Genomic DNA, 288,358 nt, shown 5'->3' with positions numbered 1-288,358 from the left:
TCATCACCACTTTATCTGATGTTGTCTTAAAAATAGTAACTATAGCAATAAGACAAGAAAAATAAATTGAGGGCATAAGAACAGACAAAAAGGAAACAAAAATTATCACTTTCTATAAATGATATGATGGTTTACTTAGAAAACCCCAGGGAATCAACTAAAATAATTGAAATAATAATTTGTCAACAAAGTTGTAATATATAAAATAAATCTACATAAATTGTTAACATTTCAATATGTTACTAACAAAACCCAACAGGAAGAAATGCAAAGAGAAATTCTATATATTCTATATAACTATACATGATAATTTAGAGTCTAAGACACAGAGATGTTATGTGAATATAATCATAAAATTGTATAGAAATAGATTTAAGTAATTGGAGAAAATTACACACAGGTGCATATCAATATAATAAAATGGCAATACTACATAAATTAACTTACTTATTCCATGACAAACCAATCAAACTACCAAATGACTAATTTAAAGAACTACAAAAAAATAATAACTAAATTCATCTGAAGGAATAAAAGGTCAAGAATCTCAAGAGAAATAGTGAAGAAACATGGGAAGGATAGGGGCCTAGAAGTATCAGATCTTCAGCTATACCACAAAGCAATTATCCTCAGAACTATTTGGTACTGATTAAAAAATAGAAAGGTTGATCAGTGGAACAGATTATACAATATACAGAAGGTTGCATCATGAACAAAAGGATTTTAAAAAATGCCTTTCACAACTATAGATACAAAAAGAGTTCATGAACGAAGAGGGGATTGAGAAGATCCCAGAAGATAAACAATTTTGATTACATACATTTTCAAGTGTCTGCACAAACAAAACAAATGTAGTTAAAAGTAGAAAGGATAATGAACTGATGCAAAGTGAAGTGAGCAGAACCAGGAGAATGATATGCACAGCAACAGCAATATTTTTTGCTGAAGAATTGTGAATGACTTAGCTATTCTCAGTGATACAATGATCCAAAACAATCCCAAAGGACTAATGATGAGGCATACTATCCACCTCCAGAGAAAGAACTGATATTGTTTGAACACAGATTTAAGCATGCTCTTTTTCAATTTCTTTCTTTCATTATTTTTCTTTTGTTCAAATCTTCTCATATAAAATGACTACTATGGAAATGTTTTACATAATGGCATATATATAGCCTATATCTGATTGCTTACCATCTAAGGTAGGGGGGAGGGGAGGGAAAAGGGAGGGATACAATTTGGAACTCAAAACTTTAAATAATAATGTTAAATGTTTTCAAAAATTAGAAATAAATGGTTTTTTTTTTTCAAAGAAAAAAATAGAAAGGAAATAGTTTACCTGGTGAAAAAGTATTTTCAGCAAGTTTCTCTTATAAAAGTCTCATTTCCAAGATATATAATTTCATTCAAGTTTATAAGAAAAAGACTATTTTTCAATAGACAAATGGTTAAAAAGATATGAACACACACAAAAAAGAAATCCAGGCTATCAATAGCCATATAAAAATAGCCTTCAAATCAGTAATAATTAGAGAAATGCAGATTCAAACAACTTAAAAGTTCCAATTCACAACTATCACACCTGTCATACTGGCAAAGATGAAAGAAAAAGGAAAATAAATGTTGATGAGGCTGTAGAAAAACAAGTACATCAATATACTGTTGATGGGTCTGCAAATTAGTGTAGACATTTTGAAAAGCAATTTGGAACAATGTACAAAAAGTTACTAAACTGTCATTCTTCGACTAATTGATAACCCTATTCAACCTATACTCCAAAGACATCAAACAAAAAAGAAAAGGGATTTATTTGGGCAGAAAATATTTGTAGCAGTTCTTTGTTAAATATCAAAGATCTGTAAATTTAAAACATGATATTCAATTGGGGAATGATTAAACAAATATTGTATATAAATGTAATAGAATATTATTTTACTTTTGAAAAATGAAAAAAGTTTCAGAGAAACCTGAGAAGAATTGTGTAAGCTAGTGCAGAGCGAAGTGAGCAGAACCAGGAGAACAATTTATGTAATAACCACATTGTAAAAGCAAACAACTTTGAAAGACATAAATCCAATAACTGACCATGATTCTAGAAGACTGATGATAAAGAATTTTATTCTGCCTCCTTAAAGAGAGGTGATGAATTGAAGATGCAGAATGAGACATCCCATTTTTGTACATGGGCATTTTGGAAATTTGATTTCCTTGACCATATATATTTGTTACAAGGTTGGCTTTTTTTTTCCTTTTCATCCCAATTGGGTGGGAGAAGGAGGTGGAAGGAAGATAGAAGATAGTTATAAAGGTTTTTTTAGAAATTATTATTTATTTGATATTTTTAGTTGTCAGCATTGATTTCCACAACAGTTTGAATTACAAATTTTCTCCCCATTTCTACCCTCTCCCCCACTCCAAGATGGCATATATTCTGATTGCCCCGTTCCCCGGTCAGCCCTCCCTTCTGTCACCCCACTCCTGCCCCCATCCCCTTTTCCTTTACTTTCTTGGAGGGCAAGATAGATTTCTATGCCCCATTGCCTGTATATCTTATTTCCTAGTTGCGTGTAAAAATTTTTTTTTGAACATCTGCTTTTAAAACTTTGAGTTCCAAATTCTCTCCCTTCTTCCCTCCCCACTCACCCTCCCTAAGAAGGCAAGCAATTCAACATAGGCCACATGTGTATTATTATGAAAAATCCTTCCACAATACTCATGTTGTGAAAGACTAACTATATTTTTCTCTTTCCTATCCTATCCCCCTTTATTCAATTTTATCCCTTGACCCTGTCCCTTTTCAAAAGTGTTTGCTTTTGATTACCTCCTTCCCCTATCTGCCCTCCCTTCTATTGTCCCGCCTTTTTTATCTCCTTCCTCCTTCTTTCCTGTCGGGTAAGATACCCAGTTGAGTGTGTATGTTATTCCCTTCTCAATTTGGATCCGATGAGAGTATGATTCATTCATTCCCCCTCACCTGCCCCCTCTTCCTTTCCTACAGAACTGCTTTTTCTTGCCACTTTTATGTGAGATAATTTACCCCATTCTCTCTCTCCCTTTCTCCCTCTCTCAATATATTCCTCTCTCATCCCTTAATTTGATTTTATTTTTTTAGATATCATCCCTTCATATTCAACTCACCCTATGCCCTTTGTCTATATGTGTGTGTGTGTGTGTGTGTGTGTGTGTGTGTGTGTGTGTGTGTGTATTTCCTTCAACTACCCTAATACTTAGAAAGGTTTCATGAGTTACAAATATCATCTTTCCATGTAAATGGAATGTAAACAAAACAGTTCAGCTTTAGTAAGTCCCTTATCATTTCTCTTTCTTGTTTATCTTTTCATTCTTCTCTTGAATCTTGTATCTGAAAGTCAAATTTTCTATTCAGCTCTGGTCTTTTCACTGAGAAAGCTTGAAAGTCCTCTATTTTATTGAAAATCTGTATTTTGCCTTGGAGCATGATACTCAGTTTTGCTGGGTAGGTGATTCTTGGTTTTAATCCTAGCTCCATTGACCTCTGGAATATCATCTTCCAAGCCCTTAGATCCCTTAATGTAGAAACTGCCAGATCTTGTATTATGCTGATTGTGCTTCCACAGTACTCAAATTGTTTCTTTCTGGCTGTTTGCAGTATTTTCTCCTTGATCTGGGAGCTCTGGAATTTGGCAACAATATTCCTAGGAGTTTTCTTTCTGGGATCTTTTTCAGGAGGCAATTAGTGGATTCTTTCAATTTCTATTTTACCCTTTGGCTCTAGAATATCAGGGCAGTTCTCCTTGATAATTTCTTGAAAGATGATATCTAGGCTCTTTTTTTGATCATGGTTTTCAGGTAGTCCAATAATTTTTAAATTATCTCTCCTGGATCTATTTTCCAGGTCAGTGGTTTTTCCAATGAGATATTTCACACTGTCTTCCATTTTTTTCATTCCTTTGGTTCTGTTTTATAATATCTTGATTTCTCATCAAGTCACTAGCTTCCACTTGCTCCAATCTAATTTTTAAGGTAGTATTTTCTTCAGTGGTCTTTTGGACCTCCTTTTCCATTTGGCTAATTCTGCCTTTCAAGGCATTCTTCTCCTCATTGGCTTTTTGGAGCTCTTTTTCCATTTGAGTTAGTCTATTTTTAAGGTGTAATTTTCTTCAGTATTTTTTTGGGTCTTCTTTAGCAAGTCATTGACTTGTTTTTCATGGTTTTCTCACATCACTCTCATTTCTCTTCCCAATTTTTCCTCTACTTCTCTAACTTGCTTTTCCAAATCCTTTTTCAGCTGTTCCATGGCCTTAGACCAGTTCATGTTTTTCTTGGAGGCTTTTGATGTAGGCTCTTTGACTTTGTTAACTTCTTCTGGCTGTATGTTTTGCTCTTCTTTGTCACCAAAGAAAGATTGCAAAGTCTGAGACTCAATCTGAGTCCATTTTCCCTGCCTGGCCATGTCCCCAGCCAACTACTTGACCCTTGAGCTTTTGTCAGGATATGACTGCTTGTAGAGAGTACTTTGTCCCAAGCTTGAGGGGCTGCGCTGCTGTTTTCAGAGCTATTTCTACACAGCAAGCTCTGCCACACCAGTGCTCCTCCTCCCCCAAGAACCACCAACCCTGACCACGACTCAGATCTAAGCAGCTTCTGCACTCCTGCTCTGATCCACCACTTAATTTCTCCCACCAGGTGGGCCTGGGGCCAGAAGCAACTGCAGCTGTGGCTCTGGAAGCAGCCTCAGAGCTGCACCACCTCCACTGTGCCCAGGGTGGTGGCTGAACCGCGAACTCCTTTCACTCTGTCCCCACAATTTTTCCCACTAACCTTCTCTGTTGTCCTTGGTGTTTGTGGGTTGAGAAGTCTGGTAACTGCCACAGCTCATTGATTCAGAACTCTAGGGCCTGTTCCACTCAACTCCCGGTCTGGTTGGTCTGGGAGCAGCCCACGCTGGGCTCTGCTCCATTCCACTCCCAGCACGGTGCGATAGAACTTACCCAGCGACCATCCAGGCTGTCCTGGGCTGGAGCCCTGCTTCCCTCTGCTATTTCATGGGTTCTTCCTTTCTAGAATTTGTTCAGAGCCATTTTTATAGGTGGTTGGGGGGGTTCTGGGGGGCAGCTTTAGGCAAGTCCCTACTTTCCAGCCACCATCTTGGCTCTGCCCCCTATAAAGGTTTTTAAAAGTGAGAAGAGAACAGAAGGAAGGCAAAAAGGTATCACAGACAAAAAAACCTTTGAATGTTACATGTTGAACTTACAGATTTTAAAAGAAAAGTAAGCTCTATATAACATACATTCACAATTTCATGTACAATCTTCTCATTCTATTCCACAATGTGTAATTGGAAATGATCATTATATTTGGTATTTGTTAAGGTCAGAACAAAAAGGGGGAGGGGAATACCTTGGAAAACATAGAAATGGGATAGTGGAAATACATAGTTCCAATCACCCAGTGACCAAGCTGAAGGAGGAAAACAAGAATATTTTAAGTCACAAGTCTAAGTCAATGAATCTTTTTCCCCTCTGATTGCACATCTCCACTTCAAAGAGATAGGCAAAACTTTAACTTAAACTAAAATATTTTAAACCTAACTTTTGCTTTTATCTGATTTTTCTGCTTTTATCTGATTTGTCCTTTTTAAAAATCCATTTAAAATTGACTGTGTCTCTGGCTTAAAGTGTCAGCGGAGGAACAGTTAACCTTGAGGCTTCTAAGGCTATTTTCTTTATACTTTATTAGTGTTTTCCTGCATGAATCCTCACCATGATATCATGAAAATATTTTTGCCTGGTTGAGGTCACAGCTGGTGAAGTCATAATTTGGAAGAGAACGGGTAAAGAATAGCAAATCAGCCAATTAGCACTTTAACTAATGCAGTATACTGTGTTAAAGGGATGGATACTAACCAAAGTGAATGAAAGGCATCAAAATGGAGACGAGTATATATTTTGGCAATAGGGAATTTGTCTCAGATGCCTGGCTTTTACTGCTAAACTAATGCACTGATATATCTCAAGCACCTGCACATGTCAAGTTTTGGGTTTGTCTTTTTTTAGTTTCTTTTTTTAATGGGGCACAAGGGAAGGGGGAAGAGAGACAGAGAGAGAGAGAGAGAGGGAACGAGAGAGGGAAAGGGGGGGGGAGGGGGGGAAGGGGAGAGAGAGAGAGACAAAGGCAGAGAGAGACAGAGACAGAGACAGGGTGGGGTGGGAGGAGGGATACTAAGTGGAAATTTGTGATCAGAGCTTCCTAACAACTGAAGCAGCCTAGGCATGTAATGGATTAGGTCCCTTCCAGCTCTAGACTTATGATCCTATACCATGTAAGATAGTAGGCTTAAACACCACTAGTCTTCAAGCAGAGTCTGAATAGGCCATCTGTCAGGGATGTTGTAGAGAGGATTTCTGCCTTGGTGGGATGACCTCTAAGGCCTCTTCCCATCCTGAGATTTTTTGATTCAATTGTTCTAATTGGCCACTGGGGCTGTGACAACATCACTGTATGCATCCATGCAAGACAAAATGAATGAGACTAGTAGAAATGTCCCCATAATTAGAAAGAAAAGATCAGTTATTTTGATGCTAGTTATTAAGATTCAAAGCTTTAAAAAGAAAGAAAGAAAAATTGGACACAGGAATCTCCCTCCTTTTATTTTAGAGGTGGAGGGCTATGGGTGTGTCACTGTTTTCAGTTGGTTTTACTTAACTGTTTTTCCTTGTTATGAGGGAAGACTCACTTTGTGCTTGGTGTGATAGCTAGGAATGATTACGTTATATAAAAAACAAAAGGAATCAATAAAGATAAACAAGCAATAGATGGAAGTATAGAAAAATATAGCTGTGCTATAACAGTCTTTCTGAGGTTTCACTGCCAAGCCAGTATGAAGATAACCACCTAATATTGACATTTGCAAATTAAAGAATGTCTTCAGAACTCAGAGAAGATATTCCAACGATAGGGGTCAAAGGCCTTGATTTTAGAAGTATAGTTCCTGAGACTTCTATGAGGGGATTAAATGAGTAACTACCACATGTCCTCTATCTCCTGTGACTTATTCTCTGGACACTCTTCTTCCTTCCTCCTCCCCAGAAAGTGTGCCTGGATGGTAGAACAGAAATCCTTAAGCCTTGAGGAGAGGATTGTGGCTAGGACAGATAATATAAAATAAAGTGATTTCTAAATTCTTATTTTGCATTTCATACCAAGAGGAAGTTGGGAGAGACTGAACTCACAGCCTAGAAGGGGAGACAAAGATTACTTTAAGAAAGGAGTATCAGAAGTGTATTTTTCTGTTAAACCCACATTTCTAGTTCAAGTAAATTGACCCTTTTCACTTCTAGAACATAGTGTTTAACATTGGATAGTAGCAAGGAAGAGACAAGGAGAGTGAAAAATGAGGGCTTGGATCAGTAATTTGAAGAGTTCACTGAAGAGCCTGTAAGTAGCCAGAAGATACTACCTTGTAGAGAGGACTCCTTAGGAACTATTCTCCAGAAGCTCCTTGGAACTGGAATGAACCCATACCATAGGGGATGGCATGGACCTGACCGAGTTTCCTGGGGTTAGGGAGTAGTAATGGCATTCCTGGTGGTGGGAGGAATGAAATGTGCTAAGGTGGGGACAGGAAAGTCCAATGCAGACAAAGCAAAGGGTACAAAGTGGGATGGAATGAGAGAAAGAGGCAGTTAGGTGAGGGGAATGCCCCAGTGAAATGGAGATGCCTGCTCTGGTATGCCCAAAGAAAGAATTCGGTGAGGTGTGTTTGTGAATTAGGCTTCCCAGGGAGAGACAGAACCTAGGAAATTGAGCTTCTATCTGTCTCCTATGGGAAGCATTGCAAAAACAAAACAAAACAAAAAGCCTATTTGGGTCATGAAACTTGGTAATTAAAAAAATGTATGAGAAGATGTAGAACATTAACAGAAACAGCACTACAATTTTGACAGTTAAGAATGTTAAAGCTAAAAGAAAAAATACTAAGGAATAAGAATTCTAATGAGGGCAACACAAAATCCTGTGATTTTAACTATCTGTGAAACCCACCCACTGGGCAGCTTTGGAGTGTAGTTGTGTTGACACCATAAACAACTGCTTTGCATTTGAACTTATTTAAGTGTCTACGAGGGAGGAAGCAACAATTAAATTAGTTTTACATAACTGGGAGGGGATGGCATGTGGAAGCTACACTGGGTAACCTGTGGCCCCACCAGTTAGGTTTGATATTATAATAGAAGGTGACTCCCAAAGGGGAGCTCATTGACTATGAACTTGAGAAGAAAGGGCATACTTTAAGACTAAGAGGAAAAATGGTTAATAGCAGGCTGAAGGGCAAAGTGGATGAAGGGCAAGAGAACCTCAACTAAGAAACTCCATCTGGAGGCTAGTTAAGACACCATGTAAAAGTGCAGAAGGTCTGGATGCCTTTGAGCACAAAAACAAAGTATGTGAAAGGAGGTAAATTGGATATAGTTAAGAAGAGAAGTGCCTGGCGCATAATCCTACACTTTAAAAACTGCAAACTTTACCTGTTTCACAACAGAAAATACATGGGAAAATAACCACCACCACCCCTTTTCCCTCTCCATATCTCTTCTTTGCTACCATCCAATGTTAATTCTGATATATATATGTTCTATGGGTGAAAAGGGTTAATTCACTTGAACTGGAATTGCAGGGTAAACAGGAAAATACACTTCCAATACTCCTTTCTTAAAGTAACCTGTGTCTCCACTTGCAGGCTCTCCCAGCTACCTGTCTCTCCATGCTATTGCACAGTAACCCAGGCCATTTGCAGGTCACTTCCTGCCCTCCGAAGTAACCCTTCCGTCCCTACGACTCAGCTCAAGGAGATAGAGCTCAGTTGCTCCAGGGGATAGATAGTAGAGAACCTTGCTTTAGGGTTAGGAGAAGGTTAAAAAAAGAAAAAAGCACTAGGGAGGGCCTAAGAGGAAGTACTTCCTATAATTAAAACAGTAATCCTCCTGGTAGTGAAAAGGCTTTTCAGTCACAAAGAACGGTAAAATAGCAGAGGAGATGGGAAATATAATATTTATGATATTTGTCTTAAGAAGAAAATTAAGACGTTCCTACCCTAAGGGCAATTCTGACAGGAAAACAAATGTAAGAAAACATAAAATGAAGCTTTTCTACATTTTGGCACAGTAGCCAATACAGGTCTCATCTCACCACTATCAACAAATATTTACTGAATGCTCACTAATACTGTACAAGGAGTATGGATACAAAGGCCAAAAGAAGGAGTGCCCTCCCAGGATTCATATTCCACACTAAACCAACACACCAAAAATACAAGAAATATCAATATTTTGTCAACGATGTAAGACTAACCCCACCAAGCATTTCTCTTGTCTCTTGTCACATTGACAAGGTACAACATGGCCAGATCAACCTTCTTAAAACAATGCTGTGTTGTGTCACTCATGGCCTTGATAAAAACAAATCAAAACAAAACCCTCTAATCTTCTCCTCACTACCAAGCAGGGCAAGTCTGAACCATGGTATAGTAGAAAGGATATCGGATTTGGAACGAGAGGATCTGAATTTGAATCCTGGCTGTGCCATTTAAGATCTGCATGACCACTGGTGGGCAAGCCCTTTATCTCTCTGGGCTTCATTTCCTTTATTAGTAAAAATGAAAGCACCAAGATTCCTTCCAGATCTAAGTCTATAATCCTCAAATCCTCCAGGCAACTTCCTCATTTCCTGTCCTCACCAACGTTGATCTTCCACTTAATTCAATTTCCTTTTTGTCTTTAAACATACCCTTCCTTCCTCCCTAGCTCAGTCTTGCCTTCCTTCTCCTGTCCACCTTCGCGTATTCCCTTCACAACCCAGTTCGAGACCCATCTCTTCCATAGGGTCTTTTCTAATTCACCCAGCCCACAGTAAACATTTTTTTCTTTGAACTCAGGTAGCAGCCGATCATTCAGCTCTTAATTATATAGAGCCCTTACAATCCTTTTCTATTTGTTTCATGTATATTCATTCTGATTCTCCAATTAGAGCCACAACACCTGGAGGAAAAGAGTGATTTCTTTTTTTTTCTCTCCCACACTCACAGCAAACAATGGGTGCTTAAGGGTGACCAAGGAAGGACTGATAGTTTAGCATTTGTTTTGAGATTCCCTTTTTGGTGGGAGGCGGAATTTCCCTTGTAGGGTTTACCAGAGACTTAAGGATTCTATTAAAGAAAAGGAAGCTTCATGTGCACAACCTGACATACTTAAGCCCTGAAAAAGTATATTTTTTTGAAAGCTTGCTTTTAGGAAGTAAAATGAGAATATCCAAAGCAAAAATGTTATACTTAATTAAACATTAATTGAATAATATAAAACTACATGGCTAAGGTCAAGCTTTGGACAACAAAAGAAAGTCAGGATATACATAATCCACTTTCCCCACTATTTGAAGTCCATTGTATCCTCACCCACACAGTGAGATGACAGCCCAACAGTATAATGGATAAGGCATTGGCTTTGGAGTCTGGAAGACCTGAGTTCAAGTCCTTACTCTGACACTTACTATATGTGGGAGCCTGGGCAAGCCGCTTGACCTCTCTGGCCCTCAGTTTCCTTATCTGCAAAATGGGGGTGATAATAGAACCTACCTCCTAGGATTATTGTGAGGATTAAATGAGATAACCTATGAAACACCTTGCAAACACTTATGTGTTATGTAAGGGTTACTCCAACTATTATTCACACCTGTCTTCTCCTGGTATCAATGAAGATTTCCCATTGTTGAAAGGTCTTCCTTTGGAGTAGGAGAAAAGTGTTTCTTCAGAACAAGTCCAAGCAACTTGGAAGCTCTCATCTCGACTACAACAGGAAAAGAAGAGAGTCACATGGCCTGGGTGTTCACTTGCTCTCCTCTGTTCACCTCTCACTGCAAATCGTAACCTTACAATGGCATCTTGTCCTTGCCAGCATGTTGTTCTCTGTGCAATGGAACTCCATACTACATGATTCAGTGGTGAACCCATAGTGACCTCCAGACCTGGAGGGAGACAATATGGGTTGTAGTGCAAACTGCCTTAAGTAGCTTTCTGGGTTGTTTTGGGAATCAGGTAACATGGTGGATGTGAAAGCAGTTTGTAAACTTGCAAAGTACTTTACACAATTTCAGAGTTAGGCAGGCAAACTTTTTTTAAAAAAAAGGAAAAAATGTGATAGAAGCAAATAGATAGACTATGTTTCTTCTGTTTCTTACAGAATCACTTAGTAAATGGACTTGTCAAGGGGCAAAAAGGAGGTGAATTTAATTTTTTTTTAAAAAAAGGAAAATGTAAAAAATAAAACCTAGCAAAGATGTGTTTTAAACAGATACAAATAGACGCTCACGATTTCCTTTGAAAGTAAAAAGCTTCTGAAAGCTTAGGATTTCTGGAAAGCAAGAGAGTCACTCCAGAAAAGTAGAAACTTTCAAAGGTGCAGAAAAGCCTTTACTCCACTCAGCAAATCTTCAGAGCAGAAAAGTTATTCTATTTAACTCCCACATCATAGATTCTCGACCTGGGGGTACACATGAAAACCTTTTTAAAGTGGTGTGGGGAATATTTGGTAAATAGCTGTGTTTATCATATCGAATTTAATTGATTTTGTTAGTTATGTGCGTATGCATGGTAAACTCTAGAATTTCTTTCCTTTCATGTCAAATACTGAATTTGGAGATGCTTAATGAAATCTAAGGGGTATCGGGATCAAAAAAGATTGGTAACTCTTGTCCTGTAATCACAGTTAGGAGCCTCAGTCTACCCCCCGCCCCCATCCACTCCCATGATCAAAGGGCATTTTGTTTTCTCTTTTCATTCTTATTAACAATATCATCCCGGTCTGGACCCTCTTCACCTCCTGCTTTGATTATTTTTTAATGTAAATAGTATTTTTTTCCAATTGCGTGTAAAGATGGTTTTCAACATTTATTTTTGTTAAATTCTGAGTTCTAAATTTTTCTCTCTCCTTCCCTCCCCTTCACCATCCCCAAGAGAGCAAGCAATCTGATATAGGTTATACACATGCACTCATGTTAAACATGTTTCCACACTAGTCATGTTGTGAGAGAAGAAACAGAACAATGGGGGGGGGGAGGGAAATATGAAAAAAAAAGAGGGAAAATAGTATGCTTCAATCTGTATTCAGATACCGTCAGTTCTTTCTCTGGGTGTGGATAGCATTTTCCACCATGAATCTTTTAGAATTGTCTTGGATCATTGTATTGCTGAGTAGAGCTAAGTCTATCATAGTTAATCAATGCACAAAGTTGCTGTTACTGTGTACAATGTTCTCCTGATTCTGCTCACTTCACTGAGCATCACTTCCTGTAAGTCTTTCTAGGTTTTTCTGAAATCTGCCTGCTCATCATTTCTTAGAGCACAATATTATTGCGTTACATTCCTATACCACAGTTTGTCCAAGCATCCAACTGATGGGCATTCCCTCAATTTCCAATTCTTTGCCACCACAAGAAGAACTACTGTAAATATTTTTGTGCATATAGGTCCTTTCCCCTTTTTATGATCTCCTTGGGATATTGGTGGTAATCCTGCATCAAAGGGTATGCACAGTTTTATAGCCCTTTGGACATAGTTCTAAATTGCTCTCCAGAGGCTGGATCTGTTCACAACTCTACCAACAATGAATTAGTGTCCCAATGTTCCCATATCTTCTCCAACATTTATCATTTTCCTTTTCTGTCATATTAGGCAATGTGATAGGTGTGAGGTGGTACCTCACCTTGTTTTAATTTGCTTTTCCCTAATCAATTGTGATTTAGAGCATTTTTTTCATATAACTATAGATAGCTTTAATTTTTTTATCTGAAAACTGCCTGTTCATTCATATCCTTTGACCATTTATCAATGGGGGAATGACTTGTATTCTTACAAATCTGACTCAGTTCTCGATATATTTGATAAATGATCCTGCCTTGATTATTGCAACAGCCTTTTAGGTATTCTCCCTGTCTCAAATTTATCCCCAAGCCTACAATTAATCCTGCATGCCGTTTGCAAGATTGATCTTAACATATCACTTTATTATGCGAATCACCTACACAAAAACTTACAAAGGGAATTATTAGAAAATAACCTCTAGAAATACAGGAAAGCAGGTGGACAGAAATTAGGTATAGACCAAACCTAACACCAGATAGCAAGATAAAGTCCAAATAGACACATAATTTAGATATAAAAGGCCACACTAATTAAAGGTGCAAGGAAGAAATGACCTTTTTGATCACGAATAGGAAAAGAGTTCAAGACCAAACAAGAGACAAGAGTGATGATAGAAGACAAACTAACAATTTTGATTGCATAAAATTAAAAAAGGTTTTGTGTAAACAAAAAACATCTAAGATTATACAGGAAACTGGGTGGGGAAAGGAGTCTTTGCAGAAATTTCTCTGACAAAGATTTTATTTCTATAGTGTCAAATTTATAAGAGCCATTCTCCAATAAATAAATGGTCAAAGTTTACAAGCAAGCAGTTTTCAAAGGAAGAAACCCAATCTATCAATAGCCATTTGGAAAAAAAATGCCTCAAATCACTCATACAAATCTAATAAACATAAATTAAAGCAACTCTGAAGTTCCACCTCACATCCATCAAATTGTCAAAGATGACAAAAAACAGAAAGGGAAAATGACAAACGTTGGAGAGGCTGCAGAAAAATAGGCACACCAATGCACGGTTGGTGGACCTGTGACTTGGTCCAGTCATTCCAGTCATGCCCCAAAAGTTACTAAAATATTCATAGCCTTTGACCCAGTGATACCCAAACTAGGCTACTGTCTCAAAAGAAAAAGAAAAGAACTTATATGCACAAAAAATATTTATAAAAGTTCTTTTTGGATTGGCAAAGAACTGGAAGCAAAGGGACTGACCATTGTGCTATATGAAATTATGAAAGGGCTGGTTTCAGAGAAACCTGGGGAAAACTTGTAAGAATTGATGCAGAGGGAAGTGAATAGAACCAACAGAACAATTTATACAAAATCAACAACATCGTAAAAATTAACAATTGTAAAACACCTAAGGGCAGCTAGGTGGCACAGTGGACACAGTGCCAGGTCTGGAGTCAGGAAGACTCATCTTTCTGCATTCAAATCTGGCCTTAGACACTAGCCGTGTGACCCTGGGCAAGTCACTTAACCCTGTTTGCCTCAGTTTCCTCATCTGTAAAATGAGCTGTAGAAGGAAATGACAAACCACTCCAGGATCTTTTTGAAGAAAACCCCAAATGGGGTAACATAGGGTCTGACATGACTGAAAACTACCGAACAAAAACAAAGAACTCAGTCAATGAAATAATCAGCCATGATTCCAGAGGACCAGTAATGCAGAATGTTACCCACAGACAGAGAGATGATGCAGAATTAGACAAACATTTGTAGACCTGCCAATGTGGGAAATTGTTTTACTTAACTAGGCATATTTGTTACAAAGGTTTTGTTTTTCTATTTTCTTTTTCTTTCTCGATGGGTAGGTAGGGAGAAGGAGAAGAAAAAATAAATACTAGTTAATTGAAAAAAATGAATTAAATTAAATTGTAAATAAAAGAACTTACAATGGCTCCCAATGAATTTATCAGGTCCAGAACTGGCTTTCAAGTCCCTCTTGAGTCTGGCCTCACTCTCTTTGTAGAACTTGGTTTTCTACTGTACTGTAACATGTACTTTCTCCCTAGTCAGGTAATTCTTTCCACTGCCTTCTCCATATGCCATGCTCATTCCTGACCTGTATCCATACCTTGCCCGATGTGTCATGACATCCCCTGCTCTTGTCTACATATCTACATTCTATTTCTCTTTTAAAAGTCCAGCTGAAACTCCACTTCTTAGGCTTTAGAGTCATCTAGTCTGTCATCCTGATGTTTCAAGTGCGACCCAGCACACAAGTTAGTGGTGCAGCTGGGATTCAAATCCCAATTATCTGTTCCCATATTTAAAGCTCTTTCCAAGACATCACACTTTTTTCCAACAGTTTCAGCTTGTATGGATTATTCCATTCCTATAACACCTATTGTGATTATGGTCAACATCAAACAGTTTGGGATTTGTCTTTATTCGTCTTGCCTGAGCTCCTTGAGAGCAGGTGTCATGTCTCAAATAATTTTTGTACTTCCCTACATCATCAGTTCTCAAATTTTTTGGTCTCATGACCCCTTTACACTCATAAAAGTTATTGAGGACCCCCAAACAGCTTTTGTTGAGGTGGATTATAGGTTTTGCTATTTACCACGTTAGAAATTAAAATGTCTTTGTATTATTATGAAAATCATTTTGAACTCACAGGATCCTTAAGAGGGTCTTGGGGATTCCTACAGGTCCCCAGACCACACTTTGAGAACGATTCCCTTAGAGCATAGTGCTGGGATCTATGAAAATCTGTTGGTTAACAGATTAACTTGAATTGTATCAATAATACTTTACTATATGCCTACAATGTACCATACTCTTTTATATTTCCTATCTTCCCTGCAACAGCTTCCTTCTCCCACCGATAAGAAAGTATTTCTCTAACTACTTCCTAGAAGTCACAAAAGCTATAGAGAGAGCAAGACCACAGAGCTGGTACTTTGCCCTGTTCACAGACACTAATTTGACAAATTCTAGAGAATCAGGATGGGACAACGACCACCCTTTTTGACTTCATCGTTCTTCCAGGGCAGTAAAAAGAAGGTAGGCATGTGTTCACAGTTAACATGAATGCCGAGGATGCACCTAGACATTATTCTGGGACCGTGTTGCCACATTCGTGTGGTTCTTTGTTTTGGCATGTGTGGTATCTCCTATACAAGGTATAAAGTATTTAGGGTACCCACTGATGAGATCTTAGTTCTGGCGTTGATGATACATCCTCGATAAGGTTTCAGTTCTTTACCTTGTCCTAGGTATTTCTTGTCCTATTGAGATCTCATTTAATATTAATTATATTTTTATATAATTGTAATTAATATTATTAATATAATAATTTAATAATAATTACTGACTGATGACTGATTCACAGACAGTTCATATATCTGAGCTTGGACTTAACCTTTAAAAGACAGGGGGTTCATAGGGAAGGACAGAAAAGTCAGAGACTAAAAGAAGATTCTCTTCTTAAAAGAAGAAAATTTCCTGGAAAGAAGTGTGGCCTTCTATCTTTCTCCTCTAGAGAACCACATCCCTCCCCACCCCCAACCACTCTCTAAAGGAGAAGGAACCAGAGATGGCAATGGACTGAGGCAGTAGCAAGGTGACAGAGTGCAAAGGAATTCCCGGGCTAAATTCCTGAAGCAAGATGGATCCAGAGCTTAGGAATAGTAAGGGATAAAACTATAAATAAATAAAACAATTAAATATATATGTATACATATACATACATACAGAAATGGATAATGTGGGGATTTGCTTTGTAGAGCTATGTAGATATGTATTGAGGGATAAATTCTTGTTTTGTAGTTTTTTCACTGTGGGGAGGGAGGGAAGGGACACTCAATTCGAGGGACAGATAAATTTAAAATACTTGTTTTAAAAATAAGCCTAAATAAATAAAATATTAGAGATTCATCCTGGTCCTTTTTCCTTCATTTGTACTATGTAGGTCCTGAGAAACTGGGAAGGGAAGGGGAGAGCAGGATAGGATGGAGTTCCATTCTCCCTAGACCCTGAAGGAAGATGGACATTACCCTTTCCTTTTGATGCCTTCCCTCTGTTGATTATCTCCACTTTATCTTGTCTACAGCTTGTTCATAGGTAGTTGTTTGCTTACTGTCTCCCCCATTAGACTGTGAACTGTCTTTTACCTTTCTTTGTATTTCCTGCACTTAGCACAGTTCCTGGGCAAATTTAATAGATGTTTTTCGACTGACATATTGGTCAGCTAATAAAGACTGACTTATAAAAGCAGCGAAGTGGTATTATGGATAGAACACCGGCCCTGGAGTCAGGAACCTCAGTTCAAATCCAGCCTCAGACACTTTATAGTTGTATAACCCGGAACAAGTCACTTAACCTCTGTTTGCTAAAGTTTCCGCAACTGTAAAACAGGAATAACAGTAACATCTAGCTCCCAGGGTGGTTGTGAGGATCAGGTGAGATAGTATTTGTAAAGCACTTGGCACAGTGCATGGCAGATAAGACTATTATGCCACTGGGTCTATAGGGTCCCTGGAAACGAAAGGAGAATTGTCTGGATTATTTATGGGCTCAATTGTGATTCCTTTATTTTCTAAAAGTTAAATAAAGTCTGCTTAATGTTATGTTAGCCTGAGTACTTGCATGGGAACTGAGTCTTTTCACCTTCTGTTTTGGAGGACTAAAACATGAACTAAATCCTGCTGTTCTTCTTGGGAGCCATATGATTTCTCCTTCCAGGAAATCAAGTTCTTGTTACTGTGCATAATTTCCCCCATTCTTCCCCCACCCCTAGAATTTCTCTCTAGTCTTCAACCTTCTTGTTTCTCTGAACATCCTTTAAAGTTCAAATTCAAGTGTGCTCATCTGATTGAACCTGTTATGAATTATCGTGCATTATGGCCATTAAGGCAGTGTCACTGAGATTGGCTTCAAGTGTCCAGGAAAGAGGAGGGAATTCCATATCTAGAAAAGGATGACACCAACAATGTCCTCCTATTGGAGAAGTGGCTAAACAAATTATGGCATAGGAATGTGATGGAATATTATTGTGTCATAAGAAATGATGAAATGGACAATTTCATAAGAAACTGGGAAGATCCTTATGAACTGATAATGAGTGAAGTAAGAAGAAACTGGGAGACCCATATACAAAGGTAATTAGATTATAGAGAAAACCAACTTTGATTGACTTGAGAACTCTAACGTTCCAAAGGCTTTGCTGTTCCAAAAGAATGAAAATGAAAACTGCCTCCTGATGGAAAGGTCTTGAATTTATGATGAAAAAAGAGACATAAATTTTCAGAAAGGGATAATGTGGGAATTTGTTTCATAGAGCCATGTAGATATGTATTGAGGGAGTAGTTTTTGTTTTTTAGTTTTTTCACTGGGGGGAGGAGGAGGAGGGGCACTCAATTCAAGGGACAGAGAAATTTAAAATATTTGTTTAAGAAAATGCCAAAACAAAGAGCTACACCAATGAGGCAATAAAGATGCAGACCAACACCTAGACATATTTGCCACAGAATATACCCTCTCAGCCTCTATTCAATAGAAAATTTTGCATAATGCTTGCCAGGATAAAAAGGCAATCACGGAAGGAGAAGTAAAATAACAGAAGAATAAAGTTCCCCAAATTATATTCCGCAGAGCACTGACATTCTAAGCAATAGGAATAGGAGTTCTATAGGAAAATTGTTAATGCTAGTGACTTTTTCCTCATAAAATATTAAATTCAAAATTATGTATATATCAAAATACTTATGTATATTTTCAGTATGCTGTTTTTCAGAATGAAAATAGACTTAATTTTTTTCTGTTTTACTTTAAAATTTCCCCAATCCCCTCTTATCCCAAAGGCATTTTATACCTCCCAGACCAGTATTTATAGGTTCTGTCAATTTATTTTAAGCCCAAATTTGTTCAGTGGCCAAATTAGTTTGGGAAACACTACTCTATAAAATTGTATACAACTTAGACAGTTTTGCCTTAAGAAAAAGAAGGCAGAAATGGAAGCAGTCCAGATAAATGCTATAAAGATGGTTAGTTGGTAAATAATGGTTGTACATTACTTAGAGACAGACTAACGAAGGAAAACAAGTTAGCATTCTAGACTTTATCATCACAAGTAGTGATAACGATAATAAAATCATTTTTCCCCCTCATGGTAGCCTGGTGAGGTGGGTAATGCCAATATTAATATCTCCATTTTACAGATGAGAAAATGGAGTCTCTGATGGAAAAATTTTTAGGAGCTCCTACTGCCTGTAGAACAAAATTGATAGTCTTTAGACTAATATTTAAGGTCCTCCACAATGTAGCTCCCACCTAGACTAATATTTAAGGTCCTCCACAATGTAACTCCCACCTAGACTAATATTTAAGGTCCTCCACAATGTAGCTCCCACCCAGCATTGCAACCCTGTTTAATAATGCTTTCTTTCACAAACTTGGCATTCCAACCAAAGCGGACTAATGATTGTTCGCTAAATCTGATACTGCTCCATCTCCTACATTACATGATACATTAGTATCAGCTGTATCCACCTCATCCCCACCTCCCAGAATACTTGTCTTTCTTCAAGGCTCAACTCAGGTGCCACTGTCTCCTTGAAACCTTCCCTAATCCCTGCCTCCCTCAGCTCCATTATTAGCATTCTATCCTCCCACCAATTTTCCTTGTGCTGGTCTTATTTTTTGTTTTTTTAATTTTTTATTCATTTTAAACTTAAATACAAAATGAGAAAAGAAAAAAAAACCTTTCCATGTACTTGGCAGAACATGAGAGGATGCAATATAAAACAATATACTTCCATTTCAAGAAAACCTATGTAATAAATACTACATGTTGTTTTCAAAGCTACCCAGCTTTTCTGGGCTTCCTTCTAGGTTTTGTGTTCATCTTATTTGTGTGCAGAATATAAGCTCCTTGAGAGCAAGGACTGATTCCTCTCTGTCTTTGTGTCCCTTTGTGTTGCTGTGTTTGTTCTTCGTTTTCAAAGAGGACCACAGCATCAGGGAAACGATGACACAACTTGCGGTTGACTTTGATTTGAGTGAGGAAGGGCAAGGCTAGGTCACCAGCCTCACTTTCTCCTCCAGAACCATCTGGGTCCAGTGGCCAGATATTCATCAGAATGACTGGAGATGGCCCAGGATGGAATGGGAGACCCTGGCCCTTTTAGGCTAAGGTCTTTTCAGTCATCCCTAGCACCTAATACAACGCCATGAATATTATAGGCATTTAATAACATTGAAATAAATCGATTTGACTATCTTCCTCCCAAACCCTCCCCCACTTCAAAATTTACCTCTATCTGTTGAGGGTGCCATCATCCTCCTAGTTACTCAAGCTTTCTTAACAGCTAGTATTTATATAATGTTCTAAGATTTGCAAGCACTTTACAATTATAACATTTGATCCTCACAATTATCCTATAAGGGAGGTGCTATTATTCTCCCCATTTTGCAGATAAGGAAAATGAGTTTTATAATGCTTAAGTAACATGCCTAGGGTCATATAGCTAGTATCTGAGCCAGGATTTGAACTCAGGTCTTCCTTAGCCAGGTCTTCCTCACTCCAAAGACCAGGGGTCTCTCAATTGTTTTTGAGTATTATTTCTCCCTCACCCTCCCTCACCTTAATAAGCTGTCAAAGGTTCTATCTTTAAAACATCACTTTCATTCAGCTTTTCTTTCCATGCACACAGTTACCACCTGAATTAAGGTCTTCATCATTTATACTTGGACTATTGTAACAAGTTCTTAATTGGATTACTTGTGTCCATCCATCCAACCTTTGTACATATCTTTATAAAATCTAAGTTGGCTGATGAGTTCCCTATGAATCCACAGAGTCCTAGGCAAGTAACTCCTCCTTCTTCCCTCATCGGGACTACTTATTTGTGTTTAAGAATTTTAGAATTTCATTCTTAAGAACTTCTATTAGAAAGGAAAAACGAACTACTCATTAAGAATTTTAGTTCATATATCCTAACTAACTTTTCTGATCTCTTTGAAAATTGTTCTCCCAAAGTCTAGTATACGTGTCAAACGTATGTTTATATGTGTCATAAATGTTGTATCAATGGGACAAGAAATGCCCAGGTCAAGGCAAGAAATTGAAACTTTGTCCAGGATGTATCACCAATGCCAGGACAAAGACTTCATCAGTGGAAGCAATAAGAACTTTATACCTTTTACATGAAATATCACCAATGCCAAAACAAAGAGGCATATAAGTGGAGCAACAAGAGCCCAAAACTGCCTAGATGAATGTTAACAATAAGTGCATGTCTACTTTCCTGTTAGTCAACCAACATGGAAGAATAATGGAGTCAAGAAGTGTAGTCGTTGTCCCATACTAACCTGGGACTTGAGTCCCATTGGGATGTATGAGTGGGGACATAGTACAAGGACTATGTCCATGCTCAAAGCTGTATAGTGTCCATAATATAAGGTGAAGATGAATTCCTTGCCCTCTCCGCACCTTTTGTGACTCTCAATAGGTGATCAGAAAAACATATTCCCATTTACGTGTGAGAGTACTGGAGGGATGGGAGGGTTTGTGTGTGTACAAAACGGGGGGGGGGAGTGGGGGGTTCGTGCATGCAAGTGTGTGCAAGGTACCCAAGAAATACAAAAAGATCTAGTATATTGTAGAGATTCAATACAATCTATACTGATCATAAAACCAACAGATATTCAAAATGTGGCCCCTGCCTTCAAGGATCTTACACACACAGACAAACAGGACAAGAGGAAGTCAGAGGTTAGGAAGAGTAAGAACAAAAATCACTCTTTGAAAGAGCCAACCTCCAATGTTCCTTTTACTGGTACTGTGACTACATAGATTGTGTAGGCCCAGAGAAGGGGGAGTTGACTCTCAAACAATCCCAGATACTTTCCCCTTCTAGAGAAATGGGTCTAATCCAGGGTGGTGGTAGGGGAGAAATCAACTACAAATTGGAAGATTATAGGGAGATGGGACTGGCTAAAAAGAGAAGAGTATCCTTAACTGTGGGCTCAAGTACCAACCTGCATTTCCTAGATACATCACAAATTCTAAAACTGAGCGATCTCTTCATTGACACTCCAGTTTCCTGTACACAGGCCTTTTCACTGGCTATCTCCTATGCCTGTAATACCCTCCCTCCTAACCTTCATTTCTTAGAATGCCTTGTTTCTTTCAAAATTCTGCTCAGATGCCATCTTCTACCTAAAGCTTTTCCAGCTGCTAGTGCCCCGCCCCACCCAAAATTACCTCACATTTGTTGTGTATATGTCTTGTATATAGTTATTTATGTGCCTGTTGTTGCACCTAATAGAAAGAGCTGTTTCAATCTCAACAGTACCTGGCACAAGGTAGATAATTAATAAATGCTTATTGATTGATTTATGGATTGCTATTTAGTTGTTGAATATGCATAGTCACTTTTCTTTCTACCTCCCTGCTTTTTAGTTTAAAACCCTTTAAATCAGTCACAAAAGACTTTAGACAAATATATTCTATCAACACTTTCAAAGTATTTTAAAATGTAAGGTAACCCATTCCTGATCAAAAGTCCAACATTCCTAAATTTTAAGCTACTCACACACAAGATCTTCTTAAATAGCTGTTGACTTCCTAAATTGGAGTTTTTTCTTCTGAAATCCTAGTCTTCAATTGGCAGCACTGATTAAAAAATAAACCACCTGTGACCCTAAGGTCTTCAGTTTCTTACCCAAAGCTTTCAACATCTTTACCAATTCTTGGTAGATTCTGTCTAGCAGCACCATCTTCGAACACATGAAGCAGCAGAAGTGTATAGTACTTATCTGGTTTGACAAGAATTAGGAAATTCTCATGGAGTGTGAAGGCAGATCAAAGCATACTATTTTTTACTTAATTTTTTTTGTGGTTTCTTTTTTTCTCTCGGTCAGTTTCTTCTTTCACAACATGACTCATATGTAAATATGTTTTACATGATTGCACATATATAACACTAAATTGCTTACTATCTTAGGAAAGGGGAGGTAAAGAGGGAAGGGAGAAAATGTGAAAAAATTTTAAATGAATGATAAAAATTGTCTTCACATGTAATTGGGAAAAAAATAAAATACCATAAAAGAAGAATTAGGAAGTTCCGTGACATCATGGGTACGTGGACCAGGAACATTGTCCCCTCTCTCTGGTTTGGTTTCAGTAACCCTCAGCAGAGAGTCACCAACTAACACAGCTCGTTTCTTCATCTGATCCTTACTAGGTGATCTCTCACCTGGTGGCACCCGGGCATCCATCTGATCATTCTTTGGAGGACAAGCACTTGCTTCCTCCTCAGACAGTGTTGTTTGGGAAGAGCCTTATATCTGTTTCATAGTTCCAAATGTTCAGTGGTTTTTCTTCCCTTTCTTTTCTTGCAAAATTCTTCCATTCCTCAACCTCTTGTCAAAGATGAGGATTTCTATCCAAGGTTTTAAACTAAAAAGGAGATGGTAGAGAAAAAAAGTGACTAGGCATATTCAATAACTTTGTTCTTAGAGCCCTCATTGCCTTTTTTTCTTAAAGGAACACTTCATTCTCTCTAATAACAAAGAGTGGAGAGGTGTTCCTTAAGCCCCTTCACCTTGTTTTCCAGGAGGGAGAGCAACCTACACTTTGAGCATGCTCTCTATACTTGCTAAGAATGAGAATGAGATCCTGACATTTCTGTTGTTTTTCTTTCTTTTGATTTGTTTTTGTTGTTAAACTTTTATTGACATGTTTTAGTTTTATTTTACCAACATTGACAGATTAACCCCCACTCCATGAGACATTTCCTGTAACAAAATAAAATAAATACTGCGTGGAGGTTGAGGGAACAAACTTGTGCTTTCCCAGGAGAATCACAGTAAAAAATTGATTGTGGGACCCTTCAGCTCAAGCTGTGACTCTCCTCATTGAGTTAGCTTCTCCGAAGCAACTGGACACTCTAGGGTCCCTTAACTCCTTTGACAAGGCTTTCTCTTGGTTCTTGTTACTTGTCTGACCACTCATTGGACAATCCTTCTCTGTATTCTCCTGTTCCTCCCATACACTAAGCTGAGAGTATCTCTTCTTTGATGATCTACCAACTCCCCATGAGTTCGCTCATCTTTCCAAAGGTGACTACCAAATCTACACATCCTGGCCACTATTTCCAAACCATGCTGTCTATACTCTAGCCATCATCCTCATCTCTTCTCCATCAGAACTTTGGACTCCACCACACAATCTCAGATAGGTGAGCTTTTTGCCTTAGGTTGATCAGAGCCAGGTATCTATATCACTTCCTGGCCACCATTGTAAACCATGCTGATACACACATCCTTCTCTGTGCTCTCTTTCCAGCCCCCCTTTATGTATTATCATCCCCCTACTAAAATGCAAGCTCCTTGAAGAGTGAAATGAGTACAACCAAGAGAGCTTTGTATACAGTAACAGCAATATTGTTTTAAGAACAACTTTGAACAAATAAGTCATTTTGACTATAAATACCCAAATTAACTACAAAGGACATATGAAGGAAGACGCTATCTGCATCCAGAAAAAGAATTGCTAAATAGAAGTATGTTTAGAATAATATATATAAAATAAATATTACATATTTGTGATTAATGGTAGCCATCTCTAGGGTGGGGATCGGGGAGGGAAGAAAAAAAGAAAAAGCAAAGAAAAATATACATGATAACTTTATTACGTATTTGAAAGGAATATCAAGTTGTACATAATAGATTTGCAGCTTCATATGCAATCATCTTTTTTATTATACTATGTTATGGAAATGCTTGTTTTATTCTAGAAATTAAAAATAAAAAATTTTTTAAAAAAGAAGGTATGCTCCTTGAGGGCAGGGAATAACGTGTTTGTATTTGTATTCCCAGAACTTAGCACACTGTTAAGTACAGTAAACACTTAATGAATGCTCTATCTATCCCTAAAATCTTTCCTGAACTCTAATTATCACATTATCTACTGCCTGTTGGACATTTCCACCTGAATGTCCCATAGCCATCTCATATTTAACATTGCTAAATTAGAACTCATCTTTCCAAAAAGAAAAAATCTGTTTTCCCTCCAAACTTTACTATTTCAGTTGAGGGCAACATTGTCCTTTCAGTCACCAGGTTCATAGCCTAAGGTTGATTCTTGACTCTTATCTCTCCCTCAGCCCCTATATTCAGTCAGTTATTAAATTTGTAGATTCTACTTCCTAAACAGCTCTTGTATCCATCCCTTTCTCTTTACTCACACAATCTTTATCCTCCTTCAGTCTCTAATCACCTCTTGGTAGACTACTGTAAAAGGCTGATAATTGTTCTCCCTACCTTCAGTCAAATCAACAAATATTTATTCAGCACCCACTAGGTGCCAAGTACTTTGCTAAGCCCTGGGAATACAAAGAAACTCAAAAAATAATCCCTGCCTTCAAGGAGTTATCCATCTATCTATATGATAAACTGGAGATGATCAACAGAGAGAAGTCACTGTCATTAAATGGATCCAAGAAAGACTTCCTGTAGAAGATAGGATTTTAGCCAAGACTTGAAGGAAGCCAAGGAAGCCAGAAAGTCAAGGGGAGATGGGATAGAACTCCAAGCATGGGGGACAGTTGTGAAAATGCATGGAGTTGGGAGATTGTCTATGCAAAAAGCAGAAAGAAGACCAGAAAAAGACTGGAAATTAAGGGCAAGATGTAAGAAGACTAGAAAAGTAAGAGGAAGCCAGGTTACAAAGGTCTTTAAAAGCCAAAGAAAAGATTTTTTGTTTGATCTTGGGGGAAAGAGAGTCAATGGAGTTTACTGAATTGGAGGGTGAAGGAGGGGTTGGCAAGGTCAGACCTGCCAGATCACTTTGATAGCTAAGTGGACGACTAGAGTAGAGAGAGACTTGAGGAAAGGAAACCACCCCAGAAGTCTATCACAGTAACCCAAGCTTGATGTAATAAGGATCTTTACCAGGGCAACAGCAGTGATAGAGGACAGAAAGGAATATATGAGAGAGGTTGCATAGGTAGAATCAATAGACTATTCACTTCTCTCTTCTCCTATCCTCCTTTTGCCCCAACATTTCTTCTTTGGTTGGAGTCCTCCTCCTTTAACATATATTTTTTTCAATCTCCCTATCCTCTTTTAGCTTCTCAAGCTTTCTCAAATTTCCGGTCCCAAAATTCAACCTCTATCTTTCTTCATGACTCCAAAACCCTCCAAATAGTGGTCACAAGTCTTTCTCCTTATTTTTATCTTGTTTCCTTCTTCTCCTTCTCTCACTCAGCCATCTTTCATGGCAATCATCTGCAAAATCTTTAGCTTCTTAAATATTGATAGATTTGCAATATGCTCAATTTTATCACATATTTGCTATTATTCCAATAGTTGTAATAGTCAAGTAATCAATTTGATCTGTAAGAACCTATCACACATACATTGCCCACCATCCAAAGATTTTCACCAGGATTTCTCACAATTGACTGACTAGTGTTGCCCTAAAAAGGATAGTAAACAAGCAGGACACGAATAATGTCAATGAATTAACACAAATGTTTAAAGGCCCCTTTTGATATTTGCGTGGACTCCAGGAAGATAAGAAAGAACTCAGCTCCAAACTGGCATAGGAAAAACATTTGAGCAGTGGTCACTGGTCTGACCTTGACACCCAACCAAACCAAAGTCAGCTGTACTTCTAGAGACAGGTGAACTTGCATCCAGGATGGCTACACAGAATTCTAACTGAGAGAGGACATCAATATAGATGGGAAAATGCCTATTTTACAATGTTACATGAGCATTGATTTTCCAGTGATGTTCTTGGTGTTGTACAATAAGCCTATCTTTGTTATGTTGGTAGTTGTCAATAATGATTGAGTGGTATATTTGTGGAGAGAGAGATCGAGGATGAGAGAGAGAGAGAGAGAGAGAGAGAGAGTAGGATGCATGTGTGTATTTTGGTCCTTAATACCTATTTTAGAGAGTCACAGTTAAGGCACTCACTACTTTTGATATCAAAAACCTAAAGAGAAGTTAGCAAGATAATAAAAAGAACCAAGACTTCAAAATTATTTTATTATATTACTATTATGATTATTATACCTATAATTAAAAACTCTCATTTAACTATAATCAGTCTATGGAACATAAGAGGGTATTCGACCTAATATTCTAGCCAGAATTAAACATAAACCAGGCCATTTGATGACCACTAACAGCATTTAGAGTCCAGCAAGCCAAGGATAATCAATTCTCCTGCTTCAGGGCATAAACTGATCACCTGTGGAGCTTAGAAGAGACATTTCCCCTTGTATATAAAATAGTACAATTGGCTTTGTGTGTGGAGGGCTTCCCTCCCCACCCCCATCCCATTTGTCTGAAGTATTATGTATTGGCCATTGCCGAAGGCAAGATATCAGACTACATAGGCCAATGATCTGACCCCCTTTAGAAAAGTCTTATATTCATTTGAAAATAATGAGATTAGTTTTCATTTTCATGAACAATTTCCTTTGCCCTCCTGAAAAGGAAATGTGTGTCTGTACATCTGTAACATGTAGCAGTACACATGTATTTATAGAGTGACATGAAGAAACTAGAAAAATCTCACTGCTTTAAGACATTCAATTCAGAACTTTGCCTAATCTTTTTTAAATTCGGTATATGTACAGTAAGTACAAAGCTTCCAACCTGTATGAGATTCTAGTTCATCCTATGCAGAAGCTTGAGAAAGTAATGACAAAGAGAAGGAAAGCTTTTCTTTGGAAGGTCTGGATTTCCTGATTGTCATGAATGGCCTTCCTGGGGGAGGCAGTATCAGCACTCCCACTAGGTTTTCCTAGTCTAATTAGGAAAATATACCCAATCAAGTTTTTTTTTTCCCCTTAAATTAAATGGTAGCTAATTAGGAGGTGAAGACATTTCTATAGAACTTGAGTGTCTCAGTAAGATACTTTTCCCCTTACTCTCAACTAACGAGGACAAAGGGTGGGATTTTAGAAGAGAAGATAGATTTCAAACCAGTTAGCACTTCGTAGGGCTGGGGAAGGGTGTGACTTGAGGGTCCAAACAACAATAAGAATGAATGTGCTTCAGTGTTCTGAAGTCCCGTATCTTTGCTGCCATGCATCTGTGGTCCTAGATCTTTCTACTGTTTGCCCTGGACTCTGAGGGAAGGGCAATTCACACTTATTCTGGTAAAGCACTGGGTTGCAGGGAGTATTTATTATGCAGGGCAGTAACAGAGAAAACAGATAGTTTCTGCAGTGTCGTGTTACCTTCCTTCCTCTGTCCTACTCTCTCTCTGCTTTCCTTCAAAAAAGAACAGGGGTGGGAGGGAGAGGAGGAGGGGGAGGGAGAGCCTCCAGTGGTGGGATACAGAAAGAATCAGGCTTACCACTGACAATTACTGGACCTTCCTTCAGGGTAGACCCACTCATTTCCTGCTCACTCACAGGACAGAGGGGCCCTATATTGGGGTTTCCAAAGACAGCCGCAACTCGTCCAATGTGTCTGATTTGTGGTTACGACTAACCCACAAATGAGTACATGGTAAGTTAGAGTTGCCCAGAGAAATAGGGTTGTGTCTACCTGACACTAAATGGACTAATAGAGTCTGTCAATTCAGTAAAAAAAAAAAAATCAATTCTATAAGAATAAAAATCAAACTGGGTGTTTGATGACCTATGGATTTAAAAAAAAATGTTTTATTCAATTGACTCCATTTTTACCTGATTGTTTTGACACAATTCAAGTTACTGTCTGAATATGAGTTTAGCACTTTTGAAATTATTTTAAATTGCTGGTAACCTAAAGGGTTTATGGGGAGGACTCTTAGTATAGTAGAATAAGCACTGTAATTGAAATCAGAAGGCCTAGGTTTGTGCCCCAGCTCTGTCACTGACTACCTATGTGGCTTGAGACACGTCACTCCACCTCCTTCCTAGGCATTAGTTGCTCCACTTGTACAACAGAATGGATGATCTCAAAGGTTCCTTCCAGTTCTAAAATTCTGTTTCTGTAATATATAATATGATTTGTTGTGAAAAATCTGATTTTCACATTGAGAGACCAAGAGAAGGGTAGTGTAGACAGAAAGGTGGTAAAAGAATTGATGGGGAAGAACAGGAGGTCACTCTATGGGCTACCAAAATAGTCTTGGCAATGAGGAAAATGAAAAGGAGGAAAGGAACAGGAGTGGTGGTGCTAACATTAGAGTTAGTTAAATATAAAGGAACAAAGATAAAGCAATGGACTACAAGACTGTGTATAAATACTTTCAAAGTTGAAAAATGTAAAAACAGACAAAATAATTATCTTACTCCCTACATCCTTTCCTCTGCCCCCAAGCTTTGTAAAACAAAATAATGTTCATTTCTCCCAAAGAGTGATACAGGGAATGCCCAATAAATTGTCCTATTCCCTATAAAGCCTGTAGAAAAACAGAACAACTGAGCTTTTTGTTGTTGTCATTCAGCCATTTTGGCCATGTCTGATACTTCATGACCTCACTCTTGGCAAAGATACTAGAGTGTTTTGTCATTTCCTTCTCCAGCTCATTTTACAGATGAGGAAACTGAGGCAAACAGACTTGGGTGACTTTCACAGCGTCACATAGTCTGAGGCCACATTTGAACTCAGGAAGATGAATCTTCCTGACTCCAGGCCCAACACTTCATTCATTGCACCACCTAGCTGTCCTTCCTTAAGCCTTCCTCCCCTTCATATACTCTCCCATCCATCATGCTGTTTCTCACAAAGGACATTCCATCTCTCCACTCAGGGCATTTTCACTGGCTGTGCCACCTTGCCGGAAATGCTTTCCCTCCTTCATCTCTACCTCCAATCTTCTCTGGCTTCATTCAAGATTTAGCTCAAATCTCAAATCCCACTTTCTGGAAGAGGCCTTTCCTAGTTCCTCACCCCTACCTTCTGAAATTACTTCCTATATTGCCTGTATGTACCTTGTTTTACATAGTTGTTTGTACATTGTCTCCCCCAATAGATTGTGAGCTCCTGGAGGGCAGGAACTGTTTTTGCCTTTCTTTGCCCCCATGGCACTTTAGCACAGTGCCTAGCACATAGTAGGCATATAATAAATGTTTGTTGTTTTGCCTTAACTTGAGCAAATGCCACTCACAGTGTTTTGCATATAACAGATGCCCAATAAATCTAATCTCTCCTAAATGCCAAACTGAGTCAAGGTAAAGAAGCTGAAGTTGTGGCCAAAAAAAGTAATGTGAGTCATCCAAATGATGCGCTATCTCCACATTGTATTATATTATCTCCAAATATCTAGGGCAAAACTAAAAAGTAAGTCAGACCTATGGCTTATTTGCCTACATAGATCTAAATATCCCGATGTTCATAAATTTCCAGGCGCTTCAGCTAGTTCTTTATCTCACAGATCTCCTCCACACCTCTCTGCACTGAACAGGAATTTTGCCCAACAAAGGTCTTGTTTGGATCACACCAATGTGATGATTTTCTTTGGTTCACAGCTACACTTCTTCAAGAGCAGTTCTTGCCAAGTGAAACTTCTTTGCCCTATCTTATGTAGATGACCCCTGTTAAGAGGGCAATCCAGTGAGCTGAATGCCCTGTTTTTATTATATTTGTCCCATACTTTTAATTAGCAAAGAGAATCCCCCAAATGAAAACAACCTAACCCTAACTTTGAAAAGAAATTAACAATTATTCATTAAGCACCTACTATATGCATGGCACTGTGTTAGGACCTTGGCTCATTGGACATTCTCTGCTGCATATAGATAAAATGACTTTTAAATTTATTAGGGGTTTTTTTGTAGAGCAAAACTTGAGTCCTCTGCACTTATGATTCAATCCAGTCCAATCCATTACCACTTTAAGTTTTGTTCGTCGAAGAAAGAGAAGTTTGAGAAGATTGGTATGGTACAAAATTAGGGGTTACAGAGCTAAGTACATGCTCTACTTATCAAAGGACTTCAGAAGGGGAAAACAGTAAGTCACTCTCATGATCACAGAGCTCTTGCCTTGCTAAGGACATCAACAGTTAGAAGGGTAATAGACAAGCAGGCTTTGTTTTCTCAGCAGGAGATGCTATACATTGGTACAATGGATATCTGTTTTATTTTTTTTTAAATTAAGATATCCATTATCTACAGAGCAACCTTAGAGGGACAGACTGTGGATTTGAGCTTAGAATTTTATGTCTGACTCCAACAGCCAGATGGTCTTTTACACAATGAAAGTTCACTACAATTATTTGTAATTGTTTCCTTATCACTATTATTGCCATTCTTATTAATAACAATAACAATAATAACGTTGAAGCAACGAAAACACTCATGTTTCATACCCCCATGTCTTGCTGCTTCCCAGTTTCTCATCTCTTACATGATCATTGTGCCATTTAGCTAATCAGAATTGAACTCGTGAAAAACCATTAGACCGGATTTTAAAAGTTGTTTTCTTCTCAGATAACTCTAAAGACAATACATTGAAGTTTAGATTTGTCTGATGAACATATCATCTTTGCTCCCCGCAGAGTGTTTATTTGCAGGCACCTACTGTTGTTGCAAAGGGAATTTTTTCTTTTTAAATACGGCATTAAAATAGCAAATTTCATTATTCATTCTGAGAAATTTCTTGTGTATTTTTCAAGAGAGGAGTAGGGATAGACTTTTAAAATTTTGAAATATGACATCCATATCTTTTGGATTTTTTAAAGTTGCTAATATGCTTTAGGGGTACTCTTTATGGTTAGCAAAGCTGAGAGGTTCTGACCCCCAAAGGATGCAGGAAAAGATAACTTACATAAATGTATATGGTGCCCTGAAGGGGCCTCAATTGTATTATAAGGCTTCTCTTGAACAGCATTGATTCAGGCAGTGGGACAGTGAAGCAAAACTAAGTGGTTCTTTAGCGGATGAGCTGTGAATGAGACACATTACACACAAATAGAAGTAAGTACCTTTCGATGCCAACTGGTTGGCTGTAAAGCATTGAGATATGAAATGGTACAAAGCAACTAATGAAATGTTTATCTTATTTAAAAAGTACCCTTAAAACATCCACTGCAAAATCCTAAAATGGAATGATCCAACAGTGTAAATGGAAATATCTGAAAAACCTTGGGTCTTAAGCTTTGGAAAGAAAGACAGGCATAGGTTGTGTGAAATAAATAAGAGTAGGTTAATTGAATGAATCCTTTTGCAGAATTTTGAGTCAGTCCTTTTTATGTATCTTTTTACTTTTTCTTCTTCTATTTACCTTGTGGTTTTCAGAACAACCTTTTATTCTATTGTTGGATGTCCTAAAAGGTGAGCAAAAGTTGAGGGAAGGAGAAGAGTAGCCATGGAGCTAGAGCCAAGTCTCTCTCCAGTGAGACAACAATCACTCACACAGCTTAATTAATGGTTTTACATGTGAGGCACTCTAGTCAAAAGCTACAAATCTCAAAGGAACAGAAAAAGATGCTCTCTGACAAGATTTCAAAATTTCTATGATTTCTAATGAAATTAGATTCTGTTTATTGTCATAAGAGAAATGCTTGCCACAGGAAGTTCAACTAGATGGATGTTCTTGGATATACAAATCTCCTTTTTTATGAAATCAACATGCACTATAACACTTTCCTAGATGCTGTCCCTACTTAATACAGTAAAATTCACTTTTGATTTATTTGTTCAAAATATGACTATATGGTAAAGACCTGGAACTTTACATCTTTCTAATCAAAGAATCTCAGAGATGGAAGGGATATCTAGGGTCTAGATCTAGTCTAACCCATACTGAACAACAACCCCTATCTTACGAGCTTCCCCCAACAAATATTCATTCAGGCTTGATTTGAAGGCTTTTAGTGAGGGGGAATCCCATTACCTCCCATTGTAGCTCATTTCATTCTTAAGTGGCTCTATTTGCTAGGAATTTTTACCTTTACCCAGCTAAAATGTGCCTCCATGCAATTTCTATCTGCGGCTACTAGTTCTCTGCTCTCTTAGGCCAGGCAGGACAAATCTAATTCCTCTTTCACACAGATAGCCCTTCGAAAGCTTAGAGACAGTTGACATGACCCCTTTCCCCTCTTCATAAGTCTTCTCTTCTTTATCCCCAGTTTCTTCAACAATATGGCATGATCCCATCCACTCTTATTCGCCAGCCCGCTCTCCACCTAACCAAACCATCACTACTCTCAACCCTTGATTCAAAACTCAGCTCCAAAAAGCCCTCCTAGTTAATCCCAGCCTCATCTTCTATCATGTAATGCTGTGCATTATGGTTATTTGCCTTTGTGTCTTATCTCCCTGTTAGATACTTTCAGTCATACCTACCACAGTGCTTGGCTCAGGAAGCACTTAATAGGGGTTTGCCAAATGAATAAAACTGAATTGGGGTGCTCCATCCTACCATATATCAGTTCATACTGCCAGATCCTAGCATCTCTCCTTGCCTACAGGGAAAGTCTAGGCACCCAGTTACATGAATAGATAGATAGATTGATGGACTAGTGGATGGATGGACAGATGGACAGAAAAAAACAGATAAATAGATGGATAGAAAAATGGATGGATGGATAGACAGATAAATCCCTGCTTAAATAACTTCTCTGGATTTCCTTGTTTCTGTCTTTAAAAAGAGGGGGGACCTTTAGTTATGGTCCAAAAGGTATGACAATTGTTAGATTATGTTCACTTAATGTCTGTTGTCTTTTTTCTCGTTTGATATTGTTACATTTATAAAAGTTGTATAACTTTTTGGAAAACTTTGAAAGGACGGTAAGATTAATTCAATAAGAGCCACACAAGGGTCACATTGTTGACAATAAGAATTACTGTTGTCAAAAATCTTGCCCTCAGCAAATAGACACCTTCAAACTATGACCATCAGCTTTATCTTTTCAAAAAGTTGTGATGTTGTAACCTGTTAACATTGACTATAATCTAGAAAGCTAGTGTGGTTTCTCAGAGGCTAATTATAAACAGGTGAAAGCCTGAGTAAAAATTCAGGAATCAAGTAGCACATTTTTGAGCTCATTAATGTTCTTATTCAAGTACAGGGAAAGAAAGGTTCACATTCCACTGTATTATGCAGGGCCTCAAGTAAGCTGATAAAAACCAGGTGATTTGCCTGCAAAAGACCTCAAAAGTAAAAATAAAGTAATTCAGTTTGGCTTTCTGTTTTATTGTGTCTCATGAGTTAAAATTATCTCCAAGTCCAAAGATATTGTGGTTGAACTTCCTGGGTTCCATTAATATAAAAATATTTATAGGAGAACTCTATAGCAAAAAAAAAAAAAAAAAAGGAAACAAAGTGGGTGTCCATTGACTGGGGAATGTCTCAACAAGTTGTGCCATATGACTGCCATAAGAAACCACAAAGATGAACTCAGAGAAGTATGGGAAGACTTAGATGAGCTGATGCAGAGCAAAGAAACCACAATAGAAGAATAGATTTCAGTGGATCTGATTTCTGTGGGCATTCCTCAGTATTGCAAATTGCAGAACCTAGTCAATGTCCTGCTATAAGTTCACCACTTATAGATGAACCAGGTGGTTCGAAGTGATGAAAATGAAAACAGCACTAAACTACAAGTCTGACCTTGGTTCCAGAAAACTGATAATCAAACATACATGTGGGGGGAGAGAGAGAGAGCGGGCGCGCGAGAGAGAGAGAGAGAGAGAGAGAGAGAGAGAGAGAGAGAGAGAGCACCAAACATCATTTTTTTTTAAAAAACCTTTAAAAAATACAATAAAAAACCTTTAAAAGGAAAAATTCAATGACCAGAAAGAGTTAATTGACTTATCAAATAAGCATGCAGCTGTGAATGAAGAAGGTTAAACCAAAGCACTGGGGCTTTTCTTCTCTTCTTTAATAGAAAGTGAGATGGAATCTTTAACTTGGATCTGAGCATCCCAGTACCACAGTGGAGGCCTCCTCAATTTCACATTTCATCTCCAGAGGTTAATGTACACATCATCTAACATTGCCACCAGTAATATACTGCAGGGTTATCCTGAGACAAAATGTTGATATTCAGTGTAAACTTGTGATTTGAGGCCTCAGTGATAATAGTGCTACCAAATGAGCTGTCTCTTATAGTTCACATTGCAGCTGAGTCTCTGCTCTTTTTAAATAACATCTCTTTAGTTTCTCTTCCAGAATCACCATTTTAACCTTCTGTTCATTTCCATTGTATTTGCTTCTAAATACTCTAAAAATGGCTTTCATGCCTTTAAAAATCAGTTCTTGATTTTATTTTCATTATTATCTTAAAAGAGTAAAACCTATCTGTTTCCTTCCTGAAGTTTTCCTTTTTCAATCTTTCACATTGCTAATGAATGCCTGGCTGCTGGCACATTAGTTCATTTATTTATTAGAAAAGGAATGCTGAACTATATTTCACATACATGCTCTGTGGGTTCCTTCAGTGATGAGAGAAGAGGTGCAGCAAGAATCCAAGAAAAGGATATTACATATACAGGTATTGCTTGGATCACAGGCACAAACGGGCTTTTTAAGCTTTTTGCAACATGAAAAAAAATTATGCTAAAGTAAGTTTTAATTTTAGGAATTGCTAGTAGATGGGCCATGGTGTTCCTCCCAGTCCTAAGGATGCCATACTTTGAAGTAGCATCAATAAACCATCCATTTTCTAATTTTGAATGAATTACATTATCTTTTTATTTGAAGGGCTTAAAGTTCATCTCTATAGCACTGCATTTGCAAAATCCAAGTTTTTAAAAAACATGCTTTTCACTATTATACTCTAGTGCAGGCCAGCTTTGCCCTCTGCAGTCCCACATACCTAAACTTATGGTCCCTCTGAAACAAGAGAGATTCAAGATCATTATTCCAATAACATCAGGACTTATCCAGCAGCCTCTCTGCCACTGGGAATCCCACCAAATCAGGAGCAGACTGATAAAGAAAAATTATTCTTTTTAAAAAGGGGAGGGCAGGAATCATTTTAAAGTGATGTTCTTTTAAAAAATGAGAGCATTGTTTGTACAAGGTATGGCTAAAAAGTAATAGTAATAGTTATAGAGTGTGTCTGCATGTGCTCATGTTAAACAAACCTCTCCGAACATATACAGCCAAATGAGTATGATTCCCTTCAAAGTCCGCACCCTGGGAGGCTGTATCTCAGATTATGATAAATTCCATTTTGGAACTCCTCTTCTGGGAATGCCTTCAAGAACTACTGATAAACAAGATGAGAAAATTCCTCTCTTTACTTCATAAGTAAAAAGAGGCAGTTATGTGGCCCAGTAGATAGAGCCCTGGGTCTGGAGTCAGGAAGATCTGAATTCAGATCCAAGCTTCAGATTTCTTTGACCCTGGGCAAATCACTTAACATCTGCCTCAGTTTCATCATCTGTAAAATGGAGATACTAATAGTATCCACCTTCCAAGATTGTTGTGATGATCAAATGTAATAATTATAAAGTGCCTGGCATATAGTAGGTGCTTAATAAATGCTTGCTTCCTTTATAATCATGCCTCATTTTTTTGAGCAATAACAGAATCTCCCGACTTGCTCCCCAACCTTATTCACAGAAATTGGTTCTGAATAATTTTAATTGTTTATAAAAATTAAACTGTTGAAGTATGAAGAACCACTACCACTAAAGAGTGATTTTTTGGACGGGGTTGTGTGTGTGTGTGTGTGTGTGTGTGTGTGTGTGCACATGTATTTTTTTAACTAAACAACAGAATGGTCTGAAGACAAAAATATTTTGGTCATCATTGGGAAAAGGGTACAGTTTTCGAGGTGGCTTTTTTTAAGAAGGCTCAAACACTCATTTGGATATAAAGTATAAATCGTGTATTGTTAGTTCTAAAATAAGTCATATTACTTTATTAGTCATATCTTGTATTTATATGTCTATCGTAGTTTATTATTCCAAATAGAAATGAAAATTTACCACTGATTTGAAGTGATCCTTCTGGGTTACTTTTCTCCTTACACATTTTAATACATTCTGTATCTTATGTATCAGTGATGGGAAGGGTCAAGTTTTAATTAGACCTAAACTCAGAATTTATGGACTAAAATTATTCTATTGCAGATCAGGTTACAGAGTTTGGCTCTCTATATGTGTATGTTTGAATGTATGTATCTGTGTGTGTATGCATGGGGGCAGGCAGTGTGCATATATAGTAGTTATGCTATGGCCTGAGTTTCTGAGTGTGTATGTCTATATATACTTATATACACATCCACATATATACACATTCACTATGTGTGTATACATATATACATATATATATACATGCATGTATATGTTGTTATCGTTTACAAAGATTCATTCTTGTCCAACTCTTCATGACCCTGTAGACCATACAGTCCATGGGATTTTCTTGGCAAAGATCCTGGAGTGGTTTGCCGTTTCCTTCACCAGTGGATTAAGGCAAACAGGGTTAAGTGCCTTGCCTAGGGTCATACAGCTAGTAAATGTGTGGGGCTGGATTTGACCTCAGGTCTTCCTGACTCCAGGCCCATCACTCTATTCACTGGGCCACCTAGTTGCCTCCTATGCCTACGTATACCTATGCGTATATATGTATGTGTGTGTACACACACATGTACATATTTACACATATGTACTCAGAAATCCAGGCCATAATATACTTGTTGTATGTGTGTGTTTTTATGTTAGATATAATTCTTTTCTTAATTATAAAAGTGTAGCTACTTTCAACTCAGAAGGCTATGTAATAGTATTCCTGTTTAATAATGACCACTACAACCCCCCATTCCCCTGCCTATGATAAACAGGCCATGTTATTAGCCAGTCTGATCTGATTGACTATATTTTTAAGCAGTAGGATCAGACCTTCCTTTTTGTTGGTGTTATAGCAGTGGCTTGCCTTGAGGTGAAAGGATGATTTTTAAAAAAATATTCCAAGCTGCCAATTGCAGGTATTTGCTGGACATGTCTGCTTTTATTTAGGGTTTTATTGAACATCTCTGGCCTTACAGTCTGGTCTTTTTCATAAGAAATGTCAGCAAAGTCTTTGAATTAATGGACTGTGAAGTGCCCAGAAACATACCATTTCAAAAAGTATCCTGCAAGGATGTGACACTAATGGGAGGTGACCCATGAGTTTATAACCGAATACCCCATCCTAACTACAAAGAAATTAAGATAACAACAGTCCAAGCACAATCATTTTGAACAAAGACCTGTCAAAGAAAGGAAGTGAAAATGAGTAGAAGAGGTAAGAATTGAAGTAACATTAATCCATCAAAACATGTTTAAATTATCAAGTTCCTTTAGTTTACTATCCTGGAAGGCTGAGCTTTTCCATCAAATAATGGAAGTATAGAGAGCTCTTCCCTATATATGAGACATTGAGTAGGAAAAGGGAAAGGAGAGGGAAAAGAGGTGCAGTTAGTCTGGGAACATTTATTACGTGAACCTGAATGGTAGATGCTTGAATGTGCTTCCATGGATTTTGTTTTCTTTTAATTTGCTATTTTGGAAAAAAAAAATGCAGTGTAACTCCTTCAATCTTTTTACAATTCTGCATGGTTGAACATTTGAAATGAGTTTGTGTATCACCCTGAGGCACTGATTGAGACTTGATTGGGGCAAAGCAGACTCCATGTGCTTATTTTTATACACGTCATTTGGGAAGTTATATAGCCAAGGGAACAGAAAATGTGTTGCTCTATTGCCAAATTATCACATATCCTTTGATCCAAGGAGGAGGGGATGTTAATCAACAAGTTGCCCGACCTTAGTGCAATGGCAACGTCAGGTCAACTCGGGAAAGTGAAGAGGAAGATCTAAATACAAATAAAAAGAAACAACTCACAATCCTTATAATTATCATCATCTGCTGCTTTTCCCTCTTTTGGCAAAGAAACACTCCATCCATTTGCAGAAATCGCCTGCGGAAACGTTACATCAAAACTAATCACAACGATTAAAATCAGCTTTTCTGTGCAAGAGGAGAGTAAAAAGCAAGTTGGAGGCTGGAATGAGACTGGTTTTCCACCCCCAAAAAAATCTCAAAAAAAATCCCTATATATATATATATATATATATATTTATAAATACATATATGTACAGCTTTATTTTTGAAGGAGATCAATTTTCTGCCCGTGTGATCAGTTAATTTGATTTAAGTTTTATTTTGGAGATTGATTTAGACTGGAGGTAGAGGCATGAGCTAATTGTATCCTGATCCTTGCCTTGAGGGGTTTCAAAGCCCTGGAGCAACTCTTCTCTGTATTTTGTTCTGTCTACCTTAGCCAAGCTATTGCATTTCTCTCTGGTGTAGCGAGCTGAGCAGATCGCTGGGAGAGAAATCGGAAGGGGGGAGAGGAAAGGAAGGGGACTTGGAAAGAGACTTTGTGCTTCAATGTTTCAGGTAAGATCTGACGGTTTGGGTTTGTTATTATTTGCTAAGGAGGGTATGGCTGGGACTTTGGGCGCAACTCGCTTTTACGCATGTGCCAGGCATGGGAGAGAGCGCTCCACACTCTCGCACACACAGAGCCAGCCACGGTGGGGTTGGCAAATTCCTCTCCGATGAGCGGCGGCGGCGGCTGCCACTTCCTCCAGTCCTTTTTTTTTTTCCTCCCTTTCCTTTCCTTCCCTTTCTTTCTTTCTTCTTTCCCCTCCTCCCTCCACCAAACGTTGGAGAAACCAGCTGGAGGAGAGAGGGGGAGAGGAGTGCACGGCGGCGGGCCGGGCTGCCCCAGTCTGGGGTTTGCCACCGTGTGCGGCGGCGAGAGTTGCAATGCCCCTCCGGATCCCGGTGTTGCCCAGGAGCTGGCGGTGGCTGCTCCGGGAACCCCGTCTGTGCCAAGCGGCCGTGGCTCCCTCCTGGAAGCCCTGGGAGCGCACTTACCCCGCCCCCCACCCCGCACCTAAACCTAAGCCGTGCTTTCGCTCCATCAGCCCCCCCCATCACCCCTTCCCCTTTTCTCCTCTCCCCTCCCCGTCTGTCCCTCCGAAACACCCCCTGCCAAGTACACGGAGATGGCCCATCGGGTGGTTGGGCAGCAGCAGCAGCTGCCCCCGGGGGCCCGCACCGCCCCCTGCCAGCAGGCGCGCACTGGGGGGCCCCCGGGCCCGAGGCCGCCTGGCTTTCGCTCGGCGCTGCTACCCGGCTTCTGCCGTTCTCCCCGGTGCCCCCGAAAGCTCCGTGAAAGGCGCCATTGTGGCTCTGGTGCAGATGCTGCCCCAGGGCGATTTTCTTTCTTTCTTTTTTTTTCCTCTCTTTTTTCGCAAGAGGGACCAGGTCTCCCTTTTGTGTGCAGCGGGCTGCGTGCGGTTTCCTCTCCCCCGGCTGTGCGGGTCGAGTCCCTTGTGTATTCACCCCCCTGCCCAGGGGTCCTGTAAAGCCCCCTTCCAACCTCTGTCCCTCTGTGCTGCACCCCCACCCCTACCACACACCGCCTTTTTTGGGTGCAAACGTTTCATTTATTTTTTAAAAGCTCTCATTCCTCTTACTCCCCCCTTCCCTCCCTTCCGCGATAAAAGGGCACGGCACATGCTCTGGATTAGAAGTCTCCTTGGGAGGCGGGGACTGGCTGCGGGGGTGGGGGGGGAGGAGGAGGAGGAGGAGGATGTGAGCGCTGCAGGTAATGGCTGTGGCTTTGCTGCGCTCGCCTCTTCCCCGCGGTGCCTGCAGCGCCCGAGCCTGGAGCCCGCATCCTTCCCTCCCCTCCTGTCTGCCAAGGTTCCCTTAAAGGGACAGAGCTTCCTCTCTGTCTCGCCCGCTTTGGTTTGCACCCAGGGCCTGGGGCGGAGTGGGGTGGGGATGGGGGTAGGTGCACTTTGGCTCCAATCCAACCCCTCCCTCTACAGGAGGAGGGGAGATTATTTCCCCCCACTTTCACTGAAGTGTGCTGTGTGAGCTTCCTTTCCCTCCACCCCCAGCCCCCACGGGAACTAGAATAAGGACTTCACGTCTAGCCTGAAAAGATAACACAAGGAAAATGGGGCTTTTTATTGGAGGTCAGGTTAAAAGTGAAATCGATCCTTTGAAAAAAAAAAATTTAAATCAAGAAGGGGTATTCAGATAGTTTCTAGCTCAGGGATCCCCACACCTTTATCCATGGTGGTAGATGAAAAGTAACATGTGTCTACTGATGCACACACACTCCCCCACTCCACCCACACTACTACTTCTCACTGTTCCCATTACACCCGCTAGGTCCTAGCTATTATGCATCTGCCTTTGTGCTTTCTAACAGTTGCACTGTAGTTGAAGTGGTCTTCTGTTATCAAAATATCTTTCAACGTGACTGCTCCGGAGGCAGGATGGGCGAGAGCCAACTAAGTTACCAAAGTTGCAAATAGGAATTGCTGCTTTGTGAGAATGGGAGCAACTAGCAGGAACTGTCCAATATCCCTGTGGCTTTGACTTCCTCTCTAAAAGGTGCAAAACAGTGGGCAAAAGTAATTTGGTACAAGTACTGCATTATCTCTTAGATAATAGGACCGGCTGCTTTCGAGTAAATCCTTGACTCTGTCTGTCTGTGTGTCTCTGCATGTGTGTGTGTCTGTCCCTGATTGGGGAGGGTGGGGGTGGAGGAGAGACATAACAGTTTAACATACTCATTCTTTAAGAAATGTTCGCCTTCTGTTTTCAATCAACTAAGCTGGCAGCTAGAGATACAAGTTTATTTGAGAATACCCTCTGGGTACCAAGCAGGCTTGGATTGTTTTAGCAAATTAAAAATGAGCAAAATGCTTTTACCTTCTCAGCAGTAGACTCCTTAAGAGACCTCCTGTTTTGTGTGTTTGTGTGTGTGTGTGTGTTAAAAGAAAAACATTCTCTCTGTACCTCAAATGTGTTTTTAATGTGGAAGAGGAGAAAATAGAGGATTTTTAAGACTGAAACTAATTTTCAAAAAATGTAATGACATCTGATCTCCAAACCAAGGATGTACCTAGTGTTTTTAGAATTTGTAGAACCTAGCAACGAGGCCATAATTGTCCTTTACAGCAAGATCACTTTATTTATTTATTAAGTTAAGGAGCAACCAGCGTGATTAATTTATTGCTATTATTTTTATATCACTTGGTGAAATAAAGGTGCTTGGGGTGCAAAAGACTGCACACTGACTTTAACAATTTGGTTGATGCTTCCTACTGCTCTTTGATTGGAAAAAAAAAATGTTAGCAGTTACTATAATGAGAGTAGGTTTGAAGTTTGCATAATTACTAGGTGGAGGTGACCACATGGAATTTTTAAACTTTGAATCACAAAATAAAGTTCGTTATTTCCTTATACAAGGCAACCGCTGCCACCTGAGCAAAATGGCATCAACATAATAGAGACATTTCTAGGTTAATTTAGTGTGTGGTATTTTGTAAAATTTACCATCAGAGTATTCAAAATGACTGCAGTGATTCTGGTGTATTAATTGCTCCTGGAGCACAGCACATACACACACACACACACACACACACACAAGGAGCTTTAGCACACACACACTAGAGGTCTCTCTTCTAACTGGAACATATTAGTATGTTTGTAATTCTTTTAGTGTTTGAATACTAGGTTTGTACAGTCCTGTTTGGATCCATCTTGACAGGATGGCAATTTAATGTCTCCCTTCATATTCTCTAATTTTTGGAAAGTTTTCTCTTTATTCAGCATACAGTATTTATTGTCCAGATTGGATTACATCCTTATGAGGAAAATGACTGCAAGAAGACTGACCCTTGATAATAATTTTTAAAAAGTGAATCTAAGATAAAAACATACCATTCGATTTGTAAAATATTCTTTGGTCCTATAATTATTTAGCCTGTGCACTTTGTTTTCAAAAAGAAGAAGCATTAAAGTTAGTGGAAAATGTGTTATGATGGAGAAACTGAAGATTTGGTGTCCACAAAGCTCTGACTAAATGTGATCTCTTTCAGAAGTGATCACTTGCCCTGGCATTTCTCTGAAAATGTTATGCTTTTCATTTGAATTATAATTCAAACTATTGCCCTTCACACATTTTTGTTATGATAAATCAGCTTTCCAAGTCTTTGTGTTATTTTAGATTATGTTTTTTAAACTATGTTTTTGAACTTTTATGAACAATAACATCTTTATAGGAGCCTTTGTAGGTTCATTGACAATGTTAGCAGCAGTCATGTATAACTGGGTGAAAATGGGAAACAATTAATCAAATTTTAGTGTCATATATTCAGAACTAGAAGGAGCTTTAAAAAGCATGAAGGTCCAACTCATTTTTTTTAGATGAACTTCCAAAGATCCAGAAAGGTGAAGTGATTTTTCCAAAGTCATACAGCTACTGAGTAGAAAGGGAAATCTGAACCCAGGTCCTCTACCTCTAGCTCCAGTGCTATTTAACTTAAATAATGAACTATACACGATTGTCGATGAGATTAGACTGAAGGAATGTTATGCACAAAATGTAATTTGGAATGAAATAGCCTTTCATCACAAGCCGCATTTTATAATACGGTAAGTTAGAAGACTTAGAAAGTTGCATATAGTTTACTAGGTAACATTTCAGATGGGCTAGATTGAGTAAGAATTATGGGTTAGATTTATATCCTGAGTGGCTCTTTTCAAAACTAAGGCACCTAGCACAGTAGTGATATATAGGATATGAGTTGTACATAATCTTTTTTATTTTGTTAATTAGAGAGTCCACAAAATTTGTTGCCCTATTTTCCTTTACTGTGCTCTAGTGTAAGACTTCACTAATTCTCTGCTAAATTGGGATTTGTGATAATTTGAATAAGGGCGGGGCTGCAGTTTATCCTTTTTGTAAGCAAATATTTTCTTAACAGGCAGTGGTAATCAATTGTGTAATAAGAGTTCAGGAGGGATTTCTAAAACTCTTAAGAGAATAAGATTTTCAAGCTCTTCAAAGAAGAAGCCTTTACACATGGAGACTGATTTACTAATTATAAACTCTTCTTTTCAATTCATAGCATTAAATCTTATAAAGACCTCAACTTCAGTGTTGCCTACTTTAAGCTAGTTTGTGTTGCCCATATGATAGGCATTTTCATTGCATTTCTTTAAAAATATTCGTTTTGTTTTTTTTAAAGTCCTGATTAGTTAGATATAATTGAATTTACTATTCCTTTATACTTCTCTCTTATCTTTCTGTAAATATATATTGTTAGTATGATATAATTTTTCTTTCTTTACTACTCTTGCTTCTTTTCATCCTGGACTTCATTCTTCAAATCCTATTCCAGTCTGATATGACTTCAAGAACTTGTTTTATGACAATAATAAATCTGTGTTTTGGGAAATTATATATGCCATGGTCCAAAATGAAATACAAAAGCTTTTACTAATTTGGGTAATGAGTAATCCTTTAATTGAGGAAAAAATCCTTCAGATAGGTGTAGCATCTCTTCTTGTATTCCCCAACTCACAGGTTCTAGGTTATCTTGTGGGTCTATATTCCAAACAATGTTGCTCACAAGCCCCCATTAATAGGTTTCCTATTAACAATCAGACAGTAGACACATTTTAGCTGATAGCAAACACACTTAGTAATGTGGCACAGAAAGAACTGTAGGAACAAAACCCCTCACCACCACCACCATACACACACGTAAACCTAGGGTGTACTCTCCCACGAATACACATAACATCCAAAGGAATAATGGGCACAAACTTAGACTATAAGGGTTGTGGGGCACACCTGTAGGAAACACCTGTAGCCAGGGCAACCCACCTCAAGAACTGAATGAAGCTGAATTTCTTTCTTTCCTCATGGAGTCTTTATGCTTCCCCCCTCTACTCAGCAGGCTGCTCAGCTAGGTTAGGCATCTGGGTGATAAGGTGGCTAGAGTGTTAGAGTTGCAATCAAGAAGACTTGGGCTCAAATCCTGCCTCAGAATATGAGTTGTGTGACCTTGGGAGAGTCACTTAACTTCTTCCAGACTTGGTTTTCTCATAGGTAAAATGCAGATGATAATAGCACCCATTTTTATGGGGGTTGTTCTGAGAATCAAATGAGTTAATATCAGCAAAGCACTGTGGAAACCTTAGAACACCGTATAAATATTAGCTAGTATTATTGCCAGGGCTAGCTTTTCTTGAGTCCATAGTCACCTCTCTTTTTTTCCTGCTAAAGGGGCTACTTCTTTCCTCTTCACATAAGACTATCTCTTTTTTCCCTCTATCTGGAGAGTGTATATCTCTGCTTCCTGATGAGTATGGTATCTCCTGCTAGTCAAATAACTTGATTTCAAAGCACCATGGCCAAATATAGGGAAGGAGAGAGAGAAAATTCCCTCCTCTCCCGCCCCTCTAAGAGAGAATCAAAGAAGATTTGATTTCCTCAGTTCTTGCTTAACTGCTGCCTTATTCCTGGCCTGTCTCTAAAACTCAGCTTTTTTAAGGGCTATCAGAAAAATGGTCAACCTTCTCTAGGCTACTGGCCAACCTCCTCTTCCAATTCAAGGAAACTTTGTTCTCGCTATGTAAAATAATATAATATCATAGATGCATCTTTATATTTAGTTTAACATCTCATTATCTACCTTTTATTTTCTGTTATTTTATTCTGGGTTTCTTTAGCAGGGGCAGGTTGGTCAGAGATGAATTCCTTCAATGCATTCAACTTCTAGTCCCATAAAAGTCTGATTAGTAAGATATGTCTTCCCTCTCTTTTTTTCTATTGTAGAAAATCGTAAGACCATAAGACCATAGAACCAAATCTGGAAGGACTTCATTTTATTTATGAGGAAACTGAGGTGGGGTTTAGGTCTCCTTCTTTAACCCACCAAAACATGCTGCTCCCATCTAAATCTAACTTTCCAAACGCCTAGGGGAAAAAGTATTGTCACTACTCTCCATTTCACCTTTTCCCATCCACCTTCTTGTAGTCTGGCTTCTGACCCTATCACTTAACTTAAATTGCTCCCCAAGATTACCACTAATCTCTAACTGGCCTTTCCTCAGTTCTCATCCTATTTTTTACCCTCTTCAGCTTTTTACACCTCTTGTGAACCTTTTTCTGCTATCCACTAAACTCCTTATCCTGGCATTCACAGCCTTCTGCAGTCTACTTTCCGGAATGATTTCAAACTGGTCCCCTTTATATATCCTCCATTCCAGTCGAATTGAACTATTCACTGTCCATGTTTTGGTCCTACTCTCCCCAACCCTTGTTCCTCACTGACAATATCCCTCCATGACTAGAATGAAGTCCCCTTAGACCGCTCTAATTTCACTCTTTTGAATAGTGATGTTTGGCCTCAAGAAGAGAAGACTTCCAAGTATTTAAAGGTCTATCCTGTGGAAGAGGGATTCATTTGTTCTGCCTGGCCCCAGACAGCTATGAGTAAAAGTGGCCAAGAGACCAGTTTAGGCTTGAAATAAAGGAAAACTTTCTAAGAAACAGAGTCTTTCAAAGTGTAATGGGCTGCCTCAGTTGGGAGGTAGTAATGGGTTCCCCTCAATGGATGACCACTTATGTATGTTGTAATGGTGATGCTTTTTCAGATACAAATTGGACTAAATGGCCTCTGAGGTCCCAATGCAACTTGGAAAATATTATGATTCTGTTATCCTGCTTCTTCTTGTCTGACCACTTCTAAGTGTTATCCCCTATCCACTACCCAAGGGTATTTCCCAAAGCTGGGTCCAGGGCTTTCTTCTTTTCTCTCTCAACACTCTCCTCAGCCTCAATCCCACATCACCTGCTGAACATCTCCAATTAGATATCCCTTCAACAGGTGAGACCCAACCTAACCAAACAGAACACATTATCTCACAAAACCGTCCTCTCCTCCAAACTTCCTTGTTTCTGTTGAAAGAACCAAAATCCTTTCAGCCACTAAGGTTCAAAGCCTAAAAGTCATCCTTAATTTATCCTTCCCCTTTCCCATTCCCCCTTTTCCATCCTCCCTTTCCTGTCCATCCCCTCTTTCCCATTCCCAAGCAGCTGCCAATTCTTGATCTTACCTCCACATTTCTCATAGGTTAGGACCACTAACCTAGTTCAGGTCCTCAACATTCCTTTCCTGTACTGTTGCAGTGGTCTCCCTGCTTATTTCCAATTATTTCCCTCTGCAATTCACCCACAGTTGCCAAATTAATATTCCTAAAATGCAGATCTGATCAAATTATTCTCTATTAAAAACTCTTCATTGGCTCCCTGTTGCTTCTGAGATTAAATGCAAATCCCTTAGCCTGACATTTAAATTCTTTCACAACCTGACTCCTATTTATATTTCCAGACTTATTTCATATTATTCCCTTTCACACATTTGTTGTATCCACCACCCTGGGCTACCAGCTATTTCCCGAACTTGACATCCCTTTGCACAGCCTGTCCCCGAACCTTTACCCCTTGGAATCTCTAGTTTCCTTCAAGGGTCAGATCTTACCTAAAGCCTTTCTGTATTCACTCAGTTGTTACTGCTTTCTCCCTTGCATTTACTTATCTGTCTGCATTTTATAGTTTCTCCCCACTGGGTAAAAGCTCCTTGAGGGCAAATACTTTTTTCTGGTTTTGTATTTGCAAAACCTAGACCAACACCTTGAACATAGTTGGTGTTTAATAAATATGCATTTCTTTGAATTGATTTGAAATAAAGATGATCCCTTTCACTAGTCTGTGTTTAAGAAGAAAATAATTTATATCAGAATCTTCATTTTGTGCTTACTAAAGAAAAGTTTACTTTTATTATCAGTATGCAAATATACATGAACATTTTATGTATACATATCAACTCCCCATTAACTCTCTGAAGAATACTAACAGTTCATACATACAAACCCTGCATAAGGTTGCCCTAACCAACTTTATTTTGCCATGTAATTTTAATGCACTATAAACATACTTCATTGCAGAGTCACAAAAGGCCCTAGTGACATCTAGCCAATACCTTATTTATAGCATTGCTTCAATCACTGGCCCCTCATTTTGTCTAAGATGGTGTTTTCCAAGAATCACTGAAAGACAAAAGACAGAGTATATTCCTATATACAACAACGTGGTCGGTCAACAACAAACACATCCCCATACTAAATAAACAAATCCCAAAGATCCTGGAGAAATCATTCAGCAAACCATACTCTAATCAGACCATCATCTCAGACTGAACTGCTGCCCACAGTCACCCAGACATTGATCTATAAAAACTTGAGAGCAACCTTTTTAATAGATGTTGCCATCCCAAAGGCTCATGATCTCCAAGCTATATGGAACAAAAGGCTTCAAAATACCGAGACCTAGTGGAGAAAAGCAGAATCATGTGAGATCAGGAGGAGGTTCATCTCTTCCTTGTCCTGTCTGCTAAGTTTTAGGAGTTGAGTTTTAGGAGCAAATCATTTAAATTCTCTAGACTTCAGTTTCCCCATCTGTCACGTGGGTAGACCGTAAGTCTTAGCACCTCCTTAAAAAGATCATAGATTTAGAGCTGGAAGGGACCTTAAAGATCATCTAATACAACCTACTCTTTTTACAGATGGGGAAATTGAGACCTAGATAGTTAGATAGCAGAGCTGAGATTTAAGCTAAGTCTTTTGACTCCAAATCCAAGACTTCTTCCACTATACCATACTTAAAATACTTCATAGACTTATAAATGTGGCACAGTAGATAGAATATCAGGCCCAGAGTGAGAAAGACTCTTCTTCCTGAGTTCAATTCAGCCTCAGACACTTAATATCTGTGTGACCCTGAGCAAGTCGCTTAACTTTGCCTCGGTTTCCTTATCTGTAAAATGAGCTGGAGAAGAATATGGCAAAACCAGCCCAGTATCTCTTTCAAGAAAATCCCAAATGGATTCACAAAGACTTGGACATGTCAGAAAAAGGACTGAATGACAAAAGACTTTTAAATCTTCCATAAATGTTAAATGTTATTATTATTCTCATCCTTAGAAAAAATCAATTCCAAACACATCCTCTGTTATGTTGAGTAAAATTCAGGTTGTTTTTCATTCATTGAAAATTGACTTCAGAAGTTGCCACATATGTCGACTGCTACTGAGAAGAAAAGTTAAAAACTGAAGAAGATATTAAATATATTATAAACATATGTTGAAACAAGGGGATAACCTACCTGAAAGTCTTTCCTGCATGCCTACTGCTCTTACTGGGCATGGGGTAGCTCTGTGGAATGGCGGGTAGCCTGTAGTAGTTTGCATCTGTAAAACTTGGGTTCGGATCCTGTTGCAGACACATTAGCTGTGTGACTCTGGTCAAATCACTTAACTTCTCTCACCTTCAGTTTAGTCTTCTGTAACATGAGGTTTTATACTTACTTTTCAGGGTCATTGTGAGGATCATAAGGTATAATATGTGTATAGTGGGTTGCCAAGCTTAAAGTATGTTATTATTTTTGTAACATTTTACTTGCTGGAAATTTATAGATTGTGATAAGAAAGAAAGTTTGTGAAAGAAAAAACTAATATTTTCTATTATGGAGTGTTCTTTAAAATTTCATTATTTCAATGCGCATCAGAGCAATAGCATAACAGCTCGTAAAGAATTCGCATTTTAAGTCAGCAATTATTTCCTTTGTCACAAGGTTTCAAGTCCAGAAGGAAGAATTCTTTATTCAGATTGTTTATAGTTTGTTTTTGTTTTTTAAATCAGGTCGACTGGGAACATGTCGCATTAGGTCTGTGGTAGACCTGGGAGCACCCCAGGACTTTAATCCTTGGCTCCTAAGTGGCCACCAAATTTAGCCTTTCCCTCCGTTCGTTCATGGAAGCCCCTCTCATCCTTCGACAGAAACGCAAACTGTGCTTAGTAGTCTCATATTTGGCTACTTAGCATGGAGAACAGCCCGTGTGATTCCAAACAAATACTTCTCGGTATTTCTCCCCACAAAGGAACATGTTCAGCTGTTCCTATAGGCAACATAGAAGCTTATCCAAACAAGTCCGATTTCCATTCTGTCCAGCAGATGGCAGTGGTACCCACTCACAAGCTCGGGCTTGGAATAGCCTCAGGTATTTCTCTTAGTCTCCAACAAGTCTCAAGTCATTGTCCCCCACCCGCTGTGGAAGATGCCAGCAGAACTTTCTCCTCTCCCTCCATTCCTTAGCCCCAAGAGCAGAGGCCAGCCTGGCACAACCTAAAAGACCCCAGAGTTAATCACTGCAACACAGGCATTTCCTGCATCCTGCACGTGCCTCTCAGGCTCCGGAGTAAGTCGTAATAAGAACAGAGTTTGTTCTGGACTTGGACAGGCTAACGGAAGACACTGTTAAACATCCATCATTCCCTAACTGTGCAATTTAGTCCCCTTGGAGATCGCATCTCAGGACCACAGAGTTTCGTTTAAAAGTGAACTTAAGACATCATTTAGGGAAACGTCTTCATTTTACAGATGAGCAAACGGAGACTCAGAAAAATTAAGGGACTTGCTCAGAGTCGCACAGATAGTATGTAGGTGGGGGATATGAGATTAGAACCCAAGACCTTTGCCAAGTCCAGCTCTTGCCACTGTCCTCCCGTGCCTCCTAGGAGAGGACCTCGATGTCATTTAGCTGTGTTCCTATGCCAGTAGCAATAATGTGGACTGAGACTATTTTCTTTTTATCTTTAAAAAGTGTTTTTGATCTTTTGATTTTATTTCACTTTCATTTCGAAATCTATCTCTTCTCTCCCCTCCTTATGCCTTGCAACAAATATTTTAAAGAGAGGGGAAAAAGCAGTTAAGTAAAATCAATCAACATCTCAACTGTGTCTGACCATGTATGCAATATTCCAAGCCCGTAGACCCCCACACCTCTGCAAAGAAGAGAGAGATACATTTTCTCAACACTTTTCCAGGGCCAATTTTTCCCTTATAGTTACATAGCATTCTATTTCATTTTTTTTTGTTCCATTTACATTGTTGTGGTCCTTGTTTATATAAATTTTTTATTCTGCATATTATACTATGGATAATTTTATATATCTTCCCATGCTTCTCTAGCTTCTCCATATTCATTTCTCATGGTATATATTATATACCATTATAAATGGAATATATCCCAGTATATTCGGCGCTGAAACTTGATTTGGCATTCCCCAGTCAGTGAGCATGTACTTTGTTTCCAGTTCTTTTGAGCACGTGCTTTGTTTCCAATTCTCTACTACCACAAAAAGTGTCGCCATGAATAATTTAGTGTATATGTGTTTGTTCTTTGTGTCTTTGACCACCTTGGGGTATATGCCTAAAAATGAGCTTTCTGGATGATTTTGGTCACTTTTAAAGCATGATTCTAGATTGTTTTCCAGAATCATTGGACTAATTCCAATGCCAAAATTGTGTATCTTTCAGATGCATTTGAAGTCCCAAGCCATCCAATAAACAGTTATTAAGGGCCCAGTTTGTGCCAGGCACTGTTCTAAGCATTAGTGATACAATTAATAAAAAGAAAGATAGTCTCTGACCTCAGTGAGTTTACAATCTAAGTGGGAGGAGAGACAGTAAACAAAAGGAGACCGGAAAGGGGTGAGGCAGCAAGCGATGCACCACTTGGGAACATCTTGTTCCTTGGAGTTGAAACCAGGCAGAGCAGGAGGTGCAGAGTGGAGTAAGTTGCTATCTTGTGAAACTCTGTATTCCTCTCTTGTGAAATAAATTTCATAGAGCATACACAAAAAAACTACAAAGAACTTTATTAAACTGTGGGTTCTGTGGGTCAGAATGTCCCCAAATAACTTCTTTTCATCTGAAACCAATCATTGAGTATTGACTGTGTACTCAGAGTTTGCTAGGCAAGCACTTTGGAGGTTCCAAAAGTAGTTTTTTTCTATCTTCTAGGAATTCACACTTATTCCCTATATGAATATTTCTTTTTTGTTGTTTATAATTTTATTTATTGAAAACAAAAAAAAACTAGAAAGGAATCGAACAATTCTGTTCCTATATGAATATTTCGAGGAACCCTGACTGCCTCTGTAAAATATGGACTAGGATCGTCCATCCAACCATAAAAATCATAAACCCTCTATACCTTAGTAGGCCATCTTCTTGAGTTGCCATGGTTAAAGAAAAAATTCGTCGAGGTGACCAGCCTTCTGAAGATGAGCCTCTCCAAAGTTAGCGGGCTCAGCCTTCAGATAACAGACATAGAAAGGCTGTCTCTGAGCCTCATACTCATTCCCCTTCCGTTTTAGTGTGACCTCCCAGAGATTGTGCTCTGATAGCATAGCCTATGGGAACTCGGGGTTATTTGTATATGCTAGTATAATGCTTCACTGGACCTAACACGACCGCACAGACAGGTGGGCGTGGGGGTTAGAGAATATAAGATTAATGCATAATGAAGTGCTAAAGTGTAAGGTTCAGATTTACAAGTGCTCTAGGAGTATAGAGACAAGAGTGATCAATGTGGACTGGGTATAAAGAGGCTCTACTGTAATTGTATGTCATAGAGGAATCAATTTAAAATTCATTACCATTCTAAATTTCCATCAGGTGCCCTTTTATATTTACAGCCTCACAAATCATTTTCAAAAAGCATTAGGTCAGTCTGCAAAGATTTGCATTGGTACCACTCATGTTTACCAATGATATTTCCCCCACATGCTAATCTTCCCTTCTTCCTTTTACTACAAGGGGTAGGAAGAACCAATTGGTATTAACCCTTACTGAGTAAATGGCCCTTCCCATCACACAGGTGGAATAATCTTGTTCACATTTACGTTGCTCATCTGTGCCTGTGGCATGGTTAGTGCTAGTTACATAGTCTCATAGACTTAGGAAAGAAAGGGACCCCAGAAATCAGCCACTCCCAGGATTCTTAACCTTTTTTTGTGTGACAGACCCCGTTGGCAGACTGGTAAAGCTTCGGGGCCCCTTCTCAGAATAATGTTTTTAAATGCATAAAATAAAATATGTAGGTTCACAAAGTTAATCGATTCTATTGAAATACCACTTTCAGAATTATTCTTTTTTAAAAACAAGTTCTCAAATCCCAGTTTAACAACCCTCTAGTATATGCCAATATCTTCATTTTACAGGTGAGGAAACTAACATCCACATGATGAGACTTGCCCAAGGTCTCACAGACAGTAAATGGCAAAGACAGAATTTGAATTTGAATCCAGTGAGTTTTTTTTTAACTATACATAAAGTTGTAAAGCAAGGCAAATTTATCTTTGGTTTCCCACTTGTTTCAGCACTTATCTCCCTTTTGGGGGGCTCCTGATTAGAAATATTAGGTCAACTGTGAATATGTTTTAGGTTTTGGCATTTGCTGTGTAGGTTAGGGATCCTTGTCCCCGTTTTCCATAACATACCCTAACTAAAGCTGGTAGCTTACTGATGATGTCAGAGCTAGGAAGCCTTTAAGACCCGGATGAAATTGAAAAGAGTAGTAATCAATTTGGACAACAAAGGCAAGTCCAGTCCAAAATAACTGATCGTATCCTTCTTGAACAATTAAGATTCCTATGTATCCAAGGCCCAAATAAATCTAAAAAAAAAACCAAAGTTAATGGAATTTAAATTATAAAACTAAACCAACAACAGTGGAAGTATAGGTAATTTTATTTTACTGGGAAAACCAGGGAAATAAACAGAACTTAAGTTCTACCTCCATAACCAGTTCACATTTGAAGAACTGAAGCCTGTTTTAACAACCCAGCTAGCAGCTCCTGTGGGGGCGTAAGCCTTGCAGAGATCAGCCCTATCCCTATCAAATAAAAAAATTAATAATAATAATAATGATATATTCTGCAATTTGGGCTCAAGACAGCCAGAAACAGTTTTATTTAATGTATTGTTAGTCTATATTCAAGCGATTCTAACTTGAAGGGAGTTGTTCAAATTGGTAGAGCTCCCTAGTCCTCTGACATGACTCTGCTCCAAGACAACTTGAGGTTATGTTTATAGGAATCTTGAGCAAAGAAAAGATCATCGTATGTTATAATACAGGAAGGAGTTAACATTCTAAGATTATTCTGTTCCTTCCTATACTACTCCCCTCCAGGACTGAAAAGATTTCCTTTCTGTGATCAATATTTTAATGTTGAATTTCAGTAGAGAAGGTAGTGTTTTTAGGTGGGTCGGTATGCCAATCACTTCTGGGTTTGGGGAGACAATGATTGGATCTGAGGAAGAGTTCAATTTAGTGATTATGCTTACTCCATTTTAAAAGGAGGCTTTGGATTTGGTTCTTCCCATTTTCCTAAAGAAGAAAAAGAAAAGTCTAGAAAGGATTTTAGACTGGAGGAATATTACTTCTTCATATTTCTAGAGAACATAAAAAGGGTTTTTTTTCTTTTACACATGCCTCCACATTTCACTCCTGTTTGTTTCTGCACATTTCGAAGTATATTCAACATTTTTTCAATCCTCTATGTATTTATCCCCTATGTATTTATTCTAGACTCTCGCTTTTGCAGCATATCCCCTACGTATTTATTCTAGACTCTTGCTTTTGCAGCAGCAGGACACATTACTCTAGCTGTTTCAAAGGATGTAATTCTGTTTTGTTTTTCTGAAGGCAGAGAAACTAAGTTAATCAAGACTATTCTTGATGCTATAACAGTATACCAAGTGGCATAATAGGGTCAGGGCATTGCTTTGAATTGAGGTACAAAAAGCAGTGCTGTAGATAGACAAGACCTAGGTTTCAAACATACTTGAGTGTCTAGGTAGGTGCTAGACTTTTAATTTTCTAAACAGTGGCCAGACAGCTCTGCAGATCAGTAGTGCTGATGGGCATCATGGTACTCCAATTTAAAGGCAATTTGAGTTCTGCCAGTTCGCTGGCCAGTAGATTGTCAGTCAGTAAGCATTTATTAAGTGTCTACTATGTGTCAGGCACTCTGCTAAGTGCTGGGGATACAAAAAGAGGCAAAAGACAATCCCTGCATTCAAGGAGCTTACAATCTAATGGATTATGATAAGAATCCATAATATGATCCATAAGTGGATTCTTCCAATATAGATACATTCTCATCTACAGGGTGTACTTGCTATAAGAGGGTGTTGAGATCCCACATATCAGGATGGACTACTTATGTAAACTTCCCCATGTCCTTGAGTCAGGGCCCAGACTACCTTTATAAGGCTGTAGCTGTGGAATATGTACTGTGAATGGCTACATTCCCAATCTGAGAATATGTAGTCATAATTCCATGGCTATCGGTCAGAAGAGATTCTTGATTCCTTGAATATCTAGCCCGCATTAATGAGTGAGGTCACCATAATTGGCCCATAGCTAGTCATTCCAGAAATTGTGGACCTCAGCTTTGATTTGCCTCATTAGAGTATCTCAACTTATTAGACAATCTCACTGATTAGTGGGGAGAGATGAGTTCTCATGTGGTTGCCTACTGCAGAAATGAAGTGGAACACTCCTCATATCACCTACGGCTGATTTGATAGGCTGCTGTAATAAGGAAAGTGTCTTTTCCAGTTTCACTAACTGGTGATATCTTTCTAGGTCTTTACATACATTCCTGACCAAAACTGCAATGTTGACTTTATCCCAAATCATCCATTTCAACTTGGCTTACCTTTTCTAGGCAGTAAGGACACTCAACTGCTAGTCAGACCTAGTCAAGTTGTGTTTATAGGACAGCAATAGTCTTAAAGCAGTAAGTATGATGGGAAGGATCTAGTTGTCAAAGGATCATTTTAAAGTCCCTAGTATGCAATTTAACCATCTACCTTCTTGCCCAGCTTCAGATCCTATAATAAGATAGTGTTGTCATTCTGTTCTTGTATCATCAGTGTGAAGAATCATGGTTAAATCGTATTACCTTACAAAATGTACTGACATTATAAAAAACACTATGGTCACTGAGGGTAACAATTTGTATATAAAACATTGCAGAAATTCTGTATACAGCTCTGCATACTTAACCGATACCTTCTTTTTTTCCTCTTACATGTGTATAATATTTTATTTTTCCCAGTTACATGTTAAAACAAATTTTTAACATTTTTTAAACTTTTGGGTTGCAAATTCTATCCTTCACTTCTTCCCTCTCTCCCCTCTCCTGTCTGAGACTGTAAACATCTGATATAGGTTATACATGCGCAAACATGTAAAACATTTCCGTATTAGTAATTTTGTACAAGACTTGAATGAAAGATAAAGAATGAAAGAAAGTGGAAAAATTGCATGCGTCAGTCTATATTCAAACAATATCAATTCTTTCTCTGGAGGTGGATAGTATGCTTCATCATTAGTCTTTTGGGATTGTCTTGGATCACTGTATTGCTGAGACTAGCTAAGCCATTCACAGTTCTCCACCATACAATATTGCTGTTATTGCGTACAACCATTTTCCTGGTTTTGCTCACTTCACTTTGCATCAGTTTATGTAATTCTTTCCAGGTTTTCCTGAAATCATCCTGCTTGTCATTTCTTATAGCACAATAATATTCCATCACAATCATATACCACAGCTTGCTTAGCTATTCCCCAATCGATGGGCATCCCCTCAATTTTCAGTTCTTAGCCACCATAAAAAGAGCTGCTATAAATGTTTTTGTACAAAGAGGTCCTTTTCCCTTTTTTTTTTTTTTAAGCCTTTGGGATATAGAACTAGCAGTGGTATTGCTGGATCAAAGGGTATGCACAGTTTGATAGCCCTTTGGGCAACAGATACCTTCTTAAAGAATACATTTCTGGCCACTGGGGTGGGAAGTATCGGTTGAAGGTATATAATAGTAATTGCAGCTGATTGTTCCACATAATGCATTTCATATTCCCAATTAAACCTTTCATAATTCTTTCCAGAAAGGCATTTATCAGGAATTAATGTACAGTCTTTTTGTTCTGAAGTGGTGCATCTTCTCTGGACAGGGGAGTCACCCTGGACTTTTTCCTCCAGCTCTACAGAAGTAAAGGTTCATTTAGAGTGGAATACATGGACTCTGACTTTCAGAAGTTTAGTGTTAACAATTATCTGATTACAAGTCTTTTGTATTTTCTGTTTTAACAGGAGGGTAAATGTCAAGTCATCTTAAAAACATATATAACACAATAATACAAACACATTCATCATTATAGCATTTAGTCATTTAGGTAGAATTCACTTTATGAGAACAGAAGAAAAATACGCATCATGAATACTACTCTCTTTGTCTTAATTTGTTCAGTCATTTCAGTCATGTCCAAGTCTTTGTGACACCATTTGGGATTTTCTTAGCAAAGAAACTGCAGTGATTTGTTGTTTCTTTCTCCAGCTCATTTTACAGGTGAGGAAACTGAGGCAAACAGGGTTAAGTGATTTGTCTGGGATCACACAGCTAGGAAGTGTCTGAGGCCAGATTTGAACTCAGGAAGATGTGTCTTCCTAACTCCAGGACAGGCGCTCTATCCCCTGTGCCACCAACCTGCATTATATGGCACTTAAAGTAGGCAGAACATCAGGTCCTCACATCTATCCCATGAAGTATATGTCATTATCGCCCACATTTCACAAAGAAGGAAACCGAGGCTGAGAGCAAGTAAGTAACTTGACTGCAGTTACATGGTGACTAAGTGATAGGATTTGCATTCAGGTCTCATCAGCTTAAAATTCAGCTTTCTGCACTACAACTGTCTGCCTCTTTGTTTCCCAGTGCTTTGTGCTTGGTAGATGAAGTCCATATTTTTAGGCTAATAAAGTCAGATTTTCAACAACAAAATTTTTTTTTTTACTCCAGCAACAGCACCAATGAACCCCAACTCCCCTTTACTCAAGCGCAGTATGGTGACCACTACCTTGCACAAAAATGACCTGGTGGGTCTGAAGCTGGGGAAGAAGATAAAGTCATAATTGTTCTGCCTGAGGGGTGAAAAAAAGCTACACATTTTAGCATTGGAGTCAGCCTAGAGTTCCTTTTTCTAAATTGCTTAGCCATTCCCAGGATGACCTTGAATTGTATTTCTGAAAAATATCTTTGCATAGGCTTCATGCATTCCACAAAACAAAGATGCCAAAGCTTGTTCATGGTCTAAATTGTCCATTTGACGTTTTTTTTAACTCTCCAGAACCCACTCTTGCAAACCAGTTGGCATTCATTCAGGGAAGGGCCATCATAGTATTTTCAGTTTGGGAATATTGTCTCATGTCATTGACACAAACAATTGCCTGGCCCGTTTGTCTACACCCATTCACAAATACTTGTTAATATAAACATTTCCAACTCTGCGTTACTGTTGACCAAAAGCAAAATGACTTTTTGACAAAATAGAGTATATACTATTTGAATACTTAAAAAGAGTCATTAACTGGAAGAAGACTGTCTTTGCAGCAAAAATCTCTAATTAGCAATGGTCCTAATTTATAAATCATCATAGCACCTGGTTAAGGAGGAACTAGTCCTTCCTTTGTATTGTCTCCCCCATTTAAATGTGAGCTCTTTGAGAGAAGGGATCCTCGTTAAGTTTTCTTCTTGTTTCCCCAGTACTTAGCGCAGTGCTTCACATTGCAAATGCTTCATAAATGCTTCATTCATTCATTCCTGATACTACAAATAAATCATATCATTCCAAAATCAGCAGCATTTCTATACAATAAATGCCTAAAATCACAAAAAAATTACAAACTCAAGACCAACATAAACAACGTCAGAGGCTTAAACATAAATGCAAAATTTATTTGCAGTCATATAATGCATCTCTAAATCATCTATGTGGAAAAACTACATCTATAAGTTTTTACATTCCATTCTTGGGGTATATGGGTTGTTCAAGGAAGACTGGTACCTTTGGTGTGAAGGCTTGCCAAGCCCTTTTCAGGGCTGCTCATCCTTTTTGGTGGCTATCTGGCATTTAACTCTCACCTATGGCTCCAAGAAGCTGTAGTGTGTACAGCAGCCGCACCCTCTAAACCTTCTGGCAGACGGACCAGGTTGAGGGTAACAGAGTACTCTCAAATCCTTCAGTGAGGTAAGGGTGTGTCTAATCCAAGCATGTGAAGACCTCCCTGGCTGAATGGGCGGATGAGAACGATTTGTTTCAAGGGCCATGAAGGCAGCTGAAGCAGGTACTATGGTGTGCTTAGAGCTTGGTCAAACATCAAAGACACCAAGGTTATCCAATGCATCCCAGGCCAGGTATAACTTTTGTCTTGTCACAGGGACTCAATGACTTTGCAAGAGAAATCAAGGCTGATGACTATGCAAATCTGCCTTAAATCCAATTCACACAGGAATCAAAATATGATTTTGTAATGTCATTGATCCTGTTTGAAAACAAAGGACAAACAACAAATCACATTCAAATGCTAGGACAGAATAGTTCTCACTTTTACTCTCATAGCTACAAAGATGTGACAGCCGCTGAGTTACCATGGAGAGCACCGACCAACCATGTTAGGAATAATAACGGACCCCAATTAATTTATCAAATCCAACATAAATCCAGATTTCTAAATTGCTCAGTTTTAACCCTTGCTACATAACTCCAGCGACTTTCTCCAGATCCATAAGATACCAGAATCTGTGAAATTAAGCTTGGAAATCATTAGCAAGGACTAACTACAACTCCAAAAGTGGAGTTTCACAGCTTTAGAGGCATGGCAATTTTACTATTCTCATATCTAAAGTCTAAAAAAAAAAACCTTCCATTGACATTTTGCAAAATCCTGGACTTTTTTTTCCTTCTCAAATTAGCTCTTGATGGGTATTCTGATAGCTGGGAAAATGCGGATCTTGGATGATGATGGTGGTGGTAATTATAATAGTAATAGCTGGCCTTTATATAGCATTTACTATGTGCCAGGCACTGTGCAAAGTGGCTTACAAATATTTTCTCATTTGAGTCTCATAACAACCTTGGGAAGTAGGTGCTATTATTATTCCCATCCTCCAGTCGAAGAAACTGAGGCAAAAAGAGGTTAAGTGATTTGCTTAAGATCACACAACTAGTAAATATCTGAAGCCAAATTTGAACTCAGGTCTTACTGACTCCAGGCCCAAACTCTCTATCCATTGTACCACCTGGTTGCTTTATATGGTCCTGTTTAAATGAAAAATCTCTCGTTCTATTTTCCTGATGTTGGGGAATCAGAAATTAAGACACTGGGGTGGGATGGGGGTGTCTGGATGAATTAATACCATTGTTTGCAGAGTTGCATTCTCAGAATCCTTTCACTTTGGAGGCAGGGGAGGGGAAGACAGTCAAAGTTAAGTGACTTGCCTAGGGTCACACAGTATCTGAGGTCATATTTGAATTCAAGTCCTCTTGACTCCAGGGCCAGTACTCTATCCACTGTATCACTTAGCTGCCCCAGTCTGTTTACTTTTAAGAGCACCTTATACACTTCTCATTGTCTTTTTAAATGAATTTCAGGTCTACGTTGTGTCAGTGTAAATGACATCTAATTCCTTTTTTAATTCTCTCCTTTTTCTTTTAACTGAGTGATTAATTCCAACTGAGCCTTGAAAATCATAGAACTGTATTTTTCTTTTTTAAAACTGTTGACTCATTTGGTATTTAACTTTCTAATACCATTAATTTCTTAATCTCATATTTCTTTTGTTTTAAATACTTTTTTCAAGTTTTTTGAGATCTATATTTTTTATTCCATTAAATCTTTTGCAAATTAGCATAATTTTTATGCATCTCAAATTCATTGCAAATTTAGCCTTTAGGTGAGGAGAGCTAAAACTTCCAAGTTTACGGTTTCTCATTTTGAAAAAAAAAAAAACAAACTTGCAAATGCATGCCATATTCTATTTCTTTTTAAGGTACTTTGCTTCTATTTTACCTAGGCAAATAAATTCTGCCAAGTTATTTAAAACTCTGTGGTCAGGCAAACCAAACTCCAAAAATGAAAATTTGCCTTTTTGCAAATTTGTCTCTTGATTTTAAAACAAGCCTTTTTTTCACGAGTTGTCTTTGCTTCACACTTCAAAATTGGGGCTTTTTTTCCTGCTTTTGAAGTCATTGGAAGGAAAACTTTTAAACTGGCTTTAATTGTTTGTGTACTAAGCAACCTTTTTTCTGAACAGAAATCAACACAAACTCCCATAAAACACAAGAACAAACATTTCTATTTCTAGCAACATTCATTCATTCACACAACCAAAAATTCATAGAGTACACAACTTAGATTGAATAAGGATTATTTTTTAAAACTTTAGCCGAATCCTTTTGTCCAAGAATATAAATGCTTTATTTTTCTAGCAGGTAAGACAGAAATGCTGGGTTTTTTTCAGAGACAAAGACATTTTAAAATGCTCTATTCCCTAATCTATGATTTCCTCCAGCTATCTAAAGTGGACTCTCATTACTGAACTTATCTGAAGAGTGGAGGATCTGTTCTCAAAGTTCACTGACCAACAGAAGCCTGTGTCCAGCTCTATCTCCATAGCAGGAAACCTGGTCTTTTTTTTCTGGGAACAGAGGCATCTCTAACCTTGTTTTCCATTGCTGAGGGTCTGCTGATCTTGAGGTGAGCCACTATCAGACAGGAGGGTCTGTTGACCAATTTTGGTCAAGTACATCAAAATGACCAGAAGGATCTCTGGAGGTTAAGTACCTGGGCTGGGGGAAAAGTAGGAACCTTTGTGATCTCATGGTCACAGACCCCTTTTACTGTGGAGGATCTACTGATTTTAAGGATCAGCTGCTCCTTTAGGCTTTTGTCTCTGTGTTGTTGCTGGTGGTGGTGGTCCTTTGTTCCAAAGAAGACCAATGACATCACAATATTGGAGCCAGAGTATAATGTGTTAGCTGATCAGTCCATTAAGAGTTTGGAAGGCTTTACCTCAGGCACAAGTGTCTCTGAAGAGTGAACAGAGTGATAGACATTAAAACAAACCATAAAAACAGTGAAAACGCCAAATATCCCTTTTTAACCAGTTGGGACATGGCTCTGGACAGAGCCATGGAATTCATGTCTAGGAACTAGCTCTCTGAATGAATGAGTGTTGGTAGTAGGAATTAGGCCCCTGCTCACACACACACAAAGAAGGGCCACTAGTCTCAGGCAATCTGCTGCTCAACCTATAAGAAGGTAAGAAAAGCTTACCTGTCACCATGCTCATGGTCTTCCTCATAATCAGAGACTCTGGAAGAATCACCAGTGGTCTAGTGATATCTGAAATTGATTAGTCCCAGAGAAGTATGTGATTTAAAGCTGCTAAAAGAAGGGCTTATGCTAGCATAATATGGGGGAAATAAGTATTGATTAAGTGCTTACTATGTGCCAGGCACTGTGCAAAGTGGTTTACAAATATTAACTCATTTGATTCTCCTGACAACCTTGGGGGGTAGCTGCTATTATTACTCCATCTTACAGTTAAAGAAACTGAGGCATACAAGTTAAGTAACTTGCCCAAGGTCACACAGGCTTGAGGCTGGATTTGAACCTAGGTCTTTCTGACTACAGGTCCAATACTCTATCCATGGCAGCCAAATAATAAAAATGAAGATGATGATGATGATAGCAGCTAACGTTTATATAGAGCCTATTATGTGCCAGACACTGTGCTGTGTCTTTACAACTATCATCTCATTTGATCCTCACAACAACCCTAGGAGGTAGGTACTATTATTATCTCCATTTTACAGATGAGGAAACTGAGGCAAGCAGGTTGAGTGACTTAACCAGCTAGTTAAGTATATATGAGACTAGATTTGGACTCCCCTGGCTAGGATATAAGATAAGGTTTATCATATACCACGGAAGTATCAAACATAGGCAGCAACACTCTTGAGTATAGTGAGAACCTGATTAAACTATAATTAGGAAATGTTTAACATAATAAAAATACAGTAGAATATAGATAATGTTAATAGGCACTTTTCTAAGGTGTTATGCAACCAGCAGGGATCCTTGTGCCTGGTTTAGTGACTTCCATTTCTATTGAGTTTGTCATCACTGATATATGACATATAACACAAGATAGGATGGACACACATGCACAAATACTTCTTACAATCTGTGACAGACTTGAACTTTGAAATAGCCGTATACCATGAGTCAAATCATAAGACAGCAAGGCCAGGACAGCTCTCTTCCCAGCCCCAAAATTTCCTATACAGGTTTAAAAGCTCTCTTTCTTCTATTTAGTTTGTCCATGGAAGCTTTTCTTTTTCTTTCTTTCTTTTTTTTTTTTTTGAAGCATATATTTAGACCATGGAAGCCTTTCAATGAGAAGTGGCCCTATGGATCTTTGCTGGCTTTTATTAAGCATTAGTATCCTAGTAAATATCCCCATTAAATTGTTGAAGAAAAAAATTAATATGAATTTTGTAGTCTGATTTAGGCATAATTCTGCCAGAAACTATTTTATTTAATTTACTATTAATCTATATCCAAGACATTTCTAGCTTGAATAGAAGGGAGGTTGGGAAGGAGGAGAGAGAGATGTCAAGTCTAGCATAGCCATCCTCCCCCACCCCCACCCCATGTCCTTTGACATGACTATGCCCCAAGAAGATTTGAGGTAACATTGGTAGGAATCTTGAACAAAGAAAAGATCATAGTATGCGAAAATACAGTGTGAAATTACATTCCACAGGTACCCATTTCCTCCTTGGACCACTCAAGAGTTCCTGCCTATCAGCAATATCTTAACTTTGAATTTCAAAAGAAAAGACAGCTGTCCTCTGGTGGGTCAGTGTGTCAATCACTTCATGGGGTGGGGAGGCTATCATTTTTATCTTGATAAGAGTTAGAATTGATTTCATCACCCTTACACCATTTCAAAAGAAGGCCTTGGCTTTAGTTCTTCCCACTTCCCTAAAGGGAAAAGTCTAGAAAGGGTATTAGGCTGGAGAAATATTAATTCTTAATATTTCTAGAGAAACTAAAAAGGAGGTTTTTTAAAATAGGTTTCCAAGGCAAAGAACAAAAGCTAGAATAGAAGCTCCTGAGACAACTTCCATAGGAAAGAAAAGTGCCTGTGCTCCCTATTCCAGATGATTTTAAAGAGATAATCAGAAAGCCCGAAGGAGGTGGATGACCTTTCTAAGTGATGATCCAGAGTTCTCCCCGCCAAATTCACATATTCTACTCAGGAACCCTTAACTTGCTAAGACTTTGAAGATGACATTTTGGTATTCTAGAATTTGAAAACCATTTCAACAAATAACTCCTCCCCCAAGTCACCTGGTACCCTTATGGGTCTCCTGGACATCCACAGCTTCTGCCTATAGAACTTCACTGAGGCTTCACTCCTCTGTAGTATCATGTTCTAGATCAGGGGGAACCTGTGGCCTGGATGCCACAGGTGGCCCTTGTATTCAGTCAAAGGGCCATATTTGAGGACCTAGAGGCCTCCAGGCTGCAGGTTCTCCACCCCTGGGACCTTCCTTAAGCCTTTCTCATGCTTCTCAGAAATCCTTCACTAAGGATTCGCTTTTGTTGTGGGACAAATAAGAAGTTTTGTTGGTGGTCACTGTTGGTGGTAGTTCATAAGGTCTTAGATTTAGAGACAGAAGCTGCCCTAGAGGCAATCTAGTCTACAACTAAAAGACATCAGAACTTTTATTGGCTAAATAAATGACTCCAAGCAGCTGATGATAAAACATACTCCTTATCTATACAGTAAGGTAGCAAACTACAGTTGAAGAACAAGGATTATTCTGTCATACATGGTCAATGTGTCTAGAGAATGTTCTATGGTGAGAGTGGTATTTTTTAATGACAGCATTTATTTTAAAAGTCAATAAAATATTAAAAATATATTTGTCTGGATGGAGACTTGTTAATCTATTCACAAGTTTAATCTACTTTAAAAGGACTAAGCAGAAAATTGGAGGGGATGAAGAACATTACCTACTTCAATTGATAAATCAGATGCCAGAGAAAGTAATAGGTATGACATTGAAAAAAAAAAAAGTATGGAGATACCCAGTAGTTCATAAGAGACAATATCCAGAAAGAACATAAATGGTATATGTGGTCTTGGGTGCCTATACACAGATGTACAGAGTGTGAACTGGAAATATTAACATTTTTTTTTTATCCAGACCCATGGCAGCTAGATGGTACAGTAGATAAAGCAGCAGGCCTGGGAGTTAGGAAAATCTGAGTTCAAATAGAGCTTCAACTCCATGATGTCATTGGTCCTCTTCAAAAACAAAAGAACAACAAACAATAGACACGTGCTAACTGTATGACCCTGGGCTAGTCATTTACCCTCTGTTTGCCTCAGTAAAATGGAGTTAATAATAACACCTACCTCCTAAAGTAGTTGTGAAGATCAGATGAAATTTGTAAAAGAGCTTAGCATAGTGTTTGGCACATAGTAAGCACCATATTCAATGTTAGCTATTACAGGGTGTCCATAAAGTCCATGAGCAATTTGCAACTTTTAACTTTTAAATTGCACACGGACTTTATGGACACCCTGTATTATAATTATAATAATAGTTATTATTATTATTCATTGGTAAAAGGAACTCCCCCATGTAGGAAGTCCCTCCACCAATGCAGATCTGTAAATTACAGTCTTAGAGAATTACATTTGGTGTTGAGGGGTTAAGTGGAATGTCCATGGCCACATAGCTGGTGGTGATCAGAAGCAAGACTTGATTCCAGTGGACCATAATTATCTAGTTAGCTGCTGGAAGTCTTTATTTAAAAAAAACCAGAGCTGTTGATAAATTTTTGACTTGCTTTCATAATAATTTCATTCTTAAGAATGTGGAGGAAGTAACAAAGGCAACTGCTATTCTGGACTTGAGTCTGACTAATAAAGAATAACTGGCTGCTTAAATACAAATGATAAGAACCTCGCTATGAAGTGAGTTCATGATAGATACAAAAGGGCACATAAGCCATAGTCTGAAAATTGACCCAGGCCTTGGGAAAGTGAACTTCGGAATTCAGAGAAAAGATGAGAAAGTTCTCATGGTTTAATATTCTCTAGGGCAGGTCAGCACAAGGGAATGGGGATGCTTTGATTGCACAAACATAAATATCCTTATGAGAAAGACAATGGGGAACTAGTTGCCTAAAAGGGGCAGCTAGGTGGCACAGTGGATAGAGTACCTGGCTAAGACCTAAGTTCAAATCTAGCCTCAGACCTTACTAGCTGTGTGACCCTTGGCAAGTCACTTAACCCTGTTTGCCTCAGTTTCCTCATCTGTAAAGTGAGCTAGAGAAGGAAATTGTAAACCACTCCAGTATCTTTGCCAAGGAAATCCCAAATGGGGTCACGAAGAATCGGACATGACTGAAATGACTGAACAACAACAAAAGTTGCCTAAAATCATCAATCAACTTGGACTTTTTAAAAGGAATAGAAAGAAAAGAAGTTTGTTGATGAATATTCAAGAGTGACATTGTCCCCTACCAGTAGTGTTTAGGAACACTCATGTTTAGAATGAGCTAAGGCTGGCAATAGACAACAAGAACAACAGAAAAGAACGTTTTTTTAGTCACATCGATGCTAAAGGAAGATCACAGAAAGGTTTGTGCATCTTTTCAGGGTAGATGGGAAGACAGAATTACTCATATCCTATTTTATTCCTATTTTCTCTACCAAGGAGAATGATCCTTAAACTAGGAAAAATGGAACAAAATTTGCTTCACAAGGAATTGAAACTCAAAGTAAATGAGGTGATGGTAAGGGAGCAATTCGTAGCAAATCCTAATGAATTCAGGTCATCAGACCTATAAAGAACCATCTTCTAGGATACTGAAAAAAACTTTCAAATATTATTGCTAGAGCTCTATCAAAACACTGGAGAAACATACAGATAGGACAGTCTTCCCAGAACTGCAGATGGACAGAGGTGGTCTCAATTTTTCACAAAGGGAAATAATAGGAGCAAAAGTTCACACTTACACAACACTGTTAAGAGTCATAAAGTGCTTTCCATAATCACCCTGTGAGGTTAGGTTGAAGAAATATTATCCCCATTTTATGAATGGGGATACGATGGCTCAGAGAGATTAAGTGATTCACCTATAGTCAAATAACTAGAAAGTTTGTGGGAGCTTAGGATAGCTAGGTGGTGCAGTGGATAGAGCGCTGGATCTGGAGTTAGGAAGACTCTTCTTTCTGAGTTCAAATCTGGCCTCAGACACTTATTAGCTGTGTGACCCTGGGCAAGTCACTTAACTCTGCCTCAGTTTCTCCCATCAGTAAAATGGGCTGGAGAAGGAAACAGAAAACTACTCCAATAATAACTTTACCAGAGAAACACCAAATGGGGTCACAAAGAGTCAGACAGGACCATATGATAAAATGAGAGCTGACATTTTCAAGTATAGGCCAGTGATCTTGACCATAATTACTGGTGAAATTCTGGTCTGATTTATGAGCTTCTCCAGGCCCTCATTGTGATGTGGAGGTGATCTTTGGTTTCTGATGCCTATGCCAGAAGAGCACAAGCTCCAACAGGTTCCACCATGCATGAAAGTCTTGGAATGGAATGGAATAAACAGAGAGAGAGAGAGAGAGAGAGAGAGAGAGAGAGAGAGACTACGTACAATGTGCCAGACACTGTGCTAAGCACCTTTTTTTTTTTTAAACAAATATTATCTCATTTGATCCTTACAGCAATCCTCAGAGGTGCGGAAGGTAGTCGCTATCATTATCCCCATTTTTACAGTGGAGGAAACTAAAGCAAACAAGGGTTAAGTGACTTGCCCAGTAAGTAGGTGTCTAAGGCCACATCTTCCTTACTCTAAGCCCTGTGTTTTGGTCTTTAAGTATGGCCCCCTTAACAGACTGCATCTGTTTGCCAAGGACCAGCTTAACTAATTACAAAGGTTGACCATGTGATGATGATTTTTTTTTTTTACAATGGCAACTCAGAACAAAGAAAAACATTAAAGGACCTTCAGTACTGTAGAGCCCATGTCAGCAGTAATGGTGGTAGAGTGGTGGGAAAAGAGGCTGTGAGTAGTAAGAATCAGAATTTTTAGGCCATAAATAATCTTAAATTTGATGGGTACTCTTATAAATGTGAGATCTCTGTCTAATGATTAACAAGTGGACATGCTGCTAGAGGAGCTAAACCATATCAATCCTGGTATTTTTGGTATCAATTAACCCAGAAGAAAGAAATTGAAGCTAAATGGAAGGATACTCCTTGGAGAGGGAAAGAGAAAGAAGTTAGAAGCAAGTTTTACCATATGTTCAGAGGTATACAAGAAACATTTCATGGGACATTTGGTCATCGTATATTTCAATACTAATGAAAATATTTGCAAAAGGCCACCACAAAAATAATTGCAGCTTATGTACCAACACTAGTTGCTGAGGACAGCAACTAATAGAGAAATTTGAATAACTTGCTAAAACCACCATTATGTACTCTGACAATTGATTATTTAAATACAAAGACAGGGAAAGAAGATGTGAAGAAATACATGGGAAAGCATGGGTTAGGAGAAAGAAAATAGAGAGGCCAGACATGGATTATACAAGAGTCTCATGACTCTACACACTTTCTTCAAGAAAAGAACTGGGAAGTCCTGGACATGACAAACACCATATAACACCTCAGTGGATGAAACTGGCTAGATTTTAACAGATAAATACTTGTTATTGATGTGGGAGTTATCTCTGAGTCGCCTCTCTTTGTACAGTCAGACCACTGACTCTTCAGAGCTAAAATAAAAATATGAGAAAAGCAAGAAGAAAGAGTAACAATGAGAAGAAGATATTGTGTAGGATTTTAGATTTAAACCTGAATTATTTAAACAAGTTATTGACAATGAAAGCTAGGAAATAGACAGCAGAAATGATACCAATACTGACTATAATAATTTTATACAGAAGTGAAATCAATGCAAATTAATTGCTACAACAAAAGAGCCCAGAAAGTACTTGATTAGCAAACATTTGGCACTTGCCAAATGAATAGAGATGGCTGCCAAAGGCAACATCAGTTTAGAATATAAACTCATCTTTAAAATCTTACAAAGAAGGATGATGGACTATTATGAGCAGTATGATCTCATAAGGCAAAGAGAAACAGTGAAGAGTATAACCAGTTTAAAGAAAGCTTAAAAAAAATATCCAATTAAGCAAAATCATCCCAAGGGCATTTAAGGATAAAAATGAAAGGCTTCAAACAGAAGAAAAATGGAAAAAAATTTGCAAAAGGCATTTCAACAAACTTTTCTTCATCAAGGACAGTTGAACCACCACACTTGGACCTTAACATCACAGTCCCTGAGGGGCTTATTGAGGAAATAGAAACAGCACTAAAGAGAACAAAAATGGGAAAAGCAGCAGGATTGGATCAAGTTTATATAAAGTAACTGTGCTGGAGGCAAAATATAACTGTGAGAGCATTGAGGGACCAGTATACAAGTATCTGAAAGAGGGGATACCAAAAGTGTGGAGAAAATCTTGGGTTTTATTAAGTTGGGAAAAAAAGAAAACCAAGAGAACATCAATTAACTACCAACACATGTGTCTCCTCTCATATCTATACAAAATCTTGATGAGAGCTATCTATGCATTATTTGAAGGCATCCTTGATGAGGAGGTTGATCTGGAGCAAGCAAACTTTTTGTAAACAATGTTCAACAAGGGACCATATCTTTATCAGCTCATAATCAACAGAAAAATATGAAGAATATAAAATCTCATTATGCTTTTAGTTTGTTAATTACAAGGAAATACTCAACTTAGTAGAACAAGATGCTGCCTTAGGGGTTCTTTTACAAAGCAAGGTGTCTCCTCTCCCTACATAAGGATCATTCAGGTTTCCTGAAATATCTAGCAAAAGGAATTACCTTGTATATTGACTTTCTAATAATTAAAGGAAATCAGGAGAGGTATAAAATAGGCCCAATAGTGTACATATGGGACAGAGGATGAAGATGGACAGTGAGCGAGGCCAAGAGCCATCCATATTCTCCCAAAAGTTCACCATGGAAGATCCACCCCATGTGCTGGAGGCCTTCTTCATTTTCTCCTGGTATGTCAAAGGTAGCAGTGGAGCCTGTTGGCTGCCCATCTATCATTTCTTGCTCTTGCCAGGGATCAGACTATCTTGTCTTCCTTCATTCTCATTCTTTGTCAGAGTTCCTCATTGATTCTATGTTGCTGCTTTCTCACACCTCCCATGCACCTTTCTATTGCCCTCTGTGTGATGCTCATGTTTAGTTCTTCAGAGGCAGCTGTGTTCCATATCTCATTACCATTTAACAACACCAGTAAAATGTTAGTCTTGAAAAGATTTGCTTTCATGGGAAGCTTGGGGTCAGTAAAAGTGATTTGCAGTTTCCTGAAAATAATCCAGCCAATTCCCATTTGCCTTTTCTACTCTTGGCCTGCTCACTTGTTGTTGAGACAAATTATGTTTAGCATGGAGAAGAGAGCGCCTAGTAGGGGACATGATAGCCACGTTCACGAATGTGAAGATCTGTCATTTGGAAGAAGGAAAGACTTGCCTTATTTGCCCAGAGAAGAGAACTAAGGCCAGTGGTTAGAAGTTGCAGCTGCAGAGATGAATTGGAAGCAGTTCCAAAATCTAAATAGCCACTTCAGAAGATAATGACTTCCCTGGTGACTGCAGATCTTTAAGTAGAGGTTGCTTGACCATTTATGAGGTTTGGACTATATGTCCTCTATAGTCCCATCCAACTCTGAAATTGTGTGATTCTATGAATCAGAACTATCCGAAAACAGGTAAAGAGTTCCCCTTCCCAGTGTACCTTCAAATGCAGGCTGGATTACCCCTATTGCTGGAGGTTGTAGCAAGGAAATCCATTCAGGTCTAGACTGGACTGGATAACCTCAGAGCCAAATAACGGCTCTGACATTCTGTGATTCCATAATTCTTTTATTACAGAAGTGGTTAAGTGCTCAGTGAGCTGTTGTTCAGTTCAAACAGCTCCAAGTTCTTTTCAACAGATGCTAATAAGTCAGTTTTGCATATATTTACATAACAATATATGACAATAATTGTTCCCTGTTTCTTCAAAGCCCCCTCCACTCCCCCCCCCCCCCCGAGAATATGAGGTCAATTCTTAGTTACGCAAGAAGTAACTTAGTTAGAACATAGAGTTTTACAGATGGCAGGCACATTAGAGACCATCTAGTTTATTCTCACTTTTTTTTAATCGCCGAGGAAACTAGGACTCAGAAGGGATGAAGTCAGCTGCTCCAGGTCACCTAGTTTGATAGTGATTGGCAGAGCCATTACAAGATCCAGGTCTTCTAACTGCAAATGCCTTGTTCTTTCCTTTACATGCTGATGATTTTTAGACAATTAGACAATTTTCCAGCAACTCTTTTCTTGGTTCTTATTGCTGCCTGCCTTTTGGCTATTTCCCTACTTGGCTGTACTTCCAGAAAGTGGAGAAGTGAAAGGGGAAGAAATAAATTTTAGATCAATTTATTCTTAAAAAAAATTTAGGGGGAAAAAATTATTCAGAGAGAAACTAGCTCTTGACCTTTCACCTTGATGGTAGATAATCCCAAATCATTTTATTGGATTTGTATTTATTCTTGACTTTTTTTTGCAGAAAATCTTTCCTTCCTAATTATTAGGTTAATATTAAAATGATTTTATATTCAGAAGACACAGTAGTTAGTTACTGCCTGTTCAATATTGCTGACACCTGGTCTTCCAATCCAATAAAGACTTATGTGAGGGGAAATAGCTACCTCCCCAGACAAACTATTTCTCTTTGGATAGTTCTAATTGTTAGGAGTTTTTCCTTACATCAACTCTTCATCTTCCTTTTGCAACTCCCATCTATTGCTCCTAGCTCTGCTTTTCATGACTGAATCTGTTTGTTCATCTTAATATCCAAGGATCTTTCTGCATAGGGCTTTCCCTATGACTATTTAATAGGTTGTTCTATTTAAGTCATTGCAGAGAAAGAACATTATCAACTTGCTATGTTTTTCTCGGCTACCACCATGGTTTTTTTTTTCATTAGTTTTCCCTTGAAAATGTATTGTTCCGAGTTGAAGTGAAAAGAAAGTTGTTTAGGTGGCTAATTATAATGTAGAATGTCTTAAGATCCTCTGTGAAATTCTCTTAACACTCCCTGTTTGGGGCATTTAGGTGGTTCAACGGATAGAGCACTGGGCCTGGCCGAGGAAGAACTACATTCAATTCTGGCCTTACTAGCCACGTGACCTTGGCAAGTCATGTTTGCCTCAGTTTCCTCATCTGTAAAATGAGCTGGAGAAGGAAATGGCAAGCCATTCCAATATCTTTGCCCAAAAAAAACCCCAAATGGGGTCACAAAGAGTTGGACATGACTGAAAAACAACAGAACAAGAACAAAGTAAAGATAACAATAGACCTACCTCATGGTGGTGTTGTGATGATTAAATTAGATAATAATTGTAAGCTCTTAGCACAGTGCGTAGCACATAGTAGGCACTACATAAATGTTAGCTATTATTACTGACATTTTTTTTATTTTTTTGGAGGGGGGAAGGTAGGACAATTGGGGTGAAGTGACTTGCCCAAGGTCACACAGCTAGTAAGTTTGTCAAGTGTCTGAGGTCAGATTTGAACTCAGATCCTCCTAACTCCAGGGCCGGTGCTCTACTCACTGCACCACCTAGCTTCCCGTTAGCTATTATTATTGTTAATAAGGTTAACATGGATGAAGCCTTTGTATCTAGTATTGATACAATGCCAAATGCAAAGATTCTAGATACTTCAGAGGTGATCAAGTCCAAGCGCTTCATCTTACAGGTGAGGAAACTGAGGTTAAATGACTCATTAAGGCTCACACAGTTAGTAAGTATCTGAGGCTGGATTTGAGCTCAGGTCATCCTGACTCCACACCTAACACTGTCCAACGAACCATCTCGCTGCCTCAAACAGACATGGAACACAGCAGAACTGAGACAGCCAGAAAGACTCCAATGAGATACGTGCAAACTCTAATTCTCTATAGGGAAGTACTCATGGGTCCATAGTCCTATAGCCTTTCCAAGAAACAAGTTCACTTTCCAGGGAATCATATTATCCTGTGAAAAGAGGGGAACTACATGATCCCAAACACAGTAAAGAACACAGGCAATGGTTGGGAAAAGAGCAGTTGGGTGGCCAAACTGGGAGCTGTAGCAACGTGAGCCAGTGTCTGTGGTGCTGTGTGGTAGAATGAAGGAGTTTCTTAAAGATGTGAGTTTCCTCTTCTAAGTAGAGAAATACCTAGACCAGGGTCTTCTAGATCCTTAAGTGAGGCCTTTTGACTGAATTCAAATTTTACAGAACAAATCCGACTTGTCTAAAGGCTGCACTTAAGGATCTAAAAGGCCGCATGTGGCTTCAAGGCCACAGGTTCCCCACCCCTGACCTAGACCAAGCAGGAACCAGAGCCAATGGACAGAGCCCTAACATCAAAGAGCAAAACTGAACCTTGCCCTTCACCAGTAGCATAAGTTATATTGTATCTGCAAGTTCAGGAGAAAGGGTTTATTCTTTATAGGGCCTCATGTGTTCCCTTTGTTGGGGGCCTAGGACACTCAAGTTTAGTGTAGTATCCTATAGATAGGAATGTAATGTTCCCTGGGGGAGGTAGGAATCGTTGCAGGGATGAGATACTTGACCTCTAGCAATCCCAAAAGCTTTTCCTTGGTAGGAAGCCTTCAAATTTAGCACTATAATTCCAGAGAATTATATAGGTCCCCTGGGAAAAGTGGTGCTCTCCAGCTAAGCAGAGAGGGAGCAAGAGTTGTTTAGACTGTTTATAGACTGTGTGAGTCCTTTGCTTTTTCTGTATTTTCTTTTAAAGCAGCATAAAATAAGGCCTGTCCTGTATTCATTATATTTTCGTTTAAGTGCCTTGCATGAGAGCTAAGAGCCCATTCCTTTCATTGTAGTGACCTAGACATGAACCAAATTCTAATGTTCCCAGGGGACACCCTGGATCAGAAAGGTAATGACTGAGATAGGAATATTATCAGAATCTATGAAAATGATGGATAGGGTGAACACAGATTAGTCACCAAATGTCTCTATACTAGAGCTAAAAGGCAGTCCCTAGTTTGAAAATGGTCACATTATAAATGAAACAAGGTTCTGCTTTTCAGGGCAGGTAGCAAACCTAGGGAAATTGTTACTCCTAAAAAGGTACTGACTGAAAATGTAAAACAAAAAAGAGTCAAGGGGAGTTTTGATGAATTTGCCAAAGAGATCATTATCGCAAACCTTGTAAAATCCAACCCAGTCTGTATAAATTCGGAATTTAAGTTCCAGGCCACAGGTTATATTTATGTGACAGTTGTCTACCACTACCGCTTTCCATCCTTTCCTTGTTAAAACAAGTAATGATGTTTATTGTTTTGTCAACTAAGAAAACCAGTTCTTCCCTGCTTAAGGACCCAATCACTTAAACACACGCTAAACAAAATGAATGCTTTGGGAAATGAATTAGGAAGCAATGCCTTTTCAGTATTGTCCATTAGGAAATAGGTAAATATAGAGGACTCAGTTTTTCTTGGAGGTGGGTTGGGTGAAAGAGCAGAAGTGTATCTTAGGCCTCCTTATTTCCTTCCATTGGTGGGCTGGATTCTTCCCTAGCCTCTGTTGAAAAGGTTCTGGTCCTTTGTCTGTCCTGCTCTCGCCAACTTCAGAACCTTGATCATTCTACCACATTTATAAAGAAGGAAACTGAAGTTCAAAGTTAAGTGAAAGGCCCCCTTGGTCATAGAGCTAATGAGTGTCCAAAGTGGAATTTGAACCTAGGACTTACTGATTCCAAGTCCAGCACACTGTCTAGTACAGCAAATTGCCTTTTAGACCAGTGACATCAATTTGAAATAGAAACCAGGGCCTTTAAACCTTTCATGAGGAAACAGCCAGATATTGACTTAGTTTTAAAATGTAACATTATTTGTGTTGCATTGTATCTTTATTTTGTTAAATATTTTCCAAGTCTATTAATATGGTATAGGCCACATTCAGGAGTACTGAAGCTTACAGGTTGAGTATTTGACACCTCCACCATAGACCATGTAAAACTACCAAGCATACTGTTATAACCACATTTTTAAAAGTCAAGAAAATGCTAGTTATTTTTTTAAAATACTGAGACAAGAAGCATATTATTCTTGTATAAAACCACAGCTCAAAATCCATGACCCTCTGACCCTATTACACTAAATGCTAGTGTTTCCTAAACTTTCAGAGGATTGAGTAACCCTTCTGGCCTTCTCAAGAGAATCATTTCACTCTTGTCACCCATTAAGTAGGAAAGTGCATGAAGGCAAAAAGCTACTACAAATTCAGTCATACTTTTAATGAATTTCTGTTTTGTTCATCATAATAGCATCCGTGCACATTTTTAAAAAGAGTAATATGTATATCGAAAGATATTATTTATTCAGTTCATTTCCTGGTACATACGTGCCTTTGTGGACCCTTTATGTAACTGTTGCCTCAAGGTTAGGAAGCTTTGCTTTGAGTAGTTCCAGTCAGCACCTCTCCAAAAACATCTAAAATTGATGGAAAACGTCCCAAGAAAGATAGTTGACACATACCAAGGAATGCAGGGGGTTTTGTATTAACATATTTTTTAAGGACACTCCAGTCTGGAAAGGTGATGACTGGGACAGGGATATTATCAGAATCTATGAAATCGATGGATATGCTAGAACTGAAAAGCAGCCCATAGTCTGAAAATGGTCACCTTAGGACAAAATGAAATGAAGTTGGGCTTTTCGGAGCAGGTGACAAACCTTGGAAAATTGTAACTCCACCTGTACTCCCAGAATGGTACAAACCAAAGATGTAAAAGAGGTTCAAGAAGAGTTTTGATGAATTTATGCATGATAGATCCAGAATAAATTATTCAGGGAAACTAGGAATGCTTGAGGGGCGAAGGATTTTGAAGGCGTGTCAAAGGAAGCAGTTATGATCTACTATAAATGGATAGAACCCTGGCTCAGGACTCAGAGGACTTGGAGTCCAGTCTCCCCTTCCAATCCTTACTACCCATGTAACTTTGACTAAGTCATTTCACCTAGAGCAGCCAGCTGGTATGGGAGATAGAGGATAGGGTCTGGAGTCAGGAAGACCTGAGTTTCAGTCCTGTCTCAGGCACCTGCTAGCTCTGTGATCCTGGTCAAGTCATTTAGTCTCTATGCCTCTGTTTCATCTTCTGTAAAATGGGGATGATAATGATAGCACTTAGGTGACTCAGGAGATAGATGCAGGGCCTGGAGGGAGGATAACATCTTCCTACGTTTAAATCTGGCCTCAGACACTTACTAGCTGTGTGACCCTGGGCAAGTCACTTAACACTGTTTGCCTTAGTTTTCTCATTTGTAAAATGAGCTGGAGAAGGAAATGATAAACCACTCTAATATCTTGGCCAAGAAAATCCCAAATGGGGTCATGAAGAGTCAGATATGACTGAAGAATGGCTGAACAGCAACAGTAGCACCTACCTCACAGGATTGTTGTGAGGATCAAATCAATTCAAAAACCTTAAAGCAGGAGTGGGGAACCTTCAGCCTCAAGGCCACATGTGTCGCTCTAGGTCCTCAAGTGCATTTGGCCCTTTGAATTTTTTAAAAGGGCCGTACTTGGGGACCTAGAGGGCCACATGTGGCCTTGAGACCAAAGGTTCCCCACCCCTGCCTTAAAGTATTATATAAACCTGTTATTGTTGTTATTACTTTAGGTCCCTAGATCTCAGTGTCCTCATCCATAAAATGAGGGGTTTGGAATAGATGAGATCCTGCTAACTCTAGCGCTATAATCCCGTGGTCCCTTATTGTCATTATCAGACATGGGATGTTAAGATGAACAAGGATGGCATTAGGAAATGCTCTTCTGTTCCAATACCCATTCCTGCGAAAGGACTCAGGCTTGTATCCCCCTGGCCATCCTAAAGCAACTCGCCTGATCATCTCCATGGGAAGCACCCTGACTCTCTTCAACATGGGTTCCCCATAGCCTCAGACCCATCTCCTCCCTGCAGAGGCCTGTTTCCAGTTCTTGAAGTTAGCAGAGTGCTGCCACACTAGGTGGGTTGACCCCATAATAGAAGTTTTAGCACATTTATCTTCTTGAGCACATGCACACACACACACCTCCTCCTCACCACTAACCTCCGCAACCACCCCCAGCAATCTGGAAGGTCCTTTGCTGGTGGGGAGAACATTATTAGATATTCTTGATCCTCAGTGTGAGAAACATAATTTTCACACGTAGCCAAAGTTAAAACTGTATAGTTTTCTGTACTTTCCCATGGAAAATCTGGGCCGTTGTTCAAAATGAGAGAGCCGGGCCCCTAATTAGTGATAAACCAAGAGGGAGAAGGTGGGAAGGAGCAAAGAAGGAAAGGACAAAAGGATTTTTAAAAACTTGTGGGTTTCCAAGTACATTCAGTAAAAAATTAAATTAAGTATTTTGAGAAAGTGATTTTTGTAACTCTGAAAATGCTAAGTTCAAAACTTCTGGAGCGAATCCCCTGCAGATCCAGGCTGCATGTTTCCTTGTGGTTGCACTGGATGTCAGCCCCTCATCAGTCTTCCTGAGCAGTTGGCTGTCTTTCTTCTGGCAGGGGAAGAAATGCATTTATTCTTCTTCATAGTCTGGAACACAGACAGAGAAGACTGTCAATGTCAGTGTCAGTGAAGGGGGCAAACCAGTAGAGCTATAGCTAAGAGTTCTCTCCCTTGGGACAAACAGGTGAAGGCAGGAGGCAGTGCCAGTGACAGTTCAGTGTTAGGGGAAATGGTAGGGGTGGACAACAAGATGCAGTGCAGTCTGAGTATGGGTGCAATCCTACTGGGAGAGAAAGTGGCCTATGGCCAGAGAACCTCGCTTTTGTCCCACATGGGGGCTAGGAGAGAAGGAAGACCCAAGAAGACAGATGTACACTTCAGATAGGGGACCCATGGGGTAGTGGCCAAGAGGTGGTTCTTTTTCATGGCAGTGCAGGTGAATGGAGAACCATTACAAGGTGTAAGGCTGGCAGTCAGCCTGTCAACAAGCAGCTATTAAAAGCTCCGTGTGTGTGAGGTACTGTGCTAAGCACTAAGGAGATAAAGAAAATGAAGAAAAAATCCAACCTACAGCCTCTGCTCCCATGAGTATACATTAAAAAGGTGAAGGAAAGGGACAACACATTCTAGAAAATCCTAACTAGATTTATGCAAGATATATACAAAATATATTAAGGAAATCTGAAAGGGGAAGATTAAAGCAGCTGGAGGAGGACCAGGAAAGGCCTCCTGCAGCAGGTGGGAATTGAGTTGAATCTTGAAGGCAACTACGAGGTGGAGATGAGGGGGCAGAGCTTTCCAGGCATTGGGAACAGCTAGCAAAGGCACAAAGACAAGATGGAGCGTCTTGTTTGAGAAACAACAAGAAGGACAGAGTCACAGGATTGTTGAGTACTTGGAAAGGGGTGAGGAGTAAAGACTGGAGGCAGAGGAAGGGGATGGATTGTAAAATGCTTGAAAAGCCAAAGAGAGGATTTTATATTTGACCTTGGAGGTAATAGGGAGTCACTGCAGCTCACTGAGTAGGAGGGTGACCTGGTCAGACCAGCACGTTAGAAAAATCATGGTGGCAGCTGAGTGTAGGATGGCCTAGTGTAGGGAGAGACTTGAGGCAGAGAGACCACCCAGAAGGCTAGTGAGGTCATGAGGACTTACAAAGCATGGGAAACAGCCAGTACAAAGTCACAGAGAGGGAAGATGGAGTGTCGTGGTGGAAGAACTGTAAGCAGTCCAGCATGACTGGATTTGGGAGTATGTGGAGGGGGAGTAAAGTGTAAGAAGGCTTGAAAATTAGGAGGGGGCCAAGTTATAAAGAGCTTTAAATGCCAAACAGAGGAGTTCATATTTGACCCTAAGGCAGGGAGACCAGTTAAAAGGCTATTGTAGCAGTCCAGCCAAGAGATGAAGAGGGCCTGGACTGGGGCTAGAAGATTGGGGAGAAGGGGACATGTCCAAAAGATGTTATGAAGGACAAAATAACAAGATTTAGCAATACAGCACATGTATGAAGTGAATGGGAGTGAGGAGTTGAGGATGACACTGAGGTTGTGCACCTGGGTGCCTGAGAGGATGGTGGTATCCTTTACAGTAACAGAAGAATCAAGAGAATGAAGGGTTTGGTGGGAAAGATAATTAAGTTTTATTTTAGACATGTTGAGTTTGAGATGCCTATGGAACATCCAGTTTGAGATGTACAAGAGGCTATTGAAGATGTGTGATTACAGCTCAGCAGAAAGAGTCTAGCTGAATATATTGATCTGGGAATCATCTGCACAGACATGATAGTCAAACCCATGGGAACTGATGAAATCACAAAATGAGATTGTACAGAGGGAGAAGAGAAAGGAGCCAAGGGCAGATCATTGGGGAATACTCAGTTAAAGGCATGACATGGATGAAGAACCAGCAAAGGAGACTGAGGGACAATCAAATGCATAGGAGAAGAATCAGGAGAGAGCAGTGACATGGAGACCTAGAGAAGAGGGTGATCAAAAGTGTCAAAAACTGCAGAAAGATCAAGGAGGAACAGGACTGAGGAAAGGCCATTAGATTAACATTCAAAAGATTACTGTTACCTTTGGAGAGGGCAGTTTCAGTTGAATGATAAGGCTGAAACCAGGTTGTAGAAGATTTAGAAGAGAATGAGAGAAGAAATAGAGGTGCCATTTGAAGATGGCTTTCTCATGGAGTTTTTTTAAAATGTTTTCCCCCAGTTACATGTAAAGGTAATTTTTAATATTCATTTTGAAAAAATTTTGAGTTCCAAATTTTCTCTCTCCTTCCCTCACCTCTTTCCTCCCTGAGATGGTAAGCAATTTGATATAGATTGAATCATGAACATTTAATATGTTCGATCATGTAAAACATATTGCCATATTAGTCATGTTGTGAAAGAAAACTCAGACCCAAAGGAAACACACACACACACACACACACACACTAAATACAGAAGGTGAAAAATAGTATTCTTCAATCTGTATTCAGACTCCATCAGCTCTTTCTCTGGAAGTGGATAGCATTTTTCATTATGAGTCCTTTTTTAAAAAATGTATTTATTTATTTATTTTTAGTTTTCGACATTCACTTCCATCAGATTTTGAGTTTTGAATTTTCCCTCCTTTCCTCTCCCCCCTCCCCAAGATGGCATGCAATATGATATAGGTTCTACTTATGCATTCATATTAAACATATTTTCATATTAGTGATGATGTAAAGAAGAATTAGAACTAACAGTAGGAACCACAAGAAAGAAGAAACAAAACAACAAAAGAAAAGGATGGAAGTCTGCTTCCATCTTCATTGAGACTCCAAAGTTCTTTCTCTGGATGTGGATGGCATTTTCCATCATGAGTCTTTTGGGGTTGTCTTAGATCCTTGAATTGCTGAGAAGAGCTAAATCTATCAAAGTCAGTTATTGAACAATGTGGCTGTTACCTGTTCTCCTGGTTCTGCTCACTTCACTTTGTACCAGTTCATATAAGTCTTCCCAGGTTTTTTCTGAAACCATCCTGCTCATCATTTCTTAGAGAACTATAGTATTCCATTGCAATCATATACCACAACTTGTTCAGCCATTCCCCAATTGATGGGTATCCCCTCAATTTCCAATTCTTGGCCACCACAGAAGAGCTGCTGTAAATATTTTTGAGCATGTGGGTCTTTCCCATTTTTATGATTTCTTTGGGATACAGACCTAGAAGTGGTATTGCTGGGTCAAAGGGTATGCATAGTTTTATAGCCCTTTGGGCTCTGTGAGTCCTTTCTTATGGAGTTAAACCACGAAAGGGAAGAAAGATGTGGTATGATAATTAATAGGAAAGCATCCAATGAGGATTGTTTTTGAGGATAGAGAATACAGGTATATTTGTAGGCATCAGGGAAGGAGCCAGTAAGTGAGGAGAGATTGAAGAGAAAGGGTAGAAATTAAATAGTAGAGACAATCTGTTGAAGAAGATAAGAGGCAATGGGATCGAGAGTATATGTGGAGAGGTTGGCTTTGATGAGAAGAGCCACCAGAGCCATCAGAGACTGGAATAAAAGGGAATTAAAAAGAAGATTATGTCAAGGGAAGCTGAGATGAAGAGAGTTGAGAACAAGAAAAGGGAGCACATGGCAAATGGTCTTGATTTGATTTTATTGGCAAAGTATGAGATTAGATATATAGATAAAAGGATGAGGGAGAATATGTTGTGGGAGATTATGTATGTATGTATGTATGCATGTATGTATATACATAAATAGCTTGAGGAGAGAAGAGGTTTGCCTTGCTGCAGTGAGAGCCCAGTTGAGATTAGAAAACATAAATTTATCATGGGCCCAGACAGCACTATCAAATGATTTCCTAAGCCCCATTCAGCAGCGTATGAGTTCGAGTCAAGTTATATCCCATTGTAGTATCCTGTCATTTATTTTAAGTGGAGTGGGGTGATTGATTAACCCTTCCTTATAGAAAAATAGGTTTAGAAGTAGAAAGGCATATGAAGAGATTGAATGATAAAAGATTATGATCCGATAAAGGTACTTTGAAGTTCTTGAATGTGGAAGTCAATGGTAGAAGTGATAAAATGTAGGGTAGGACCATTCCACTGTGTAGTCAAGGGAGAATAGAGGAGGAGGTCATGGAAGGTGAATAGATTGAGAAAATGGGAGATTGGGATATTTGAGGAAAATTTCCCGACAGCTATCTAAACAGAGAATCATAACCTAAACATAGAATTATAACTATCTAAATATAGAAACTGTAGCAGGTGATAATGAGTTTCCTATTATTGGAAGTCTTCAAGCAGAAACTAGGTCCTCTTATCAACTAACCAACCAATAAGGATTTTTTAAGTGCCTTCTCTGTATCAGGCATTGGTGATACAAAGACAAAAATGGAACAGTCCCTGCCCTCAAGGAGCCCATATTCTTTATTAGATGACAGTGGAACCTATTGTGTTTGTATATGTATATATGTGTGATCATGTGCATATATGTGTAGGAAGGAGGGTGATGTAAAAAAAAAACCTGGAAAGTTAGGTTGAAGCTAGGTTATAAAGGGCTTTAATATCAAATGGAATTTCATGTTTGATCCAAATGTAGAAGGGAAATTTCTAAAGCTTCTTGATCAGGAGAATGACATAGCCAGAACCATCCTTTAGGAATATCACTTTGCAGCCCTATGAAAGCTGACTACCTACCTAAGATATTACATTTATCCCTTCCACATCACAGTTTCGCTATATCACGGGTCAGCATAAGAAATTAAATGGGAATTTGGGGGGAGTCTTGCAGAAGCCGCAGGTGACATGTGAAGGCTAGCAGAAAACACAGATGGCCAAACGTTTAACCAGATTTTACAATAAGGCACTCTCTAAGCACCCCATAAAAGAAAAGGGAAAAATTCAAATTTCTCTTCCAGTATGAAGGGTGGGCCAAAAAATTTTGCGCAGATTTTCCAGATCATCGGGGTGCTGTTCCCCTAATCCCACTATGTAGAAGAGATAACTGTATAGTAAGGATTCATCCTTGGGTAGCAGATGATCTCCAAGGTCCCTTTCTACTCAGATTCTATAATACTGTCATGCCATGAATGAGATGTTCTTTGATAATTGAATTCCTTGATCTCTTAATCAACTAAGTTATAATTGTATAAATCAGCTCTTCACTAATCCAGCAGCCAAGGTTATGGATTTGTGCATTGTGAATACATGCTTAATAATCCCAAAGTAGACTAGGAGCAGTCTATCAGTACAATGCCACTTTACCTACTAGAAAAAAGTGCATGCCTTACTGATGTTGGATCAGCCGCCATCTTTGTACATGCTAATGTGACACAACAATTCCTGATAATCTGAGAGTTTCTTGAGCTGCATAAAGATAATATAATAATAATAGGCAGCATTTATATAGTGCCTTAAGATTTGCTAAGCAATTCACATGTTAAGTCATTTAATACTCACAACAAGCCTTTAAGGTCGATGCAGTTATTATCTTTATTTTACAGATGAGGGAACTGAGGCACACAGTTAAATGGTTTGTTTCAACTAGTATTTGAAGAAGGATTTGAACTCAGGTCTTCTCGACTCTAACTCTTGTGATCCAGTCACTGTGCCACCTAGTTTTATAATGTCAAGGAATCTTTTCTTATTTATTCATTATATCCTTTTATCAAATACATTTACCTTGACTGCAGGAAAAAAAATCCACATATTTTATACAGCTTTGAAAAATCATAGAATATAGATTTAGAGTAGGAATAGACTCTAGAAGTCATCCAATCTAAATCCTTCATTTTACAAATAAGGAAACAGAGGCTGAGAAAAGAAAAGTAACTTGGTCAAGGTCTCACAGATCATAAGGAGCTTAGCTGGTGTCTGAAGCCAGGTCCTTTGACTCCAAATCCAGCAGTCTTTCTGTTTTACCAGTGATGAAAAGCTCTTTAAGAACTATGATCCATAGTTGAAAACCTCTGCACTAACCAAATTATGATTCAATCCTAGGTTTAAGCTGAATTGTGATGATTATAGCATACACTGTGGAGTTATGGTTGAGAGGGCAGTTTAATTAGAAGCCCCTATCTTCAGGCACTTAGAACTCCACCTCCCTCTCGTCCCTCCTCTCCAAAATTCTTTGGGATGAAATTTCTAATTCTTTCCCGCAGCCTAAAGGTAAATTTCATTTTAGAAAGTAGAGTGAGATTCCATTTAGACTATTTTTAAAACTCTAGGAAAAGGGCAGAAAGGGGAACTTCACCACTTAAGAAATTACTTGGGACACTATTTTTTTTTTTTTTTGCTAAATGCCAACCGCTTCCTTTGAAAACTTTGAGCTTGCCCTTTTCAGATGCCTTTCGCATAATTGAAGAAATTTGGTTGAGATGTAATGAAGTTACTAGCTGACTATACATTATAGATATGTACATACATTTCCTTTCCTTGTAAAGATGCATGGAGAAGAGCTGTGTGTTCAATCATCGAGAAAAGCCAGCACAAATGAATTGACCCAAGAATAGCTATAGGTGTTAGCTATGGCTGCATTAGTGTTAGATTCATACCTTGATTTGTCAGCAAATCACCGAACATTAGAGCTGGAGGAGACCTTACAATTTATCTAGTTCAACACCCTCATTTTAAATTTGAAAAATTTTAGGACCAAAAAGATGAAGTGACTCATCCAAAGTCTCACGGTTGGTGGCATAGCCAGGACTAGATATCAGACTTCCTGATTCCTAATCTACTCCTCCTGCCCCTGTACTATATACATTCACTTCTTCAGCAAACATCTGCAAATGCCTACTATGTGTAGGTCTTGGAATGAAAAGATGAAAAATTACTTGTTTTAAGAATGACTTTGTGTTAAGTCATTTTGACTGTTTCAAATACCAAAATTAACTATGAAGGGCATACAAAGAAAGACTCTATCTGTATCCAGAGAACTGATAAATACAAGAATGTATAGAATGGTTTTACATATGTATGTATTTGTATCTAATGGTAGCCATCTCTAGGGCTGCGGTGGGGAGGGGGAAAAAGAAATTTACATGATAAATTTATTATATATTTAAAAGGAATAGCAAGTTGTACATGACAGATATGCAGTTTCATGTGCAACCATCTTTTTATTATATTGTGTTATTGAAATGCTTGTTTTATTCCATAAATTAATAAAGGCTTTAAAAAAAGAAAAGAAAAATGACATAGTTTTTGCCCTCAAAGAGTTTACAATTTATTAAAGAAGATACAATACCTAAGTGTCATACAGGGTGAGATATGATTAAGGGCAAAAGCGAGATCTAAAAGTACTGAAGGATAATTTGAGGAGAGTGGTAAGGGAAGACTTTACAGAGTAGGTGGTGTCTGAGCTCCTCTTTGAAGAAAGAGCAAGATTTCAACAGTGATGAAGAACAGGTGTGTTCCAGACACCAGGCAGGGGAAGGGGGGAGAATGGGAGGAGGAAGAACTGGCCTGTAGAAACTCAAGAAGATAGGCGACAACAGGATAAGATAGGGGAATAGTTAATAGTCAAAGGCAGGATCTGAACCAAGGCCTTCCTTACTCTAAGGCTTGCCTTTCAGTAGGACATTAATCTTTGTGAAATCAGTGTCAGCGTATTGATTAGATTAGTAGTCACACTCCCACAGGTTGAAAAGTGAGCAATGTAAAGGAGAGGAGACAGCAAGTGTAGAATGTGCTTTCTAGAAGTTTAGCAATAAACGGAGAGCTATAGCATAATTACTTGGAGGAATGACAGGGTCAAGAGAAGAATCCTTAGGTATTAAGGCAGGAACCAATAGAAAGGGGAAGATTGAAAATGAGATAGAGAATGTACATTTTGACAATGTCCCAGGGTTACTGCCACATAGTTGTTGTTTAATAAAGTTACTCTAGGGAAGAATGTTTTAAATGCAAATGCAATAAAATTTACATTGGTTTATTCCAAATTATACTATCACACTGTTGTTGTTTATCCTTCCTTCTCGAAGAGGACCAATGACATAAGGAAGAGGATGTCTTGACCTGCTAGTGAATTGGATTTAAGTGAGGCAGAGCTGTGCAGAGTCATCAGCCTCACTCTGTTCTCCAGGGTCACTGGAGTCCAGTGGCAAGACATCAGTCAGGATGACTGGTGGTGGACCAGGATACAGTGGGAGACCTTGGTCTTTTTTCACTATCACGCTAAGACAGTGTGGAAACATTGTGTATTCCCACAACAGCATACAACACTGCATAATACAATAATCTCATAATCTAAAACATAAGCATTGTGATCCTACCATATCTTCAGCAGTGCGTTAGGAACTATGCAATGCTTCCATGGATCTCACTGACTCAGGCAGATTGTAACCCATCCACACCCTCTCATTTTAAGTGGCTTTTCTATAAAAGAACTCTAGGGAGATATGGACAAAATAGAACACAGGTCTCTGTTCTGTTTACCTTTCAAACTAAATAAGGAGACAAAACTGATGCACATGGAAAAAGTCAACAGTTAAAAAATAATATGAGAGAGCTGAGCGTTACTTGGTGTGAGATTAAATGTGGGAAGAAACAAAGGAGAATGACAGTCATGGCAGCACCAGGAATGGAGTATCTGTCTTGGGTCTCTTCTATACAGTGTCATCTTCAAGTCAATTCAATCCATTAACAATGTGTGTATCTATGTGTAGACACACACACATATATTTTTTCAATTAAAAATTATTTTTCTCTTTCTCCTACTTTCTTTCATTCTTTAAAAAAGAAAGAAGAAAGGAAAACCTTTGTTAGGAATGTGCATAGTCAAGCAAAAACAAATTCTTGAATTGGCCAAAAAAAAAATGTCCCATTCTGCATTTTGAGTCCATCACATCTGTGAGGAGGTGGGTAGCATGCTCCATCATCGGTACTCTGGAGTCATGACTGACCATTGCAAATTCAGTCCAATTAGCAAATATCTACTAAATACCTTTAAGCAGCTCTATTGAGCATTTATTTCTACAAGGTACTGGGGTATAGAGACATGTTCACAGAAGTTTGTCTGACTCAGGATTTGTAACATGGTTTCTCCAAGAATCTGGAGGTTGCCTAGTCCAACTCATATCTGAACAACAATCACCTCCCTACTATACTGCCAGAGGTTAGTCATGCCTCCTTTGCTTGAAGGCCTCTAAGGAGAGGAGAATGTTTCCTCTCAAGGTAGTTTATTTCACTTTGGGATAGTTCTCACTGTTAGGGAGTTTTCCCTTCACACTGAGCCAAAATTTTCTTCTTTGCAACTTCCATCTGTTACTTTGAATTTGTTTCCTCCTCTATGAAAACAGGGAGGATAGTGTTTAGACTACCTGTATTTAATCCACTCCAATCCAATAAACATTTATTAAACACCTGCTATATAGGCACTGTGTTAAGTAAGAACTGGGGATACAATTAATAAAAAGAGAGTCCCTACCCTCAAGAAGCTTACACTCTAGTGGGGGTAGACAACACACGAAAGGGGGCAGCGAACCAGGGAGTATTTTATTCCCAGGACTTAAAACCAGAAAGAGCAATAGATGCAAAGTAAAAGGAACTCAAAGAGCTTACCTTCTGCTCTGTATAAAGGAAGGCATTGGGAGGAGTTTGGTACTCCACCCTCCAGTCATAGGGGAGAGGGAGCTGAGGAAGGTGGTGTTAATCAAGGCTTGAGGCAGCAGCTTGGTGATGAGGTCAGAGTCGATAAGTTTAACCTGGAAGGAATGTCTTGTTCAGAGGAGTTGAAATCTGGCATAGAAGGAGAGGCAGTTTGTTGTCAGGAAACTTTAAGGATGTACTTTGTTAACTTTAACATGTTTGCTACTGTGATGGGATCCTGGGTTATCTTAAGCCATATCCACAATTTCTGCTGGATCTTTCCATTGTATCTAGTACAGCATGGTGTATGCTAAGTGTACTTAACAAATGTTGTTGATTGATAAAATTATTGTTGTTTAGTTGTATCTGAATCTTCATGACCCCATTTGGGGATTTCTTGGCAAAGGTACTGGAGTGGTTTGCCATTTCCTTCTCCAGCTCATTTTACAGATGAGGAAACTAAGGCAAACAGAATTAAGTGACTTGCCCAGGGTCGCACGACTAGATTTGAACTCACGTCTTCCTGACTCCAGGCCCAGAAGATACTGGACAGTTAATGAGTCAAGGTTGAGTTAATTTCAAACACAATTGGCTATTATGTTTTATTATGATGAATAGCCAGACTAAAGTATGTGAGTTTTTCATGATGATGATGGAGATGAAAGGTTAGCGGATAGAGTATTAGGCTTGGAGTCAGGAATTCCTGGGTCCAGATCCTGCCTCTGAAATTTTCTAGCTCTGTGACACTGAGTAAGTTCTTTAACCCTTACATGCCTCAGTCAGCTCCCTAGAATTCTATCTAATAAATAGTGAAGAGCCATGCCTTTGTGAGCTCCCTAGGATTTGCCTACTCAATTATAAAGGGATGGGTTATGGCAGAGGGATTTCAAAGGAAATAGAGCTGGGAGGGACCTCAGAGGTCATCTTCTCCAAACCTCTCATTTTACCATTTAGGAAATCAAGATTCAGGTAGATTAAGTGACTTGCCCAAGGTTACATGGCAGTCAACATCGGAGGTATGATTTGAACACAATTCCTATGCCACCACCATGGAATTCCCCATGGTAACACGTGCATGCTCGACTTAAGGAGGTAGGCATTTAGGTCATTTCGTTGCAGAATATCTAAATGGTTTTCTGGCTCCTTCCATCCAGCTGAATGAAATACAGCTCTTACCTTCTTGTCATTCTACTGTAATGTACATGTAGGTTGTGGGTTGGGGGGTCCTTTATATGCCATATGTTTTATCTTGGTCGAATATCCCAGAAACAAAAACGTCAAAACCTTGCCCCAAGGTTCTAACAAGATGTTGTTAGGGCATGAGGTATCAATTAGAACTTGAGAAGGCAAGTAGTGTAATAGAAAGAACTCTGGCCTTGGAGCTAGAGGACCCAGATTCAAATCCTACATCTTTTGCTTCCTACTTGTGAGACCTTGGGTTAGTGACTTAATATCTCTGGGTCTCCGTTTCTTCAATTATAAAACAAGGGGATTGCATTGGACGGTCTCTCAGGCCTCTTCTAACTCTTAATCTGTGATCAATGGCCCACAAAATGTGGGATTTGACCTAGATGATTTCTTTTTTTGGTGGGGGAGGGGAAGGGGGAAGGCAAGGCAATTGGGGTTAGGTGACTTGCCCAGGGTCACACAGCTAGTAAATGTCGAATGTCTGAGGCCAAATTTGAACCGTTCCTCCTGACTCCAGGGTCGGTGCTCTATTCACTGCGCCACCTAGCTGCCCCCTAGATGATTTCTAAGGTCCCTTCCAGCCCTAAATCATGATCCTGTGAGGGCTACACAGTGGTCAAGGAAGGCTTCACAGAGGAGGTGGAGGAGGTTAAGCCTTGAAGGAAGGGCAAGATTTGAATAGTTAGAGAGGAAAAGGAAAGAGGTAGCAGGCACTGGGAATCAAGTGGTCAAATTTGCAAAAACAGGAATGAGCATCACATATTTATGAAATATTGAGGAGAATGGCACTGTTGGAGTAGAGGCACTACGGTGTGGGAAATAAGATTTAAAAATGAGATGGAGCCAGGTAACTATCTTGAACCAGCAAAGAGCTTTAGACTTGATGCAAAGGGAAAAGAGGATTAACTGAAAGCTTTTGAGTATGGTAGTCACTTAAGGAAAGCGGGGTCTAGGAAAATTAATCTGGCAGCCACTAGCAGGGTGAATTGAAGCAGGACAACATATAGTCAGGAAGATTTTATCAGTATTCTAGGTATGAAGTGATGAAGGCAAGGACTAGAGTGCAAATGTTAGAAAAAAGAGAGGAAGAGGAAGAGTTGCTTCAAGTAAAAAATCAACAGGAAATAATGACTTTGGATGTGGTTTAAGAATTAGAGGAATAAGTCAAAGATTACTGTAGGGTTTTAAATGTGGGTGGAAGAAAGAATGGTTTTGCCACTGGCAGACCTAGAGAACCTAGGAGGGTGAGGTTCTAAGGTACCTTAGACAATGATGAGAGTGCAAGGCACTTCTGTGAGGAGTAGTAAATATTTGGCAGATGAATGAAAGTAAATGGACTGGTTTACGGTGGGGTGGGGAAAGGAGATTTCCTCATTCCTTTCTGATCCTATGAGAGCTGAACTCAGCAAAGGCTATATACCATACCAAGGAACCCCACCTGAATATTTTCAACATTTTCTACATTTATGAAGTATGTTTGTTGGAATGTGTGATAATTCAGCTAAGATTTGGCTCTCCCTCCCACCCCATTGTCTGTCTGTCTGTCTGTCTCTCTCTCTCTCTCTCTCTCTCTCTCTCTCTTTCTCTCCTTCTCTCTCTCCCTTCCTCTCCCTCTCCTTTTCCCTCTCCCTCTCCCTTTACCTCTCTCAAAAATTCCTTGTTAACCAGTTGAGTTCCAAAAGTTGAAGATAGTTAATACTTTGGTTTCCAGTGAAGCTCTGGTCTGCCCCCTTGTGCATTTACATATTAGTGCATGTACCCTGGGCAGAAAGGGTAAAAAGAAAATGCCAGTCTGCCCCACCTCCCCATACCTACCCTCCCCCTTTCTCCCTAGGGCTGAGATTATACAGCCAAGTTATGGGCAACTCGGAGTTTTCCTTTGTGAATAGGACTTTTTAAATTTAGCTTCATAAAAACGAATGGTATCTTTCCTCACATGTGGAAGTGGTACAATAGATAAATATGTGTAACGTATTTGCAAAACATGCCATATGTTTGTATATGCAAATACACATATACATGTGCATACACAATACATATACATGCATCTGGATAGTACAGTGAATGAGAGCACAGGACCTAGAGTCAGGAAGACCTGAGTTCAAGTCCAACCCCAGCTACTTATTAGCTGTGTGACCTTAGGCAAGTCATTTAACTGCTATCTTCAGTTTTCTTATCTGTAAAATGGGAATAATAATAGCACCTACCTCACAGGATTGTTGTAAGATTAAATGAGATAATATTTATAATGTTCTTTGCACACCTTCTCTCTCTCTCTCTCTCTCTCTCTCTCTCTCTCTCTCTCTCTCTCCCCCCCCCCGTCTCTCTCTCTCTTCCTCTCTCTCTCTCTCTCTCTCTCTTCCTCTCTCCTTCCCTCCCTCTCTCTCTCTTCCTCCTTCCCTCCCTCTCTCTCTCTCTCTCTCCATCTCTCTCTCTCTCTCTCTCTCTCTCTCTCTCTCTCTCTCTCTCTCTCCTCTCCCTCCCTCTCTCTCTCTCCTCTCCCTCTCTCTCTCTCTCTCCTCTCCCTCTCTCTCTCTCTCCTCTCCCTCTCTCTCTCCCTCTCACACTCTCTCTCTCTCTCTCTCTCTCTCTCTCTCTCTCTCCCTCTCTCTCTCTCTCCCCCTCTCTCCAGACATACATGAGAATAGTCTTTTGTAGGATGCTAGAATTTTAAACCACTTCAAGCTATCTAATCTAAATTCTGCAGATGAAATTGAGGGAATTAAATGTCCTTACTTAAAAAAAAAAGACAGTTTGAATTCATTTCAAATTTCAACCTCTCCTCTCTCTAAGAATGGAAGTGAGATTCCCAAAACACAGACCTCACTATTTAACACTTCTGCTCAGTAAACTCCAGTGGCTTCCTGTCACCTCTAAGAGCAAAAACAAACTTCTCTGTAATCTAGCCAGCTAAAGGAAGCTAGGTGTCATAGTGGCTAGAAAGCCGGGCCTGGAATCAGGAAGACGTGAGTTCAAATCCAGCCTCAGATACTTACTTAGCTGTGTGACCATGGACAAGTTGTTTAACTTGGGTTTGCTTCAGTTTCTTCATCTCTAAAATGGGGGTAATGATAGCACCTACTTCACGGGGTTCTTGTGAGGATCAAATGAAATAATTATTTGTAAAGTGCTTAGTACAGGGCCTGGCATAATAGCAGCTATGTAGATGCTTATTCCCTTCCCCATTATACCCTCCCCCAAACACTACCCCCCCACCATGCCACTACCATGATTCCCCATTATGCCCTCCCCCAAACACCCCCCCACCACGCCCCTACCGTGATCATTCAGCCTTTGCTTGAAGATACCCAATGGAAGACACCCAATGAAAGCCGCCCGAGGCGGCTGATTCCACTTTGGAAGGAAGCTCATTTTTAGAAGTTTCCTCTTACTCAAGCTTCAATTTATCCCTTTGATATTTTTGCCTACCACTTCTAGTTCTGCCAGTGGAACCAAAGAAAATGTGTCTAATCTTTCAGACCCAGATGGTCTTTCAGGTACTTGAAGAGAGGGTATCCCGTCTAAACCCCTGCACCACCACCGCCCCCCAATCCAGCCCTGAGTGTTTTCTTTTCCAGGTTAAACATCCCCAAGTTCTTTACCCCATCCTCATATGGCATGAGCTGGAAGAAAGACCTTCACAATTGTGGCTACTTTCCTCTGGACACACTCAAGCAAATCAATGCCCTTTATAAACGGTGGTACCCAGAACTGAACATGAAATTCCATGTGGTCTGACCAGGGCAGAGTACAGCACTACCATCACCTCCTTATTCCTAGACACAAAATATTTCAAGCTAACATGAGGAAAGAGTCTGAAATGACCATTCTCCTCTCTGCCCCACCTCCAGCTACATGTTCAGCCCATTATTTACTAAAAAGGTAATCTAGCTGGCTAATACTGAAGGAAGCCCTGTATAGTTCCCCCCACTTCATTGCCATCTCATATTTTAAAAAATTATTTGAAAATAATTCTTAAAATTTACTGATCTTTTTGTCTTCATATCACCTTCACTTCCAAGTATATCTCTCCCCCTACCTTAACCCAAGGAGCCATCTGTTGAAATATAAACAAACAAAAAGAAAATAAAGAGAGGTGAGAAAACAGTTCAGCAAGACCAATCAATACTGTGGGACAATGTATGCCATATTTGTACCCATGACTGCCCACCTACGTCAAGAAGAGAGATACATTTTCTTAACTCTTCTCTAGGTCCAAAATGGGTTATTATAAATACATAGAAGTAGTATTTGATTCAGTTTTTCATTCTGTTTACAATGTTATAGTCAGGTAGATGGATGGGCAGATGATAGATAAATAGATAAATAGGTAGATAATGACTACGACATATATTGTACTACAACATATATTATTGTTTATAACTGTATATGTAACTAGCACTATATAATATACATACTATCTACTTTATACGTATTAATAAGTATACAAACATAGAGATTATTTTCCAGGTACCACTGAGTTCACTATGCATCGGCTCATAAAAGTCTTCCCATGCTTCTCTGAATTTTTCATATTCGTCAGTTCTTGTAACACAGTAATATTCCATTTTATCCATATACCCCAATTTGTTTAGCCATTCCCCAATTGATAGATACCTACTTTGATTCCAAAAATGCTGCTTTTATATTTATTATTAATATTGTAACATTTTGCTATTTTTGGCCTCCTGATGGTATACGTGTATGAGCATTTTAGTCACTTTTTTGCATAATTCCATACAATACAATAATTCCATACAACTTTCTAGAATGGTTAGACTACTTCACGGTTTGACCAATAGAATGCCCATACTCTTCCACAATCCTTTCAACATTACCTGTTCTCATTTTTTTTGTCATCTTTGCCAATTTTCTGGTTGTGAGGTAAAACCTCAGAGTTGTTTTAATTTTTATTTCTCTTATTAGAGACTTGGAGCTTTCTTTCATATGGTTGCTCATAATTTGCCCTTCCTCTTTGAAAACTGTTCATATTCTTTGATTACTTATCCATTGGGGAATAGTTCTTAGTCTTATAGAACTATCTTTCTTAATGTAGTCTAAGATTATTTTAGCTTTAGGAGTTAGATGGCATTCTATAAACTTGCTGAGCTTGCAGTCCCAAGATCTTTTTGAAATTACTATTGTGTGACTATGCCTTCTCCATCTTATCCTTGTGGGTCTGATTTTTTGAATCCAAGTCTAAGATTTTATATTTACCCCTATTAAATTTCTTCTTAATTCAATTCAACCCAGTTTTCTAGTCTGCCAAGATGTGGGGTCATCCTGCATTTGTCATCTAGCTTATTAGCTAACCCTCCTAGCTTTGTATCATCTGCCAATTTAATAACCATCCCATCTGTTTCTTTATCCAAGTAATTCACAAAAATATTAAACAGCACTGGGCCAACCAGAGATGGCTGCAGGACTCTACTGAAGACCTCTTTCTAAGTTGACATCAAACAATTAGTGACTGACTACTTTTCAAGTCTGGCCATCCAACTAACTTTGAAGCTACCTAAATGTAGTATTGTCTAGTCCACATCTTTCTATCTTTTCTGCAGGAATAAAGTGAGATACATTATCATAATCTAGCTATATTTGCAACGATCCCTTGATCTGCAAGTTTACTAACCATATCAAAAATAGAAATGAAGTATCGTGGCATGTCCTATTCTTGCTGAAGTCATTCTGGCCCTTTGTGATCTTTTCTGATTGTTCATTAACCATCTCTCTAATAATACATTCTAGAATTTTGCCAGGAAGAAAGTATGTTTAATTATCTGTTCTCCAGGGTCACTATTATTCATTGCATGTAATATGGATTCAGCTGTCCTTCAGTGTTAGTTTCATTTGCATCATTATGGTCATTGTGTATTTTGTTCTGCTGGTTCTATTTACTTCGCTCTGCATGAGCTCATGCGAGTCTTCCCATGTTTCTCTGAATTCCCCATATTCTTAATTCCTTATTGCCCAATAATATTCCATTCAGAGAAAATGCAGTACAGTAGAAAGAATGCTTAACATGGAGTCATCGAATCTGAGTTCAGTTCCCAGCCCTGCCACGTACTACCTGTATGACCTTGAGTAAATCACTTAATCTCTTTCAGTCTTAGTTTCCTCATCTATGAAAGGAGGGGGTTGGACTAGATGGCATCTGAGATCTTTTCCAACCTTAGATCTTTAATCCTATGATCATACAGGCTACAATTTGTTCAGCCGCTCTCCAATCAATGTGGCACCCACTTAGGTTCCAGGTTTTTTGCTACCACAAAAAGTATTAGTCAATTTATCTCATGATAGCACCTTTCTGAGATAAATATGTTAGCAGAAGCTTTGTTAGCTTCCTAATGAGGATTCCTTTACTCCCTCCTAGGTTACAGGTATTTTCATTTTCGTGCTTTATCGTTGACCAATGCATACTAAAGTTTGTCTTTTGATAAGTCATACTTGATAAATACAGGTTCATTCCTTCATTCAGAAAAATATTTAGTAAGCACCTTTGACCAACTTGCCTTGCTTAGTACCTGAGGTGAGTCTATTGAGAAGTATTTTTGTTGGGCAGTTAGGTAATGTACTGGATAGAGTGCCAGACCCGACCGAAGTCAGGAAGACCTGACCTCAAATCTGGCCTCAGACACTCACTAGCTATGTGATCCTGGGCAAGTCACTTAACCCTCTTTGCCTCAGTTTCCTCATCTGTAAAATGAGCCAGAGAAGGAAATGGCAAACCACTCTAGTATCTTTTCCAAGAAAACCTCAAAGGGGTCCCAAAGAGTGGGATATAGTATGACTGAAAGGACTGAACAACAATAACAAGAATGTGGTTTGCTTAGTAGCTGAGATAAATCTATTGAGAAGTATTGGATAAGTTCATTTACATTTTTAATTTATAGTTAAATTGTGAAGGCAGGACCTATATGCCATGAAATAAGCAAGATGATATTATATGTGCCATTGCCTGATTTCATTGCGTTGTTTACTAAAATCATGGTATGCTGATATAAATTGCTAAATTCCAAAGTACAGCTAGATTATAGGCACTGTCGGAAAATAAAATCGAATGCTCATTTTTAAAATGGAGGGTGGGGTGGGGAAGAATGAGAGTAAGCCAAGTTTAGGTTTCTAGTTAAGAAAGCACTGATTAGAAAGAAGGGTAACTTTTAGTAAAAGACATGACTAGCCTGGAGTAAACGGGGCTTTGCCCATGGGTACCCAGAGGGCCTAGCTTCCTCCTCATGGTGACCACTTTCCTTATGTGTCCCTTACATTTCCTCTTTTGCTATTCAGTCGTTTTCAGTAGTGTTCAACTTCCCATGACCCCATTTGGGGTTTCCTTGGCAAAGATACTGGAGCGGTTTGTCATTTCTTTCTCTAACTTTTTCTAACTTATTTTACAGATGAGGCAACTGAGGCAAACAGGGTTAAGTGACTTGCCCAGGGTCACACAGCTAGTTAATGTCGGAGGCCAAATTTGAACTCAGGAAGAGGAGTCTTCCTGTCCAGACGCAGCATCCACTTTGCCACCTAGCTGCCCTACATCTCTTCTACCTGCCCATGATTCTGTATGAGACAGTTGCCTCCCCCACCCCCAGAGTCCCATTATAGTAACCTGCTCCCATGTCCAGTTTTCCATATAACTCCCACTGCAAACTGCCCCACTCCCATTGCAACTATATTCTTGATTGAATTGTCCTCTCTACCATCCATCCCACACCTTGTCCTTGCTCAACTGCTTTTGCCCCAGTTGAAAAAAATGTTTATTTATAGCTCTACTTTTTTAAAGTTTAATAGTATTTCATTTTTTTCCCCAATTACATGTCGAGAAAATTTTAGCATTCATTCTTACAAGATTTTGAGTTCCAAATTTTTCTCTCTCCTTCCCACCCCTCTTTATAGGTCTATTTATAGTGATTGAGTATATATTGACGATTCCTTCTAGTTTTAAATATAGGATCCGATCCTGAAAAGAAAACCAAAGGTAACACCTGTTTAAGTTTTGTGAAAAGAAGTAGGCAACAGAAAGTTATCCTACATATCGGTTTTCTAAATGTGAGATAATTTCACAGGGGAGAAATAGAAGTGTTAGTCACTTTCACTGTAAGTGTTTGAAGTGTTTGGTTGAAAAGCAGTAACTGAACCTGTAGCCCACCACAGTCCTCTTTGAGGCAGTTAGTCCATTAGACTTACAAGAATTATTTACACAAAAACTTTTTCCCCATATGTTTATTCCCCAGTTGTGCTATTGTGATGGCAATGTCAAAAGAACTAAAGGAAGGCTCCCAGCACTTTAGGTTTTCCCCCTTTTGAAGACTGAGGGCATGGACAAAGTTTCACAGAATAAGGAAGCATGGATGGGTTGTGACCAGGATCACTGAAAGGAGTACCCCTACGAATGAGATTGTAGAGCCATCAAAAAAAGCATCGAAATAATTTTGAAGTAAAGGAAAAGCCTCTTATTTGCTTATTCTGGCTCTTCTGACATATTTCGAAAGGTAGATTGCTACCTGGAACCTTGGTAGATCTCTTCCTAGAGCCCAGTTGGAGAAGGGCATGTTGAGAAATTCCAGATATGGTACATATTCTTCGGTACTAGTTGACAGCTGATATTGCTCAGAGCTATCATAACTAGCTCTGTGCATTATTGTAATACCTGTTCTATTGTTCAAAAATACCAGGCATATTTTTGAACAACAATTTCAAATTTGCTAAGCCTGGAGAGATGGTGACCCTTCTGGAAGCTCCAACTTGAGCCAAATGCGTTGGCCCAATCACTAGAAAGAGAGAAATTAAACAGACTCTTTCCTCTCCATGATCAGGGTCAGGCTAGACAGCCAGCAAACAGCAAGACGAGGTACTTACCATACTTTGGGTCCTTTGGCCAGAGTTTATAGGGATGATGAGCCACCCGTTTCCCCTAGGTTAGTGGGGCAGCTAGGTGGTGCAGTAGATAAAGTGCTGGACTGGGAGTCCAGATAGACCTGGGTTCAAGTCTGGCCTCAGACACTGACCAGCTATGTGCCCTTAGGAAAGTCATTGAACCTGTTTGCCTCAGTTGCTCATCTGTAAAATGGAGATAATACCGCCAGGCTCCCAGGGTTGTGAAAAACAAATGAGATAGTAATTGAAAGGATTTATTTCCTTTTTTTCCTTTTGTATTTTTTTGGAGGGGGGAGAGCAGGGCAACTGGGGTTAAGTGACTTACCCAAACATGTATCAAGTGTCTGAGGCCAGATTTGAACTCAGGTCCTCCTGACTCCAGGGCCGGTGCTCTACTCACTGTGCCACCCAGCTGCCCCATAATTGAAAGTATTTAGCACAGTACCTGTCACAGTAAATACTCTACAAATGTTAGCTATTATTATTAAATTCCAAAGAATAGATTTTAATGTCGAAAACCTTATTAGATACAGATTCCTATTCCTTTTGAAATTGCCTACATATTTCGCCGCTCTGCTTTTTCTTCTTCCTTTTTTATTCTTTATTATAAGGGATAGATCAATGGGAAGGGAAAGTAGAAGGAAAAAATTAATAAAATAAAATAAATCAGAAATAAAAGAGGTTAAAAAAAAACAAAGAAAAAGAAAATGTTTCCTTAGCTGGCAATGATGAGTGCTGTACTTACTAATCCCAAAACAGTCATTGTAGGGGGGAAGGGAATAAGTATTTATATAATACCTATTATATGCCAGGCACTGTGCTAAGTACTTTGCTCTCATTTGTTCCTGACATTAACCCTGCGAGGGACATACTGTTGTTATTTCTGTTTTACAATTGAGGAAACTGAGGCAAAAAGAAGTTAAGTGACTTCCCCAGGGTTATACAGATGGTAAGTGTCTGGGGCAAACTCAGATCTTCCTGATTCCAGGCCCCGCGTTCTGTCCATGGCACCACCTAGCTGCCTCATGAGACAGGAGCTGGAGGAAGGATGTTTTCTAGAGATAGTAGAAGAAAGATACTTAGGTTTGCAGTCCACCAGAGTGGGTAGCCCTCTGACTATAGATCTAGGTATCTTTCTTCTGCTGTGTCTAGAAAGCATCCTTCCTCCCGCTCCCATATCACTCACCCATATGAACATCATTTCAATCAAGCCATCAATGGAGAAGCAGTTGCTGAGCGTCTCCAATGTACCGGGCACTTTGTTCTGTGCCCTGGAAATATAAAAACAGAAATGAAACAGTCCCTGACCTCAAGGAGCTTACTCCTATTGAGGGAAACAATATGTACACATATAAATACATAGTTTGTATATAATATTGTCAACCCCTGGGAATCTCTGGACCCCTACCCTGTTCTAACAGTTTCTAACCACCCCTGTTCCAGAAACAATCACAAGGACACTTCTGCAATACTGCCTTTCTGTGGTTCGGATGGTCTATGTATCCCAAGTATTTGTCCTCCTTCTGTTTCCCACAACCATACCCTATAAGAATCCTCTTTTTCCCCTTTCCTCCCCTAACAGCCCTGTCTGGAAAAGGCAGCATGTTGTCCCGGATCGCAATTCCTTGGCCATGAATAAATGCCTCTCTTTATTAACTGATCACCTAATTGGTTTGAGTTTTTCCAGGTCTGACAATTTGTGCATATTAATACACACACACACACACACACACACACACACACACACACACACACCAAACAGAAGGTGATTTGGGGAGGGTGCGGCACTAGCAGCTCGGACCATCAGGAGAGGCTCCACTGAACTGAACTTGGAAGGAAATAGGAGATTCTAAGAGTAGGACATGAGGAGAGAGTTCATTCCAGGTTCAGGGGACAGTCTGTGCAGATTCACAGAGAAGGAAATTGGAATGTTGGATTAAGAAATAGAACGAAGACTACTTTGGCTGAACCAATGAATGTATGAAGGAGAGTAATGTGTAAGACGTAATTATATATCATCATTTCAATCTAAATCCTCTGAGTGACATTTCAGCTTGTTACGATCCAACAAAATCCTCATCTGTCTTTTCGTTGCTTGTTTTTTCATGTAGGTCAGAGTGGAAAATATTTCCCTTGCTATTTCCATACTCGAGTGGGCAGAATGTCCAGACTTCTGCTATACCAGTCATGCTGTTTAGTTCTGCTCACTTGGCTGGTGTGTATATTTAATTGTACACATATACCTAGAGGCTTCCTCAAGAAAAAAAAAAAGCTAGCTATGACCTTAAACATTTATTCTTAAAAATTAGTACTGTCTAATGTGTTTATTATTTTAAGAGGACAATTTACTTAAGTAAATTGGGTATAAAATAAGTAAAGTGGGTATAAAAGTTCTCTTTTGGTTTGGGCAAGTAGGTGGCACAGTGGATAAAGTACTGGGCTGGGAGTCAGGAAGAATTGAGTTCAAATCCAGCCTCTGATACTTACCAGCTGTGTGACCCTGGACAAGTCACTAGTCTGCTGTTTGCCTCAGTTTTCCCATCTGTAAAATGGGGATAATAAGAGCGCCTACTTTACAGGGTTGTTATGAGGATCAAATGAGATAAGAATTGTAAAGCCCTTAGCACAGTGCCTGGCACATAGTAGGTGCTATAGAAATGTCTTATATTCATAGTTTCTCTCAGACTGTTGGTTCCTTTCTAAATGGTCTTCACATAAATTAATATGGCTGCCCAGCTGAACAAAAGCTACCATTCATAATGTTTCATGGTTGTGCCAAGTACTTTCACATACTCATTTAAATCTTGTAATAATGCTGTGAAGGAGCTAGTGCAAGAATTTGCGTCTCCATTTTGTAGATGAGGAAACTGAGTCTCAGAGTTCAAATGACATACTCCTAGTTGACCCTGTTAGTAAATGTGGGAGTCAGGACTTGAACCCAGGTCTTCCTAGTTCTAAGTCCGGAGCTCTTTTTACTATACATTCTTGTTGGGGGGCCAGGATCCTTTCCACCGTTGAAAACTGCATTATACTTTGCGCCATAGTTATGTGGGTTGTGACGCATCCATTTATAGTAGCCCAAGTGTGTACAAATTGCATTTGTTTATCTCTCCTATCTGGCTCCACCTTAGATTATCAACACCTGATGGGCTTGGATCATGTCGGCTTATTGTACATTCTTACTTATCTCTGTCTTTCATCTCCCATCTCCCTTCCAAATGTTCCTTACACACAATTGAAATTCAGCAAATGTTGTTTGGCAATGATGTCACTCAATGTCAGGTTTCAACTTTGAGGGAGGGAAAGTTCTTTTTTTTTTTTAATTGAGTAATACCTATCACAAATCAGAGAATATTTTTGAGAGGCCATAGTTTGTTTCTTTAACTCTTTCTTTAGTCAGACTGAACTTGTTTTTCTGTGTAGGAAGTACATATGTTTATAGTTGCCTTCTCTTTACCTAGCAGGGATAGCATCAAGATAAATGAAATTATACAAGACACCTGGAATTTTATTTTTAAGGTGATAAATATAGACATGGGACAGAGCAGAGTCAACAAATTTGGACAAAACAAGGAGCTATGGGCCACACCCACATCCAGACTTTAAATTAGAAGACTGTGGGTAAATACTCATGGCATGGAAAAAAAAAATTTTCCCCTCTAATCCCCTTGATCAGGGCATATGGAACTAGAAGTGGGTAGACTGAGAACAATCTGAATGGCCAAAGAGTAGTTATTACTTATTTTAAAACATAAAATCCTAGAGTGACTTATCATTAACATAATTCACAATGTCTCTCAGCCTCTCAGTCTCCTCTTCTCTAAAATGGGGAGAGTCATAGCACTGACATCCCAGGATTATCGTGGGGATCAGATGAGAATATATTGTTAAGAGCTTTGCAAACCTTGAAAGCTCTATGGCAATGCTAGCTTGTTAAGTTAATATAAAACTTGTCAGTTTTCATAGAGAGATTCTGGTTAAAGGTTCAGTTGGAATAAGTGACCTCTGAGTTTCCTTCCAAAGTTCTCTTCTGAGGTTCTCTGATTCAGTGATATTGAACAAGCATATATTTATTTTTTAATTAACTAATTAATTTTTTAGTTTTCAACATTCACTTTCATAAGATTTGAGTTCTAAATTTTCTCCCCCTTCCTCTTTTCCCTCCTCCCCAAGACAGCATGCAATCTGATTTAGGCTATACATGCACAATCATATTAAATATATTTCTATATTAGTCATGTTGTAAAGAATCAGAACCAAGGGGAAACACCACGAGAAAGAAAAAAAAGAGAGAAAAAAGTATGACAAGCATATATTTATTAAGTATCTATGGGCACAGTAACCAAACTATGCAAAAACATCAGTCATGGTTCCTACCCTCAATATAAACCCCGCCCCCCAAAAATAATTCATTCTTTGACTGGAAAAAATAATCCTCGATGATATTCACTTAGCCCTTTAAAGTTTGCAGAGCACTTTATATATAACTTCTTCTATGATAGATACATCAGAGAACTGCAAAGCAAGGATTCTGAGAAGTCCGAGGGGTCACATCCCTTCCTTACAGGTAACCAACTAAACCACTAAGAGGTTAAGTCACTTATCCAGGGATGTTCTTTGAGACACTAGAAGCAGTAGCACATTTGCTGTATTGAAAAAAAAATATCTAAATTCAAGACATCTTTGAAAATATGCCACATTACCATTTTAGAAGCAGTCACTTCACATGCACATCAGTTCTCTGTTTAATGTTTTATTGCCATTGTTTTGGGGCCTTTGAAATTTAAATGAAATATCTAAACAGGAAGGCAATTGATTTTATCCTTATAAAGTCATGTTAATTCTGATGGTAGATGCTGTGGAAAGTATTCCTACGTATTAAAAATCCAGAAGGACTGGAGCCCAGTCCCTGTTCTCCATTTTGGAGCTCAGAGGCAAGCTTCCAATCCCATCCTAATGTAAGTAATTAAAACCATCTTAAAGGGAAAGCGGGAACAAAAAGCCCAACCAGTTAATGTTTCAAATGGCAAATTCTGACCAGAATTTTAAAGGGCGAGGAAATTTACACATTGACCTTTTGTCCCGCACTACCTCTAGACCTGGTGGTACATCACCTGGTAATATAGCCCCATTAACCTCCTGAGGGCTGAACTCTGTGCATAATCAGAGGCCATGCCGCCTGAACATCATTCATTTAATTTGCACAGCATGGAGATATACCATCCTCGAGATGCGGGAGCTGATTTTATTTTTAAATCACTGCACATTGGAGAATTAGGCCATGATGCAGCAGTGCCAGGAACTTCAGATGTTTAATTTTGTTTTAATACTGTCTTACATATTTAATGCTTGGAGACTTTTATTAGAGTGCATCATCCCCAATGCAGTGGCTGTTACAGTGGGGTATTTAACTCTATTGTAGAGGCCCTGGTAGTACAATTAGCTGTCACTTTAAAAATTAATCTTTAGCAACCCAGACAGGGCTAGTGAATTGAATATGGGACTGACAGCCAAGAACTCCCCAATGAGGATCCCAGGTCTAACATTCCTTCCCCGGGCTCTGGACAAGCCTCTAATCCCTTTTCTCGTCCTTGACTTTCTGTAAAACAAACCTTATCTGGCTACTGTTAGGAATAACTAATCGAGGTTTACAACCTAGCTTGTCAAAGAAAGGAATCAAGATGACCATTGTTATCGTCCTCCTGTTGTTGACTTTGACGTTAAAACTGTTTCCTGAGCACACAGATTTCTGATGAAATCAGATCTTGTTCACACGTGGTAGACGTCTTGGAAATTTCTTTCTTTTAAAAATAAATGCAATGTATTGAATTCAATACAAAATAATAAGTCAGCACTCTGACCATTAAGGTAAGGGACGCTCATTCATTGTATGTTCAAAATGATTGGCCTTTCCTTTAAATTATGAGGGAAAGAAGTACATGAGGAGGGGATGCCAAAGCAAGTATGTCTACCTGGTCTATGACTCTGCCAGACTTCTCACCAAAGAGGTTGGAGGTATCTAAGGAGCTACAATTAGGAATTTTTGTGGCCTAGGTAAGAATCACAAACCATACCTTGGAGAAGTTCATGAAACGTGCCCTCATTTGAGAGGGGTCTGGGACACCGTCCCAGAGGTAGGGAAGCAGAGACCTCAGCAGGGATCAGGGTGGGTTTATGCTGGGTGGAACAGGAAAGCAGCTTACTCCAGCTCCCATGTGGTGGCTTCCTATTTTAACCAATAAGTTGGTGCTAAACTGCTGAAGGATCACAAATGCTGTAAAGTAGCAGCAAAGCCCTTGTTTTTCTCCTTACAGCTGTGGGTATGAATGAATAAATGAACGAATGAATGAACAAATGAATACACCCTTACGTGCAAAGCACTGTACTGAGTACATTGATATGAATAGAAAACCAAAGATGGTCCCTTCTCTTGTGGAGACCACATTCTAATGGGAGAGACAGTGTGTGTGTGTGTGTGTGTGTGTGTGTGTGTGTGCACACTCGCGTGCTCGAGCATGCACTCACACATAGGAGATTTCAGCTGCAAGTCAGATGGGAAGATCCCATAGTTCTTAGAACGCCACAGCAAGCAGTGGTTGATACATCTTCTTTACCATCATTTTTCAGTGATAAGCCCACACTTTTGATGGAGAACCATTTGTCAATGCCAAGGACTTTGATGTCCAGAATTTTCTATGCTGGGTCTTCAGTGGCTGTGGCTATGGTTGGGCAGTAGTTGGAGGGAATGGTCAAGATGGCGAGGCTTGACTCACATCACACATACTCCCCCCTCTCACCCTCAGGGTGCCTTGCTGCTTAAGGTAGACTGGCTTGCCTGCCCCGTAGATAGATTGGTGCTTTGGTAGCAATGTGTAGGATAACCTGGAATGGGAAGAGATGGGGATGCTACTGCAGTAGTTCGTCCAGGTGAGACAATGAGCTCCTGAAGTAAAATGTTAGCTGTTTAAGTAAAGAGCAGGAGGTATCTCAGAGAGATGTTGTGGAGGTAGAATGGACAAGATTTGAAAAATGCTTCAATATGTGGGGAAGGTAGAATGAAGACTCAGAGGCAATGCTGAAGTTGGGAATCTGGCATTTGATAGCTGGTACAAAGGGAGATGGAGGGTTGTGGGTGAGGAACAGAAAAAAGGCCAGTTTGGCTGGCTCATGGAGGAGGGAGAGTGATGTACAAAGAGGCTGGAAAGATAGTTTGGGACCAGGTTGTGGAGTGCTTTGAGGCTAAACAGAAGCATTCATATTTTATCCTACAAGCAATAAGGATTTTACTTGGTAGGAAAGTGACAGGGTCAGATCTGCACTTCAGGAAAATCACTGGCAGCAGTGTGTAGGATGGACTGGAGTAGGGAGAGACTTGAGTTGGGAAGACTAATTAAGAAGCCACTGCAATAGCCTAGGCAAGAAGCGAGGATGGCCTAAACCAGGGTTGGGGAACCTTCGGCCTCAAGGGCACATGTGGTCTTCTAGGTCCTCAGATGCAGCCTTTTGACTAGGTCCAAGTTTTACAGAACAAATCATTTTATTAAGGGGATTTGTTCTGTGAAGTTCGGGTTCAGAGGACCCCACTTGAAGACCTAGAAGACCACATATGGCCTTGAGGACGCAGGTTCCCCACCCCTGCCCTAAACTAAGGTGAACTAAGAAGTGTCAGTGAGTCAGTGTGATGGTCAATGATTAGAGTTTTGAAGAAGGAATCTATGAATTATGGAATTCCGGATGAGGAGAAATTGAAATATAAGTAATAGATATGTTAATTGTATGGTAACTAATGTGTATATATAATACTTTAAGATTTAAGTAGGTAGTACGAGTTTTATTATCCATATTTTCCAGATAAGGAAACTGAGGCTCAGAGAGGTTAATTGACTTACCCATGATTGTACAGCTAAGAATTAGGAGAGCTGGGATTTGAACCTGTTTCCTAGCTCTAAGCCCAGCACTCCTATTATACCACTGTAAACCGAAAAGGGAAAATCAGTCAATCAAACAAACATTTTTAAAGCTCCTGCTATGTGCCAGGCACTATGCTAAGCACTAGGGATACAAAAGAGGCAAAAAAAAAAAGGCCCTGCCCTCAAGCAGCTTACAGTCTAACAGAAGAGATAACATGCAAACAAATTATATATAAAAACTGCATATGAGATAAATAGAAGATAATTAACAAAAGGAAGGCACTGGAATTAAGAGGGATTTGAAAAGCCTTCCTTTTGAAAACAGGATTTTAGTTGGGATTTAAAGGAAGCCAGGTAAAGTCAGCTGGTGGATCTGAGGAAGGAAAACATTCCAGGCATAGGGGACAGCCAGAGAAAATGCCTGGAGCCTAGAGATGCAGTGTTTGATTTATGGAATAGCCAGGAGACCAGTGTCACCAGATTGCAGGGCATATGCCAAGAGTAAGATATAAGAAGATTGGAAAGGTGGAAGACAGGTTATGAAGAGCTCTGAATGTCAAACAGAAGTTCCATGTGATCGATGTGCTAAGAATGTTCCACAGATCAGTTCCCAGAACATTAACTGGAATAATCAAGATAGCCAATGTTCTAGTCTAGTTTAGCTAGACTGTAGCATGTGTAAAAAAGAGAGGGATGGGGGAAACAAGCATTTATTAAGCACTTACTACATACCTGGCATTTTATAATTATCTCATTTGGTCCTCACAACAAGCCTAGTGCTATTATTATCCCCACCGTACAGAAAATAATACTAGGGCAGACGGAGGTTAAGTGATTTGACCAGGCTCACACAGCACATAAGTGTCTGAGGCTAGACTTGAACTCGAGTCATTCTGAGGAGAGGACTAAACTATGACTGTTAAATTAAGGAAAGTGAGAAGATAACCCTTAACTAGAACAAGTGAGAGAAAAGACTGGGAAAGAAAATGTGGAATTAAGGGAAAACTAGATTAAGAAATATAGGATCAGGGGGCAGCTAGGTGGTGCAGTGAGTAGAGCACTGGCCCTGGAGTCAGGAGGACCTTAGTTCAAATCCGGCCTCAGACACTTCACATACTTACTAGCTGTATGACCTTGGGTAAGTCACTTAACCCCAAATGCCCTGCCTTCCCCCTCAAAAAATACAGAAAAAAAAGAAATATAGAATCAATTGTTAACTTAGATTATACTTAGTCCAGCTCCCTTGTTTTCCTGATAAGGAAAGGAAGACTTGGAAAAGTAGAGGCTTGGTTAGTGTCAAGAAGAGATAAGAACTGGGGCAGCTAGGTGGTGCAGTGAACAGAGCACCAGCCCTGGAGTTATGAGGACTTGAGTTCAAATAAGATACTTACTAGCTGTGTAACCCTGGGCAAGTCACTTAACCCCAATTGATTCCACTAAAAAAAAAAAGGAAGAAAAAAAAAAGAGCGATTAGAATATCTACATCCCCAATGTTCAATCAGGTGCTTTATTCTGTTGCTACCTTTTAACTGCAATTATTTTTTATGGTGAAGTTTTTAAAAGTAACACCTACAATACCAAATAGGATATAATTGATCAGAAGTAAACTTGTTCATACAGAAGGACTAGAAAAGAACTCAGAGCATTTTAAAAGTTTAAGTTAACTTTTTGGTATATTTGTGTGCCACCACACATACAAAAATATTAATAAAAAACTGAGAATAAAGGAGATCATATATGCAGAGCTATTTTCACCTCTTTGGAGGCAAGAGGCAGTGTTAAGTATAAAATATTCTATTACCATTATCAACTGGTATTTGTTAAGGATGGTGCATGGCTTGAAGTGGTACTCATAACAAAACTGAACACAGCTCACAGCTTCTGAGAGCTGACAGCATTGATGCACAGACATATGTAGGGGGATATGTGAATATACATATAGCTAGAATGATGGAAAACATTACCATGAGAAGGCATGGGAAAAAAGACTGTAAATGAGGACTTCTGAAATAGCAACAGAACACAGAGTTTTGCAAGTAATATTCCACCTCCTTGCCAATAAACCTATGGCTGAAAAAGCTTAATGGTGCTTCCTTGTTTATAAATTTAAATATATACATATATGTATATGTGTGTATATATATATATATATATATATTTGTGTATACATATGTGCCATACATATTTGTGTACATAAATGTATGTGTATATTTTTAAATAGATTTCGACATGCATAAACACATGTGTATATATGGTTTATGTATACATATAATAAATATATGCATGTACATGTCTGCATATATTTTCTATATCATAAATATATGTACACATGTTATAAAAACAATGCTGCTACTGTGGCTGTGTAAGGCCAATAACACCAGCACCCAGGAGGGCTACTAGCATGGGTTCTTTGATCTACTTTTCTAAGGAAAGCAATTTTAAAGAGTTTACAATCTCAGTTTAATTAAACATACATATATCATTCACTTAGTTCAGGGGAAAAAGTCAGCACCCTGAACTTCAGAGAAAATAAAAACAGAAATTACAAGCTGAAATTATATAGACAGGGCAAATAAACACAAATCAGCAGACAGGGCTTATACCTATCTGACCAAGACATTACATATATAGTTACCAAAGATAGAGGCAGCAACATCTGGGTTTTCAAAGTGGGGGCAAGGGGGAGAACTCCTTAACAGCTACTCAGAATCTCCACACCAACACTCTTCCAATGAGTGTGCCCCAAACAAAATGCTAACCTCGGAGTATACATATACTTCATCAGGGTCCCAGTGCTTCACACCTCTCCAGTGTTTCACACCTCTCGTGACCGACTAGCAAGAGTGTGGGCATTCCTACAAATAAAGGCAAGACTCAATCAAAAGCACTTGATTACCTTAGTGCTGAGAAGCACTCCCAAACAAAAGACAACAAAAAGTCCCACTTTGCTTGCAATTACACATGTGTATATTTTATGTATGCAAAAATCATAGATACATCATAGAAATACATATACATGTGTGCATCTTATACACATATCATGGATATGTGTGTGTGCATATGTGTGTGTATTTTCTATATACATACATCATAGATGTGTGTATATATTTCATATTTGTTGTTCAGTCATGTCCAACTCTTCATCACCCCATGCACTATTGTACACCAGACCCCTCAGTCCTCCACTATCTCCCAAAGTCTGTGCAAGTTCATATTCATTGTATTCATGACACTATCCATCTCATCCTCTACAGTTCTCTTCTGCTTTTGCCTTCAATATTTCCCAACATCGAGGTCTTTTCCAAAGAGTCCTGTCTTCTCATTATGTGGCCAAAGTATTTAAGCTTCAGCTTAAATATTTGTCCATACAACGAATAATCTGAATTTATTTCTTTAAGTATTGACTAGTTTGATCTCTTTTCTGCAAGGGACTTTCAAAAGTCTTCTCCAGCACTACAATTCGAAAGCATCAGTTCTACAGTGCTCAGCTTTCCTTATAGTTCAACTCTCACAGCCATACATTGCTATTGGAAAAACTACAGTTTTGACTTTGTGAACTTTTGTTGGCAAGGTAATGTCTTTGCTTTTTAGTGTGCTGTCCAGATTTGCCATAGCTTTCTTTCCAAGAAACAAATGTCTTTTAATTTCATGGCTGCAGTTGCCGTCTACAGTGATCTTTGAGCTCAAGGATATAAAATCTGATACTGCTTCCTTTTCCCTCTGTTTTCCAGGAAGTGATGAGATCAGTTGCCATGATCTTAATTTTTTTAATGTTAAGCTTTGAACCAGCTTTTACATTTTCCTCTTTCACTCTTATCAAGAGGCTTCTTAATTTCTGCTATCAGAGTGGTATTATCTGCATATTGTTGATATTTCTCCTAGCAACATTAATTCCAGCTTTTGGTTCATGCAGCCGGGCATTTTGTATGATGTACTCTGCATATAGCTTAAATAACTAGGGTAACAATATATAGCCTTGTCATACTCCTTTTCCAATCCTAAAGCAATCAGTTGTTCCATGTTTAGTTCTAACCCTTCTTGACCCACATACACATTCCTGAAGAGACAAGTAAGATGATCTGTACTCTCATGTCATTGAGGGCTTGCCCCCACATTTTGCTGTGATAAACACAGTCATAGGCTTTCATGTAGTCAATGAAACAGAAGGAGATATTTTTCTGAAACTTCTTTGCTTTCTCCATAATCCAGCAAATTTTGGCAATTTGGCCTCTGGTTCCTCTGCCTCTTCAAAAACCAGCCTGCTCTTCTGGTAATTGTTGGTTCACAAATTCCTGAAGCCTGGCTTGTAGAATCTTAAGCATAACCTTGCTGGTCTGTGAAATGAGTGCAGTTGTTCAGTAATTTGAACACTCTTTGGAATTGCCCTTCTTTAGAACTGGGAAATAAACTGATCTTTTCCAATCCAGTGGCCACAGTTGAGTTTTCAGAATTTGCTGACATATTGAGTACAGCACTTTAACAGCATCATCTTTTAGGATTTGAAATAGCTCAGCTGGAATTCCATCACCTCTACTAGCCTTATCATTAGCAATGCTTCCCAAGACCCACTTGACTTGATTCTCCACAATGTCTGGCTCTAGATCAATAACTACACCATCTTGGTTATCAATAATGTTAAAATCTTCCTTGTATAGTTCTGTGTATTCTTGCCACTTTAATCTGTTCTACATCTATTAAGTCCCTACCATTTTTGTCTTTTATTATACCCATTTTTGCATGAAACATTCCCTTGATATCTTGAATTTTCTTGAAGAGATTTCTTATTGTGTTCTCTTCTATTTCTTTGCTTTGCTCATTTAAGAAAATCTTCTTATTTTTCTTGCTACTTTCTGGAATTCTGCATTCAGTTGGGTATATCTTTCCCTTTTACTTTTCTTTTTTCCTCAGCTATTTGTAAAGCCTCCTGAGACAGCCTTTTTGCTTTCTTGCTCTTCTTTTTCTTTGGGACGTTTTTTGTTGCTGCCTCCTGCACAATATTGTGAGCCTCAGTCTATAGTTCTTTAGGCACTTTATCTACCAGCGCTAATCCCTTAAATCTATTCATTAGTTCCACTTCATATTCATAAAGGATGTTATTTAGGTTACAACTATACAGTCTGCTGATTTTCCCTTCTTCTTTAATTTAAGTCTAAATTTTGCAGTAAGAAGCTCATGATCTGAGCCACACTCAGTTCCAAGTCTTATTTTAACTGACTACATGTACGTATGTGTATATGTATACATATGCAGAATTGCCTCTATTGTTCTTTCTATTTTAAAAATGTTTTTAAAGGGGTATTTGGCAGCTCCAGAGGACTGAAGCTTCTCAAAGAATGTCATTATTCCAGCACAATGAGCTGAGATTGGAGATGTACTGTGCTGATAAACATGAGCAATGAGCCTCTACTACCTACAACTAGTAGGTATGTTGGCATATGTTGGTTTGCTAGAAATATTTTCTACATCTTCAAAGGATCACTATACTTAAAAAGTTGGGAAGATTTTTTAATTTCACAAGACTCATTTATTCAGAAAATAGATCACAAGAATGGGAAGCAGGCAGGGATGGGGAGACAAGAAATAGTAGCCATAGAAGACTCCAATTATCCAGACATCTGCTGGAGCTTTCTACCCCTTCTTTCTCTCTCTGCCCAAAGTAGAACATCTAATAATTCCTTAATTTGCTTTAGGGATAATTTCATCCTTTATAAAGGGGAAGAACCCACAAAGAGCAATTCCATTCTGAATCTGATTCTCACTAACAGAAAGGAATTTGTTGCTGGTGTGGGAATGATTCACTCCCCTGGAAGAAAGTGGCTGCTCTCTCCCAGGGTTTATGATGGAGGAGAAGAGATCTGGGCAGGTCTGACAGGCCTCTTAGATGCTGAGAAAACAGATTTCAAATTGTCAGAGGAAAGAGAGTGGAGGGTCTGAGTAAGACCAGAAGAAATGGGAACAGTTCAAGAAGAAAATGCTAGCCCTTCTGGGTCATGTGACCAACAAGCTCGAGAAAGGAGGAGAAGCAAGGTCCTTTCTCCAATTCCATGACCTCTCAAACCTTCCCACCATAAGAATTATGGGCAAAAAAAAATCTCTAAAGACTCCAATAAGGAGGAAAAATGGGATTTGTCTGAAGAAACCAATGTGGATGCACAAGGAGCTCACCAACCAAGGCGAGATTTTAGGTTTTGAAAAGAAACGTATAAAAGGCAAAAGCAAGACAGAGAAGAGAAGAGTGTATGTCTATGTCTGTGTCTGTGTGTGTATATATACACACATATCTGTATAGATATCTATATATCTATCTAGATATGCCCCCTTTTAAAATATCCATATATAGATAAACAAAGATCTCTCTCTCTCTCTCTCTCTCTCTCTCTCTCTCTCTCTCTCTCTCTCTCTGTGTGTGTGTGTGTGTGTGTGTGTGTGTGTGTGTGTCTGTCTGTCTGTCTCCTGAGCTTTGGCATCCCTGATGCTACTTTTACAAGACCTTGTCAGGATCCTTTAGATAGATATTTTAAAAGGGGAATAGAGAGATATTGCTATAGATATGCATATGTGTTTAGATATACATATATACACACATCTTCTCTTCTCTGACTTTGCTTCTAAATAAATAGATAGATAGCCATATCCATCTATAGATATATACACATATGTATCTATACATATATAAATATGTATGTTTATATAAACATTTATCTGTGTCTACATGCACATATACATGTATATATAAATATAAATATGTATATCTACATAGAGAAGTGTCTGTTTATGTGTGTACCTACATATGTATATATGTAAAGATCTATATGATCTCTACCTATACATAGATGTGTGTGTATGTAAATATGTATAGGTTGCATCTACATCTATTGTTCTATCTATTGATATAAAAGATCATGACAAGGTCTTGTAAAAGTAGCACGTAGATATAGATGGGTATCTATATAGCTAGAGATATACAGATATCTATATTGCTAGATAAATATATGTAGGTAGATAGCTATAAAGCTATATATATAGATATAGATATCTGCATGCTCATATCTAGCTATATATCTAGATCTGTCTATACATAAACACATATGTGTGTACGTATATATGTATATGATCATGACAAGGTCAAGGATGCTCTAGATCATCTGTTCAGAATGAACTGGGGCTCAAGGGAAGTTAAAGACATCAAAAGACATGTTGGGATGTTTTAGCTTTCTTGGGACAAAATGGGAACTCAAAGAAGGGATGACGGAACCTTCACTTAAGATGGAGAAGAGAATGATACATGACAAAAGAAAGAAAGCAGAGCTGCTCATTTCTTATTTTGTTAGAATGGCCTCTGTGCTAGAAGTCAGAACAAAAATATCTAACGGAATTGACCTGATAGTAAGAGCGCTTGTGGTTGCCCTGTCACCTGGCCCAGAAAAACTGCATTCTTAGGTACTGACGGTAACAGCAGGTGTGATTATTGAGCCAATGTCAGAAATATTTTTAAAATTCTGAAAAAAACAGGAGAGTTATGAGAAGTTTGGAAAAAAGAAGAAAGGAAAAGGGAACAGAATCTGCAAACTACAAGTCTGTGAGCTTTCCTTTCATTCCTAGAAAGATTCTAGAATGGATCAAAAAAGATATGGCTGATGAAGATCTAGAAAGGGAAATGATGATCAGAAAGAGCCAGCACAATTCCAGGAAGAACACATTGTGCCACCCTAACCTCATTTCCTTTTTTGACAGGATTACTAAGCTAGCAGATGAAAGGAATGCTGTGGTTATAGTTTGCCTAGATTGGCAAAACTTTAGATGAAGTATCTCATACTAGTCTCACGGAGAATATGACAAGATATAGATTAGATGACAATAAAATTAGATGGATTGAGGACTGTTCGGATGGCCAGACTCAAAGAGTAAATGTTAATGGTTTAATTGTCAGTGTGGCTCCAGTGGAGGGCCACAGAGATCCCTGATTGGGCTCAAAGTGTTTTAATGTTTTTATTAATAACTTGGATAAAGTCATAGGTGGAAAGCTATCATATCTTTAGATAACACTAAGTTGGATAGCTAAAACACTGCATGACAGATTTGTATTTCTAAAGGAGCTTGACAGGTAAAAGCATTAGACTGAATCTGATAAGTAAAAATTCATTAGATTTAAATGTAAAGTCTTATGCTTGGGTACAAAAAAATCAGCTTCACCTGAACAAGAGGGGAGAGACATGGTTAGAGAGATTCAAGTGTTAGCTGCTCCTCTCTATCCTCTCCTCTTTGTTTGTATAGCTATCTACTTGTGCACCTTGATTATGTGAGATAATTTTACCTAAATTCCTCTTCCTCTCTCTTTCCATTCTTTTTTTTTTTAAAATATCCCCAAGACATAAGAGAACTGCTCCAAGGCCTTGTTTAATTGGACTTCCTCTATGTATCCTGATGATGATAAGGTTCAAAGGGACACTATATATCATCTCCCCTTACTTGAATGTAAGCAACTTGTCCTTGTTTAGACCTTTATCATGTTCATTCATATTTACCTCTTAATATTTCTTTTCACTTCTGTGAAGCTCTGTTTTTTTTTTATCAAGAATACTTGGAAGTCCTCTATTTCATTAAAAACCTGTTTTTACCCTTTAGCATTATACCGTTTTTCTGGGTAAGTTATTATTGACTGTAAGTTCATACCCTTTGCCTTCTGGAATATCATATTCCAAGTTCTCTTCTCCTTTGTAGTAGTGGTTGCTAAATCATGTATGATTCTGACTGTGGCTCCTTGGTATTTGAATTCTTTCTTTCTGGCTGTTTGCAGTATTTTTCTTTGGCCTGGAAGCTCTGGATTTTGACTATGATATTTCTAGGAGTTTTTAGTTAGGGGTTTCTTTCAGGACATAACTGGTAGAGTCTTTCTGTTTCCACTTTGCCCTCTGGTTCTAAGAGCTCTGGGCAGTTTTCTTTTGAGAGTTCTTGAAATAGGATGCCCAAGTTCTTTTTTTGTTCATGCATTTAGATAGTCTAATGATTCTTAAATTTTTTCTCCTTGGCCTGTGTTTCCAGGTCAGTTGTTTTTGTTATGAGATACCTTACATTTTCTTCTATTTTTCAACATTTTTACTTTGTTTTAATATTTTTTTGCTGGCTTGTGAAGTCATTGGCTTCTATTCAATCCGTTCTCATTCTCAGGGAATTTGTTGCCAGGGCAAAGTTAAATATCTTTAGTGCCAAGCTGTTAATTCCCTTTCCATTTCTTCCATAGTTCTCATTTCTTTTCCAATTTTCCCCTCAAGTTCTCTCAAGTTCTTTATAAAAATACTTTTAAACTTTTTTTAAAAATTAACTCTTGCTTTATCTCTTCCAGGAATTCTAATTGAATTTGTGCCCAAGTTGCATTTTTCTCTGAGACATGGTTTATAGATGTTTTAGAATCATTTCTTCTTCTGAATTTGTGTCTTGACTGTCCCTACTACCATAACTCATTATGGTGGGGCTCTTCTTTTGTTTGGCCATTTTTCTAGCTGGCTTTCTGCTTCAGACTTGATATTGGGGGTAGACTCTGTCATACTTCTAGAGGGAAGGTCTGGGCTATCTTGTTATTACTTTCTTAGAGTATTGAGCATTGTGTTATTCTGAGATCTTCGGTACAGATCAGGTACCTGCAAGCTTTTATTGCTCCCAAAAGAGTCTGATCCAGGGCAGTCTGTTGTCCCCGCTGTGTGAGCTCTGCAAGTTCCTGACCAGAGTTAGGGCCTGGGCAAGAGCAGAATGCTGCTGGATTCAGCCCCTGTCAGTCAGCTGGAAAGCTCAGTTGGTTTGGAATGGCAGAACTGTAGGCTCCTCTTTGGTCTGAGATTCCTGTCCTGGTCACTGATCTGAAAACCAGGCTCCATGCTGGAAGTGAGACCCTATTTGTTCCTAGAGTCTGAGCCACCCCACTGCTGTTGCCAGCTTCTGAACTTATTCCTTTCTCCATACGCAACCCAGGACCTCTCTACTGGGGAAGGTTACTTCTCTGAGTAGATCCCCTTCTCAGCCTACCTTGGATCTGTGACCCAGAAATAGATAGATGGTACAAAGCTACCAGTTCACACCTGTCCCCATCCCCATGACCAGGTATGGGTCTGGTGGTGCTTGTTATGGGACCTAGTTCACAGTCTTTTGATGGGGACTAGAATAGTCTACACACAGCGTGCTTCTGGCCCCACCCTGTTCCTAATGTCCACAGATTCCGTATGCTGAACTGGGCTGGCAAAGGACTCACTGTAACCTCTTCTGAATTTCTCCATCAGGATTTTGTCTTGTATATTTTCTAGACCTGTTTGGAGCAATTAGTGGAGAGGAGTTCACTGCACTGCTTCCCCTCTGCCATCTTGGCTCTGCCCTCCCCCATTGCACTTTCATTGTCAGAGCTCATCTGAGCACCACAGTTTAAGAAGGAAATTGATAAGCTGGAAAATGTCTAGAGGAGAGCAGCTGGGATAGGTTCAGAGAATACAGAGATGTTAGTTGGTGTTTTACTTCTCTGTGGATACCTTGTATTTCTCCAGCAGGTTATAAGCACCTTGAGGGCAAAGCAGTTTTGTTTTTGTCTTTATACCCTAAGTGCTTAGACAGTGTGCAAGCAACTTAACCATTTCTCAACAGGCATTTATTAAGTGCTTGTTCTGTGCCCAGAATAATAAACACTCATTGAACTAAATAAAATATTCTTTGATAGGTGCAACAATAGATATAACTTGGTTCAATGATCCTTTGATTATTAAGATCTAATGAGGCATACAGTTAGCTATATATTCCACAAGGGCATTCACCTCTCTCATAGAGAACATCCTTTAAAGAATCCAGATGGAACTAGGATTCCCTAGAGATGATGAGATCTTCCACATAAGAAGTGCCAAGGGCATGATATTTTCCCATGATATGATCCTATGCTTTAACTTTGGGGGAACAGACACCACACTTGTCATCCCTGTTGCAGTAGAGCCTGAGGCTAGTAGATCACTTGAGGTTGGAGGTTCTGAGATGCAGTGGGCTAAGCCAATCAGGTATCCTCACCAATATGGTGAACCCCCTGGAAGTGGGGGGCTACTAGACTGCCTAAGGAGGGGCAAAAGAAAACTAGGCCTGTCTGGCTCCAGTACCAATAAGTACTGGAATAAGGTACCTGATTGGTTGCTACACTTCCAGCCTGGGAGAGACAGGAGACCCAGTCTTGGGGGGAAAGAACTGGGGGAGTGGAGTGAGATTTTATAGCCTCCGTTTGCCAAATAGGGATTATGTCCAGCTTTCACCAAAGTGAGTAGAGTAATCTCTCATTCCAAATTTGACTCCAGGGTCTGCATTGTAGAGAGACACTGGGCTCCCCTTAGCGTGGAAATAGCATAACGTTTACATGCCTTTGTTTTTGCTTTTATTCAGCAGTCCCTGCAAAGATAGACATGCCACAGCCAACCAGTCCCAGTGAGGATGAGATGTGGCTGCCTTTGTCCCCTCTCCCAGTCCATTGTTGTTTGAGTTTCCCTGAAGGTATGTCTTCTATGCCGCTCTAGCCATAGGTCGATGGAAAGAATCCTCGGGCAGGATGGTGCCAAGACTGGCTTGGTCTCTGTTCTTTTATCTTCTTTTTCTGGTGGGGGATGATCTGGTATCTTTTCTTCTCCACCCCTGATCTGCTTCTTTAAAAAAAAAATTTTGTTGATGCCTTTTTCATTTTTTTAATAGCACTATCACTTCCCACTAACTCTGCGTACCTACACTCCACCAATGTATAGTATGCTCCCTTGTAATAAGCAAGTGTAGTCAATTAAAAAAATTAAGATATTGGCTACATCTGCCTCATTTTGCACCTATAGTCCACCATCTATCTGCTGAGAAGCAAGACACATACCTCCCCACTGGTCTTTTGAAGTCATGATTGGTCATTGCATTGGTCAGAGTTGTTAAATGTTTCGGTTTGATTTCCTTTATGTTCTTGGGTTCATCATATAAGTTGTTCTACTGGTTGGGCTTACTTGACTCTGCATCAGTTCATATAAGTCTTCCTAAGGTTTGGGTTTTGGCTTGGGGTTGTTTTTTTTTTTATCTCCTTAATCATCATTTAAAAAATTATTTTTACTTATTTTATTTTTAATTTATGAAACATTTCCATAATGATGATTGCACATAAAACTACAGATCTATTATGTACAACTTGCTATTCCTTTTAAATATATATTAAAGTTATCATGTAAATTTCTTTTTTTTTCTTCCCTTCCTCCCCCCACCTCACCTTAGAATTGGCTAAGATCAGACACAGATATGTATGTATATGTAAAACCATTCTATACATGCTTCTATTTATCAGTCCTTTCTCTGGATACAGATGGCATCTTCCTTTGAATGTCCTTTATAGTTAACTTACATATTTATAATAGTCAAAATGACTTATTCACTGAAATTTGTTCTTAAAACAATATTGCTGTTACTGTATACAATGTTCTCTTGGTTCTGTTCATTTCGCTCTTTGTTATTTTGTGCAAGTCTGTCCATGTTTTTCTAAACTCATCAAGCTCATCATTTCTTATAGCACAGTAGTATTCCATCACAATCACATACCGTAATTTGTTTAGCCATTACCCAGTTGACAGACATCCCCACAATTTCCAGTTCTTTGCCACCACAAATCATTTCTTAATAATTCAATAAGATTGTGATATATTCATATATCATAATTTATTGAGCTGTTATCTAATCAACGGGCACACACTTTGCTTGTGGTTTTTTAATACCATAAAAAGTACTGCTATGAATATTCCCTCTGTCTTTGGCCTCCTTTGCAGTATATGCCTAGTAATGGTATCCCCGGGCCAAAGTTTAGCAGTTTGGAAATTAATAATAATAATCACATTTGTGTAGAGTTCTAAGGTTTGCTAAGCATCTTACATGTGTTATGTCACTGGATCCTTACAACAACTCTGGGTGGTAGATGCTGTTATTATCCCTATTTTACAGAGGAGGAAATTGAGACTGAGAGAGATTAAGTGATTTGTCCAGTATCAAACAGCTAGTAAATGTTTGAGGCAGGGTTCAAACTCAGATCTCACAATTCTGAGTCCAACACTCTCTCCACTACACTGTCTTTTACAAATTGTTCTCCAGAAGGACAGGAGCGATTCACAGTGTATCAGGTGCCTGAACAATGTATCAGGTGCCTGTCCTTATCTATATCTTAGGGTTTCTGCCATCCTGATTGACTGAAATGGTGAAGGGGGGCAAGCGAAGCCTTTGGCTGGCTTTAGGGGCTATCTCAGGCTTATCTGGTGTTGCACTTATACACAGCTCATACACCTCCATGGACTTCATCGAGTCCTTTATCTCACACTCACACATAGCTCTATAGGACAAGCCCCTTTATAAAGTTCAGGAGCATGAAAGGAATGAAAAGGGATTATCAAATATTTCACTCACTGCCATCTATGTCTTTCTTTGCTTGTGGTCTCTTATGTCAGGGTGGCTTCTTACAGTTAAACTGCATATAGGCCCAGACTCATGGCTGACTGAACAGTCATACAGATAAGCTACAACATGTCCCCCAATTCAAATGCAGTCTTGTACAATAGCCACTTACTGACTTCCAGATAATTATTTTTCCATAGAGGTAGAATCTCCATTTCTGATATATAGTATATGATCCATCTTTCTACCTTTGTTCAGGCTTTTCCCCTACGCCAGGGACCCACTGTGTCCTCATCTCTCCTGCCTGGAATTCCAAGTTTCCTTCAAAGCTTAGGCCGATTTTCACCTCCCCCATGAGTCCTTTCTTGGCCCTATAAGCTGCTAGAGTTTTCTTCCACCTCAAAATCACCTTCCATTTACTTTTGTATTTTTTACTTTGTTTTTGATTTTTTTGGAGGGGGGAAGGCAGGGCAAGTGGGGTTCAGTGACTTGCCCGAGGTCACACAGCACTTTTGTATTTTTCATTGTGACCTCATTGGTATAAGCAACTCCCATGGAGAAAACTCCCTCTGCCAATACAGGTCGTCTTCAACCCATCCTCTTGAAGAATTGCCTGAGTCAGAAGCTAGAAAGAACCCAAGTCTTCCTGATTCCAAGGCCAGCTAAACCATTATGCCGTGTTATCTCTCTTATTCTGATTATATTGTGAAGCAGATCTGCACAAAGGCATCAGCCCCACTCGTATCAGCAACTGCCTCACTTACATCAGCATCTGCCTCGCTTATATCCAGTTCATGCACAATTTAAGACATCACTGTCTTCGAGAATGAAGGACAAACAGCAGTGCCGTGTTACTGCTCTTAATTTGATTATATTGTACAGTTACTTATACATATGTGCTATTTCCCCTGACAGGATGTAAGGTCTGTAAGGGCAGGGACAAAAGCTGTTTTGTATCCATACACCTAGTACAGTGACTGATACAAAGGAGACTCAAAAACCTGTGCACGGATGGATCAATTGTTTGGAAGGGCTTTGACTGACTTTTCTTTATATGTGCAAGCCTGCTTATTATAGGAATACTTGGTGCTAATTGTCTAGACAAGAAGAGACGTTATTTAAAATATGTCCTTTAAAACACTCACTTGAAAAGCATTGCTGTGTAATGAGTAGGGCACTGAACTTGGAGTCAGGAAAACCTGGGTTCAAATCCTGCCTTAGATACTTATTAGCTATGTGACCCTAGGCATAGCACAACTTCTCTAGGCCTCGATTTTCTTGTCTGTAATAATAAGGGGGTTGAACTCACTGGCTTCTAAGGTTCTGATGGGGTTTAAATTGTGGGAGCCCCCTTGAACTGCCCTTGAATCTTTCCACTAGAAGAAGTGTTTGCCTGAGGCCATGAGCCTTTCATTATTGCTAGGCCCAAATCTCTAGACTAGGTTACTTTTAACCTAGCCTAGCCCTCCATCATCTGGCTAGTTTCCACTCTTGATACTATCAAAGTGTCTATGCCCAAGTCTGTTAGCCTAAACTAGCCTAGCCCTACGTTGTCTGTTATCTCCAGGTAGCCTTCAGCTACTTCCTAGGCTTAATTCCATTCTCAGTTGGTGGAGTCTGACCTCACCCCAGTCCCATCAAGCTCTTCCTTAGACTCCTCCTCAAGACATTCCCTAAACCCCTCCTCCCATCACCCGAGGACCACCCTAGATCCCTCCCACAATCTTTGTGTATATAAGTTTCATCTCACCTCCATGAAGGTGCTCAGCCGCTTGTGAAAACAAGCATCACAAAGGGTGGGATTTCTTAAGACAACCCATTACGGCGAATCTTTAATAAACTTTGTTTTTCCTTAGCTGAGAAGGCTTGAGTCAGATTCATTCGAGCAGGACCCAGCATGTTGGTATTCTGGGGTCTCAAGCACCCCTAAAAACATATGGTTTCCTGACCTCAACAGTTCCTTCTGACTCCAAATCTATAATCCTATGAAATTGAAAGATACTCTAACCTGTACTCCCTTAGGCAGTTTATTCATTTCTGATGCTTCGACTATGACCTATATATAAAGATAATTCCTAAATATCTGTGTATTTCTCTAATTCTATTTCTCCTTCCCTCCACTGGGCATCTCCTACTGTCTTCAGGGCACCTGCACTTGAATGTTCTCCTAATACCTAAAATTGAGTGTGAAATTTGAGCTTATCATTAATCCTTTTCTCTTACCAAATTAGTGACACTTGTAATCTTCAAGGATCAAAATTCTGGTATCATTCTTGGGCCCCCTCTCTTCTTTGCCCCCCACATTCAATACATCCCCCTACCCAGCCAGGCCTTTGTCTGCTTCCTCTCCATTTCCATGGCTATAACCTCTGTCCAGTCCTGAATGAAAACAGCTTCATGCTGTTTTCCTTCAGCCAGTCTTCAGCCTTTCTCACTTATGGGCTAGAGCATGTTTTAATGAAAAGAACACATGAGGAGGCCTGTCTCTGCTACTTGATAGCTGTGTGACTTTGGGCAAGTCATTTAACCTTTCTAGGAATTATCTGAATGATTTCTAAGATGCACTCTGGCTCTAAAATCTCTAAAATGTTAATACTCTAAATTAAAGAATGTTTTCCTTAAGTGTTATTAGGATCTTTTCTCTACCCTACTCCAAACCCTACAAAAGTTTTCTGCTGCTTCTTCTACTGACTTTAAATAACTAAAAGATCCTACAGTTTAGAGTGGAGAAAGAAGCAATTACTTACAATTGTGTAGGCCCTTAGAAGCAATACAGAAGATATGCCTGAGTTGTTATACATAACTGTGTGGATGGCCTAGCCAAACTGGCCTTTTTGCTGCTGCTCACACACAACATTACATCTCCCACCTCCATGACTTTGCACAGACTGTCTGTCCCCCAGGCCTGGAGTGCACTCTGGCCTTACCTCCTCTACTTAGAATCCCTAAGAGCCTTATCTCCTACCTAAGGCATTTCCTGATTCCTCCAGCTGCTAGTGCTTCCTTCCTCCCAATTACCTTGTATTTATTTTATGTATGTTTTGCATGTGTTTGTATGTGTACTTGTCTCCCAGAATAGAATGCTCGCTGGAGGGCAAGGACTCCCATTTTTGTCTTTGTATTCCTAGCACGGTGCCTACCTCATAGTTGATCATTATTGATTGATACTCCAAATAATTACAACTGATATTTCTATCATGCTTTAAAGACTGCAAAGAACCCTACGTGTAGCCTCTCATTGGATCCTTGTGTTTGTCCTTCGTTTTCGAAGAGGACCATGACATCAGGGAAATGATGACATGACTTGCAGTTGACTTTGATTTCAGTGAGAGAAGGCTGTGCAAGGTCACCAGCCTCACTTTCTCCTCCAGAGCCATCTGGGTCCAGTGGCCTGATATTCACCAGGATGACTGGAGATGGCCCAGGATGCAATGGGAGACCTTGACCCTTCCAGGCTAAGGTCTTTTCAGGTTCTCACTTTGAGTGAGAATAGTTTCACTACAACAACCCTGTAAGTTTTATTTTGTTAATTTAACTGTGTTTGCCTCAGTTTCCTCATCTGTAAAATGAGCTGGAGAAGGAAATGGCAAATCACTGCTGGGCCTGGAGTCACAGAGACTCGGGTTCAAAATCAGCCTCAGTCATTCACTAGCTATATGACTCTCACCAAATTGCCTAATCTCTGCCTCAGTTTCCTCAGCTGTAAAAAAAAAAAAAGCCAGGGACAATAAAAGCACCTATCTCTCAGGGTTGTTGTGAGAATCAAATGAAATAATAATTGTAAAGCACTTAGGGCATTGTTTGTGGTTCAGTCGTCTGACTCTTCCTGACCCCATTTGGGGTTTTCTTGGCAAAAATACTGCAGTGATTTCCCATTTCCTTCTCTAGCTCATTTTGCAGATGAGGAAACTGAAGTAAATAAGGTTAAATGACAGCTACTGTGTCTAAGGGCAGACTTGAACTCAGGAAGATGAGTCTTCCTAACTTCAAGGCCCAGCACTCTAGCTACCACCATGCCACTTAGCTATCCACCTGGCCCATGGCAGGTACTTAACAGATGCTTATTTCCTTCCTTGCCTTCTCAACATTTTACTCACCTCTGACATAATTATGCTCATACGGCTCTAATTATCTTTAACATTCTCATTAGTTGCATTATTTGTTTATAAGTGCCATCTTCTTCATAAAAATAGCTCACGTGTATGGAGGACTTTGCAGGTGCAAAATATGTCCACATACATTAGCTCATTGCAAGGGCATTTGAATTATCCACTGTCATTAGATTTTAGATGGAAGATCTATAAGATTGTTAGATTAGAGATCAGAATCAATATCATGTGATAGAAAGATCATTGCAATCTGAGTCAGAAGACCTGGGCTTAAATCCTGCATTAGCTATTACTGTCAGGAAATCAGGATGCTGCAGGGTTGGGAGGGGGAGAAACACACAAGTGCAGCCATTTGTACGGGAAGAGAGTGATTGATTACAATTTGCTGGAAGAATTTAGGGCCAATAGGAAATCGGCATCATGCTGTTGTGTGATGAAACTGGGGGCTGGCTCTAGTGTTTATTTTAGGACCACGGTGTGCAAGGACTGACTTTGATAGACTTAGCCCTTCTCAGCACTGCAAGAACCTAAAACTTTTCCAAAAGACTCATGATGGAAAATGCCATCCACATCCAGAGAAAGAACTAGAGTCAGAATGCTTCTCCCATTTGTATAGTTCTTCTGTGCAACATCACTAATGTGAAAATGTGTTTAATAGGAATTGGAATTTAATTGGATTACATACCGTCTTGAGGAGGGAGGGTGGAGGGAGGGGGAGAAAATTCAAAAATTTATGGAAGTGAATGTTGAAAACTGAAAACAAATAAATTAAATTTTTTTTAAAAAAAGGTTACTGTGTGATAAGGGAAGAGCTGTAACTAGGGTGGGGCAATCAGGCCTGCCTAAGGGTAGAAAAGTTGCCCCAGGGCAGGAAACGCAAAGGGCCTATACTCTTCTAAGGAAGGACATTCCAAGAAATCTGGTTATGGCAAACCTATTATCTGGTGGATCCCATAGAGATTAAAGGCAAATTAGTGGTGTAGTAGATTGCCACACTTGGGATGGGGAAGACCAGAGTTCAAATCCTGCCTCAGACACTTAACTAGCTGTGTAACTGGGGGCAAACTCCCTTAGCTTGGGTTTCCTCTTCTACAAAACGAAGGTAATAGTACCTACCCCCCAGGACTATTGTGAGTTTCAAATAGATAATATATGTAAAGCCCTCTGCAAACCTTAAAGCTCTATATATATGTTATCTATTGAGTTAAACCTATAGCTTTCAGCACTGGTAACATGCAGTATGAGGACAGAAGCGGCACAGGCTGCCAGGTATCCCAGGCCCAGCATGTACACTTTTCCCCCACCTCAAAACTTTCTTTCAGGGTATTGGATAGAAGGAGCAGATTTAAAGTACGGCAGGCCACAATGTGAGCAAAGAATGGGGTGCTTCAGGGGATCCCAGGTCTCCCCAGTCTGGGAGACAGGGACAGGATACCTTTGGCCTCACACCCAGTTTCAGCTCCCTTTCCAAAAGCATAGATTTGTTGTTGACTCACCCAGGCCCACCTTCACCCTCATTCTTGGACGCTAATTATGAACCAACAGCTAACTACATAGCATGTGGTTACTCCAATAATACACAAATTCTTTGAGTTCATGGACATCTTTATTATCTTTAATCCATCTGTGCCTACTTGTCAGGCCTCATTCTCTTTCACCTTCTCCCATAAGTCTGACACTAGGGGCCCACCTAACATGCTGAAGGCCATGAATCGCCAATGAACCATATGGGCTGTGGGTCAGTTATCCCTGCCTCCTTATGGAAAACACCTATCTTTTCTTCCAGTCCTACCTTTGTCTGGTGAAAGATAAAAGAAGAGATTTGTTTTAAATATCAGTTGTTTAAGGAATTTAAGTGAAAGAGAAAGCTAGTCAAAGTCCTCCTAGAAGGCTTGCTTCCTCAGGTGGTTTATTCACTTCTACTGTTTCAACTAGGACCTATGTTCAGATGGCTCCTAAATATTTATTTCTTTATCTGATTGTATCTCTTCCTCCCATTTGAGCATCTCCTATTGTCTTCAGGGCACTTTCATTTAGATGTCCTGACATCTTCCTCCTCCTAAAAAGCCATCTCTTAAAACAAAATTTTTAAAAGAAAAAGAATGATAATAAATTCAGTAAAACCAATCAAAATATCCAAAAAAAATCTTAACATTGTATTCAGTGTGTTATATCTGTGTACTTCCCATCCCCAGTGGAATGAGAGGTGGGAGGACTTGTTTTCTCATTTCTTTTTGGGGGTGCTAAGCTTGTTCTTTATATTGTCACAGTATTCAATTTTGATTGTTTTATAATTTTTTTTAAATTTGCATTGTTTTAATTATTGTATATGTTTTCCTAGCTCTGCTTTCTTCATCAGTTCATGTAAGTTTCCCCATGCCTCTCTGTAGTCATCACACTCACCATTTCTTACAACAGAGTAATATTCCATCACATTAATATATCATAATCTGTTTCTCTGTATTCATCGTATTCATGTTTCTCTCCCCCACCCCAGTCCAGAACTCCTTATTAGGTTATAATAGCTAACATTCATATAGGTTTGCAAAGCACTTTACTATATCTCATTTTATTCTCATGACAACCCCGGGAGGCAGGTGCTATTATAGATGAGACGAGGAAGTTAAGTGACTTTCCCAAGATTAGAGTTAATAAGCAAGGGAAGATTTTGTTCTTCCTAATTCCAAGACCAGCATTCTATCCACTAAGCCACCTAGGGGCTTCACATGCTTGAAGGGCTGGAATATGAGAGACAGTCTTATTTTATTTGGACCTAGGTGGCAGAACTAGGATCAGGCAATCAATAACAATTTATTAAGCCCCTAATTTTTTAAAATTTAAATTAACTTATTTATTTTTAGTTTTCAACATTCACATCCATAAGATTTTGAGTTCCACATTTTCTTCTCCTCTCTTCCCTCCCCCCTCTACAAGATGGCTTGCAATCTAATATAGGCTCTGCATATACATTCATATTAAACATATTTTCACATTAGTCATGTTTAAAGAAGAATTAGGAACAATGGGAAGAACCATGAGAAAGAAGGAACAAAACGAAACAAAACAAAAAAAGAAAGAGCCAATAGTATGTTTCGATCTGCATTCAGACTCCACTGTTCTTTCTTTGGTTGTGTGTAGCATTTTCCATCATGGGTCTTTTGGAGTTGTCTTAGAGTCTTGCATTGCTAAGAAGAACTAAGTCTATCAAAGTTAGTCATCACGCAGTGTTGCTGTTACTGTGTGCAGTGTTCTCCTGGTTCTGCTCACTTCACTCAGCATCAGTTCATATAAGTTTTTCCAGGTTTTTCTGAAGTCTGTTAAGCCCCTAATTTATGCCCAAAATGTTCATTGTTTCTTACTGCACAGTAATAATCCATTACATTCATACATGACATTTTATTTAGTCATTTTCTAACTGATAGGCATCAAATTTCCAGTTCTTTGATAACATAAAAGGTATTACTATATGTTTGTGATATATATGTATCCTTTTTCTTTGTTAAAGATCTCTTTGGGATACATGATGAGTAGTAGAATGAATTTCTGGGTCAAAGGAAATGGACATTTTATCCACTTTATTTGTAGAATCTAAATTGCTTTCCAGGATAGTTGTACTAATGAGTTTGCGTGTCTTTCCACAAATTCTCCAAAATTGACCTCCTACCTTTTTCATCTTTGCCCATTAGCTCCATGTGAGGAGAAAACTCAGGGTTGTTTTGACCTACATTTCTCTTATTGTTAGTAATGTGGTACATTCTTTCACAGGGTTGTTAATAGTTTGCAATTCTTTTGAGAACTATTTGTTCATAAGCTTTGACCATTTGTCTATTAAGAAATGACTTTTGATCTTCTATATTTCTGTTAGCTGTTTGCACAATGCCCATCATGCTTAATAAATGATTATTGACTGATGGATTGAGTTATCTATATATGTTGGATACCAAAACCTTTTCAGAGATATTTAATACAAAGAATTTTTTCTTAGTCAACTACTTCCCTTCTTATCCTAGATACATTAATTTTGTTTGTGCAAAATCTTTTCAGTTTCTTGTAATCAAAATTATCTATTTTGTCTTTGTAGTTGGGATATTTTAACAAAGAGGTCAAGTGAACCCAGCCTACAAGGAGGGGTGAGAGGGCTCTAAGATAAAGCAATACTATGTCAGAAAGCAGAGAGTCTCTTGTGGGAAAAAATACTAAGAGAGGCCACAGAGGAATCTCAGTATTATCCCATATCGATTTTAGAGCTGGAAGAGATCTTAGAGGTCAATTAGTCCAACACCCTCATCTTACCCAGAGTGGTACAGATGACTGGGCCAAGGTCACACAGGGGATAAGAAGCAGAGCCACAATGTAAACTCTAAATCCAGCCCTTTTCCTTGCACCACACTGCTTCTTGTGAGAGATCTAAGCTAGCAAGGGAGCTTCCCACACCCCAAAAGGGAAGTGCAGGAAAGGTTTCTCTTACTAAATGTGAGACCTCCAGCCTTGTAGAGACACTCCACAAGAAATCTCTGGAAGGCCTGAATTAAAGAGAAAACAGAAACTGGAAAGACATCTATCAGACCAGCAGTGTGGACATTATGATCTCCCAGAAGCACTCAATTAAAGATCATGTGGTCACAGCAAACCACTTGTGGCTTTCTCTTTGTTCCCCTTTCTGGGTTTTTTGAGTAATAAAACTGCTTTGGATATAATGTGGTCAGCATGCTTGCATCAGCAGAATTGGACTGTCCCCTAGAGAGATTTCTCCAGCATTGTGGGTGAGAAATATCCCCAAATGGTGACCCTTGGCCCTCTGTGCCTTTGGCATGAGTGTATGACACTATTATTTATTAACCCAGAGACAAGAAGAATCTTAGTCATTCAATCAAATATTTTTTGAGTTGAAACTATGCACAAGTCCCAGAATTTTAAAGCTGTTGGGGATTGGCTCTTAGAGACCAACTATTTCAACACCCTTGGTCGGCCTTTGGCCTCTCTGGTCCCAGTCTCAATAATCACAGAATCACAGAATCAAGGTAGGATCAGGATCCTGGGACTCAGAGAGGTGAATCAACTTACCCAAAGTCACACAGCTAATTAGCGACTGCATCAGGACTACAGCCAGAGTCTCCTGACTTTTAAGTGAGTGTTCTTTACACTACACAGTGGAATGCTACTTTTTCCTAACCAAATGTATAATTAATCCTATAGGTTAAGAATTCCATCTAGTTAGAATACTTTTTGTTGTGGTATGGATTCCTATTTAGCTATTATGAATGTAATTGAAAAAAGTCCCTGTTTAATATATTGTCCCTTACATATGACTAATATAACCCTAGCTAATCTTTCTGGCCCATCTTGCAAACCACAGAGTCATAGAATGTTTGGTCTGCAAAGAATCTTGGGGATAAATTAGTCCAACCTCTCCATTTTCCAGATGAAGGAGCTGAAGCTGGGAATGGGAGGGAAATGACTTGCCCAAGGTATACTAGCATGTATCAGAGGTCAGATCTAAGACTCAAATCAATGTCTTAAAACTTTTAATCCAGGGCAGCTAGGTGGAACAGTGAATAGTGCACCAGCTGTGGAGTCAGGAGGACCTGAGTTCAAATCTGACCTTAGATACTTGTCACTTTCTAGCTGTGTGACCTTGGGCAAGTCACTTAACCCTTCCCCCTCAAAAACAAAACAAAAATTTGATCTAGTATTAATTTCACTGTAGAAGGGGTTCTTAACATTTTTGTATGCCATGGTCCCCTTTAACAATCTGGTGAAGCCTCTGGATCCCTTCTCCAAATAACTTTTTTAAATGCATAAAATAAAATACATATAATTACAAAGGAAACCAGTTATATTGATATTGAAATACTGTTATCAAAACATTAGAAAAAAATACAAGTTAAGAACCCCTACTATAGCATGCAACACATACAGGAAATAAAAAATAATAAGCATCCATTACCAATTAATGTGCTAAATGCTGTGGTAAACCCAGAATTAACGGCCAGTCCATGCCAGAAGTCACATGGTGAAGGAAATGTCCTGATAACTGTTCCATACTACAACTACACTGCAAGCACGCACGCGCGCGCGCACACACACTCCTTTTCCAAAGAAGGTCACACAAGCCAATGCCAAAAGTACAAGACTAGACAGGAACAAGTTTGAAAAGCCCTTTGTAGCCCTGAATCATGCCAAGACCAGAAGATCTTCATCCAGTAGGAAAAGACCCCTCTAGGACTGAGGTTACATTTTAGGCCAGAATAGCAGCATACCCCCTTTGGAGCCAGAATCCTCCTCGAACTGTAAGAACTTCCCCACACCCCGCCCACCCCAGATCCTCTAGACCAGAAACAACCCAGAGCCCAACCCTTTGGATTCTGCCTCCTGGGGTAGAGGTACAGGTACAGGCTGGCTTCTGGGAAAGAAGGCATTTATACTATGGTCTTTGGCATTTTTTCAGATGTTAGTCTGTGGACTGAACAAAGAGATCAGACCCAAATTCGGAGAAAAGATGGTGTCCATTTAGAGGTAAAATGGGTAACAGCCTATTCAGACAGTGGTCTGAAAGTTTATTACAATCTTCAGGTATCTCCATAATAATAACAGCTAACATTCCTATAGAGCCTACTATGTGCTAGGCACTATGATAAGTGCTTTGCAATTATTATCTCATTTGATACTCACAAAAACCCTGAGAGGTAGGTGCTATTATTATCATCCTCATCTTACAGATGAGGAAGCTAAGGCAAAGAAAGGTTAAGTGACTTGCCCAGGGTCACACAGCTAGTAACATTTGAGGTCAAATTTGAACTCAGGTCTTCCTGATTCCTGGCCCAGCACTCTATCCACTGTGTCACCTAGCACCTCCATTGGAAGTGATATAATAACTTTAGTAGAGAAAATTATATAATTTCAAGTTGTAAGGGACCTTAGACATAACTTATTACTATCAGGGCCTCAAAAGGCCATACAAGGTAGTAAAGTTGATTTGAATCTAGGTCTGACTCCAAATCCACCATTCTTCTCACTAGAGTATGCTATTCAGTATTACTCTTCTACTTAAACCACTTCAGGGGCTCCCTACTGCTACCTCAGACCTCTATAGCTCCCCCTTCCCCTGCATTCATAGCTGAGATCCTTGCCCTTTATTTCACTGGAAAAAACTGAGACCTTCTGCAGAGAGCTCCCTCTTTCCCCTGTTCCTCATTTCCTATCACTCGATACTTTCTGCCACTATCTGCTCCTTCAGCCCTGTTTCACATGAAGAGGTGGCCATTCTCTTTGCCAAGGCAAACCCCTCTACATGCACAAGTCATCCATCATCCCTACTCTCTCACTAACCCTCAATCCCTCCATGTCTACTGACTGCTTCTCTAGGGCCTCCAAACATGCCCATGTCTCCCCACTCCTCAAAAATTCCTTCCTTGATCCACCCATCCCTGATAGCTGTTTTGCTGTGGCTCTCTTTCCTTTTATGGCTAAACTTCTGGAGAAGACCATCTACAATAGATGCTTCCTCTTCCTTTTCTTTCACTCTGTTCTTGACTTGTGCAGTCTGGCTTCCCACCGCATTATTCAACTGAAATTGCTCTCTCCAAAGTTAACCAGTCTCCTCTTGAAGGCCAAATTTCATAGCCTTTTCCTTCTTGATCTCTCTGCAGCCTTTGATCATCTTCTCTTCTCTCTTCTCTCAACGCTTCAGTGATGCTGCTCTCTCCTAGTTCTCCCATCAGTCTGATCCTTCTTCCTCTTCATCACACCTGCAAACCCTAGGAGTCCTCTAGGACTCTGTCCTAGGCCTGCTTCTCTTCTCCCTCCATATGCTACTTTGCTTGCTGATCTCAAGTCCCACGGATTCAATTATCATCTCTTTGTAGATGATTCTCAGTTCTATTTGTCCAGCCCTAATCTCTCTCCCAACATCCAGTCTTTCCCATCTCCAGATGCCTTTCAGACATCTTAAACTGAATGTCCCATAGACTCTCAGTCTCAACACATCCCAAACTGAGCTCACTATCTTTCCTTCCAAAGTCTTACCCTCTTCCTGATTTCCAGTATCTCTTGAACACTTCTCTTTCTCTCCTCAGATGCTTCCGCCACTCTGGCAAAGGCCCCCATCACCTCGTGCTAGGACTGTTACAATAGTCTACTTAGTCTCTTGGCCTTAAATCTCTCCCCACTACAGTCCACCTCTACTCAGCAGAAGTCTGACCAGTGACCTCACCCCCACCCCGCCACCCAGCCAGTAAACTCCAGTGGTTCGCAATTGCCCCTAATATCAAAAATAAAATTCTCTGCTTGACTTTTAAAGTGCTTCATAACTTGGCCCCTCCCTACCTTTCCATGTACTCTTCAATCCAGTGACACCAACCTCCAGGCTGTTCCACCAACAAAACACATCTTCTGGTTCTGGGCATTTTCTCTGACTGACTGTCCACTGTGCCTGGAATTCCCTTCCTCCTCTTCTCTGCCTTCTAGCTTCCCTGTCTTCCTTTGAGTCTCAGCTAAAGTCCCACCTTCTGCAGGAAGCCTTTCCCAGCCCTCCTTAAAGCTAGTGCCTTCCCTTTAAGGCTACCTGCAGTCTATCCTATCTATGTCTTGTTTGTGCATAGTTGTTTTCATGTTGTCTTCTGCAATGGACTGTGAGTTCCTTGAGAGCTTGTTCAGTCGTGTCCAACTCTTCATGCCTTCATTTGGGGTTTTCTAGGCAAAGGTACTAGAATCATCTGCCATTTCCTTCTCCAGCTCACTTTATAGGTGAGGAAATTGAGGCAAGCAAGGTTAAGTGACTTGCCCAGGGTCACACTGCTAGTAGATGTCTGAGGCTGGTTTTGAACTCAGGAAGAAGAGTCTTCCTGACTCCAGGTCTGGCACTCCACAGGTACCACATAGCTGCACCACTGAGAGCAGGGAATGTTTCTTGCCTTTCTTTGTATCTACAACACTTAGTACAGTGCCTGGCAGATGGGAAGTATGTAATAAATATTTATTGACTGACTACCATGTAAAGTTCAAAATATTTTCCTTGGCCTTTGAGACTTTCTACCACCATCTGGCAACATTCTACCTTTCCATGGTATTCCAGTCTACATGCTGGATGGACTCTCAGACTCCCACATACTGTCTTACTGTTTCTTATGATTTCCTATAAATTCTTGGTGCGATCTTAAGCTTTAATAATTTCAGAAGAATAAATTATGCAAATTTACAAAAAATCATTTGAAAGTTCAATTACTAAAATTTCTTTTACACTTATTTTGTTTTTTGAATTTTCAATAACACATTTTAAATTTTAATTTTGATAAGATGGACACTCTATCATCATGCATTGTATGTATGATAGTTTCTGGATGCCACTTTCTCTATTTGGTGGATCAATAGAAGAGGTTCTCTCACTCAGCCACTTGGGTCACCTGATCTATCTTCACTAGATTTTTTTTTTGTAGTCACATCAAAATGTATGCATCGAAACCTTGTTCTTTGGATGAGGCAGCTAGGTTGCTCAGTGGTTAGAGTTCTGGGCCTGGAGTCAGGAAGACCTGAGTTCAAATGCAGCCTCAGAGACTTTCTAGCTATGTAACCCTAGGCAAGTCATTTAGCTTTTGTTTGCCTCAGTTTCTTCACCTGTAACAGCACCTACCTTGCTGGGTTGTTGTGAGGATCAAATGAGATTATATTTGTAAAGCACTTAGTACAACTGCCTGACATGTAGTGGGTGCTATATAAAAGCTTACTGCCTTCCTTTCCTCATATTAAAGCTAGGATTACAAATGTAATCCCTTCAGCCACTGGGCTGAAACTTTCTACAAAGGTTGAAAATCAACTAGAGAGATGTATAGCACAAGACAGTGATTATGTTGAATTTTAATAAAAATATATATCTCATTAAATATATGGATTTATAATATTAATATATAATTTATAATATTAATATCTCTTCTGTTACATAGAAGAAATCAATTTCTTATATATTTCTAATATAATATATGATTTATAATATTTCTATATTTCTGATGGTATATCATATATAAGAAATCTATTATATATTACATAGAAGAAATATATATTTTTAAAGAATTTAAGTTATTTTAAGTTAAGTGCTTTTGTAAATTTGTAGCATTTATACTTCTAAAGCTATTAAAGCTTAAAGCTGCTCTGAAACTTTTGGGACATGTTGCACTTGTAACACCTTCCCACTCTCCACCTGTAGAAGTTCTTCCCATGCTGTAAGGCCCAGCTCAAATACTACCTCTAGGGATACTTCTCTGGTCCTCTCAATTGGTATTGATATTTCCCCCTCAGGGCCTCATATAGTTCTTTGCACCTTTCTTCTTACTCATTTACGTCTGTTGTTTTGTAGTTAAGGTTATTTGCGCTGGTGTTAAGTGTGTTTAAAAAACTAAGTTTTATGAGAGCAGAAACTTATAATGTCTTATTTAAACCTTGTGACCTGCATAGTACCTAGCACACAGAAAGTTCTTAATAAATGTTAGTTGAGTTTAATTGAACTGAATTAAGAACTCTTACAGCTGTCATTAAATGAAAGGATTTTTACCAAAAAGCTTAAAGTAATTTGCCAGGAAAACTTTGCACAATTAAAATAATGGTGTGAAACTAAAAAATGAAAGGAACTCATAGTATTTTTTGTAATAAAAGACCCAGATTAATAAACAGGGAGAAGGAAGAAGACCTATCCTATGCTTCTATTTTAGCCCAGTATGTGTGTGTGTGTGTGTGTGTGTGTGTGTGTATATGTATATATATATATATATATATATATCTATATAGCCAAGCATTTTTAATCTTCCTTATAGCTGTAGACACCAGTGTATTCTAATTATTTCCCAGATACTTCAGGGGGTTTTGTTCTCAGCTATAAATATTCTATGGCTTCTTTTAGTATCAGTATCAGAGAAGACAAAAGTTCTATTGCCAGGTCCAACTGTGGTAATAAAAAAAAATACATCCTCAGGCTGTCAACAAAGGCAGTAAGCACTAGGGAAAGGAAAGGCCTGCTATTAGCTGGCTGGTTGTCCCACATTCTTGTAAAACATATGACTTTGCCCCATTCTTATCCAAGAATATATCTCATTTCAGTGACTAATGAGTCAGATTCATTCTTACAAAGCATAAAACAGTCCCCTAGTCATCTGAAAGAATCAGTGGGTCTTCCTAAGCACCTCACCTAGTGGGTACTGGAAAAAAGGCAACCCATTCTGCCATAAATATGAAAAATGCCCCAAGAAGAAGACTTCTTAGAAATCAATAGTGGTGTCCAGGGCTAATACTGATAAGCCACCTTCTTCACAAAGTTGTAAAAAAGAAAAAAGGGAGGGGGCAGAATTGAGATGAGAAGAAATGTTGGGCTAGCTCATGCTGATCTTGCATCAATGCAGAATCTGTCATAGGCCAATCCCCTCCCATAGTTCATCCTCATATTAGAATATATAGTCCACTTTCAGAAAGCAATTTGAAAATACACTAAGACAGCAAGTAAACCATTTACGCCCTTTGGCCCAGATGTTCCACTGACAGGCTTATACCCCGAAGACTTCAATGACAAAAAAATAGCATAATAAACCAAAGTATGTATAGAAGCACTTTGAATTGAATAAAAAGTAGATGCCCGTTGGTTGGGAAATGGCTACACAAATTGTGAAGGCAATAGAATAGCGCTTTGCTGTAAGAAACGATGAGCATGATGAATACAGAGAAGCATGGAAAGATTTAAATGAACTGTTGCAAAGTGAAGTAAGCAGAGTGTGCAAGGAGAACAGTATACACGATGGAAAGAACAGCAGCAGCCAAAAATAGTAATAATAACAAAAAGCCTGAAAATGAATGAGTGACTTTGGAGTAGATAAAATATTTTTATTCTGGAATATACCTATGAGAAGCAGCGTGGTTTAATAGAATGATTTCAGAGCTTAGAATCAGAAGAAGAGATTCAAATACTGTCCCTGTATGACACTGGGTAAGTAATTTAATCTTACAGAATTTTCAATTTCCTCCAAAAGTAGAGATATTAGTACTTGGAATTCTGATGTTAGACTGTTGTTGTATGAAAGCACTTTGCAAACCTCAAGGCACTACATAAATGTGAGTTTTATAAAACAGGGGCGTGTGGGAACTAGCTTGTCCTATCAGCTTTGGAGAGCCACTTGTTAAATTTTCATTGTGAGCATTTATACCTCAGTAATATTCAGGCAAATGCTACAAATCAGGGCTCAATTTACTGTGATTGTTTAGACTTAATGTGATAGAGAAAATTTGTTAATGGTTCACACGAGAATACTTAAAAGTGTGCCGTGCAAACATCTAGTGGGCGGAAGGGGGGGGGGTCCAGTTGTTAAACATTTGCCAGCACACTCTTGATTATGTTATTATACAGATAGTGGGAAATAACTTCTGATATTTGTAGACAGCTTGTAGAAAATTACTTTTTTTTTCCTTCAGAGAAGTGCCATAAACTAAATTTCCTTCAAACATACCCAGATCTTTGGATGACTTTTCCAATTGTTGCAAGGAACGTTTTTGATTCAAGAGAAGGAATTCTTTTGCTGTTTCCTGCTTCTTGTGACTCAGTCTTTTCTCCCAAGTGCATGCCTTTCTCTATTCACTAGAGCAAAAGAAGGGGGAGGGGGAGAATGGGAACCGCCTTTAAAAGCTCTGTCAAGTATAGATGATAAATCTGACTGTGTTGAAGGGTTTTCTTTATTATGCTTATTTCCTGTGCGATGGATGTGTGGTAATTATATTTGCTTTCTATTATTCATAATAAGCACCTCTTAAGTAATTGGCACCATGCTCATTCTCCCCAGGACTAAAAATTACACTAGATAACCACCACAGCAGTGCTGACTGGGTAATTTTGTGTACTGGTAAGGGAAATGACCTCACTGAAAACCATTTCCCAATAGTATTTAACATTGGCATCCTAAGAAGAAAAACTAGAATAAGCCAGGTATGAAACAGAAAGCTTTCGTGCATTTCAAACATTCTTTTATCCCTTCACTTTGAGAGGGAAAAAAAACAAAATAAAACAAAAAGTTGTTATTCACATTCACATACTCCCTACACAGCAGCAGGTGATGGAGACCCAGCAAACAGTTGCTATGCTCAGGCAGCTAACCTTGGCTTTTGTTTTCCTTCCCCCCCCCAATTTGTTTGAGTTTTGCAGTGAATGCTCACAGCATGTTTTAAATCATCACAGCTCTGCTAAGTTTAGCTGGAGGAGGCAGGGGTGGGATCTGAGGTTGGGGCTAAATGATGACTGGTTTCCCACTGTGAAAGAGGCCTCTCCACCTCTTCAAATACAAAGGAAGTCTGTCTCTTCTGGTTAAAAGTGTAGCCTGCTGTGATTGGGAGGGAAAGCAGTACAATGTTGTGACACTGTATAAGGATAATATTTCCACAGCACTTAGCATTGTACCTGGAACATACTAGGTGCTTAATAAATGCCTGTTCCCCTTCCCATCTAATTTTTTCTAATACTGTAAACTGAAAAATGTAGTCTCCCAAAGGCGTCTGGAGCAAGATAACTCCAAATGGCAGTGCTTTTATGGACACAAAAACTTTCTACTAAAGATGCAATATGAAATGAGGACTCGTTTTCCCCTTGCATTACGATTCCTCGGCAAGTTCCTGTTAGGACTCGGATTTTCCAAGGAACTATATATTTACTGAAGTATAAGACATATCAAAACCCCTCTAACCTGTTAAAGCTCAGGAAAACCTGTAAAAATTCTATCAGAATTCTAAAACTTCTCCTTTGGAAATCGAAAGTACAGTGGTTTGACAGTTGCAGTAGAAAGCTCTATTGTTTGCCAAAAAGCTACCTCCAAGAAGACTCTTCATCAAGCCAGGTCAGGATGAATCAGTGAAAAAAGATGACGGTAAGAGGTGGTAATGAAGGGGAAACCTAGGACCAGAGGACAGCTTTCCACATTGTTGAACCTTTGTAAATATGTCAGGCATAGTGCCTATACCAATTGTTCTTTTAATCATCAGGAATGACAAATATGAAATTAACTGAAAAGGATTAATCATATTCAAAGTAGACAGGTGTCTAGAAAGAATTTATATTACAACAATCTTTGATGTTTAAACGTGTGTATAATGTAGTGTGTATAAATAGGTAGGTGGAAAAGTAGAAGGGCACAGATGGATAGAGAGATATAAAAACAACTGAGCTATGCAATAATAAGTAATAACAAGTCCATGGACCTTTGAAACTGCCACCAGAGCTTTGCTTCAGTACCAGAAGCTTCAGTAACAGAAACATCTGGAAAAGAAAGGTAGTATTCCAAAAGTGTCTAAATTTTCTGAATTCTGGTACCCCTGAAAAATTAGGAGCAACAAAATGAAGAGACAAAAGCCTCAAGGATATGATTATTTGAATCATAGTGTTTATGAATGAAGATCCCAAAACTCTTTTATAAATAAAAAATACCCTCCTTTTACAGACAGTGTACCTGAAGCTAAGAAACTACCTGCCCACAGTTATACAGAGCATAGATTGCACAAGTTAAGTGGAATACAGAATTCCCACATTAGACAAATACATTGTTCTGATGCCTACACTTTCCTCATACTCCTCCCTCCTCTGATGCCAAGTAGATTTGAGAGACACTTTCTCTCCAAAAGTTTTCCTCACAAAATAATGGCATGTAGTGCTAACAAGCTTTGCTTCCCATTGCATTGTGTTAGCATACCATGTTCTTCAGAATGCCAGTTATAAAGACACTGCATGTGGTTACAAAGAAACTCAAGCTTTGGCACAAGAAACAACATTTTCAAGTCTGCACGTGTATCCAAGTTGCCACAATTCGGTAATACTTTTCTGGCAGATTAGTTCTGCCCTGCAGTACTTTCGGTTGTGTTTATGATCTTAAAGCCATAACTATAAATGTGGGCCACAAGTTCAGACTTTTTGAAATGTCCTCTACTGCTGCCTGGATTGGGGTATTCAGATTCAAGTTTCTCAATTCAAGGGGAGCCTTGGCATTTCTGACAAGATAAAGATTGATAGTGTACAATGGCAGAGGAAATTGTGGGTTTATGTCTCCAGGTGGGCTAATTTCCAAATTACTCCAGAGAAAATTGCTTGGGATAATTTCACAGATTTCCTCTAAGGTTCATGGTGGTGAGATTGTTGCACCTGCAAAATTTAATTACAAGTTGTTTTTTTTTTTCCAAAGCAGAGATATCACTGTAATTGGTAGCTGCTTGTCTTAGCAACACTTGTTACTTGTGAGCCCAGGAGTAACAATTTTAGCCTGAGAATGTGCAAAATGACGATGTGAGATCAGCTGACAGTCGTTCTGCCACATTTCTGGTGTCTTGGCTTTATCTTTGTTGAAGTCTTCAAGCCAAGGCTGTATAACCAATTGTCAATTATGTTGTAGAAGGAATTATTCAGGTAACAGGTTGGACTGTATGGTCCAACTTTGAGGTCCCTTCCAACTCTGAAATTCTGTGATACTGTGATGTATAGTGGAATCACTTCAGAAAAACTTTTGGTCAGTCACCAGTCAATAAATATTTATTAAGTTGGGGATACAAAAAGGCAAAAGACAGTTCTTGGCCTCAAGGAGCTCACAATCTAAGAGGGAAGGCAACAAGCAAGCAAATATGTACAAACAAGCTAAGCATAGGAAAAATAGGAAATGATTAAGAGAGGGAAGACACTAGAATTAAGAGATTATCTTCACTGCCTCGTTTACAATATAATTTTATGATGCAATAATACACCTTGAAACTTCTACTTACATTATATTTTACTAGTATAGTAAATTCTCACTTGTTTAGGAGGAAAACAGGTGTCCTGCATCACTTAATATTCTGATTAATTGAAGATTTACCATTTTTATCATGGATTATAGATTTTCAAGTTACTGGAATAAAACAGTCTTGAGTGAAACTATATTGAACATAATTTAACCTGCCTTTGAGGATTCAGAAGGTTCTTCAGGATCTTGCATGTTTTAAAAGTCATCACTATGAATGTTAATTGTTAATGTGATAATGAATTGAATCAGTGTAGACGCAAATGTATATGAGATTGAACTGAATGAGCACCTACCTTAGACCTGGCAGTTCTTTTTTAAAATGAGTTCCTGCTAGCTGTTCATCTATTTTTCTCTTATACCTTTCTCACGTCTTCCCCTCCCAGTTTGATTTTTTTTAATCTTTTTTTTGTAATTAAAGGGGCCATCCCTTGACTCACTTCTTAAAGAAGCCTATTCACTGAATGGGTGTTACCGCACTCTAAGTGACTGCATGAAAAGGCCTGAGCCTAAAAGGGCCAGGGTCTCCCATTGCATCCTGTGTCATCTCCAGTCATCCTGATGAATATCTGGTCACTGGACCCAGATGGCTCTGGAGGAGAAAGTGAGGCTGGTGCCCTTACACAGCCCTCCCTCACTCAAATCAGTCAACTGCAAGTCATGTCATCATTTCCCTGACGTCATGGTCCTCTTCAAAAATGAAGGACAAACACAAGAATATCTTTCTCAGAAAAGAAATCGAAAGAGAAAAAAAAAGGCAGCTATTTAAAAGCAGCTAGGTAGCACAGTGGACAGAGTGCCGGAGTTAGAATCTGGAAGACCTGAGTTTGAATCCTGCTTCAGACCTTGGACAAGTCATTAAAATGTCTCTGCCTCAGTTTCCTCATCAGTGAACTGGGGATATAATAGTTACCATCACCTCATACAACACTTTAAAGTGCTGTATAAATGCTAACTGTTATTATTTGGGTTTTCTTGTTCTGATTTCAGCTAAATGGGAGTTACCTATACCCTGCTGAGACTTTATTACATGTGTTCAGCCAGTAAGTATTTCTTGAAGAACTACAGAGTGTAGCACTATAAAGGAATTGAAAGAATTCTGGAAACTGAACAATAAAATAAGAGATATATGGAGGCAGTCACACTTTGTGATAATAGCTGGCATTTACATAGCCCTTTAAGGTTTGGGGAGAACTATCTCTTTTGATCATCTCAATAGCCCCTATGAGAATTGGGCTGTTATTACCTGCATTTGTAAAGTGTGGAATCTGGAACTAATAGTGTTAAATGACATGCCCAAGGCCACATACTAAGTATGGCTAGGTAAGGATTTGAACTCAGGTCTTCGAGCCCAACGCCAGCACTTCATGCCAAGCTGAGAGAAGGGTGTAGAGAGGAAGCCTGTGAGCTCAGAATATGGAAAGATGACCCTGGGTAGCGACAGCACTGGAAGATTTCACTGAAGAGAACCAATGTGACCCTGGGCAAGTCTCTTAAACCCTTGGACTATGAACTACTAGGCTCCCTTCCAGCCCTAAATCTACAATCCTGTGAATGAGCCTTGAAGGAGAGGTGGGATCTGTGAAGCAAATCAGCTTGGATACAACTCCATTTGATTAAGTCTGTATTTAAGAAAACTAACTTTTAGCAAGTAAAGCATTTTGAATTGTTTGTCTTGTCTCAAAGATTAAACTCTATCTGGAAAAGCCTATTTATCTGCCTTTACAGTATTGTTTCATCTGTTATATTGGTTCGTATTAATTTTTGTGAAAATATTGCTAGACTTGGGGTCAGGAGAGGTCTAGGTGCAAAACTAGCATCTGGTACTTGCTAGTGATGTGACCACGGGCAAATCACCTAACCTCTCACAGACTTGATTATCTCATCTGTAAAATGGGGATGTTAATATCTTCAGTACTTCGCTCACATGAGTAAGTGTAGGATCACACCTACCTACACAAAAAATGTAGCATCCGTTGTGAGGATCAGATGAGGTCATGTATATAATGTGCTTTATAGACCTTGTATATAATATATAAATGTGAGCTTTAAGTATTATATATTATATAACATTACATATTATATAATATATAGTCATTCTATATGACACTAAATGATATATTATATATTATACAATGTTATAATAGTAAAATGGCATAACATATAGCGTAATAAAGAATATATCTAATTTCAATAATCTTCTGGGAGAGACAGTATGGTAGAGTTGTAATGGGTAGAAGGAAAGCCTATAACCAGGATAATCCTGGGTTCAAGTCATACCTCTGCTGTGTGACTAAGGGCAAGTCACTTTATATAATTTTTACCTGCTTTGGTAAAAGGAATTTGCTTACCTGGGAGTTTCATGTACCAATCAAATCACAAATCCAGTCTCTATTCCCCCAGAACCTAGCACAGTATTCTGGATTTTTTGTTGTTGTTTAGGGTATTGTATCTGATTGTTTGTGACCCCATTGGGGGTTTTCTTGGCAAAGATACTAGAGTGGTTTGCCATTTCCTTCTCCAGTTCATTTTACAGATGAGGAAACTGAGGCAAACAGGACTAAGTGACTTCCCTTGTATCATACAGCTAGCTAATAAATGTCCGAGGCCACATTTGAACTCAGATCTGCTGTCTCCAGGGCCAGCACTCTATCCACTGTGCCCTCTAGTGCCCCGTTCTATATACAGTAGGCATTTAATGAATGTTAATTGCAATTTTATTGTAATCCTTGTTTATTCTTCTGTTTATCTCAACATAGCCATAGATTAAATAATTGGTTGATTTGAAAACACCCTGATTTTGAAAAAACCTATGTTCAGTGACCCCACTCCAAGTGATTAATCAACATAATAGCACATTTCACTTACAATTCCTGTCTCAGAAAGCAACTAAATACCTCAGCCAATCCTTCAGTCCCAAACGTCAGGATCTCACTTAAGCCAAAAGACTTCCACTAACCACTTTTAATGCCAGTACCATACAGGCTTATTCATTACAATCAAAATCCTTCCTGGCGTGTGCTTAGCATCACCCACCGCCACCACACACACATACATGTGATCTCTCTGACCCAACAAAATAGTATGTCAAACCAATTAAAATAATCTGACACACATCACTGTTTGAACAATGCCTATCACCTAATTGAAGTCTCTAAATCCTGACATACTGGGAGAAATAATAATGACATTCTTTTTTTAGTGTTATTATAAACTTAATAATCATTAACGAAAACAACCAAATAAACATACAAAACAAAATGCAAAATCTTGCTTAATCCCTTTAACAAGGCAGAACCAAAAGAATAAACAAACAATGATGCTTCTGTTCTGTGTTCCCTTTCCAAACCTTTATGAAATTCCACCACCTTTGTCCCCATTTCCCTCCCTCCCTTCTTCCCTTCCTTTCCTTCCTTCCTTTCCTTCTTTCACCCCTCCCTCCATCCCCTTCTTTTCCTTCCCTCCCTCTCTTCTTCTCTTCTTCCTTTCTTCCTTCCTGTGTATGTTTAGATATAAAAGTGTGTGTATTTGTGTATATGTATGTATATATATGTACCTATACATATATAAGATAACATGTAAATGTCAGAGAGATAAAGCTTGAACAGAAAGGTGTACCCACTATAACACCACTATCAAAGAAACTAAATTGATTCCATTTTAGGTGGATTAACGTGGTGTTCCTTGGATACACACTGAAAGAATAATTCTATCCGTTCTTTCTAATGGCAATATTATATTGTAAGCTGAAGCATTAATAACTCACATCTATCTACATAGCACTTTTAAAGTTTCACACAAAAAAGGCAGGTGAAATGGTATTGTCATTCCCACTTTACAGAAAGAGGAAACTAGAACTAAAAAAATTCAGTGACTTGCCCAGGGTTACAAAGATGACACATGTTCAGTGTCCAGGTTCAAAACAAGATTTCTAGAGCCAAGTCCAATATTATTTTTTCTCTTCCCCAACTTTAAAGTCATCAGAGTTTTAAATGGACTCTTTTGTGGCAGCCTTATTGAAGGTCACAACAGTGAAACGGATACATATTCTAAGATTACTTCCATAGAAATGGAGCCAGGCAAGGCTGAGAGAATCAGCCTCAGAGTCAGAAGACCTGAGGTCGTCCTTCTCTGACCTGTACCAGCTGTGTGGCCCTGGGCCCGGCAGTTAGTGCCTCCAGGCAACTCTCTAAGGCAATAAATTGCAAAAGAGTTGGTGGATCTCCTACAATGGGGGGAGTTTCCCACACCGATGAAATGTCTAATAATAGCTAACTTTGCTATGTAGCGCTTACTATATGTCAGTTACTGTGCTAAGTACTTTACAATTATTATCTCATTTGATTTTTCACTACGGCCCTTCGAGGTAAGAGCTGTTATTGCTCCCATTTTACAGAGGAGGAAACTGAGACCGACCAAGGTTAAGTGACTTGCCCAGGGGCATGTAGGAGGCTGCATTTGAACTTAGGTCTTCCTGGGTCTAGGCCCTGCGCTCAAGCCGGTGCACCACCTAACAGGTTTAGAGTATGTAGAAGGAACTCTTTTTCTATGAAAACCTTGCTCAGGGGCAACCATTGAAAGTTCTGTATAGGGTTATTTAAAGATAATGGCAGTTTCTCCTAAGTCTTAGGAATCAGAGATGTGGCTACATTATTTTGCAGTTTCCCTAGAAGTTTGCAGTTGCCATTCATAGGGAAAGACATAGGGGCAAGGGGAAGGCTTATAGATAGAAAAGTCTCATCCAAACAAATCTTTATAATTTATAATTATGATTAATGCCAATTAAGGTCTAGAGTCAGGGAACCTCCATACACCATAATGCATTATTGATGTAGGATGTTAGTGGATTAGGCATGAGTGGAGAGATGCTTCTGATTCACTTTCTCCTCTCTCCCAGCTAGCTTTGTTCCAGACTCTAGGGCTGAAATGGCAAAAGTCAGTACCAGGCTGGAGTAGGGGAATATGTAAGTTCTGAGTTCTGTGTGTGGAGGGGAGGGAAGGGGAGAGAAATCGAGAGATAAGGGAGAAGAGGAGAAGGAGGAAGAAGGAGGATTAACAATTATTCTTTTTCATTATTCTTATTATTCATTAAAATCAAAATCCTTCTTCATGTATACTTAGCATCTCCCACCCCCACTGCACACACATACATCTGATCACTCTGACCCAACAAGATATCATGTCAGACCAATGAAAATAATCTAACACACATTGCTATTTGAAACATAATAATATTAAGGTTTACAAGGAACTTTACAAATTATATCTCATTTTATCTTCACAGCCCTAGGAGGTAGGTGCTAACAGAAGAGGAAACAGGTATAGAGGTTGTGACATTACCAGGGGAGCTAGATGTAAATTCAGATCTTCCTGACTCTAGGTCCATTACTCAAGCCACTGAGCAACCTCGTAGGAAAAGAAAGGGGGGGGGGGTGCCAAAGGAGGGGGAGCAGGTCAGGGGAATGGAAAAAGAAACTTATTTTAAAACCAAATGTGATGTTGGCATTATCCATAGTCTGCGGCTTATTGGTGCCTCCACTCCCCACTAATACTAAAGGTACAAATAGTCCCTGATGTTTCTGTGTATGCCTAATTGTTAGAATTGTTAATATATAACATCAATTAAAATAATTATGTAATTTAAATATATAGTAATAATAGCATTTTAAAAATCCAAGGTGCTTCATTTCAAAACCAAATTCGAATTCAAGAAGCCTGCTGTGCTTCCAAGCCTACACTTGACCTTCAACGTGACATAAATCTGTTTTTCAATACTACAAAGAAAATCAACACTGCACAAGGATAAGATCAATCCAGCCTATCAGTGATTCCAGGGAATTGCTGTCAGCTATGGTCAGTCTGAAGTTTATTCTGCAGAGCCAACAGTTTGAGGAAACACGGAACAGCCAGTTATAGATTTGATGATGCTAATTGTGAGACATGTCAATTATTTTACTATGTTTCTCTGTCCTTGATGTACTGTTTTTTGATGTACTGGCTATGGAGAGACAGATCTTGACACTCTACCTTTTTGTTATGGTGGGGTGGAGGGAAAACACCATCATGAATGTGAATCACTGATGGTATCAACCCCCTAATCATATTTCTAATAGCTGATCTCTCCTCCACTCTTACCCTTTTACAAATTGACTCACATAACAGTGTATATGCATAGGGTTTAGACTGGTGCCATGCAGGGACCTTAGGCATTATGTGTTGTAGGCACTGGTAAAGGTGGGACTAGATATTCTCTGACATTCTACCCAACTCTGATATGCTCTGATTCTATGAAGCAGGGCTGTTCAGCTGGCATGAGGAGAGAAGGAAAGGACATGTTTTGTTAACCATTTTTAAATCTCAGTGTTAAATGAAGTTAATGAATTGCAATGCAGCATATATGCTAAGAGTTTGGAAAGCCATAAAATGTTATACAAATGTTAGCTATTATTATTATCATTACACAATTGTCAAGTCCATTGTTGCCATTATGATGAGAAAATTCAAGTTAAACTGATTGATTTGCAGGCATACCCATCTCATTCAAAACACAACAAAGGGGAGAGGGGTTGCAGGTAGAGCAATGGATTTGGACTCCTTAGCTCGACAGTTTGCCATTTATGTGACTTTGAACAAGTCACTTAACTTTCTGAGCCTCAGTTTTTCATCTGTAAAATGAAGGGCTTGACCTTCAATAAGGTCCCTTTGAGTTGTAAGTCTATGATACCTTGACCCTTCCACCTAACACAGATTGTCACCTTTCAGTAGTTTAGTAGATGGTCTTAGTAATAAGATGGCCAAAAAAAAAAAAAACTTCATAGCCCTGTAACGAGCCTTTTCATGAGCTTCTCTAAACTTAGCTAGGCTTATCTTCAATCAATGTCATGGAGTCCTTTACTGAGTGTACATTTGAAGGCTTTCAGATTGGTAGAAATTGCCAGCATTTAAGCTTTTTGAATAATCTTCTGATAATCTGCTGTCTTCTGAGACATTGGAATAGGAATTTAGTGAAGAACAGTGGAGAAGGTAAGGGCAATTCTGACATTTTACCTATATTGATTACCCTACATACAATCATCATCATCATTAAAACATATTTATCAAGTTTTTAATTGCACATTGGTGCAGGTTAATACACAGCGTTGTTGTAAGAAGCACATTTTAAAACCTTAAAATCCAATAATAAATGTGAATTATTATTATAAATACAAGCGCCATGTCTTATCTTTGTAGGTCTCTCTGTGCCCAGGGTAATGAATTATATACAAATATATGTCTAATAAATGTTTGCTGAGTGAATGAACAGCAACAACAAAATATATAGATCTAGTTGTAATCCTCTGAGAAATGCCGCCTTACCCAGGGTTCTCTGACTATACTCTTTCCAGGGAATCTGTATTAAAGGGATGAGTCAATGTTACCCAGTTTTAAAAAGTTATTGCCAAAATGACTGAGGCCTCATTGTATCAATCAGTTTTTGAAACTAATTTTTGCAGAAAAGATTGTACAAGGAAATGAATTCTATTCCTCTCTATTACCCCTCCCCTTTCCCACAATTTCAGGAAACTCTCTGAAAGGCAACATGATGAAGGGAAAAGATCAAAAGGATATGGTATCCATAGACCTGTGTTCAAATGACACCTCTGCTACCCTTTGACCTTGAGAAAGCCTTCCATGGGCCTCGATATCCTCATGTAAAATGAATAGCTTCTAAAGGCCTTTCTATCTCTGTGTCTATGAGAGCCCAGCTGTGACTCCCCTTGCTCCAAACCAGGCCAGAGGATATCTTTCCTTCTGTTCCCTGGAGAACTCTCTATGGACCCACACTACCAAGGATAATGGCAGATAGTGTTTCCTGACCTAGCTCAGGGATAAAGGGTCTTTGGCTCCAGGGTTGGTCCAAAGAGATAACATCTCCACTCTAGTTTTCTTATCCCACAAATGACACCCATCACCACAACAATGTCTCAGTTCCAAATCCCCTCCCCCAAGAAAGAGTTGGGGATCATATGACTAAGGTGCCACTAGGGGAATGCCAGGTGTGTGGGCTGTGACTTTTTGATGAAGCAGTGGAAATTGTGTCTTCAAGGTCATCCTGTGCCAGCAGTCCTGCATTTCAGCATACACATCATCTAAGTAAGTGTGCTTATGTCTATATGAGCTGCAGGAAGAGAACTCCTTCCATTTAAAATATAAGCTTCATAAATAGATTAGTCCAAGTTGAAAATCATTCAGTATATCCCTCCTTCCTCCTCATTTGTTGTTTGCTCATTTCAGTTGTGTCTGAGTCTTTGTCGACCCCATCTGGGGGTTTCTTGGCAAAGATGCTGGAGTGGTTTGCCATTTCCTTTTCCAGCTCATTTGACAGATGAGGAAACTGAGGCAAACTAAGTGAAGTGACTTATGCAGGGTCACACAGCTAGGAAGTGTCTGAGGCCAGATTTGAACTCAGGAAGATGAATCTTCCTGATTCCAAGCCTAGTGCTGTATCTGTCCCTCTTCTTAGCCCTGAACAATTTTGAGACAATAGTCTCTCCACAAAGTAAACAGTGTTTGTTGACTCAATGTACTACGTTTCACCCTGGGTATAGAGATTTTATCAGTTTAATCTCAGAAAAGATAAAAGTAGCATAAATCAAACTGGTCTGGGTACCTCTGCAAAGCAGGTATGGACCTGGCCAGATGAGAGGTGGAACCAGAGAAAGTACAGGGGAGGAGCCAAGGCAGATGTTTATCCCCTTGCCTTCCAGAGTTCTCTCTTCTCACATGCTGAAAATTTAGGGTGCCTGCTTGATCTAGTACCCTCTTTAAAACTAGACACATAAGTATAAAGGGCCAACATCTTTAAGGGAGTTTTTATGAGGCATCAAGGTAAAGAAAAACCCAGTGCTTCCAGTGCTTCTTTCTGCTTAGGCATTACCTTTCAAAAGGGAAACCGTCCAAGCTAAATGAGCTGGAGCCATTAGATAAGGTAGGTAGTTAATGAGGGTCAGAAATGCCCTTCTTGTAATCACTACCAAGAATTCTTGCCAAAAGCTAAGAAGAATGCTTGTTGTCCTAAATAAAAAGCAAATGCCTCTCCCTCCAGCTCTCCCTTCCCCCAGCATTCAGTGACTGAAACAAAATTCACCGAATGGCAAAAACAAAGACAAAAAAAGCAATGCATCCAAATAATTACAACAATAATGGATATACTTGGCACCTTTTATGCCTTTCATGAGATCATTATAAAGAGTTTAATAACTACTGCTGTGATGGATCATTCTAAACATAAAATCTTATTCACACATCCATTTTAGAGGAAGAATAAGTCATAAAGTTCCACTAACACCCAAAAGGCAGTCTCTGAACTAAATGAAATTCTTTCCTACAAAAATATAATTACCATGTATTTATTTTTTATACATACTGTATAGACTTACTTTGTATATATTCATATGTGTACTTGTTGTCTCCTTTGATAGAAGGCATATCAACCAGCCTTTGTTAAGTGCTTACTAAGGCTAGGCACTGTACTATGCACTGGGGATACAAAGAAAAGCAAAAATAGTCCTGTCCTCTAAGGGCTTATAGTCTAAAGAGGATGACAAAACAACTTTTTACAAACAAGATACATGCAAGAAAAATTGGAGATGATCTCAGAAAAAAGGTATTCCCATTAGTGTAGATATGGAAAGGCTTCTTGCAAAAGATGAGCTTAAAAAACTTGAGAAGCCGAGAGGTGGAGACAAAAGCAGAGAGTAATCTTGGGGGTCATTCCGTGAAAATGCACAATCTAGAGGTGGAGATGAGTTCGCACAGAGGGGATTAAAGTGTAAGAAGACTGGAAAGGTAGGATGGGGCTGGGTTAGAAGGGATTTTGAAAGCCAGAGATTTTTATATTTGATCTTGGAGGTGATACAGAGCCACTGGAATTATTGAATAAAGGGTGGTGATCTGATCAGACCTATGCTTTAGGAAGGTCATTTTGATAGCTGAATGGTGGAAAGAGAGAGAGACTTAAGGCAGGCAGACTCACCTCTGGGCTATTTCAATAGACCAGCCTGCACCAGAAGGATGTCAGTATCACAGAACAGAAGGATGTGGAGAGGAGAGATTGTTGTGAAGGTAGGAACAGTAGGACTTGGCAACAAATTGGATAGGGGTGGAGTGAGAGAGAATGAGGAATAGAGGATGACACCTAGGTTGGGAGCCTGGGTGACTAGGAGAATGGTGGTGCTCTCAACTTTAATATAGAAGTTTGGAAGAGGGGAGGGTTTGAGTAGCCTCTTGAAAGCCAGAGAAACTGAATTCCCAGAAGATAGTCCACACTAGGCACTTTATAAATGCTTATTGGTTTACCAAATAAATAATATTTATTTTTAGAGTTTACATAGTGCTTTTCATTCAACAACCCCATGAGGAAGGTAATAAAATAGCTGATACGGCATTGTAATGTTTACAATACATATTACATGCATTATCTCACTTGATCCTCACAGCTAACATGTGAGATAGATAGGAAAAAATTGTTATCACCATTTAAAGATGAGGAAGCTGAGGCTCAGAGAAGTAAATTAACTTCCCTGGTTTTGAGGGTGGGGATAGGGCAAAAGTGGTTGTATTTTGGACATTGGCAAGGGGTGTTTCCTTGGTCTCCCACCCCACTTTCCTTGACACATTCAGGTGGAGTTTTAGTGGATAATGAGGTAAAAGGGAAAGGGGGGAGCAGTGTTGGTTGTTATTTTTAAAATCTAGTTGTCAGTTTGAGTGATTTGGAAAACAGGGTTTTGATCTGTTTGAGTTTTTATCTGTTTCATCTAATAGAGTTCTTGTATATTTTAAGTTGCATAGATTAACCATGCTCGCTGCTCACTCTTTCCATCTGACCCTCATTCCCTGGGTTCTGAGGGTTTGCAAACGGACACTTCTCTGAAAATGTATATCCCATACATGTATGCCATATGAAGATAATTAGAAAGATGTACCTGTTCTTCATACAGATTAAAGCTTCCAGGAAAATAATGCCAGTTTGTCCTAAACAGTTTACAGAAGTGCCTTCCAAGAGACATAGGTTAGGATTATATTAGCAGAGCCAATGAATTCTCGTGAAAATAAATTCTTTAATTCGGATCCCACTCTTAGAGAGTTCAGAAGTAATGTATGTGATTCTTATTGAGACAAAGGTTTAATATAATTTCTATCATTGCTTAGCAGCACCAACCACTCAAATTTTCCAGAAATTCTGCACAAGTCTGGGAAATTCAGTCTAAAAGTGGATTTTTTTCACCCCTAAACAAAGGCTCTAGAAATTAAACATTCCATCACTATAGCATCAACTACTAGGGTCCAATTATTCTCCATGTATTAAAGGATTTTCATGCTTATGAATGAGTGAATGAATGAATGAAAAAGCATGTATTAAGTTCTTATCTAAGCCAAGCAAAGTTAAGCCGTTAGGATATATATACTAAAGCAGATAAAGTTCCTGCCCTCAAGTAACTTACCATTCTAATAGGAGGAGACTCCATTCTAATGGAGGGGATGCTGAGGTGGGAGGGGTATTTGGTTTGGAATGTCATAGGGATGGTGGATTGAATTAGAGGATACAAGATTAAGTGGTATCTAGTTCTGCCCTTAAGAGTCTAGAAAGGAGTTTGGGGCCAGGTTGCACAGGGCTTTGAAACCTAAAAGGGCAAGTTTATATTGTATCCACTGAGTAAATGGGCAGCTACTAGAATTTATTAGATCGAAGGGATGGGGAATATGGTCAGATCTGCACTTAAGGAAAAATACTTTGGTTGCAGTGTGTATGATGGGAGGGACTTGAGGAAGGGAGACCAATTCCGATGCTGTGGCAATAATCTAAGTAGGAGATGACAAAGGCCTGATTTATGATGGTAGCTGTGTGTGTGTATGTGTGTGTGTGTGTGTGTGTGTGTGTGTGTGTGTGTGTGTGAATTAAAGTGGTCATATTCAGGACATGCTTTGAAGGTAAAAAGGGCAAGATTTGGCAATTAATTGATTGGATATGTAGTATAATGGGAAGTATGGAGTCAAGAATAATGTCATGGTTATGAACCCTGCAGATTAAAAGGATGGTAATTCCTTTCACAGAAATTGTAAGTTTTGGAAGAAGAGATGGTTTGAAGGAGAAAATGGTGAGTTCAAATTTTAACATGTTGAGTCTGAGGTGTCTCTGGAACATCCCATTTGAAATGTCCAAAAGGCAATTGGTAATGAGTAACTGAAGGTAAATCCTGTGGGAGAGACTGGCTGTATGTGTCTACATTGTGTGTGGATGTCTGTCCGTTTAAGTGTGTGTTCAGAGAAAACCCAAACACATATGGGATGTTACATGGATGTAAACCAGCAAAGGAGACAGAAAAAGAACAATTGTAAAAGGAATTTGGTGGGACTCCTTCTTTGCCCATTTTCCCAAATAGTTTATATAGTACTGGAATTAATTGTTCTTTAAATGTTTGGTAGAATTTACTTGTGCATCCATCTGGTCCTGGGGATTTTTCTTAAGGGGCTCATTTATGGCTTGTTCAACTTCTTTTTCTAAGATAGGGTTATTTAAATATTCTATTTCCTCTTCTGTTAATATAAGCAATTTATATTTTTGTAAATATGCATTCATTTCACTTAGATTGTTAGATTTACTGGCATATAATTGGGCAAAATAGCTCCTAATAATTGCTTTAATTTCCTATTCATTGGTGGTAAATTCACCCTTTTAATTTTTTATACTGGTAATTTGGTTTTTCTCTTTTTAAAAAAATCAAATTAACTAATGGTTTATCTGTTTTGTGGGTTTTTTTTTTCATAAAACCAGCTACTAGTTTTGTATACAATTGGCATATGATTTTGATAAAAAGGGAGATATCATAAGCAAATTAGGGGAGCATGGAATATCTTACCTATCAGATCTATGGATAAAGGAAGAATTTATGACCAAACAAGATATAGAGAGCATTATGGAATGTAATATAGATAATTCTGATTACATGAAATTAAAAAAAATTTGCACAAACAACAAATGCAGCCAAGATTAGAAGGCAAGCAGAAAACTTGGGTGTGGGGAGATTTTACAGCAAGCTTCTATGATAAAGGCTTCATTTCTCAGATATATAGAGAACTAAGTCAAATTTATAAGAATATGAATTATACCCCAATTGATAGATAGGAGCAGTTTTCAGAAGAAGAAACCAAAGCTATCTATAATCATATGAAAAAAGACTCTAAGTCACTATTCACTAGAGTAGTGCAACTTAAAACAACTCTGAGGTACCATCTCATACCTATCAGGTTGGCTAATAGAACAGAAAAGGAAAATGACAAATGTTGGAGGGGACAAGGAAAAATTGGGACACTAATGTGCTGTTGGTGGAACTGTGAACTGATCCAACCTTTCTGGAGAGCAATTTGGAACTATGCCTAAAGGGCTATAAAAACACGCAGCAATGAACCACTACTAGTTCTGTATCCCGAAAAGATTTTTTTAAAAAAGGAAAAGGACCTGTATGTACAAAAATATTTAAAGCAGCTCTTTTTGTGGTGCGAAGAATTGCAAATTGAGGGGATGCCCATCAGTTGGGGAATGGCTAAACAAGTTGTGGCACATGGTGGAAAACTGTCATGCTATAAGAAGTGATGAGCAGGATGCTTTCAGAGAAACCTGGAAAGACTTATATGAACTGGTGCAAAGTGAAGTAAGCTGAATCAGGACAACATTGTACACAGTGACAACAATATTATACAATGGTCATGACTTAGTTACTCTCAACAATATAATGATTCAAGACAATTCTGAAGGACTTATGAAAATGCTATCCATCTTCAGAGCAAGAACTGATAGAGTCTCAATGCAGATCAAAGCATACTTTTTTAAAAATACTTTATTTTTCTTGAGGTTCTTTTTTGTTTGGTTTGGTTTGGTTTTTGGTCTGTGTTGTCTTTTGCAACATGGCTAATATGGAAATATGCTTTGCATGACTGCACATGTATAATCTATATCAGATTGCTTGCTTTCTCAAGGAGGGGGGAAGGGAGGGAAGGAGAGAATTTGGAATTCAAAATTTTAAAAAATAGATGTTAAAAATTATTTTTATGTGTAATTTGAAAAAAATGAAGTATAAAAATTTTCCAAAAAGAAAGAGAAAAGGAACAGTCATACAGGTAGAATGAGAACCAAGATAGAGTAATGTCTTGAAAACCCTGAAAGGGGTATCCATGAGGAGAGCATGGTCAGCAGTGGCAAATGCACCAGATAGTATGAGAAGGATAAGGGCTTTTAAAAGGCCACCAGACTTGGCAGTTAAGAGATCATTACTAACTTTGAAGAAGTAGCTTCAGCTAAATGATAAGGTTGAAAGCCAGATTACAAAGGGTTCCAGAGTGAATAAGAAGAGGCAGGAATTATATACAATTCTTTTCAAGGAACTTGGGTGAGAAGGAGAGGAGAGATATAGAATTATAGCTTGAGGGTGAAACTTTCTTTAAGAATGGCAAAAACTTGGACATACTTAAAGGCAGTAGGGAAGACCCCAGAAGACAGAGAGAAGTTGAAGATTCAAGGGATAGAGGGCCTAATTGAAAATGAAACCTTCTAGAAAAGATGGAAGGGGATAGAATCAAGTACACCTATACAGGAGTTGACCTTGACAAGGAGAAAAAACAGCTTTTTGTCAGGGTCTTAGGGAAATGAGGAGAGAGTTGGGTTTTGTATTCCTCTTTGTCTACATTTTTCCCATCAATTTCTTTTTTTGTCTTCTTTTCTGTAACTAGCATTTCTGTCTGTGATAATGGACACCTTTGGAAAGGCCTCAAACCTTTATCCATTAAATGTAATGTTCGTTCTAGATTTTTAGATAGACGCTACTACTATGTTAAGGAAAGCCCATTTATACCTATGCTTTTTAATGTTTTCAATAGAAACAGGAGTTGGATTTTGTCAAAAGCCTTTCCAATATATATTGCTGTAATCATATAGTTTTTATTTTGTTACTGATATGGTCTATTATGTTTACAATTTTTCTTATATTAAACTATTCCTGGTATATATACAACCTGTTCATAGTATATGACCTTTTTCATAAGTTGCTGTAGTGTCCTTGCTGATACTCTATTTGGAATTTGTATGTCAGTGTTCATTAGGGACATTGATCTATGGTTTCTTTCTTTGCTTTGTTTCTTCCTGGTTTAGGCATCAAGACCATATTTGTTTCATAAAAAGTGTTTGGAAGAGTGTCTTGTTTTGCCTGTTTTTGAAAACAGTATATATAATGTTGGAATTAATCATTCTTTGAATGTTTGATAGAATTCACTTGTAAATCCACCTGGTCCTGGAGAATTTTTTTTTCCTTAGGAGTTCATTTATGGCTTATTCAATTTCTTTTTCTGATATTGGGTTATTTAAACAATCTGTTACCTTTTCTGCAGATCTAGGTGTAAGCATTTATTTCATTTATCAGATTTGTTGACAAATAATTGGACAAAACACATGTTAATAGTTTGTTGTATTTCCTCTTTATTTGTTGTGAATTTTCTTTTTTAAATTTCTGACAGGAACAGTTTAGTTTCCCTTTCTTTTAAAAATCATATCAGCTGGTTTATCTATTTTTTTCTTTAAAAGCTTCAAGTTATATTTACCAGTTCAACTTTTTTTTTTGCTTTCAGTTTTGTAAATATCACATTTGATTTTCAGAATTTCTGCTTTGGTGTTTAGATGGGAGCTTTTCATTTGTCTACTTTTTTAGTTACATGTCCAATTCTTTCATTTGTCCTTTCACCCACTGATGAACATATTTAGAGATAGAAAATTCCCCTAAGGACTGCTTTAGCTACATCCCATACATTTTAGTATGTTATTTTATTGTCATTTTAAATGAAATTTTCTATTGGTTCTATGGCTAATTTTTTGATTCAATGATTCTTTGGGATTAAGTTATTTAGGTTCCAATTAATACTTAATTCTTTCTTCAAAGGTCTTTACTGAATGCAATTTTATTGCATTATGGTCATTAAAGGATACATTTCTGCTTCTCTGCATTTATTTATGAGGTTTTTATGCCCTAATATGTGGTCAGGTTTTGTAAAGGTACCTTTCTGTTTTTATTCAGATCTATCATCTCTAATTTTTCTAAAGTTCTATTGAGGTCTTTAATTTCTTTCTCATTTATCTTTTCGTCTGTTTTTTCATGTCTATTTCTCCCTGCAACTTCACTAACTTAAAATTTAGATGCTATGCTAGTCAGAGCATATGTATTAAGAATTGATGTATATCTGTCTGGTTTTATCTTCTACTGTGGTTTGGGCCCAGGTCATCTGGATACTGGGTTGGGCATGGGCTGTCTAGGTCTTAGGTCAGTCACAGGATGCCTACATAGTGGTCTGACCTTGTCTCCTGCTATGGATGAGGTCCTTGGTTGCCCATGCTGAGTGCTGGTCTGGCACTATTTCCTGCTGCAGGACCTAGCTATTTCAGGCTGGATTTGAACTCAGTTCTTCTTGACTCCAGGGCTCTATCCACTTTGCCACCAACCTTTGCCTTCCACCCACCCTAGCTCTTCTCTACTATTTCTGTAGAATTCTGTCGGTCTGTGTGCTGTCCTGGACTTTGGTTTTCTTTATCATTATTCCTTCTAGTATGTTTTCGGAGCTCTAATGGGGTATTTAGGGGGATGTGGGTTCAGAGGACCTGAAATGAAATCCTGATCCTGTTCCTTACTATCCTGATCCTTTCTACCTTTGTGATCATAGAAAAAACAATTTTATCTCTAGGGCCCAGACTTCTTATCTATAAAGTGGGGTTCGGGGTAGGGGAAGGTTTGGGGTATAGGAAAGCTCTTAAATCCCTTCCAGCTCTAAATTCTGTGATTTATGGTAAAACTGTATTTATTTATCCAGTTGATAGTATTGATGGTTATTGATAATAACCGATATTATGCTTTGATATTAATGATATCCAGTTGGTAAAAAACACTGTGCTTGGGCTAGGGGTGGGAGAGATAACGGAAAATCTATCAGACGTGGTGCCTACCTTCCGGGAACTGGGGAGATAAGACATACTTGAAAAACAATGAACAGTACTAGATAGTGCCTGATAAGGTCCTAAAGACAGAAATTTGTATATGTGAGGAAGGAGCTGTTACTTCTGACCAGGGTATTTAAGTAAGGTTTAAAGAATGAGTAGGATTTAGGTAGGTGAAAAGGAGTGAGCAGCACATCTTGAGACAGTTGGAATGGCATGAATTGAAGTGTAGATGAAGTAAAAACGCTATGTTCTTGTAGACCACTGGCTACTGTTGCTATTATCAAATAGACAAGTAGCTGCTTCAGCACCCCCTAGGGAGTCTCCATGTATTCTGACCCATACTCTCACCTGTGGTACCTTCTCCCCCCACTGACCCACATCATCATTATTCTTTAGAAGAAAGACAACTGCCTCTCCCTCTGAACTTCTTGCTTCTTTGGTCAGAGACTCCAGTCTATTCCTTAGTTCCACGTGTTCAGTAGTCCTGTTTCTCCTTCTCTTCTGTCACATTCTTCCAGGGTGATAAATTTGGAGCCATAGACATTCTCAAAGATCATCCACCTAGTTATCAAGAGTTGGGAAGCTGTGCTAATTGAGAGAGTACCCATAGTGAGTGATAAAGCAACAAATTTCTGAAGTACAGACAGTCCTCATTTTACATAAGTGGACCCTTCCTTTGCCAGACACAAACACAGACAAGAGAGGAAGGGTGACATAAAAGGGATCCAAGGACAGACATGTAGTATGGGAGTACCTATGGAGAGAAAGGGGTGGTGGCCACTTGAGTGGGTGGCCAGAGTGGGGCAAAGGTCACCCCTCTCAGCAGGAAATCTCAAACCAAGCCCCCAATAACAAGATGGTGACAGGTCTTTCCATGCTCAGTTCTGTTTTCACCTGTAGGGGTTTTTTTTTAGGGTTGGGCTTTTCGTTTGTTTTGGGGTTGGCTTTTTTGTGAGGGGCAGGGTGGGAGACTGTGGAGCCAAGGAGCAAGAGTGGAGAGAGAAAGCGTAGTACTGTACAATCACATTAACATAGGCTGGTTAGGTTTTTTTTTAAATATGTATTAACTGTCTGTACTGAATTCTAAGTGAGAGGTTTGCTTTAAAAAATCATTTGGAGCTAGGAGATAGAATGTCTTAAATGCTAACCTGAGGAATTAGAACTTGATTCTACAGGCAACGGAGAGACATTGAAAGTTTGGGGGCAGTAGGTGACATGATCAGTAATGCTTTAGAAACACTAATTTAGCACCAGAGTGGAGGGAAATGGGACTAAAGGAAGAAGGAACAGTTAGGAGACTATAGCAGCAGTCTGAGTGGGTGGAAATGTGTCAGCACAGTGGGGAAAAGAGCACTTCAACTTGCTGGTCCTTAGTTTTCTCAGCTATGAAACAAGAGAGCTCTAAATCCTATGATCCTGTCATCTTTGGGGCCTTGATTGACATTGAGTGATTAGGAAATCACTCAGATTTTTCCTCCTCACTCTGCCTTATCCCACCCTGCTACCAATATCCAGTCAAGCCTGCCACTTACTTTCCCAAGTTTATTTCACATTACTTTCGTCTACACACTCTACATTCCAGACTGACCTACAACTATTCTGGGAGCCCAACATTCTGTCTCCTGCCTCCCTGCCTTTGCATGAGCCATTCCCACCCATCTCCACCCTAAATTCCCCATCCCTTTCCTGGAATATCCTTTCTCATTTCTCCCTCTTAAAATCTCTAATTTATTTCATGGCTCAATTCACCTTCCCATTCCCCATTTCCACTCGGTCGCCAAGTCTCACTGATTCTACCTCCGCACCATCTCAGATATGTTCCCTTCTTTCAAGTCACACAGCTTAGTGGTTCGGGCCTTCAATATCTCTTAACTGGAATATTGTAATAGCCTCCTAATTGGTCTTCTTACCTCGAGTCTCTTCCCTCTCCACACAACTACCAAAGCAACTTCTCTTAAAGTATTAAAGGTCTGACTAAAGTGCCTAAAGGTCTGACCATATATCCTACTCAATACCCTGGTATCTATTACCTTTGGAATCAAATGTAAACTTTTCTGTCTGGCATTTCAAGCCCTTTACCTACCCTTCTGTCCATATGATTCATTTCTCCCCTTCAGAGCATTGTCTCAGTAGAGCGGTGGAAGTAGAAGCCAATTGCAAGGGGTTGATGAGCTAATGAGTGGTAAAGAAGAGGTAATATGTATATAAATTACTCTTTCAATAAGTTTGGTGATGACAGGAAGAGGAAATATAGGACAGTAACTGTAGGGATGGAAGCAGGGTCAAGAGAAGGGTTTTTTTTTTGGTAGATGGTGTAATTGTTCAAGTAAACCATTGTGCCCCTATGAGTTAAAATAGCTTTCTTGACAAAAAAGTAAGTCAATTAGTTCAAAATGTGGGTTAGTGCTTCTGGGTATTTGAAGGGGGATTTTTTTTTTCTTTTTTAGTTCATTTAGAAACATAGCCACAGGGCAATCACATAACTACTTCTCAGCAAATCTCCAGAATTGCAACTGTATGACTTAATATTTAATATAGATATCTAGAACTTCAAAAACTGGTCCATAAACTTTCTCCAAAGTCATAAGAATATCAAACTGTTGGCATTATCTTTTCCTTCACTTTTAAATTTTTTGACTTCTGGGTCACCAGTTCAAATTCAGCAGACTTACTATGTACCTACTAGGTGCAAGGAAGTTGCCTGTGGTGCCCTGACCCATATCCTGACCTATATTCTTCATTTTTTAGCCCAGAATCATTATTATTACCACCATCTTTATCATCATTAATATGTACCCAACATACTAATGTACCCAAAAGATACAATGCCCTTTTTATAATACATATATAATACATAGAGAAATGTTTCTGTCTTAACTGGGACTAGTCAGGGTGAAACAAGTTGAAGATTCTATTTTTGACAATATGGCCTGGTTATAGGGCAATCTAGAACCAGGACACATTCCAGATTATGCTATTAGTATATACAGGAAGTATTCTTGTTTAAATGGACCAGATACCTCAAATCTAAATGTTTGGTGATAGGATAATGAACTTCAAACTGGAAGGGACCTCTAAGATCATCCAAGCCAACCCCTCTGAATTTACTGATGAAGGAACTGAGACCCAGAGAGATGAAATTACTTGCCCAAAAGTCATATAGAAAGTAACAGAAACAGGATTCAATCCATATCCTCAGACTAACTCCAGAGCTCTTTCTACCATTCCATATGGCTCTATTAGTTTATGTTGTTATATTAATATCTAGGTATTCTATTGTCAATTAAAATTTCCAGATGTCCCCTCTAAAGAAATGGCCAACTACTATCTATGTAGAAGACAAAAGAAGCATGGATAATTGATGTCCACAAATAATCAGAATCTTTACTTTAAAAAATGGATTCAACCAACTCTCTCACCAACCCTATAACCAAAGCTGCTGATAAAACAGCAAACTTTACTGATTTGTATTTTATCACTTTATTTTTCCATTGCCCATAGCCTGACAAAAGTGATAATGAATTGTAAAAAAGCCCTCTTTCAGTAAAGTTAACTGTAAAAATATAAACTGCAACAAAGTTCACTTTTTAACCTTGTATAATAATTTCTTTCCATAATTTAGACATTAAAATAACTATTTCAAGGGTCTGCAGTTTTATTAGTGTGAACCTTCCCTCTGCTGATATAGATTGCCACTCCTCTGTGCTTTTGTAAGTTGGCCATGTCTGCTTACACCAATCTAGTGGTGTACCTCTCCAGATTAGCTAAACTGGTTCACATGACAGGCAGTCTTGCTGCAACCCTACTAGAAATCTGCCAGATTTTCATTAGCAACCCAAGTAGTGACCTCTGTTCCACGATGAAGCATCAGATTAGGCTCTGGTCGCAGTTAGAGTTATTATGCTTGTAAATTTCACCAATCATAAAACATTCAAGAGTTCTCAATAAGCTTAAATAATCTAGGAATCTCAAGCCCTAAAGATAGTAAATTTATTTTGCAAGCATTTATTATCTCTCCTTCCCACTGTCCTCTCATCTTTGGGAAAAATAAGAAAAAAAGCAAAGGGCAACCCTCATAAACAAATAGGCATTCTCCAGCAAAAATTCCCACATTGGTCATGTCAAAAAATGTATTTCTCATACTGCTTTTTAACTCCCGTCACTTCTCTGGCAGGTGACGGGTGGCATGTTTGATCTTCGTTCCTCTGGACAAATATCATTGCGTTGATAGATTTCTAAAGTCTTTCAAAGTTGTTTTTCTCTATAATGTTGCTGACATTTTATAAATTCTTCTACTTTTGCCCACTTCACTTTGCATCAGTTCATAGAAATATTCCCAGTTTCCTCTGAAACTGTCCATTTTGTCATTTCTTAGGGCACAGTAATATTTCATTACATTTATATATCATAACTTGTTTAGGTTTTCCATAGTAGAAGGGCAGCCAATGAGATTTACCACTAAAATGACTTCATCAACACCAAATATCTTGGTTGATTTTTTAAGGAAATTTGAATATTCGAAATTATTTTAGAAAACTTGGATATTCCAATAATAAATGAACTCATGTGGATCTCTCCTTTCATTTATAGCATGGTAGTGGCATGGAAGTAAATATCGTAGTATGATAGGAGAAATGATAGCCAATTAAACTCCATATACCTTTTAAATATATATAACAGAAAAGCTAAAATTAAGATCTAGAACTTGAACCTCTCTACTTTAGATTTAACTTTAGAAACCTCTAACTTTACCTAGGGAGATGTAGTTGTCCCTTTCCCCAGTTTTATCATCAGTACTGTATAACAAAGGAAAAATACATATAATTAGGCACCACAGCTTCATTTCCTGAAGGAAACCTACGTTTCTTTGCCCTGCAAGCTAAAAAATATCCTAGACCTATAGTCAAAAACTGAGAAAAACAAAACAAAACAAAAAAACAACCAGAAGATTACCTAGTGTCACTTGTTAACTGAATTCTCCTTTGGTTACTACAGTCATTTGCTAAATTAGATTCAGTCTACCCTTTGTTTTGAAATTGTAATGCAGCAAAAGTAGAGGTAAGGGATAACCTTCAGGCCACTGGAAGACTTATGCAGATAGCTAACCGCCTCTCTGTTTCAATAGAGGATACCCTTTAAAGGTAGGACAAGCCAATGAGCCTTCTTTCGGTTCTAAGATTCTGCAGTCCTTCAAAGACTCTGACCTGTTCAACTGCAGCTGCTTTTTAGCAGTCTAGCAGAGTAGGCCTGTGTTCTGAGTCCTGGATATACAGAAAATACGAATAGAGGCTGAGGCTGGCTCCTGCCCCCTAGCTTCTCAGGCTCTGCCCTCCCACCCCCAGGCTTCCTGAGCCTTCAATGATTATCCCTTCTCTGGCTTTCATAATCCCTCAATAGAAGTTCTCTTATAGTTATTGTAGTGAACTGCTCCCTTTGATCAAATATTTTCTTTCCATTCTCTGGCTGTATTGATCCTTTCACTCGGAGTTTTTAATGTGTTAAATTCTAATCTGAGTTCATAACATTTCACTAGGTGATCTCCAGTTGCAATCAAATAGAGTTTAAACTGAGCAAACTTCAAAACAAAAGGAACTCAATTTTATTCCATACTTAATCCTATAAACACATTTCAAAAGCACTTTCTTCGGTATTCAGTAACCGAGGCAAGTGGATATAACTTTCCTTTTGTTTCTTTTAAGTTAGGAACTAAATCCTTTTTCTACACTCTGCCATCTGGAGCACACACAATCCCTCAAACCTACCAGTGTCCATCCTCCTCAGTCTTCCCTTCATAACCAGAAGATCTCCCTTTCTCTAGATCTGTTTACTGAAGGGTTGGTATTCACTCTGTCTGCTAGGAAAGTGGTCTTCCTAGCTAGCTCTCTTATTGAAACTTACCCAGTATGATCACCAGTAACATATCCTTCACTGAGGAGGGGGAGGGACCTTCTCTCCTCCAGTAATATCTGGCAAAACAATGTTACCTTATTCATAGCTGTCTAGAAAGAAACTTACCTTGTAGTCTATTTTAAATACAAATTTTCAGTTCTGAAATACAGGGAAATACAATACATGTGAGATAGATTACACAAAGCCCCTTACTTAAGTCATCACATAAAATAACATTTGTGAAATGGAAATTAAATTAGATAAGATATAGAGAAAAAATGGTTAGTCAAGAGACCATGTTACAGTTGAAAATTACATTGATGAATACAGTGCTTCTATACTATTGGATCTGTGATCTCATCAGACATATCTCAATCCCCTTACACCTTAGCAGATGGTCTCTAAGAGTCTTCCTGAGATGCCCTCACTGAAACAATGTATTGCCTGGTGGACAGCCTTCTGGTGATATCAGTCAGTCAACTGTCACCAAGCATTAGCACTTAAGATGTGCCAGGCACTGTGCTAAACGCTGAGCCTACAGTTACAAATAGAGCTTCTCTTGTCATTTAGTTAGGCTTTTCCTCACACCAAGGATACACAGTCTGTCCTTGGGCTATACTCCAAGCCTTTCCAGATTGGTTTGACCTGCTTTGTGCTCTTTTGGCATAGCCCCCCCCCCCCTCCCCGCCAAAACCCAGGCCATCTCCACACGACAGTGAAGGCTGTGGGGTAAGATTTCAGTGTGGTATAAATGCAAAAGTGCAGATATTTAGCTGACCTTAAACAGTGATGGCAAAAGACATAGAATGAATGCTATACTTCTTGAAACTGAAAACACCTTGTTCGTGGTGTTGTAAGTACTTTTGTAGGATAGCTTGCTATGAAGCCTACATATCATTCTGGAACCTAAAGCTAGGAATCTTTTTTTTAAATCATAAAGAAGCAGTGAGTTATGCATTTCAAATGAAACATAATGTGGAACTCAAGTTGTCAGTTTGTTTCGATGGCTGTCTTTGCAGTTGATATGCAGATTTGAGCTGCAGCCTCCTAGAATGAATAACGTAGAGAAACTTCATCATCTTGTTCATTGTTCCTTGGCAAATAGCAATTGTGGAGAGAGAAAGTGTCTGCGGGTGAATAGGCTAATAGTCAGCACTGCCTCTTTAGATCAAAGATAGCTTTTCTCGCGTTCTAGGAGTGCTACACAAAATCGTGCATTCAGGGAATTGTAATAGTTTGAGTTCAAATTTGTTCCATTCTTTTTTAAAATGAAGCAACATTTTTTTGCTGTGTTTTTTTTTAAATGCAACTCTCTAGCTGCTTGATTCTTTATATACCTAAAAGTGCAATTTTGATCTCATAGTATAGTCGACTGATGTTGGTATAGTCTTATTGTATGAGGAAGTCAGCTGTGCTGGTACCTAAGAAATCAGTATTAAAGATGATTTTGTACCCGAACATTTCTGAGGTCCCCCTAAAATTCCACGTCTCTTTAAAAGTAATGTGGTTAGTAAAGCTAACTCCACTTCACCATACAGTAAGGGATAAGGCAAAAGTTCCAAAGGTGCTTGTGTCATAACCAATTTACTTGAGAGTCCTGATAATTGTGTTTGGACAGCGCTTACTGAAACTTTTTTCTTCCTAAATTCATTTAGTAGGGTATTTGTGTGTGTGCATTCGCGTGTGCGTGTGCCTGTGTAGACCTGCCTTAAGGGTGGTTTTGTACTGGGAGCATAAAAATATTTTCGTTTCTGGAAATAGGTTGACGTCAACTGGAAACTGTTTTTTGTTACTTTGTTTCCCGGAGCATCCAAACAGGCACACTGCCTCAGGCAGACTGCATAGAATTCAAAGCAGCACCCGACTGAGGAGGAGAGAAAAGTGGGCAGCCTACTCCCCGAGCAAGACTCAAGTGTTTCTTCTGTTCCGTACTTGCCCACTTGCACAAGTGTAGGGACACACCTCAAGACTCTTGGGCAGAGTTCTGTAAACGGCTTTTGTGGATACTTTCGGCTTGGGTAGAACATAGCCGTAATCAAAACTCATTATAACAGATAGATGAGACTCAATTTTCCACACTGTTGTCCAAGTTCCCAGCCCAGGCAGGGCAGGACCTTTTGAACCACACGGAAAGAAGCTGGGACAATTGACAACTTGGGAGCATCCCTAGTCAATGAGGCAGGCTGTCCTAGGCTCTAGAGGAGTCCCTTCTACAGTGACTTCTGTAAATGACTCGTTTCCCCTGTGTGTGTGTGTGTGTGTGTGTGTGTGTGTGTGTACGAGCGCGCGAGCACACACACACACACACACAATTTAACCATACACCGCCCTGGGCTCTGGGAAGCTAACACGCCTTTCTACATATTTCAAAGGGGCGGGGGGGAGGGGGGAAGAGGAGTGGCGGCGGCTGTGTTAGACTCGGCTAGCCGCCTTTCTTCCTTCACCTAGAGTAAAGATTCCTGTGGGAGCTAACTACCAGCACTGCCTTCTAACCCTAGGGGCTCACTCACACACAGCCTTCCGGGACGGCTCTCTCCAAATGCTTAGTGGGAGGATTGTTCTTCTCAATAACCCCGAAGACAATTGGGGCGGGGGAAGGGGCGGAGAAGGCAAGAAAAGGAACTTGCTTTAACTTGCTTACCACCTGGAACGATTTTCTCTCTGATCTGCCCCAGTCCACCAAGAAAAACTGCAGCAAAACGCTGAACGGAGGTAGTTTGGGTAGAGCAGACAAGAAGTAAACTTTCTAGTATAGCAATCATGAAAACGCCACTTTATGTGTGTATGTGTATATATAAATAATATATGTGTGTATACACACATACATGTAATCTTTCAGTGATGAATAAAATTATATAAAGTGTTTTATTGGGGGTGTGGAAGAGTGGGAGGTAGGAAGTAGCGACTGAATTGGCTGTAGTTCCTTGCTGAAATGAGTTTGCTATGGCCTCAAATCTTAGGTGGTGTACAATAAACTTGAACGGCCGGGAAAACAAGAGACCTGGGCCAAATGGACTAAGCAGCTAGAACCCATTCTTGGACTCGGTTTCCACCTCCTCTCGACTCTGGAGATCGTAATGAACCCTAGTGGAATAAAAGGACATTTTGTATAATGGTACACGTGTTTGTGGTCCCATAGAACGTGCCTGTTCTACGTCAACGAAGACCAAAGTAAAGACTGGCGGTCACCTACTTTTAAGCAGTACTTGCCAAGAGCTGGGGCGAGAGCTAGGTCGAAAGAGTCTCTCTGGCTTGTTGCCACTTGACCCCACCCTCTTCCCCCAGGAGCCTGGGTGTGTTAGGGGTATGGGTTTAGGTAGAAATGGTGTTATTTCCCAGCTCAGTGCTTTTTCACCGATCGTCCCTATGCCATTGAATGTTCTCCTTACTCTGCTTCCCGGATTCTCCGGCTTCCTTCAAGTTTCAGCTAAAATCCCACCCTTCTGCAAGAAGCGGTTCCCAACCCCTCCCCCCACTTAAGTCTAGTGATTTCCCTCTGAGATTAACTCCAATTTATTCTGCGCATATCTTATTTTGTACATAGCTGTTTACGTGTTGCCTCTCCTAATTAGACTGTAAGCTCCTTAAGGGCAGGAGCTGCACTTCTGCCTTCCTTTGATGTCTTCCGCGCGTAGTGCAGGTCCCGGCACTTAAGTGCTTAAATAAATGCTTGTTGACTTGACTTAGTGAGAAAGCTCCGGCTTGCACTGGGAGAGCTTTTGCCCTCTTGGCTTATTTGCCTCCTTGCCAATTGCAGATAAGTCCGAACCTTGACGTTGTAGGGACCGCGGCGCGATAGCTACTTTCTCCTCATCCCAGTTCACTTTCTCCGCTTGGCCGGGCTGGGGGTGGGGATGGTGAATGCTTCGACCCAGAGGAGCCACTTGCCCCTGATGGGCAGTCAGCCTCTCTGTCACCGGAGGGAGGATGGGGGGGGAGGAGATCAGGCTGCGGGGAGGGGTCCCGGGGGTCTCTAACACCTCCCCCCCACCCCCAGCCGAGCGTCCACCTCTCCTCATGCCCCTCCCTTTCTCTCTCTCTCTCTCTCTCTCCCTCTCTCCTGCTTCTTCCTCCGGCCGGACGGGCGCGGACCTGCCCCAGACCTTCGGGGAGCACCCCGGGCCTTTCATGACAACTTAAAAGTGTCTGTCAGAGCAGTCCAAAGAGACGAGGCCGATGCTGGGCGTGTTTCGCTCCTTTGAGAGAGTCGGAAAGTGAACTGAGAGCCGAGCGCTGGCCCCGGGCCCCCGCGCCTCGCCTCGCCGCCAGCGAGTAGGTGGGGGAGAAGCCGCCGCCGCCGCCAGCCCTGTCCCTCTCCCAAGCCTAGCCGGCTGCGCCCTGGCCGCGGGCGGGGAGGGGTGCGGGGCTCTCCTCGTCTCCCTCCTCCACCCTCTTCATTACCTACCTGCTCTACTCCGCTCCGGGCGGCCGGGGAAGCTCCTGGCAGCCCCCGAGAGTCGGGCCGCCGCCGCCGCCGCCCGCAGCAGCAGCAGCAGCAGCCGCCCCCCACCCCGAGCTCCGGGGGGCGATGAGGGGGCGGGGGAAGGGGCGCCGCTCCTCGGGCATTACTTAGAGAAGTGAGGCCACCCCTCTCGCCGGTCCGCCCTCCCGGGGCCGGGACTGCCACTCTCCAGCCAGAGGGTAAGTTGGGCGTGTTTCTTTCCCTTACCAGCCTCCCCCTTCTGCGCCCCCCCCAATTTTTCCCTTAAAACTTTTCCTTTAGGGGTGTGCGTGTGTGTGCGTGTGTATGTGTGTGTGTATGCGCGCGTGTTGGGGGGGGCGGGAGTGTAAGGTGCATTTACTCCTCTTTACTCTTCTCTCCGTCCGACGTACCCTCCCAACTTTGCACCCTCCCTCCATCCCTCCCGTCTCTGCCCCGCCGCGGCGCGGCTGGAGCTGACAATTGGAGCGCGGCCCCTTTAAGAGCCCGGCTTTGCCTCCCGGTAGCTGAAGGTCATTAAACACAAAAGCTCTCAGCGCTGCGGTCCAATATAGCGCATGCGCCCTGCCCGAGGACTGGCAGAGAGACGGCAATATGGCGAGAATGCCTGGCAGCGGGGACTGTAACACCAGCCCCAGCAGCAGCGCCAGCGCCAGCGCCGCCGCCGCCGCCGAGAACAATGGGGAGCGGGGCGAGGGCGAGCGCGGCGGCGGCGGCGGGGGCAACAGCCGGCCGAGCCACCCGCACTACTGCAGCGCGGGCGAGGAGGAGGAGGACGACGACGACGACGAGATCCAGGAGGTGCAGATAACGGGGGACGAGGAGGAGGAGGAGGAGGACGGAGGTGGGGGGCTGGAGGAGGAGGAGGAAGAGGAGGAGGAGGAGGAGATGGGTCTGGACTGGGACGAGCCCCTGGAGCCCGAATACTCCGCCGGGGAGGAGCTGGAGTCCGAGCCGGTCCATATTATCCATATGGACCAGAGCACGGAGCTGGACCCGGAGTCGGAGCCGCTGCTGCTGCCGCCCCGCAGCGGGCCGGCCGAGGACCCGGAGCTGGATCCGGACCTGCTGCAGCGCCCCGAGCGGGCCCGGCTGAGCGAGAACACCCGCCTGGCCACCCGCTATGCCGTGCGCATCTTCCGGGAGTACCTGAGCGAGAAGTCGCAGAGCCCGGACTTCGAGACCATGGACAAGGGGGCGCTGTGCCGGGTGCTGCGCTCCTTCTACGCCGAGGCCCGTTCCAAGAGCGGGCAGCTCTACAGCAAGTCGTCGCTCATTAGCATCCGCAGCTCCCTGAACCGCTACCTCAACGAGCCCCCCTACTGCCGCACCCTGGACCTCACCAAGGACCCCGAGCTGCGCAGCGCCAACCTGACCCTGGCCGCGGTGATCCGCAAGCTGGAGGAGCAAGGCGCGGGGCCGGTGGTCCAGAAGCAAGCCATCACCCGCGCCGACCTGCGCAAACTGTACACCTCCAGCGTCTTCAGCACCAACACCCCCTTCGGGCTGCTCAACAAGGTCTGGTTCGAGACGTGTATGTACTTCTGCACCCGGGGCCGGGAGAACCAGCGGGAGCTGGAGGAGGACTCTTTCGGGCTGGCTATGGACGAGGACGGCCGCAAGTTCGTCTACTTCAAGTCCCTAGGGCCCTATCACAAGTCCCGCTCTTCGTCCTGGAGCAAGAAGCGGGCGGAGAGCAGCGACGAGGAGAATCTGCCCCGCATGTATGAGACGGGCACGGAGTTCTGTCCCTACGCCAGTTTCGTCAAGTACCTGTCCAAGCGCAACCCGCTCTGCAAGGCTTTCTTCCAGAGGCCCCGGGACCATTGCAACGAAGGCGATGTGACCTGGTACGAGAACAAAGCCATCGGCAAGAACTTACTCGGCACCAGGATGCAGATGCTCTCCAAGGCAGCCAAGCTGTCCAAAACGTACACCAACCACTGCATCGGCGCCGTCTCCATCGCCACGCTCAACAGCATCGCAGGCATAGGCACCAAGCTGGGACCCCCCGCCCCGCAGGGCTGCTATGCCGAGGCTCTGAACGGGGGAGCTCGCCACCACCACCACCACCACCATCACCACCCCCACAACCCGCACCATCACCACCGCCCCCAGCCGCCTTCGCTGGGGAACACTTACATCCTTCCCAAAGAGAGCCAGGTGGTGGCCGACGTGAAAGCGGAGGCTGCACCCAAGCGGGCCCTGTACGAAGCTGTGTTCGGGCCCGGTGAAGTCTGCGGTCCCTCTTCCCCCAAAAGACTGTGCATCCGCCCCTCGGAGCCGGTAGATGCGGCGGCGGTGGTGGTGGTTTCGGTGAAACACGACCCCCTGCCTCTTCTTCCCGAAGTCAATGGGCACCGAAGCACCAATTCTCCCACAGTAGTTTCACCTGCTATTGTTTCCCCCACCCAGGTAACCAAAACCAAACTCTATGCATGAAATGTTTCTCTGGTGCCACTTCGGGACTAACTTTTTTGTGCTAATGCAGGTCTGTGCTTTTTGGCCATTTAAAAAAATAGAAAATGAAGTGCGTTGAATCGTTTCGCTGTGCTGTTACAAGTTTGGCTTTCTTGGAGATTTAAGGGAAGATTACTTTTAAACCAGTGGTATGAGAATGCAGGCAAATCGCTGCTGAGCAATAGCTTTTAAAACTTCTGTGTGCCAACAACAATAGGATTAGTTGAACTACTGCAGCCTCTCAAGAGTTATGTAAAGCCATTTAAGTTAGAGAAGTTTTGTGCGCCTATGGTTTATGGGCATAATGTGTAAATGAACCAACCGCTTTTTAAAAATACTTCTCCTAAATAGAATAACCATAAAAAATGTTCCATTACATATCCTTGATCACTTTTGAAGTTGGGGAGGGGGGGAAGTATTCATCATTATAAATCATTAAAACTTCAACCACAGTTCCTGGAGGCTTTTGTTTTTGTTTGGTAAGAGAGCATTTACCTTCAGTAATACATTTACATTTTTAGCTAGACTATGGTGCCAAAATATACTGGGCTAAATAATTCTGAGACTTAGTAGTATCAGATAGGAAATGAAGTTTGGTTTGTAGTTAGGGTAAATTAAAACAGTTTGTTCAAATTATTGTTCAAGTGAAGAGTTGAGACCTGCAGTTACAAGCTAATTAACAAATATTTATTGTGTGCCTACAGTGTATAGAGCATTGTGCCAGACACTATGAAGAATATAAAGAGAAGTTGGAGAAACAAGACATAGACACCTACATGTGTGCATACATTATGCATAGGTGATCACAAAACAAAACTGTGCAAGCCGCACTTAAACGGGATTTGAGGGACCTGGGTTCCAGTTCGGATCCTGTCACTAATTTGCAGTGTAAATTCAGACAAGTCAGTTAACCTATGTGGGCTTCACTTTATTCCTCTGTAAAATGATGAAGTTGGATTAAATGATCTCCAAGGCCTCTGCCAGAACTAGAGTTCCTCCACTCAATGATAAATGGCTAGTGAGCAGAGTAGACTGCAAGTTGTATAGGAATGCAAGGGAGAAAGAGATCATTGATAGTCCGGAGAAGGAAGACTTCCTGTCTCTTTACTTCTGGTGGGGTGGGGAGAAAACAAATAAACGTTGAGTACTTTAAAATTATATTTACTTTCTAGATCCTCCTGTTGCTCATGAGATTGAATAAGTCGTCTTTTTAAAAAAAAATATAATGGAATTTACAATTACTCTCTTCCTGCCTTCCCTTCCCCTCCCCACTCTATTAGAGGAACATTTCAGAATTTTTACCCACTTATCAAGAAAAAAAAAATAGGAATCTCAACTGTAAGTCAGGCCACTTAATGAACAGATGTAAGGTACCTCTGTGCTCTTTCCAAAGTGGAAATTCCAGTTCTGGACAAACTGACCCTTTCAAACAGTTTACCAGCTAATCAGCAAGCCTCAAGGCCACATGAGAAAGAGGACTGTGAATGGTAATATAAACATGGAGGTTCTCTAAAATACACATGACCTGTAGGCTGTGTCTATCTTTGTGTTTCTAATGTGGACAGTTCATTTATGATATTATTAAGGAGGATGGGGAAGTCTTTTTCTAGTACTTTAGATTGTTCTCTTGAAAAAAAAAAGATGTTACAAACCTTAGTCCCTTGGTAAAACAGTAACTTATTTTAAATATAGTGGTTTAGAATGTTAACTGAACAGATAAAAGTGTGAAGTTTAAGCATGTTTATCAAAAGTTCTATTTACTTGTGACAGTAATAGTCCAACAAGACAGCTTTTTGTCGTTCTTTCTTAATATCCCTTGGGGTCATGTTAGACTAGGAAGTAGCATTTTGTTTCACTAGACATGCTTGTGTACTTTCTCTCTCTGGATTTTCTTTCCACTTATTTAAGCTAAGTATTAAATCTTGGATCTATGAAATTGCATACTAACTCTTATACCTTCTCTTGAAGTACTATAAGGTAATTCCAATGTTAAGTTTAAGGCTCTAGTACTGAATGTGGATTTTTGCATTTGGTGATACAAAACTCTTCAAACATGGTCAATGCAGATGAAACCCATTGGAGTGTTGTTTGTTTTTTAAGTTTAATGCCATTTAAACATGAAACCCAAGTTTTCATTCATGGTAGAATCACATTCTTCCACATCCTTTTTTTTTCTTTCTGTTTTTAAGCAAAATTAAAAACTTGAAAGAAAGCCTTTAAAACAGTAACTCCTATGGGACTCTGTGTATTAAGCCTGAGCATCATAAATATGGAATGGATTTTTTTTTAGTTTAAATGGAAAGCTGATATTAAACTTTTTCCCTCCTGTATTTATTAAAACAGCTATAACGATTGAGGTCTTGGGCATTTCCTGGGGATTAATGGCCGGCTGGGGTTAATGGCCCGAGGCATTGCCTTAGGCCATCAACTCTTCCAGCTAGTCATTAATCCCCAGGAAATGCCCTGTACCTCGAACCTCTATCGTTATTACTTAATTATAAACATAGGCTTTCTAGCCTTATTACTGACTAGACCTCATCAAATGGTGTGACACCAAATTCCACTGTTGACCAGTATTACAGATTTCTTGATAACTTAGAGATCACAGACTGATACTTTTATTGCCCTCCAGCATTGCAAGTTACTTCAAAAAAGTTATTTTAACTAAATGCCTAAATTCTGCTGTTAAACGTAAATGCCCATTTTGTCCCTCTTTGGGGATATTGTACCTACAGAAAGTTTGATGAGTTGAAAAACTGAAAATGTTCTATTAAGGATTAATGGGAGCATGTAATTTCAATTTCTAGTCTTTTGAAGTATGAATTTCAAGGACCTAGATCTTACAGATTTTTAAGTAACTGCTTCATTCAGAGATGTCCTAACATTTTTAACTGTACTGGATTGCTAATGGTGTGGGTCCAAGAAAGAAGAGGTGGTTTCACTGTTTATTTTGTCACTGTATTTGTGATCTCGGATCATCCAGGCATTTCTCCAGCTTTATAGCCCTAGGAAGGAAATCCTGTACAATGCATTTGAAAAGATTTAGCACCATACCCCCATCATATCTTCACTGTAGCTCCTAGTTGCACTGAAATATAGCACTCTCCATGCCACTGACAAGAGTAGTTCTGTATAGGCTGAAGATAGAAGTATGTAATTTTACAGGCTCATCTTTCACATCACTGCGAGATGGGATAATAGTAAAAGTCTGTTTTAGCTGTCCCAGTTAAATAATTGTTTCAGTTTTATATACTATTTATCCAGTACTAAACAAAGGTCCACAGATAAGCCTATGAAAATGGACTTGGAAATAGCTATATGCTCACTGTAGTAAATTCTTCAGTTTAACTTGCTTTCACTCTGATTGCTTTCTTTCCAGGCAGATACCTTATAAGTATCCCATTAGCATGAACCCTAACCAAGTCTAAGAAATTTATTCACTGAAACATAGTCAGTTGTTTGTATTTCACTGTCATGACTGTGTGCCTAGGCATGAGTTCCACAGATCTCTAGCTGAAAGCAGGGCCAGCATCCTCATTTGGAACACATGATTTTTCATTGCTTTCAGTCTTTGAAGAGAAGCCATATGCTGACAGAATTAGGGAACTAGCTCTGGCTTTGGGTTTTGTGGTAGGAAGTACAAGGATCATTTAATCCACTACAGAAACAAAATATGAAGTTGCTGATCGGTTGAAATAATTAATAAAATCCAGTTAAATTTTTTTTTAATTAAAAAGTCCCTTTTCTTCATAGATATGTCATTGACACTGGAAGATATATAAAATAGTGCATATTTAACAGATTCTCTAATCGATGCCAAATATATTTTACTGCTGTTTGAAGCCTATAAAGTTAAATGAATTTGTTTAATACAAATGTACAAAAATAGTTTTACTACTAGCTTGAGATATTTGTAGAAGCTTATTCTCCAAAGAAATTTTTCTTCTTTTGTGAAAGGTGGAGCCAGGGGGAGGGTAATGAAGCTTAGGCAAATGTACACCTTTTATACCAAGAATCTCTGTAATTAATCAGTTTGTCATTAAGCAAGGTAATGGCATTAAGCAAGGAGGTAATCCTCTGTGTCATTTGGCACACTTTGGATTTTGGTCTAAGTGAACATATAAGTTAGACCAGAAATAAAGACATAGAGAGGCAATGTGGTAAAGCAGAGAAAGAGCCCTGGATATGGAGTCAGAGCACCCAGGTTCAAAACCTGCCTCTTTCACTTATACAGTTACTTAACATCTAAGCCTCAGTTTCCTCAAAGAGGGGATTAGATTAAATATCCTTTAAGGTCCCTTCCAGCTTTAGATCCTATGACCTAAATTTCTCAATCTGATTGGTCCAATCATTGTACTGCATTTTATGTGAATCATCATATAAAAGAAGTCTGTATTCTAACTTATTGTATTAACAATTTCATAACTATTGAATGATTAAGATTATTTTGAATAGGAAGGATTTGGGGGGGGTGGAGCATATATCTGAAGCTATAGAACCCCAAATGAGAAATCTTATATAACTCCAAATGAGAAACCTTACGATCTCCGCTATATTCTTATGTGCAATTTAAATGGTAAGCAAGAATTGCAATCCCATTTCATCTCTGTTGATGTCTTATGCAACATAGTAACTTTAAATTATGGGTCCCCAAGTAAAAAAGTCTTAATTACAGAATGAATTTCCAGCGAAAAGAAGCCCATTCTTAACTGCAGTTCAGGGGATTATTTAGACTGGATTTTTATATATGTTCCATTAGCATTCAAAAACTTTTCTTTGGCTACAAAATGAAAAACTATTTATCTGAAGCATGTTTCAACTTAAACTTTAGGATTTTAAGTACTCTGTTTTAAAAGAGAAATCCATAGAGACATTTCTATTTGGATAGTAGGCACTAAAATGAAAAGTTGAAGTGTTCAAACTATTATTCACCCTACCTTATTCATTCAGTAGGACTTTTATTTCTCTATATTTTATATTCCCAGATTCATCATAGACCTGTATTATACTAGTTAGTCAAAATTTGCCTTTTAAAATTTCTATGGCAAAATTTAATAAGGAATGGAGAAGGAAAATTAATTGGTCCAGAACAGAATGCTAACTTTGAATCACCAATCAGGAAGGAGAATTCTTCAGCACTTGGAGAGTTGCTTGAGCAAACTACCTCTTTCCCTCCCTACCACCTCCCCAAAAAGTGCTACGAGTGATTTTTTTTTTATTGCCAAAGTACTTCAGTACGTTATTTGTGAATCTTAGATCGAGACACAGAAATAAGTTATAGTTATAGCATTTTTGTTGGTTTTTGCTTCTGAGAATATATAAAAACATCACCCATTATTCTTTGAAAGATCCGAATAGATCTCTAGTTGGTGACAGTGATCTTTATGATAGTGAGCTTCCTGATATTATGTTTGTTCTAGAAATGAGTAAATGGTGAAATCCTTTGAAATACTTCACTAGGGTGAGGCCTGTGGGCTGTAATTACTTTGAATATGAGGTTGTATTATCAAATGCCCTTAGCTATAAACTAGATAACAGAGCAAGCTACACCCACTATTATGTTAGGAGGCAGATCCTCATTAGACTCATTTTAGGTTCAGTTATTGTCAAAGGCATTCTGTTCATCACTTTCTTTCCAGTTAGACTTTTTTCTTCCCAACTCATACTTTTAAAAGCAGATGTAGCCATTTCTTTGTCCCAAAATGCATACATTTATATTTGACAGCAAACCTTTGTGTGTTTGTTTAGTTTTTATTTATATCATATAAATTTAAGGGCAAATCTTTAATGAAAGAAATTTTTATAAATAGAAGCTATCTTGTAACATTGGGTGACAAGAGTATTTGAACTCTAGTTGAAAGTTTTATTAGATTATTTCAGGCACTCATGTACTGTTAGGTATAAAGTTTGTCCTTTTTGCTGAAATTTCTCCATTATCCAACCTGAATGTGAACTTTCTTTTACAGGAGACTTTTTCATTTAGTACATAGCTGTATGATTTCCGAAATCAGGTTCCTCTTTCATCAATGCTTGTTTTCCCCAAATTAATCAACAAGCAATTAAGCACTTATGTGGGTGACTTTTTGTTTTTCCTGAGTCCTAATTGGGAGTTTAAAGTTGCTTTGAAAGGTAAAGACTGGGAGTGAGGTGGAGAAACGGATGTATTTTACTTCTTGGTAGACTAGAGGAGTGTCTGACAGAGAGCAAGAAATGCCTCAGCCAGCTCAAAATATCCCTCTCATGATTTACCAAGTAGAGATTCCTAGAGTTTACCACTTGCTATTTTAAAACGTAAATGATTATTAGGAGATTCCGGACTCAGTCACACTAGTGTGAATTACTGTCTTAAATAAACTAATATGATTGTCTAGCAGAAGTGATTTCAGCTCATTTAAGCTTTTTTTGGGTAGATTATTCCATTTATCGTCTTTGTAGCCAGTGCTTGGCATATAGCAGGTGTTTAATAAATGCTTGTTGACTGATATTTAGTTTCATTTGGGGCTTTGATAAAAGGTAAAATTTTCAAATAAAAACAATGTCAGTATTAGATGGGTTAAAGAATTTTAGACAGCATATGGTCACTGGTCATCTGGGAAGCAAGGGAGAGAACTCAGAAGGTAAACTGGGCCACAAACTGTGCATGTCTGTACTCTCACCCAACTCCTCTCTCTTCCGTTATCATTGTGGTATAATACAGAATTTCTTTATTTGTTGGACTCCTCAAATGCATGTTTTAAAATGTGGTCTCCTATGTGTTTGGCAAAGGTTTTTGGGGGTTTTTTTGCCTTTGGTTTTGTTAATTAGGCTCAATAAAAGGGAATGCTAGGGAATTTTTTCATGAGTTTGTGGCTTAAGATGACTTAGTTCTATAATTTTGAACTTGCTACAGATTGCTTCTTTAGTGACACTTTCAAAAGTAGTTTTAGGAAGTGGTTTGGGGAAAAGATGGTCTGAAAATCTGTGGTTGTTTTTATGTTAAATACTAAGAAATAAAATAATGACTCCTTACATTTTTGTGAGGTTTCATATACATTTTCTTGTCTAATCCTCACAACTCCGTGAAGTAGGTAGAGCAAATTGCTAATGGCTTCTTTTGTTCAATCACAGGGCTTGTGACTTGTCCTTGGCCTTGTAATAGAGAAATCAGTACCAAGAATGCATGTCTTTTGACCCTATCTAGTGCCCTTTTCAATATCTCCTACTGCCTCTCTGCAGTGCTAGATTAAATACAAGCAAGTGTACATCCATTATAGTCTGTACTTCTTAAATTAAATTTTTAGTAGTTGACATCTTGTTGGGTTTTTTTTTGGGGGGGGGGCAGGGCAATTGGTGTTAAGTGACTTGCCCAAGGTCACACAGCTAGTAAGTGTGTCAAGTGTCTGAGGCCGAATTTGAACACAGGTCCTCCTGACTCCAGGGCCAGTGTTCTACTCACAGTAGTTGACATTTCTAATCATTTAAACTATCTCTTGGATTATTTAAATACTTTCTAAGGAGATGACTGATGGAGCAAGAGTTCACAACTTCAGATCTATAGTTGAAGGGTACATGTTATCTCTCACAGAGAATGTAAGGCTTACCTGATTTATTGTTTTTAAAGGCCTTAGAGCACTTTGGATGAGAGTGTGAAATATAAAACGATGCACCTACTACATCATCATTATCATTCATGTTGCTGAGTGGTTTTGCTGTCTGAGGCAACTGAAAAGAATATGGTGCTTCTTGGCTAAGACTAAAGGCATGACTGTTTCTGCCCCCTTTTTTAACCTCGGTCATTAACACAGTACCTGTCACATAGTAGGCACTTAATAAATGCTTCTTGTTTTGACACTAATATAGTTATCTATTGAGATAGCAAAAAACACCATCTTAAAAAAGTGATAAAAATATGCACAGAACCAAAAGGATAAATGATGTTATTATTTATAACATGTTCATATTTTGTTCAGAGTAATAGTTTAAGCAGCTAGTCAGTTATTCATGGTCATCTCTGGATCTGGAGTATATTTGTACTTTATTTCATAGGACATTTGCATGACATAGGATTGGTGTTTTTTTTTGTTTTTGTTCGGGGCGGGGATTTAATATAGAAATGTGCTAATGTCCAGTCCTCCAACTGACAACTTCTCTTCTTGAAAGTATCCTGGCCAGACTTTATACACAAAGTCACTCCAGCTCCTATTTGGACTACTTTTTCCTATCTGTTGTGGTATTGTGGCTAGCACCTGTCTTAGATTCCCTTCAAGTGAAATCTGACAGTTTTGTGGTGGATATTAAATCTGATGCATATTGCTAACACTTGCTCTAGCAATTTCTTCTACTTCCCCCTTCTCTCTTGCTCTCTGTGTTCCTCTGTTTACACAGAGTACCTTTGCTAAAATGAGATTCTTTGAGCCAAACCCCATCATCTGCTTTCACTGCTTTTGGCTACTTGTAAAATTTGGCTGCTTGTAAAAATCAAAATATTGATAATGAGTCCTAGAGAGAGTGGTAGTCACTGACTAATGCAAGCTCTCCAGGAAGGCAGGTTTTAATTACAAGTAGAAATACTACTTTCCTTTCTTGATTTTGCTTGTTTTTTTCTCTTCACAACTTGGAGGCTTAGAAACCATGTCCTGACATCAGACAGCTTTTGCCAGTGGCAGCTGCTGTCTTTTGCAAAGTTAGTTTGTCATTATAATTGTAGTTTTACTGTTATTAAGCTGAATTTGCAAACCAATCAACTAGCACTCATTAAGTGCCTACTATGTGGACCAGGCATACAAAGAAACGATGAAAAGTAACCCTGCTCTCAGGGAGCTCGCAGTCTTAACAGTGGAGACAACTAGGTATAAAAAAGATACAGACAGGATAAATTGGGAGGTATTCTCAAAGAGACGGCATGAAGATTAAGGAAGGCTAGAAAAAGCTTCTTGTTGAAGGTGAGATTTTTGCTGAGACTGAAAGGAAGCCAGAAAAGCTAAGAAGAGATGAGGAGGGAGAGAGTTCCAGGCATGGGAGCCAGCCATGAAAATGTTCCAAGGAGTCCAGTGACTCTGTCATAGAGTAAATGGAGGAGAGGAAGGTGTAGGAAGACTGGACAGGTAGAAGTCAGGTTAGGAAGGATTATAAAGACCAGATTTTATACTTGAACCTGGAAACGATAATGAGGCACTGGAGTTTGTTGAGTAGGGGTAGAGATATGATCAGAACTGTTTTAGGAAGATCACTGACAGCTTGAGTGGAGTATAAATTGGAGTGGGAGGAGACAAACCAACCAGAAAGCTATTGTGATAATCCAGGCTTGAGGTAATGAAGGCCTGCTCCAGTTTTGTAGCAATGTCAGAGGAGAAAAAAAGTGAGTATATGAGAGATATTATGAAGGTGGAAACAACAGAACTTGACAGTTGAGAATGACATGTAGGTTGAGAGCCTGGTTAATTGGGAGGGTGAGGGAAAGAAATTAGGAAGAAGTTTGAAGGGGAAGATAATGAGTTCAGTTTTGAACATATTAAGTTTAAGATGTCTATGGAACCTCCAGTTCCAGATATCTAATAGACAATTGGAGATAAAAGAGTAGAGATTTTGAGAGAGGTTAGGACTGGACCAGGATATCTGAGAGTCAGTCACCTGTATAGACATGATCATTGAATCTATGGGAGCAGATGAGATCACTAAGCAAAATAGTATAGAGGGAGAAGAGAATAGGATCCAGAATACAGCATTAGTAGATCACCATCATTAGCTGTTGTGACATGGATGAAAATCCAGAAAGGAAGCAGAGGAGGAAGGGTCAGAGAGGTAGATAGAGACCCACAAGAGCACATTGAAAGCATGAAAACTTAAAGAGAAAAGAGTATCAAGAAGATCAAAAGCTGCAGAGAAGCTTGAGAAAAGGCCATTAGATTTGGCAACTAAGGGATCATTGGTAACTTTGGAGAGAATAGTTTAAGTTGAATGATGAGGTTGGAAGCCAGACAAAAAAGAGTTAAGAAGAGATTGAGAGAAAAGGTAATAGAGCAACCTGTTGTGGACATCCTTTTCAAGGAGTTTAACCACAAAAGAGAAGAAAGATGTAGGATGATAGCTAGGGAAGATAAATGGATTAAGTGACTTGAGCTTGTTTGTGTAGGCAGAGAAAGAGCCAGTAGAAAGAAGGAATCAAAGGCTAGGGAGAGCGGAAGGATGATAGAGGGGGCATTCTGCTGGAGAAGATGGGATAGATTGGGATCACTTGTGCATATAGAGAGGTTTATCTTGGCAAGGCCACTTTTTCATGTCAAATGGGTGAAGGAGGAGATAGTAGCAGAAAGTATCTGGACAATGTGAAATGGGGGACAAGGGGGAAGAGGGAGTAGCTCTCTATGAATTACCTCAATTTTTTCAGTGAAATATGAGTCAGGGTTCTCAGCTGAGACAGTGTGGGGAGGAGGAGCCTTGGGAGGTTTGAGGTAGCAAAAAAAAGTTTAGAAAAGCTGCTGTGGTAATGGGATAGTGAATTGATTAGGGAGATGTAAAGAGACTGACTTAGCCCATTGAGAACCCAGTTGAAATTATATAACAAACTTGTAGTGGACCCAGTCAGCATGGTTTGACGATTTTCTCCAACTTCATTCAGCAGCACAAGGAAGGAAGTAATCCAAGGCTGGGGTATGGATGGACAAGATCTTCCCTAAGATAAAGGGGCAAGGGACTAGACAAAAGAGGACAGTGTAGAGTTCAGTGAGTTCACCTAAGAGTCAAGTTGGGGAAGAGAGAAGAGTGCAGGGGTGTATGACCTGGGAAAGAACCGAGGGATGGAGGAGTTGGAGGTCATGGTATGACAAAGAAGAGTTTGGAGTTGCAAGGCAGAGCAAGAGGTGCAATGGTAACAGATTCTGGTAGATAAAGGAGTTTTAGAGTTAATGGGCATGGGTGTAGAACTCTTCTGGGTGATGGCAAAATCAAAGGTCTGCCTATTTGTGTGTATAGTGGTGATGGGGTGAAGGAATTGGGAGGTTAGGATATTTGAGGGAGTACCGATATATATGTTGAAAGTTCCCTAGTATGAGGGCCGGTGTGGATTACAGGAATGGGTGATGTGCTTGCACTTAAGGCCCCTGTAATTCGGCAACTGCCATAAAACCACAGATTTGAATCACACCTATAGGTTCCTTGTTTCATGTCCTAGTGTTGTGACTCTTATGTTTTAATAAGTTTATCTTAGAAGTAAATTTAAGTATACATGCATATATATGTGTATATACACATATACCCATAAACATATATGCATATACATACACAATGTGTGTCTATATTTACTTATGTGTCTATATACATATATATATATATATATATATATATATATATATATATATATATATAAAATCTTTGAGTGTTATATAAATGAGCTGGAAGCTAACATTTATAGAATCATAGGGTTTTAGAAGTGGAAGGAACTTTAGGGATGTACTATACCAGTAATATCAAACTCAGATAGAAACAGCTACTTATTGACTTCAAAAACGATTTGTCCATGGTCATATAGGTAACAGGTGACAGGGCCAGCACTCAGAGACAGGTACTGTGACTTCAGATCCAGGGACCTTGCTACCATACCACAACTTAGTAGTTTTAATGTTTCGTATAAACCCTACAGTCAAAGGAATTGGGTATAACATCGCAGCTTTATTAATGGCATGTAAAGAAATGTTCTTACATTTTTACCAAATAGTGCCTGGGTCATGTAACTGATTTATATGCTAAAATCATGACTTTTTACCTACAATTGAGCTCATATTTCTAACTTGAGTGTTTAGCAACCAGAGTACATAGACAATAACTTATTTTATGGAGCTTTAGAGTAATTTACTTTAATCTAATGATCTTTGTTTATGAACATAGTTTTCTATTTTGTGATATTGCTCATTAAATTTTATCTTGTTTTCTAAAATGCAGGTTTTAATGTGTTGTTGTTTTTTTAATGTCTTAAACACATGTTGGTACCCTACCTTCCTTTGAAGAAACTTATAAAATTTGTGTTTCTTTTTGAGTGGATTGAGGAAGACTCCTGCAACCCTCAATAAAAGTTGTTAAAGGAGAGTGAGAGGGCTAAGTATGTTAACGTAGGTATCTTCCCTTTTTACTAACATGCTTTCCATAGACGCAGCAGAGTAGCCTGAGAGCTGCCAATTTCACTTAATTCAGGAACATGCTGCAACTTGCTATCATTTTTATTAAGGGAAGTGAAGTTTCAGAAAGGTTTTTGATGTTTTATAAAAATTAACATTAAAAGAATGACTGTGGCATAATATGATCCCATGCCTAATTAGCTACAGTATATTAAAAAGTTCTGCAAAACAACAGAAACACTATTTAACTACTGTCTATGATGGACTTCAGTTCCATCTTGTATTTAGGTATGAACGGTGCTTCTAAATGAGAGTGAAGACAATAGTCAAAGGAGAAGGAAGTATTTTTCAATCAGGTTTCATAGGCTTTGGAAGTGAGGAGAGAGCTCATAAGCTAGGCTAACATTAACAGGGAAATCTCAATAGAAAGACATAGGCCAAGAAAGAAAAGGAGAAGGCATTATTTCTTCTGGACTATATTCAGGTAGTACATTGAAAATGATACATTGTTTCTAGGGGTAAGCCAAACAATTAATTAAAATGAATTTAAGCATCTCTTTAATTTTTTAAAATAGTTTTTTCCCCTAGTTATATGGAAAGACAATTTTTAGCTTTCATTTTTGCAGATTTTTCTCTCTCACTCTCCTCTTCTCTTCCTCAAATTGTAAGCAATTTGATACAGGTTATACATGTGCAATCATAAGCGTGTCTTTTAAGTAATTGTTTTGGAAACATGAACAAAAGTGTTACCAACTTTATTTCAGGTTTTTACTTCTATCTGTAAGGGCTCTATAAATGTACTGGGAGTTAACATTTCTAAGATCATGAGATTTTAAAGCTAGAAGAAATTTTAAAGATCACCTGAACCAGAAGTACTGGGCAAGGGGCCTGGCTTTGTGGTCCAGGGACTCTCTTGAGTGCAGCAGCAACTAGATTAAAATAGGAATTGGGAAATATTTGGCAAAATAAATAAAGTAAAACATAGATAAAATGTAAAGAGAATTTGAAAAGTTCTAGAAAATTTAATGTTACAAATGCTGGGGTTTTATCCCTTGTAAAGTTCCCTTTAAAATAAAAATGCAAAGGACTGAGATTGCTGGGTATTTTTTTTGGTCTTTGTACCACCCTTCCCCTCCCCTTGGTTCCCTGCCCCCAAACCTCCAAGCTAGCAAAGTGCCTCTCACTTAGTAATGTCTTAAACATGGTTGAAGTTAAACAAAGGACTTTGGTTTGTCTTTAAAATATCAGTATTTTGGATAAATAGCCATCTACATATAATGAAAAATCTTCATACTTCATTATAAACTGCTATATTCCAATCTCTTGTGGAATAGTCAAAAACTCACCAGCATCATATAAAATTTAATCTTATGTTCTGAGCAGTAGCTGAAGAAATATAAAACCAATACGATAACTAAAATTTTATTTTTTTCATTGAAGGTCTTACCCATCGCATGAGATTTTTTTAGACTAGAGTGGTTGTGATAAAAAAAAATGCTTTATAAACCTTAAATCATTGTGCAAAATGTGAGTTGTGACTGTTATTATAGACCCAGCCTAATTTCTTTCAGGTTTTGAGTGTCTGGCACAGATTTTGAAAGGTTGAGGTTGAAACTTATTGCTGTCATGTGACTTCAGGTAGGAACCAATTCTGTGTTTCAGTTTTATCATCTATAAAGTGAGGAGGTTGGCCTGTGATGGCTATAGTGCCTTACAGCTCAAAATCTATGATCTATGCCGCAGGTTTTAGGCAATTTAAAGAACAAAGCAGGGTATAACAATGAGGACTTAGTTTTAGGTTCATCTATATGAATTTGGAAACTAGATGAATCCCCAAAATGTGGTCAGCTTTGGAAATGTCAGGGAATTAAAGAGAAACATAGGAAGTCAAGGCTTTTTCATATTCAAATTTATCTAGACCATTCTAATTTTAAGAAGTAATTTATGTTGTTAGAGGGTGGCCTTTGGACTAATTTTGGCCTATTTTTTTAAGCAATGAAATCTGTCAATTTCAACACAGGATCAATTAATCTATAAATTAGTAAGGATTTATTAAGTGCCTTCTGAGTGCCAGGCATTGTGCTAAGTGGCAGGGATACCAAGTCAAAAGTAAAACAATCCGTGCCCTCAAGGAGCTGACATTATCTAATGCAAAGCTTCCTGAATGGACATAGCCCAGTACTAACCATGATTCTGACTAGCCAGGGCAAATCAATGGGACCATATGGGAGGTCTCATATAGTTTTATACCAGTTCTCTGTATGCCTTACGGCATAGAACTCTATTCCACATGGCTGTCAATCTGGCATGTTTCTCATACAGTAAGAACTTAATTTAAAAAAAAAATTAAAAAAAACCCCAAATCCACACAATTCTGATGCAAAGTTACAACTAGTAAAATAATTAATACGATATGACTGTAGAACATTTTACAAATAGAAAATGTTTAATAATGGTGCGAAGCTTTATAGGGTGAGAGCTTAAATTTTGGCATGGGATGACAGGACTCCCCTGTAGGAGGCTTTAGCTTGTTCTTGTTGCTGTTGGCACTGAGTGCCTGCCCACCCAGAATGGTAGAATGAAATGGATTAAAATCATGTTGATTTCTCTTTACCATACATACTGTTTAAATTGCAGGGAAGTCTTTGGGAAAGGGCAGCTACAGACATACAGATCCTTTAATGGAGACAAAAGACAGAACGTTAGGGCAACGAAAATAAAATTTGAAAAAGGAGACAATGAAAGTAGTGAGGGAGAGGTTTAATAACTTAAATGGGGTTGAGATTTCTTCAGGCATCTTTTTGAAAGAACAGCAAAAAATATTAAGCACCTACTGTTTGCAGAGTGCTGTGAGAGATTTAAAGTTGAGGCAAGACCTGATCACTGTCTTCAAGGAACTTGAGAATCTAGAAGAGAGATAAGACATTGATAACTAACTATAATACACAATGTTACATGATAATCACATTAACCATTTACGAAACAAAGTGCTACCTGAGATCTGAGAAGGAAGGTTGTTACCAATTAGAGCACTAAGGGAGTAAGAGGTAGCATTTGAGTTTTGCTTTAAAAGGATTGGTAGAATAAAGGAAAATCATTTCAGGCATAAGGAATTGACTGAGAAAATGCTTGGCGGTGGGAAACCCAGTCTATATTGCAGAGCAAAGAGGTATCCAGTTTTGCTGGAAGTTAGATTATAGAGAGGGGAGCAATAAGAGACTGGAAAAGTAGAATGGATCAGATTGTAGAGAGTTTTGAATGACAGGCAGAGAAGTTTGAACTTTTTTGGGCAATAGGGAGCCACTAAACATTTTTGGTCAAAGAAGTAACAATCAGATTTATATGTAAGAAAGATTATTCTGGTAGCAGTACTTCTGATGAATGAGTAGCAGGGAGCAGTAAAGAGGAGGTGAGAAGACTTTTATGTACACTATTGCAGCAGTCCATTTGGGTGATTATGAGGACTTGTACTGGTGGTAGTGGTAGCAAGAAAAGAGGAGATGGATGCTACAGCTATTGCCAGAATGAATTTAAGAGGACTTGGGAACTGATTAGACTGAAGAAGTAAGGAAAGAGAAAACATTTAAAGATGCCCCCAAATTTATGAATGTGGGAAACTCAGTGGATGGTAGAAACAGTGAAATTTGAAACTGAAAGGTAATGAACTTGTCTTTGGGCATGTATTTGGGGTGCTGAGGGCATATCTAGGTAGAGGTAACCAGTAGACAGTTGAAGATGCAAGGTCTGAAATTTGGAAGAGAGGTCAGGGCTGGACAGATAGATTTGGAACTCATCTGCAGAGAGATTATAGTGAATGCCATGGAAATGAATGAGATTGTGGGGCAACAAGAGCAGAGAACCACATTGAGAGTTGAGAAGATCAGGAGCCAGAGGAGTAGTTAAAAAGATAGGAGGAGAACCAGGAAAGTCTGATATCTTTATAGTCAGTGGAGGAGAGAGTATCAGAATATCCAGTCAGATGGAGTAGTCAGTCATGTCAAAAGCTCCAGAGAGGTCAAAAAGGTGAGGATTGGGAAAAGACCATTTGATTTGATGATTAGAAGATCACTGGTAAACTCTGAGAACTTGATTACCAGGTTTTTGAGGAGCTAGTGGGCTAGTGAGTAGATGGTGCATTAGCTGTAAATGCTTTTTAAAAGAGGTTTAGCAATGGAGGCAGGTAGAGAGAAATATGACTGTAGGTGGAAGGGGAAGGGTGGTTGTGGATCAAGGAAAAACTTTTAGGGTTGGAGAGACCTGAACATGTTTTGTAGGCAGATGGCAGGAAGGAACAAGAACATGAAGGAGGCAGGAGGGAATGGGCTCAAAGACTGAAGTAAAGGGATTAGACATAGTGAGAAGCAAGGATTTCTCTTCCGTAACCAAGAAGAAAGAGAGTATGAGTAATAATGCTGAGAAGTTATGAGCAGTGGAGGAGGAAAGCTGAGAGAGGTCACATCAGACAGCTTCAGTCTTTTCTGTGAAGCAAGATGCTAGGTTAGCTCCTGTAAATGTGAGTAAGGATTGTTGTTTGCCCTTTCCTCTCGAAGAGGACCATGACATCAGGAAGAAGATGCCATGACTTGCAAATGAATTGGATTTAAATGAGGGAGGCTCACTTTCTCCTCCAGAGCCATCTGGGTTCAGTGGCAAGCTATAGATCAGAACGACTGGAGATGGCCCCTGAATAGGGATATAGTTGTGGATGAGAGGAGGTGGGGAAAAAAGAGTTTATGATAATTATTAAAGGGAATGAAGTAAGGAATTGATAGGGGTAGAAGGATTGCCAAGGAGCAGCAAAAGCCTGACTGAAGTTGTGAATTTGTGGTGGACAAATTCAGCTGGACAAAATTCGTAGTGGATACTGCTTACTTAGTCTATTATTCTAAGAAGTTCAATAGGCATTTATTTAATAGATACTGATGAATCAAACTGGAAGCTTGTTGAAAAATAGTGTACAAAAGACAAAAGCCATTTCAAGTACAGGAAGAGTGGTCATGATGAATTGTGGGTTTCCTAACTTAAAACTACTGTATTGTATTATTAGCTGAAATGCAAAAATATAATTTATTTCTCAAGTTCTAGATTTCATTTCTTTGTGTCATGAAGATGATATAAATTTCTGAGCCCCACCCTAGCCAAAACAACTCTAATGTTAGAGTCCTGTGAAGTTTGGTTCTGCTGACCCTGAGGATATTATAAACATAGCAATCTTTGTGGGAAAAAAAATTCTTTTGAAATAAATAAAAGGAAGCACAAGAGTAGAATTCTTTATAGCTCAGCAAAATGAACTATTTCTTTAAAAAGGCTTTAACTTGCTATTCAAAACTGAAGCCTGATTTTTTTTTCCTATTAGTAGGTAAGAAATAATGTATAATCACTCCCTTTGGATTTTTTTTGAATTTTTAAAAATAATGTATCAATGAAATCCAGTCTGAACTCAGGCTATATGAAGGTATCTCAAAAATCTAGAATTCAGGCTGATTTACTTTCATCAAATAGCCCCCACCCTACCTTAGTCCTAATGAGCCAAAAGTGAATTGCAAATAGTTTTTACAGTAGGTTAAAAAAAATCCTGTCTTCCTGACTGTATTTTCATCAGAATAGATCTAATCCAGGTGTAATAGAAAATATCATATATATATAATATATATACATATAATATATGTATCTTGGGGCAAAATACCTCTATACTATAGATTTCACTCAATCTAGTGGTCAAGTGGAGTTCTTTAACTTTTTTTCTCTTTTCTTTTGAGGGGGGAAGGCAGGGCAATTGGGGTTAAGTGACTTGCCCAAGGTCACACAGCTAGTAACTGTCAAATGTCTGAGGCTGGATTTGAACTCAGGTCCTCCTGACTCCACGGCCAGTACTCTACTCACTGTGCCACTTAGCTTCCCCAAGTTCTTTAACTGTTAAAGTGGATCTTGGGAAGGTAATATATTCATTTACTTTTCTTGGTCCCCTTTGATGCTTGTTCTAAAGCAAACAGTTTCCTTAATCAACATTTTCACAAGTATAACATATGTTCTGGGCTAGTATCCCAACTCCCATTCACTGGCAGGTCTGTTCCCCAGAGCAGCAGTTGGCTATGTCCCTTTATGGCTCTAATGGTAGCCCTAAGTGTTTAGGGGTGTCATTTTTAGTGTTGTAGCTCACAAACCTCCACTTAGCCAGATGATCACTTTTTAGAAACAGGTATTTAGCCTGGTGGCATAGTCAGTATTGAGGGTCCCCCCAAAAGCCTGTAACCTACTCTCTCACCAGTACACACAGATTGCAGAGCAAAGAGGGGCTCAGTGTTAGGGCACATGTGACAGCTCCTGAAAGACCTTTTGCTGGAGCCCTCAGGATGTTCCTCTGGGGTATGTTTCAGCTTTTCTGCTGGGATCTTTGTAGAACCTTGAATCTGTTTTTCCTTATTGGATCAGCCCGTCCTGAGCTCCTGATGTAGACCCTGCAATTGGCCATTCTTGCTAGGATGCTGATATTGAGTCAAAATCTTCCTGATCCTTTGAAATGAACCAGGTCCTTCTCCAACCAAGAGGGGGCTTGACTGAAATCAAGGCCAGCATTCTTCCCCTCCCCGTTCTCGTCGCAAGCAGTTCTTTCTCTGGGGCTTGGCTTTTCTCTCTTCTCCACTTCCCAACTGGTTATGAACTGGTTCACTGTGTTATAGGCAACCTTATAAGTTTCCTCAAGCAGTTCAGACGTACTTCCTATGCAGTGTCACTCCAGTTCAGCCAATGGTTCTGAAAAAAATATCTAAATTGATCAGGACTTGTCTCACTTAGTTGAAAGCTTTGTTCACACCTATGATAGAGTGTTGACAGAAGTATGAGGGCATAATATCTTGTCATTTACTTTAAGTAGGGTAGGGTCATTGATTGAGTGACTCAATTGACACCCCCCTCACACACACACACACAAGTAAGAGGAAGGATAAGAACTCTGTTACTGCCTCCAACTGGGAATTAGTTGCTATCAGGTCAGTTATTTTAGTACCAGCTTCTTTCCATAAAACCAACAGTTATAGAACAGGAGCCAGCGCTACCAAGGAAATGGGTCAGGAAGAGAATGACTTGCTACAAGTAGTAATTGGATGTCCTGAGTTGAGTGAAGTAGAGGAAGAGAAGCACACATGTAGCCACGACTGAGAAAGTGACAGTCTCACTCAATGTAGAACAAAATCTCTCTTTGGGATTATGAAACCTACTCCCCACTATTGAATGTACCCAAGTAGCCCAATGGATGAATCTGATTGATAAATTCCACTCTTGGAATTAGTAGGAATTTGGGGGGAGGTAAATATATTTTAGTGGAAAGAGCCCTGTACCTGGAGTTAAAGACTTGTGTGGGAATCCCAGCTCCCTCTCCTTAACTGTGTCACCCACGTCAGCCTGTCTCCTCATCTGTAAAATGGTGATAATATTTCTATGATGTGCCTCACAGGATCACTTTAGGCAATGTGTTTTACAAATCTTAAAACTAGAAATGGGAATTTTATTTTTTTCTCACTTTTTATTTTTTTATTTTCTCACTGTTTTATTTTTTTCCAATTACATGTAAAGATAGTTTTCAACATTCACTTTTAAAAGATTTTGAGTCTCAAATTTTTTTCTCCCTCCTTTTTTCCCTCCCCAGGATGGCAAGCAATCTGATATAGGAGATACGTGTACAGTCACTTTAAACATTTCCATAAGAAATGTGAATTTTAAAAAGTTATTCTTGTTATAATCTGGTCAATAAAGTAAAATCAGGGATATTTCAGGGGGCCAGTTTTGTTGTTGGTGGTGGTTGCTTTTAACAAACCCTCATGTAAATCCTTTAGACCAAAGTACACTATATAGTTGACAAATGCCTCTGGGCATCTTCTGTAGCCTCAGACAATGCCATGGAGTTGTTTAAATAGCTTTGTTTAAATAATACAGAAAAGTTGAATTTAATACTCTTTAAAACAGAAAAAACACTAAGGATGAGGTTGAAGTAGAATGAATAAATGGAACTTGAGCACTCTAAAGAAAGATCATTGGACTTCTATTGACAGTAGTCTAAATCAGACTAAGGTAAATAATGGCATTTGACAGGGCTCCAATGCTTTTTGTGAAATCTTTTATCAGCTTTTTAGAAGCCTAGCTGCTAGGCTATTAAAATTCAGAAGAAAAATGTTACCTTTATCATAAAGTAACAATTACAATTGAACAAGTCATTGTTTTGGGCATGGACTTGGGTGAAACCGTGGACCTGTTTCTGCATTCTTGGAGAGTTCTGCTCTCCATAGTGTGTGTGTGTGTGTGTGTGTGTGTGTGTGTGTGTGTGTGTGTGTGTGTGTGTGTTTTACATGAGTGGTATAGAAATCTCCAGCTTTCAATTTCTCCAGCTGTCAATTCGCTATCACTCAAACAAAGCCCAAACTACTAACATTGGCAGGTCCTACAAATAATTCCATTACTAGCCAAAGGTTAACCATTGTGTTCTTTCTCATCTATGTAAAAATATCTGTGGGATATTGGGTATTTCTTATTCAGTAATGATCCAATAATCATACTATTCTAATACTTGCATGTTTCATAGGTGAGATTTTTCCCCTTATATTTCTCATGCCATCTTCAAAATACCAAAATAAGATTGAAGTGGATATATTCTAATTTTTGGTCTGGACCTTTCCTTTCGTTGGTACAAGGAACTCATAATGAGGAACATCCATTCCCTACCCCCACCCCCATGCCACTCGGAGTTGTCTGGGGCCCTGAGAGGTAGGTGACTTGCCCAGAATCACAGATCATAGGCCAACTTGAGAGGGATGGGTGTTGAACCCATAGTGTTCCTGATTCCTAAGTAGTTCTCTATCCGCTAGACTGTCTTTATTCTAGGGATAGAACTGTGATATCATCAGTATAAGGAACTCTGAGATCTTTGCTTCTTGTATTCTCAGAGAGTTGCCTTGAGCCCTGAGACTAAGGGACACCAGTGGTCACACAGATAGTATGTGTCAAAAGGGGGATTTGAACCTGTCTTCCTGGCATTTAGGTCACCCAGTAGATAGGACATAAGACTTGGAGTTGGGGAGAACTGAGTTCAAATCCTAGTTCAGGCACTTGCTATATGACCCTGGACAAGTCCCTTAACCTTTTTGTGCCTTCTATACTCATCTGTAAAATGGGAATAACCATCACACCTATGTCACCAGTTAACAGGTAAAGGAAGTGCTTTGCAAACCTTAAAGTACTGTATAAATGCTAACTATTCCCAGCCTGGAGGCCAGCTTTTTATCCATACTTGTTCATTTTATGGGTGTGAGAATGGAAGTACTGAGTGATATATAATCATAAGATTTAGTATTAGAAGAGACTTTAAGGATCTTCCATTTTCATTTTACATATGAAAAACTGAGGCCAGAGAGGATGAGAGATTTGCCCAAAGTTGCACAGGTGATAGGTAAAAGAGTCAGGGTTTGAACCCAGGCCTTCTGACTCCAAATCTCTTGCTTTTGCTTGCGTAATCAATGGTAGAAGCAGAACTAGAACTCATGCCTCTTGACTCCTAGCTTAATGATCTTTCCACTGGGCATTGTTGCCAGCTCTTACTGCTTTGCCAGATTCTTTGTAGCCTCTGTGATTTGATTGTATCACAGTTAGTCAGCTGATTCTCATCTTTCCCAAGGACAATTAAAGCCTGGGTAATTCTTTTTAGTCACTGAAGCTGAATGAGATGCTAAGGGATTAAATTTGTTTCTTTTTCTAGGTAAAGTATATACTTCTACTCTCTCCCTGTATATTTTGTAGAGTTGACAATTTTTTAAGGTGTAGATAGTAAGAGTTTTAAAAAATGTTTATATGAGCTAGTTATGGTAAGATCAGTAATACAGAATAAAAACACGATAGACAGTTATTTCACATATGCTTTGATATTCTAAATGTAACATATATTTAATAAAATAACTTTCTGGCTAGCTAGGCATAACTAAACTTTACCTTACATCTCCCAAGCAGCTATATAATGCTAGCTATTCAAAAAATAATAGAGGAACTTTTAGTAGTGTTACTTAAAGGAAACCTGGACCAATTTAGGGAGCCATCTAATGTCCCTTGGGCTGGGAAAAGCCTTCGTGAGCATGTTTGAATCTGCTGGTTCCACGGAATAATTAGACGGTGACTGGATAAAGAGAAATTGGCCTGGAACCTCTTTTCCCTGGTGTTTCTGCCCAGGTTGGTGAATAGAGTGGACCCTCTGAGAGCAGTCACGTGGTATAGGTGTCCAATGGAAGACTGTTGCTGGGGAATGATGGAGTATACTATATTGTAGTGATCCTCAAGAGAGTAAAAGCCTCAAGGGGGTGGGTAGCTAACTATGCTTTTGCAGTCATGTCAACACTTGCCATTCTTCACAGGATTCAGCAATTTTGTGATTCCATCTGCACACTTCCCACTCCCTGTCCTTCTTTCCCATATCTTTCTCTTCCATCATTATTAGTGTCACGTTAACAAGCGTTCTAAGATAGTAAAAAGTTTGTTGTACAAACTGTGCATCCAAAGGGAAATTTGCATGGTGATGCCTGATCAAGCATTAAGGTTATCATCTGACTCAAGAGCACCCAAAAAATCAACCAAGAACTGGTCCACATAAAGATGTAAGGGCAGAAAGCTAGAAATTTTCCCCCAGTCGAAGATATTAAGGAAGTGTCTAATGAGTAGTCATGCCGTGTGGTAGGACATCTGTCCCTAAGGGGACTTTGGGGTCCCAGAGGTCTGTCCAAAAGGAAATCAAATGGACTAATCTAATCAAATGGGAAAGCAAGGTGTTCTTATAGGTTTAAATAGATAGCAATATTTCAGTGTTCAACGCCTTCTAGATAACCTCAGCTTCTTCATCTGTAAAGTGAAGGTAATGCCTGCACTACAATGTTGTGTGAATAAAGTGTATTGTAAACCTTAAAGCCAATTAACAAAGTTCAGGTTATGGAGAGCTTTAAATACCAATCGGGGAAGTTTATATCTGAGCCTGGAGGTACCAGGAAGGCCCTGGAGCACTTTGCCAGTGTTTTCCTGCTGAGTGGTCTGGCCTAATGCTGCTGTAGTGCAGGCGCATCTCATTTTAGACAATAAAAATATACTGAGAAACATAGGCATAGGCAGCCAAGTTGTGAGATGGATAAAACAAACAGGCCTGGAGTTCAAATTCGACCTCAGGCACTTACCAGCTGCGTGACCCTGGGCAAGTCACTTAACCTCTGTCTGCTTCAGTTTCTTCATGTATAAAGTAGAGACAGCAATAGCACCTAACTAATTCCCAGGGTTGTTGTGATGATCATAAGAGGTAATAATGGTAAAGAGCTTAGCTCAGTGCCCAGCACATAAAAATCACTATAAAAATTTTGGCTGTTATTATTAGATACAAATCAAATTGTGTTTTAACAAGCATTGTTGGGAGCTTGCTACTTAAAATAATTCTATGTGTGTCATTTTCAAACAAAATGTAGAATTCTATTGCAAAGTGAATTGCCACCTAATCTAGCTTCTGTAGAAATCATTGTTTTTAGCCACAGTATCACTTTATTTAAGGTAAGACATAGCTACAAAGTATTTTCTGTGGTTCCTGGCAACCTTTTATCTTTCTTAAAGGTTTACGTTGTCATTGTATCTTTGACATTTGTCCTAAACTCAATACACTAGGTAGATGAAATACGATTAACATGATCTAAAACTATATATTTGTTCTATATCTATAGCATTTAATACATATTTGACGGTTCATTTGGAGAAACAATATTCAATTACTTCTAATGACTTTAAAAGATTTTAAATTAAGAGTTTTGAAAGGTAATTTTTTTTTGTATCAATTACTTTTTAAAGTCTTGGATAGCAAGAATTTAAGACTTCTGCTCTTGTTTGGAAAATTAAAGTAAAATTAGTAGCTATGAAATTCAATTTAAAACCCCATCCAAGGCCACATAGGAGAAGAGAGCAGATTAATAAGACTTTGATGAACTATCTACTTTACATATTCCAAACTTAATTTTGTTCTACCTTGTTAACTTCTCGCTGGACAAAACAAGTCAAGTGCATTCAACTAAATTCACAAGGCACATGTGTCCTGGACCAATGAGCTCATTACTAGAGCAAGCATCGAGCAGAACTAATAGGATGAGGTGTATGGCCAGGGTGGGGGAGGGAGGGGAGGCGAAACTGGAATGAGGAGTTTGAAATGCTGGCCATAGGCCTTCAGCGTGCCAGTTTTTTCACCTCTCAGCAAGGACATCTCAATTAACACCTTCCTTCACTGTCCATTTTACATCAGGCTTTACCTTTCACCTTTCCTTGCCCCCAACTATTCTTGTCTTCTGGTTTTTCTGAGGAAAAAAAATAATTAAAACTAGGAAGAACCCTTTTTTAGATGTAAAGATAAAGATTTGATTTGTGATATATCTGTTATTATGTTGTGTGTGATGACAGGTGTGGGAGAGAAGCATCAGGTTATTTTACGTCTTTGGGACTTGAACCAGGAATCCAGTTACCTTTTCAATCTTATGAAAATTGCAGAAAATAAAATTAATATTTTCAAAACTTATTAGTGCTGTATTTGGGATTGGAGTTTCTTTCCCAATTTCAAAGATTACATTTTCATTGTAATTTCAAGATTCCTTTCTGAGGTTACAAAGTACAGTTAATAAAAAAAGATATAATCTGGTCTGCCTTGCTTCATATTTTCTTCAACTAGTCAGCTTCCCTTGATGCGTATTCTTTTGTTGTTACTGTTGTTGTCCTTGTTATGTGTTCCCCACATGCAGGCCTCAGTATCATTGTACCTTAAGTTTGTGCTCACTCTTTGTGTCCAAGGACTCTGCATGTTTTGGAGAAAGTGCTCTGTAGACCTGGGAAGGAAATGCTTTGTAACTATGATACGTATTCTTCTCTGGATTTTAGTCTTCTAAGAGACCCCAGGGCAAGAGGAGGAATGTTTCCAATTAAAAGGCTGTTGGTTCCACTCTTGGAACCCTATTTAAATTCAAAAGGTTTATTACTGTTGTGTCCTGTGTTGTTTACCCACAGGTATTTTAACTTCCAAATGCACATCAGGAAGTACCTGATGGAAGGTAAATACTTCCTAAAACAGATTCTAAGCCAAAATTATAAAAGTGGTCTAGGTCAGTCTTTAGTACCAAGTCAGGCGTTACCTTACCCCCTGCTTTGACCAAGTACCCATATTCTGTCCCCTCTTTGTCCAACCATCCCTCATCCCACCTGAGACATCTAATCTATCCATATAGTATTCACCATTAGCCATTGTACTAGCTTCTTAGCCCCACAAGACTGCTAAGACTCTGCTATGTCTCACCTTCTTCCCTGTCCATTGAAACTTAACTAGTTGATACTTAAGGTATCTCATTCCTCTAGTCCTCTATTATGACAAATAATTGATGTGATAAACTATCCACTCATAAGCTACTGATTTGCAATTTCTCCTTGGTCATACTATCACCTCCAATTGGGTTAATTTCATATCTATTCCGATTAACTCTTGTATCTATATCTTCTGTATATGGAGAGAGAAGCACATCACCTCTCTCCCTTCATTCCCTAGGACAAATGCATTTCATTAGTGCCCCCGGTTTGTTTTGGTATCAGTGGAGTAACTCTTAATGATGGAAATTTCAGAATGGTGGGGGAGTCATCTGAGGATAGCTGGCTGGAGCCTAGTCTTAAGTCATACCTCCTAGGCAGCCATCTACTTAATGCTTAGGGCTGAGTTGGGTTTGGAATGAGAACAAGAAATTGTCCCATCAACATCACAAGTCTTGAAACTCAAAAGCAGTAATATGATTTAACGAGCATTTATTAAGCAATTGCTATGTTCTAGTCACTACAGATACAAAGATGAAAATAAAACAGCCCCTGCCCTAAGTAGCTTACATTTTACCGGAGGTAAATGCAACATGTTGTTTCAACAATCCGGCTAGCAGCTGTTGTGGGGGGTGAAAGACCAACACAAGCCCAACAACAAGAATGCTACTAGCACGCTGCAAAAGCACAGGTTCTCTTGATCTGCTTTAATAAGGAAAGCAATGTTAAGGGGTTGACAAGCTTACTCTAATTCAGCATACAAATATCACTCTCTAAGTTCAGGGGAAAAAACCAGCACCATGAACTTCAGAGCAAAATACAAACAAAGTACAAACATCGACAGACAGACCTTGTCTGATTCAAATCCCAATACATAGTTACCAGAGTTTAACAAAGTCTCAGCATCTGGGTTTACGAGCTGGAGGGCTTTTTAGCTACAGCTGCCGGGAGTCTCCACACGCCACCAAGAGTAAGAGCCCTGGGCAAATGGCTCTGTCTTCTCTTCTTAAAGCATTTCAGACATCATCAAACATCACCTGAATGACCAGAACTTAGGCTCCTATGACTGGCTCTGGAGTTAGCACCTCCCCTTAGTTAGCCCCACCTTGGGCTCCACCTTAGTTACCAATCCACACCCACATAGGTTTTACACCTAATAGGGATTTGGGTCTGGGGCTTAGCACCTAGTAACACTCGATAAAATACACTGAATTAACAAAAGCCAAACTCTTCAAGGGCACTTGGTTGAACTAAGTACTAAGAGCCCATTTTGCTTACCAACACACATGTACACATAAGTAAATGTGCAGAATTATATGAAACAATGTCAGAAGGAAGCAAGCCTCACTTGATGGGGTTGGGGAAGGAATATATCCAGAAGTGATGTAATCTAAAAATAACAGTCATCAATAAAACAACAACAACAAAAAACTTGAAACAATTTCCTTAAACTGATCTTCATAAGAGGCAGCTCCTGAACTGTGTTCGAAGGAAGCTAGGGATTTTAAGAGTCAGAGGGAATACATCCCAGGCATGGGACACTACCTCTGCAAAGTCAGGAGATAAAAAATCACATATGGGAGACAGCTAGCCAGCCAGCTTGACCCATGCACTAAAGAGAGTGATACGAAATAATAGGCAGGAGCCATTTTCTAGAGGACTTTAAATGCTATGCTTAAGTCTGTGTCTGCCGGTGTATCTGTGTTTTGTCCTGGAGATAGTGGGAAACCAATGAAGATTTTTGGATATAGGTGTTACATGGAGAGTTCTGTGATTTTGAAATATCAATTCAGTAACTGTATGGAGGATGGATCAGGGAAGGGAGAGATTGGAAGCAAGGAGACCATTTAAAAGGCTACTAAAGTAGTCCAAGTAAGAGGTAATGAGGTCTTGACAATGTAGAAACTTTAAGTGAACAGAAGACTGCAATATTATGGAGGTAGAACAGATGAGACTTGGCAACTAATGGTGGAAGAAGAGGGGAGAGAAAAACAGCTAGGATGGCTCCAAGGTTGTGAACCTGAAAGACTGAAAAGATGCAGGTATCCTTAGTAGAAATAGAAAGGTTTGGGAAAAGGATGAGTTGGGGGGAAATACGGTGGGGTTCTGTTTTAAACACATGGAGTTGAGAGGTCTACAGACATCTAGATGGATATATCCAGTGGGCAACTGGTAATGTCAGAATGGAATTCAGGAGAGGTATTAACATTGGATATATAGATATAATATTTATCTGTGTTAGATATGATCATTAAACCAGTGGGAACTGGTGAGAAGACCGAAGAGAAATTGTATGGAGAAAAGAAAGCAAAAAAAATTTAAAAATCTTTAAGAAAGAAAAGAAAGCCCAAGACTGAGCCTTGGGGCCCTAGGTACCTAAGTAGAAGGGGATTAAAAAATACACCATTGTCCCCACTGCTTGCAGAACTCTTGAATGTGATCAGCAACTAAGCAAGACTTTTGATGAGGAATGAGAATATTACATTTTCAAGACACACGGTAGTCATGTGATTCCTCTTTTTAGTGCCAAGGACAAATGTAGCCCCAGAGTCTCACACTTGTGGACCACTGCTTTTTGTTCTGTTTGTTGGCTCCTGTCTTGTATCCCTGTCTCTTTCCTCAGAGGATCTTGATTCACCATTACTCAGTGTTCATAACCTCTCCTTAGGAGTTGAAGAGTGGTAGAGAGAAAGCAAGCACTGGGCAGACTTTAAAGAGCTTTCTAAACGCCAGTCATTCTCCTTCCTCCCCATTTTCATCTACACACAAACTGAGCATAGTTTTTATCTTTATTGAGTTATAGACAGAATTGAGACTGAGACTTAAAGAAGATTCCCTTTTATATGGAAAGAAAAAGCCAGATTAACAGTGCATTGCCCGAACTTTGCTTAGTTCACCTAGCTAGTTTGATCAGATCAGGAAGGGAAAAAAGGAAGTTCTTAAATTGTCAACTGTTAGAATCACATCATGTGATTTTTTAAAGTTTCACAGAGGGTTAGTAGAGAGATGGTCAATTTCGGAGGTGCAGTCAGCTTTGAACTCCACTAACTCTAAACAGACCACTCTATTTGCACCAAACAGCAGCACATAGAACAAGGTTCAAGCTGGATTCCTACAGGAGGGGAAAAAGAAAGACAAGCTTCTTTTTACATGTCTTCTTTGGAAAACATCATGGTAAAGAGAGAAACAGTAATTTCTTTTCCTGACAGCAATTCCTTTTTTTCTAAACTTCCGTGGAGACGTAGCTCATTTTTACTGCCATAGAGTTTCCATATATTCTCAACAGTAGCTTTTCTTTTTTTTTTAAACACAGAACACAAATAATTATCCTGGGGTTGTGTCTTCTTATCAACAGCTTGCATATTTATTTACACCATTTAATTTGAGATTTCCTTTCTCCTCCACAAATAATTCCTTTTATATAGATATAGTTAAGTATTTATAACAAGTCTTTTTCTTGAGAAGCCTACTTCTTCAGGCAGGGGCTGTTTTTGCCTCTTTGTATCTCTAGCACTTAGTGCAATGCCTGACACATTGTAAATGTTTGTTGACGGACTGACCCCAAGACTATTCAAAGACGGGGGGGGGGGGGGGGGGGGGGGGGGGTTGTGAAAGGAGATGAGGGAATAAGCATAGGTATAGCCTCTGCTATGCTTCATACACTGTGCTAAGCACTTTACAAATATCTTATTGATGAGGTGAAGTGCCTTGATTTCTTTGTACTGAAAGAATAGGTTGTTGCTATAGCCTTCCCACCTAACACCTGAACCTGAGGCCTGGAGGCCACATGTGGCCCTCTAGGTCCTCAAGTTCGGCCCTTTGAATCAAAACTTCACAGAACAAATCTCCTTAATAAAAGGATTTGTTCTGTAAGACTTGGACTCAGTCAAAAGGCTGCACCCAAGGACCTAGAAGGCCATATGTGGCATCAAGGTTGCAGGTTCCCCACCCCTGCCCTAGACACCGGGCTTTTCAGTGTTGAGTGTTCTTTGTAGGGGAACAGGGCAAGTGGGTGTTCCAGACAGAGATAAGGAAAAGAAGAAAGTTTTTCTAAAGCTCAAGAATTAAGAACATGATTCTGTTTTACTGTATTTGTATACAGGCTGCTGGCTGCTTCAAAGCAAAGAAAGGCATGAATCTGACTGCTGAAAGATGCTTAGAAAATTTTTAATGTGTGCAGCAAAAATCAAACAAGAAGTAATAATTTTCTTGGAAGAGCTCATTGTTGGTTATTAATATGTTTTTAGCATTGTTGTTGTTCAGTGATTTTAGTCACGTCCTACTCTCTCTGACCCTAATCTTGGGGTTTTCTTTGGTAAAGCGGTTGGAGTGGTTTGCCGTTTCCTTCTCCCACTCATTTTATAGATAAGGAAATTGGGGCAAACAGGCTTAAGTGACTGGCCCAGGATCACGCAGCTAGTAAGTGTTTGAGGCTAGATTCAAACTCATCTTCCTGATTCCAGGCCTGGGGTTTCATCCACTGTGCCACCTAGCTGCCATTTATAGCATTATCTATCAATTAGTAACTTATTTACTAATCTGATCACCTTTGTGTACTATGCCATTGCCTTTGTTCACCTCTCTAAACCTATTCCATCCACACTTCTTAAAATCCTGTCAGTCCTTCCGGACCCATTTCAAATGCTGTCTCCTTTGCAAAATGTTCCCTGGTACTCCTGTCTTCTCTAACACCTCATAGCATGTTGTTTGTATCTCTCTCATGGCAATTATTTTATTCTTTCTTATACTGCAGGTATTTCTGTATTTGTTTTATCCCTTTTACTAGATCATAAGCTCCTTGAAGGGAGAGGTATTAAATCTTATCCATCTTTGAATCTCTCCGCAGCATCTGCTTTGTACAGTGTAGATGGCCAATAAATATTCTTTGACTTGGACTGAATCAGAATTCCTCTTAAATAGTAACAATTTACCACCATTCTCCATTTATGAGGAAAACACAAGTATATAAAATAGGGTACATAAACCTATTTTTATTCTTAGTATTTATTACTGTTTTCCTAACAGTGAATAGAGTATTGGGCCTGGAGTCAGGAAGACTCCTCTTCCTAAATTCAAATCTAGCCTCAGACACTTACTAGCTGTGTGACTCTGGGCAAGTCCCTTAACTCTGTTGGCCTCAGTTTCCTAATCTATAAAAGGAGTTGGAGAGGGAATGGAAAACCACTCCAGTATCTTTGCCAAGAAAACCCCAAATGGGGTCATGAAGACTTGGACCTGACTGAACAACAAAGATCATAATTTCCTAATTTCTGCTGTAGTCTCTCTTCTCCCTCTAAGATATTAATCAAATCTTTTAGACTGGAATTGTACCACAGAGAGGGAAGTTGTTGACATGAAGAAAAAGAGCACCGAATTTGGAGTAAAACAACTTCAGTTCTTGTCATAGCACTGCCATGTGTTCCTGGACAAATCATTTAGCCCCAGTGTACCTCAGTTGGCTCATTCCTGAAAGAGGTACAACAACATGTGAGCCATTTAATTCTCAGGATTGTAGGGAGGAAAACCACTTTGTAAATTGTAAAGTATTATCTAAATATAAACTATTTCTTTAAAAATTACTTATTTTGAGAAGAGAGAAACTGAGCTAGAGCCAAAGACCTGGCAAGAAAATGGTTAGTGTAGTGGTAATCATAATTTTGTGACTCCGGAGTCACATTTGCAATGACTGTTAAAAAAAAAACCCAAACCTACCTGATAAATGCAAGCCTGATCCACTCTAGTATTTTGTGACATTCCAATATAGAAATCTGGGGTCTTAAAGAGAAAGTTCAATGTGCAGTTTGAGAGTCATGATCTAAATGTCACTGGGTAGCACTGCCAGAAACTGTCCCTGGGCTGCCCACCAGTGGCCCCTAAGATACAGCTTGGTGATCACTGCTTGCTCAGAGTACACAGGACCTAACTGTATAACTTGGAGAGTGGGTGGTGCTCTTAACAGAAGAGCTTCTGGGAATTTCCTACTGCTTAGAAAGTAGGGTTTCAGATGGGAAATAATTAAACCAGAAAAGACAAAGTCTGTGTCTGGGTAACTGTGCTCTGCTCTGGTACCCTCAAGAGAAAGGCTTAGTGGGAGTGGGAGCTGGTCTTGATTACTAAGAGTTTTTAAATTTGATGCTGTTTTCTTGGGGAGGTGAAATCTTTGGATAATCAGCAGCTTTTAGGATATTGTTAAGTGGAGTTCATCTGGGCTTCACAATGAACAATTCAGTTGAATTCAGTAAATATGTATTAAGTGCCTACTGTATCATACATGATTCTGAGCTAAATGCTGGGGATACAGAGAAAAAAAATGATTCCTGCCCTCAAGGAGCTTACATTCTCCTGAGAAGATTTAAAATGAGTCCAGATTAATAAGTACAAGATATTTTGAGGAGGGAGAAAGCACTAAGAATGGAGAGGGAGAGGACTGGGAATAAGAAGAATAACATCTTAAAGGAGAAGTAGAGATGAGAAAGGAGTCCATTCCAGGCTTGGAGAAGTGACTGCAAAGGGCATGTTAGAAGGGAAATGGGGGAGGCAGGGATGGTAGGGGCATGGCTTGTAGTCCAGTTTGGTCAGAAACCATATTGCATCAGCAGTGATAGAAAATAATCTCACTTTAAAAAATCTAGGTTGTTGTTTCTTGAAAAACAAGGATGGATTAAACATTTTTGTAGCAGGAAGAAGCGCTAAGAGGGAGAGTGGGGGATGAATAAAACAATGAATCCTAGAAATGAAAAATGATAAAGGGGTTGATTTCTATGAAATATCTATGAAAAGTTAGTGACTCAGATGATCATCTATAATCAAATCCAGCTAATTCTAAGCATGAAGCACTGATTTGAAAACAAAACAGTGTAACTTTTTCCGAAGTCCCGAATTTTAGGTTCTTTTTTATTAATGCTTTATCAAAAGATGATCATAAGACAGTGTAGAAGTTTCCTCCTATTACTTTACTAAATAAAGAAGGGAAGTCATTCTTGATACACTGTGACAAAGTGGGCTCATGTCCCTTGATAATGGTGTTGCTGGAAGATGTTAAAAAATATATGCCTTGCTTGACTGCTTTTCTTTTGAGGCTACAGTGGTAGAAATTAAGAGTGATTTCAACTGGCTAAGAGAAAGCTGATATATTACCTGTTAAGTGAGTATGGCTACAGAGAGTTGGCAAAGAACCAAGCACTGCCCCTTAAGCTTTGTTTTGTTTTTATGGCCATTGGGCAAACAAACATCAGACATTTGAATAAGCATGTATACTGTCTTCTGAATTGTGACCACTTCCCTGTCGCTAACCATCAGAAAGTTGTTGTTTGTCCTTCATTCTCAAAGAGGACCATGACATCAGGGAAGTGATGCAGTTGGATTTAAGTGAGGGAGGGCCATGCAAAGTCACCAGCCTCACTGGCTCCTCTGGAGTCATCTGGGTCCAGTGGGAAGATATAGATCAGGACAACTGGAGATGGTCCCCAACCATCAGAAAGGCCCTCTGCTTGATGGCAGAAAAGTTGTAGGAGCATAGACATGGGGTTGGGAGGCGACCTCAAAGCCATCCAGGCCAATCTTCCTCCTCCCCTCCCCCCCTAACCATTTTACAGGTGAGGGAAATAAAGCCTAAGGAGATCAGGTGACTTGCCCACGGTTCTACAAGTAGTAAGGGCAGTGAGGTGCTGTGGTGGATAGAGTGCTGGCCCGAAGTCATAAAGCCTCATCTTCCCAAATTCGAATCTGACTTCAGACACTCACTAGCTGTATGACCCTGGGCAAGTCACCTAACCCTGTTTGCCTCATCTGTAAAATAAACCGGGGGAGGAAATGGCAAGAGTCAGACACAGCAAAAATGACTGAACCACAACATACACATAGTAAACATCAGAGGAAGAGTTTGAACTCGGGTCTTCTGACTCCAGAACCAGTGCTCTTTCTGCTGTACCCCTCCCAGGGGTAATAGTGATGGACAGAGTGCTGGGACTTGGGGTCTAAGAATTCGGGTGTTGTTACTTCCCAGCCTTCTGACCTAGAGCAAGTGTCTTAAACTCTGCTCCCTCATCTGTAAAATGAAGATGTTAGATTGACTAACCTGAAAGGTCCCTTCCTTTTCTAAATCTTATAAAAGTATTTCAACTGCCCTTCTGAACTCTAATTTGTTAGAGGAGGACACCTCTCCAGGCAGGCTAACGATGCACACCAGCACAATATCCATTAACTTGATGTCTAAACTAATGATTCCAACCCCCAAATTAATATTGCCACATTCCACCACACAAGGCAACCGAGTACTGAGATCTTCTAGCTGCCCAGGGTGCTTCAGATGTGCTTATTTGTTTGATTTTTGGAGAGGCAGGAGGCCTGAAGATCAAGAGGAAGCCCCCAGCACTTACTAGGACCTCACCAAGACCTTTTTCTCCCAACCAAAGTAGCTTTATTGTTTTTATGGCTTAAAGTTTTTATTGTTGATATGGCTTAAAATATTGCCCTTCCAAGGGCTTTTGCATTTTAATAGGCCTTTAACAAAATTCATCTTTTTGTTTTGTTTTGTTTTTTTGTCAGGGCAATTGGGGTTAAGTGACTTGCCCAAGGTCACACGTGTCCAACCTAGCTGCCCCAAAATTCATCTTTAGATGGTACTGCATTGATGTTTTTGCTCAGGAGCTTTCTTGGTTTCCCTGAAATCATACCACACCCGCACGTTGCCAGGCCTGTGTTAAAGTTCCAGCTGGCCCCGGGAAAAGTTTTAATTAACCGTTTTTTTAAAGTCTGTGACTAAGTAGTGGTAGACTGCTCTCTTTAACCTTCTGCCACCTCCCCTTCCTAAAGCAGGACAGACTTCCAGCACAGCATTTCTCAGACTAACTCAGCCACAGAACAGAGTTCAATGACAACAGCTGATAGCAATAAGTACGATTTGTATAGCCCTTCATAATTGCAAAGTGTTTCGTATGCCTTATCTCATCAGCTAGCTTCTCCTAACAGCTCTGTGAGGTATTTCTATTTTTTATTATTTCTATTATTATTATTTCTATTTTCCAGATGAGGAAACTGAAGTGGGGAGAAATGAAGTGATTTCCCCAGGGTCACACAGTTAGCCTAGTGATAGAGCTGGCCTTCAGACTCCTTCCAGTTCTTTCCATTATACCACCCTGCCTCTCACTATACTTTGCTATCATTTGGGATTAAGATTGAGTTAGAATGTAATCTTTTTTAATCTTCTTGTAATGGCAAGCAAAGTGGGACGTTTTGCTGTTTTTCTTTTGGAATGCATCTCAGCACTAAGGCAATCAAATGCCTTTGATTGAGTCTTGCCTTTGTTTCAATCAAGAATTTTTGATTGAATCAAGAGTCTCTGATGCCCTGCTTGAGTCACAAGAAAGCCTAAGTCACATGAGTTTGAGTCACGTGGTTGGGACACCCTCTGACCCTGAAGAAGTGTATATATACTCTGAGGTTAGCATTTTGCAGGGGGGCTCACTCATTGGAAGAGTATTCCTGTGACTCGGCGAGACCAGACTCTAGGTTAAGGAGCCCCACCCCCAGCTTTGAAAACCCAGATGTTTGTGCTTCTCTTTGGTAATTATGTATGTATTGCTATGGACAGACAGAAGCCCTGTCTGCTGATTTGTGTTATTTGCTCTGTTTATATAATTTCTGCTTGTAATTTCTGTTTGTGTTTTCTCTGAAGTTCAGGGTGCTGACTTTTCCCCCTGAACTAAGTGAATAATATATGTATGTTCAATTAAAGTGAGATTGTAAACCCCTTAAAGTTGCTTTCCTTGGAAAAGCAGATCAAAGAACCTGTGCCAGCAGCCCTCCTGTGTGCTGGTGTTGTTGGTCTTACACCTCCACAGCAGCTGCTAGCAGCATTGTTGTTACACTTATCCAGTGCCATTTCTTAATCCATCTTCTCCAGAACCATTGACATTTTTTTGTGATGGTTGAAGAGATTCCATAAGAAAATTTCAGTGTTTTCTCTCTGAAATATTAAATATGGAATTACATGCCTATGTAATTACATATGAAATTTGTGGGTATAAAAATAGGCTTAGTTTCCTCCATTTTTCTCACCAAATTTCCCAAATCTCTGAATCTCAGAGTTACCCCAGACCTCACTCCCAAGCATCTATGGAGTCCATTATTATAAATTCAATCCCAAAACTGTTCTGGGGCCTAGAAGGGAAATGCTGTGCTGGAAGTCTGTCCTGCTTTAGGAAGAGGAGGTAGCAGTAGGTTAAAGGGAAAAGTCCACCTCTACTCAGCCAACAACTTCGCTGCTTAATTACAAGCCTTTTACAGAAAAGCCAATATAACTTTAAGCCAGAATGGTTGATTGCACATGTGGTGTGACTTAAGGAAAGCAGAACAAATCTCCCCTCACAAGATGACTGGTCTCTGAAATGCCATCTCTAAAGATGAGTTCTTTTGATCTAAGCCCTGTTAAAGTGCAATTACCCATGGAAAAAGTAACATTTTAAACTTAAATTTTAGTATCAATGAGTTTATCAAATTATTTATTTAGAGCAGTTTTTGCTAGGGGAGAGAGAGCATGGGAACATGAGCTCCTGAAAAGGTGGGGAGGGGGAAGCACCCCATCAAGACCTAGAAAGAAGAGGCTTGGGTAGGAGACCTTGTCTTTTCTTACTTCCTTGTTTTGTCTAGTACAGGGCCTGGATTAGCCCACAGCAGTCAAGACTGACAATACAAAATATGAAAAAGAGCCATCCACATTAAAATGTGACACTTAAAAGGGTGGTTTCACAAAAGAATGATCACACTAATGGCCATTTAACTGCAATACTGAAAATTAAGTTTGCCCTGATTTTTGAAGCAACTAGTATAGAAACATTAAAAAATATATAAATGTGTTTCAGAAAGTAATTTACCTTCCCTGAGTTGTTATTGGGATAAATCTAACAGGACTTATATAGTGTTTAAAGATTTGCAAAACCCTTTACAAACATTTTATGAGAGGCTAAGTGATTCACCTAGGGTCACACAGCTAGGGTATCAAAGGCTGGATTTGAACTCAGATCTTCCTGACTCCAGGCCCAGTGCTCTAATCCATTGAGACAGCTATGTAGCTCAGGGTCATGTTGTTGTTCAGTTGTAATGAACTCTTCATGACCCCATTTGGAGTTTTCTTGGTGAAGACTTTCTTGGCATGGTTTGCCATTTCCTTCTCCAGTGTGTCCCCATTCTACAGATAAGGAAACTGAGGCAAACAGGATTAAGTGACCTGCCTAGAGATCACATAGCTAGGAAGTGTCTGAGGTCAGATTTGAACTAAGGAAGATGAGTCTTTCTGACTCCAGGCCCAGCACTGTATCCACTGCACTACCTGGCTGCCCCATGTATCAGAGGTCAAACTTGAACTCAAGTCTTCTGACTTCTCTCTACCTGTGCTCTACATAAATGGAGATCTTTCAGTTGAGCTCTTCTGACTCTTCACTACACTATAGAATTGTAGAGCTCAAAAACACCTTCATTTTACAGATATGTAAACACATTTGACATTAAGCAAAGCGACTTGCCCAGTGTCACACAGCTCATTCATGGCAAAGCTGGCACTACAACTCAGGAATCTTGACTTTAAGTGCAGTGCTCCTTCCCTTGCAAAATAGCATTCCCTGGGCTGCCATTAAGGCAAGAGTAGAGTTCTCTTAGGTAAGCATCTCTAAAATGTCCAGGTTTTCAATCTATGTAGCATTCCTACCTTCATACCTCTGTGCCAAAGGTAATTTAGGTGCCTGCTTTGATGTGTAAGAAGCCGTCTAAGGGTTTGTTGATTTCAACAGCATTGGAAGCCCAAACCTAAAGTGAATTGCACGGTATTAGAACATAGGAGTGTTCAATTCCTTCCGCTACAAGAATTCTAAGCCTGAGAGGAGCTACCTTAATTTCTTGTTGTCTTTTGAATTCATGGAATCACAGAACCTCAGAGGCAGTGGCGTGCGTGCTGGTAAATATTTAACAGTGACTCTGTGGGCAAAAAAATTACCATGGACACACTTTTAAGTTTAATTTGCATTATTACAATTTTTTCCATTACTCTCTTACATCAAGGCAATCAACAAAACATATCAAGCCATGATTTGCAGCATTTGCTGATTTCCAAGGTGTAAATAAATGCTTACACTGAGAATTTAACCATTGACTCTGCTGGTATAAGCTGGCTCCAGCACTCCCCTGCTTAGAGGGCCTTCCAATTCTCCTCCCCATTCTTCAGCCTATTTTACAGAAGAGAAAACTAGGGAGTAAGATTTAGGTTGGAAGTTTCAGAGAGGCAGAGACATTGGCTTAATGGAAAGACAAATTTCCTAACAATCATAGTTAACCTATATGCAATAGGATCCTTTGGGAGGTAATGAACTCCTCACTGGTTTTTGGTAATGATATAGAGGAGAATCTTGGTCAGGTACAGATTGGCCTGGATGGCCCCTGGGATTCTGAGAGTTTCCAAGGGTAGGGAACCTGCAGCCTCAAGGCCATATGTGGCCTTCTAGGTCCTCAAGTGTGGCCCTTTGACTGAATCCAAACTTCACAGAACAAATCTCCTTAATAAAAGGATTTGTTCTGTAAAACTTGGACTTAGTCGAAGGGCCGCACTTGGGGACCTAGAAGGCCAAATGTGGCCTTGAGGCTGCAGGTTCCCCACCCCTGGTTAAGTAATATCTAAGGTCACACTGCTAGTTATTGGCAGAACTGAGAATAAACCCCAAGACCTCCAACTCTTAGTCCAGTGTCCTTTCTACTATATTGGCATATAAGAAATAAAAATAGAAAAGATCCTAAGTATTTAGATATTTTCATCTTTTTCACACTAGTATTCTTTTAGTAGTAAGTGGCACTATGTAGCTGCAAACCATAGAATACTGTAATCTGAAGACTGAATGAAAAAACTGAAAATAACTGAAAAAAGTATTTATGAGGCACTTACTATGAACCAAGTGCAATGTTAAATGCTGAGGATAGAAATAAAAAACCAATATATTCCCTGTCCTCAAGGAGCTCACATTCTAATACAAATAGGCAACGCATAAAAGAAGGAAGAATAGTAAGTACCAGAAGGTCAGTGAAGTGTACTTGAGAAGGGTTTAATGGATCAGATGAAAAGGTAAGACCCAGTGGTCCCAACAAGCACTGTGGCAGGGTGTATGGCAAGGCCATCAAAACAAATCCTTTTTGGTCACCTAAAGGTAATGGAGAAATAGACATGAGGTAGACACACATAAGATCATCAGTGGCGAATTTCTGGCAAGAATAGGTGTAAAAATGTCGTTAAAGAGATATATTACTGGGAAGATAGGGAGGGTTAGTCACATAGCAAGAACAAAGGATAACAGATACAGCCCATTTGCTTCACTGGTATCCATATAATTAGGAAATAAAGAGTAAAGTACATTGAGTCGACCCTCCCTCCATACAGGATTTATGGCAAGACAGGTACAATAGTCACATAAGGTTACAATGTGTGGGTCGGATTCATTCTGGCCCTTTGGAGGAAGTACTCACAATTAATTAAATGACCAATCTATAGAATTATTGAAGCATACAAGAATTTTAGCTTTTCTTAAACTAAAAATTATTTTGTTATTGATAGTCTGGAATAAGTTAATAGATTTCCAGTTAAAATATGTGGTCTTCTGAATCCATCTTTAAAAAATCATTTGCTTCATCCCAGATCTAATGGTTACTACCTGTGTGAGCTTGGGCAGGTTACTTTCTGGGACTCTGTGGAACTCAATTTCCTTAGCTCTAAAATGAGGGAGTTGGACCAAATGGCCTTTGAGAGCTCCAAATCTGTGATCAGCTGATGAACTGTGGAATTTTAGATAGATGTATTTAATTTTAATATTTTCTTCATCCCTTCCACTTAACATCATTTTAAAAAATACTTGAAAATTAAGGTCATTTAGTATATAAGTTGATATAAAATTCAGTGGAACATATCTTAAACTCAAGGACTTAATAATTTCAGAAAAGTTGTCATTATTAAGGAGGAAATTGTACTCAGTGACACTCACGGAGTATTAGCTTAACAAAATGTTAGTCTTCAATAATATTGGAGGAACAATTTCTCATTTCCTTTTAATCTCAAATGGTTACAAATTGGCATATGGGTTAATCAGTCAACCAACTACCATTTATTAAGTACTTACTATATACCCTCAAGAAGCTCACATTTTAATGAGAGAGAAACCATGCAAACAACTATGTATATACAGCTACGTTCAGGGTACAGGGGAGGAAATCTCAAAGGGAAGACATTAGCATTGGGGAGGACCAGGAAAAGCCTCTTGCTGAAAATGAATTTTCATCTGTCTTGAAGGAAGTCGGAAGCCAGGAGGCAAAAATGAGGAGGGAGAGTGGGCACAGGCAATGAAATAGCCTGAGGTCAGGAGGTGGAGGTCTTGGCAGAAGAACAGCTAGCCGGCCAGTGTAGCTGAATCGTACAGTGAGTGAGAAGCCAGGAGTAAAGTGTCAGAAAATTGGGAGGACAGGATGGGGCAGGTTGTGAAGGGCTTTAGAAGCCTAACAGAGAATGTGGCCATATTGGATCCTGGAGGTAATAGGGAGCCATTGGAGTTTTTGGGGTAGGGAGGTGATGTGGTCAAACCTGGGCAACTTTGACAGCTAAGTGAAGGATGGACTGGAGAGATCTGAGGCAGAAAGAGTTGGCCTTAGAGTTAACCTTTCATGTTCTAGTTTAGATAACTCTCTAAGACTGGAAGTTTCAGAGACAGTGCCAACCTGCATTGGTAGAGATGGGCTCTTCACTGTGTTCCCTTACCAGTCCCTGTCCCTACATAGGAATATAATTCTTTATGGAAAGGCGGTGGGAAGAAAAGAAAGATTTGAATCATGCTAAGGGAGACAGCATTATTTTAGGGAAAGAGTCTCCTGAGTGAGGATCAAAATACTAGTATTCCTTTACTCATTCTGCCATTAACTAGTGACCTTAGGCAAGTCACTTAACTTCTGGATTTCAAGTCCTTTGTAAAATGAAAGGGCTAGACCAAGGTAAGGTATTTTCCATTTCTAAAATTCTGTTCTTTTCCACTATATAGTATAAAAAAGCCACTTTGAAACTGAATTTAAGTATTACTTAATTTTTGAAGTTACTACTGAAGTTATTACCTTAAACATGATCTTACATTATAGCTAATTTTAATTCAGTACATCGGCGGTTTTGAAACCAAAGGCATTTTTGTGCTAATTGGTACAATGAATGTAGGTTGCTGTGTTGTGTATGTCCTTCATTCTTGAAGAGGACCATGACATCAGGGAAATGATGACATGACTTGCACTTGACTTTGATTTGAGTAAGGGAGGGCTGTGCAAGGTCACCAGCCTCACTTTCTCTTCCAGAGCCATCAGGTCCTACGGCCAGATATTCACCAGGATGACTGGAGATGGTCCAGGATGCATTGGGAGACCTTGGCCCTTTTAGGCTAAGGTCTTTTCATGTGCTCACTGTGAGTGAGGTAATGCCCATTAAGTGAATAGGCCTCTTTAAGAAGTTAATCAAGGGATGGCTCCTTTAATCAAAACTCCAAAAAAAAAAAAAAAACATTCAAACTGGGAGGGGAAGACCCTTAGGCTTCCTGGCCAAAAGAGAAACAGCTTCTATTTAGTATTTATGTTCACTTTGTGCTAGGAGGGCAGGGACCTATTGTCCAATCTATGAGCTCCAGAGTGAGGTGGGTTTAAGGCTCGGCAAATCTAGCCAGTAAATCCAAAGTAAAGGAAGCAGCTTTCAGCTATCGAAATGTGCCTTCAGAGGAGAGGAAAAGAGAGGTGAGGCTACTCACGGGTTGTGTTGTTGTTGTTGTTGTGTTTGTCCTTCATTCTTGAAGAGGACCGTGACATCAGGGAAATGATGACACGACTTGCAGTTGACTTTGATTTGAGGGAAGGAAGGCTGTGCAAGGTCACCAGCCTCACTTTCTCACAATGAAGGTAGGTAGGTTTGTGCTAAAACAGATTAATTGAGATCAGATTTAGTTTGCTTTTGATGCTTTTTACAATTTTTGTTTTAAACACAGCACAGTGACAGTTTTTAAAAAGGCAGATTTTGACCAAATCCAATACTTTTCTCTCCTTTAGAAACATCCCAGTAATGAAATTGCGTTTGTTCCCTGCATCTCCCCTTCTCTTCCTTTACTTACTACTGTAATCATTGCCACAGTTGTGGCTGCACTGGGGAGAATACTTACTGTTGAAGCAAAACAAAATGTATATAATATTTTTATTTTGGGATTGGACAAGACTGAATAAAGCAATTTGTTAGGCAGATAAAATAATTCTAGTAATAGTATTAAGTTTGTGAATATTGTTACATGGTTAGTGATTATAAGACAGATGTAGTATTAATCTTGTATACAGTTTAATAAAAACCTACAGTTTCCTGTTTCTATTATACACAGTTTCTATTGATCATGACATTGTGACAAATACAATGCTTAACTATTTGAGGGCTATCAGCGCTATCACTGTCAGTTCCTCTGAATACCCATTCATTTAAAGTTGCTACTAAGAGGCAGACACAGTAACAGTTGAGAATCAGAAAAATTCTTTGATTCATGGAATTTGTTTTTCTCTAATGAATAACATTCTGTGAAATATTTGGATGGTTTAACTGGCATAACCTTTAAAACACCTTACATCTATTGTAAACTAAAATATTGCAGTCTTCCTGTTTATCTTGTATTATGGCTCAAGGGCAGGTGTCTCTCCAAATGAGACCAGCGTATTATTGTTTTGAGCCCACCTCTAGTTGCAAGGTTAACTGTTTAAGCCAGGTGTTATGATTTGAAGGTTGTGAGTTCATGAACATGCTTGTTGAGCCTGGATGCCTTTTGTGAGATGTGCTGGCTAGGTAGTACCATGGAGAAAGTGTTCCCGCAGGATTTGGGAGTTCACATTTTCACTCTGAGTTCACATTTTTCCTCATTGGCTTTGAGACCCTGAGAAGTCATTTAACCTCAGTCAGTCTCAGTTTTCTCATCTGTAAAAATGGGGATAATAATAGCACCTACCACCTTCAGAAGTTGGTGTGAAGTTAAAATGAAATAACAGTTCTAAGGTCCTTTTGCAAACCTTCTAGCACAGCATAAATGATGGCTACTGTTATGCTGTGAGGGAATGAAATGCAGCTGCTAAAATGGAAACCAATTTGTTATTTATGAAAAAGCCTTCATCTAGGCCAAAACTGCTCCTTAAACAGTTAGCTTTAGGCAAGATAGAGCCAGAAACAAGACTCTTGCCACCTAGTCTTCCCTGTGGTAGACGTGAGCCACTGTTTTCACTGATCTATGTTCTGTCTTAGTGAAGCAGGTAAAAATGGAGTAGGGGGAGCCCGTGGCTTTTGCTTAGCCCTGTGGTATGAACACTATATGGCATAAGGCAGGCTGTGATGTGACAGTGAAAAATTCACTGGAGGACAACCTAAAGAGGCCTGGAGAAATAAGCAAAGTTGCACGAGAGACATTTAATTATAGCATGGTATTTTGCAAGTGCCTTTCTAAAGAAGTTATAATTGTTATTTCCAAAAAAAAAAGAGAAGAAAAAGAAATGCTACATTTAAAAATCCCTAAACCAGCCAGTTTCCTCTATATCTCTTCTCTCGTTTTAAAATAATTCTTTGCCAAATAAACTTTGTGAAGAGTGGCACAGGATGGGTGTGGGTGGTTAGTGAGATTTCAGAATGTACCTTGAAAATGTTTAAACATTATTTCAAAATATTTTAGTACTTGCATTCCAAAATAAATGTTCACATAGGTCTCCTCAACCTTCTTCTTAACCTGTGTGTTTATTTACCTTCCCCTTGCAGCTACATGTCTGTTTGATGGTATTCCTAAGCTTTCAGACAATTCCAGCCGCAGGTTAGTTTGTTGTTTCTCCTTTCCTCACTTATGCTCCCTACTTAAAGAACTCCATTTTGAGTTAGCAGACTAGATAAAGAAAAGTCTGTGAAGGAAAAAGATGGAAAAATTCAGGGCCAGAAAGCCTTGGTTACCCCGTTTTTTTCTTGTTTTGTTTTAAGATGCTGGTTTAATCATATTTCTTTTGTACAAAAAATTTTCAACCTCGGGGGGTATCTGCCCAGGTGATATGTTCTCTTCTCTTATGTAATGCCACCTTACACAATCTGAGTCCCTTTCAATTTACTAGAGAATTACTGGTTAAAAAAAAAAGATGCAAAAGGTTCCACTCCAGCACCATTAAACTGGCAGTCTGCCATCTTCCCAGGTCAAGTCTTCCTTGCACCTCCATATCAGAACAAGGTATTTGGATTCCACAGTGAAGAAAGGAACACGTTAGTGGTTCATCATTTTACTAGTTACTTAAAAATATTTTCCATTTTCCCAACCATAACAAGTTCCTGGTCTTCTAAAGCAGTGATTGTCAACCCATGGCCCAGTAATTCACAAATTTCACTACTGCTCCTGGTCCACAGGCTGGTCTTGTGTGATATTAGCAAGTTTTATAATTGTGCATGACATTATCTATATTTTTATTTCCGATGTTGCATGGATGAATAATTTATTGATTACATATATAAAAAACATGTATCACTGGGTCAACAACCTGGCTGGCAGCTTCTGTGGGGGTATAAGATTCACCCACAGCCAGCACCCAGAAAGCTGCCAACAGCACAGGTTCTTTCGATCTGCTTAATTAAGGAAAGCAAGGTGAAGGGGTTGACAGGCTTACTTTTAATTCAAATATCATTCAGTTCGTTCAGGGGAAAAAAAACAGCACCCTGAACTTCAAAACAAAATGCAAACAAATTACAGACATCAACAGACTTTGTCTGATTCAATCCCAATACATAGTTACCAGAGTTCAACAGAGTCTCAACCTCCAGGTTTACAAGCTGGAGGGCTCCTTAGCTACAGCTGCCCAGAGTCTCCTCATCAACACCATCTCCAGAGCCCCGCACCAATAGCTCTGTCCTCCCTTCTTATAGGGCTTTAGACATCATCAGACATCATCTGAATCACCAGAGCTCAGGCTCTGGTGATTGGTTCTTGAGTTGGCCCCTCCCCTTAGGACCCTGGGATGTTCACATCCACATGGATTACATTAACACCTAATGGGGTTTGGGCCTGGGGCTTAGCACCTAGTAAAGCTCACTGAGATAAATTGAGTCACTCAAAGAAAACAAAGACAATTCTGGTTACAATCACCTCACTGGTGTCTAATCAAAAGCAATTTTTCCTATTAATGTGATTGGATGTTTATAGGGTTTTTTGTTCTACCATGATAGAGTTAGTAAGCAACTTGTACTGCTGGAAGTCTCAGAAAATCAACTTCCAGCCCCATAATCTTCAGAGTCAGATAATAACCAGGGAACCAGGGATCATTTGAGTATCCTTCTGGAAAGAGTATAGCAGTTGTAGGAAGTGTAGAAGTCCCTAGCCAGGGGTGGGGAACCTGCAGCCTTGAAGCCACATATGGCCCTTTGGGTCCTCAAGTGTGGCCCTTTGACTGAATCCAAACTTCATAGAACAAATCCCCTTAATAAAAAGATTTGTTCTGTAAAACTTGGATTCAGTCATACCCAAGAACCTAGAGGGCCATGTGTGGCCTTGAGGCCACAGGTTTCCCACCCCTGCCCTTGGCCCACCTTCTAAACATTTCTCCAGCTTCCATTTCTTTTTGGAAGACCAAAGGGGAGATTTTACCTACCAAGGATAGAAGTGGAAAGCTTCAAAGGGAACTTCTGGTGAAGTCCATGGCCCCCTCTCAGAAGAAAACCTATTATGGTGAAATACGATTAGCCAAATTATTATTTTTTTAAATAGTTCACAGATCCCAGGTTCAGGACCTCTTAGACTAGATGATCTCTGAGATCCCCTTCCAGCTCTAAATCTATGATCTTTCCTGCCCTTCATATTGGTCCCTTTTCCCTTCTCTTATTTCTATAATCCTTTCCATTTTTGCTTTCGGAGAAAGTAACATTTAGGTCTCCCTCTTAGTCTTGTCCTCATATGTTGGGTCTTGTGGTTAAAATCACCATCTAAGGAAGTTAAGCTGGGCTGGGTAAGAATGCTAAAGAAATCCCGGGGTGCATCTTTAAATCCTTGAGTGGAAACCATCCAGTACACAGCCTAATCCCACAGGGAAATAAATGGTGGAAGGCCCAGGTTTTTCAAAGTTGGATCTAAGCCCCAGTGCATCCACAGACCACCAAATAGGCTTAAAAGATGCAAACCCAAAACTATGGTTTTCCTGCCTCTTAGAGAATTTCAAGTTCACATCACTGGGTGTTCTAGAAACCTCTGGCTCCACACTGACTTTTTTTTTTTAATTGTGTAGTGTCTCAGTTTTCTCTCCTGAAAAAGGAAGATAGTGACTACTCCTTCTTCCCTCACAGAATTCTTACAAAGACTAATGAGGTAATATTTGTTGCAAAATTCTTTTAAGACCCTGGGAGATAAGAAACCGTGTAAATTCCAGGTATAATTATTGTTATATATTTTCCCAAGTGCATTCACATTTGGAAAGCAGTTTTTCCAGTAGGTTGATCTTATAATAATTGCCTTGGTGTTTTGTTTTGTTTTCACTCTTGCTAATGTACAATATTTATTTAAGATATTTATCCAGGAACAAAGATGTTGTCTCCTTTACAGTGTAAAAATTGTGAAATGCTAAGGAAGGTGTATTTTTCAAGACTTTCTTTATTGCTCATTTGCCTTCTTTATAAACTTTATTTAAATGGTTATCTGCTCATCCATCTGCTCTTGGATAGAAGCACTTTCACCAGCTAATGTACTCCCTGAAAAATCCTTAGCTCCAGAGTCACAAATCTACTTTGTTGACACTGGGACCAACAATTTTGCTGCAGGTCACTGTTGGCCACCGCAGAGTTCACTGACCACATTTTGCTTCTGGCAGTCGAGGCTTTGGCCCCTTCCACAGATCACTATCAGGCTGACACCGAGGAATCAGGTCTCTGCATCCAGAATAATGTACCCCCGTATCAACATGACCCAAAAATCGAGGGGAAGAGAAAAAATGATGGATCAGCATCTTCTGAAGCTAAGGATAGTAACAGCACCAGATTTCAGAGAGTATCTGCAATAGACCTTTGATGTGCCAATCAATAAAACATATGATCCATTGATTCTAGTTTATGAATATAGAGCATAGTTCATTTTTATTTTGATTGCCCAATATGTTTATTTGAAAAAGACAACTCTGATTTTGCTTTGTAACAGATGCTCATTTTATTAAAAGCATCCATTTTATAGTGCTAAAGGGAATGTTTTTACTTCTTGGGAAAGTCAGATAGGCCATTTTCAAACTGTCTTAGGAAAGCACTATTAGAGTATCTTTCTGGAATAGGCACTTGGCCTCTTAGTCATGTTATTGGGTGAGACATTTCTTTGCATCACCAGGCACCTTATATTTTACTTTTTTAACTGGCCAAAAGCATACTCTTTTTGTTCAGGAACTTTTAATGTTTAATGTTGTTGTTTTTCCTTATCATTCAGCTTTTTTTTGAACCTTTCAGATTGTTTTTCACTAATTCTTAACTTCATCAAAATCATGTTGTATTTCAATCTTGACTGCCACTGACTTACTTAATAAGGAAAGTGTTTGACTTGCCATCATTTTTGAAGTCACAGAGCTTCAGAACTGGCCCTTAGGGAGTATACCTAATCGGCTCCTCCACTCTCACCATTTTATAAATGAGGAGACCAAAAAATGATTGTATTGAGTCATAAGGGAAAAGCATTGGCTAGAATTCAGGTCTCCTCACTGTCCATGACTTTTGACTATATCGTATGTATATGAAAATGTTTTGGAAATTTTATCAGTGAAGATATACCATTTAAAGCCAGGGTGATGGTGCATACCTTTAATCCCAGCTAAAAGGGAGGCTGAAGCCAGTGGATCTCAGGAGTTCTGAAGTCTGGGCTAAGCTGACTAGGTAGGTGTCTACACGAAACTAAGTTTAGCATTAATATGATAAACCCTCCAGGATCGAAGGGTCACAAGATTGCCTAGGGAGAGGTGAACCAGCCTGGGTCAGAAATGAATCAAGTCAAAGCTCCTGGGCTGACCAGAGTGGGACGAGGCCTGTGAAGGGCCACTGCCCTTTTACCCTGGGTGAGAATGGGATATTCAAGTCTTTTTATTTGAGAAAATAAAAAGAAAATACAAGATTTGAGAAAGTTAGTTGCAGTATAGCTAGTACCCTTCTCTAAATGAAGTTTAATTCCAAATATGTGATGTATACAGGCAAAATACGAATCCCCTTCTTCCCATTCCTTTATGAAAATGCAAACAAAAATCTGAACTTCCAAAACATAAATTAGAGGACAGTTATTTAGTACAAAGGGAATCTTTGGCTTATCAAATGGTTCACTGGGCATCTTAAAAAAATTCCAGCGTCTAAAAGAGGTTTTGACTTACAAAATTTGACATTCTAGAACTTCAAACTCAGCATATCAAAAAAAAAAAAAGAACTTAATCACATGCCCCTGTCAAACCTACTACTTCTGATTTTCTTATTTCTGTTAAAATAATAGTTTCCCCATTCACCAAGGACAAAGAGCCTTCCTTTGTGCTATTCATTCATCTAAGGTTAGGCACTCCTTATCTTTCATCTAGATTGTTTGGTTTTTTAAAAAATCTTTTTTGTGCTATGGACAATGTTTGGCTTTCTGGTGAAGGCTATAGCAGAATAATTTTTCAGAAAGAAATGCTAAATTTCAATTAGAGATTAATGAAAATAAATATGTAAATTTTTTTCCCATCCAGGTTCATGTCATAGACCCCATGAAATCTATCTATGGACCCCTTTTGATCTTAGAACCACTGGCCTAGATTAATTGCAATAGCATGCAAACAATTTTCTTTGCCACTGTGCTCTTTTCCCCTTTAATCCAGCCTGTATTTTACTACCATATTAACACTGTGGCAGCTGTGATTATGTGACTACTCTGCTCAGAAACATTTAATGACTTGCCAATACCTACTTCATAAAGTATGAACTATTGATCTGGGTGTTCAGGTCCTCTATTGCATACCACTCCATTCTAAGGACTCTACACTACAGTCAAACTGGATTGCCTGCATTTCCCAGAATACTCTCCACACTTTCCTGCTTTTGTACCTTTTCTTCTACCTTTCTCCATGCTGGGAACGTGTTTACACTATCTTTACCTGTTGAAATTCTAAACAGACTCCACAAAATAACCCAAATGCCACCTCCATCATAAAGCCTTTCCTCCAAAGCCAAAAGTGGTTCCTCTATCCTTTGGTCAGTCATACCACTTTTAAAATATCTCATAGATTTAGCACTTATTTTCCTATTATTCAATTGTGTGCCTGTATATTATTACATTTTTTCTGTCATTTATTTATTTGTGTACACGACTTATGTAGACTATGTACATTATTAAAATTTGTATTCCCAACTAGCACAGTGCTTTCCCATAGTAGGTGCCCAAATGAACTGAATGAATGTAACTCAATTATATATGCCTTCTGATATCACTTGTACTGATACATTTTTATCTACGTGGGACTTGTCTGCTCAACTGAGTTGTAACTTCGAGGTCAAAAGCCTTCTATAATGTATCTTTACACTAACACAATCCTGTTCATATGATTGGTGTTAAATACCTATCATTGAATAAACAAATAATTGAATGTAAATTTTGCAGGATTGTATCTATTGTGTAGATTCACCTGCTTGTAAATATGTATGTTTGTGCATGCCTGTGTCTATAAACAAACACGGTTGTTAGCAGGTCTTAATTTTAATAGATTCTTATCTCTTGTCTCACAGCTCTTAAATTCATTCTTAAAAGTCATTGTACTAAAGCATATTAAAATATCAGTTATACCTGTTCAAAAAGAAGTTCAGGAATATTCACCTATTTCAGGAGAGGGTTACAGAGTTTTAATTTATCCTGACTTGGAATTTAAAAAGCTAGTTATTATCTATGTGAATCACTGGATTAGTCACCTCACTTTTATGGGCCTCAATTTCCTCATCTGTAAAGCGGAAATAATATTATCCTACCTCCCCCAGGGTAGTTGTAAGGAAAAATCTTTAAAGTGCTCTATAAATGTGGATTATTATTATTCCCTAAAATGTGTTTCATCCTTGAAATTACACAGGGTATCCCAAAGGTCTTAGCAAAGTTTTAAGCATCAGTAAGCTTTAGTAAGTTTTTAAGTGCACTAAGACTTTTGGGACACCCGGTATTAAACAATTTCAAATTCAGGGAACCATTAAAGCAAATTTATTATTTGATTCAGTCATTTCCTATGGTCTATTAGCTTTCTTAAGGAACCAAGCTAAGTGACCACTGTCATGGATTAGAACTCCTTCTAGACCAATTAATTGTGAATTCTTTGTGGCTATATGCTGCACTGAGTACAAAGAGCATGGATGGAATGGTCAATGCAAATCCATTACCATCCCTGGAAAAATAAAATGTGCATCCTGGTGATGATGGGTAAATAGAATCATCTTTCTGTATGACAAATAGCACACAAAATACAAATCTGTGAGGAAATGATCTTTTCTTCCTCACACTTCAGATATGTTCAACCAAAGTGCTGTTTTGTATTAGGGCTCTTTGGGCACATATTTTAACTTTTTTTCCAGAGTGAAAGCTTAAAGACAGGGACAGGATCTTACTCATTTTTGTATCTCCCTCTAGCATCTAGTCTAGTGTTCTCAGTGTTTGTTTGATGTACTAAATACAATCTTGGGTAGCTGTAATTTGACCTTTGGACTAATTCCTAATAAATATAATAAAGTAAGTATTTGTTGCAAAGCAAAATCAGAATTATCTTTTCAGGTAAACATATTGGGTAATCAAGACTTCTGAAAAGTCACTTTTCATGATGATACTTACAATATTTGAAGGTGTGGTTCTTTTAAGCTGGAAATTAGGGTATAGTGCTCTGAGATCCAAGATCAGAAAGCCCCTTGAGAAGAATAAGACATTGCTTAATTGTCAGCATTCAAAGCCCTTTCTACTTTCCTTCCCAAAAGATAATGTATATAGGAGTAAACACCATTATGTAAAGCTTTCCTAAATCCCCACAGATGATTGACTTCAGGAAACCCAGTGATTGGTGCTTTGATCTCTCTTCCTGTTCTATTAGAAAGTTGGCATGGTGGGGGGCGGGGTGGGGAACAGGGCAGGCAGTGGATACTAGGGGACTGGACAAACCATAACATTATTCCCAGAATGGCAAATATGTAACTATACTCTTATGTCTTAGCAGAATTTCAAATCCAAACCTCCTAGCCTTTCATTTCTGGATTAAAGCTGACTTGCTCTTTTACTCTGGGCAAGGCATTTAATCTTCTATTCTACAGTTTTCCTCTCTTGATTGCAAAATTACAGCATTTTGCATAAACGAGGAACTGTCCATAAATTATTACTGCTTCTCTCCAACCAACACTTTTCATTGTAATTTTCCTTTTTTGAAAGGAGAATGCTATAGTTAAGTCAGGCAGGAACCATTTAATGTGAATTTATCCTCTAATGTTGCCTTTTCAGACTAAGAAATGCATAAAATGTCAAAATTTGAAATATATTAGAAAGGGTCTCCAAAAAAGTATCTGAGAAGTATTAATAGAGAGAAAATTTCCATAAATTTGTTTTGTGCCACCATAAAAGAAGACATAACCGAATTTTATCTGAATTTTCTCATATATAAGCTTATTTTCTTCTGGAGAATGAGTAGATAAATAGAGTAGACAAATAGGTCATCATTCTCCATATGATTACCTGACATTCTTTTCTTCATTATATTCTACAGTTTGGGGGGAAAATTGTTTAAGCAACAATATGTCAATTTATATTTACCTAAAATGTGTCTTGTGGATAATCTATGTCTGGCAAGAGATTTAGCATGATTCCTTGGCCAAGTTTACAAGTGAAACCCATCGTATGTTGATGGTGGGCAAAGTGGGTCATGAATGAACTCGTTGCTTTACTTACCTCTCTTTTACAAAGAATTTGTGAAGCTTTCTGTTTTATGCCCCTATGATTCAGCCTATATAGATTTATCTGAAGAAGCTTCTTTTTCTTCTAGATTTATTCTACTAGCCAAGAGTTTCTAAAGCAAATTGAGATTTATATGTTTATGCCTGCCTTTCCAAACCTGGTTACTCTTTACTCTCTAATTAATAATAATTATAACAATAATAATAATTACTTTCTAATTGCCTTTTTTCCTCTTTTTTTGCCAACCATTTCTGGTTTCCCACACTTCTAAGCATTCCTTTCTTCCCTTAGCCCAGCCCTTTCTTTTTGGGTCGTCCCTATCCCACCCATTCTTAGAGGCTCAGCTCAAGTTCTATTTTCTGAATAAAACTCATCTGGATCGCCCTCTTCTTTAACTTTTTTTCCTGTTTGTTGACAGTACTACACCATTAGCATCTTGTTATATGTTGCCCTGTTCTCTAATTGTTTTGTGGCAAGAGTTATTGCTCGCAGTGCCAGCATAAATGCTCTCTTGTTCCAGAGGTCACTTCATTCATTGGAATGGAGCCCCTCTGTAGTATTAAAGGATCAAACCTTTAAAGCTGGAGGAGACATTGGAGGCCATGTGGTTGAACACACTCTTAGAGGTACTTACCTTGTTGGGCATATGATATAGTATTATTAACTCATTCATTGATTAAACTTGGTTTTTCAAATATGAGATCATATTACTCTAATATTAAATAATAAATTATTACATGTAAGTGGCCTGATAACTGAAGCGTACCTCTCTAAGTACCAAATCTCTATTTAATATTAGCCACTTTAAGTAGATATCAAATACATATTGTTGTAAAGATGGGATTAAAACCACCCTATCCCATTTTAGCTGTGATGCTTTAACCAGGTAAGGCTATGTCTCAGTCAGTCAAAAGATCTTAGGCCAGGGGTTCTTAACTTGGGGTCCACTAACTCGTTTTTATATATCTGGTTTGATAACTGTATTTCAGTATAGTTGGTTTCCATTGTAATTCTATATATTTTTTTCATTTAAAAACATGATTGTGAGAAGTGATCCTTAGGTTTCATCAAACTGCTAACAGGGTTCATGGGTACAGAAAAGGTTAATAAGAACTCCGAACTTTAGCATGTCAAGGATAAACTGACACCCAACAAGAAGTCTGTTCCAATAGCCTGTGAAACTAGGTCAGACCCCCAAGATCTATCTATAAATTATCAAATGAGCTGATAAATAAAAGGCTTTTCTAGAAATTGGAGAACTTTGCTTTAGTAGCACATTCCTGAGAAGTAACCACCTGGATTGAGGGGCTGGGGAAAGGAGAGACCTTGGCTTAGTCAGCCTTGCTCCCCAGCTCCTCAAAGGGCCTACCACCCTTTGATTACCTTTCTCACTTCTAAAGGTCCAGAGGATATTGGATTTCCCATTTTCCTATTGGCATCCTAAATAGCATCCCTGATCAGCTGGTAACAGTAATAATAGTAACAATGATTCTATGATAATAGTAATAGCTAGCATTCATATAGTGCTTAACGTTTGCAAAGGGCTTGACAAAGATTATTTCATTTGATCCTCACAACCTCCCTGGGACATAGGTGCTATTTTTATTTCCATTTAACAGATGAGGAAAAAGAGGCAAACAGAGGTCAAGTGACTTGCCCAGAGTTACACAGCTGGTCAGTGTCTGAGGCGTGATTTAAACTTAGACCTTATAGATGCGGTGTCTGCAGCAACAGCAGCCAAGGGCAGAGTGGACCCCGAGAACTCCAAGGGTACTAGCAAAGAAACTACACAATCTCATGCCCCCAGATTGGCAATTCTCGTCTTCCCATCAGTGTTCTGTTGGTATCCGCATATCAGCTGGCAGCAGTGTCTGCGTCAGGAGCCCAGGATAGATGGATGCTTACAGGGAAATTCCTGCACACCCCACAGATGGGAGAAAAGGACTTCTAGCTGCCGAGAACTGTGAGTTACCCCTCTGCCATATGTGCTCCCTAAGCTCCAGCCCACTTTCTGTGGAGTCTGGATGTATGCAAGAATGTGTCACTGTCCTTTGTGGGCATGTTTTGTATCAACTTTTCTTATTTCACAACTTTAGAGAATACCCCTTTTCTAAAATCTACTTTGTCCTGGCTGGTAAGGTATTCCCAAGAACCCTCAGGGAAAGACATAGCTAGCTACAGTCTGGGTCTCACTCTCAGTGGAGATGGGAACTGAGATAACGATGCTCAGATCTTATATGGATGACATTTTAGTAAGGCAAATTCTATCTTCCTAGGAGAGGAAAACTATAATTTGATATTTGAATATAATTCAGTATAATTTAATATTTATAATTGAATATGGGCAGCTAGGTGGTTTAGTAGATAGAGTACCAGGCCTGGAGTCAGGATACCTTGATTTCAAATCCAGCCTCAGACACTTAAGAGCTGTGTGACCCTGAGCACGTCACTTAACCCTGTTTGCCTCCATTTCCTCATCTGTAAAATGAGCTGGAGAAGGTAATGGCAAACCACTCCAGTATTTTTGCCAAGAAAACCCCAAATGGGGTCATGAAGAGTCAGACATGACTGAAATGAATGAACAACAAACTGAATATAATTTGACATTTTCTTGATGTAACTTATAATTGAGACATAATGTATGGAATGCTAGAATCGGAAAACCTAGGTTCAAATCTTAGGACTAGCATTTTCTGTTTGTGTAGAGAATTCATTTAATCTTTCTGAACCTGTTTACTTCTGTAAAATGTAGATAAAAATACTTCTGCTACCTATCCACACAGAATGGTGGGGTTTTTTTCTCTCTCTTTTTAAAACAATTTAATTTTTTTTGGTTACATTTTAAGTTCCAATCTTTCTTCCTTCCTCCCTCCCCACTCCGCCCTAGAGAAGGCCATCCTTTGACTTATACACATACATATATATGTATGTAGATGTATAACCATACTATGCATACTAATGTTTATCAGTTCTTTCTCTGGAGGTGTATAGCATCTTCCTTCACAGGTACTTTGTAGTTGATTGGAGTATCTATAATACTCAGAATAACTTTGTCGTCCACAGTTGTTCTTTGAACAATGTTGCTGTTACTGTATACAATGTTCTATTGGTTCTGCTAACACAGAGTGGTTGTGAGGTTTGTAAGTGGTTGGTAAGTCTTTAAAGTGCTATTTCTATAAAGGTTATTATAAATATTAGCTAATAGGCTGTAATATCCCAGTGCTCTAATCTCCACTGAGATGTGTGGGGCCCTGCCTCTGCAGTAAATGGCTCAAAGACTGCTATGGTTTCTAAGCCATTTTTATCTTTTTTAGTTTGCCTCTTCCCTTGTTGTCATAGCATTGCACAGGCAGACATCTTTGTATCTGACCTATGGGCATATGGAGTAATAGAACAAGTAGACTTTTTTTTTTTAGAACAAGTGGACTTGATGTACTTGGTCCTAGGAGGCAAAACTCAGGCCAATGGGAGTATGGTATGAATGGTATGAATATTTCAATTCATCCTAAGGAAATTTTTCTGATACTTAGAACTGTCCAAAAATGGAATTAGCCTCAGACCTAGGGAAGAAAAGGAGTTTCCTGTCACAGAAAGTCTTCAAGTGGCAGTTGGAGGACCACTTAGTAGGGCTATTTTCATAATTTGGTGACTTCTGCACTACCTTTTGATTGTTAAGATTCTGTGAATCTAGAAGTTACATCTTACTACATTTTATGGGAAGTGTGCCCAATGGGCCTTTTCCCCTTCTACTTAATTGTTTCTGATATGCTGAGGTATCAGTGACTTCCTTGGTATAGAAATTGCCTTTAGCCAACTCATCAGGATCAAAATAACTTAGTGATAAATTATACCTGAACTCAAGGTTCAGACAAGTTAAGTGATTTGACCATGGTCACACAGCGGATAAGTATCAGATGGAATTCAAACTCAGATTTTCCTAGCTACAAGCCCAACACATATATTTCTCAGTGACTGGGTGGACTTTTAAATGAGAACTCCTAAAAATGAGGTTCATGGGCATCTGAAATTTGCTTTGGCTGCTCTGAAGTCTTTCTTGCTTGCTTCTTTCTGGTTCTTTTCTGTGTTCAAATGAGTGATGTTGCTGCTTAACTTACCTCCAGATAAGTGCTGGGTTACCATACTTAAACTAAAGGGACTTGGGAAACTTTTTGTTGCTTTCCTTGTGTGAAATTTTGGGGAATGATTTTATTTTTTCCCCTAGGCATATTCTGCTTAGCCAAAGTCATCAGAGAACACTTTTACTTTGTACTTTTATGAGACCTCTTTTAAAATTTGTTGACATTGCAGTTAGTTGTCTTGTTACCAGACTAAAGATTTGTGGTAGGTAAAGAAAGTGCTGTATTTCTAAGAATGCATATGTGAGAGGTCAGCCAAGACACTTTTACTGCCCCATGGACAGAACATTCCCAAGGGAAATAATACATTTCCAACCTCCTTGGATGAACATCCTGGCCTCAGACAAGAACTTGCATATGTGGGTTTGACCATCAGTTAACCAGGAAACACAGTTCACCAAAAGAGCCCTGTTCTTAATCATTCCAGATTACTGAGGTATTGATGATCTGCTCCCACAGTATATCTTTATGGATGCCTACCCTAGCTAAATTTTGTGCAAACTTTGTAATCTTGCTCAAAGTCCTTTCCTGACTGTCACTTAATATGGAAAATGAAAACTGTTTCAATACACTAATAAAATTACCCTGTTGAAATGCAAGTCTCAGGACAGCTAAAGAGTCAGCTTATTTCCACAGTGAAATAGTTAGTAGCCCACCATCATAGTGAAACTTGACATGGGGTATATCCCCAGCAAATAAAGTCATTACCACTTTCAGCTGAAACTTCATCTCATTTAGTCCAAGGTAGTGCTCCCCAGGCTCCCATTTGCATAGCGTACAGCAAGGTTAGACTTAGGATCTGGGGTTTTCATCAGATTCATTTGAAAGGTGGCTAAAGCCAAGTATCTTCCAGAAAATCATTGATATTGGGCAGTTGAGATGGATGTACAAAACTAAAAAAAAAATTTTCAGACACTGTCTGATATATGGAAGTTTTAAAAACATGAATTGATCAGCCTGACAATCTATGAACAAAAGAGCAATCAGAAATGAAAATATCAAGGAAGCCATTCCCTTCGGAGTTTTTTGGTTTTGTGTATGGCTTTTTGTTGTTGGTGGTGGTGGTGGTAGTGGTGTTTTGGTTTGAACTAGGTTTCTTAGAGTGTCCAGGAAAAGGTGGTCAAAATTGAGTCCTTCTCTTCCTCCTACCTCCCCCCCTTTTTTTCTTTACAAAATGTGATACCGCAAAGAAAAACACATGATAATTTTTTTAAAACCAAATACTATTGCTTTTGTAAGAGCCATTTTATGATTTGAGTTCGTTTCTGTTTTCGTCTCAATCCATAATCTCAGTAAAGATGTACAGAGGATTTTGTAATGGTCACACATAAATGAGTTGCATGCCTAAGCAGCAGAGTAATGGCATTTAAGGAGCAAATCAAAACCTAGCTTTTAGTAAGCACCTATAACTAATTCCAAGTGCTAGTCCACAAGAATACAAAAGTAAAATGAAAAGCAGCTGAGGCTTACCTTCTACTGGGAGAATATAGCATTTTCAGGGCTAAGTAGACGCAAGTTCATCTAAAGAGAGAGGGAACACTGATAGGGAGGGAGCCCAGGAAAGATTTCTGGAAAAAGGGAACACTTGAGTCGAAACTTGAAAGACACTAAGGATTCTAAAAGGTGGAGGAAAGGAGGGAATGCATTCCAGGCATAAGGGGTAACCTGCACAAAAGCAGGAGTCCAAGAGATGGAATAACAACTTTGAGAAAATGTAGAGTATGTGAAGGGGAATAATATGAAATTAATCTAGGAAGGTGGATTGGTGCCAGATGGGTGAAAGCTTTTTAAAATGAGGAGTGTATTTTATCCTAGTGGCAATAGGAAATTGTAATGACAAGTAAAGTGGGACTTTTTGTTTTGCTCTTTTTTTCTGTTGGAGTTCTAGTGTTTCTCATCACTAAGGCAATCAGGTGCCTTTGATTGAGTCTTGCCTTTGTTTGAATCAAGAGTCTTTGATGACCTGCTTAAGTCACAAGAAAGCCTAAGACACGAGTTTGAGTCACATGGTTGTGATGCCCTCTGACCTTGAAGAAGTGTATATGTCCTCTGAGGTTAGCATTTTGCTTGGGGGCTCACTCATTGGAAGAGTGTTCCGGTGATTTTGCCAGAGGAGACTCTGGGTAGCTGGTAAGGAGCCCCCTGGGCTTGAAAACTGAGATTTTTGGTGCTTCTCTCTCTCTCTCTCTCTCTCTCTCTCTCTCTCTCTCTCTCTCTCTCTCTCTTTAGTAACTATGTATGTATTGCTATGGACAGACAGAAGCCCTGTCTGCTGATTTGTGTTATTTGCTCTGTTTATATAATTTCTGCTTGTTATTTCTGTTTGTGTTTTCTCTGAAGTTCAGGATGCTGACTTTTCCCCCTGAACTAAGTGAATGATATATGTATGTTTAATTAAAGTGAGACTATAAACCCCTTAAAGTTGCTTTCCTTAGAAAAGCAGTCAAAGAATCTGTGCTAGCAGCCCTCCTGTGTGTTGGTTTTGTTGGTCTTACACCTCCACAGTAGCTACTAGTAGCATTGTTGGTACAGAAACCACCAAAGACTCTTGGCCAGGTGAGTTGTAGGCTGATATATGCCTTACTAAGACTGTCTTGGCAGCTGCATGGAGGAGGGACTGGAGTGGGGAGAGACTGGATGCAGGAAGACCAAATAGGGGAATGCAGTAGTCCAAGCAAGAGGTGATGAGGGCCTAAAACTGGAGTAGTTGCTATGAAAGTGAAGAGAAGGGGATGATGGGAAGTTAATCAACATGACGTGGCAACTGATTTAATCCAGTATCATAGATTTTCAGAGTCGAAAGAGAGCTCAGTAGTCATCTGGCCTACCTTATACCTGAGAAACCATCCACTACAAAAGCCCTCGCTTGAAGACCTCTCCAAGAAGAGAGACTCACTGCCTCCCAAGGCAGCCCATTATGCTTTTGGAAACCTTTACATGTCAGAAAGTTTATCCTAACATTTGGGTCTTAAAGTTTTTCCTTACATTAAGGCTGAGGAATTGTGAAGAGTCAACAATGCGTCCAGGGACCTGAACCTGCGTGGCTGGTTGGAGGGTGATTGTGTTTGTCCTTCGTTTTCAAAGAGGACCATGGCATCAGGGAAATGATGACATGACTTGCAGTTGATTTTGATTTGAGTGAGGGAGGGCTGTGCAAGGTCACCAGCTTCACATTCTCCTCCAGAGCCATCTGGGTCCAGTGGCCGGACAGTCCTGGAGGGAACGTGGCCTGGAGGGTGCTGGCCTCAATGTAAAGAAGGGGAAACTTTAAGAAGAAATGGGTTTAAGGCAGGGATTCTTAGCCTGAGGGAGGGAGGTGGTGGTCTATAAACTTGTTTTTTAAAAAAAATACTTTGATAACTGTATTTCGATATAACTGATTTCCTTAAAATTCTTGTTTTATTAATTTAAAAACATTCTGAGAAAGGGATCTGTAGCTTCATCAGACTGCCAAAGGGGTCCCTGACATAGAAAGAGGTTAAGAACCCCTGTTTAGATAGTAAGATTAGTTCTATTTCAGACACGTTGAATTTGAGATGCCTATGGAACATATTTCTAAATCCTGAGTTCAAATCCAGTCTCAGATACTTACTAGCAGTGTGACCCCGGGCAAGTCACTAAACCCTGTTTGCCTCAGTTTCCTCATCTGTTAAATGAGCTAGAAAAGGAAATGGCAAACCACTTTAGTTTCTTCCCCAAATAGGGTCACAAGGAGTCAGAAAAAGACTCAACAGCAACAATAAATAGAATATTCAGATAAAGAGATGTTTAGCAGGAAGTTGATTCGGGAGCTCAGGAAAAAAATTAGGGCAAGAGATACAGATTTGGGGGTTATCTTCATAGACATAAATGAACCTAATAAGTACTGATGAAGTAACCAATAAAGACTAGAGAGAGGGAGGTGGGGAGAGACAGACAGAGAAAAAATGTGGGATAGACCCTGGGGTGAGAAATAAAGGCGGCCAGGGAGGAATGATCAAACAGGAGCAGAACCAGGAGACAGCAGTGTTTTCAAAGCCAAAGAAGAAAAGAATGTCCTAGAAAACAAAAGTGTCCAGAGGATTGAAGGCTCATAAAAGGCCATCACATTTAGCAATTAAGAGATTGCTGGTCACAGTGATCAACCACAGTTCCAGAGGACTCACGATGAACATGCTGCCTGCCTCTTGATAGAGAGGTGAAGGACTCAGTGTGTAGACTGACCCATACTTTTTGGGGGGGACATGGCCAGTGCAAGACATTGTTTGGCTCGACGTTACATGTTTGTAACAGAAGTTTTTTGTTTTGGATTTTTTTTTTTTTGCTTTTTCTGCAGGATGAGGGTGGAGCGGGAAATGGAAGGAAGAGAATGCGGATCTTCGTGAATATAAAATAAAAGAGAATTAAAAAAAAAAAGATTGTTGGGGGGGTGTGGAGCCAAGATGGGTGCTTGAAAAAAAGATTATTGGTAACCTTGGAGAAAACAATTTCAATTGAGTGGCGAGGTATGAAGCCAAATTACAAGGGATAGAAAAGTTAATGAGAAATGAGGAAGTAGAGATGAGTAGACAATTTTTTTCTAATAATTTGGCTGTGAAAAAGCAAAGAGAATTCAGATAGCTTGAATAGGTGTCAGGGTCCATGTAAAGGTTTTTTTTTTCTTTTTAATGTTTTTAAAGGTTTGGGGTTAAGGGAAGAGACCTAGGTTTGAATCCTACCTTCAGCTTTTACTAGATTGTGACTGTCAGCAGTTACAGCATCTGAGCCTCCATTTCCTTGTCTTTATAAAATAAGGATTCACATTTGCATTATCTACCTCACAGATGAGGAAACTATTCTGTAAACGATATAGTGCTACATAAATACCATTTATTAGATCTTAATTCTTGTATATTTGACTCAGTTCTTTCAAAAGTTGTCCCAAGTAGCTTCATCTGAATATTGGGGAATGAGTAATTCAGGCAAAGTGTGGAAAGAAGACTATTGAATGTCTTTTTCCCCAAACGTTAGAATTTTTTTTAACATAAATCATTGTTCACCTAACCCAGGGATTTTCAAAGTACTTCAGAATCATGACAATGGTGATTGCTAGCATTTATATAGTGCTTTAAGGTTTGTAAAACCCTTTACAAATATTATCAATTTCTATCCTCACAACCACCCTGGGAGGTAGTGTTATTACTATCAGCCTTCTCTTCCTGCATCATCCCCAGAGGAAAGAAAAGCAGTCAAATTTCTGTGATGCCAGGATAGTGATGTCTTTTCCCAAGGAGTGGGAAAGAGATGTTCTGACCCACTACCAATCAGGAAAATGTGTGCTTTGAGTTGTTTTTCCACTAGTGTTGATGGATCCACAGTCTTACTGGCCAGCACAGTCTATATCTTTGAATAGCTTTCCTGTTTAAAATGATCAGGCTTATGCAGCATGAGATGGTGTTGGGGGTAAGTGGTAAGGAGAAGACTAGACAAAGTAATAAGAAAAAATGTTGGACCAACTAAATCTGTGATTGCCACTGCCAAACAGCTGTTCTGGGCTTCATGGGTGTCCACTGCCAAGGTTGGCCTTAAGGGCAGGCAGCCGTGTACTCTAATGATTACCTCAGTACCCACAAATGATCCCATCTCCCACCCTGTCTGAAATGTGACCATTGGAGAGTCCATTAGCAAAATATAAGTACCTCTTAGAGGAGTAAAACTTTGTGCCCCTTCAGGGCTTATCAGCTTAGCCTTGGAGGGAATAGGAGGAAGGGACAAGAGGGAGGGATGGGAACATAGGGACATGGGAGAGTACCGGTTTTGCCCCGTTGGGGCCTGTAACCATTGTGGAACTTTCTCGTTAACCTTAGGGATTCATAACCCCTTCTTTGAGAAGCACTGGTCTAATTTTAGCCTTTGGAGCTTCTGTATATTTATGATTTACAGCCTAAACGGCATATACCCCAAGAAGTCTGGAACCCTTTAGGTGATCTGCTATGCTTTAAATTCGTCTCCTATACAGTCCTTGCAGTGTTATAGCTCCACTGAATGAGGTCACAGTCTAACTACAATATTAACCCTGCAAATCTGTTCATTTTCTCCTGAGCACCCTCAGGCAGGATATAGAATGTGTCCAATTGAAAAACTATTACAGACTCCATGGTGCTGTGATGTGTTCAGTTGGAACAGTGAGAGAGAGAGAGAGAGAGAGAGAGAGAGAGAGAGAGAGAGTTAGCCACAAAATCATTCTCTAAAAGGAAGTAAGGTAGCATATGTTTTATGTTTCCATTTTAAGAAGAAAAATTTTAAAACATTTTCCAAATGTTACTTTTCTCTTTGTGTTTCTTTTCTTTAGCTGTTTATTTTTACATTCTCTACCAATTTTGTGTCTTTGTTTCATATTTCCTCTTACCCACCACCTCTTTAATTCCTCTTCTTTTACTATTTGTTGGCCCTCTTCAATGCAGCATATAGAACACAGATGGTAAACCGTGTGTACAAAAGCCCAATCACTGCTCCATTCATGGGAGTGGCTGAGACTTCTAAGAAGCATGTGTATTCTGCATCATGCCTGGACATGTGGTTAATGCTAAATATTCCAGCAGTTGTGCCCCAGGTAGCTCCTAAAGCAGTTCCAGATCATAAAACGGATGATGTTTTGCAAATTTATATTTTATCACACAGCATTTTATGGACAAAAGCTAGATGACTTTCCCCCTTATGATCCCTATCAAAAGCATTTCTTAGCCTTATTACTGTACTTGACCCACATTGTCTGCCTATTCCAAAGAGCAGTCTCTGTCTCTGTTATAAGTCTGTGACTGTATTTGTAACTTTCATCTTAAAGAGACCATGCATTAAATACTCTAAATTTATTACTGGGATGAAGACCTTAAGTCCTAGGTCCCTTCAATGAATAACAATGTGCCAGATCCCTGACTTTAGCTTTCTTTGTAACTTGTGCTTTAATTTAAAAGCAATAAAAAATGTTCAAGTGGCGTTTGAAATATTTGTATCATACACTTGGGGAAAAAAGCAACATTTCATGGTCTCAGCAATACTTTTTCTTAATCCTAGCAACCCAGAAATGTTCTGGCTACCAAGATAAATGGCCCTGGGTCCTGTCTTATAGAAATTAAACATGTTGGCCTTTATGACATTACACCTATTCCCATGTGACTAAACCTTTGATACATCAGCGTTTACTTCTGTTCTTCTTTAGAAACATGACTTCCTTAAGAAGTTACATACTTACCCTAGTGGCTAGTCTCTCACATGTGCCCCATAAGGATACATTTATCATTTGGGGTGTAGTTTGGTTTTTTTTTTCATGGAAAACGTTTTTTTTTCATCATGTCACAAGCCAATATATTGACTATAAAAGACACAAAGAGTAAGATTGGGTAAATAGTAAAAAAAAAAAATGTGATGTACATTTTAGTAATTTTGCACTTCCTAAGTGGTTGGTTAAAAACACAGTCGGTTGGCTTTATTTTCAGGGTTACTTTAAGTACTCAAACAGCTTAACTAGTTCATTTGACTCCTGATTTGACAAAAAGAAATTCCAAAAAAGAGTCTGTAGAACATAAGGGCTAAAGGTTTGTATGCATCTAGTCTAACTGTATATCAAAGAGAAATCATGGACATTTTTATTTAAATGCTTATTGTTTTAGGCTTTGATTATCCTCTAGTTTAAAGTGATTAATGATTTTTCATGTGCAGTTAACCATTGTTAAATGTAAGCTGAGTTCATTAGTATAATGGGCCCTCCTATTTCACAAAATTATTTGAAATAAATATTACTTAAGAACAAATCTTTATTATTGAACATGTAAAAGCTTCCTTTCTTTTCTCAGTTAAAGCATTTATTTTTCTGTCACTCATTATAGTACAAATGAGAACTGGTAAAATTTTAAAGGCTTACTAGCTTTCAGATTTTAACATAAAGAATGTCAGCTTTAATCATTAACTTGTTCACTATGTTATGTATATTTTCTTTTTGCCATTTAAAAAAAGAAAGAAAAAAGAAAAATGTCTAAACTTGCTTGTCTCTCCGTAGGACAGTCGGCCCAATATGTCAAGACCTCTGATCACTAGATCCCCTGCATCTCCATTGAACAATCAAGGCATTCCTACTCCAGCACAGCTCACAAAATCCAATGCACCCGTCCACATTGATGTGGGTGGTCACATGTATACCAGCAGCTTGGCCACACTCACCAAATACCCTGAATCAAGGTAATTTGAAAACTGGAAAGTCAGTTGACAAAGTATATGCATTTGGTAATCTAACTGTTTTTCTCATGGCCAGACACAGTGGAACTCCTTCATAACACTGGTATTGGGGAAGAGGATTAACGACTTCCATATAGACTCTCTGTGTAATAACAGATTTTTACTGAATCCAGTTTTGTTCCAAGGGCCATGAATTGACCCATAGTACATCCAAATCCATATTATGATGAACTACATTATGATGGAGTTCTACTGTATTTAGCTTTTATAAAGAACTTCATATTTCTTAACGCATTTTCAAAGGAAGTGTTATTTCTCTTATTTTCCTTCCTTCTGTCCTCTCTATGACACAGTTCCTTATAAAATCCCTGTACTTCCAGATCCAGGTAGCTGGTTCATGAATACAGTAGGTAACCAGATTGCAAAGTGGAAAAGGGAGATACAGTATTTTTCCAGTGAGGGAGGATTTTTCAGGACACCATGCAGAAGTCTTGGAACACAAGGCAATCTTGCAAAAATGGTCACAGACTCTGAACAGCTCAAGCAAAAGAAGTATTTGCAGGGGGAAGGTTGTGTTAAATCTGGCACTATAAATGCTTGTGGGATTTTTTTCCCCTCGATTCTAATGGAATCACAAAGAAGGGATTCACTTTTGCTCTGGGACATCCACTCATGGTCTTGCTGACCACTCTGGCTCTCTGCTCTGCTTCTTCAGAACAACAGCTCTTTGCTAGTCCTGTCAGTTGATGAGTAGGAATGAGCTGACATGGGGCTACACACTTCCTATTTCTGTTCCTACAAGATGTTGTCTGGTTTCTTAAGACAGGAGGGGAATGATTCTTCTTCTTTTTTTTTTTAAAAAAGCCACCACAGACACTTGTCTAACTCCCTGACGTATTCTTTGGTATGTATGTTTATAAATGTGCAATTCCCGTATCAGTCACTTAACACCATTATTGACTGAGTACTTTTCCCTGGAGCACTGAACTATATGCTGCGGTCTGTTGCCGTAGTCATGATTACATTTTTGCACATGTAAATACTTGTGTCTAGGAAAGAAAACTTTTTTTATTACATGCTCCAGCTGAAAATGAAAAGATCAGTGCTTCTTTTGCTGAATACCAGGGAGAGAAGAAAAGACCCCATATTATATGTGTCAAAAAAAAAAACCATACATTTTGAAGCTCCAGCAAGATGAGCTGGCATAGTCTCTTTCCTTGGGTTTGTTTTTTAAACTCTTGATATATGTTACCTTATGATCACACGTTTATATACAACAAGAAACAGCCTTCTTCTGATCCTTATTGTTTTTAAATTGGTTATAATTCTTCCAGTTGAGTAACCTTCCGTCAGCTAATTTGCTCTTTGAGAAGATCACTCCTATCACTTAGTTTTCTTTGGCACTAATGAAAAATTGGAGAATTTATTGCTGGGGTTTTTTTTGCCACTTTAATTATTCCGGAATTATTAGATATTATCAGATAGCATTGTTATTCCTACAGTGCCTTCCCTGAAGATCTGTTTCCTCACCAACCCACTCACTGGCTTATGGATGGTCTCAAGAGTTCTTAATCCCTTACTCAAAATCCTGAGCAATGGCAGCTGCTCTGACAGGTTTAACTACCATCCACATCAAGGGGACACACTTGATCCAGAGTGGCCACTGTGCCTCAAAGACATCGTGACCTGCTAAACAGCTTCACCTATTTGGTTGGAAAGAAGCAGAGCTATACATCTTCTTTTCACAATCTTTCTCCAGTATTTATCTTCCTTGTCACAGTAGGTCCTACCACATCAACCTCTGAGTTATCCTTCTTTCATTCCCCCATTGCCTTGCCATCTAGTTCGTTGCTAAGTCCTTCTATTTTTTTTTCTTTCAGGCTGTCTGCTAAGTGCCAAATAGGTCCCTTATCTTTCTCCTTTTTTAAAAAAAAATTAGATAATAATTATTAGCAATAATGAACATCAATACAGTCAACCAAGCTTCCATTACAACTAATGCATTTAAATGGATGAAATTCATCCCATAAATTGTCATTGTCCTAACTTATCTTTCACTCCCTCCATGTCTTCATCAGCATTCTTCAAGCATTCATTCCTATTCATTTTTCCTCATAGATGCTCACAGTCAGTGTGTGCTCTACTCTGATTTTTTCTTTTGTATCATTTCACAAAGACCTTTACACATATCCTTATATTCCTCATACTTTTCCATCTTAACTTTGGCATTGATGTACCACAATTTTGTTTAATCATTCCCCCTGTATTGTGCATTTAGGTTGCTTCTTGGTTTGTTTGTTTTTTTACATTGTAAGTAACGCTGTTATAAACATCTTTGAAGAAATCACTCCTTTAAACTTAACAGCACAGGGCATATTCCCAACCATGGAGTTATTTGGGTCAAAGAATATAATTATTTTTGTAACTTTTTTCCTGCATATTGCCAAAATGTTCCCAAAAAAAGCTTCTACAAGTTTACAGTTCTTCCAGTGATGCATAACTTTTTTCTCTATAATAGCACAACCAACAGTTTTGATGTTCTTAATGATTTTTGTCAATTTGGTAGGTAAGGTGGTACCTCAAACTTGTTAGTTTATATCTTTCATTATTAATGAAGCTATACATTTTTTTCAAGTGATTGTTAACAACTGGTGTTTCCACTTTTGAAATGTCCAAGAACTTCTGAGAAAACTAGAAAGCAGTTTGCAAAAATGAGGTTCAGACTAAGTAGCATCTTATGCCATGTGCAATAAGCTCAAAATGGATGACTTGAATATTAAAGATAGAACCATAAAAAAATTAAAAGAGGACAAAATCAGTTACTTTTAATGATGGCAAATGGCAGGATTCTTAATCAGATAAAATAGAGATTACAAAACAGATAATTTTAGTTGCATGACATTGAAAAGCTTTTTGCACAAACAAAAATCAATGAAACTAAGAAAGGAAACCACAGACTAGAGGAAAAAATCTTTGCATGAAATGTCTCTGATATCTAAGATACATAGGGAATGAACACAAATCTATAAGAAGCCATTTCTCAATGAATAAATGGTCAAAGGATATAAACAAACAGTTCTAAAAAGAATTTTAAACTATTAAGAACCATATGAAAGATTGCTCCAAATCACTGCTAGTAAGAAAATGCAAACAAAACAATTCTGAAGTTTCACTTCACACCCCACAAATTATCAGAGTACAAAAGATGTTGGAGGAGCTGTGGGAAAATAGGCACATGACACTAGTGGTGGAGCTGTGAACTGGTCCAGTCATTCTAAAAAATAATTTGGAATTGTCCTAAGAAAGTGGCTGAAAATGCCCATCCTTTTGACATAGAGATCCTAGTGCTAGGAATATATCTCAGGGAGATAAAAGACAGAAGGAAAGGTCCAATACACACCAAAACATTTATAGCACTTTTTGCAGTAGCAGAAAAGTAGGAAACATAGTAGATAAGCACTGATTGGAGAATAGCTAAACAGACTATAGTATATAAACATAGTTGAATTTTACTGCTTTGTAAGAAATGAATGTGGAAAATTCAAAGAATCACTGGAAGATTTATACGAACCTAGAAGGAGTAAAGTGAGTAGATTCAGGAAAAAACTATATACAATGACTATGACAATGTAAACAGAAAGAACAGTCACACAACAAAAACTCTGAATAAGATGTGTAAATGCAATTTCTAATTGTTGCAAAAGTGGAGGTCTACAGATAAAGAATATTGCATATACTGTCAGACATGGTAGATATGTCGGCTAACTTTGTCTGCTTTTTTACCTTAATTCTTTCGCTTCTTTTATAAAAAGGGATGGCTTTCTGGTTAAAGGAGTGGGGAAAAGCATACCTGGAAATGAATGTGATATCAAAACAGAAGTATCAATGAAAATAAGAAAAAAAATTTATAAAAAAGAAAATAACATTGTCTCTTCATATTGGTTAACCATGTATCCACTGTAGATTAGGCTCCCCTTTTTTCTTTATTCCTACAGCAATAGCCTTACTCTAGGCAAGATGTGTTGTCTTGCCTGTGCTATCTTACTATACTCTCTGTTTCCAATATCTCTACTTCTATCCATCAGTCAGTAAATATTTACTAAGCACCTACTACGTATCCGGGCACATAGTAGTAAGTACTGGGGATACAAAAAGAGTCAAAAGATGTTCCCTGCCCTCTAGGAGTTTACAATCTAATGAGGGAGAAAACGTGTAGACAAATATATACAAAGCAAGCTCTATACAGGATAAAGAGGAAATAATTAGCAGAGGGAAGGCCCTGCAATTAAGAGGAGTTGGGAAAGGCTTCCTGTAGAATGTAGGATTTAAGTTAGAACTTAAAGAAAGCCAGGGAAGTCAGGAGGCAGATTGGAGGAGAATGGGCCAGCGGGTGGGGGGGGGGGGTGGGGAGCAGCCAGAGAAAATGCCCAGAGTTGAGAGATCAAGCGTCTTGTTTGTGAAATAGCCAGGAGGCCAGTGTCACTAGATCGAAGATTACATGTTTGGTTTTTACTGCAATTGACACAGTTATCCTTTCTACTCATCATTCTGCTCTATTCTAATTGTTTTCATAAATGATTAACAGTTCTAGCCTCTCCCCTCAGATGCAGCATGTAGGGTTGCTGAGTTTTAAGATCAATACCACCATAAAAAAGCATTTTAAAGCATGCATGTAGTGCTATCTTCAGTTCTTTACAAAATGATCTGCAGCTTTTGAGCCAAAGCAGGTACACATCCCTAAAGTTCCTATAAACAAGTGAGTGTTGAATTGCTTACTTTAGATTTTTTAAAAGATTTGAATGTTCCTTGGAAAAAAATTATTGAACTTGTACATAAAGTTTTAGAAAATAAAAGATCCTGCATGCTGCAGTTAACTCTCTGCTCTGGATCTCCCCTCTCTCTACTTAAGAGAAGATGAATAGGTTAGCATGAACATACAAAGGCATGACCTTTATGAGTATAGGAGTCATCCCCTCTCAAAAAAACAGCTTTTCATAGGATTACAGAATTTCACAGCTGAATGACTGAATCTAGAGTACCTCTGGATCAAGTGTCCTTTGTACCCTTTAGCTTTTAAAAGCCCTTCACATCCTCGACCCAACCTACCATTCCAACATTATAGATTAATTATTCTCCTTCCAATACTCTACTAGCCTCCCTCTTGCCATTCCTCACACACAATCCTCCATCATCCCTCCCTCCCTGGGCCTTTGTGCTGACTGGCCACAATGCCTAGAATACACTCCTACCTCACCTCCATGTCTTCAATTCCTTTCCTTTTAAACTCTGTTCAAGTGGCTACATGAAATCTTTGTTGATTCTCCCAACTTCTGAAGCGCTCCCTGCTTACCTGTCCAAAAAAAAAACCCAAAACAAAAACCCTTGTGTATATTTTGTTTGTTGTTTCTCTGATAGATTGTAAACTTCTTGAGGTCAGGGCCCGTTTCTTTGTCTTTGGATCTCCAGTGCCTAGTCTAGTACCCAGCAAATAATAGGTGCTGATTAAAATGAGCTGAAGCAAAAATAGGGATAGCTATAAACTCCAAATATGACTGTCCTTCCTAACCATTTTATTAGAAAATACAACAGTTACTTGATGGTGTTTTCTATTATGATGAGGTAGTTCAAACCCACTTCTTCATTTTATAGATGATGAAACTGAAGCTCAGATAAGTGATTTGCCCAAGTCCACACAGCTGGACAATGACAGTTCCAGGAGCAGAAGTGTTCTAGATGTCAGAGGACTTATATTCAAATTCCAGCTCCGCCTCTCACTCCCCTTGACCTCAAGCGAGTCACTTCACTTTTCTTAGTTTTGGTTTCCACATCTGTAAAATGAGGACTAGGTGGCCTCTGAGATCTCTTCTAGCTCTAAATCTATGATCCTATGAACTCAGGTTTCCCAAATCCAATGTTCGTTTCATTATACTAGGCACCGTCTTTAAGTATGGAAATGGATTGCAGATAGGTCCAATTCAGGTGTCTGAGCATCAGGCTCAGAACATCTTCCGTGGCCCGTGGGTCTTTTTCTGTGTTCATCCTCCAAACATCATCTGCCTTACCCTCATTTTGGAGCTGTAGCAGAAGGGGCTTTTTCTTGTTTTTGTCCTCTGAGTACAAAGGAAAGTGGGCTTGATGTGGTTAGAAGGTTATGATCATTTAGCAAACAAAATATCCCAGAGGAATAAAATGTCCCTGCAAATTAAAAAAAAAAAATCTGGCTCTTTCTGCAAATACAAAAAAAATTCTTCAAAGAACTGGTACTGTCTTGTGTACTCCTAAATTTCTGAGACATCATGCACCTAACTGTGCCATTCTCCTGCTCAAAAAACTTCAGTGTCTCCCTCTTGTCTCTAGGATAAAATATGAGCCCCTGGGCCATCATAGCCCTTCAGAATCTGGCTGCCACCTCCCTTTCCAGACTCATTACATATCACTCCTCTTCACACACTCTACTTGCTAGCCCAATTCAGCTACCAGCTCTCTCCAAACTCAGCTGTCAGTCTCACATCCCTGAGCCTTTGCCCTTGGAATGTCCTCCTCACTTCCACCTTGTCCACCTCCCCAGCTTCTCTCATGCTCAGATCAGGTGGCCCCTTCCACATGAAGCCCCTCAGGGTTGTGTGTTCTCCTGCTGACATTTACCTTCAGTTCATTCAATGTTTCCTTAACAGAGACTCCCAGTTTCCCAAGGGAAGAAACTTTTGTGTTTATCTTCCCTGTGTTTTGCACATGGCAGATTCTTGATAAATATTTGTAGAACTGAATTGTTTGGAAAAAAATTATTTTTTTGTCCAAACCATTAATTTCATTGATGTAGGAACTTCACAATGAGGAAAAGAACCTCCCTCTTCCAATTCAGATCAGCACCTCTTCTTCCACTTGTCTCTGATGGTTGCATAGGGTACTGGGCAGAGGTGGGGCTTTTACTCCTGTCTTCTCTGTGCCAAGGCCAGCTCTCTATCTAGTTCCTTCCTGTACTCTGCTGCCTCTCATACATATTTTGATGTGTGTGGGTTTTTGCATACTGGCTTCAGACTAGACAAAATGTTTCACCAGATAAATATAGGTCTTGGCCTTTTTTTAGTCATTACTGCAAGCTCTGACTTCATGGTCATTTCACCAAAAGAAAATATCCATTTTTAAAGCTAAGCAGGATCAGCAGTAGTTCTCGCGTTGCTAGGTTTGTGGGGTTTTCCCCCCTTCTTGACTAATAACTAACTTAGTAGTGATGCTAAAAAAAAAAACTAGCTGAGTTTTGTCTTTTATATGGAATCCTGGCCTAATATCTCAAGTTGATATCAAGTGATATCACCTCCAGTCTCAGTGGATATAACTAATGAAACTAAATATAAAAAAAAGAAACTAAAGTATACATATGAGCTGAAGAAAAAATAAATAGTTATGTAATCATCTTTCTTGAACTTTTTTTAGTATTAGAAGGTGAAACAATTATTCTTGCTGTTTCATAGAGGTATATTGATCCCTAATTTTTTTTTCTAGTATTAAGAATTGATCTTACTGGAGGAGTCAAAAAGTCTCAGGTTTTTATTTACTTATAAATTTTTTAAAGCACAAAATTGCAGTATAACTGATTTGATGGTCTGTGGCAAAATATACTAAATAAATAGGGGAAAATCACCCCATATGGAAAAAATATTAAAGAAATACATGTACATACATAAATGTGACACAGGATATATACAAATCTAAAGATTATAAGACCTCCTTTAATAATTACTATTTTTATTATTTAATGATAATGTGTAATCTGGTCTCTCTATTGTTAACATCTTGACTCTTCAGCACTTTGCACTGTTAACTCTACAATACATCCTTGGCAATGCATTATATGACCATGAGGAAGATAATTTCTCTTTTCAAAGAAGATGGAGACTTTCAATTTGCCTTCAAACTTAGACTCTCTCCTGTCTGACCTTTCCTCCCATTTCCAGTAAGAGCAATGTTAATTCCAGTTTTGTTTATGGTTTCTATGCTGTACTCTTAGTACTCTTAAAAAAAAACCAGGAAATGGACTAATACTGCTAATTACCTAAAACTGTCAGGTGGTAACTGTTCAGTTATTAACAATCAGGGCTGAATATGAACCAGTGACCTAGAAGTGAAAGACTGGATCTCAGGTTACGAATCCCTTGAGCCATCCAACCTCACTGCTTGACAAAACTTTTGTATATTTTAAACCTAGGACATGGGTAAACTCCCACATAAGTGGATTATGCTAAATGGGGCTCTTCTAAATAGCAGTGCAGTTACTAAGCATACTGGCATATGTGTGTAATTGCAAAACTAAATTGACTCAGCTTCCAGCATTGAAGTCAACACCCATGGCCACCCATGGGGTGTGCTTGGAGCTTTCGGATACAGATGCCAAGACATGGAATAGATGCTTTTGCCAGAAACCAACTGCTTTCTGGCTAGCTTACAGCCGGATGTGTTGGCCATTGTAGGATTTGTGTGTGTGTGTGTGTGTGTGTGTGTGTGTGTGTATGAGAAATTGTATTTAAAGGAAAGTAAAATGAATGTGATTAAAGGCTCTTACTATATGTAGTCTGAGGATGATTAAATTTTTAACGTTTGGATTCTTTGTGGCTATTTTGTGCCAGATTGGAGAATTTTCCTTAATCTTGTGTTGGGCTCAGTGATTCTATACTTTGACTTTTTTAGGGATAGAGACTAGATCTTGCATTTCATTAGTACAAGGAACTCCCAGGGGAAGAAAGTCCCTCTGCCAATGCAGGTGGGCACCCTCTCTCTGCATCTTAAAGAGAACTGCCTAGAACATTGTGAGATTATAGAATTTGCCCCAGGTCGCACAAGTATGTATGAGAGGTGGGTCTTAAACCCAGCTCTTATCCATCTTTGAAGCTGGCCTTCTAATCTACCATACTACACTGTCTTTTACTTTGTTATGATTTTATTACTTAAGCTTAATGCAAAAGCTACAAAAAAGTTGCACCCTATAGAGCTCTAAAACTGACATTTTTTCAGGATCTTGATAAAAACTGGGTAACAGAAGGCCATAGACCCAAATGATCTCAGCATCATCCAAGCACTGTTCCTCTCCCACCTTTCTTTCTTCTTCACACTGAACTGGATAGGATAAATTTCTCTTGGTCTGCTCTTCATTCCCTAACTCTCTTCTTTTTCTAATAAAGTATTGTTTCTATCGAAGTAAAGATTGACAGGCTCATTTTTTTTGTTACTGTTTCAAGTTGGCAGAAATTCCTAGCAAGGAAGAAAACAGAAAACAAAGCCCTGGCCCCAAGGAGCTTATAGTCATAAGAATGGCAGTGGTCAGAAGCGATGGTCACTAGATTTACTAAAGGCAAGTCAGTTTCAGGGAGATTTAAAGGAGGAAAAATGTACTCATCAAATAAAAAATTGAAATATTCTCCAAGTTAGGTTATGAGGGGACATTTTTCCCCTCTCTCATTTTCATCTTACAGTTTTGCTATACCATTTTTTTCAAAAGCACTTGTCACAGGCCAAAAGTACATGAAATTGGTTTTGAAAGACCTTTTATGATGAAAGACACTTTTCTTGTTTAGTCCTGAAAGGCAAGCCCTTCAGTAACTTGCATTATACTACCTGACTCAGCAAGGTTCTTTTGCCATTAGGAAACAAAATCAGACAAACAAAATGTGTTCTTCACGCTCTATTCTAAGTAATCTAGCTTGTAAAGTCTTGCCCTTGAGCATAATTTGGAGGATATAGATCCATATGGCACCTGCCCCTTTCCTTGCTACCGCAGAGATCTCACATGGGAACCAAATACCATTTTGGATACCCTATGAGCTTGCCTTCTACTTCTCCCCCTTGAGGGTTACATTAAGGAGGAGGTACTTTTTTAAGAGAGTATTTTCAGTTCATTTTGTAACTAATCTATGTCCATAAATGCCCATTTCTTTATTTTGAGCTTTGCAGTTAGGTTGGTTTGCTTGAGTGACTCAAAATAATACCTGAACTATTTTACCAATTATCTATTTAGAGTTCTGTTAGTTTTCTTTCCTGTTCTCCAGCATGTGGTAAATACATATGTTTATACTTCATCCCCACTATTTACATAACTTAATATATAACCTATAAATTAAGCCTAGCAACATTACTGTTAAAACTTTTATTTTTGCCTTTGGTTAATATAGATGTTTGGGATTAACTAAGATAGAGTTGAATGGGAGAGATAAAAGAGTATTGAAATAAATGTGAGAAGAGAGCTTATACTACTCCCAGCTCCATAGATATCTAAAAGAAAAAACTTTATTTAGCAGAAGTGCTGCATGAGATAGGAAAAGGCTAAGGCATCCTTGCAGAAAGACTTCAGTCTACCTGAAAAATCTGTCTGAAAATATTTTCACCACTTGAGTCAGTACACATTGACGTAATAGGCATTTAATAAATGCTGACGTTGGTCGTATCATTTGAATGAATTCATTCAATTGAATGAATGAAATATACTACCAATATCAGTGAGTACATATATCCTGAGAAAACAGTTGCCATGTTATGTGTTGTATTCCAATTGTTAATAATTTTCAGTAATCTGGGCTTAATTTTAAAGGCATGGATTTTATTTATTTATTTTATGGCTTAATTTTAAAGATATGGCCTTTGTGGACCTATTGCCAAATTCGTATCTGGATAAAGATTAAAAAGTACAAGGTTCAGAAGTAGAATCTTTGGAAGAACCCTTGGAAGTGGTCAGAGTAAAGCTACTCAGCACACACTAAGAAAGGAAAGACGTGACCATCACATCTCTTCCTCAGTCCCATAGCTGTGTCCGTCACAGATTAAAAGCTTCCCCACACTTTGGGACGTAGAGGACAGAGTTAGTCTTTAGTCAAAAGGGAAGAACTAGTCAAGAAAGAGGAAAATCATCTGCAGCATTGTAGGCCCATGTTTACCTAGAGGGTGTCTTCAAGAGTCATTCGTGGGCACTGTTACCACCTCATGGGGAGCTGCTTATTGTAGAGGTGAAGGGGGTCGGTGAAGAGTATGATGTACAGGAAAATATTCACCAGGTCTTGGTCCTGTTTCACTTTAAAACACGGTGGCTCTGGTGAGGAACTGAGGGGAGCAAATCCCGTCCAACACTTAGTTATTCAGAGGCTGATTATCCGATGTGTGGTTTAGCCGCTGCTATTGCTGTTCCTGCTGCTGCCATGAAGCTACTGCTTCTCCTCTACCTGCTAGGGCCCTGTGTGGATCTTTGTTCTACAGAGTTCCCAAGGACAACAGAGGGCCCCAGGGAACCCAGGCCCTTATCAATAAAAATAATTTGTATGGTAATAGATGCTTCTACAAATCAATTAAATTTGCTGCAACACTTTCTAAATGGCAACTCCCTATAAGTAACTCCAATATTAAGTACTCTCCAATGATAAGAAAGATAAGAATCCTGCTATAGTCCTGAAGCCTTAAGCAACTTGTTCTAGTCACTCAGAGACTGTAGCATCTTGAAGGTCAAAGATTCTGAGCCCCATTGGCCACCAAGTCATGTGGATCTGTACCTCCTACTTCAAATCCAGAGCCAGGAAAGGATCTTTCAGCTTGATTACACCAAAGGGAACATTGTAAAAGTAGAGTAAACTTAGCTAATCCCACCCTAGGAACAGACCCAGCCACCAACTAAGTGAAAGATTTCCTTCTGAATGTTTTACTGTTCCCTGGCACCTCCATTAGAATATGTGAGTACAAAGAGGTGAAGAGATGAAATTTAAATTGTTCCATATTTCTATTTCTGCACTATTATGTGACAGACGTTGACTCAGATCAATAAACATTTGCTGAGCACCTGCTATGTGCAGTGCATTGCAGGGTAAACAGAGACAAGAGCTCACCCCTATAGTCAGAGAGCTTAGAATCTTTTATGGGCCCAAGTGAGGCTTTGGGTTATTAATTCTTACTTACAGCACGTTTGGTTCAAACCATATTTACAAGGGACCAGTCAGTCGGAACGCTAGCCATCATGCATTGCAAAGGTAATTTGGGGAGTGCCATTTTGAAATCTTTTCTAATTTGTGGTGCAAAAGTAAAACAAGTGCTGGCTTTGGATATAGTTTCAAATTCTGCCTCTGCATGACTTTAGGCAAATCTTTTCACTTCTCTCAACCTGACAAAACTGGACCAAATGATCATTAGGACCCCTTCTACCCCATGGCTTAGTGGAAATGTTTAGTGTTTTCTCTTTTTACTCTATACATTTTTTTTATATTTCATAGTCTGTTGATTACTTTCTTAAATGGTTTCTAGTTATGTTACAATAAATATGAGTAAAATTCTATCTCTATAACAAGGATAAGTAATGTAAAATATCTTCTATTGAACAATGTATTTGAAAACAGTTCTGTGATCTTTAATAGCAACAACAGTAATAATAATCCGTAGCAACATAGCTCTTTTAGGAGCATCCCATGGTCTTTTAAGACGTCCCATTTTCATAGTTAGATTATATATACATTTTGCTATTTCTGTAGTATAGTAAGAGGAAAGTTGACTAATTTGAAACAACAAACATATACTGAATACCTACTCTGTGCAGTCCAAGGTGAACAAAGATAAATTAAAAACTGACCCCTGTATTTGGTTATGTTGCCCATTTGGTTAATAAGGACAGACATGCTCCAGCATCATGGTGCTGTGAGCATGTAGATGAGTGTTTTAGTGAATACTCATTTATCTTGAAAAAAAGGCAAATATTCATCTCTTTACATAACAAAAAATATTATTTCTTTACAATTATTTTTGTGCCCATAGGACAAATTGTATATTCTTCTAACCATTCCAGGGCAAATACACTAGCAAGAAAAAAAATTTTTGTCTAGATATGAAATATTTAATTATCAAGCACAACAGTAAACCTTGGCCTATTATATAGCACCATATCTGTACATTGGAAAGTATTCATTTTAGTACTGAAGGCTCCTCTCACAATTCTATTCAGTAAATTTTCTAAACCAGAGGTTCTTAAGATGCAGTTCAAGGAAGCCTCAGTGGTCCCTGAGACCATTTAAGGCACTCTACAATGTCAAAACTGTTTTCATAATGATAAGACATTATTTGCCTATTAAAATACTCTTTTCCAATTCCATACCTGTATGAGACCAGATTTTCTTCCTATACATTAACCAAAATAACATACTGCAACAGATTGAGTGCAGAAGCAGATACAAGAATCCAGCTGTCTTCTATTTAGCTAAACATTAACGAAATCTGCAAAAATGTGTAAAACAATGCCACTCTCCTTACTAAATTTTTGTTTTAAAAAATATAGTTACTTTTCATAAAAATGTTATTTGATGTGATTGCCTTATTGTTATTTTAAAATAAATATTTAAAATTTTTCCATTTTAATTTCCAGTATCATAAATGTCAAAAGATATTTCATATCAACAAAAAAATCAACCTCTTTGAGGTCTTCAGTCATTTTTAAGAGCATGAAGGGGTCCTAAGACCAAAAACTCCACTATTTCAAAACTTAACCTCTTTTCACAGGCTCCCAATTTTGCCTTCAACTCCCACACATCCAGTAGATGACTTAGCCTCATACTTCACTGAGGCCATTAGACAAAAGTCTTCAAAACATCTTGGCATTATTACTCATCTTCCCCTCTTCACTTCCCTCCTATTCCAGGAGAAGTATCTCTGTTCTTTGCTAAGGATAACTTATCCACCAGTTTACATGACTCTTGTTCTTCCTTCCTCTCTCAAGAACTTGTTCCATCAGTCATTCCCTCTTTGTGTATCTTAACTCTTAACTTTCTCACTTGATTCCTTTTCATCTGCTTATAAATTCTGGGTCTCCCCAATCTTCACATAAAAACTTTTCATTCGAGGATTATTTATCTTATCTTTCAAATTCTTTTACCCTTTTTTCATGTTCTTTGACCTCCTGCCATTATACTGTCTTTCTCTTCTTTATAGCTAACTTTATGGAAAAAGTTATAGACAACTTATCCGACTAATGCCTCTAGTTCCTTACTACCCACTCATGTCAGCCTCTCATAGTCGTAACTTCCATTCCCATCTCTCTACTGAAATGCCTCTCTTTAAGGCTACCAGCAACCTTCATATCCAAAATCCAAAGGTCCTTTCTCAGGCCTCGTTTTCTTTGACCTCGTGCAGCATTTGACACCGTTGAAGAACCCCTCTTTCTCATAACATCTCCTCCTCTGGTTTCTGAGATACCACTACATCTCTCTGGGTCTCCTTGGCTGGTTCCTTATCCTTTTAAAAATCCCTTGAGGGGGATGTTCTCCAAGGTCCTCAGCCTTTTTTTTCCCCTCTCCCCCTTGGCAATCTCAATCTCCTTCACTCCCTTGGCTTTAGATATCTCTAAAGATATGACCCAGATCTAAAGATCTAGCCCCGGAGTGCTCTTCTGAGCTCCAGACCCACGTATCCAACTGCCTACAAGACAAGCTGGACATTCCACTTACACCTCCAGCTCAAATGAGTTTTATAATAAAATCTTTCAACCAAAACCCATTCCTATTTCTGGCTTTGCCATTTCCATCAATGGTACCATTTCCATCTTTCCAGCCTTATCCTGAATGACTTCCCTATATATACTTTCTATTCCAAACAAATTGAACTTTGTGCCAACCTCCATAAGTACACCATGCTTTTTCACTTCCATGGCTTTGCTTACACTGATCACTCTGCCTGGAGTGCCTTCTCACACCCTACCCATTTGGTTCCTACTTATGCTCTACAATTCAACTCAGATTCTTTCAATCCAATAAGCCTTCCATGTCCCTCTGAGTCAGTAACAGCCTTCCCTCTAAGAAATTTAAATAGCGATTTGCTTGCACCTCTTTTATGGAGTCTATCACTTATTATTTTGTATTGTAGTTACTTCCATTTGTGTCACTATCACCTGTCCAGCCTGTTAAACCATAAGTTCCATGAGGGCAAGACCTACCTCTTATCTAAACCTTAGATCCATCCCAGTATCTAGCCCAGTGCTGTGGTAGTAACCTTTTGTAGAATTGAACTTGGCATGAGTCAGATTTGATATTGATGTCTTTTGCAAAGAATTGAATTTTTTCTGAGTACAGATAAAAAAATTTTAATTTTCAAATAGAATTAAAATGCACATGTGCACAAATCTTCAGCCATGAAATTGTTTTTAAGGGATTTTAGGACTACAATAGCTGGAACTAATGATGGATCAGGTATATTGTATTAGTTCATTAATATGTAAATGTATTTGGGTTGAAGCATAACTGAGGTGTGGTCCTAGACTATTAAAATATATCACATCTACCCTTCAGTTTAATGTATTATTATCATTTAAATGATGTACTAAAATGTCATTTCTTTTCATCAGAAAATCAGAATTCATAGTCTCTATCAATATATGAATTATCAGTGTTCTTCTAAAAGATTGCTGTCTTTATGCCTGAAGATAAAGTAATGCAACATTTCTCACCTGTTCCCCAAGCATCCTATACTGAAGTCCATACTTCATTCTCAGCCAACACGCCCCAAATGGCACTTGTAGGACCAAGAGATAAAGACTAGAGGAGGAGAAGAAATCAGGGCAAATCACTTCATCTTTTGGCTCAGTTCTCTGATCAGTAGAGTAGGAACATGAGGATCAAATGGGTATGGAAAGTACTTACCACACTCTAAGTGGCTAAGAAAATGTGAATGATTATTGTATTACACTATTAATAGACTTTATCCATCTAAACTTCAAAATATTCTCACCCTCATCAGTGCAATAGGTTAAGTACATAAGACACAGTAATCAATGATTATAGTAATCAACTGTTTGTTAAACCCAAAGATTCCAGCTTATGGGATAAGAACTCACTATTTAGCAAAAAATGCTGGGAAAACTGGAAAACAGTATGGCAGAAACTAGGTACAGACCAACACCTTACACCATATACCAAGATAAGGTCAATATAGGTACATGGTTTAGAGATAAAAGGTGATACCACAAGCAAATTAGGAGAGCACGGAATAGTTTACCTGTCAGATCTATGGAGAAGGGAAGAATTTATGACCAAACAAGAGATACAGAACGCTATGAAATGCAAAATGGATAATTTCAATGACATTAAATTTAAAAAGTTTTACACAAACAAAAGCAACACAACCAATATTAGAAGGAAAGCAGAAAGATGAGAAACAATTTTTACAGTGTTTCTAATAAAGGCCTCATTTCTCAGATATATAGAAAACTGAATAAAATTTATAAGAATACAAGTCATTCCCCAATTGATAAATGGTCAAAAGATATGAATGGGCAGTTTTCAAATGAAGAGATTAGAACTACCTATAGTCATATGAAAAAATGTTCTAAATCACTATTAATTAGAGAAATGCAAATTAAAACAACTCTGAGATACCACCTCACACCTATCAGATTGGCTAATATGACAGAAAAGGAAAATAATAAGTGTTGGAGAAGATTAGGAAAATTGGGACACTGATGTAATGTTGGTAGAGTTGTGAACTGATACAACCGTTCTGGAGAGCAATTTGGAACTATGCCAAAAGAGCAGTCAAACTGTGTATACCCTTTGATCCAGCAATACCACTACAAGGTCTGTATCCCAAAAGAGATTATAAAACAGGGAAAAGGGGAATGGGTGAACAAGTTGTGGTATATGAATGTAATGGAATTCTATTGTGCTATAAGAAATGATAGACAGGCGGATTTCAGAAAAACCTGGAAAGACTTACATGAACTAATGCTGAGTGAAGTGAGCAGAACCAGGAGAAGTTGTACACAGTAATAGCAACGTTGTACAATGACCAGCTATGATTTTTGACTTAGCTCTTCTCAGCAATACAATGCTCCAAGACAATTCCAAAGGACTTATGATGAAAAATACTACCCACATCCAGAGAAAGAACTATGAAGTCTGAATGCAGGTCAAAGCAGACTATTTTTCACTTTATGTGTGTGTGTGTGTCTTTTCCATTTTGTTCTGTTTCTTCTTTCACAACATGACTAATGTGGAAATATGTTTACAAGAAAAAAAAATATTCCCACTCTCACCCCGAAGCTCTTATACCCTTACAAAATGGTTTTAAATTCCAGTGATTTCTTTTGCAAAAGAAAGAGTTAAATTGTATTTTCTGTTCCCCCAATCCCATTGGCTGTTAACTGAGTCGTCTGAATCTAATCAAGATGTGCTGTTGGTGGAGCAGAGCCCCCTGTCATGGGATCATGGTTTCCTGCTACTACATAAAGGCCACGTGTCAGTTTGCTTAGTAACGACCTTGCTGCTTATCTTCTTTTGTGGTAATGATTATTTTTTACTCTTGTGCAACTCTTCTTATTGTGTTTCCCCTATGCAGAAGATAAATTATAGCTGTGCAAAACAGTTAACCACCAGTTTTAAACAGTAGCAAATATTTCTGGGCTTGGAGAGCTTCCTCTTCCCTGAAAGGTGAATTGAAGCTCGCCTGTACTTGTCCTCATGATCCAAGCTGAATGAGTTCCAGAACTCCTACCCAGTCTCATTAGGCTTTCCTAGGCCTCTTCTACCCATCTGAACATTGATTTCTTTTTAACAGTTTAGAAAGCCCTGAGGGCCTCGCACAAGCTTACATAAAAAATGGAAACTCTTCTAGTCTGAAAGCACTGGGAACAGTCAATACAAAGGAGAAAAATGATCTTTTAAGTGTGTCCCACTGAATCCATTATGCTGGGGGCCCTGGGTGAAATGCTTCATCAGAACATCATCATCTGGATGATGTAGTGCAGGTGGTATTAGTGAAAACTGTTACAGCACATTAAAACAGAAGAGAATAAAGGTTGTAGTTCAAAATCCAGGGAACCAAATTAAAGGTAGGGAAGAAGGCTGGGGGGAATAACCATTTATATAGCACCTACTGTGTTCTGGGCACTGTGCTAAGCACTTTACAAATAGCTCATTTGATCCTTGCATCCTTGGGAGGTAGGTACTGTTATCTCCATTTTACAGTTGGGGAAACTGAGGCAAACAGGTTAAGTGACTTGCTCAAGGTCACACAAATAATAAGTGTCTGAGGTTGGATTGGAACTCAGGTCTTCCTGACACCTGTCTCAACACAATCCGCTCAGCCACCTAGCTGCTGGTAGGTTAGAACATGTTCCATTCTTCATGAATCACTATGTAGCGATGAGTACAGCTAACAGTTTAGAAAATGCTTACCTTTCAGAGTCAATAGGAAGGCAGTTTGCTTCATATCAACGGTATCATCATTCTTAATAGCTGACAAAGAACATTCTTCTCAACAAGCCTGAGAAGTACACAGAGCAAGTGTTGCTAGCCCCATTTCACAGAAGAGGAGACCCAGGGACATAAAATGACACACCTGAGGTTACATGGGTGGGAAGTGGCAAGATTAGGACTCAAAGCCAGTGTTCCCAGTTCAACACCCTTTCTGCTATCCATTCTTTGTTTAGATCATTTCTTTGCATTTGAAAATAAGGGTCTTGGTCACAGCCCCGTTTTCATCTCCTGGGTTTCCCAGATTGTGACAGCATCATGCACAAAATATATCAAATGATTATCTTCATGAGGGAATCTGAAGCAGTAGCAATAAATGATGGCTACAACATTCTCTTAAATGGATAAGAAAAGGAAGAGGTTCTTTTATTTTTTCATTAGAGTTAGGGAAAGGAGGGTAGATTGTTTAGTTAGACAGGATTACTCAAGTAGATTTGGGTAGGAGATTGTTGTTTGGGATTTACTTATTAAATGCCCCCATGTCCTTATGGACCAATTTGGTTTCCCTGGATAAATCCTTAAACTTCATACACTGGGCATAAGGCACAGTGGGGTGTGTACTCTTGCTTAAGACACATCCACAGTGGCTGCATTGTTGAATCCAAAGCAGCCAAAGGCAGAATGCTGTCAACGTTCTTCATTCATGATTTCCCAATAACACATACCTTGGAGGGTTGTCCTTGAATCATAAGACTTGATTTCAACTTCATCTTTTTCGTTTATCATTTTCCTTTCACTTAGTGACTAACCAGTCTTGCCATGTATTCACTAAATCTTAATTTACTCAGAGAAGACGCATTAGGCCAAGCCTGCTTCTCATGCTACCATTTTGATCTAATGATGCAGGAGGGATTCTTTTAACTAACTAATCATTAAGGTGGGGCAGTGAGAGAGCTAGATGGCTTTAAGTATTTTAGGAGGGTTTTTTTTTAAATTTATGTGCTTTTAAAATACTTATAACTCTTGTCCAATTTTAGCTTACTTCTCTTCTTTTAAGGAGGTGCATAACTCATAGTCCTGAGACAAAACTCCTCCCTTCTGCTTTGTCTTCCTAGAGTCTTATTTCAATCTATGTTTGTGGAAGTTTATGAATCACTTGAAGTTCCTTCTCCCCAGAGCTTTTGTTCACATTTAACAATGGGAGAATGAGAAAGCAGAAGTAGTACTCTTTGCCCTCGCCTTTTTGAAACGTTAAATCCTTGAATTGTCTCTAGGATCTGTGCCTTTGCAGGAGAGAAAAGGGGTTAAGGGGAGGAGCTAACCATTAGTCAAATCTGTTTCTTTTTTTATTTGGAGATATTTCCATATGCCTGCTGTCAAGTTTTCAAAAACCTTTCAAGTTTTTACCTTGTCCCAGGTAAAATGTTTTAATTGACCTATTTTTTTTTTAAGATGAGAAAAGAGAAGTTGTCACTCCTCTGACTTTTAACTTATTAGAGTGAGTTTTTTAAAAGACCCATTGAAAGCCACTGCTTTGCTGGCACTATTACAAGGGGAAGAATTGTTGGCTTGCAAAAAGAAACAGCTGGCTTGGCTGGAGCTTTCAATAACACTTTATCCTGACTGGGACTCTTTAGCTTTTATTTTCTGCTAAAAGGTTAAATTACAGGCAGGAGGCTTCCCACAGTGTCATATCTTTAATATGATTGTTTTCTAATTAAAATAGCTCCTGTAAAGAATTCCATCAGTCCTGACTGATGTAGAAACAAAGGAGACTAATTTGTAAACAGGATTTTCCACTGTTCAAATACACTACTTTTCTTCATTTTCTGGCTACAAGGTTTTTTAAATGATATTTTGGAAAGTTCTTATTCTCCTAACATTCCATAGGTAAGAAAGCGGCAATTATCCTATTTTTGAGTTAGATGACTAGCCGATTCTGCTGTTTCTTCTGTCTAACCAACTTGTTTTGTGGATCTGAATTTCTGTCTCTGCTTGAATATGCAGCTTGAGTCGCTTTTGATAATTAATTGCTTTTTTTGTAGCATTCTACTTAAACACACATAGAAATTCAATTGTCTCTTCTGGGCTTAAGACATGACTGCCAGCAGTAATTTTAGTATTTGATCTGATTCTCTTTTGCCTTATGATGTGGAAGTTCCTAAAATACTTAAAATTGATTCTACTTTACTTAGTTTCATATTTATTATCCTCTTAGACTCACATTAATTATGGCTTAGATTAGAACAATTAGATTAGAAACAGGAAGACCAAAACCTGCCAACACCGAGGAGGTACTAATTTGTTTACTATTATTTTCCTCTTGAACAGCCCTGGTGTTCTATCAAAAGCACCCATTGTTCAGTATTTGCCTGAGAAGACTTCAAAATTATTTAAAATATTTTAATATATTTAATGTTTTAATATCTCATTTCTGCAGCACTAAATGACCCTCACATATTTTTGTTAATATTCAGATGATATAAAAGGGAATGGCAATTTGATTTTCAAAAAAGTAATACACATCAACACAGCTAGAGAGCAAGCCTTGAAGTCAGTAATTTGTTGTGGTTCAGTCGTGTCTGAGTCTTCTTGACCCCATGGACCACACTTCCGTGGGATTTTCTTGGCCAACATACTGGAGTGGTTTGCCATTTCCCTCACCAGCTCATTTTACAGATGAGGAAACTGAGGCAAGACAAGGTCAAGTGACTTGCACAGGGTCACACAGCTAGTACATGTTTGAGGCCCAGCACTCTGTCCCCTGGGTCACCTAGCTGCCTCCAAAGCCAGTAATACTGGTTCAAGTCCTACTTGTGATGACCAAGGCTGTGTGATGCCCTGGGGCAAATCCCTTAACCTGTTAGTACTCTAAACAACTTTCCTCCGACTATAATTTGCTGAGTTAGATCTCAAACTGAGTTGATAGAATTTCCTCACCTGGGAGTTCCCAATATACAGGAAATCACAGGTCCAGCCCTGTCCATATCCACTGTCTAGTTTTGTTTTAAAACTTCCTTTACAGCATAGACCATGGAAAGTTACTGAGGGGGAAGCAATTTCAGATTTGTTCATTTTGTTCCTCAATTGTTTTTGGTTCTCAGTTTAGTTGGTGGTTTAAAATCCCCAAGTAGAAGTATATTATGACATTTAAAGGACAGCTAAGTGGTGCAGTAGATAGAGCCCAGGGCCTGGAGTCAGAAAGACCTGAGTTCAAATCCAGCCTCAGACACGCACTAGCTGTGTGACCCTGGGCAAGTGACTTAAACCCATTCGCCTCAGTTTCTTCATCTATAAAATGAGCCAGAGGAGGAAAGGGTAAATCACTCCAGTATCTTTGCCAAGAAAACCCCCAAATGGTCACAAAGAGTCAGACACAACTGAACAACATATCATTTGAAATGTTTATTTTTAACATTCATTTTTTAAAATTTTGAGTTCCAAATTCCCTCCCTCCCATGCCTCCCCCACCCATTGAGAAGACAAGCAATAAAGCATTTAAAATGTAGAGTTAGATCGTTTTACCTGGCACGAAATGATTTCTTAACTGTTTTTAATGTTCAAGTAGAAATGGAAAAATCTGATAGTGCTACTATCAAGGTGTGATCTTGTATGATGCATCTTTTTAGGTCACAGACATATCCAGAATTCACGTCTTTATTTTTCCCATGTGCTAGTATTACAGTTGTGTGAAAAGAAATCACATCACGGAGATGTTGGAGTTTTAAAAAATAGAAGTGTTGATTGAAACAGACTGTTCACACCCAGGATCTAAAGAACAGTAGGCTCACTTCAGCATTTTCTGCAAGCTTTTATTAGCCAAGCAATTTTGTACGCACAGAGATTTTTGCATGTTAGTCTAGGACTTTAATCATAGTAACATTGTCTGCATTTTTTTACCATTCATATTTGTTGAAATCAATTCTGTAAGCCCTTTCACGACTCATTTTTTTTTGTTGTTGAGAAGTGAATTGATAGAAAGTCACTCTGATTTTTTTTCTTCCTTTTCAAAAATTTTCTGTTATTGATCCCTGGGAATGGGGAGGGGGAGAAATACAGGAGGAAATAGAAGTAATGTAAAAACAAAAGATAACAGTGGAGATCTATAATTTTTTTTTAAGTCAGCCTGAACACTTGCGTGAGACTTTTTCTACTAAACCCTCCATTCAGGTGGTAATGGAAGCATGAATGAATCAACAAATCAGAGATTATAAAAGCACTTACTATGTGCTAAGCACTTTGGATTTAAAAAGAACAAGCAAGAAGCCCTCAAGAAGCTTTTGCTTATGGGGGAGACAACGTACACAAAGTGGGGTGGTGGCCAGGGTGCAACACGTTGGTCCAGAAAGTTTATGGTGATGGTGAATAGGACCAAGAATAGATTGACAATTCCCATCCAGAAACATACACAGAGTTGATTTGGTCACAGTTCATGGTTCCTGAACTGGAGGGGGAGGGGAAGAATACACAATGCAGTTACCAAGGCTGTGGAAGAGATGACCCAAGAAGGCATGAAACAAAGCATAGCAGCGGGGGCTTTCCTGAAAGAGTGGCCTAGAAGAGGCTGCTACCAGTCAAGATGAAAAGCCAGACATTCCATGGCAAAGAAATAATAGAGTGAATCTAAAACTGGGATGTACCATTCTGCAGAGCCTGCTGACCTGCACTGCAAGGGTAGGTCAGCACTCAGGAAGGCACCGTAATGAGAGCACCAGTCTCTATTTTTGAGAAATCATTAAAATTTCTTGAGAATTAGAAGAAGGGAAATTTCATCTCTACTTTTAAAAACAGGAGGATACTACTGTAAATTGGCATTTGGGAAAATACTAAAACAAGTAATAAGTTTATGTGTACAAAATGCTAACAAGTGTCTAACATTTTCCTGGCAAACATGCTAGATCAATTTATTTTTTCCTGTGACAGAAATGTTGGGCCACAGAGTCAAAGGAGGAAGTCATATGTGCACTGATTTTGATTTCAGGAAGGTTGTTGACTTCATCCTATGTAGTATTCTTATCCATAAACAAGAAAATTGTGAAAATTCACTATGAATAGCATGTTGGTAGGATGAACAGCAGACTCAAACATAGTTGTCAGTGGTTTGTTTGATGGCATTTTTGGGGTGACATCGCTGGTGGTATCCTTCAGGAACCAGTCCTAAGGCCCATTGCTGATGATCTGGCTGAAGAGATCAAGGAATGAGACCGAATAGGGAGATCATATTAGTTTGCTAACATTCAGAAACCCAAGAATAAAATTCAAAATGTACATCAAAAATAGGATGTAACTCAATGTGGACAATAGGGAAAGATTACATACTTGGGAAGAAAACAAAATCTCTCTAAGAAATATAAGAGAGAGAAACACTGACTAGAAACACATATAGCAGTAAAAGACTTGGGGTCACACATTTGACTGCAAGCATGTCTTTTTTTTAATTTCATGAAAGCAAAATGTAGCAAAAAATATGACACTCAAGAACAAGGAGATAATCCTTCTCTTCTGTACTATATGAGTCAAATTGTGTCCAATTTGGTCAATTTACTTTTTAAAAATTTTATTGCCATCTCTTAGTTTTTTATATCATAAAAAAATTTTCCCAGTATCCTTTCCCCTCCCCACTAGCCACCTCACATAATAAATGCTATTTTTTAAAGAAAGAAAGAAAAAGAGGGGAAAAAGAAAGAACTCAGAGAAACTGGTAGTCAGTGCACATTTTTCTTTTTTATATGCATTTTTATTATCTTTTGTCTTTTACAGCACCACAATTTCCTCCACTATCACTCCACCCTCTGAAAGCCATCTCATATAATAATCTTTTAAGACCAAATAAAAGAAAAAGAGAAAAAAGTCAGCCTAACTGATCAATACATTGAAAAAGTCTGACAATATGTGCAATATCCCACACTTTTAGGATCTCCCATTTTTGCAGAGGGGTAAGGTGGAGGCATCTTCTCATCCCTTCTTTAGAGCCATACTTGTTCTTTGTAATTCTGCAAAGTTTTGACTTTTTTTATGGTGGTTCTTTCCATTTACACTGTTGTAGTCATTGTGTATATTTTTTTTCTTGGCTATGCTTACTTCACTCTGCATCCATTTATTTTCCATGTTTCTATTCTATTTTTTCTATTCTGTTTTTCCATGTTCTTTTCCATGTTCCTCTTTATTAATCATATTTATCTTTCCTTATAGAACAATAATATCCCATACATTTATTTGCCACAGGTTGTTTAGCCATTCACTAGTTGATGTATATCTTTGCAATTAAAAAAAAAGTACTACTATAAATATTTTGGTGTGTACATGAGCACTTTTTCCTTAGCAATGGTCTCCTTGTAGCAGTAGCCTAGTAGTGTAATCCCTGGGTCAAAGGATATTGATATTTTAGTCACTTTATTTGCATAATTCCAAACTTTTCCAAAATAGTTACACTGATTCACAGCTCTACCAACTATGTACTAGCATGCCTATCTTTCCACAAGCCCTCCAGCATTGACTATTCCCATCTTTTGTCATCCTCGACCATTTTCAAGGTATGAGGTAAGACCTCTAGGTTGTTTGCATCTTTTTAATTATTAGTGATTTGGTGCATTTTTCACATGATTGTTAATAGTTTGCAATTCTTCTTTTAAGAACTGTTTGTTTATATCCTTTGACCACTTATCTATGGGGGAATGGTATTTGGTATTTTATGTATCTGTGAATTGTTTACATATCTTGGATACCAAATTCTTATCAGAAAAATTCAATACAAAGATTTTTTTCCCCTTAGACTACTTGCCTTCTTATAAATTTGTACAAAAGCTTTTCAGTTTCACATAATCAAAATTATCTATTTTGTCTCTTATAATTGCCTCTATCACTTGTTTGGTTAAGAATACACTTCCCTGCTATAGGTATGAAAAGGATTTGATCTGCTTCTCATCTCATTTTTAATAATATGATCTTTAATATTAAAGCAGCATATCCATTTAGACTATATTGGGGAATAGTGTAAGGTATTGGTCTAAGCTTCATTTCTTCCAGACTACTTAATGGTTTTCCCAATAGTTATTATCAAATAGGAAGTCTTTCCTAAGTAATTTAAGTTTTGTGGTTTATCAAACACTGGGTTGAGTTCCACTGTTTCTGATTCTCTCTTGGCTAGTCTGTTCCATTGATCTAACTCTATTTTTTAACAAATATCAGATGGTTTTGATGACTGCTGCTTTATAATATAGTTTGAAGTCTGGAAGTTTTCTTCCCCTTTCTACCTCTTGTTTTCATCATTTCCCTTGATATTCTAGATCTCTTATTTTTCTAAATGAATTCTGTTATTTTATTGAATTCTATAAAGTATCCCTTTCAAAATTCAATTGGTATAGCATCGACTCTGTATATTAACGTTAGTAACGTTGTCATTTTTATTATATAAGCACAACTCAGCCACAGGCACAGAATATTCCTCTATCTATTGAAGTTATTCTTTGTTTTTTAAGGGGCTCTTTGTAATTTAATCTATGTAAGTATTTTATGTGCTTTGGTGAATTGTGGTGAATTATTTGCTCAGACATGATGAAGCAGATGTAATGCAAGATCTGAGTTCAAATCCAGCTTCAGATATTTACTAGCTGTGTGACCCCAGGCAAGTCACTTAACCTCTATCTGAATTCAGTTTCCTCACCTTTAAAATAGGGATAATCCTGGCACCTACATTCCAGGGTTGTTGTGAGGATAAAATGAGATAATATTTCTAAATCATTTTATAAACCTTGAAGGAATCTGTAAATGCTAACTATTTTATGCATTTTGTAGTTAGTTGGAATGGAAGTTCCTTTTCTATTATTGCCTCTTGGATTTTGTTATATCACATAGAAGTGCAATTGATTTGGGGGAGTTTATTTATGTAGCCTGTGAGCTTGCTGAAGCTATTGTTGAGTATCTTTGCTGATTCCTAGGATTTTCTAAGTAAACTATCATGTCATCAGAAGTAGCAATAGTTTTATCTCTTTACCTATATTTATGCCTTTAATTTAATTTTCTTGTCTTATTGCTGTTGCTAGCATTTCCAGAATCATATCAAATAATAGGAGGGGAGAGTAAGCATCCTTGCTTTACTCCTTACTTTATTGAAAAAGCTTCTAGTGTGTTTATATTCCATAAGATGCTTGCTTTTGGTTTGAAAAGGATACCCTTTATGATAATAAAAAAAGGGCTCTCTGTGCCTATATTCTGTAGGGTTTTTAGCATAAACGAGTTGTGTTTTGTCAAAGACTTTCTGAATCTGTTGAGATAATCAAGTGGTTTGGATGTTTTTGTTTTTAATATAGGAAAGCAGGAGGGAGACAAAGATTTATTAAGCACCTACTATGTGCCAGCCATTATGCTAAGCACATTACAGATATTATCTTATTTGATCCTCACAACAACCTTAGGAGATAGGTGCTATCATATTTTATGGTGAAGAAACTGAGACAGACAGAGAATAAGTGACTTGCCCAGGATCACACAACTAGTAAATATCTGAGGCCAGTTTTAAACTCATGTCTTCCTGACCCCAAGCCCAGCACTTTCTCCACTGTACCACTTAACTGCCTTGGATAAGTCCCCATGTATTTAAACATTTTAATTGATATTAATATTAGTCAGTAGTTCTTTTGTGCTTTATCCTTTCTGATTTAAGTACTAGGACTATATTAGTCTCATAAAAAGAACTTAGTAAGGTGCTTTCTCAATTTTGGAGAATAATTTGTGTACTTTGGTTGCTACTTTTTCTTTCAAAGTTTGATAGAATTTTCCTGCAGATCTATTAGGACCAGGAGGGTTTGTCTCCCTCCCCGCTTTCCCTCTTGATCGTCTCTTCACAGCTTGTTCTAGAACTGGCTTATTTAAAATCTCTATGTGGTTTTCTGATAGTTTGAGTATTTTATATGGTCAACACATTTTTAAAATGAAAGGAGAAAAAGGAAAATGTTAGCACAACAGAAACAAAGAAATGAAAAATAACTTCTGAGGTCCGAGAGAAGAGACAACTAAAGGTTGACAATGTTTAAACATGTGAAAGGTCTTGAGGAGAAGGATGCTGCTCGGTGGATTTTCCCATGTCTCTGTGGGACCAAACATGAGAACATGGGTTGTTTCAACAGAAGAGATTTCACTTGGAAACAGTGAAATGGGCTGTCAGTAGTGGCTGTTCAGTCTTCGTCTGCAGAGAGCATTAAGGAGAGACTAAACAGCCACTTGCCCTGAAGGTTTCACTTTAGACATTCATCTGCCTAGAGCTAGGGGGCAATACCAGATGTCCTCATGTGCTCTCAAGGTTTCTTCCAACTTCAGCATTCTATGACAGATGTTTTAGATATATAAATAAAAGCTATAAGGAAAATAAAGTATTTTTTTCTTTTTCAGATGTTTTATTTCCTTGCATTAGAATATTCCTAAATTCTGATATTACCACAGGTAAAAATGTCCTTATAATGAAGATGATTAGAAAGAAGCTATTTCCGTGTTCTGTTCAGATTGCCTGTAGCAGCAGTGTTTGCTTGATCCATTTATAAATTCTTCATAAAGAATAATTCTTTGCAACAAATATTCCCTCTGGTGTCTCCAGATGTAGACCAATCATTCTGTATAAGAAAAATACTGTTTGCATTGTAGGTCAGAAGGGGAGAGGGCACCTGAACCGTACCCGAACATTTTTACAGTTGTTTTTCCCTGCTCTGTAGCAGAAATTACCCTTAATTCACATCCTGTCAAACATCCCATCCATTCCCACCATAAGTGTTTACCACCCTCCTGCAACAAACTACATCAAACTACACAGCTCACCAGGAATCCAGCATCTCCAAAGATTAGAGGGGTGTCACTTCTTTGACTTTCCTCCCTTGGATTCAATTATTTTTACTTTTATTTGTTTATTTATTTGTTTGCAAAGCGCGGAGACATTTGGAGGCAGCTAGGTGGCTAGACTAGATGTCAGGAAGACCTGAGTTTGAATCCTACCTCACCTACTTACTTAGCTTCCAGACCCAGGGCAAGTCACTTAACCTCTGATTGCCTCAGTTAACTTTACTTATTGTTATATGGGTGATAATAATAGTACCTACCCCTAAGTGTTGTGAAGATCAAACATGTAAAGTGCTTTGCAAATCTTAAAGTACTATATAGATGCTAGTTATTATCATTATTACAACCAACATGTTATCCATGTAACTCCCTGTGTTTTAAAGTTGTCCTAGGCTAAGGACTTTAAATATTTCTGAAGGATCAGTATAGCTGATCAGTTTAATGCCCCAAACCTCAACCTTGGGCCATCAACTATATATACTTCAGCCATTAATTCTCCAGGAAATTTCCAATTCCTTGATTTATTGCTGTTAGCATTTTTCTTTTTCATTCATTTTTGAATGACTTTTTCCATCTCCTTTTCTGCAACTATTTGTGCTAAATCAAGGAACAGATTCCCAATATTGCATAGTGCTTCCCACCTGCCTAGTGTATATAAAAATTTGACCTGCTTCCACTTAGAAGGTATTTCCCCTAGAGCTTTTAATTGCTTCAATCAGCTTTCATAACAAGCTCTGTACAAATTTATATCATTAATTGGTGTATATTTATCTTTGATTTATGCACATAAAATAGATGGAAAATTTCAAATTTGGAACTTTAAAGAAATATCACTGGCATTCATATAATTACAAAGCCACCTTAAGTAAATCCAGTTCTATTTGTGAAAACCTGGGCTTAAAACAAGTCATTTAGGATGTGGTTGCTGACATTTAAAAGTATTTTCCATAAGATCCCTTTAATTGTTAATAATAACTCTTATGGTGCTTTCAGGTTTAAAAAGAACTTTTCTCACAACAAAATATAAAGTAAATAGTACAAATATGGTTATTCTCATTTTTCAGAAGAGTAAAGTGGCTCACAGAGACTTAAGTGACATATTCATCATCGTCCCAGCTCATAAATGTTCAAAGTGACTCAAATCCAGTTCTTTTGATTTCAGGTTCAATGTTCTACAATGTACCATTCAGCAAGCCCCCTAAAATATTAAATTACAAATGTTCATTATACAATCGTGGAGAAAAACATTAATTAGGTAAAATAAGATGATCCTATAAAATAAAATTTTCTAAGAATGTATTTCAAAGATAGAAAAAATATAAAGCACCGCCCACCCCCACCCCCACCCCCACCCCACCCCCCCCCCCCCCCCCCCCCCCCCCCCGCCCCATGCCGCCCCGCCTTCTCCAGGAAGGCAGGCAACAACAACCAAAAAAAAAAAACAACCAAAACCAGCATACGTAAACAAGAACCAGAAGAATCAAAAGTACTAATAGAGTGTTCAATAAACCCAAGAATATCAGTTACTTAGGAAAAGATTTCTTCTTTTATGAGAACTGGAAAGTGTTCTGGCAGAAATTAAGTTCAACGTGTTATACCACTATATAACAAAGAGGCTCAAAATGGATACATAGCCATTAGAAAAGGTCATATGATTTAAAAAAAATAGAGCAGAGTAGGTGAGGATCACAACTCCTGACCAAACAAGAGACAGATGTGATCATGGCAGAATAGAGCATTTCAATTATGTAACGTTAAAATTCTTTTGCACAAATGAAAGAAGAGAGGAGCTACTGAGGGGGAAGGAATCTTTGCGTCAAATACCAGATAAAAGCCTTCATAGCAAAGATATATAGAAAATTTACATAAATATATGGGACCAAGATACATTCTACAGTAGATAAATGGTTAAAGGGTACTAGATGCGGGCAGAATTTTTTAAAACCTTTTAGAAAAACAAAACGACTAGCATTTTTTCCAACTATAATAGTTTTGTTTTTCGGTCATGTTCAGTTCAGTTCAGTTCAGTTAATTGTTTTTCAGTGTATGCTGTTGCTGTTTAGCTATTTCTGTTGTATCCAACTCTTTGTGACCCAATTTTTGGTTTTCTTGGCAAAGATCCTAGAATAGTTTGTCATTTTTTTTCAAACTCATTTTACAGATGAGGAAACTGAGGCAAACAGTTAAGTGGCTTGCCCAGGGTCACACAGCTAGGAAGTATCTGAGTCCAGATTTGAACTCAGTCTTCCTGACTCCAGGCCTGGCATTCTATCTACTGTATCACCCAGCTGCCCCTTTCTAGATTCATATATTTCATTTTCTTTCAAAGAGAGCTCACTTCGGGGACAGAGATATCTACATCCAGAGAAGGAACTATGGAGACTGAATGCAGATTGAGGCAAACTGTTTGCTCTCCTTTTTTTTCTTTGGGTTTTTTTTTCCTCTCTTTTGTTTTTGGTTTTTTTTGTTTTGTTTTTTGTTTTTTTGGTTTTGTTTCTTCTTTCTCATGATTCATTCTATTGGTAATAATTCTTCTTTACAACTTGACTATTGTGTAAATAAGTTCAATGTGAAGTCATATGTAGAAGATATATTGGATTCCATGCTGTCTTGCGGGGGGGAGGGGGAAAGGGGAGGGAAGAAAATCTGGAACTCAGTATCATTTAGAACTGAGTGTTGTAAACTAAAAATAAAAAATCTTAATTAAAAAAAAAAGAGAGCTCACTTCAGGGATGTAGCCTGTTTTCAGACCAATAACATAGATGATGGATAACTAGTAACATGAATTACAGTAGCAGTAACAGTGGATAATTCACTTCATATCTGTGGGTTTTTTTTTAACGAGAAAAACATTGAAAAGGAAAAAGCAGAATCTGCATAACTGGCAAAATAAATTCTACTTCACTATGTTCATATATCTCCCCTTAAATGGTAAATTGTGCTGAATCTGTATGTAATGCTAGAATCAAAAATTAAGGAACTTATTTTTAAAACCAGGTGCTGTAGCGAGAACTCACTTGCAATGTATAGAAGTCCAATCAAAAGTCTCTTGTCTTGGTACTCTAGGTCAATGTGCAGTGTGTTAATGTGACTGAGAAGTGACATGTAAAGCAGATAAGCTTTAACCTCTTTTAGGTTTCCCTGCCTGGTCTCTGATAAAAATCAAAGAGGCTACAAGAAAGAGAATGTAAGCTTCTTGAAGGCAGGGACTATCTCATTTTTGGTCTCTGTATTTCCAACACCTACTGCAGTGCCTGGCACACAGTAGGAGCTTAAAAAGCACTTGTTTGATAAAAGGCAATAATAATACTAATCACTTACTTTGGGTTGTAATTTATAGTCACAAAGAGCCTTACATTCTTTTTTTTTTAAGGACTTTACATTCTTAATTACATCTGAACCTTATAATAAACCTGTGTGGTCAGGTATTAGTGTACCTGTTCTACAAATGAGAAAACTGAGGCTCATAAAGTTAAATCATTTGCCCAGGGTCACATGACAGGTAATCAGCAGAGGTGGGATGAGAGCCCAGCTCTTCTAACTCCCAGGTCCAATACACTAATGTATATTTCCTCTCTTTCAAAGGAAAAAGAAAAAGAGGAAAAGCAATAGAAGATGGGCAAATAAGATGATAGCCTTACAGTTTTATTTCTAGGTAACACAGTGTGACAGTGCCTTGCCACAAATACATACTTGTTCTATTGAATTTGCTTTTAGGCCTGGGAAAAGCATCCTGGTTCTAGAGGCACTGAGGTGTCTGGGCCTGGAATGAGGAAGACCTAAGTTCCAATATAACCTCAGATTCTTACTAGGCACTTAACCTCTGTCTGCCTCAATTTCTTCTAAAATGGGGATCAATAAAAGCACCTGCTTCACAGGGTTATTGTGAGAATTAAATGAGGTAATATTTGTAAAAAATGCTTAGCGCAGTTCCTGGCATATAGAATGTGAGCTTCATGAAGGCAGGGACTTTCATTTTTGACACATAGTAGGCACTGTATAAATCTTTATCCCCTTTCTTTCTCTACCCAAAAGAGAAATTTTTGAGAAAATGAATCCCAGCCAACTGGCTAAAAAAAGTTCTTGCCATTTTCATGAGTCCTGACTCCAGGGTTCTGTCATCTCTCTTGCTACTCCAGAAATACGATCTACTATCTGTAAAAGAAAGGGGAAGGATACAATTGAATGTACATATATAATGCTTCCCAAACCTACCCTGCTGTTAATATTTTTTTCTTTTTTTTCCCCTCTTCATCCCCTAGCTCAATATCTGGCAGATAGTAGGTATTTTATAAACATTTGTTGAATGAGTGAGTGAGCATTGGTTGAGGATCTCAGGTACCATAACTCTTTTTTTGATCTAAGTAAAATGGTATTTGCAAAACCACTGCCAAAAACACAACCATCATCTTGCTGAAAAGTTGATACTTTTCTCCTAAACATTCTTTGACTCAATGTTCTTTACATAACCCCCTTGGCTGAATCAAGATGCCCCTTCTTCAGTCCAGTCCAGGTATCTAGAGACCTCCTTCATCTTCTGGCCATCACGCCTTCTATTCATGCCCTGCCACCTGAATGCCTCTCCTTCCTAGAGCTTTTCAGTTATGTCCCCCTAGTAAAAGTTTTTCTCCACTTTCTCCCCTGCCAAAATTGGCACTGATTTGCCTCTACCAGGTAAATCTGCCCGCTGGGGAACTTTTATCTGTTTAATTGATTAAATAAAGCCCTGGGGCAGGACCCAAGTCGTCTTCCCCTTCTTTAACAGCACAGAGTACTTTGCTGGCATGCAACAAATAATAAAACTTCTCTGTTGTGATTTCTGGTCAGACAGGTAGTAGCGAATCTCTGTGATCAGCTTGCTATCTTTTATTATAGTTAATGATTCCTCCTCACTTGCAATTCCAGTTATCTCCATCTGCTATTTCCAAATCTTTCTTTTGCAAAACAGTTGTTCTCATACAATGTATAGTCTCAGTCAACCTTCTCACAGTATGCGATATCCATCTATATTTACCTCCTACTGTTTTCTTTGCTTTTTTTCTCACTTCAGGGTGAGTCTGATATGAAGATGCCTTGAACTTCATCTATTTCCAGTTTGCTAGAAGAGGGTCATTTTTTCCCTTGATTTTCTAAATGAAGTTTGAATGATGTTGTTCTGTGAAGTAACATAACCACAATGCATTAAAAGTTCAAGACAGACAAGTTAACCTTACCACTAAGATTCTTCTTTCTATTCTTCCATCTTTAAAGTTGTTGTCTAGCAGCAGCCTTCCCAGAGCTGCTCCCTGAGTCCTACATACATCCCTGGGTCATTCATCTGATGTGTCCTCTTGTATCACTCAGTCACTTTGGAGCTCTCCTGTTCTCCTAAGTGTATGCATGGAATGGTGATTTTTGCCAGTGAGCAGTAATTTTCCTTAAGGAAAAGATATTTGCTATCTTTATCCCTTCTTAAAAGAGAACTAAATCATTGATAACAACATATAGTAGATGACAAAATAGTCAATTAATTAAGATCTATCAGCAAGCTTTTTGAAGGCACCAGTTATGTTGCAGGGACTGTTGAGGCACTAGAATACAAAGACAAAAATGAAACAATCCCTGCTCTCAAGGAGTTTATATGCTGTCGATGGAAATAACACATACACATATAAGTCAGTCCCAAAAATTTTATTTAAAAAAATACAGGGTAATTTTGGGAAAAAGGCACTAGAATCTGGGAAGACACGGAAAGGTCTTCCTATAAGAGATGGCACTTGAGCTGAGCTTTGAAAGAGGCTAAAGATTCTAAAAGGCAGACATCATTGTAGGGAACTCCAGGAAAGGAAATCCCCTTTTGTCGATAGAGACCAGCTCTGCAGCTTATGGTCTTAGAGAGTTACAAAGAAAATGAAGTCCTTTCATTATAACCTGGAAAGACTTATGTGAACTGATGCTGAGTGAGGGGAGCAGAACCAGAAGAACATTATACACAATTACAGACACATGGTCTCCATAAGGACTAACTTTGATAGACTTGGCTCCTCTCATTAACGTAAGGTTCAAAGACAGCTCCAAGAGACTCATGATGGGAAAAGCTATGCACATCCAGAATAAGAATTACGGTCTGAATGAAGATGGAGGCCAACTATTTGCTCTGTTTTTTTCCCTTCTTTTTGAGTTTCATTTCTTCTTTCTTATGATTCATTCCATTGGTTATAATTCTTCTTTACAACTTGACTATTACGTAAATAAGTTTAATGGGAAGGTATATGTAGAATCTATATTGGATTACATGCAGTCTTGGGGAAGAGGGGGGAAAAGAGGGAGGGAGGGAAAATTTGGAACTCAGAAACTTGGGGAACTGAGTGTTGTATACTAAAAATAAAAAATAAATTAAAAAAAAAGAAAATGAAGTCCTCTGTAGACACTTCTAAAAAGCAAATGTAAATTTATTTTTCCAAAGTTAAAGTACTTTACAATGACCAAGACTGCCTGGAGAAAAGATTTAAAAATGCCCTTCCCTTCCTTCTTTGCAAAACTGGAGGACTCTGAGCTGTTGATAGGTTGATTAATTTTACCCAACTTTTTTTATTTTTACTTCTTTGTTACAAGAGATAGCTGTCTGAGTAAAGGAGAGAAGGGTATATTTGGAAATGAAGGTTATGTTAAAACAAAAAAAATTTTGCATAAAAGCCTTAAGGGATTGAATTACCATACTATCATTCAGGCAGACTCTCCTACACTGGACAGATATGCTCATCTTCCATTCATCGGACACATGTTGAAATTGTAGTTTTGTGTTCATAGAGGCAGAGAGTAGTACAGTGGATAGAATGCTGGGCTTAGAATCAGGAAGACTTGAGTTCAGATGTGGCCTCAGATACTTAACTAGCACGTGGTGACACGCAGGAAGTCACTTAAACTGTCTGCCTCACTTCCTTTGACCGTAAAATGGGGATAATCACAGCACCTACTCTCCAGGGTTGTTCTAAGGATCAAATAAGATAATATTTGTAAAGTGCTTAGCACAGTGCCTGGCACATAGTAGGTGTGATATAAATACTTATTACCTTCCCTATCCCAATAAATGGGGGAAGAAAGAAGAGAAAAGCAAAATGACCCACAGCAGCTCACATCTTAGAATGGATCAAGTTCCTTATATTCCATTATAATAATCGTGCTTTTAGTAGCTGGCATCTCCTGGGCAATTTTTAATGACTCATTAAATGTTTTCTTGCCATCACCTCTTCTAGCCAGTCAGGAAAAAAAAAGGATGGATTCAAAAAAAGCTGGATGTCTAAAAAGCTGGACCGGGTGCTTTTGTGCCAGAGATATTTTTATTTTTCTTCCTTCTAAAAAAAATGTTGAATGTAGATGATAGCTTCCAGACACTGTTTTGTGCTGAGAGCCCCCTGGAAGCAAATTTCTTGAAGATAACTAATTCTTCCCATTTTTAAAAAATGGCTTTTCAATTGCAAGGGGTGAAGAAGTGAGTGAAAGGAAAGGCTGGGTCTCTATGCAATCAGGCCTACCTTTCCTCGCTTATTTCACATGATTCCTTTTCCTTCATTACTGTTTTAACCAGACTAGGTTATTTGATGTTTACAAATCTTGACCTGCCCCCTCCTATTCATTTACCTATGTTGTTAGAATATACTCCCACCTGTCCATCTATCACGATCCTTCTCTTCCTTCAAGGCCCAGCTTACTTGCTCTGTCTTCCACGGAGCCTTTTCTGATCCCCCTAAGCTTTTAGCTTAGTGTTCACTCTTACCTCTTCTGATTTCCTACAACCCCTGCTCCGGATCTCTTTTTGCCCCTTTCCCATTCTGCTTTGCCTTATACTTATTTGGATGCATCTCCTTGGGAATAAGGACTTGGTCATTTTTCATCTTTGCATTCTCTAGCAAATATAACAGGCATTTATTAATGTTTTTTGGATGGAAATGAATTGTTCATATAAAAATAAGACAAATAATTCAGACGGTTCCCTGGAAGGCTCTTTGGAGTCATGGTCTACTGGTTTTAAGATCCACAGGGATACCCACGTTTCTCCAGTGCTGAAGAGGCATCTTGTCACAAGCACCATCAGAATGTTCTCTTTAGAAGTGGAAGCTTGCTGCCAGTGTGCTTGCTCCAGAGTGCTTCCGCTTGTCTGTTCCTGTGTTGTTTCCCCGGTAAAGACCTGCATGTCCCTGTTACTGTAATTGCTCAAGTGTCAAGCCGAGCTCTGTGATCATCTGAACTTTTTTGGTCTGGATTCATGATTTCATCCACAGAGATTTCATTCCTCCCTGACAAGGAAACAAACTCCTTCTACCAATGAGCCCCTCCTCCAAATCAGCCCCTCCTCTACTCCTGTACTTTGACAGTTACTTGAGGAAGGAGAGAGAGAAGAGAGAGAGAGAGAGAGAGAGAGAGAGAGAGAGAGAGAGAGAGAGAGAGAGAGAGAGAGAGAGAGAGATGTAAGTGACATTCTGGGGGTTATGTAGCCACTATGTATTTTGGAGGCAAGTGCCACCTGACTCCAAGGCCAGCTCTCTAAACATTCCCCCATGAGGCCCCTCCTCCTTTTTTAGAATGATGGAAATCTGTGGCTTTCAGTCTCAGTGGCTGAATGGAATATTGATTGTAATTCTGACCTCTCTGTTCATTCACTCTTTTCCACCACAGAATTGGAAGACTTTTTGATGGCACGGAGCCAATTGTTTTGGACAGTCTCAAACAGCATTATTTCATTGACAGAGATGGACAGATGTTCAGATATATACTAAATTTTCTACGAACATCAAAACTACTCATTCCGGATGATTTTAAGGTGAGATTTCTGTGTTCAACTACAGACAATATAGACATATGATGTGTTTTGAAGTGGTGAGAGGAAAGTTTTAGAATTTCATATTTTCAGTGTATTTGGATCAGATTTCTTCTGAAAGCATATAATAATAATAATAATACTAATAGTCAACACTTAAAAGCTCTAAAGGCACTTTACACTTTACTACTATCATTTAGTTCTCACCGAGAGGAAGTAGGTACCCTTATTATCCTCATTTTGACAGCTGAGGACACTGAGGCTCATGTAAAGTGGCTTGCCCAGGATGATGCAACTAATAAGTCTCTAAAATAGGATCTTTCTTCCTGCCTCCAAGTCCGTCACCAGCCCTAAATGCGCCGCCTCCCAACAATACATTTTTAGTACTTCAGTATTGATGAGAAAGTCTCTAAGCCCCTTGAAGGTAGGCCCTGCCTCATTTTTCAACTTTATATCCCCAGAGTAGAGCCGAGTATCTTGCACATACTATGTATGAACTTAATAAACCTTGATCGAATTAAATTAAATCATTAATTTTGGGGATGACTAAGTTAGAGTCATCAGTCCTATGACTTGGACAACTGAATTAGAATTCAGAAATACTCCCACAAGTTGTCAAGAATGAAGCCAAGCTATGTTAAATATAGACCACCACATTTAGGACAGGAAAAGAAAGCACATTAAAACCTCAAAATATTTTCTATTTTGCATATCCAGTATAAGGCAGGCCAGACACAGACCACATCTCAGCAGGTTTAGTCACTGAAATACCAAAGGATCTTATCACAAGCTACCTTCCCTGTAAGTCAGCCCTTCAGCATGAGCAGAGCTATGGGAAGATCCCAGTTAATCAGTCAATCAGCAAACACATTAATCCCCTACTATATAGCAGCCATTGGGCTAGGCCCTGAGGACACAGATACAATAGTGAAACAGTTCTTACACTCCTGGGGACAGGAAACAAAATGTTCACAGATCAGTAAATACAAAATACATAAAAAATCAGTACAAATTGATTTCTACAACTGGGGGAATCAGGAGAGGTCTCTTGAAGGATGTGTTGAGTGGAGTCTTGACGATGGCTAGGAGAGTGCATTGAAGGCATAGGAGACCACTGGTACAAAAAGCCCCAGGGTAGGACCTGGAAAAAACAGGGCAAAGAAGTGTTTGAGGAGGAGTGATATGGAATCAGTCTGGAAAGAGAGGCTGGAGCCACATTCTGAATCTTTGAACATCGAAGAGAAGAGTTTTCACTTTATCCTAGAGGCAAAGCCCCGAAGCCTCAAGCAGGAAAGTGAGATGGTCACACGTGAGCTTTAGCGCTGTCAGTCTGCCAATATAGAGCTTAGAGATGAGAAAGACCAACTAGAAGGCAATGGCAAATAGTCCATGTGACGGATAATGAGGGCCTAACCTAGGGTAGTTGTAGTGTGAGTGGAGAGAAGGGGACAGATGCAAGAGTATTGAGGAGGTGAAGTCAACAAGATCTGGGAGGTGAAGTCAACAAGATTTGGGAACTGTGTGTATGGGGTAGCAGCAGGGTGAATAAGAGGCAAGAATTGAGAATTTTTCCTAGGTTGTGATCTTGAGTGGCTACAAAAATGGAGATGTTAAGTTTGAGATGCCTATGGGACATCCAAACAAGAGATATATTTGCAGGCAGTTAAAGATGCAGAACCAGAGCCCAGAAGAGAAATAGGGAGGGATTTGAGAGTCATCTACATAGAGATTAGCTGAGGACATGATCAAGAAAGAGAATACAGAGAGTGAAAGCAGAAGGGTCTGGTACAGAGACCTGGGATACATTTCTCTACATGGAGAGGGATGGGAGTGATGATCCTACAAAGGAGACTTAGGAGAATCTATCAGACAGATAGGATGAGAACCACAGGGGGAGAAGAGAATATAGAGCAGGAAAGCTTAGTCAGAAAGCTACAGAAGGATTTAAAAAAAAAAAACAAGAGTACTGTGAAAAGGCTATTGGATTTAACAATACATAAATCGTTGATGATCTTGGGAAAAGCAGTTTGAGTTGAGTGGTGGAAGAGGAAGTCAGATTTCAGAGGTTATAGAAATGAGTGAAAGGTAAAAAATGTAGGCAATCAGTTGAGTTTTTTTCAAGGTGTTTGTGAAAAGGGGCAGGGGCATGCAGTGATAGCTTGAGATATTTTTTTTAAAAGATTGGAGAAATCTGGGTATGTTTGTAGGCAATTCTGAAAGAGGCAATGGATATGGAGAGATCGAAAATTAGGGAGAGGAAGACAGAGGAAGAGATGGGCTGACGGGCACAGGTAGAGGCATTGGTGTTGGTCAGGAGGGCCATCTCCCCTTCTGATAGTGGAGAAGAGAAGGAAAGAATGGAAGATGTACACAAATGAGAAATGACTAGATAAATGTAAATTTAGCACCAGACTTGTTTATTATTATTTAGAACTCTGTAAATGTAAGAGGGATACAAAAAACTTAGTTATCTAGTAGCACATAAGATGACCTCAGGTTATAAAATATGATCTACAAGGAAATTATAAGTAAATGGGAATTATATACCTTGAACTGAAGGCTGAAAGGTACCTTTAGCTCTATGAAGTTATTTAGTGGAAGATGGTGGCTGTTTCTTTCTCATTTCCACAAAAAAAAAAAAAACTGAATAAGAAGTGAATTTAAATTGCAAAGGAGAATTTAGATTTGATTCGGTCTATGGGGAACTTGTTGATAGTCGTTAAGCCCTGGAACAAAATTCCCGAGAAATCTCTTTCCCTGGAGATTTTTAGAACTCAAACACATAACCTTCTGTCTAGAATTAAGGTCCCCTCATCCAGATTTGAGGGCCCTATTCTAAGGCCCTTCTAGATCATTATTCGCCAATTCTTTGTACGGAATAAACCTTTTAAATTGGCTTAGAATTTATCTATAGCCTATGGTTGTGTTGTTTTTTTTAAGGAACATAAAACCTAATCCTTGAGATAATTTCCTTGCCACCTATGTATTAATAGCATTAAATTACAGTACAGTGGGTAGTGCAACAGATAGAGTGCTGCACTTAAGAGTCTGGGTGACTCTGGACAAGTCACTTAACCTCTCTCGGCCTCAGTTTCCTCAGCTGTAAAATGGGAATAATAACAGCATGCTAGTGATGATGATGATGATGATGATGATGATGATGATGATGATGATGATGATGATGAAGTTGAATATTTCTAGAAGGATCACTGGAGGATGAGAGATATTCTGGGCCACTACACAGTAGGAGCTGAGAACTGAATAGCAATATTCCCTGGATGTTCAAGATAGTTTTGCGTCTAGAAAAAAAAGTGGAAATCCTCTTTTTGCCCTTCCCTAAACAATCTAAGAAGTGCTTTCTCCATATCACTCATTCCCTCCTGACCCTGACAAAGGAACAAGGCATTTTCGATGTGAAGGGATCATATTATGCTGGGGGGTGGCAAAAAGGGTAGTTTTTTTATTACCTACTTTTGGTTCCTTATATTTAACACTATGATAATTTAGTAAGTGTATTAAATCTGCAAAGTATGATGCCTGTTAAGTCTGTAAATTATCCATTGTCCCTTATTATTTTGTTTCTATAAAAGCTATACCTGAGCCAGATTCCTAATTAGCAGCATGAATAACTTTATCTTTAAAACAACCACCATTTGTTCTCCTTTTCAACCATTAATTGTCTTTGGAAATTTTGGAAATGTCTTTGGAGACCATTCATTCCCAAACTTTTCTGCATAGATATCTTGAATGTGAATAAATTTCACAATTTTTCCCCTTTTTCTTTAGCATTTTCTACTTAACTCTTTTATTCATTTCTCTAAGGTCTTGGTCTTTCTTAGTCCTTGGGTTTTGTTTTTTTGTTTGTTAGTTTTTTTACCTTTATGAGCCCTACTTGCACCATTTTAGAACCAAGAGCCTCATTTTGGAAAATAATACCCTGGGCCAGGAGTTCTTAACCTGGGGTCCATGAACTTTTTTTTTTTTTTTTACATTTTGACAACTGTATTTCAATATAGTAGGTTTCTTTTGCAATGCAATGAATTTTTTTAATGCATTTTCACACAATTATCCTGAGAAAATGTTCATAGGATTTACCAGACTGCTGAAAGGATATATGACAGAAAAAAAAAATCCCCGCTTTAGAATTAATATATTCTCGGGTTTACATATTAAAATATACAGGTGTGAAGTCAACTGAGACTCAGTGATTACATGTATGTTCAGAATAATATCATAGCCTTTAATTGGACAAAGGGACGGATAGAGATTACAGTCAAATCCACAAGCATTTGTTAAGCAGATAAGAGATTCCATACTCTGTGCTAAGTGTTTGCACTACAAATACAAGCAGAAAGACAATCAGAGACCTCAAAGAGCTTATATGGAAAAGGAAGGCAGGATTTGGAGGTGGGGGCAAGGAGGAGGTACCTGCTTTCTGGAGTGGAACCTGAAGAAGAATAAAGACATGGCGAGCCTGGGCATTTCCCTTAACATGGAGGCTCTGCAATTTATACAATAACAATGACAAGACAAAAAACTTTGAAAGACTCTAGAACCCTGATCAACACAGGAATCAACTATAGTTCTAGAAGACTCCTGATGAAACAAGCCACCCCCCTCCAGATGGAGGTGATGGACTGAGAGGGCACATTGAGGCTTTTTTTTTTTTACCTTTGGACGTGTTCATTGTGGGAATTGGTTTTGCTTGACTATACATATTTGTAATGGGTTTTGTTTTTCTTGCTTTCTCTATGTCGGGGAAGAGGAGGGAAAGAATCAAAAGCTGAAAACAAAATAAAATTGCATGTTGAAAATGTTAATGGAGGTTCTGGGAGTTGGAACCACCCAATTAGTAGAAAGGACCATGGGGACAGAGTGCAATTCAAGTGTGAGAAGTTCAAGGGAGTAGCAAACTTTTAGGGTGAAAATGATAGAGGGGCCTCTGATTAGCCACAAAAAAAAAATCTATTGGAAATTTCCTCTTGCTAAATCAGGCTTTCTGATAAATTGTTCACTTAACCTCATGGACAACCTCACTTCTCAGAAGTAGGAAGAACAAGAAGGGCAGTTGCTAAGCTGGATTTAATTTTAATCAGAAAGGAGAAAGAACTGGTCCGTGATATGACAGGAGCGGAAGAAGTGGTTGTGCCCTCTTAAAGTCCACAATCAGACATGTACCCAAGATTCTGTGGAAGCATATTTCCAAAAGTCCAAAGGAACAGTAAGCATGATCTCATGACCAAAAAATATGACTCAGTAAAGGAAAGCTCTAAAAATGAAATTCTAATAATATAATCACAGATGATCCTCAGGAGAAAGAAGTGGGGCAGCCATCTAAAGAAACCAACGTGGCTATGCAAGGAAAATCTCTAATAGGCTCTAATTTGGAGAGAATGTGTTTAGAAGATGGTGTGAGTTCCAATAACCAAGAATGAAGACAAAAGAGGAGCACTAACTGTAATGATGGCAGGAGCAAGGCTAATGTCCAGAGGGAGTTGAGGCTTCCTAAGGGTCACAGTCATGAAAAAGGGTTTGTTTGGTTTTTTTTACCCCCTTCCCAACAGCTAAATAAAGTAGGAAGAGAGAGAGAGGCCCATTACTTCAGAAGCCTAGGATAATGTCAACAAACGACAGGGGGAAAAGCAACCAATTTTTCAAGTCCTGTTTTGATCTTTCTTCATATTGAAAACGTAGAGTTCCCACATCTACTGACTCCTTCTGCATTGCCTAGGAGCTATCATGGATTCTCTAAGAGTAAATCATGACAAACTGGGTTCATTTCCATTAAAACGTTTTATTATCAATTTAATAGCTGTCAACAAAAGTCAAACAAATATGCACCTCAAAGGGCAAAATCACACATAAGACCTTTAGCCTTTAAAAAAGCAGAACCAATTGAATTCACAAATACCCAATCAGGATGGTTCCTTGCCAAGCCTCTCCAAAGTGCCATTACCTTTGGCCTTCTTTTCCTTCTTTCTTTCTTGTCTTAGGTGATTATAGTGAGAAAGAAGGCATGGTCTAATGGTAAGAGTATTATTCCTAAAGTCAGGATTCAAGTCCCATATCTGACACTTACTAGCTCCCCAATCTCTGTGAGCCTCAGAAAATTCCCAAAGACTCCCCTAAGTGACCAGTAAATTGCAATCTGCATCAGCAGAGGAATTTCCCACAATGACAAAATCACTTATACTATAGTCCGTGCTATTTCTGTGTGCTGGGGCTAAGTACCAGGGATACAAAGAAAGGCGGAAACAGTCCCTGCTTTCAAGAAATTTAAATTCTAATAGTGAAAACAACATGGAACTAGGCACACATAAGATACATATACTGTAGATGGAAGGTAGACGGCTAAAGATCAGCGATCCCTGAACTTATCTCACAATCCTGCTACTACTGGAAGGAGAACAAAGACCGCTGGTACATGTATCTGGCTGTAATGTAGAGTTAGAGTCAATGAGGTCTGCTGATTTCACATCATATTATCCCATATAGGCTTCTCCACATTTGCATTTCAGTATTTATTATTATTTATGATACCATGATATTCCATTACATCAAATTTTTTTTGGATTGCATTGGTTATTTCATTGGTTTAGGGAAGTCCTAGTGAGAAAACTTCCTCCACAAAACAGATTCACAACTGTTCTGTAGTTCATAGTCTTAGATAATGGGCTTGCCAATGAAGCCAAACCACTTCCCCAGGGTCACACAGACATATAATATAGTATAGTATGTTTCAAAGGCAGGACTCAAACCCAGGTTTTTGTGACTCCAAGTCCAGTTTTCTATAGAGTAATGCTGTGTCATTAATATGTTATCATTTATTCATCCATTCTCTAACTATTGGATAGATTGGTTGTTCACCATATTTTACTATTACAAATAGAGCAACTATAAATCCTTCTGTTTAGATAAGTTGTCATTTGGATTTCTTACGAAATTATTAGACTAATCCACAGAGAAATACAATTTTGTTGTTGTCATTCAGTCATGTCTGACTCTATGTGATCCCCATTTTACAGATAAGGAACCAAGACAAATAGGGGTTTAATGACTTCATAGGGTCACACAGTACACGTCTGAGGTTGGATTCAAACTCAGATCTTCCTGAATCCAGGCCTACTGCACCACCTAACCGCCTTGAGGGAAATACATTAGATATATATCTGAATTTCACCAAGATATTCTACAAAAACCCCTATTATATGTTTGTTCACATGATAGAGAAACATACGCAGTAGGGTAATACAGATGTATTCATAGCTGATCAAACAACTATATCCATAGAAGGTTGGTAGTGGATTGATATTACCCTGGAGGAAAGTCTGGTGGCAGGTCAAAGGGCCCTGTAATTGGTCCTGTCCTATTCAACATGTTTATCAATGGCTTGGATAAAGACTGAGAGGGCATCATTTCATCAGATTTGCAGGTGACACAAAGCTAAGGGGGATAGCTAATACATCAGATGACAGAATCAAAATGCTGTGGACAAGCTTAAATATAGGGATGAAACTAACTAGAGGAAATTAAAATAAGATAAATGTAACATCTTGCACTTGAGTCTGAAAAACCAACTCCACAACTACAAAAAGGAGCGACCTGGCTTCACGTCAATGTGAAAAAGACTCAAGGGTATACGTTGACTACAATTTCAATGTGAGTCACCAGTGTGATGTGGCTGCCAAGAAAGCTAACACAATCTTAGGTTCAATGAATAAAAGTATGATGTCAACATCAAGGGAGATAATACTTTCATCCTACTCTGCACTCATCAGACTTCACGCGCCTCATCTGGAGCACTGCGTTCACTTCTTAGTGACACACTTGAAGAGGGACTCTGGCAAACTAGAGAATGTCCTGAAGGAGACTGACAAGTCACTGTTGAACCTTGGGAGGAGACATCATGGCCATCTTCAAATATTTTAAGAGTCATCATATGGTTAAAAGATTAGATTTGTGTAGCTACAGAAGGCATCTGAGTCTCCCGTGCCATTTGGGGCAATGAATAGAATGCCAGGCCTGGAGTCAGGAGACCCTGAGTTCAAATCCAGCCTCAGACATTTACTGTCTGGGCAAACCACTTAACCCTGTTTGCCTCAGTTTCCTCATGTATAAAAGATGAGCTGGAGAAGGCAATGGCAAACCACTCCAGCATCTTTGCCACAAAAACCCCAAATTGGGTCATGAAGAGTCAGATACAACTAACAGACCAAACAAGACTAGAGCTACAGAAGGCAGAAGTAGGACTAGTAGATGAAAATTAAAAGGAAGAAGACTTTGGCCTAAAACAAAGAAGAATTTTTAGTCAATAAGTCTGTCCAAAAATGAAACGGTCTTCCTTGTGCCCCTGACTCTAAATTCTCCTAGAGTTTTGCATCTTTATATATTTATCACATTCCATTTTGTTTTCTAGCTGTAGGTGTATATGTGCAGTTTACATGCATGGAGGGGTAGGGGTGGTGCATATATCTTAGCTGCTTGTTAGCTTGAAAGCAGGAATCATGTTTTATTTGTCTTTCTAGCACACGTGCATGTGTGTGTGTGTGTATACATACTTCAAGTATATTATGGTATAGTTTATTAAATGTTTGTTAAATTTAATTTGGAAGTTTCCCATCACTAAAAATCTTCAAGTAGAGGCTGAATAAATACCTCCTGGGGATGTTAGAGACAGGATTCCTGCATGAGGTGGGACTGAAAGGACTTCCAAGGTTCTTCCCCTCTCTAAGATTCTGTGTTCTAAAAAAACATGACCTTTTCAGAGGGCTAGCATCTGAGCTTCCCATGCCATACCATGAAATTAAATCTCACAGAAGCAGGAAAAATTAGCAGAAATGTGTATCTTCACTTCGTTATGGCTTTCCATTTTTAAATCCTTTTGATGCCTGTAGTCTTTTCTAATAAGGGAGAAGTTTATCTAGGTCAATACTTAACTGTTGTCATAAAAGAGAGGATCACCAATAAAAGGGGGAGGCCCAGGCTCCAGGAAGTTCATAAAGACCCACTTGGAAAGATGATTGATACCCTTCCTCTTAGGATCGAGTTGGAATCCTCTTGTTGCCCGACGACTCTAGCTCAGCTCAGAATGCCATCTCCACCACTGCTCCCAATGTCAGTTTTCAAGTATCATAAACCTGGGCAATAGCCCTTGTAGGCCACACTCCTGTTCATGTCTCGATGCCGTCTTTTAAAAAAAAATGCCATATTGATAGTTTTTTTTTGTTTAGTATCATTTCCACTTCCCAACAGAGAAATTCGAGTGAAGCAAAACCAGCACACACTTTGGCCACATCCATTAACACATGCCTTATGGACCATCAGTCTGCAGCCGGCAAGTTAGGTCATTGCATTGATCAGAGTTCCAATGTCTTTCAATGTTCCTTTTACATTTTTGTGTTCCTTGGCTCTCTTTGCTCTGCATAAGTTCATACAAATCTTGTGAATGGCAAGTAAGCCCAAGAGCATGGGAGGGGCAGTACTTCCAGTTATCTGATTTGTAAGTGAAACCTTGTCTATGTGATGTCACTCACATTAGAAGTAAGCTCCTGGGGAGCGGGAACCATCTTACTTTTCAATCTGTATCCCCAGCATTTAACACAGTGCCTTGAACAGAGTAAGCCCTTAATAAATGCTTATGCATTCGTTCATTCAATTCTGAACTCTTCTTCTTTTCTTAGGGTGCAATATTCCATTGCATTCATATACGACAGTTTGCTCACCCATTGTCCAAATAATAGGCACCCATTTTACTTGCATGGCTTTGCTAGTACAGAAAATATTGCTATAAATAATTCTGTGGGTGCTATATTTCAAGAGGAACACTGACAAACTGAATTGGTTCAGAAATAAGGCGACCAGGCTGGTGAAGGGCCATGTTATTTGGGGAAAGGTTATAGGAATTAAAGGTATTTAGCTGGGAAATGATCGGGCAAGAGAAGAAATAAAAGTTACCCTACCATCTGTGGCTGTTTTGAGACTGACACTTTCCCTTGCCTTTTACTTGGTAAAAGTTTCTCATTTCATGCAACTCTTATTTTATGACTTAAAATCATGTAAAATCATGTGAGTAAAATGCTGGAAAAGAGCTCATCGGTGCTTTCCTGGAACCACATTACCTTTAAAGCCCTGGGGTAACTCTGCTTCTGGTCAACTCAAAAGCAAAAGGGCAAATGGAAAATAAAATAAAAACAGTTTACTCATCCCCATCCTCTCCTCCATATACTCCAGCATTGGCCATGCCAAATAACAAAGGCCTTTTTGATGATTAGCACTTGGGCCAAAAAAGATTTCAATCATCCTCACCTGGCAGCCCCAGCCCATTGCATGGACTATTCAGTGACTGTGCCAGAAGGTGGAAACTTTCACCGTGAACATGCCCAGGCAGGTTGGCCCTCATCTCCCACCCCACCATGGCTGTGGCTATAGCTACCATCGAACACAATATTGACCTTGTTTCTACTCTCCCTCCTCATTCCTTTTTTGTCTCCATAAGCCCTCTCTCCTGGGGAGTTTATTTTTAATTAATACCTGTTTGCTAGAAGAACTTTTAAAATCAATATCGACTTTTTTTCCCCAAGAGACAGAATTATGCAAAAAATCTAAATGGCTTCCTTTTCACAAACACCTGAAAATTCCTTTCCCTTCTCCCCCCACACCACCCCGTCCATGTCTGCCTGCCTTGTGCCCAGCTGGGAGAAGAGACCTGATGTTGTTCTGACCTGTCAGCTCGGTGATCTCATTACTTTGCCACACCACCACTGAGTTGGCAGGAGGCACAGGCTTTCTGTGGAGCTCATTAAGAATGGCAAAGGAGATCTCTTCCTGCAGGTGTGCCTCACTTTACACAATAAGTTTTTCTCCAAACTTTGAACATAAACATAAATCAGATTCTTGTCAATCTAATGAAATTTAAAATGCACTAGAGGGCTTATTACTTAAATTGAAAAATCTCCCCAATTATATCAGCTTTATACATTCTAACTTGGGACACATTGAGTTTTCTTAGAGCAGAACACACATCTATATCTGTAAAATCTCTCTTTTCTAAATTCTTTACATGCTAAAACAGGTTTTCCTACCTTGTGTTTGTCATTATACAGACTATGAACTATCCCAAAGGCGTTGACCCTTTCATTATGTGGCACAGACTTTGTGCAGGCTAACTCTGAATTGCACGAAATGATTTTCGTCTTTACAAACTTGAAATAAGAGAAAAAGATGTAGATGATTTCATTAAAAGATCTAGTCAACAAAATGCACAACAGCAAAGGTCAAAAGTGATTTTTTACACAGAGGCAGGTGTTTTTTTTTAATGCTCGTAGTTTGCCATACTGTTTATTACAGTTTAGCACAATGAAATCTCTCTCTCCCAAACCCTTCTCTTCTTTCTCAGGACTACACTTTGTTATATGAAGAGGCAAAGTACTTTCAGCTTCAACCCATGTTAATGGAGATGGAAAGATGGAAGCAGGATCGGGAAAATGGTCGCTTCTCTAGACCCTGTGAGTGCTTAGTGGTACGAGTTGCCCCAGACCTCGGAGAGAGGATTACACTCAGTGGTGATAAATCTTTGATAGAAGAGGTGTTCCCAGAAATTGGAGATGTGATGTGTAATTCGGTCAACGCAGGTTGGAATCATGACTCAACGCACGTCATCAGATTTCCACTGAATGGATACTGTCACCTCAACTCAGTTCAGGTACGCAGTGTATCAGAGATCGACTTAAGAAGACTACACTATGTGACCATCGGTCCATTTAAAGTTTATCAGATTTTGAGATCCTTAGGACAGGGACTGGTGTTGGTTGGTTTGTTTCAAATTTGTATCCCCAGTGCCTGCTATTGTTCTTTTGTAATAGTAGGCGCTCAATAAATGTTTTCTGAAATTGGATATAATGTTACTCCTACAAAGATCTCAAAAAGTTTATACATGCCCTTATCTCTATAAGGTAAGTAGGTATCTCTGTTATCTTACAGAAAGAAACTAGGTCACAAAAAAGAGGTCAAATGATGTATCCAAGCTTACATAATCAGAGATAAAGGCAGACTTGGTTGGAGGCCAATACTATATCAGCTCATCTATGCTGGATTCATGGACAAAATCACTTGTAAAAGTTGTAAAAGTTGAATTAAAAGGAATAAATGGTTTCAGCTCTTCGTCAAGATTAACTATGCAAAATATCAGTTGACATTCCCTCAAAGTCCCTTAACCCCCTGACACCTGCCACCCAGCTCTGCCCGTAGCAAAGAGACCCATATATGTGGCAGAATCTGAAAAATCTGAAGCAGATCCTTCCCAGGGCAGAAAATGGCACTTCAGAAAACATCCCATGGATGTCTTTGCACAGGGCGGGCACCACTGGAGATTAGATACCTGCCTCCTCCCTGAACCTCTGAAGCTTTTTGGCCTCCCCTCCATGCTCCACTCCTTCCCCCAAGGGAGAAATGGAGCCATCCCTGTGTGCCCAGGACCCTGCAGGTCCATCATGCCCTCCTGAACCTTTGGCCCTTCTCCCAGCCCAGTGAGTCAGTGACTTAAATCCAGTTGCATGGCAGGTTTACCAGATCATTCCAGTTAGATCAGTAAAGTGGAGCTTTCCTCCTGGGTCTACACTGTAGGGCACAGCTGTGAGCCACAAGTCCTGCCTGCTTTACCTCCCAAAAAGTGACAATGGGAAAGGGGAACCATCCTGGCAAGCCAAAGCTTGTATAGTATCAGATGTGAAAATGTAAGTCACACAACCATCGTTCATTGGCAGCAAGCACTGGGAGCATTGTTAGAAACAGTTTTCAAGCAGTCGAAGTTGGGGAGCACAAATTTGGGGCTTAATTTGGAGGCAGGCTAATCTTGTAACATTCTAATTCATGACAGTATGATTGTTGGGCTTGTCTGGATTGGGAATCATCTCACTCATAAGTCTATTGGCATGATCCTGCAGAAGACACAGAGGCTGTCGGGCTGAATGGCTTTCCCCAAAACCTTTCTGGGCTTTTGTAGCTGTTTTCCAAATAATGTCAAAGAAACTCTTTTGGCAAAATCCTAGTAGCCAAGTTTCACAGAGATATTACATTCCTGTCCATGCTAGGAACTTCTCCTTAAAGTGAGCTCTTCTTTGGCTTCATTTGACACCAAACATCTGAATAGGTTATGTTTCTCCTCAAATACAGTTAAGAGGCCGCTCAATATGGTGGAAAAACCACCAGTCTTGTAGTCAGGAGACTGCTGATTGAGTCCTGGCTCCACAGCCTCTGCATCCTCATCTGTAAAATGGGGATAATGGCACTTATAGTCTGAGTTATTGGGGGGAAAGGGTTTTACAAACCTTAAGTCACCACATAAATTTCAAGATTTTACCATATAGATATAAAGACTTCAGAGCTCAAAATGTGAATTTTTTATTTAATAATAACAAAATAAAAACTTGGAGGTTTATTTCTTCAGTTCAATTACTAAGTAAATTAGTACACACATAAATTTTGAATTTGCCAATAGAATCAAAGCACTGAGGGGTAACTTGATAAATTTCCTTACAGCAGCTTATCTCTATTCTATTAAAAAAAATCAAGTCCTCATTTGCAAGCTTTGCAGTTATAATTTTTTATATACATATTCACTCTCTGGTCTTACCTAATAAACTGTTTGTCAGGTTGGTGGGTCATCATCCTGAGGAATGGTAGATGAAGAAATAAAGTTAAGAGCAAACTTTTTCATCAAATTGTCACTTTTTAAATGTCATGAAAGCCCTTACAGTGATTCAGAAGTAATTTAATTGCACTCAGAAATCCTTTTAAGTGCTGTATATGTTGAATTTCTAAATGAAAAATGGAGGTCCCTCCCTGGCTCAGTTTTCTAACTCGTTGTGTATCTTAAACTTCAGGAGAACCAACATTTTCCTATGTTTGAAAATACCAGATAGGCACTAGCTAAGCCAAAGTTCTTTTAAATGCCTGATGCTCAATTCTGGAGACTGGAGATCTTTATTTGCTTGATCTTAAATAACATAGAGTAGTAACATTTGTACATGCCTGACTGCAAACTTAGACAATTGCATATGCATACATGTGTGTATGCGTAAATTTTATTTTATACATATGGAAAAAGAAACAGAGAGTCAATAGATGCAAAGAAAAACATTGATGGATGCATGATCTGCCAGTACAGATTACAGCCTGTCCATGGCTTCTCCAGCCCGTGTGATTCCCATTCATATCTCTCTGTAAAACCATCACAGATGATCTACTCGATATGCTGAAGGTCCTCTTCTGATTCTTTTTCTTACCCTAGTGGTATACCCCACTCATGTTTCATGATTGATCCACCTCCATGTCCAGTCACACCTATATTTACTGATACCTTTTACGTCATATCTTGTATGCAAGTCATTGCTGGCAACACACTGCAGCCTTTGCTGTCTCTACTCTTCAAGGTTCCCAATTTTGAGACAACCCATGCAGTTTCGAAATTACATAAATCATACAAATTCAGGTATGAAATATTGTCTCATAATTAGGAACCTTGAACAATAGTAAGAAAAGATAAAGCACGCAATGGGGGATAAGCTGAAAAATTCGACAAACTGTATTGTCATTACCTAGATCATTGCTGGCTTATTGCATTTCCATGTACAGAAATACAATTTGTGCTTGGAAGTCTTTGCTGCTTTCAAACCAATTTACCTAGCCAGAGTGCTCTAGTTTTAGGAGCTAATTTAAATTATTAGTCTGGCACTCTTCCTCCCATCACTTCCTAAAAGGAATCACCTGTTCAAAAGATGTAATTTCAATTCCTTTAGCTCATCACAGAAAATCATCTTCTGCAAGTAAAAATTGTGCAGAAGTAAATACTTCACTATATGTAGATGAGAATTGAATCACTTTAAAAAGATAAAGCATTAAGTGAATTTTTGCCAGTATCAAAAATAAAAAAGGAAAATTCACAAGTGAAGAATAAAGGATATTATTAGAAACTAGTTTGCCCTGTGTATCCCAATAAAACTGACAACTTAAATGAAATAAATTGGTATTTGAAAAAATATGATATCCAAAATAACAAAACAAGAAATGAAGAATTTAATCCAATTTCAGAGGAAGAAATTGAACAATGAACCTGAAAGGGGAAAAAAACTCCACGGCCAGATAGAATCACAGTGAATCATATCAAACATTCAAAAGAAAATAATTCCAAAATTATGTAAACTGTTTGGAAAAAATAATAAAAGAAGATATCCTACCAAATTTTTTCTGTGACACAAATATGATCTTAATACCTAAGCCAGGGAGAGTCAAAACTGAAAAAGAAAACAGCAGGCCAATATCCCTAATGAACATTGATACAAAAAGTTTAAATAAAATATTAGCAAAGAGGCTAAAACAACATATAACTGTAATCATGTTGGATTTATGCCCTAGGAAAGCAAGATTGGTTTGATATTAGGAAATCTGTAAGCTTAATTAACTACATTAATGACAAAATCAAAAAAATTACGATTAAATGAATAGAGGCAGAAAAACTTTTGACAAAATACCTATTTCTATTTTTAAAAAACACTAGAAAACATGGGAATAAATGGACCTTTTCTTTAAAAGGTAGTTAGTATATATCTAAAACCAAGAGTAACCATCATATATAATGGAAATAAACTAGAATACTTTCCAAAAAATTATGGGTGAAACAAAGATATCCATTGTCACCACTTCTGTTTGGCATAGTACTGTTAATACTAGCTATAACAATAAGGCAAGAAAAAGAAATTGAGGGAATTAGCATAAGAAAGAAGAAACAAAATTATCACTTTTTGCAGATGACCCTAGGAAGTCAATTAGAAATTAATTGAACTAATTAGTAACTTTAGCAGAATACAAACCATCCACCCACATCATGAGGATTTCTATATAATACCAATAAAACCCAATGGGAAGAGATAAAATCTTATTTAAAATAACTAGACTGTATGAAATGACTAGGAATCTACCTACCAAGATATACACAAGAATTGTATAAATACAGTTGTAAACCCCCATTTACAGAAATAAAGACAGACCTAAATAATTGGAAAATATCCATTTCTCATGGGTCTGAGTCAATAAAAATGAAAATACTACCTAAGTTACTTATTCAGTGTCCAACCAATCAAACTACCAAAGAATTACTTTATAGAACTAAAAAAAAACAACCAAAATTAAATGGAGGCCCAAAAGACCAAGAATCTCAATAATAATGATGATGATGATGATGATGATGATGATAATTGGAAAAAGGGAAATGAAGGGAACCTAGCTGTGCCAAACCTCAAAATATACTACAAAGCTGAGATTTTCTTTGGCAGGGCAATTGGGGTTAAGTGACTTGTCCAACATCACACAGCTAGTACATGTGTCAAGTGTCTGAGGCCAGATTTGAACTCGGGTCCTCCTGACTCCAGGGCCAGTGCCCTACTCACTGCACCACCCAGCCGCCCCATAAGCTGAGATTTTCAAAACAATTATGACCTGCTTAAAAAATAGAGGGCTCAATCATTGGAACAGATTAGGTACACCACATACCGAAGCAAACATATCTAGTCTCGTATTGTTTGATAAACACAAAGCTTCTGGGATAAAGACTCACTATATGACAAAAGGCCAGCTAGGTAGTGCCACAGTACACAGAGGATAGAGTGCTAGCCTGGAGTCAGGAAGATTCATCTTCCAGAGTTCAAATCTGGCTCCAGACATTTACTAGCTGTGTGACCCTGGGCAAGTCACTTAACCCTGTTCACCTCGGTTTCCTCATCTGTAGAATGAGCTGGAGAAGGAAATGGCAAATCATTCTAGTATCTTTGTGAAGAAAACCCCATACAGAGTCACAAAGAGTCCGGCATGACTGAAATGACTGAACAACAAAAAATTTGACAAAAACCTCTGGGGGAAATTGGCAACAGTATGAAAGGAATTAGATTTAGACCAATACCTCATGCCTTATACAAGATAAGCTCCAAATAGATACATGACCTAGATATAAAAAGCCAATTGTAAGCAAAGTAGATAAATGTCAAAAAAAAAAAGTATGTATCAGATCTGTGGGTAGAAGAAAAGTCTATGACAAGGAATAATAGAAAGGATCACAGAAGATGAAATGTATAATTTTGATCATATAAAATTTAAAAGTTTTTACAGAAACATCTAATAAAGCTAAGGTTAAAAGGGAACCAATTAACTGAGAAAAAAAATCTTTGCAACCTCACAGAGGTTTAATTTCTAAGATATATAAAGAACTGATTCAAATTTATAATAGAAAGAGCAATTGCCCAATTGATGTATGGTCTAAGGATATGAACAGACAGTTGTGGAAAAAATATTCCTAATCATTACTAATTAAAGACATGCAAATTAGAGCAGTTATGAGATTCTACTTCACACCTGTCAGATTGACAAGCCAAAAAAGGAAAATGATAAATGATGGAGGGGCTGTGGGAAAACAGGCACATTGATATATTGTTGGTAGACCTGTGAATGGGTACAACCATTCTGGAAAGAAATTTGGAATTATATACACAAAGTATATGCCTATTGAAGCAGCTATACCAGTGCTAGGTCTCTGCCTAAAAGAAATAAAAGAAATAGGAAAATAATTATAAAGGCTTCCTTGGTGGCAAAAAAAACCCTGAAAACTAAAGGCACGTCCATCATCTGATGAATGGCTGAATAAATTGTGGCATACTGAATGTGATGGAGTACTCTTGTTATAAGAAATAAGGAATTAGATAATTTCAAAGAGACATGAAAAGACTTTTCCAGACTGATGCACAGAGAAATAAGCAAAATTAGAAGGATAATTTGTACTGTAATATCAATATTATGAAAATGGGTAATTTTTAATACTTTTATAAACTGACAAGGAATGAAATGAGCCGAACAAGGAGAATACAGAGGAACAACTTTGAAAACTGTAAGAAATATGATGAATGCAGTGACCATTCATGATTCCTGAGAAAAATGATGAAACATGCCTCCTGATAGAGAGGTGCTAGATTTAGGGTGCAGAATGACACTATAGACATTTTTGTATCTAGCTAGCAAAGGAATTTGGGGGGGTGGTTGGTTTGTTTGTTTAACTGCATATTTGTTGCAAGGAATTTGTTTTTAATTTTTCTTTTTTCAATGAGGTAGGTAGGTGATAGAGCAAACAGATTTGTATTGATTTTAAAAAACTCCAAAATAGAAAGGTGGTGGTGTTGGGGGCGACAGAGATTACAGATGTGGAGTGTTACATGTACTTTCAGATGATGTCACTGCATTGTTAGATTTGTTTAATTGTCTTACTTTGTTATAAGCAACCTCTCATGGAGTAGGGGTAACCTGGAAATGTTTGTCATGTAAAACAAAGCATGTTAAAGATGGGGTGAGGTTGGAAATAAATGAATGAAGAAGAATCAGATGCCTTGCACAGTGAAAAGCAAGGAGAGACAGATGCAAAAGTGAGATAGTTCTTACACTCAAGAAGCTTATATTCCAACGGGGAAAATGTCCTGTGGAGTCACTGCGATTGTGAGCAGGGCTCTAGGGTGGTCCTCACACCCTGGACAGCAGCAATGGTAGTACTGATCTGATTACTGTCCCCAGAGCAAGAGGGGACACGGCAGATGACAAAATGCCAGGGTAGGCCCTGGTGGATATCTGGATAGGATGTAGAGCATGGTCTGGGGCTAGCTAGATGTAGAGCATTATTAAATGTGGATGAAACTTCACTTGAGTGCTTTTGTCTGTCCTGAAAATTGGAATTAGTTAACATCAGCACATAAGCTATTTGAGGGCACTGTGTTTTTGTCTTTCTTCCTTTTTACGTCCAGCACTTAGCACAGTGCCTAGCAAGTAATAAGCATTTAATAAATGCTTCTGGACTTGAAAAGACTGCCTGGGGCTTTTATGAGAACTACTAGACCTGAAGATTAACAAAATAGGCATCAGTGTCACCCTGTTATATAGTGACAAGACCACCTCAGTGTTCCTCTCATTCCTAGAGGCCAATGGCCTATTTCCCTCCTCACCTAAATATGTACCTTTGTCTTTTCCAGGTACTTGAGAGGTTGCAGCAAAGAGGCTTCGAAATTGTGGGCTCCTGTGGAGGAGGCGTAGACTCTTCCCAATTCAGTGAATACGTACTGAGGCGGGAACTCAGACGGACGTCTCGCGCACCCTCCGTCATTCGAATAAAGCAGGAGCCTCTGGACTGAATGGACATGTTTCTTATGCAAAAAAAAAAAAAGAAAAGAAAAAAAGGGACATTCATGTGCAGTTGGGACAACAAAGCAAGTCCTGGAATGAAAATCGAATAAAGACACATTTATATCAAATAGAGACCATACCTGTATTCATATGGGAACAATTGGAATAGTAATAATAACCTCAAGGTGTAAAAAATATATAAATATATATATATGTCAAAAGGTAGGAAATGCAAAAAATAATAATGATGATGATGATGATGATGTGGTAGCTGAAGTTGGTGCTGTGATGGCCATTAAGTGTCCTAGGCCTTCCTGAGGCCCGCTTATCAATAAACAAGCCATGACCGGTGAGGACACAATCTCCTTACGTTTTCCATTGCCAAACAGCCATCCATTTTCTCTCTTTGTCTTTCTCTCTTTCTCCCCTCACTTTTTCTTTTCTTTTTTTTACACCTTGAATTGAGTTCCTTTGCAGATGGAGGCTCGGAGGCCTCTCTTGAGGAGGGGACAATTCAAGACTTCAGAACCCCATTCACAAGCACATTGCATCCGAAAGTTGTTAGACTGAAAGTTTAAAACATAGCTTGTACAAAGTCTCACCTTTTTCGTCTGCCTCGCCAATGTGAACATCACGTTGTTTTTAAACTGACAGTTTTGCAAAGGGGCCAGAATTATTACTTGTTAGAGTTTGCTCTGGTTTGAATCTGCGGCTTTCCTACAATTTTTCAAATTTTATAATGTATTAAATACAATAAACGCTGTTTAAAATAATCAGGGTCTCCATTGAACCCACAAGAGTGGATAAGAGGCTGAATTCAAATGATGCATTCTTTTTAACTGACTGTATTGTTTATCAAAAGGTGGCCCGAGAAATGGTGGCCATTTTGCAAACTTAAGTCTCTGTTCCCACTGGTGGGAAAGATGAGACAACAGGCAGATCCCTTTGAACAGTGTTCACCTAATGCTACATTGCTGGTAAGCACAGAAACACTTCCTACTTCCTTTTCGCCGCCCCCCCCCCCCAACCAGACCACCCAATGAGTAAAGCAAACCCGTCTACATCTCAGGGGGAAACTCTTATTGTCAAT

At 39.0% G+C, this 288,358-nt stretch overlaps 1 protein-coding gene across 3 annotated transcripts; it reads left to right on the top strand.

Moving 5' to 3' along the window:
- Positions 1–164,717: 164,717 nt before the first annotated feature.
- KCTD1 (potassium channel tetramerization domain containing 1) lies at positions 164,718–288,042 on the top strand. 3 transcript variants are annotated; one of them, XM_036741394.1, is made up of 5 exons: positions 164,718–165,245; positions 231,071–231,249; positions 267,921–268,065; positions 279,458–279,763; positions 287,118–288,042. In XM_036741394.1, the coding sequence occupies exons 2-5, from the start codon at positions 231,086–231,088 to the stop codon at positions 287,274–287,276; spliced, it is 774 nt and encodes a 257-aa protein (XP_036597289.1). In that variant the 5' UTR covers positions 164,718–165,245; positions 231,071–231,085; the 3' UTR covers positions 287,277–288,042. The 3 variants fall into 3 exon arrangements, with proteins under 3 accessions (XP_036597289.1, XP_036597287.1, XP_036597288.1); XM_036741392.1 differs by lacking the exon at positions 164,718–165,245 and adding an exon at positions 165,629–167,460; XM_036741393.1 differs by lacking the exon at positions 164,718–165,245 and adding an exon at positions 196,060–196,109.
- The last annotated feature ends 316 nt before the right edge of the window (positions 288,043–288,358 follow it).

Source organism: Trichosurus vulpecula, chromosome 1, assembly GCF_011100635.1.
Source record: "Trichosurus vulpecula isolate mTriVul1 chromosome 1, mTriVul1.pri, whole genome shotgun sequence".
In the NCBI taxonomy this organism is placed as follows: Eukaryota; Metazoa; Chordata; class Mammalia; order Diprotodontia; family Phalangeridae; genus Trichosurus; species Trichosurus vulpecula.
The sequence above is the reverse complement of the archived record's forward strand: the minus strand, read 5'-3'. Positions and strand labels throughout refer to the sequence as shown.

Excerpts from the sequence above, each read along its gene's own strand:
- KCTD1 (XM_036741392.1), top strand. The coding sequence starts at position 165,640 with ATGGCGAGAATGCCTGGCAGCGGGGACTGTAACACCAGCCCCAGCAGC. Across the intron at positions 268,066-279,457 it reads TCATTCCGGATGATTTTAAG|GACTACACTTTGTTATATGA; the intron begins GTGAGATTTCTG and ends CTTCTTTCTCAG. Across the intron at positions 279,764-287,117 it reads GTCACCTCAACTCAGTTCAG|GTACTTGAGAGGTTGCAGCA; the intron begins GTACGCAGTGTA and ends TGTCTTTTCCAG.